Source organism: Monodelphis domestica, chromosome 1 (assembly GCF_027887165.1).
Source record: "Monodelphis domestica isolate mMonDom1 chromosome 1, mMonDom1.pri, whole genome shotgun sequence".
Classification (NCBI taxonomy): Eukaryota; Metazoa; Chordata; class Mammalia; order Didelphimorphia; family Didelphidae; genus Monodelphis; species Monodelphis domestica.
The window spans coordinates 609676367-609964724 of NC_077227.1; the positions used below are offsets into that span (position 1 = coordinate 609676367).

The 288358-nt window shown below is 35.6% G+C and overlaps 3 protein-coding genes and 2 long non-coding RNA genes across 7 annotated transcripts in view; 4 read left to right on the forward strand and 1 right to left on the reverse strand.

Annotated features, from left to right (window-relative positions):
- Positions 1–1035, forward strand: part of NKX2-2 (NK2 homeobox 2) — a 14204-nt gene extending 13169 nt beyond the window's left edge. For both annotated transcript variants that reach the window (XM_056813829.1, XM_056813830.1), the window contains exon 3: positions 1–1035. This exon is cut by the window's left edge and continues 508 nt beyond it. In XM_056813829.1, the coding sequence (XP_056669807.1) occupies positions 1–55 (55 nt within the window). In that variant the 3' untranslated portion in view covers positions 56–1035.
- Positions 1036–120641: 119606 nt separating this feature from the next.
- On the forward strand, positions 120642–123375 carry NKX2-4 (NK2 homeobox 4). Its single transcript, XM_007476627.3, has 2 exons — positions 120642–121587; positions 122158–123375. The coding sequence occupies exons 1-2, from the start codon at positions 121101–121103 to the stop codon at positions 122829–122831; spliced, it is 1161 nt and encodes a 386-aa protein (XP_007476689.1). The 5' UTR covers positions 120642–121100; the 3' UTR covers positions 122832–123375.
- Positions 123376–127519: 4144 nt separating this feature from the next.
- On the forward strand, positions 127520–132367 carry LOC107650544 (uncharacterized). Its single transcript, XR_001626004.2, has 3 exons — positions 127520–127688; positions 130338–130671; positions 132146–132367. It is a non-coding gene; the product is annotated as an uncharacterized LOC107650544 (long non-coding RNA).
- XRN2 (5'-3' exoribonuclease 2) lies at positions 131059–231631 on the reverse strand. 2 transcript variants are annotated; one of them, XM_016427520.2, is made up of 32 exons: positions 231330–231564; positions 197649–197776; positions 194270–194381; positions 191466–191577; positions 189814–189872; positions 189645–189734; positions 185490–185562; positions 185342–185392; positions 184143–184300; positions 183326–183400; positions 183102–183235; positions 182958–183015; positions 182764–182871; positions 178954–178998; positions 175846–175977; positions 173269–173387; positions 171066–171201; positions 169569–169676; positions 169366–169455; positions 168772–168844; positions 163714–163797; positions 161982–162079; positions 161823–161902; positions 160177–160233; positions 152179–152247; positions 151960–152091; positions 150376–150500; positions 149382–149419; positions 145728–145773; positions 138792–138855; positions 133870–134005; positions 131059–131630 (listed from the first exon to the last, which is right to left on the reverse strand). In XM_016427520.2, the coding sequence occupies exons 1-32, from the start codon at positions 231402–231404 to the stop codon at positions 131568–131570; spliced, it is 2928 nt and encodes a 975-aa protein (XP_016283006.1). In that variant the 5' UTR covers positions 231405–231564; the 3' UTR covers positions 131059–131567. The 2 variants fall into 2 exon arrangements, with proteins under 2 accessions (XP_016283006.1, XP_001373979.1); XM_001373942.4 differs by lacking the exons at positions 145728–145773; positions 149382–149419 and having other exon boundaries at positions 231330–231631.
- A 160-nt stretch (positions 231632–231791) lies between these two features.
- On the forward strand, positions 231792–234151 carry LOC103106704 (uncharacterized). The gene is made up of 2 exons (XR_459081.2): positions 231792–231930; positions 233774–234151. It is a non-coding gene; the product is annotated as an uncharacterized LOC103106704 (long non-coding RNA).
- The last annotated feature ends 54207 nt before the right edge of the window (positions 234152–288358 follow it).

A 288358-nucleotide genomic window follows, 5' to 3' on the forward strand; every position in this document is an offset into this window, starting at 1 on the left:
CCCTCAGTACCCGACAGCGCATCATTTGGTGCAAGCTCAGCAGTGGACTTGGTGAGACAGACGCCCTAGCCCTAGAGAGAAAGACTCAAGGCTCCAAAACAAATCTCACTCCACTGGAGGACACTATATTATTATTCTAATTATTATTATGGAGTTTGCTCTTGGCTTTTTTTTTTAATAGAGGGAAATGTTCTGAGCTCTTTGGGGTAGGGAACTCCAATGGCTCGTTCCCTCTCTTTTTTATTTTGGAGAGAGGGTGTTTGGAGATCTGGGAGCCGTGTTTACAAAATTTTTGCGCAGTCCTGCTTACTTGCCACTCCCCTGGGGAGAGGAGGGGGGGAGAGAAATCGTCGTCGTCTTCTGAAAAACAAACAAACAAACCAACAAACAAAAACTTAGATAAATCTCCCTCCACTCAAATTAAAACCCCTCTGCTCTCGTGTTTTTTTTTTTTTGTAAAGTATGTTTGTGTGCCGTAGACATGTTGTCAGTCGTCTTCTAAAGCAAGTGGAGAACATTTAAAATAGAGTTTTATTTCTCCTTTTTATAAAAAAAAAGAAAGCAAAACAAACTTTAAATATTTATGGCCATGTACACAGTCTGACAACTGGTAGCAGGTTCTTCTTGCCTTCATTTCCCTCCCTGTTTTATATTTGTTTGTTTGCTTTCTGTTTGGACTTGGGTTTTTGTAAATATCGGTGGTGAATGTTGCCAAAAGTAACCTTCAGGGCGATCTTTCTCTTCTCCTTCCTTTCCCTTATCGTACTTTCTTTTTTTTCCCTTCCTTTTTCTTTTTGCCTGGATGCAAATATGTCCCAAATATGAAAAAAAAAAAAAGAAAAAAATGTAGAAGATCTAACCCCCACCCCCACCCCAATCCCTTCTCATAATTCTCGGGGCCCTGTCCACGGGAATATCCAGTTCAGTGGTTGTGTACGACTCCAAAAGGAGCGCTGGGAGATTTTCGATTTTTTATAAGAATTTTAATAAAAATGCTGTGTTTAAAAAAAAGAAAGAAAGAAAGAAAGAAAGAAATCCGCCGGATTTGTTTGACTTTGTCTCCAGGAGCAGCGCCTTGCCGCGGGAGGGAGCTGGGACTCAGGCCGCAATTCCAGTCTGAGTCGCCCTTTTAGTTGTTGTTTGGGGATTGGGAGGGAATGAAGTGAAGGATTTGTATAAAGCGGGCTACGGGGGACACTTTGGGGTTGGGATCTGTAGACCTAGCCTCTAGCCATTTGGGGTATGAAATTTTCCCTTTCTCTGGCTAATGGGGTTACACTCCTATTCCTACTTCTCCCTACACTCTGTCCCAGATGAAAATAAATCTCTCTCTGTACTTGATCTGGGTTCTTCACTTCTGGGAGACTTCCCCAGTATTTGAGGGAGGGAGGGGGGTGGAAAGTGACTTGGGAAACCGGCAGAAGGTGAGGGGGGGGAGGAAGCCCCTCGTTCACCGAAATCTACGAGTGGCTCCTTCAGACAGAGAAGCTTTTGACGCCACTACACTCAATGACTTTCACTTTGTTGGGATTGACTTACCTCTTACTGGGGGGGGGGGGGGGGGGGGGGAAGGGCGGCGGCGGGAGTGTGAAGAATTTACTTGTTGGGTTTCTCTCTATTCCCCACTCCACCCCTCTTTTTGTAATTGAGTTATGGCACAGCAGCTGAGTACGACTAAGACTTGGGATCGAGTTCTATGTCCTTTTAGAAACGGCTTAGGGCCCACGGCTGGTAATGAGCAGGGGAGTTGGAATTGAGTCTTTTTTAGTGGCAGGGATGGATGAGGTGGGGAGGGTTTGCCCCTTTTCTGAATATCCGTAGGCCTTCTGCCCAGATTCATTCCTCTTCGTTGCCCCTTGTCCTGCTCAGAGACATATATCCATTTCTATGTAGTATGTACAAGGTCTGGATAGGATAGGGAGATGGGGGGGGGGGAATTATACATATATAATATATCTAACATATATTATATATATAGGGAGTGTGTGTGTGTTTTGATGGCAGCGGAGGGTGGGGAAGGAATGGTAATTTTGATCCCCTGTTTCAGATCTGGGGCCTTTGTAGACAGGGATGGCTATGGAAAGAAGAGACTGGGAGAAAAAAACAGACATTTCTGCTCTCTTTGGAGGAGGGGGCTTCCTTCTTTGTATTACTTTATTTCATTTTTCAATCTGTAAGCTCAGAGAAGATCCCCTTTCCAGATGCTCCCGCACATTTTGCTATGTAGGAGGGGAATAAGTAGGGGCAGTAGGATCTCAAAGTTCTCCTTTCTTCTCTAATGCCCTGATTTCAGAAAATAACCTGGACTTCTGAAGGCTTAGTGGAGAGCGGGGAGCTTTTACTCTTTCTGATTGGAAGCCCGAACTGATTCTGAAATTGTATCTTTCTCCCTGGGAGTTTCACAAACAACCCGGGACTGGGGAGAGGGGATGACTATGAACGCCAAAGCAAATGGAGCAGTCCCAGATGACTTCCTCCCGTTCTGGCTCTTGTTGATGATCAGATTTAATTCAATATCTAAGGCAAACATGATTATCTGTAACCAAATCTGCAGGCGTTCAATAGCTCCTGCGAAGGGAAGGTTATTGCATGTTTTTCTCGCTTTATACACAGCCCTCTCGATAATTGAGGGCTCAGAAGTCATTCTAATATTCCATCAGCTAAACCTCTTCCCCAAAATGTATTTCTCAAGGGGGGGGGGGGGGGAGTTCTCATATACTGAAGTTGTCTCTTTGTTCTCTTTATTCATTTGGAAACCCAGAAAGATTCTCTGTCTTTTTTAAAGAACAGAGTGAAAAGTCTTTTGCTGAACTTAAAAAACAGTGATATTTGTCCTAGGGAGAAAAGTTGAGTCCCTTGGATATTTTGAAATAACTAAAACAGGGTATAGAGGAGATGAGGAAATCAACTCATAGACCCTTTTCAGACCCTTTTCACACTTCTTGGTTTCTTTCTAATCATAGTGAACCAAAGAGAAACATCTACACACACACACACACACACACACACACACACACACACACACACACACACACACACAATATGGAAGGGGGAGTAATTCCAAAAGAAGTTCATTGAAAATTAGCCAGGTCAGGATTTTGGATAGGGAGATAGGGATAGGGAGAAAAAAATATTAATCAACTTGTGTTACTTCTAGCTGTATAAACATGAGGTTATCTAGAAGGGATCTCATCACAAACTCAAATCTGATTTAAATCCCTTAATATTTTTCCTCTCCAAGATCAACACAGAGTGCTCCATTAAATAGTAGATATCTATATTGTGTAATTTGGCAGCCAAGTTGAGCGAAGGGTGTGTGTGTGTGTGTGTGTGTGTGTGTGTGTGTGTGTGTGTGTGTGTGTGGTTTGGGGAGGGGGAGATAGGTGGGAGGTTAGCAAGCTCACCACTTTTTCCCCCCTCTGGGTCCCTATGAAGTCAATAAACCCACTGAAGTCCTGTGTGGCCCTAACCCCTCTGGCCTTATATTTCACACGCAATGGAGGCAGTTTCTGCAGTCTATCTTTGCCCAATCTACAGTATACATCACAAAACAGCACAATGGGGGAGGCTGGGAGCTGAGGATGTTAGAGGCGTGCATATTAAGGAGGAAGAGAGAAAGAGACTCACAGGGGACAGAGACAAGGAAAGAGGGAGAAAGACGGTGCTACACTCCCCCCACTCCCTACCCCTCCCTCTGTCCTCCCATTTAGTGGTATTCAATTCGTTTATCAGGAGCAGTGAATCCCGGAGTCAGGCAGAAGTCTCCTGGGGGTTTTGTTGGTCCTGTCACTGGGTCCCATTGTGATTCTTGTCCTACATGCTGTATTCCATATGGACAGCTGGGCTGAGGGAGGGCGAAGAGGGACCTTCACAAAACCCAAATTGTGTCCAGCTTTCAAACCCGGTATTGTTGTCTGTGAAAGGAAGACGCATTAAAAATTCGTGCTATATCTATTGGGGGGTGGAGAAGGGGGGGGGGGTATGAAAAAGCCACCCTGTCTTTGATGGCTTCAGAAAGCCCCCGTGCTGGCCTCTAACAAGTTCTCTCTCTCTCTCTCTCTCTCTCTCTCTCTCTCTCTCTCTCTCTCTCTCTCTCTCTCTCTCTCTCTCTCTCTCTCTCTCTCTCTCCCTTTTTCCCTCCGCCTTCACTTTCTCTCTTCTTCTCACTCCTCAGCTTTCTTTCCTTATGAAATTAGCTTCCACTACCCAACTAAGTCCACTGTCTTTCAGTCAGCAATGTACTTGCCTCAACTTTCAGCGGGAAAGTTCTGGTCTTCCCTTCCCAGAGCAGAGGTTTTTCTGACCTCTAAACTCTGCAGATTATAAGGAGAAAAAGAGTGGTTATTGAGGTTTGGTCCTTGCTCCTGTGGTGTCTTCATTCCTTATTGCTCCCTAACTTCCAGAAAAATTCCAAAAAGCCAACCCTCCATGCTACCACTTCCTTAGGCTCCTGCTGCAGCCCATTAGAAGTTTCTAAGTCTTGGGCTTGGGAGGGTGGGGGTGGGAAGCTATTTGGAAAGCATGGGTAAAGGAGACCAGTCAGTGAGCTCTGATGAAAACCTCAGGAACACTTTTGGAACCTAAGTTGAAACTGGCTTCAGATTCCTAGACTGGGGGAAAAAATTTCCTCTTCCCCTTCTCCAATAATATGCCATATACTCTCAAAAGACTTTATATATATATATATATGTATATATATATAAAGTCTTTTGAGAGTATATATATGTATATGCATGCATATATATGTCTATTCATAGTTGAGAGGCCAAAATATCAATAATATCCATATAATCACATAGGTCTTCCTAAAGCCCCACGAACAGAGCTAGGTGTCCCTTTTCCTTGGCAAACTGCTCATATGTTCAAAAGAAGAAATCAACAGATTATGCCTTCTCTTGTTCTTCCCACAACATTGCTAACATTTCTATTTTTTCACTTTCCCTAACACTATTTTAACCTCCTTTGGATGGGAGTAAGGAGGGTAGGGTATAGTCCTATTAATAATTATTTGATTCCTTTTTAAAAAAATACACAAAAGGTTTTATTTTTTTTTTGTAAAAAGCAGAGGAGGGGAAAATAGAGCTATAAGAAAAGATAGACACAAAAGTTCTAAAGCTGCTATTGCTCTATTTTTATCTCTATGAGTAGATTTTGCAAGGTGGTTTTATTGCCCTTTATTATTAAGAGTTGCAGAATCATTGTTTGTGTCATCTTTGCATGCTGAAGTGAAAGAATATAGGAAAAGTAAGCAAAATAAATAAAATACTTGACCACTAAAGGATTACATTGCTTGCTGTCATGTAATTAAAATAAAGGACAGTTGCAGTGTAAAATGAAATATCCTTAGTGTGAACCAAGACCAAAATGAAGGAAATTGCAGTTAATCCTGTGCTTTATGTTTAAATGTTTCTCTTCCTTTCCCCATCTCATTTTCTCTTCCTGTTAAGAAAAATCAGATAACCTGATAATGAGTGGAAACCCCTCTAAGCCATGGAAATAACTTATTTTCCTTACCTATTGACTGTTGAGCTTAGTTGAGACCTGGTGTGGATTTCTTGAGTCTTTTCAAGAGTCTGGTCATTGAAAAGCTAATCCAATATTTACCAAGTATAAGAACAATTCTCAGTTGTATTTATTAAAGGCAGATCACTAAGTGATTACTTGGGAACATAAAACAAAGCCCTAGTTCTTGGGAAGGGAAGGGGTGAGGAGAACTATATCTTGCAAGGGGTCCCCAACCCATTCTTAGAATGGAAAAACCATATGGGTGACGTATAAGATACTAAGGTTTCCCATTCCTTAAGTGGTAGTGTGGATTAGATATTGTATTGTGCAATATTTCAGGAAATATGTACTTGTGGCTTCATGAGAGCCCGAGCAGAGTGACACTCTAAACCGTGTCGATATATCATCTTTTATCCAGGATCTGCAAATAAACCCCTGATCTTTCCTCCGCATTATAGCCCACGCTATCTTGCCTAGGAAACGATCTTAGTTTTATTGCTTTCCCTCCTCCCTCCCCGCAGCCTACCCCTACCACCTCTTCTTTTTTTTTTTAAGGCTCCGATTTTTTTTTCTGTACCGTTATTAATAAAAGAGGCAGACATCACCGCTGCAATCAGAAAAGAGTGGTGGTTGGGGGGGGGGCGGGCGCCGAATATCGCTACCACTACCCTCGCTGCCTCGAACACACACAAACCAACCAACCTCCGACCCCATTCCAAAACCCCTAAAACACGGATTGCCATGGCGCCCTGTGGCCACCAGGAGGCAGCAAAGCCCTGCTGATTCCTCAGCGCTGGGACTGCTCGGGAACTGATTTTATATCCACGCAATAGATAGAATAGCCCACAATTCTGTGTTGGGGGGAAGGGGGCCGGGGGGCGCGAGTGAGCTCGCGCGCCTGCATAATGATAGACATTATACAATATCTAGTAAAAATGAATTTCTGTCTTTAGGTGAACTCTGAGCTATCCTGGACTCAAAAAGATGCCCTAAGGGATTTATCTAGAGATTGTTATGGATAATTTCCATCAGTGATCATCTATCTACATAAAAACATATATATTAGTTGTCCTTTCTCTTTAAATTATGTAATTCTACAAGTTTTACACAAGAAAGGCCGATTGGTGGACAGCTAGTGGGTCTTCTAGCAGAAAAATCTTGAAGCTAATATGTGTCTCTGAAGATAACTTTGGACCCCGGCTATCGTCATGGTGTCACAAGTCTCTAAGAGACAGGCAATTGCCGACTTGAATCTGTAGAGAAAATTCCAAAGTAGAAATTCCCCTGCACTGAAGAAACCCTAAGTCCTATTATCCAATGTGTATGTGTGACATCGCTAACCAGCTTTAAGTGCCCAGACATTGTACTAAGTGATTGGGACACAAATGAAAGCAAAAACAGGGGTAAGGACTGGAAATATGGTTTCACTAGTATAGGGAACTTCCAGATAAAGAAATTCTCTTTAACAATACAAGCCGGTACCTTCTTGGCAACTTAGAGACATTGAGTTTCCTCTAGTGCTGAGAAGCTGTGACTTGCCCAGGACCTTCATAGCCAGTATGTGTCAGAGGTAGGACTTAAGCATCGAAGCCAGCATTTGATCCCTACCTACATTAGATTGGAATTACGTAAATTATGGAATAACTGTAAACATGCTATGGCTTGTATTAATTTTCCTTTTCAATTTTCCTTTTTCAATTTTTCAATTTTCAATTTTCCTTTCAATGAATGATCTCCCCTCTCGTGGTCTGAAGGTATTCTATTTTTTGTTTATTAAAATCCTATTGTTAAAGGGGGAAACCATTATGGGGGAAACACCGTTCCCTAAAGAAAAAGAATAAAGTAGAAAAGGGAGAGAGAGATTCCAGAAGATAGCAGTTTGTTGGAACTCCAAATGATGGTTGACACTGATGATCTCGGCTCACTTGGTGAAGAGTATTCGAATACGGTATTTTCCTTGGTTTGTTTCGGGAAGTTCGCAGGATCTGCGGACTCCAGAAAGAAGCCTGCGCGGCTATACCCGCAGCTCCAAACCCCGGACTTCGGGGATGTTCCTTCTGCAGTGTTTCACTCCTTTGCTTCAGACCTGCTGAGAGGCAGAAGACCCCCCTCGACCTGGGAAGGAAAAGGAAGGAAAGGTCTAAGGAGAGGCAGGCGTCCACCCTCCCTGCCTGGAGACGTGGCCTCTTCAGTCGTTTCCCTCTTGGTCCCTGCACCACGTCAGGGCACAGCTTTTTTGCGGTTCCGTAGTCTCCGCCGTCCGCTATTCTAGCTCTATGCGAAGCCGCCAGGGGGAGCCATGGTACCCGGGCGCTTGGGAGGAAGGGAGGTGGGAGGCCGAGCCGGGCCGCGGCAAGGTGCTGCGTCGCGCGCAGCGCGAGCTCTACTTTCTGCTGCCCTCTGCTACACAGTCAGGGAAAACGGAAAAAGCGTGAGCAAAGACACTTCGGCGTGGCTGCATCCCGCACACACCAGGAGCTGGCCGGAGGAGCCGAAGAGTTTGGGAACAGCATCAAGGGCGAGCACCACCTTTTGAAGTTTATTTCATAGTGAAACGAAGCATCAAAAAAATTGAGCTTTCGGCCCTCCCCAGCCCACAAAATGGGGGTTATTGTCTTCAAACTTCCCCTGACTTTACTTTCCTAGAATGAGTGCTGGGTCCAAAGCCACTTGAGTGGATATTGACTGGGAAGGGAAGGTACTTGCGTTGCCGAACATGGCCGCGGGGTGGAGCAATTGCATAAGAAAAGGGAGCTTGCAAGATGTGGGTCCCATTTCTATATACTTTTTCTTTATAAACCGACGACCTGCTATACATGCCCCTAACTAGCAGAATTTCTAATTTATCTTTCCCTTGGTTTTTTGCTTGTTTTTTTTTCTGTTCAGGCTGATAAGTGTTTTTGTATTGCCTTTACAGGTGGAAAGACAATAATTTTGGAGAAATTTTAATTCCCTAGAGCAGATGTTCTTAATGTGGGTTCTGAGGACCCCTAAAGGTTTTTCATTCATTTCGTTTCAGATCGTCTGGAAACTCTGGTGGGGAAAAATATATATGTATTTATATTAACCTATAATTGTAATTTATCATCTACTTTTATTAGAAATGTAGGCAAAAATCATTATTCTGAGCAAGGATCCATAGGCTTCAACAGACTGTCGGAGGTGTCCAAGATATACACAAAAAAGGTTAAGAACCCCTACTTTAAAGTACTAGATACTATACTATACAGTACTATATATAAAGTAAAAAAAATTGAACTTTGAGAATATAAGTATTCCCTTCTCTTTCTTTTTTCTCCCTTCATCTTCCTTTATTCAGTCTGTGGATGTAATTTCCAAATTTTCCTAGTTCCCAAAAGATGTTACAAATAGTATTTCCATCACCATTTCTACATCTGAATGAAATACACTCCTTCCATCTTATGAAAGAAAAATTGAGACACAGAAGGTTGTTTAAAATGAATTGCTTCAATCCTATTGCTAGATCTATTTCCCAAGGAGATTAGGGGAAAAGTAAAACAATCTATATGTTATACAATATTTATAGCATCTCTCTATGGTGGCGAAAACTGGGAATTGAGAGAAAGTTCATCAATTGAGAAATGACTAAATTAAATGTAGTATATGGTTATGATGGAATATTACTGCACCATAAGAAACAATGATCAGATTGATTTTTTTAAACTTAGAAATAGCTACAAAGAGTGAATCAAATAGAACCAAGAGAACATTATGTACAACTACAGATTTAATATTTGGAGAAGAAACTTGTGAATTTTCTCCACTAAGAAATGAACTGAGAAATGGAAACATAGAAGACATAATCTATATATCTTGCCAGGATGCTGACTTCTATGGTGTGAGAAGGGGAAGGAGGGGCTAAATAAAATAATTAATTTTTAAAAAATTAATTGCTTGATTCCATATAGTGAATCAGGAATCATTTCAGAAGAACTGCAAAGTTATTGTAGACTTCTTGGAATATAGTCTTTATTATACTTCAAGGAGGAGAATGAGAACCCAGTCCTGAAAACAGCAAGGAAAAAGCCAAACATTTTCTTATTTCAGAATTTCATCTTTAACATTTTACTTTTGTGATCCAGGCAATCTAGCTTATAGGAACTTAGAGTCAGAAGTCTGAGCTCTGCTATGTGACCTTGAGTAAGTCATTTAGCTCCTTGATTCTTGGCTTTCTCATCTATAACACAGTGGTGCTAATGCTTGCAGGATTTAATGGGGTGGTTGTGAAGAAAATGCCTTGTAAATGTTAAAGTAATATATTAATGTGAGCTATAACAACAATAATAGTTAACATTTATATTTTACTTTAAAATTTCCAAAGTGTTTGACATATATAATTTGATTTTCCTAACAACCATGTGGAGTCACTGTTATGATCTCCATTTCATAGATGAAGAAAATGAGGCTGAGAGGAGGTAAGTGATTTCCCCAGGGTCACACAACTAGGAAGTATCCAAGGTAATATATGAACTCAAATCCTCCAGACTCCAAGTCCAGCTCTCTATCCGCTATGAACCTAATATCTTGATGTCAGAATTAATTAAATAGGAAACCCATTACAAAACTCCCATTCTGACAAACACATACACAGTATCAAAGGGAGTGATATAAATTCCAGAGCAATTTGAATATTTTCACTTGAAAAGCCAGAGAAAAAAGAGGGAAGAATATGAAAGGGGGCTAGCCTATTTGAGGAGACATAGCCTCATGTTCTACCAGAGGCAGCTGGGTGGCAGGCTTCTCTAAGCAATAAGGAAGATCCCTAATTTGTCTATTAAAAACTACCTCCAGAATCTGTTGGTTGACAAGGTTTGCTGTCTCTTTCCTTTCTCCTGATCATTTTACAGAGAAGCTTCCACACTCTACAACTCCTTATGGAAAATATTATTTTTCTATTAAAACTAAATGCCTAGCAAAGGGCTGTAAGGCTCCAGAAAGCAGTCTGGGAGAAAGAATCATAAATAGCCCTTCCCTAGAGTCAGCTTGGCAGCTAGGTGGCACAGTGGATACAGTGCCCAGCCTGGAGTCTTATCTTCTGAGTTCAAATCTGGCCTCAGTCACTTACTAATAACACTGGGCTAGTCATATAATCCTCTTTGCCTCCGTTTCCTCATCTCTAAAATGAGCTAGAGAAGGAAATGACAAACCACTCCAGTCTCCTCATCCAAGAAAAGCCCAAATGGGGTTATGAAGAGTCAGACACGACTGAACTACAACATGCAGATTCAATTTCTCATTAGCCAGATGTCCTCAGCCAAGTCATTCAATCTGATTATTAATGTCTTTTTAATTCTGGACCTATGATTTCATTGATGTGATGACTTCAAGACGAGGAATCCCCTTTTTACTACTGTAGATCAGCGAATGTTTTGGAATTTAGTCCTAGGGACTCGTCTAGGGGTCTGAGAGGTAGAATTTGAATCTGGGCCTTCCTGACTAAGTCTTGTTCTCTATCCACAACTCCCTTCTACTCAGAAGTTCTATAGGGATAATATGGAACTTCTAGGTCCTCCTACTCATCTAAAGAGTTTATAAGGTAAGTAATATAGCATGCATAAAGCACATATACTCTGAGTTCCTTGAAAAAATAACTAATATCTAATTCTTACTTTCCTATTTATCTTTACTCCAAAGTAAATGGTTCTCCACGTATGATTTTGGATCTCACAATTTGAGAGATGTAGAAAATGTGCAAAGTTCAAAGAAGAGCTTCAAAAGGGGATTAAAGGGTAATTTAATCCCTACCTTTTAGTCAGATCATTTTAAAAATACCTGAGATTTTTCCTTTGATTCTATTGCCCATAAATTCAGATTTGGTATGGAAGACTTAACGAACATGTTCCTTCTCAGAAATGATCGTGGCACCAGGAAAATTAATTTTTGACCTTAGCCTGGCCTAAATAGTAGAGACTTTTTCCTAGCATGGGCCTGGCCCTAGATTTAAGAGAAAAGGCTAAATGAGTTAGTATACGATCATAGACTAGAGAACTAGAAAGGTATTTGGCCTTCATTCAGTCCACCCCTCTTTTTATCATCAAGGAAAATGAGGCTCAGAGAGCCTAGTGCCAGCCAAAGATCACACAGGGAGCAAATGGCAAACCTGGGATTCCAATAGATTTTCCTCCTACAGATTCAGTGTTCTGTCCTTAGCATCATCTAGGGAGAAAAAAGCAAATGGGTAAACTGAGTACAAATATTGAAATATTTTGAAATATGTAGAAGATAGTAGCCTCTATTCCTAAAGCTAAAAAGGTATTTGCTTGGCAGGAGTCCAAGCCAGTGATTTCACTGGTATGTGAACCATTCATGGAAAATATCTCCCCCAATGGCAGTGATTCACCTACAATTTATGGTTTTGGATGCCTAGGAGGCTAACCTAAGAAATTAATTGGTTTTCTCATAGTCAGAAAACTAGTATGTCAGAGGCAGGATAGGAATTCAGTTTTCCTGAATCCAGGACCAGCCCCATATCTGCTACATCACATTGCCTTAGTCTAAACATTAGAGGTCTTAGACCTGTTACAACAGGAAGACTTTAAGGTAAATAGCCTGAGAGGAGCAGCAAAGCATGGTGGATGGATCTGAAGTCAGGTCAGAGCTGGATTTGAAGCCTTGCTATGACACTTATGAACTATGTGAACATGTGCAAGTTATAGAATGTTTTTAAGCCTCAGTTTCCTCATTTGTAAAACTGATATAATAACAGCTATAGTTCCTACTTCCCAGAATTATTATGAGGGGCAGATGAGATAATGTACACTAAAATGCTTTATAAAATTTACATAATTATCCATTGTTAATATTCTGGTAACAAAGTTACTGGAGAATAACTAAAAAATGTTACACCCTAGGGGAACTAAGTGAAAGAGTAAAAAAACTCGAGATTTGGAACACTAGATCTGAAGGCAGGAAGATTTAGGTTCAAATTCTGCTTCAGACACTTATTTAACTATATGTATCTCAATGAATCATTTCACCTGTTGCTTTCATTTACTTCTCTGTAAAAACTCCTGGTGTTGTTGTGAGAATGAAATTAAATAATAATAAAAGTAAACTTTGCAAACAATAAGGCACTATATAAATGCTAGCTACTATTATTATCAAGTAATTGAGGGGTAGTATTGGAGGTTGATTATTTTTCTGAAGTTCATAGGCATTCATATATTAACTTTTCATTTTGTATTTTTGTAAAAGGCAAAGGAGGATGGTTCTTTTTTAAGTGTTTGGTTAATTGTTAAATTAAAATATTAGCTAGTGATATTTTACAACTGTATTATTAATTCATCACTTCTCACCTTCCTTCTCAAGAAAAAAGCTAACAATTCCAAGTAAATAAAATACTCAGCATCATTTAATTAAAACAACCTTCTTGCTATTTAGCATTTTGGCTTCTCCTCTAGACCTGCTGCTAATCAGTCTAATAGGTTTCTTCTTCCATACATCCAGGTTCTACCAAAGAAGATTCAAGGAACAGACACTTAATTCTTAGTTCTGTTCCTCCCTCCACCATCACTTTCTAAACCCTGCAGCAAGCTGAGATCCAGAAGTTAAGAGTTGGAGTGAAGGGAGCCAGAGCAAAATGATACAGTTGGGAAGTCATCAAAGTGAGCATTATAGGATAGAAAGAAAGTATGACATAGATCACGTAATCCCTACTCTAATTTCTGGCTCCTTCCCCTTTGTCTACAAAAATATTTAAGACTTCCTACTTCTAAAATAAATGACGACAAGAAATTTTCCTTTGTGCTATATTTCATCTATCCACTTTCCTTTCTCCTATTCGTTCCTGGACTTCCTGAGAGAAGTCTTGATTATTTAATACCTCCAATTCCTCATCACCATCATCCGAACCCCTTATAAACTGACTTACCATCCACCAATACACAGAAAATGCTATCTCAGAGGTCACCAAAAAACTAGTAATTGCTCCATCCTGTGGCCTTTTTCTCATTCTTTCTTTCCAGACATTGCATATAACTCCTTGCTACTTACTCAGTCCACTAGATAAATTAGATTACTCTTTGTCCCTCGGACAGAGGTGCCCTCTCCCACTTCCAGGCTTACTATTCTCTGTCATTTGTCCTCTCCTATTCACCTATTCAGTTGGTACCTAATGATTCATTAAGGTCAGACTTCAATGTTTCCCTGGGAAGCCTTATCTTTTCCCCCAAATCATTCAAGCCTCACAAGCTTTTGAAGTTCAAGAGTTACTCCTATTTTATGCATGTGGAAAGTGAATTAATTTGCTCTGGGTCCCATTGTACATAAGTGTTAGAGCCAGGACCTGAACCCAATTCTTAAAGACTCAAAGTCAAGGACACTTTCTACTTTGCCTCTTCTCTTCACGTCAAAGTTTTCTGTGAGCAGGATCTATTTTTGGAGAGAAGAGATTTAGAACTGCAAGGGATCTTAGATGCAACCATGTCCAGCCTCATTTTACAGATGAGAAAAGCAAGGCCCAAAGAGGTTACTTAAGTGACATGTCCAGGATTACATAGCTAGTGTCTGAGGTGAGTTTCAAACTCAGGACATCCTGGCTCTAAGCCCTATGCTCCATCACCACACCACCCTGCCTCTCATTTTTTTATTTTGTATCCCCAGGACACAGAACAGTACATGGTAAATAGTCATTGATTCATAAATGCTTGTTTTGCCTGGCATTGTCTTGGGTAAATCCTGGGGTGTGAAGATTTTTTTGCCTTCTCATCTCTGTCCCATAAAAGTTGGAAGAACTCCACTATTCCATGCATTTGTAGTCATAGAATTATATCTGGAAGGGATTTGAGAAAGTATCTTCTCCAAGTCTCTCATTTTGCAAATGCAAAAACTGAGACTCCAAGGGGCTGTGTGACTTGTCCAAGATGTATAGAAGGGAAATTTGATCCCAAGTTTCTGTGCTCTTCTTAGCACTATATCAAAAAGAGGTATCAGAAAACAGATTCAGGTTCAGGGACTGTAATTAAAAAAAAAACAAACCCGTTTTTGCCACATAGGACAGTTCCCATGGATGGGAATCAGCAGAACAAGCCATGTCATTTACTTCTCTATTCAAGAAACTCCAATATTACTCACTAATGATAATAAAGTCAGTAATTAATACTTATTCATAGCTCTTCCGTTGTCCTACACAAACTTTTATCTAGCACTATAAAGGGACAAATGGAAGAGAAGGTTCATCACCAATTAAGATTCTGGAAATGATATCACAGTTCCCTAGCCCTACTATGTTTTGCATTTTTTTTACAAACCTAGGTAAGGATATTATTTACCATAAGATCTATGGAAGCTAATTTCTTTGCCCAGATTTTAAGAATTAACACATTAAATGTTTATGAGAGTTTTCCTTTCAATACTCCTTCAAGGAGATAGAATAAGTATTACTTTTCTCATTTAACAGATTAAAAAATAGTATGAAATAGTTTTCCAAGGTCAGTAAACTAGCAGAGTTAGAGTCAAAACCAGGACTTAGAACTCCCAGTTCATCCTTCTTTCCATTCATTTTTAAAAGCTGCCATTAAATAGATTTTTAAGTTTATAAAGCACTTTATATATGTAATCCTTGTTTAATTCCCACAACACTATAGGGAAGCTCCAAAGATATTTTTTATTGTCACTTGCAGATGAGGAAACTGATGTTCCAAGAGTCTAAATTATATTTCCAAATTCACACATCTAATAAGTGTCAAAGAAGACAAGATTCAAGACCCAGACTTTCCTGACTCCGAATGTGGAAATTTAGGTTGTAGCCCTTTCCTTCCTGGAGTCTTTTGCTCAGTGCTTAAAATACAATCCTTTTCTACCAGATTTGTGAGTCACCAACAAGAAAAGAAGAAAAAAAACCCCATGAAAATATAAACTTGAATGAAAATAGCTAGGTGCCCATTAGTGCAAATAATGAATTCAGATTGCACATTTCCATTGGTCTAGATCTATCAAACATATTTTATATAATCATAACTTTATGTAGTTCAAATTCAAATACCCAAGACCACTTCACAGGATTAATTTTCATTATTTTCACTAATCAGGCACTTGTAATACTACAAACTATAATGTCTAAAGATACAGAATCTTTCTTTAGATCTAGAAGAGAACTCAGAAACCATTTCTTCTAATCTCTACATTGTACAGATGGACAAAGGGGGGCCCCCAAAACTGGAACAATTCACTCACAGTCACACAGCTCACCAAGCTTTGTAAAGACAGAACTAGCTGGAGCCCTGATCCCTGGGCTGCTTGGATTTTTTCCAACTTTGCACTCTATTTTAAAATCTATTTAGTCTCCAATCTATCAGGTTACCTCTTTATATATAACCTTTGTTCCAGAAAACCCTTTCCACATTCCCATACTTCCATGGTTCTGTGATCTTTTTTTTTTTAATTTTAAACATTATTTTATTTGGTCATTTCCAAACATTATTCACTGGAAACAAAGATCATTTTCTTTTCCTCCCCACCCCCCCTCCCACCACCTTTCCCTCTCCCATAGCCGACGCACAATTCCACTGGTTATCACATGTGTTCTTGACTCGAACCCATTTCCCTGTTGTTGGTATTTGCATTAGAGTGTTCATTTAGTCTCTCTTCAGTCATATCCCCTCAACCCCTGTAGTCAAGCAGTTGCTTTTCATCGGTGTTTTTACTCCCACAGTTTATCCTCTGCTTGTGGATAGTATTTTTTAGATCCCTGCAGATTGTTCAGGGACATTGCATTGACACTAATGGAGAAGTCCATCACCTTCGATTGTACCACAGTGTATCAGTCTCTTTGTACAATGTTTTTCTGGTTCTGCTCCTTTCGCTCTGCATCACTTCCTGGAGGTTGTTCCAGTCTCCATGGAACTCCTCCACTTTATTATTCCTTTTAGCACAATAGTATTCCATCACCAACATATACCACAATTTGTTCAGCCATTCTCCAATTGAAGGGCATCCCCTCGTTTTCCAGTTTTTGGCCACCACAAAGAGCGCAGCTATAAATATTCTTGTACAAGTCTTTTTGTCCATTATCTCTTTGGGGTACAGACCCAGCAGTGCTATGGCTGGATCAAAGGGTAGATATTCTTTTGTCGCCCTTTGGGCATAGCTCCAAATTGCCCTCCAGAATGGCTGGATCAGTTCACAACTCCACCAGCAATGAATTAGTGTCCCCACTTTGCCACATCCCCTCCAGCATTCATTACTTTCCATAGCTGTCATGTTAGCCAATCTGCTAGGTGTGAGGTGATACCTCAGAGTTGTTTTGATTTGCATCTCTCTGATTATAAGAGATGTAGAGCACTTTTTCATGTGCTTATTAATAGTTTTGATTTCTTTGGCTGAGAACTGCCTGTTCATGTCCCTTGCCCATTTATCAATTGGAGAATGGCTTGGTTTTTTGTACAATTGATTTAGTTTTTGTAAATTTGAGTAATTAAACCTTTGTCAGAGGTTTTTATGAAGATTGTTTCCCAATTTGTTGCTACCCTTCTGATTTTGGTTATATTGGTTTTGTTTGTACAAAAACTTTTTAATTTGATGTATTCCAGATTATTTATTTTGCATTTTGTAACTCTTTCTAATTCTTGCTTGGTTTTGAAATCTTTCCCTTCCCAAAGGTCTGACATGTATACTATTCTGTGTTCGCCTAATTGATTCTGTGATCTTTAATGTAAGTGCCCCTCCCATGATAGCTCTCCTATTCTATTCATGCCTACCTCTTCTGTATCACTTTTGTTCATGTTCTCCAATAAGCCTCTCAGAGATTCACCTAACATGGCACAGAATGGTGGAAGGGCTAAGTTTCATTTAATGGAGTCCCTTCTGGTTTTTAGTACCTTCTGCCCATTTTGTTGTCACTTGGTCATCATGGCTACAGAAACAGAAGGGGACCTGCCCAGAACGAGGAGTCATTTTGTATTTTGGTTTTGGGTTTCATTGTTGCCATGGCCAAAGAATTCACAAATAAGTGACCAGCCTACTGGTAATGAGATTCTCTCTATTAACTAGATTTGTTATCAGAAAGCAGATACAATCTGTGACCAAGATTGTTCTAGCAAGCCCTTTCCAGCATATACAACCTGTCAGAATCTGAGCTTCCCTGACATAGTCATCAAGATCCCAGAATCATCTCCAAACCACAGTCCTGTTGTGGCAGGTCAGTTGCTTTATGGCCAAGCTTTAGGAGAGGTGGGAGAAGGGAGACAGTATGAGCCTCCCTGGGTCTTCAAATGCATGTGTGTTGGTGATGAAGTAGCAAGATATTTGCTGGAGCATTTACTCCCATTGTTAACCCTTCTTCATTCCTATTTTCACTCTTTTTATGGGCATAATGACATTTCATAAAATTAGACATGATATTGGCAACAGGAGAAAATAATTTACCAAGGTAAATTGAAATGCTGCACTTGATGCAAACACCCTTTTAAAGTTTGCCACCCTTATCCCATGCAATTAGGGAAAGCAATTATGAATACTCTGTTGTCAAATATTATTTTCAGATCTGTCCTAGTTGAATTGAAAGGCCTCTAATGGAAATTTTGTAAATAAGCCTGGAGAGGCTTCACATCCTGGGTAGCTTTAAAACAATCATCCCAACTAGGTTAATTAATCAAATGTGAAAGCAGGATAACATTTATCATATGACAAAGGAACACGATGAGTTCAAATATGTATGTTTAAGAATCATATCCAGTAACAAGTTAAAGAGGCAAAAAAAAAACCACCATAAACTACTCTTCTCTGAATTCTTAATCATTGACTTCATAGTTAGCGTTTCAATCAACCATGGAGTTAAAAAACAAGAGGCAACAGGAATGGTATGAGCTTTATTCATGATTATAGAATGACAGACAAACAGGCCTGGAATGTAGTAGGAACCCTAGAACTCTCCAATTTTCTACTTTTTTTTTCCTTTTAGACTTCTACTGTCCTTGTTTTTCTTTGTTTGTTTATAGGACAGTATTTGGGTCATTTGTGCTTAATGGAAAAGAACTTGCCCACCTCCCCTCAGCCAAGATCTTTCTATTTTGTTAATGGAATTATCATTTCCTATCCACCAAACTTGGAAACCTTGACTTCTTCTTTCCCCTCTTCCCCTACAGTCAATTAGTTATTGAGTGCTATTAGTTCTTCTTTCATAGCACTCACATCTATGTATCCCTTCCTTTCTCTTCTTATCATCACTAACATCTAAGGCTAGGTCCTCAATGCTTCATGCCTGTAGACTATGGCAATAATCTTCAAATTGGTCTCCTTGTCTCTGGTTATCTTGTCCATCCAATCCATGTAATATAAAATTGCCCTCTTAATATTATAAAACTATTGTTTTGTCTCTTGTTAGGCCCCCTACACTGTGTCTGCTTTCATCCAACTGCTTTCATAAAATATCTTTTAGAGTCTCCCCACTGCCTATAGAATAGAATGTAATCTCCTTAATTTAGCATTCGAGGGTCTTCACAATCAAGTCCCTACCTAATATTCAACCTGATCTCACACTGAAAGTCATCTGCTCTGATTGAATTAATTTATTCGCTTTTCCTCACATAATTTAGAAACATTCCTCATCCTCTGCACTTGCTCATGTTGTTTGCCCTGTCTGGAATCACTCCTTGCCCATCTTTCCCTCATCTTCCCTTTCTTCGGGACTTAGCTCAACCCCCAATTCATTTGTGAAAACTCAAGCATCCCCATTTCTCACTGATTATTGCCTCCTCCAAATTCCTCTGGCTAGCAGACATGTAAATGACATTTAGCACCTGCTAGCACTTACTTTTACTAATATTTTTGCATATTTGTATTTTTTAAGAAGATGCTTTAAATTGCTCACAACTGGGGATGGAGTCTCTTTGTGTTCATGACGTCTAATAATGCTTTATTCATGCATGGTACTTTACAGATTAAAAATATTTTCATATATTTTATCTTGTTTGATTATAATAGAGAATTATAATTATAATGAGAAATAGGCATTTTAACTCTCATTTTACAGTTAAGGAAACTAAATCTCTGAGAAATTAAGTGACTTCACAAAAGTCAAGGCTAGTAGAGTGGCCAAGCAGACATGAACCTTGTATTTAGGAATGCTTCCTGATTGCCCTGTCCCCCATAAAAAGCTATCTTTGCTAAGTGTCACCTTTAGTAAGTATATAATATTCTTGGGTGTTTTTTTTAAAAGAACCACAGCTGGATTTTTATCCAGGATGAATCTAAGATGAATCCAATTAACCTCTACCTTTGTTTCTCAGCAGCTCTCCATCTAATCTAATATGTCTATTCTGGTTGGCTTTCATACCAGCCTGTATTGGACTGACTTCTAGGTGTATAAAGGACTCAGAGATATCGCTTTTGGAAGAGAGATGGGAAATTCAGAAATGGAGGTCAGGACCAAAACATAGCCACATCCATCTTGCTACTTGTTTGTCAACATTAGATATGCATCACATCAAAGATTTTCCAGAATCTGAAAAGTAAAGAGCCATGGAGATGGAGGAGCCTGCTATCTGGTTTGCTCATGTAGCTGGGATCACTGAAAACTTCTGCAATGCTCTTCGGTCTTGGTGTAGAAAATCTATTGTCACTACTTGCCTGTGTTCAGCTCCTGGTTGAAGTCTGACTGAAGTTTTCTTTTCCTCCAAACTCAGAAGACTCCAAACTACAATGGAAATTTGAGGTGGAAAAGTGGCAGGATTATTATGATTCATGTGTGTAATGTTTTTTTTTTATTTTTATCATAAATTTACCAATATAATTAATTCTTGAGCAAATAAAAATAGAACACAGAAATATTGGGATTCGTGGCTGCACAGAAATGTTGGGATTCGTGGCTGCTGTGATTAGTGGTCAAACTATTGCAATTTATAATTGTATTCTATTCTTTAAGATATACAGTTTAATATGAATTCAAGGTGTGCAATTCTTTTTAGAGAACCACAAGGAAGAAAACATTCATAGTAATCTCTTGATTAACTCCATGAAAAGTAAAGGGGCTTCCTTGGACTTAAAATGCAATATATTCTCTACATATGCTGAAATCTCCCGAAATGGTAAAAATGCAGAAGGCATAACTCAGCTAACTTCCCAGGTCTCAAATCCTAAATGAGCTTTAAGTCATCTTAAGCAAGATATAATATGGTTTGGTTTACTTTACATTTTGAGGTTGTCATTTTGGAAAAATAATGAACATAAAAGGAGAAAAAAGCTTTTGCTTTCTCATATATTTTCTGAAGTAAAAATTGATATCCTGCAATGAAAATGCTATCTTTAAGCCAGATTGAGTAAATGAAATTTACATATATATATGCATATATATATATATATTTACCTGAAAAATCTTTAGTAATCAAATGAACCAATATGTGTTTACTCAAAACAAAATGTTAATTGCTTCCATAAAAAAGGCAAATTCTAATTTTCTTACCTTTAAATCACTCCCTCAAACTGGGAGAGTTATTTTGGCTGGCCATATGACATACTCTTTCTTTGAGGTCCTTAAGAGCACTGTAGTTTTGTGGTTCGACATGAAATTTCAGACCAGTACATCTTGATGAGGAAGTGGCTTGTGTTTGAAGACTATTTATTGAAAAGATCACTTTTTAGAATTGCAAATGACCATAAAAGATTTCAGTATTTTAAGGGTCTTGACTAATAGCATAGTGATTTCTGGAAACTTCTTACAGTTTCCTAAAATTATGTGAAATTTTATTAGATTTCAAACTAGAGTATAAAGCAAAAATCATCAAAATGATATGGTACTCATTAAGAAATAGAGTAATGGATCAATGGAATAGGTTAGGTAATCAACATCAGTGGTTAATGTCCATAGCAATTGAGTATTCAACAAACCTGAAGATTCAAGCTTTTGGGGAAAGGGCTCATTATTTGACAAAAACTGCTGGGGAAACTGAGAAACTAGGCATAGACCAATGTCTCACACCATACATCAGAATTAAGTCAAAATGGGTACTGGCTCTAGAAATAAAAAGTGACATGATAAATAAGTTGGGGGAACATGGAAAAGTTTACCTGTCAGACTTATGGATAAGGGAAGAAGTTATGGCCAAACAAGACATAGAAAGCATTACAAAAAGTGAAATGAAAAATTTTGATTATATAAAATTTTTAAAGTTTTGTGCAAAAAACTCCAATGCAACCAAGATAAGAAGGGAAACAAGAAATCTAGGGGGAAATTTTATAGCAAATATCATTGACAAAGGTTTCATTTCTCAAATATGTAGAGAACTAATTCAAATGTATAAGAATTCAAAGCATTAATTTTAATTAATTAATTAATTTGAAGTGGTCAATGGTTATGAAAAGGTAGTTCTTAGAAGAAGAAATTAAAATTATCTGGTCATATAAAAATTGTTCCAAAACACTATTGATTGGGGAAATGCAAATTAAAACAACTTTGAGATACTACCTCACACCTGTAAGATTGGCTAACATGGTCAAAAAAGCAAATGATAAAAGTTGGAGGATGTGGGAAAATTGCGACCCTAATATACTGTTGGACAAACTGTGAACTGATATACTATTCTGAAGAGCAATATGAAACCAGGCTCAAAGGGCCATAAAACTATGCATACCCTCTGACCCAGCAAAAGCATTACTGAATCTGTATTCCAACGAGATCAGAAATAAGGGGAAAGGACATACCTGTAGAAAAATATTTTAGCAGCTTTTTTTTTTTTTGGTAATGGCAAAGAATTGGAAACAGAAGGTATCCATTACTTGGGGAATGGATGAACAAGATGTTGTGTATGGCTGTAATGGAATACTATTGCTCCTTAATAAATGATGAAAAGAATGAGTTCAGAAAAACATGGAAGACAAATGAACTGATACAAAGGGAAGTTAGAAGAACAAGAACAATATATAGTAGTAGTCTCTCTCGGTAACCGAGGATGACGATTGTCTTTGTGTGCTTTCATCTGTGATGTAGATGAGTGTGCACAAAGACACTTGTGCGTGAAGGAGATTTAAGTGGAAAAGTCGATGCACAGAGACAGTCCCACTCTCTCGGCGTTGGAAGCCTGGGTCCAGTGGCACGAAAAGTCATTACACCTGGAGACTTCCTCCGCTGCATTGGATGGCCGTGTTGTCCTTTGTGCTCCAACACGCCCTGAGCACTCCACAGTGCTTTGCTGCGTCGCCCTCTCAGCCTTTGAACCTTCTTGTTGGTTTCTTCCGTCTGTTCTGCTGAAGCAGTCTTCACACGCTGGGTGAGCAAAGTCCTGGTTCACCAGGGGTCGACGTCGACCTGATGGCTACCCTCACAAGGTTTAGCCGGCCTGTTGAAGCCGTTGCCCGGGGTGTGGCTGCTGCCACATGCTAGCAGCTACTGGGAGCCACAAGTGAGAGCTGGGTGTCAGGTGGGGGTCAGAGGCTGGAGAGCTGCCCTAGGAGGGCACGACAAGCCCTCCATACCAGAGATACTACCCCTCCCTGAGCACCCCATACATCAAGAACGTACAAGAACAAGAATATACAGTAACAGAAATATTACACAATGATGAACTGAAGGAGTAAACTATTGTTAACAAAGCAAATTCCCAAGATATCCATGTAGGACCTATAATGAAAAGTGTTATACAGAGCCAAAGAAGGAATTGTTGGAGTCTGGTTGCAGATCAGATCATGCCATTATTTTCTTCATGAGTGTTTTATTGTATGTGTGATAACTGCCTTCCATCATGTCATGAGCAATATGGAAATATATAGTGCATGAAAGCACTGGTATAATTAGTATCAGATTATTTACTGCCTGGGGTATGGAAGAGGGAAAAAAAGAAGAAAATCTGAATCCCAAAATGTCAGAACACACTTGTCAAAAATTGCTTCTACATATAACTGAAAAATAAAATTTTAAAAATAAATAAATAAAATTATTTTGAATTCCCCAAAGAGATAATAAAGGGAAAGACTTATATAAAACATTTATAGCCACGCTGCTTGAGGTAGCAAAAAATTGGAAAATGAAGGGGTGTCCATCAATTGGGGAATGGCTCAATAAATTGTGGTATATGTTGATGATGGAATATTATTGTGCTGAAACGAATAAATAACTGGAGGAATTCCATGTGAACTGGAACAACCTTCAGGAATTGATGCAGAGTGAGAGGAGCAGAACCAAGAGAACCTTATACACAGAGATTGATACATTGTGGCACAATCAATGTAGTAAGAGTTTTCTACTAGCAGCAATGCAATGATCCCGGACAATCCAAAGAAATTTATGAGAATGAGCATTATCCATATCCAGGGAAAGAACTTTGGGAGCAGAAATGAAGAAGAAAAACATATGATTGATCACTTGGTTCAAAGGGGAAATGACTAGAGTTTTGATGTTAAAAGATCACCCTACTGCAAAAATGAATAACATGGAAATGGGTTTTGAACAATGATACATGTATAACCTAGTGGAACTGCTTGTCAGTTCCAGGAGGGGGAGGTAGGGAAGAGAAAATCACAAATCATGTAACTGTGAAAAATATTCTAAAAATAAATAAATTAATTAAATACTAGGTTGAACTAGGAAAAGAAAAAAAGAAAGAAATTCAAATACAGTTTGCAGAGCCATCCCTTAGGGGATAGCCTCAATTAACTCCAAAGCCAAATCATATCAGCTGTCTTCTCTTTCTCCTTCCACCCAAAACATTTTTATACAGATAAAATATGGTTAAAATGAACATCAAAGATAATTTTTAAGGGAAAAAAGAGGAGGAGATGTCGCAAAAAGTTAACATAAAATTGGAGGGATATTTGTGAAAAGGGTCAGGAAGTATTATATCAGGCAAACAATCTTAGTCCTCCTCCCCAACTCATTGTCACATAGATAAGTTTCATGTCATTAGCACCAACCATCGTTTTTTTCTCAAATTATCAGTTCAATAATATTTATTAAGCATCTATTATGTGCACACGACCATGCTAGGTATGAAGGATGCAAAGGCAAAAATAAATAAGTCCCTGTTTTCAAGGATCATATTTTCTAATGGCAGCATTCTGTATATATATACATAATTTGAGGACAGAGAGGTCATTAACAACAGGAGAGATTAAGTAAACCTACTTGAAAGAAGGGACACATGACCCGAGCTCTAAAGAAAGACAAGGATTCTGAGAAGAAGAGATGAAGAGAGAGTGCTTTCCAGGCCCAGGGGCAGCTTTGTGAAGCCAACATGCTGAATTCAAGAGGAAAGCTAACTGTCCAGTTTAACAAAGTCATGGAGCATGTGGAGGGGCTTATACCAACTAGGCCTGGAAAGGTGGGCTGAAACCATAATGTTTGGGTTTTAAGTGGAAGATTGTGTCTGTATTTTAAGCTATAGGCATGGTTAGAATTGTGTCTTGGAAAGATTATTTAGTATAGAGCATGGATTAGAGAGGTAAGAGACTTCAAGTGGGGAGATCAATTAAGCTATTAAGAGTAGTTCAGACTGAAGTGATGAGGGCCTGAACTGAAGCCATATGATTAGAAAGAAGTGTGTGAATGTAAGAAATATTATAGGGGTAAAATTGGTCATTGCTTGGATGTGAGGTGGGATAGGGGAGAAGGAAGAGTCAAGGATGAATTCCAGGTTATTAGTGACTAGAAGAATAGTAGTGCCTTCAACAGAAATAGGGAATTTAAAGGAGGGCAAGGTCCCTAAATAAAACAAAGATCCCTCAAAGCTCTATCCACTAGGGTTCTAAGTGATCACATAATACCTAGAGGAGTTATCTCTCTGTCATATCCTTTGGTCAGGACTATACCATGAAGAGTTGGTAAAAGAATATAACATAATTCCCTAAAATGGGGGAAATAAGTGATTCTTCTTGTCATGCAAAAAGTATTAAAAAGAAGATCTGAGGAACCTAGTCATTGCTCTCCCAAGGGATCAAGGGTCTTTCTGAGTATTTGAAGGAGCAATGAAGACCCATTTATATTTTTTTTACAAAAAGACCTCTTCAGGTTGGGGAAACAAGGAGAGAGTGACATTAAATTATAATCTACTAATCTAAATGAAAATGAATGACTTTAAAATCATACTCTTCAGTGGAAGGAACTATCAGAAACCAGAATACATCATAGACGCACTCTTTGTGGTAGCAAAAAATTGAAAAATATGGGGATGCCCTCTGATTGGGGAATGGCTGAACAAATTGTGGTTTATGTTGGTGATGGAATACTATTGTGCTCAAAGGAATAATAAAGTGGAGGAATTCCATGGAGACTGGAACAACCTCCAGGAAGTGATGCAGAGTGAAAGGAGCAGAAAAAAACAGGAGAACATTGTACACAGAGACTGATACATTGTGGTACAATCGAATGTAATGGACTTCTCTACTAATAGCAATACAATGATCCAGGACAATTCTGAGAGACTTATGGGAAAGAACATTATCCACATCCAGAGAAAGAACTGTGGGAATAGAAACACAAAAGAAAAACAACTCCTTGATCACATAGGTTGATGGGGATATGACTGGGGATGTAGACTAAATGATCACACTAGTGCAAATATCAATAATATGGAAATAGTTCTTGATCAATGACACATGTAAAACCCAGTTGAATTGTGCATCGGTTATGGGAAGGAGGTGGGGATAGGGAAGGGAAAGAACAAGAATCTTGTAATCATGGAAAAATATTCTAAATTAATCAATTAGATAAAAAAGAAATTAGAATACATGAGAAAGCAGATTTTGTCACTAACTCCATTCTCATCATAGATTTGATGTGGGGCTTTGCTGCTTCATAAATTCAGAATATTAATGAGAATTTATCATGCAAATTAATTAGAAAGTGAAGGACAGAACATTCTTGGTGACAGTTGTAAGTCTTTTGATATGGCATACATGTGACATACAGGAGTTTATTTTAAATCAATCTGTGCAGAGTACCCAGTCAGACTAGCCAACTCAAAAGATTGTGGACATTGGCCTTGAATAAACTGCTCATGTTGCATTTTTAGAAATGCAACTGTGTAACCTTCTATTTCCATAAAGAGTCAGAAAACCACAAAGGAGTAGCATTTTGGATAAGTGTTCTTTATGCTGTTAGTTAATCTGGTAACAGTAGCCTTGAGAGTCAGAGCCCATGACCTAGGGAGAAAGATGGAGAGTGGGACAGTTTTGTTTTGTTCTTTGCTACAAGCCACTTGAGGACCAGACAGTTGTTTAAGAGAAGAGGGTTCTTCTGTTACAAATGGGAGCCCAGGAGCTTAATGGGTTCCCCCTCGTTGCAGATCCTTAAACAAAGGTTGAACACTTGTCAGGTATGCTGCAAGAGTGGATTCTGTTTCAGATCAGACTAGATGGCCCCTGACAGGTCTGTGAAATTCTTATTCCAAATCTTTGTAATGGAGACTGAAGACTGTAAGTCTAGGAGATCATTGCTCAAATGACTATTGTCTGAGAATTTGTGGAAGACTGTAAAAACAAAAAATATAAATTACTTTGTCCAAATAATTGAGGATGATAGGTTGGTTTTATAAAAAAGCCGAGAAAAGTCATGTTAGGCACTAAATTGAGGGGGAAACAACTTCATAGCCAAAGTAAGTAGGTAAAATTGTTAAGAAAATAATAGATTTGGTACAGTTTATGATGGTAGCTCCATCACATTGCTCCCAAATAGTTCTTTAAAAAAAAGTTTTTCAGTTACATGAAGAAACAATTTGGGACAATAGTTTTCTGACATTCTAAGATTTAGATTTTCACCCTCTCTCCTTCCTCCAACTCTTTTCCCAAAGTGGTAATCTAATACAGGTTATACCAGTGCTTTCATGAAACACATATTTCCATATTGCTCATATAATGATAGAAGAAAACATATCATACATACAATAAAAAAGGAAATAAAATGAAGGATGGCATATTCTGATCAGCATTCATATTCCAAAAGTTCCTTCTTTGGCTGTGTATAGCATTTTTCAACATGAATTCCTTGTGCTCATCTTAAGAGACTTGCGTTCCTGATAATGGGTTAGTCCTTCACAGTTGATCATTGTATAATATTTCTCTTACTATATGCCTTGTTCTCTTGGTTCTGCTCTCTTCACTTTGAATCAATTCATATAAGTCTTTCCAGGTTTTTTGAAACTCCTCCGGTTCATCATTTCTTGTGGTACAATGCTATTCCATTACAATCACATATTACAATTTGTTCATCTGTTCCCCAAGTGATGAACAATCCTTTTATTTTCAGTTCTTTGCCACTGAAAAAAAAAAAGCTACTAAAATATTTTGGCACAGGTAGATCCTTTCACCTTAACTCTGATCTTTTTGGAATACAGATCCAGTAGTGCTTTTGCTGGGTCAGAGGGCATGCATAGTTTTATGGCTTTTTGATCCTGTTTCCATATTGCTCTTTAAAAGGGTTGTATCAGTACACAGTTCCACCAACAATTTATGAGATCCCAATTTTTCCGCATCCCCTCCAACTTTCATCTCATTGGGGAAATAAATAGTTCTTATAATTGACATTGTCATTGTTTTATGGAAATCAGTACAATAATATTTTTCACCCACACTTTGTTGTTGGGAATCTTGTCATTTTCTTCCTGGTCTATAAGAATCCTTAGTTTGTTATCACCAAAAAAAATTCTGAAACTCCTTATTGTATCTCAAAAAGTGGGCCAAAATTGTTATAGAACCTGTGGGAAGAAACAGTAATATTTTAAATATGAAGAAAAAAGAACCAGGAGAATGATATTCTTAATGGCTAAAATGATATGAATTGAAAATGGCATCAAAAGGCTACTAAACAAATCAGCTGTAATGACCAATCTTGGTTCCAGGGAGGAAATGATGAGACATAGTTTTCTTTTTTTTAGAGAGATAGAAATTATAGGAATAGAATGCTGTATACAGTGTTGGATAAGATCTTTTTGTCTATCAGATTTATTTACATTTTTCTGTGTTACATAGGAGAGTGTGATGGGGGGGTAGATACTGAGTATAAAAACAAAAAGCATCAATCAAACTTTTTTAAGAAGAAGCTACATATAATCAATTTATCAAAAAGCAAGCATTTATTAAGTGTTGACTATATATCAAGAATTGAGCTAAGTACTGAGGAATCAAAGACAACAATGAAATCATTCCTGCCCTTAAGGAACTTACAATTTGAGGGAGAAAACATTTACATAAATACAAATTACATGCAAACCAATATAAGGAAACTCAATAACATGCTGTGAAAATATCATAAAAAGCAAGCAAACAAAAAAGTACTATCTATTCAAGGATTTTTATAGCAGCAGTATTTGTAATTACAAAAAAAAAATAGAAAAAACCTAAATGTCCAGTAGTAGGGGAATTAACTAAATTATGACATTGATGTAATGAAATCCTACCTTTCAATTAAGATTAAAATATGAAGAATATAAAGATGTGTAACAATGTGTAACAAAGACTACCCTGGACCTATTTTCTTTTCTTTTTTTTTACCATAATTATCATTTTTATTGACAACCAGGTGACACAATAGATGAAGTGTGAAGCCTAGAATTAGACATGAGTTCATATCTAGTCTCAGATACTCACTAGCTATGTGGCCCTGGGACAAGTCACTTACTCTCTGCCTCAATTTCCTCAGCTGTAAAATGGGAACAATAATAGCACTACCTCCCAAAGTTATTGTGAGAATCAAATGACATAATAATTGTAAAGTGCTTAGCAAAGTGCCTCGCACGTAGTAAGTGCAATAGAAATATTTTATTATTATTAGATAGTTCTTCAAGATTCACCAAGCATTTTATGTACATTATTTTGCTGGAACCTTACAACAACCTGGTGATGTTTTGTTTTCATCTGGACCCAAGTTTTCTTCAGGGTGGGGGGGGTGATATGGAAACTTCTTCCACTGAAGTGAATGGGAAATGCCTGGACCTATTTTCTAAAGGCCAGATATGTTACATTTCATTTACTCCTCAAGGTTCTCTGGTACATTTAGGGGGTTGTGGTATCTAGACTCTCAATCACTGGTTCCAGGACCTATCAGTTGTGTTACTACAGTTTTAGGGGTGGTTCCACTGAACCCTAAGAATATTTACTTCTAAAGGTACATACAAAAAATAGATATATAAACCTACTCACCAACATGTGGGACTTAAACCCTCCTTTTTGCTACTTCACTTCTTGGGGAAAGGAAGATCATTGGTTTCACAACTTAGCTCAGTTCCCGTATAGCACAGTCTTAGATTCCAAGGCCCTTGCTCAAGTACCAGACACTCTGCCTTTTCAGTTCTTCTATATTAGGCTGGCTGGTGGCAACATCCCACATGGAATCCTGACTGTAAGGTCACCATGGCTCAAACTGCCAGTTTTGGTGGAAATTGCTGCCTGTGCCTAGAAATTGAGGATAAGCAAAACAGAACACAAACAAAACTCCCAGGTTGATTTCTTAGAGTCACAGGGTTATAAGCAGGATGGGGAAAGGTATCCCTCCTCTCCTGTTCTCAGCATATGGTGCCAAAGCTGTGGATAAACTGTATGTAATCTTTACCTTCTAGGCAGCAACAGGAAAGAGTAAACAAAAAAGAGATAAAGACTGTTCCAATATGGCAGTTTAAAAGATGAAGCCTATTCTAGCTATTCCTTCCAATGAGCAAAGTGTCTCCATATTAGGGGATCTGGGCATGCTTCATGGTCCTGTTATAAAAGCATGGAATGATCTTTAATAAATAATTCCATGAGAAAAAAAAGCAAACCTAGAAGAACAGATTACATACTATGTGGTGTTAGAAAAGGAAAAGTGAATGGGAGTGAAAGGACAAAAGAATCCTGATGAATTCTTAAAAAGGGTGGCTAAAATGTTATATTAATGAGCTGAAGTTTACATATCTACATGTAAGTATTTACAAAGCAAATGCAACTGGTCATGTTGGTAATTGGTTTTGAGTTTATGAACAAACCATTAATTAAAAGAAAAATATGCAGAAATTATCTTGTGAAGAGAAAAGTTTCAACAACAAAACCAGGGGTCAAATGATTTAGGCCTTCATTCCAGGACCCTGTTTTGGGTTTGTAGATTCAAAATAAGGAGTGAGGTCCTGATCTCAAGAGTCAGAGGTCTGTACCTCATCCCTTATTTCAGGACATGAACGTCATCTCCAATTAGTCAGTTAGCTATTTTAAAGAATTTGCTATATGGGGTTGCCAAGCTGGCAGAGTAAGAAACACTCAGAGCCCACCTGCATAGTACAAGCACTGGACAGTACTCCTTCCCCTCAAGGAATGGAGATAAGCTCTAGCATATAGGAAAAAATGAAGGCAAAAAATAACCTCCAAATGACTAAAAGACATAGAAAAATCCCAATGCTAGAAAAATATTTCAGCAACATAGATGACTAAAATGAAAACTCAAAAGAAGACAGCAATACCAAAATGAAAACATGTTAAACCTCAAAGGAAAATGTGAAATGATGTCAAACTCAAAATGAACTCTTGAAAGAGCTTCAAAAAACAAATAATAAGAAGCTTAAAAGACAATGATAAAAAAATCATCAGTTTAAAACAAAACTTGTGTGGAGAAAAAAAAAGTTCCCTAAAAAAGGAAATACAAAAAATGGATCTCTAAATATTAGACTTGAACATGTGGAAGCTAATGATTTCCTAAGACATTCAGAAACAATAAAATAAATTCAAAAGAAAAAATAGAAGAAAATCTAAACCCTATCCCTGGAAAAATAACTGGCCTGAAAAATAAATCAAGGAGAGAAAGTCTAAAAATCATTGGATTCCCTGAAAGCCATGATTTAAAAAAAAACAAAAAACAACTGAGATGCCATATTGTAAAATATCATCAGGAAAAACTGCTCTGATATTCTTGAACAAAAGGGGTAAATAGACATTAAAAGAACCCACCAACCACCTCCTGAAAGAAATCCATAATTTAAAAATCCCAGGAATGTTATGTAAAAATTCTAGCACTCCCACACCAAGGAGAAATTATTAAAAAAGAAATCCATATTAAAAGATTGGAAGGTATAGAATATAATATTCTTCAAGGCAAAAGATCTATGCCTATAACCAAAAATTACCTATCCAGCAAAACTGAGGCTACTACTCTAGGGAAATAAATGAATTTCCAGACATTCTTGACAAAATAACCAGAGCTAAAAAGAAAATTTGATGGGTAAATTTGACACTCAAGAGAAGCAAAAAAAAAAAAGATAGATGAGAAAACTCAAGAGAATCAGTGGGGTTAAATTACTTATAACCTAGCATGGGGAAATGATGATATTTAAGATTCCTGTGGTACAAGAGATACATAAAGTTCTTAATACGCTTAAAGTATCAAGGGAAACAATGGAGTTAAACATTATATTTCTTGAATGGGAAAGTGATAACCAGAATCCTAAAGAGATATTTAAGATTCTTAAAACACTTTAAAATAATCAAGGGAAATAATGGAGTTAAATTGATCACATTACTAGTAAGAATATCTATGTAAGATAGTTGAGAGTGAAATACCTCACATGAGGAGGCATGCAAAAATCAATACAGTGGAAAGGAAGATAAGTGGGGATAGAACACAATGTCTGAGGCTTACTTTCATGGGAATTGGCACAAAGTGGGAACACCATTGACACTCAGTTAGTTATACAAAACTGTTTTACCCAATAGGGAAGTAAGAATGGAATTGGGGTGTGGAGAGGACAGACAAAAGGGAAGGGGAACTCATAGAGGTGAATTACCAAAAATATTTGTAAACATGGAAAGGGTGAAAGGAAAGAAAGAGGACAAATGGGGAAAATAAGATGGAGGGTAACACACATTTAATAATCATAACTGTGAATATGAATGGGATGAACTCACCCATAAAATGGAAGAGGATAATGGAGTGCATTAAAAGCCAGAATCCCACAAAATGCTATCTACAAGAAACTATTTAAAGTAGGGAGACACACACAAAGAGTAAAAATAAAAGGTTGGGCAAAATCTATAATACTATGGCTAAAGTTAAAAAAGCAAGCGTAGCAATTATGATCTCAGATAAAGCAAAAGTGAAAAGTGACCTCATTAAAAGAGATAAGGAGAAAATTACATATTTATAAAAGGAACCATAGAGGATGAAGTAAAATCAATATTATACATATATGCACCAAATGATATAGCAACCAAGTCCCTAAAGGAGAAATTATATTAATTATAAGAAGAAATAGACAATAAAACTATACTAGGGGAGGGTAACTGTCCCTTCTCAGAATTAGATAAATTGAATCAGAAAGAAAGAAATTAAGGAGGTAAATGGAATTTTAGAAAAGTTTGACTTGATAGCACTCTGGAGAAATCTGAAAAGGAATAGAAAGGAATATACTTTTTTCTCAGCAGTACATAGCATTTTCACAAAAAAAAATATCCCTGTAATAGAACCTAAAAGCCTCACAACCAAATGCAGAAAAGTAGAAATATTATATGCATCTTTTTCAGATCATAATATTATAAAAGTTACACTCAGCAAAGAGCTGGAGGGAAAAAAGGCTAAAAATTAGAAACTTCAATGAATAGAATGAGTGGGTCAAAAAACAAATCATAGAAATAATCAACAATTTCATTAAAGAGAATGATAACAGGAAGATAACATACCAAAATTTTGGTGATGTGGACACAACAGTTCTTAGGAGAAATTTTATATCTCTAAATGCTTACATCAATAAAAGGAAAAAGAGCAGATCAATGAAGTGGGAATGCAATTTGAAAAAACTAGGATGAGGACAAATTACAATTCCTGATTAAACACCAAATTAGAAATCCTGAAAATCAAAGGAGAGATTAATAAAATTGAAAGTATGAAAATCATAGAAAAGGAGTAGGTTTTATGAAAAACAAAAACAAAAAGATAAAACATTGATTAATTTTAACAAAAAAGGAAATAAAGCCAAATTACCGGTATTCAAATGAAAAAGGCAAAATTAAAATCAATGAAGAGTAATTTCCTTGTATTTCCCAATTATATGCAAATAAATCTGATAATCTAATTAAAGAAATATGAATTGGCCCAGATTAAAGAAAAGGAAATAGAATACTTAAGCAATCCCTCTCAGAAAAAGAAATTGAACAAGCTATAAATGAATTCCCTAAGAAAGAAGCCCCAGGGCCAGGTGGTTTCAAAAGTAAATTCTATCAGACACTTAAAAAAGAACTAATTTTAATACTATAGAAACTATTTGCAAAAATAGCTGAGAAAGGAATTCTGTGAAATTCCTTTTCTGACACAAATATGGTATTGACATCTAAATCAGGATAGAAAAAAAAAACAGAGAAAGAAAACTATAGACCAATAGTCCTAATGAATATTGATGCAAAAATCTTAAAGAAAATACTGGCAAGAAGATTACAATAATATATCACAAGGATACACCATTATGACTGGGTGGATTTTACATCAGAAATTATAGGATAGTTCAATATTAGGAAAACTATTAGCATTAAGAACAAAACCAACAGAAATCATGTGATTATTTCAATAGATATAGAAAAGTTTTTGACAAAATACAACCATATATCACAAGGATTATTCACTATGACCAGGTAGGATTTATATCAGGAATGCAAGGTTGGTTTAATATTAGGAAAACTGTTGGCATAATTGACCATATCAATAACCAAACTAACAGAAATCACATGGTTATTGCAATACATGCAGGAAAACCCTTTGACAAAATACAGCACCCATTCCTAATAAAAACACCAGAAAGCATATGAATAAAAGGGTCTTTCCTTAAAATAATTAATAATATCTATCTTAAACCATCAGCAAGTATCATGTCCAATGGGGTTAAGTTAGAGGCCTTCCCAATAAGATCAGGAATGAAACAAGAATGCCCATTATCAACACTATTATTTAATATTTCACTAGAAATGTTAGCTTTAGCAATAAGAGAAGAAAAAGAAATTGAAGGAGTTAAAATGGGCAAAGAGGAAACTAAACAATCATTCTTTGTGGATGATATGATAGTATACTTAGAGAATCAACTAAAAAAACTAGTTCAAATAATAACTTTAGCAAAATTGCAGGATATAAAGCAAACCCACATAAGTCATCAGCATTTCTATATATTTCCAACAAAGTCCAGCAGCAAGCGTTACAAAGAGAAATTCCATTTAAAATAACTCTGGACAATATAAAATACTTGGGAATCTATTTGCCAGGGCAAATATAGTAATTATATGAACACAATTACAAAACACTTTTCACACAAATAAAGTTAAAGCTAAATAATTAGAAAAACACTAATTGCTCATGGGTAGGTCAAACTAATATAATAAAAATGAAAATTCTACCAAAATTAATTTACTTATTCAGTGCCATATAAATCAAACTACCACAATACTATGTTATAGAATTAGGAAAAAAATAACAAAATTCATCTGGAAGAACAAGAGGTCAAGAATATCAAGAGAACTAATTTTTTAAAAAAATGTGAAAAATGGTGGCCCAGTAGTACCAAATCTTAAACTGCACTATAAAGAAGTAATTATCACAAGAAATCTTGTACTGGCTAAAAATAGAAGAGAAGATCAATGAAATAGAGGTAAATGACCTATGTAATCCAGTGTTTGATAAACCCAACGTTCCCAGCTTTTGGGATAAGAACTGTTATAAGGAAATCATTTCAGAACTCACTATTCGACAAAACTCCTTGAAGAATTGGAAAGCATTATGGAAATTAATTATAGATCAATATCTCACACCCTATACCAAGATAAGGTCAAAATGAGTATAAGATTTAGACACAAAGGGTGACATTATGAGTAAAATAGGGGAACATAGAATAGGTTACCCTGTCAGATCTATGGAGAAGGGAAAATTTATGACTAAATGAGATAGCAAACACTATAATAATAAGTAAAATGAATAACTTTGATTATAGTAAATTTAAAGATTAGAAAAAAAGTACAGACTGGAAAAAACATTAATAGTGAATTTCTGTTAAAAAGGTCTCATTTTTTAAAGATATGAAGAACTAAGTCAAATTTATAAGAATACAAATCACTCCCCAATTGATAAATAGTCAAAGGATATGAATAAGCAGCATTCAGATGAAGAAATCAGTCATCAATAATCATATAAAAATGTTCTAAATCCCTTTTGACTAGAGAAATGCAAATTAAAATAACTTTGAGGTACCACCTCATACCTATCAGACCAGCCAATATGACAGTAAAGTAAAATGATAAATGTTTGAGGGGAAGTGGCAAAATTGGGACACTAATGAATTGCTGGTAGAGTTGTGAACTGATCCAACCATTCTGGAGAGGAATGTGGAACTATGCCCAAAGGGCTTTAAATGACTGCAACAATGCATACTCCTACTAAACCTGTATCCCAAAGAGATAAAAAAAAAATTGAAAAGGACCTACTTTTGCAAAAATTACTTATAGCTGCTCTTTTTGTAATGATAAAGAATTGGGAACTAAAGGGCTGTCCATCAATTGGGGAATGGCTGGATTATGATATATGGTGTTAATGGAATACTATTATGATGTAAGGAATGATGAACAGGATGATTTCATAAAGAGTTGGACATATCTCGATGAACTAATGTGGAGTGAAATAAATAGAACCAGGAAAACACTGTATACAGTAACAGCAATACTGTGGAATGATCAAATATGATAGACTTAACTACTCTCAGCAATACAGGACACTTCTGAGGGACTTATGTCAATGAATGCTATCCACCTCCAAAGAAAGAACTGTTGGAATCAAAATAGAGATGGAAATATCACTTATCTATTTGGATATATGTTTTGGGGTTTTGGTTTTATAGTATTATTCCCTTACAAAAACAAACAATATGGAAACTTTAAAAAATAAATAAGTAGACTTCCAGGTAAGCATGGCTGCAGAGTACATGCAGCTCACTTCCTCTCCTCAGACCCAATGACACAGATGACCGCAAAAGATCCCCCCCCCAAAAAAACCCCAACCATTCTCATAAGAAAGGAGGGACCCCACACTAAGGTGCAGCACTGAAGGTAGGTGGGATTCCGGCATTTACACAATATAAGGGAACAAAAAGCTGACCTACCCTCCCCAACCTACCACCCCACCACACCTTCAGAGCCAGAGTTAAAGTCAGCACTGGCCAGAATCAACAAGTGAGGGAGGGGCACCCCAGGACTGATCAACAGGTAGCCCCAGATCTAGGGACCTGACTAAGACCACCAAGGACCTACCCCTGTGATTAGTAACACCAGAAACCCGCGGCAGGTGGGCAAGGGGAACTCAGATCTCAGGCATCCAGAACCAGTGTGCTATAATCAAGGAGGGTGTGAAGGGATCCCCTGAAGTGAGCAAGGGGCACCCACAGGTCTTGGGAGTTAACTAAGACCACCAAAGACCTACACCTGAGAGCTGTAACACCCAAAACACTGGCAGGCAGGGGAGAACAGACCCTGGGCTCGCCTGGGAAGACAGCGCAGCTGTGGAGAACTGAGAATTGGCCTGAGGTTAAAGTCTCGATCATTAGACTCTTACACTGAGAGCAAGCCCTCCTCACTCAGACTTCTGACTGGAAAAGAGAGAAAATAAAACATAGAGATGGCAAACAATGCTCAGGAATCACAACAGCCCAACACCAAGAAAAGCAAGAAGAAGGGGGTGACTTTGGATACATTTTATGGAGGGAAAATACAGAATACAGAGGAAATAGAAGAGGAAACACAAACAAATGCTCCAAAACCTTCCAAAAGAAATGGAAATTGTCTACAAGCTCTTGAAGAATTTAAATTGGAAGTTATCAAAAAGATGGAAGCCTTCTGTCAGGAAAAATGGGAAATAACACCAAAGGAACACAGCAATCTGAGGGACAAAAACATGCAATTGCAGAATCAGCTTGAAGTCTCAAAAAGCAGGACAGACCAAAGTGAAAAGGAAAACCAGCCTTTAAAGGTCAGAATCGGGCAACTGGAAGACAATGATCTTGCAAAAGAGCAAGAATTAATAAAGCAAAGTCAAAAGACTAAGGAATTAGAAGATAACATAAAATATCTCACTGACAAGGTGACAGACCTGGAAAACAGAGGAAGGAAAGACAATCTGAGAATCCTTGGTCTACCAGGGGAAAAAAAAACAGAAATAAACAGTAATCTTGATAACATAATACAAGATATCATCCAAGAAAACTGCCCAGAGATTCTAGAACAAGGGGGCAAAATAGCCATTGAAAGAGTTCACAGAACACCCTCTACACTAAATCCCCAAAAGACAACTCCAAGGAATGCAACTGGCAAATTCCAAAGCTTTCAAGCAAAAGAAAAAATCTTACAAGAAGCCAGAAAAAGACAATTTAGATATAAAGGAATGCCAATCAGGGTTACATAAGACTTTGCAATTTCCACTCTGAATGACTGTGATGCCTGGAACATGATATTCAGAAAGGCGGGAGATCTGGGTCTTCAACCAAGAATCAGCTATCCATCAAAACTGACTATATACTTCCACGGGAAAGTATGGGCATTCAAAAAAATAGAAGATTTTCAAATTTTTGTAAAGAAAAGACTAGAGCTCTGTGGAAAGTTTGACAGCCAAACACAAAGAGCAAGATAAACATGAAAAGGTAAATATGAAGGAAAGGGAAAAGGAGAAAAATGTTATCTTTTTCTTTTATTCAAATTCTCTTCTATAAAGACTACATTTATATCAAACTATGTATATTAATATGTGGGGGAAATGTAATATGTAATTGTATGCATCATTAGAGTAATTAGAAGAATCACACATAGGGAAAGATTGGGGCATCAAGACTATATGGAGAAAGGGAGGGAAGAAAGAAAAATGGAGGGGGGAATCATTGATGGTACTAAGATATACTTCAAGAAATAGAAAAAAACTAAATAGAATAAACTTTGCACACAAAGATTCACATGGGAAGGGGAGGGGAAGAAGTCTCCTATAAGAAGGAGAGGAAGAGAGTGCAAATTGTTATTACTTAAACCTTACTCTCAGTGAAATCAACTCTGAGAGGGAAAAACATCCAGATCCATTGGGATCTTGAATTCTAACTTATCCAACAGGGTAAGAGAGAAGGAGAAATTAAGGAGGGGGAGGGAAGAGGGAGTGTGAAAAGGGAGGGAAGGACAGGGGGGAGGAAAGTTAACAGACCCTAAAAAAACAAACAAACAAAAAAACCAACCAATAAACAAAAAGGGAGAGGCTAGAAAGGGGAACATATCAAGGGAGGGGACTAGGGGTACTGATTTAAAGTAAATCACTGGTTTAAAAGGTTATAGCTAAAGAAGAAAGGTCAGCATTAGGGGAGGATATCGAATGCCAGGGAATCCACAAGTGACAATCATAACTTTGTATGTGAATGGGATGAACTCACCCATAAAATGTAGATGAATAGCAGAATGGATTAGAATCCAAAACCCTACCATATGTTGTCTTCAAGAAACACACATGAGGCGGGTAGATACTCACAAGGTCAGAATTAAAGGATGGAGTAAGACATTTTGGGCCTCAACTGATAGAAAGAAGGCAGGAGTTGCAATCATGATATCTGACAAATCCAAAGCAAAAATAGACATGATTAAAAGGGATAGGGAAGGTAAATATATTGTGTTAAAAGGGAGTATATACAATGAGGAAATATCACTAACCAACATGTTTGCACCAAATGGTATAGCACCCAAATTTCTAATGGAGATACTAGGAGAATTTAAGGAAGAAATAGACAGTAAAACCATATTGGTGGGAGACCTCAACCAACCACTATCAAATTTAGATAAATCAAATCAAAAAATAAATAAGAAAGAGGTAAAAGATGTGAATGAAATCTTAGAAAAATTAGAGTTAATAGACATATGGAGAAAAATAAATAGGGACAAAAAGGAATACACCTTCTTCTCAGCACCACATGGCACATTCACAAAGATTGACCATACACTAGGTCACAGAAACATGGCATACAAATGCAGAAAAGCAGAAATAATAAATGCAATCTTTTCAGATCATAAGTCAATAAAAATAAAGATCAATAAGGGTACATGGAGAGCCAAATCAAAAATCAATTGAAAAATTAAATAATATGATACTCCAAAATCAGTTAGTTAGAGAACAAATCATAGAAACAATTGATAATTTCATTGAGGAAAATGACAATGGTGAGATATCCTTTCAAACCTTATGGAATGCAGCCAAAGCAGTATTCAGAGGAAAATTTATATCTATGAGTGCATACATTAACAAATTAGGGAGGGCAGAGATCAATAAATTGGAAATGCAAATAAAAAACTTGAAAGCAAACAAATTAAAAACCCCCAGAAGAAAACCAAACTAGAGATCCTAAAAATTAATGGGGAAATTAATAAAATCAAAAGTGATAGAACTATTGAATTAATAAATAAGACTAGAAGCTGGTACTTTGAAAAAACAAACAAAATAGACAACGTACTGGTCAATCTAATTTAAAAAAGAAAAGAAGAAAAGCAAATTAACAGCATCATAGATGAAAAGGGGGACCTCACCTCCAATGAAGAGGAAATTAAGGCAATCATTAAAAACTATTTTGCACAATTATATGCCAATAAATATACCAATCTAGAGGATGTGGATGAATATTTACAAAAATATAAATTACCTAGACTAACAGAAGAAGAAATAGAATTCTTAAATAACCCCATATAGAACAAAAAATCCAACAGGCCATCAAAGAACTCCCTAAGAAAAAATCCCCAGGGCCTGATGGATTCACAAGTGAATTCTATCAAACATTCAAAGAACAGCTAATCCCAATACTATACAAACTATTTGACATAATAAGCAAAGAGGGAGTTTTACCAAATTCCTTTCATGACACAAACATGGTACTGATTCCAAAGCTAGGCAGGTCAAAAATGGAGAAAGAAAACTATAGACCAATCTCCCTAATGAATATAGAGGCAAAAATCTTAAATAAGACATTAGCAAAAAGACTCCAGCAAGTGATCAGGAGGGTCATTCACTATGATGAAGTAGGATTTATACCAGGGATGCAGGGCTGGTTCAATATTAGGAAAACCATCCACATAATTGACCATATCAACAAGCAAACCAACAAAAATCACATGATTATCTCAATAGATGCAGAAAAAGCCCTTGATAAAATACAACACCCATTCCTATTTAAAACACTAGAAAGCATAGGAATAGAAGGGTATTTCCTAAAAATAATAAACAGTATATATCTAAAACCATCAGCTAATATCATCTGCAATGGGGATAAACTAGATGCATTCCCAATAAGATCAGGAGTGAAACAAGGATGCCCATTATCACCTCTATTGTTTAACATTGTACTAGAAACACTAGCAGTAGCAATTAGAGAAGAAAAAGAAATTGAAGGCATTAAAATAGGCAAGGAAGAGACAAAGTTATTGCTCTTTGCAGATGACATGATGGTTTACTTAAAGAATCCTAGAGAATCAACCAAAAAACTAGTCAAAATAATCAACAACTTGGGGGCAGCTGGGTAGCTCAGTGGATTGAGAGCCAGGTCTAGGGATGGGAGGTCCTAGGTTCAAATCTGGCCTCAGACACTTCCCAGCTATGTGACCCTGGGCAAGTCACTTGACCCCCATTGCCTAGCCCTTATCACTCTTCTGCCTTGGAGCCAATACACAGTATTGTCTCCAAGATGGAAGGTAAGGGTTTAAAAAAAATAATCAACAACTTTAGCAAAGTTGCAGGATACAAAATAAACCCACATAAGTCATCAGCATTTCTATATATTTCCAACACATCTTAGCAGCAAGAATTAGAAAGAAAAATCCCATTCAAAATCACCTTAGACAAAATAAAATACTTAGGAATCTATCTCCCGAGACAAACACAGGAACTATATGAACACAACTACAAAACACTCTCCACACAACTACAACTAGACTTGAGCAATTGGAAAAACATTAACTGCTCGTGGATAGGACAAGCCAATATAATAAAAATGACCATCCTACCCAAATTTATTTATCTATTTAGTGCCATACCCATTGAACTTCCAAAAAAATTTTTTACTGACTTAGAAAAAAACATAATGAAGTTCATTTGGAAGAACAAAGGATCAAGGATATCCAGGGAACTAATGAAAAAAAATACAAAGGAAGGTGGCCTTGCAGTCCCAGAACTCAAACTCTATTATAAAGCAGTGGTCATCAAAACAATTTGGTACTGGCTAAGAGACAGAAAGGAGGATCAGTGGAATAGACTTGGGGTAAGTGACCTCAGCAAGACAGTCTATGACAAATCCAAAGACCCCAGCTTTTGGGACAAAAACCCACTATTTGACAAAAACTGCTGGGGAAACTGAAAGACAGTGTGGGAGAGATTAGGTTTGAATCAACACCTCACACCCTACACCAAGATAAACTCATAATGGGTGAATGACTTGAACATAAAGAAGGAAACTATAAGTAAATTAGGTGAACACAGGATAGTATACATGTTAGACCTTTGGGAAGGGAAAGACTTTAAAACCAAGCAAGACATAGAAAGAGTCACAAAATGTAAAATAAACAATTTTGATTACATCAAATTAAAAAAGTTTTTGTACAAACAAAACCAATGTAACCAAGATGAGAAGGGAAGCAACAAATTGGGAAACAATCTTCATATCAAAAACCTCTGACAAAGGTCTAATTACTCAAATTTATAAAGAGCTAATTCAATTGCACAAAAAAATCAAGCCATTCTCCAATTGATAAATGGGCAAGGGACATGAACAGGCAGTTTTCAGCCAAAGAAATCAAAACTATTAATAAGCACATGAAAAAGTGCTCTACATCTCTTATAATCAGAGAGATGCAAATCAAAACAACTCTGAGGTATCACCTCACACCTAGCAGATTGGCTAACATGACAGCTATGGAAAGTAATGAATGCTGGAGGGGATGTGGCAAAGTAGGGACATTAATTCATTGCTGGTGGAGTTGTGAACTGATCCAACCATTCTGGAGGGCAATTTGGAACTATGCCCAAAGGGTGATAAAAGACTGTCTGCCCTTTGATCCAGCCATAGCACTGCTGGGTTTGTACCCCAAAGAGATAATAAGGAAAAAGACTTGTTAAAGAATATTCATAGCTGAGCTCTTTGTGGTGGCCAAAAATTGGAAAATGAGGGGATGTCCTGCAATTGGGGAATGGCTGAGTAAATTGTGGTATATGTTGGTGATGGAATACTATTGTGCTAAAAGGAATAATAAAGTAGAGGAATTCCATGGAGACTGGAACAACCTCCAGGAAGTGATACAGCGTGAAAGGAGCAGAACCAGGAAAACATTGTACACAGAGACTGAAACACTGTGGTACAATCGAATGTAATGAACTTCTCCATTTGTGTCAATACAATGACCCTGAACATTCCATAGGGATCTAGGAGAGAAAAAAAAAACTATCCACAAGCAGAAGACAAATGGTGGGAGTAAAAACACTGAGGAAAAGCAACTGCTTGACTACAGGGGTTGAGGAGACATGAGTGAGGAGAGACTCTAAATGAACACCCTAATGCAAATGTCAACAACATGGAAATGGGTTCAAATCAAGGACACATGTGATACCCAGTGGAATCACGCATCAGCTATTGGATGGGTGGGGGAAGGGGGGGAAGAAAATGATCTATGTTTCTAATGAATAATGTTTGAAAATGACCAAATAAAACAATGTTTAAAAGGGAAAAAATAAATAAATGAATAAATAAATAAATAAGTAGAAGAAGTAGAAAAAAGAAATAAAGGGTTATACCATAAACAAATTAGGGGAGTACAAATCGTTTATCTGTCAGACCTCTGGATAAAGAATTCATGATCAAATGAGACATAGAGAACATTATAGGACATAAAACAGATATGAAAAATGCTCCAAATTCTTATTAATTAGAAAAATGCATATTAAAACAACTCTGAGGTACCATCTCATATCTATCTGGCTAAATGACAAAAAAGGAAAATAAATGTTGAAAGGGATATGGGGAAATTAGGACACTAATGCACTCTTGAAGATGGAGAACAATTTGGAACCATGCCCCCAAAGGACCATCAAATTGTGACTCTTTGACTCAGTACTACTAGATTTATATTTCGAAGAGATCAAAGATAGGGTGAAAGGACCTATTTAAACAAAAATGTTTATAGTAGCTCTTTTTAAGTGGCAAAGATCTGGAAACTGAAGGTATGTTTATTACTTGGGGAATGGCTGAACAAGCTGATTTGTGATTGTAATGGAATGCTATTGTGTCATAAGAAATGACAAACAAAATGATCCCCCCAAAAAGGTGGAAAGACCTATATATGAAATGATGCAAATTGAAGTGCACAGAACCAGGAGAACATTGTACACAGTAACAGCAATAAAGTGCAATGATCAACTGTGAATGACCTAACTATTATCAACAAGGCAAGGATCCAAGACAACTCCAAGAGATTCAAAATGAAAAAGGCTTTCCACAATAGAAGGAACATATAGAGTAGGAACCATATTGAAACAGATATATCTTCATGTTATTGTCTTTATGAATTTTTCCTTAGTATAAGCAAAATGTGTCTTTCACAACATGACAGACATGGAGATATGTATTGCATATTGTTTTTAAAGGAACCAACCACCTCAAACACTTTCTTGCAGAGTAACACTAGGCAAGTCACTAAACCTTTGTTTGCCTCAATTTACTTAGCAAACAAGTATGATAATAGCACCTACTTCCCAAGGTTGTTGGATGATAAAAACCAGATATTTATATAAAGTGGTTTGAAACTTTAAAGTGCTAACTAGATACTATTATTAGAATGGCACATTTTTTTTTAATTTGGGCGATGTGACATAAGTGAATAAATGAGGAGGAAAGGGAAAACTGTAACTTCATTTCTACTTTATTTGTGAAAGTTCCAGAGAGGAAATAATTTGAATATTTGAAGGCATCAAGAAAGTTTTGTTCTCCCCCCACCAATAAAATCTGCTATTTGTTTTATGATTTACAAAGCATTCCCCAATACTCTATAAAATATGTAGTAAAAGATTTTTTTTGTCCAGACTTGCAGCTGTTCCAGTGTAGTGAATGGTGAAGAAATAACTTTTTTTTATTTAGAATTTTTTCCCATGGTTACATTATTCACAAATGCCCACTCTCCTCCCCCCCCCCAAAGTTGGCAAGCAGTTCCACTGTTATACATTCATCATTGTTCAAAACTTATCTTTATGTTCTTCATATTTGCAGTAGAGTGATCCTTTAACATCAAAATCCTAATCACAGCCCTATTGTCACTCCCTGAGCCATCATTTATTTTTCTAAGGTATTACTGGTTCCACAGTTCTTTCTCTGGATGTGGATAGGTTCTTTCTCCTCTGGATTGTCCTGGATTGTTGTATTGCTACTAGTAGAAAAGTCTATTATATTTGATTGTGCCACTGTGTATCCCTCTCTATGTATAATGTTCTCCTGGTTCTGCTCCTTTGGCTCTGCATCAATTCCTAAAGGTCATTGCAGAGAAGGTGTTGCTTGTCCATGGGGCCAAAAATTAAACTCAGGTCTCCTGACTTCAGCTCCAGGACTCTCTCCACTCAATAGCACACTGCCTTTCTATCCCCTTTTTTATATATTGATGTAATGAATCCTATTTTTAGAGCTATACAACAGCCTCAGCCCTATCCATAGTTTTGTTGTCTGTTTCAGTTATCCAAGGCCATTCTAGGGATAGGAGGGGGGCAGCTGAGAAAGGGGATGTACAAACAAATTCACATGCACGAGGTCTGCTCACAGTAGTGATTTCGGGACATCAGTTCTGCTTTCACTTGAAGGTTTTTTGGGGGAAGAGGGGAGACCACAAAGCTGAGTGGAGGGACACAAATAGAGAGTGAAAGCCCACGACCATACAGGAAAGTTAACATAAGTATTAAAAGTTAACGGGAGAAATGCCCATTGTTTCAAGGTATCCAAGGAGGGTCTTATAGCCCCTACACACCCAGGGCCCGACGGTACTAAAAGGTTTCAAGAGGGGTCTAACTTCAAAATCAAGTCCAGTCTCTTCCTCCTATAGTCATATGATACTTTTAGCACTAGCCTAAATCAAAGGAGTACCTAAAGAGTCCTTGAACTGATGGCTAGAGATTGCTCTGCCTCTAGTGACTCTGTCCCTGGTGCCTAACTGCCAAGTTTTCTATCATGACAAGCACTATTCTATAGGATTCTCTCTACATGTCATTTTAAGATGCAGCTTACATTCTGCTGTTGCTTTAACCAAATTTACTTTGAACCCTCCACTGAGTTCGCCAAAGCCAAGTTATCCTCCTGAAACTGGTCGAGTTGAAGATTAAACCACTCCAGGCAATTAAATCCATCCCAAGGTTCAGCTGGCAAGATGTGTTTTACATTAATTATAACAGTTTAGGGAGGTTCTATGGCAACTAGCATTTGGATGCTCACATCCTGACTTGGACTGAGTATTTGCATGCTTCATTAGTATTTTAGCATCTTACCACAGTACTCTACAGTTCCTCCAATCCAACCATGTTAAGAGATTCAGATTAAGACCTGCAGTTATTCACCCTTCTGCCACTAGTGGGGCTTCTTAGTGAATATCCCTTTAACTTTGCTCTGTGTGAACCTGAGCCGGTTTCTAAAATGTAAGGCTGGAATAGAAGGCAGAAAGGAAGTGTAAACTCAATTGACATTATTTATATTGTAATAGTACCAGCTAAGATGCCATTGGAGAAGAGAATTCACTACATAGTGAAAATCTAAAGTGAGTGCAGGAATAGGATGGATCTTTCAGGATCCCAGAATGGAAATCTTTTATGAAGAGGACAGATCAGCAGTGGGATAAAGATTTGTGTTTAGTAAAAAGATGAGCCAGCAAAGAGACTAGGAAACATACAACTAGTGGAAGAGAAGGTAGAAACTCTTTTTGATAATGAATTTATGAATAACTTGATAATTTTTAATAGAATGTCACTTGGGTCTTCTATTAATACATGATTCTAAATTATAAAATGGTAGATCTAGGAAGAATTCTAGGATTTTTTGTTAAATTTGAAGGACAATCTATAAGACAGAATAAAAGCTAAATCTTATAAGCAACCAAACCAAAGGAAAAAATACATCTGAAATACGTTACACATTCATATATTAAGAGGTGTGTGTGTGTGCGTGTGTGCGTGCATGCATGCACATACACTGCTAATGAGGGGATCTGAAATCCAGAACTGATTCCATTGCTAATTTGCTGTGTGCCTTAAGCAAGACAATTCACCAATGTGAGCCTCAAGTTCTCATTTATCAAGAAAAGAAAACACTAAATGATCTTTAATATATCTTTTGGCTCTAATATTTTATGATTAAAGATTAGTTACTATAACAAATATAGCTAAGTCCACTAGTCAACAAAATAATTTCCAAGAGATTACTTAAGAATACCACCACTATAAATGATGAAATGTCATCAAATCAGGTTCCTAGTCAGTCGGTAAAAACTACCACAGATTTTCCTATTTGTTTTCTTTTTTACAAGTCACAAGGGTTTTTTGTTTGTATAAGGCATGGAAATTAGTTTTTTTCTATGAATGGTGGGAGATGAAGAAAGAGAAATAACCCTTTTAGAGGTAGGTCCAATAAGGTTGTGGGGTCACAAAGTAAGGTCTTTTTTTTTTTTTTTGAATCACCAATCTAAGACTTGGGATAACTTTTTTCTGAGCTGTAATGAAGATAACAGGCTGCCAGAGATGTAGGTATGAACAGTGCTCTTGCAAAAGATTTTTGTAGATTCAAATTTCAGAGGTTAACAAAGATTCCCTTTTGGTTTATGCACTGCTTCCCAAAGTCATTGGAAACTGACAGATAAATATGTAGCCTCCTTTGATAGCCCCTTTTACAGTTAGGTACAGCTGGATGGAAATCAGTCACAAAGGAGAACTCAGTGTTATCATTAATGGTGACTTTGTGTAACAGATGTTGTCTACATATTAGAGAAGGCTGCTTAATTTGTCTCTTGCAAACACGAAGCCTCTTAAAACGATTATGTGCTAAACATTGTCTGGAAAATTCCATGCTTTTGTAATGCAGTCCTCCTTCAAGGAAAGAAGCAGTTTAGAATTAAAAGAATGAAAGGGAGACAAAAATAAAGGAATACCACATCTATTACATTCATGTAGATTATGATTAGGGTGAAGAGAGACCAAAGCTGGCATTACAGCATTGCCAAGTGAAAAAACACAGATTTAAAACAAAAGTGTAAATGAATAGATACAGGGAAGGCAATGAGAAATTTGAGTGGTGATTAGGTTTTGCTCCCTGTTCTGTCACAGGCAAAGCTCCCTATAGACTTTATTTCCTAAGAATAACAGGGTGGGTAACAAAGAGAAAAATCATATAAATAATAGTGGTAAAATGATTTTTTATACCATTCATCAGCTGGTAAACTCAGTCAATATTTCTTAGCAAATCTCACATCCCCAGTAACCTCTACAGACCTTCCCTCCCAAATCTTTGGCCTTTAGGGTGTTGTTACACAATAGTTTCTGTGTCTAGTCAGATATTCTCTTCCATAGAGATTTCTATTTTTTGGTTCCTTTTTTTGATATCCTAAATGACCTTGGCCCTGATCAAGGAAATCTTTCTGAGAATATGCAAAGCATGAAGCATTTCACAATCTAAGCAGCTGTGTTTTCTTTTTTCTTTTTTTTCTCCTCCCTCCCCATTGGACACTTCAATTAGATTCTGATCAATAAAAAGATTTTTTTCTGCTTATTAACCCATTTCATTACACACTTCACATTTTTCACTGCATATAAAAATTCCAATTTTTTTCATATTGTTTAATGTAATTTGCTCAGAGCTGGTAATGCAGTTGGGGATATTGATGCAATTACTAATGACAGCAATTCTACTTTTCCTTGTAAGTCTCCGGTGGGCTTAGAGAGCCACACCCCCATCTTTTTTACAGAAAAGCACCAAGCTTGGAACCACTGCCTGGAAGAACACAGTAAAGACAAAACACAATCCTAGCATGTCCTATCTAAATATAATTCTGCTACTAATAGGTACAGAATAGGTTCTTGTGTGTGTGTCATTGCAATTATATTACTTGATAATAAAAGACCAATCCACCTTGTAAACCCTTTCAGAGTTCTAAGGGTTGAGGAGTTGGTTGGCTCAAGAGATTATTAATGGACTTCAGAGACTTTTACATCTAGAGTATCAGTGTAAATCCAGCTGAGGTCAATAGCAACCAAGTGTCATTATCAGTCTCAGAAGAGAAGCCAAGGACTAGTTGCAAGTGAATAGCCAAGTGCTTCTAGATGTCCAGACTTAAAGTGCATTTAAAAAAAATTCAAACGCATATAAGCTTCAATATTCCTGCTCAGCACTTGTTGACATTAACAGCCATACCAATGAGGGGCTTGGATGCAGAGAGCTGTTTTAATTGGGAAAATATTAATTATGTTATTCAAAACACTGAAGTGAGGTAGGGCACCCCAATTACAAAGCAAAAGAAAAGAACACAGAGAAATTAAATGCCTCAAAATAGTACAAAGGAAGCCAGGAGAAATTGAGGATGAGAAACTGAAATCGATTAGCAGGTATTATTGAGCACATCCCTACTATATATCCAGCATTTTGCTAGACATTATACAGGGTATCTATTCTTCATACCTGTTCCTACTTTTGTGGAGCTCCCAATATAAACAAATTACAAGACTGATGTACATGAAACAATTAGGTAAGAATTAAGTGTGCATGTGTATATTATATGCATGTTATATTTGTTTATATGTTTATATGTGTGTGTAATTAAGGATTAGTGTAGATTCATTGACACATCTAGTCTAGGAGTTCTTAACCTACAGTCATTGAACTATATTTTAATAAATTGGTTTCTTTTGATAGTATATGTATTTTATTTTATTCATTTGAAAACATTGCTCTGGGAAGGGCTCCATAACTTTCATTAGACTACCAAATGACAAAAAAAAAGGGAGCATCAGTCAACATTTATTAAGCATCCAATATGTGTCAGGCAATGAGCTAAGTACTGGGGATACAAAGAAGGGTCAAAATAAAAAACAAAAATCTAATCTCTGCTCTCACGGAGCTCATAGTTTAATGGGAAAAATGACTGGCAAACATCTATTCACAAACAAAATATATACAGGATAAATGGGAGATAATCTTAAGATAAAGGCATTGGCATGAAGGGGAATCATCAAAGGCTTGTGGGAAAGTAGGATTTTAGCTGGGATCTGAAGGAAGCTAGTAAAGAAAGAAATTGGAGATAGAAGGGGAGAGAGCATACTGGGCATGGGGCACAGCTAGTCAATTGAAAATGCATGGAGGTTAGATATGGAATACCATGCTCAAGAACAGTGAAAAATCTAATGTCACTAGACTGCAGAGGATGTAAGAAAGAATAAGATATGAGAAGACTAGGAAGGAGGAAGCTGTGTTATGAAGGAAGAATCTTAGAGGGAATATTATATCTCCTCCTGGAAATAATATGGCACCACTAGGGCTTATTAGGTGGGGAAATAGGGAAAGGAAAGAAACATGGTCAGACCTGGGCTTTAGGAAAAAAGTTTAAGAATCCCTGATTTAGTCTAAACTACTTATTTAACAGTAGAGGAAATGGAAAGCCCTCATTCATCAGAACTCCTAGGAGCCTTTTCCCACTGGCCCATAATTAAGTGGATATTGCTGACTTGTGTACCTGATTGTTCTCTAACACTAGATGGTAAGCCCTTCAGTATATCTATCCTTCTCCCTCAGTGTATAAAATAAAGGTGAGCCTATAGCTCATGATCACGAAATGTTTACTGAATGAGTGGACAGACAGATTATCAAGGTAGTACTTAGACTGGCATGTAGTAGACCCTTAATAAATTATTTGCTTCCTTCATGGATTGTTCAATTAATTGTCAACAGAAAGATTTATCCCATTGAAGTAGAAGATCCTGGGGATGCTTTCACTGTAATACTAAAGTGCAAATTTTAATGAGTTTGCTCATGAATAAATTGGGAAAGGACTAATCCTATAGTTTCTGATGTTAAAAAAAAAACAACACCTCTTCATTGATGAGGAAACTCCCTCTATTGATGAAGATAGGCACCTTCTCTGCAAGGTATAGTCATAGAGAATTGCCTGGGATAAGTGATTTACCAAGGCTCAAACATCTAGCCTGTGTCAGAGACAGAACTTGAACCCTGAGTGTTAAGCTTCTACACCTCATTGCTTCTTGTTTTGCTCATGTAAGTCACTTCAAACTAATTTTTAAAAATAAACAGAAACATACAGTCATTTTAATTTCCAGTGGTATAAATTAATTTTAGAAAACTCTTCCTTAGGGAGTAACTGGGTGGCTTATTGGATTGAGTGCCAGGCCCAAAGATGGGAGGTCCTGGGTTCAAGTCTGACCCCAGACACTTCCTAGCTATATGACCCTGGGCAAGTCACTTAACTCTGATTGCCTAGCCCTCCTCACTCTTCTGCCTTGGAACCAATACAAAGTATTGATTCTAAGATGGAAGGTAAGGGTTTTTTAAAAACTCTTCCTTTAAAAAATAATGTGGATAATACCTCACATTATGAGTAATCTTGTAAAAAGATGAACAGGAGCATGCTCAGTCAGTGAAATGATGTTCAATGGAAATTATTTGGAGTTAGTTGAGAGTGGAAGATAAAGAAGGATAAGCAAAAAGGGAGGGAATGGGCAGAGAAGATAGGGTGGGAATCATTGATCCTAATGAGTTGCTAGTTTTCCAATCTCTCAATTTATAGAAGATTAGGGAACAAAATTCAGAACAGAACAAAATAACAATCAGCCCATACTGCCACCTCCAATTCACACACAGCCAAGGATTGTAAAATGGTGTATCTCCTCCTTCAAAATAAAAATGTTTTTCTGAAGCCAGTATCTTGAGAAACTCTCTTGAATCAGTTTTCTCACCTGTCAAATGGGGATATTGATACCAGCATTGTAATAAGGCACAGATTAATGATTCAAATGTTTTGCAAAATTCAAACTGCTACACATAAATATCAGTTATTACTATTATTACTAGTAAAATAGTAATTGGTCATTTATCTGGCATTAGTAGGTAGTAAAGTTTTTCATGAGTGATCTTTTCAGATAACTGAAACATTATTGTTCAGTCATTTTTTAGTCATTTCTGACTCTTTGTGGCCCCATGTGGCCTTTTCTCAGCAAAGATACTAGAGTGGTTGGCCATTTTATTATCAAATTAATTTTGCAAATGAGGAAAATGAGGCAAACAAGTTTAAGTGACTTGCCTGAGATCACACAGCTATAAGTGTTTGAGGCCAGATTTGAATTTAGGTCTTCCTGCCTCCAGGTCCAATGCTCTATCAACTAAAGCACCACCTCACTGCCCTAACTAAAACACTATTCAATATGAACAAAAAAACAAAAAACCCCTTCCTTTTACCATTTCTATGACAATCTTTTTAAGATGTGTTAAATGCCCTTGACTTGTTAACCAGAGTAGTAGGAAATGTAATTTAAGTGTAAATCAATTCATCAAACCATCAACAAGCCCATATTTAGCATATACTATGTGCCAGGCACTGTGCTAGTTGTGAGGGTTGGAAAAACAAAGAAAATAATCCCATGAGTTATTCTGCTGTTGGATATAATAATTATCCTCAAAAGCTGTTATGGTGTATAGGATTATTTGCTCCCACAATAAATGACCCCAGATTGGTGTGCTTCTTGAATTATTATTCTATATGCTTTTAATAGGTTCTGCTTTCTCCCTTGATGTCAGTCTTATAAGAGCTGTTACATTTTACTGTTTCCAGTGTTCTTGACTCCCTCATCTTGTTACTTCTAATTGGCCGATGGGAATATTAGGAATGTGTTTAGAAGGCTCCTAGTGAGTGGAAATAAAGCAGCTAAGGAAAGATGTCCCTGTGTAGGGAAGCTTAATTTCTAAGATGGAGATGATAGTTCCCTCTGTGTTCTGCCACAATCAAACTATATCTGGAGTATTCTACTCAGTTCTAGATGCCACAATTCAGGAAGAAGGTTGTCAACTGGAAAACCTCTAAGAGAATATAACTAATATGGGTACTAATTGAAAGAATTTGGGCTGTTTAATCAGGATAAGAGAAGACCTGTACAGGAAATGAAACCCCTATTCAAATATTTGAAGGGTTGTCACATGAAAGAGGGAAAGTTGAAACTGGAGGTCTGTATGAAATCATGTGGTCACCAATATTTATTATATCTCAAGTCACAAATTTATTTACAAAATAAAGAGGGAAAAAAAGTGGAGAAAAGTGAAGGGGACAGAAAAGTTATCTATCCCATCTTAATCCAGGCAGAGATTAATTAGCTCTCAACCAGGCAGGCCAGTAGTGAGTAATCATGTGGCTTCCTCCAAAATGGAAGCTAGTGTCTTCAGAAACTAAGAAAGGAGTCAGCCTTTCACTTACCAACGAAATAGTCCAGGAGTCAGAGTCCAAATTGAAGCCCAGCTCGAAGCCCATGATCCAAGCCACAGTCTTCAGTGAAGCTCCCTTGAACACTATCTCCAGGAGACACTCTCTTCAGACTATCTTCTCAAAGATAATCTGCCTCAAATGAAAGGATTTTGTGGCTTTTATGGTGACTTCTTGTCCCTGCCCCTCTTCACAGGCGTCAATCACAGTTTCCAAATTGTCTAGCACTGCCCAGGGGGACAGTGTCTGTGGGATTGAACTCTTACCTTCTAAAGCTTAAGTTCTCACTTTCTGAAGGTAGAATTCATCTTCTGGAAAGGTGAATACTCATCCTGGCTGACTGAGTTTCTGAGGGTGAAAATTCACTAAGTGGTTTGCTCCTCCATCTAGTTCAAGCTTGTGTTGCTTCAATCAAAAGGTAGATAAAGGAGAGTTAATCATGTCTTCACCATCTAGTGAGGTACTTAAGTTAGTGTTAACTCAGGATAGACAATAGAATGAAGAATTCTCTTTCACACAAGACCAGTCCCTTCTGATGCCATATTTTGCAGCACATCTGCATTCACACTCTGACTTTGCCAAGTCCAACCTATGTGACCTGGGACAAATCACTTCAACTCTCTGACTTTCCATTTCCTCATCTGAAAATGGTGGTTAGCCTGGGTGACCTCTATGGTTCCTCTCAGCCTTAAATAGGTGAATCTATGCCTCTCTATTTTGGAACTGAAATGAAAATAATGCACAAACTTTCAGGTTCTTCATTTATTTTAATTGTGCAATACATCAAGGATTTTGTTGTTGATTTCAATTGTGTCCAACCCTATGTGACCCATTTGGGGTTTTTCTGGCAACATACTGGAGTGGTTTGTCATTTCCTTCTCTAGTTCATTTTACAGATGAAGAACTGAGGCAAATTGAATTGTGACTTGCCCAATGTCACACAGCTAGTAAATATCAGAGGCAGAATTTGAACCAAGTTTTCCTGACCGGAAGCCCAGCATTCTATCCACTGCATCACATAGTTGCCTCTTATACCAGGGATATAGGCCAACAAAGTGAAACTTGGTTGCTTTCAGCATGTCCTTCTCCACATCCCAATATACACTTATCTCCATTTTCTCCAAAGACACACTTGCTTGGTGTTATCCATTCAGAAGTGATCATTAGATAGAATCACTGGCTAAATGGCCCAAACTTTAGACCTTTATCATTTAGATCCATCTCTCCCTAACCCCAATCTCTCCTTCCCTAGGGAGTATTATTTCTTACTCCTCTACTTCTCTCAGTCCTATATTGAACTTTCCAGAATTTTATTTTGTAAGAAGACAAGTTATTATCTTACTTATGCTTCTAAATCTCTACCTTGACTCATTACCATTGGTTGAATGAGTGAAAGGAATTGGTTGGTCTGACTGGTTATAAGCCCTGAATATGTATCATACATTGTACATCTGTCAGAGCCCCTACCTAGATAGCCACCAAGGTGGCTCCTTATCTTAGTATTCATAAACAATTCAATAGGATGGGAAGACAAATCAGTGATACCTTTCATGAAGTTCAAGAATGAAGAATAAATGAGTGAATGAGTGAGGAAGGGAGAGAGCAAAATAGCATTTATTAAATATTTATTGTTTGCTAAGTGTTGGGGACACAAAAGAGAAGGTAAGTTAGTCCCTGTTCTCAAGGACCCCTCAGTCTATTTGGAAGAGAACACAAAAGATAGTTTAGCTGTAAAGAAGACAGAAAGGCCTGTAAGTATGAAAAGGGTAGTGACCTAGGGATGGCACAGTCCAGAGTTCTTTGGGCTCTGTCAGTAGGACAGACAACAGTGCTAGGATTCCCTAGGATAGAGAGGAACAGCTGATGACAAATCCTGGTTGGTCTTAAGAGGCAGTAACAGAAGAATAAATAGTAAGGCCTGAGTGGCCTCTGTCTCACAGGAAGGAAGTGTTGATGATTCCCATCTCCTCCAAGATTGTGTGAGAGTGAATGGCCTCTGGTATTCCTAACAGGGAGGGCTCACAGAGGAAAGATAGGCTGTGGTAGCAGATCTTACATAGCCATCCAAGAGAAGTTCTAAATGAATGCAATAGGCAGGGAAAAGCATTATTCCTTCTCTATATCTCTCTGACTGTCTCTCTGTCTGTCTGTCTGTCTGTCTCTCTCTCTATATATATATATATATGTGTGTAATATATATTCATTTGTGAATATATTATTTAAATATTTAGCCAGCAAAACTGGTCTACCTGCTATAGAATGTGAAAATCTCTCTTTTCTCATATGGGGTATGTAATGTTTTGGCAGATTTATTACACATATATTAAAAATCATGACTGACTTAAAAGTCATTCCTTTGGACTATGCTTTGAAGTCTATTCCTTGATTTCCTGCCCCCATCCCACTATATGCCTCCCAACTTAGCTGATATCAAAAAAACCTAGAAAGAAACAATCTCCTTTAAAAACAAAACTCCATGAACACCTCTTTTAACTGGTTGAACAGCCTGAACAACTTTTTTTGGACATATGCAAGAATTGATGCAAGTTAATAAGCAAAATATTTCTAGAATGCTCTGATTCCTAATATATTTGGTTTCTTCCAAAGAAGAAAACTGTGGAAAAAATCCATTTTAACAATCCCCATTCTTTATCTCCTCTTCATTAACAATATGCAGGCACCAACATCCATATTTGTTGATGTATTTATTTTCTTAACAAGAGATCTACAAGATATTCTTTAACCAGGCCAACTTGCTTCAGCCCCTGCTGCAGACAACACCAGCATTTCTCCATGTAAAATCCTCGTGAAAATGAATGTTCTCTTGGAGGTGAGGGGAGAAGGGGGAAAAGGTAGCTTTTTTAGATCCAAATCACATTGGCAAAGAACAATTCAAAGCTTGATGCTAAACTATGGAGATTAGAACTGAAAAGACTGCCACCAAGCATGGAGGAGGACAGAAAATATTTGTAGAATTTTGACAACGGGAGCAACAAGTTTGCATAAAAGCTCTGAGTTGTCCCCAGGCTGAAGCTGAATGGGAGGTACAAGGAATGGAAGTCCCTCTAACTTTTAAAAACACAATTACTCTGCATATAGTATTTTTATTTATGTTAGCATAATGAGTTTATGATGCAATTTTAAAAATAAATTATCAATCTTTAAACATATTGTGGAGAAGAGAGAAATCATAAGAAAATGCATGCAAAGGACAGAAGCTAGAGATGGATCAGCTGTCAGTCAAATGAATATTCCTTTTGAAATGTGACCGGGAAGAGCAGTTTGGAGCCAAGGCAACTGCTGGACTTTTTCCTGGGTCTTTGGGCTTTCTGGCTGACCTGAAGGAAGAAGCTGGTTTTATCTCTGGGACTTGGGATAATCAAGTTGGAGGTGACCTGGCTGATTTGAAGGCAGAAGAAGGACAATAGTCCCTATATCTTTCTCTGACTGACTCTGTTTCATGCTAGTGACTGAATTGGCATTTCTCTCAATATCCTCCAACATAAGACTCACTGTAGATAATAGGGGAAACCCTATCTCTCTTACCTTATCCTCCATCTTTCCTATTTTCCCCAATAAACCCTTACTTGAGATAAAGAAGAGAAAGGAGTATTTCCTCTGAAACATCATAGTTCACCCTGAGTGACTTAGAAGGAGGCTGAAGAAGAAGGGGGAAGGGGAAACTGAAGGGAAGAAGAGGGGAGGAAGGGAGGTTTAGAGAGAGGAGGGTAAGGCAAATAAAGATAGCTGCCTGATCCATTAGTTATCTAGTATCCATCAAATATACACCTTCAAATATCATCTATTACAGTATCCACTTGAATTTTTTAAACAGTAAACATTAATAGATATAACAACGGATGTTCTGTAGCTAGCTTGTATCAGCTCATGAGAATCCATTGTCAAATTTACAAGTCAGTCAGCAACCCCTATGAATTAGGATTTGATTTATTGTTTTGAAGAAATGTATAAACTTAAGATAGCGCTAATAATGCAAACTAAATTTAAAAGTGTGTAAGCATACATCTTTTCCCTAAGGTGTCTGTGTTAAAACACTTGCCAGGACAACCCTGTACTGCTCTGTAAGCATTTCTTAAACTCACTCAGAGTATAATAAAAAGCTCAGGGAATGGAGTCCACCAGACTGGAGGAGTGGTATCTGTGGGCTCACTCTCATCATTCCCATCATCATCATCAATCTCATCATAACTAGTAGCATATAGTACTTTAAGGTTAGCAAAATGCTTTACATTTATTATTTCATTTAAGCCTCACAATACCCTTGGATATAACCCATATAACAAAAGCTCTTTGGAGTCCTCAATAGTCTTAAAGAGTATAAAAAGGATCTGAGGCAGCTAGGTGGTTCAGTGGATAAAAAGCCAGGCCCCAAGTTAGGATGTCCTGGGTTCAAATTCAGCCTTAGACACTTCCTAATTGTGTGACTCTCAGCAAGTCACTTAACCTCAATTGTCTAACCTTTACTGCTCTTGTGCCTTAGAACTATGAAGAGTGAATCAAACTCTCTTTGTCTACCAATCAGCAACTTTTAAGTTAATCAAACAAAAATTTAAGTACCCCTACTTAGTACCTTACCAGTCACTAAGTATGAGAGTTCACAAGTCACTTGCTAGAGTGGATGACAACACCAGAGGCCAATTCCCTGTCCTGCCCTCCCCCAGCAGTGCTAGGCAATTGAAAGACTGTGGTTGGTTCCTGTAAAGTGGGAGAGTGACAGGAAGTGATGTTGAGAAAACAGCTCGAGGATTCAGGATTCAGTCATTCACTCTGCTGGTGAGTTATTCCTTCTGTGACAGAGGCTGGCAATAAAGGAAAAGGGCCAGGCTGAAGAGTATATGAAATTCATCACCTCGATGGGGGAGGGGCTCCAGGTGTTTGGAATCTTGAGGAGGAGAAGACTCTGGCTGGTAGAGGAGTTGTGCTCAGTTTTGAGAAGCCAAAGGGAGACAGTGAAAGGAAAAAGACTTTCTCCTGAGGGTTACCCACTTTTCTTGCTGGTGACTGGAAGTCTTTTCCCCCAACACTTCTCAATTGAAGAGATTTTCTGAAGATAAACCCAAGCAGACTTTACCTCAGCTCCTGTTGTCCAGGGGTGAGTCAACCTAACTTCCTCTCAGGGCTCAGGCTGCCAAGGCCTGAGTTCCCCCCAAACTCGAGGAGGGAGGAAAAGGGTTTAGAGACAGGGACCCCTTTTCTCACTTTCCTTTTCCCATTCTTCCCTGCCCTTTATTCCTTTTGTATTACCTGATTGAGTTGACATTAAAAGTTATCTGTTCCCCAAGCTGAGTGTGAGTGAACGGATCAAGGGGAGACCTTTTGGTGGAAGGAGGACAAGAGGGACAAAAGCGAATTGGGGAGAGCAGCTTCAGCTAAGGAGGGAAGGCAGAAGGGGGAAAATCTTCAAACCCCCTCTCCTCTCTCTGAGCTAACCCTAAACATCAGCTATCTCCCCTGAACCCCACTTTGAGAAGGGGGAGGTCACCACTCTTTCCCCCTCTTGATACTGAAAGTCTTAATCCATTTATAATACACTTCTTTGGGTCTTCGGTGAGGACCCTCTCTGCTTGTTGGAGCTTTGGTAGGAGTTCTGGTAAGATTCTTGGCGGTCTTCGCCTCATGTGCACTGAAGGTTCTTGGTGGATTCTTCAGCATCTCCTGGTTCTTCAAATTTCGCATTTACAGTCTGAGACATTAGGATTAAACTCAGAGTATTTTGAAGCTAGGCAGTACTTTCTGTCTCTTCATCTACATTTTTCCACTTTCACTCTTTCCACCTCTTTGTAAATAAAGCTGCTAAAAGTCATTTTGACTTAAGCTATAACATTTTTTTAAACCCTTACCTTCCATCTTGGAATCAATACTGTGTATTGGCTCCGAGACAGAAGAGTGATAAGGACTAGGAAATGGGGGTCAAGTGACTTGCCCAGGGTCACAAAATGTCTGAGGCCAGATTTGAACCTAGGACCTCCCATCTCTAGACCTGGCTCTCAATCCACTGAGATACCCAGCTGCCCCCAAGCTATTGTGAATCTTAAAACTGCTCAGACTGTACCTTAGAAGATTTGGTTAAGGCTATTCCCTTATTGTAACAAATGGAGGTACTTGATCAGGAATGTTTTGGGAATTTTAACATTACTCCACCCATACTTGGGCATACTTTAGGGGAAGATAAAGTTGTAAACTCCTTACTGAACAAGGAAAAGTCCCCAACTCATACTTATAGTGAAGCAAAAACCCTTAAGCTAGGTCTATTTTTAGATCTAATACAAAAGGGTACTAAGTATCTATAAAGGTTAAATTAATCACTAAAAGGTCAAGCAACTTACAAAGGGCAAGCTTAGCAAGAGGTGTGAAGTTTTAGTTTACTCAGGTAAGGTGATAACAAAAGAAGATGTGAATTAAGAATGGACAGTCCTGTGGAAAACATCTACTGTGATTGGTAGATGTGAAAATTTAGGGAAGGTGACATAAGAGAAATTTCTCTTTAAAAGGAGCTGTCTGAAATCAGTTCAGGGAATTTTTGCAGTTGGGAGCTTGGAGTTAGTGTGGAGGAGCTGGCTCTCTGAACTTAGCTGGAGTTTTGCTTGGGACAAATCTTGTGGTGAGTGGATAAAAGACTGACTAGTCTCTTTTAAAGCTCAGGCCTAGGCCATTTGCCTCAAGTCACTGAAAATTATCTTTACAGTTTGGCTGAAACCTTTACAGTTTTGGCAATTCACAGTCTTGAAACCCACATTTTCATGGTCGCAATATAATATTTTTAAATCAGCAACCACAATGTTATTTTAGAAGTCTCATATTTAGCATAAAACCTAAATCTAAATTCTTATAGAACCCACACATAGTATTGATTCTGAAACAGAAGATAAGGATTGTTTAAGAGTATAAAGGGATCCTGGGACCCAAAAGTTTGAGATAGGAGGCACTGGAGTAACTAATAGCTTGGCACTCACCAGAGAGAACTACTACAAAAGGGGGCAGAGAGACTAGTGAGCAAAGGATATATCTTAATAAAAATAGGAAATGTTTGTACAACATCTTAAGGTTTTGAAAGTGCTTTTATATACATTATCTCACAACAATCCCAGGAGTTAATGGACCTGTGGAAGCAGAAGTACTGGGCATGATCTTGAGCTTTCTAAAGGTGCCTGCTTACTTGAGGCAGTTGCTATTGCAACAGCTGCTGTTGTCTGGATTAACAAAGCTGTTTGTATATTATTGTCAAGGCTGTTACTCAGAAATAAGGCAGCACAAAAGATTTTTTAAGGTTTGGTTTTTTTAATGAAAGTGGGTGTCTATACGGTAACCTCCTAACATTACCCTAGACAATCTACTTAGAGAACATTAGATGGCATTTCTGATCACTCAGATTTTCTATGACGTGAATATTCTACTATAATTATGCTCATTCTGGTGAAAGAACAAAAGAAAAGCAAAGAAATTTGTGAAAGTATTAGCATTTCATCCACATTCATACTCTGCAGAACTCTCCTATCTCCCCCCCTTTCTGCCCTCCCCCAGGCCATACTTTTGATCACTAGAACATGTTTCTTTTGCCATGGAAGCTACTATTTTCCCACCACTTTTCAATCAACGTATCAGAGTAGCATTTAATTGTAATTTGTATTACAATCTTGTTATAGAAGAGTTAGTCATCTAACTACCCCTCTCCCCAAACAAAAACAAAACAAAATAAAACAACAATAAACATACTGAAGAACATATTTTGGTCTATTGAAATGCAGGTCCAACTTGGACTGGTTCTGTGGTAATTTAGGTCTTATACTGGAATAAAATGAAATACTTAAAAGATCTTACAGTTGACACAAAGAAATGTATTTACAGAGAGCAGGGAAAGGCTATTCTATAAGAATCTTAATTGAGGGCACTGCATTGATTTAGCTGAATGTCTCTGGATTACTCTTGATGGTAGGACAAGCATCAGGAGCCCTTTGGAACTCCTCCTGGCTTCTTGTAATCAGGCAGTCAGGAAGGCATGCCAACACTCTTACTTGCAGACCCTAAGTCAATTAAATCTCAAGTAGTGTTTCATTAACTTTTAAGGAAAAATTAGCTTAAGCTGCCTAGTGGTGTCAGGGGGACAGGATATCCCGTCATATTGCCCCGTGAACTTGAGATATCCTTTCTCCTACTTATCATTACAGCTTGCTAGGACTGTGTTGGTCACACCATTAAGGCCACTGAAAGTATAAGTCCCCCTTTATTATTTTATTTTTTTGTATTTATTTATATAAATATTTATATAAAAATAATATTTATTATTAAACTCAATTGACCCTAAGTTCAGAGGTCTAATAGCCCAGAGCCCCTTATCCAGAAACTAAAGTAGTTCAGTAGCTAAAGTAACCTTCAAGCAGAAGCTGGAAGGTACTTCTGGAAGTAATTGTTAATTGTGTAAGAAAAGGTGCTAAATTGCCCATACCATTTTGCCCAGAGAGCCTCTGATTTGGACCTGAGGTTCTGTCAACAGTGAGGACCTGTCAACAAAAGGTTGACAGCAAAAATACATGCATTGGTACAGACAAACAGACGAGAGTTACATAGGTCCATTTGGAGGATTTATGGGAGGATATAGACAAGAGGTACATAGATGGTCAATTGGTTATCCTTTTACCCTTACTACATATTGCAAATCAAAGAGATTTGAAGAATTGTCACTGTATGCAAAGGCTGCAAAGATGGAAGTCAAAAATATAACCTTCTGACATATCTGAAGTGACTACCTATAGCACATTTTAGGTGCAGGTTTGGAGAGTGGCTTAGTAGAACCACAAGACTTGGGGCAAAAGACCTGGCATGGAATCTCACCTTTGACATTTATTAGCTATGTGACCTTGGATGGGTGACTCAGCTTCCTTCAACCCATTTCCTCAACTGTAAAAGGGTGAAAATCATATTTGTACCATATCAGGATTATTGTAAGGATTAAATGAGGCAATTAAGGCATATTGTCTTTTAAGTCCCAAAGCACTATGGAAATAAAAACTTTTAATATTAGCTGGACCCTTTCATCTTACAAATGAGGAAACTAAGGCCTGGAGAACTTGAATTACTTTTCCAAGTTCCTATTGCTTGGAGTGGGATGGGATCCTATGTTTTTTTTTTTCCCAATCCAGAGTTCTTTGCACGATACCATACTTGAAAAACAGCACAAAATTCCAACTTATATTTAATTTTATTTGTTCTAGTATGTTATTTGAATTACTTCCAGTTTAGAAGTGATTGAAATGTGAGAATCTTCATAGATTAATAAATCTAATGAGATAATAAGGATAAATTACGAAGACTCTGAGAAACCATTTTTTCCCTTTTTATTATTGATGTATGGCCACTCTAATTCAACAAGCATTTATGAAGTGCAGATTGGTTGTTAGGTGTAGTGCTTGGGTTGAAAAACAAAGTAAAAAATGAAGACAATCTGTACCCTCAAAGAACTTACATATACACAGATAAGTAATCTGTCAACTAGCATTTACTAAGTACCTACTGTGTGCCAGACTGTTAATGCCTGGAGATACCAAGAAAAGCAAAAGAGTCCCTCTTCTCAAAGAGCTTACAGTTTAATGGAGAGGCAACAGGAAAACAACTACATACAAGCAGTATATAGACAGGATGAAGAGTAAGGAAACACAATATATAGAGAAAGTAAACACAGTGTAGTGTTGAGGTAGGGGAAAGAAGCACTAACAATTAGGGAGATCAGGAAAGGCCTCATGTAGGAAGGGGCACTTGAACAGACCCTTGAATTGAGCTACCAAGGATTAAAAAAAGCAGTGACAAGGAGAGATCATTACAGGCATGGAAGAAAGTATATGAAAAACACAAAATTGGAGGATGAGATGTTATGTACAGGCAACAGGAACATCAATTAAGTCAGTTTGGCTATAATGCATTGTGCATGAGGGGACATAATATGAAATGACAAATAATGTAGGGCTTTAGATGCCAAAAGGTATCATAGAGGAAATAGGAAATCACCAGTTTTTTGAGCAGGAGAATGATGTGGAAAGGTAAGTGCTTTAGGAACATCAATTTGGTAGCTGTATGAATTGCTACTAAAGTATAATGGAGAGTCTGGAGGCCAGTTAGCGGGCTAATTTGTAGTCTAGGCCAAAAACTGGTGAGGGCCCGGAGAGGCAGCTCTATAAGACTTGGTAACTAATTGGATAAGGAAGATGACTCTTCTTCCCAGTGTTCCTAAATGTCACTCTTTTCCATGTACTTTATAGTCCAACCACACTGGCCTCCTTGCTGTTTCTCAACAATGACATGTCATCTTCAGATTCTGTGCCTTTAATGCTAACTTATTCCATATGCTTAGAATGGTTTCCTCCCTCATCTCTTCCTCTTAGAATTCCCAACTTCTCTGAAGATCCAGTTCAAGTGCCACTTTCTAAAGCTGCTAGTACCTTCCTCCCAAAGTCTGCCTTCCATCCACTCTATATATTTTGAAAACATACATACACACACACACACACACATATATATATATATGTATATTTATATAAGTTGTCTCCTCCATTAGAATGTAAGCTCCTTGAGGTCAAGGTTTGTCTTTTGCCTCTTTTTGTATACCCAGAGCTTAGCAGAGTACCTGACTCATAGTAAGTGCTTAATATATTCTTTTGATTGATTTATGACATTGTCGTTATGAGTGTACTTGTCTTATCTTTTTTTTCTTCTCCCTTATCCCCATCACAACTAGGTTGTAAGCTCCTCAAAGACAGGAACTATTTTTAAATTTTAGTTTAAAACCCCTCCCCTAGGTGAAGCACAAGGTTGTGTACATGGTAGTTACTCAATAAATGTTTGTTGAACTGCATTGAATTCCCTTTCCTGGAGGGGCCCTCAATGGCCTTATCTGTAAAGTGAAGAATTTGATCAAGATGATCCCTAAAAACCTTCTAATGCTAATGATCAATAAATTCTAAAAATGAACAATTGACTCAGTTTTGCACTTCACTTTTTGTAAATAGCTAGACTATTAAAAGACATGTCTCTTAGCTTGTTAATGATTATTCCAGTTATTGAATGTCCATGTATCCACAGAGAATGTGTAAAGTTGAATGCTGAGTGCTTGTTAAGAATGGCTTTCCTTCTGAGTTCTGTTGGTCTCATGGTAATGATTCATATTTCAAATAGCATCAGAAACAGATTATTCTAGGCTCTATATTTGTGATTTGCTTTGTTTTTCTCTAGGCTGAGATTTATCTGAGTCCATCTGGCTCCCGGGTGTTAAAGCTATTGAAGAATAAAAGTCCTCAATAATGCTGAAGTTCATGTGAAAATGTAATTTTATGTGCATATGTTTTATGTTATTAAATTGTATTATGATGCCTAGAAAATGATTTTGTTTCAAGGTGATTCATTTTCTTCAGGATTTGGACTTTATACATGCAGTTTTCTTCATCTCATTTTTATGGAATTGCAAGTCTATTTTTTTCCATATTCAAAAGCATTGAATATATGAATGCCACTACTATTTTATTTAGAGGGTAAATACATGACAATTTTCTATGAAGGATGTATGTTTACTTCATAAACAGTTGTTGGTAATTCAAGGTAACATGATAATAATTGATATAGTTTTCCTTATCCTTATTTTAAATGAACAAAAACTCTTAAAGGTTAAGCACCTTGCTAAAGAATGTCAATGATACTTCATTTCAGCAGATAAGATTAATAGAAATCCCTAAACTCTGAAATCAAGAAAATTGAACATGATTGTCCCATTACAATTGTCCTTCGTGTGTTACCCTTATCAGTTGACTTTTTCCTTGTCATTAATAACTTGTTCTTGATATATTCATAATGACAATGGATTGAATCACACTCTTTTCACTTTCCCATCAGCCATCTTGTGGCTAAGCCAAACAAACGCACATTCTCATAATACAATCTCAGAGCATAAGTTCTAGTCAATGGAAGACCAAGTCCATAACTCAGCTGGGGTTTTCAGAATGACTGAAAAGATCAGAGACAATGTCATGGACTCAGAGTCTCAGTTATTGAACTGAAGTGGCTGCCAGATTATAATGGACATCCTAATTATACCTTTAAAATAAAGAAAGATAATAATTTAGGATAATTCAGAGAAATTTATTCTAACTTTTGGGGAGAGGAGAGAAGAATAGGTGAAGAGGAAGGAGAGAAAAGGAGGTTGTGTGGGAGTAGAACTCCCTAAAGGGGAAATTGAACAAGCATAGTGCACTCTGATAATGTAATTCCCAAGATATCTCATACCATTATAAATCTGGCCTGTGTTAAAAGTTATTTTTAAATAGATCAAGCATACATTTATGGGTTTTTACATATCAAATGGATAGTGGAAGAAAGACCATAGCTGGAACAACAAGCAAAAGTTTTGGTGAGGTTTAGTGATGAATTTAAGGCAGATTTCACAGACACTCCAATTTTATAGTTCTCTTATGGACATGTGAAAAAGGTCCTGAGATAATGGAGAACTGGTTAATAAAGGAGGAAGCAGAGATTATGCACGTTTTGGGTATCATTAAACCTTTGTTAATATTGGCTACTTCTACTTGATTTCAGAATAGCTAGATACAAAGCAAAATTTCTAGTTATTCAGATTACTGATACAGAAATTGGAAAAAATGTATACATTTAACATCATGAAAACCAAATATCTAAATACCTGATGTTTTCACTTTTCATTTAGGTATTTTGGCAACAAGTAAGTAGAGGTATTGACATAGACCAGTGTTGGTGAACCTTTTTTGATTTTAAGTGCCCAGAGAGAAAATTCAAGCTGTCTGTGAGCCTCACAATACTAGAGAGAGCTGAGAGAGGAAGTGCTTTCTTTGGGCAGCTGGACAGAAGGATAGGGCATGCAAAAAATTAACTTTGGCCCTGGGAAAAGGGGGAACAGAGCAGCTCCACAAGTGCCAGCTATGCACACATGCCACTTTTTCCCAAAAGCAGGTCTAGACCATATTCAGAATTGTGATATGGTCAAGTTTCATTTCAGTGGCCCTCCATCTTAAGCTTTCTTCAGAGGTTACACAGAAAATGGAATTTGCACTAAAGAAGCAAAAGGAATTATGAAGTAAACGAGAGAAAGGTTTTGGAATTGTAAGCAAGATCAGAGATTGAATTTGGGGAGAAGCAATTTGAGAAGGCTTGAAGAGAAGTTGAAAGAGGAAAGAGAGAAATGTGGAAGCTGGAGGAAGAAGAATAGATTTAAAAATGAAGGACTTTGGATGAAGGAGGAGGACCCAAGCCAAAGAATTTAGAAGAAATGATTAAAAAAGGCGGGGGGGGGGGGGATCAGACTCTAGAAGGATTTCAAGAAGTATGACTCTAGGAAATGAAAGCTAGTAAGTCATGGTAACAATAAAATAAAGAAGACAAGTTATTAAGACAAATTAAGAGCTATATAAGACACATGAAAGGAAATGAATGTGACTGTCCAGTTACCAACAAGATAATGTTTTGAAAGGAAAGCAGGGGAACTGGATCTTTAATTTCATCAGCATTAGGGACTTCCTGATAAAGACCATCTACTAATGCAATTGCACACCTTTTCTGCAATGTATAGTATTTCAAAATTGCCTAGGGCAGCTAAACAAGTTATTTGACTTTCCCATGGTCATATAAGCAATGCTGGAGGTTAGATTGGAACCCAGAAACTCAAATGACAGTTTTCTATGCAATATATCATGCTGCCTTCAACTAGGTGATGAGGTGCTATGAACAGGTGATACCATTAAGGCTTTTCAAGGCTTGAAATGGGCTTTAAGATTATTATCTAATTTGATCTCCACACCTTTTGAGATACTATTAGCTTCATTTTATGGATGAGGAAACTGAAAATGAGGAATTTAAGTAATTCTCCTGCCTCCTATGGCCACATGACTGTGGACAGAGTCAAGATCTGAACTTAAGTATTTCTGAATGATTACACATTTAGAAGAATCATAATCTTGAGCATCTATACCAAAAGAGACATTAATAGTTCGATGTCATCTTGGAAGTTCTCCAGTGGAATGTCCCATGCATCTGCACTTGACTCTTTGCTGTCATTTTATCAATGATTTAAATAAAGACATAGATGTTGTGTTTATCAAATCAAAGTTCTACATGACATAAAGCTAAGAGCAAGTATTGGATGAAAGAGTGAAGATACAAAGACCACAACAAGCTAAAATGGTGCAGATCACATAAAGGTGGATTGGGGGAGCTAATATACTGAATGACAAAGCCAAGATAGACTATTTTGGTATATCTTGGAAGACTAGAATATTTAGCTAATTCTAATGAGCTATAATAGGGACAAAAGTCATATCTCACTCTTGGGTAAATTCATCTTTATAAGGTGGAGTTGTCATATTTAGAAAATAAATTCATTTGAAAAATATTGAGGGTTTTAGTGGGTTGAAAACTCAATGTGAGTCTGTAGAGTAATATAACAGTCAAAAAAAAAGCAAAATACAATCCTAGATTTACATTGAGTGATACATAGTTCTTTGAACATAGTAGGTTTTTAATAAATGCTTATTGACTAATTGATTGGAAATATAATAGCTCCATAATACTCTGCCCTGGACAGAACACATGAAGTGTTCTATTCCATTGTGAGTGCCATATTGCAGGAAGTTTATTGAAAAACCAGAAAGAATTCAGGGGAGGACAATGACCCTCAAGATACTATTACGTCTTTCTATGGGATCTAAGATTCCTTCTAACTCTGAGATTCTGGGATTCAGAAATTGATGTTAGCTTTTCGATGTTGGAAATACGAAACAGGATTCCTATAGACAAACATCTCTATCGAGAATCAGAGCTTGAAATCCAGGCTGCCTTATCTTTGATATTTTTTTTTCTGTTTGCTACTCCTATTTCTATTTTTCATTTTTGGCAAGTAAAAAATAATCTGGAATTAAAGTTAAATGTTTAATTTTAAAATAGCACAGCAGACAGTTGACTTACAAGATCCTATAAATGAACCTGAATTGTTTCTATGATCACTAAGCATTTTCAATCCCAAATACTCACATGTTAACAAATTCGGCATATTGGTAGCATGACCAAAGACACTTCTTGGCTCAGGTCATCATTTTTTCATTGAATGGATCTTAATTACTACAGAGACATTTTCCTTCATATCTCTGGATCAACTACTTCATTTTTCTACCTGGAGTCTGAGACAATTGCAGCTCTTCCCTGATTAAGTACTTAATTGTGGTCAGTGCTTCTCAAAGTATTTCAACAGTTAGTTTAAGTTCCACTTCAGACACACTGTTATCGACATCTTTATCAACTCTCTCCATTTCCCTGCATCAAATGCTTTCTGAAGTATACTTAGAAGGCCTTGATCACATCACTGTTTCAGAGAAAGTGGAGAATCAAACCTCAGGAGCTAAGTGGTGGAGAGCTGGACAGTTCTTGATGGATAGGATTCCAGTGATACATTTTTCAACTAGGAGACCATGCAATTCCTTTCAAGATTTTATTTTAAGTGGCTAAGGTACACTTGGCTTTTTGTGAAAGCATAATTGACAGGCAGCTCTCCGACCAGATTGAAATTCCAAATCATCTTTAAGCATTTGCAATGTAATCAATAGAATTTTAAGTAACTATGACTGGTTTTCTGCATTTAACACTGCCAAAATTTCTCTGAAACCAGTTGTTTTTCTATGAGTCCTATGAACTAAGATTCTCAACTAACCATATATGTGGTTTCTGTTTGTTGCAAATATGTTTAAACATATATATGTGTGTCCAGATTCTATTTTTTACCAAGTATATTTTTCCTAAAGTAAATACTCAGATTTATCTGTGATCTCATTAATCAAGAGCCTATCTCCACTGAGACAAGCTATCATTTCACTTGTTTATGCCTACTGATCCCATAGAACTCTTTTTTAAAACTATTACCATACACAATCAATACTGTGTTTTAGTTCCAAAACATAAAAGCACCAAGTGCTAGGCAAAATGGGAGTTAAGTAACTTGTCCAGGGTCACACAGCTAAGAAGTGTCCCAGGTCAGATTTAAATCCAGGACCTCTCATCTCTAGGCCTGGCTCTCAATCTAATGAACTAGCTAGCTGCCTGCTCCCATAAAACTATTGATCATTTCTTCCTACAAGTTCATAGTAAGTGATCCACCTAATATGGTGAGAACCTCCCTTATTTCTTCTTGGCAATGTAAGAATATGAAAAGCTTCTTTAAAATTCTGTGGCATGATACTACTATTCTAATATTTTTGCCTCAATGGAAATCAAATTGAAGCTCAATACTAAGCTAGGATTGATAACTAAGAAGAAGGAAAAAAAAGGATGAAACTAGTGAAGAAAAGCAAACAAATACTAAGTATCTAAAGCCTAAAGGGAGCTTCGATTTTAGGAAGAGAAGGAATGATAAAGACAATCAACACCAGGACCAGTTTTATACAAAGGAATAATAGTCAACTACATGTTTTCTATTGTAATTTGAAAGCCCCATGAAGCCTAAAATTTTCTCCCCATCTTAGCCACACCTGAACCTTGAAATTCCCATATTAATTACCATATAAGTGAAGACCTTCCATTAAAATTCTCATATAACTTCATCAGGGCATGACATTGTCCTGGGACACACAAAGGCTATGCTAGAGGAGCAAAAACTAAAACCGAGGCAAGCTGACTCACTCCCAATCCATTATGGATTCTATGCCTATTGTGGGATGATCAACCCTGCTAAGATGAGGGAAGTCCATCATGATGAATTTTTCAGCCACAATTACCTTCAAAGTCAAAGTGATGTGCAGTGTTAGAGGAACTGGTATTCATATGGATGGAAGACAGATCTCGGATGTTTTCAATGTTTGCATATAAGTAATGCTGTCTCATATGCATTGGAGACATTATAATTTACTACATAAGCATGATAAGATTTACAATTTAGGTAACCAATTCCCAAGCATAAAATTTTATTTATTTATGCATTATTTTATTTTATTTATGCATTACCATAACCTAGGACTTTTAAATGTGTTTAAAATTCTAAGATAGGCCTGGCTTAGATGGTTCCATGAAAGTACAACTAATACTTTATCCCAGTGTGCCAACATTGGGAAGGGATTTCTTCTGAAGCACTGAGAAGTGCTTCTTCCTTTTGGCTATCCTATGACCCTCATTCCCTCAATCTTGTAATTCTCTACCAGTCCCATGACTAAATGGCACCAAGAAGATCCCACCTTCTCTCTGGGATCACCCCCTGACTGCTTCTCTCTCCCATTTTGCAAAGCAATTGCATAGCAATCACAGACCTAATTAGGGAAGACTTTCCTCTCCCCCCTTCCTATGACTGAATTTTCCCTGGATGCCAGAATTCCTAGTTACTGTTAGCTAAGAGGGCAATCTTATGTCTGACATCATCTAGGTCCCATATTTTGCTTAAACTTCTTTTATCTGAAGAGTTCACTTATAGCCCTGTTTCCTGTCAACACATGGAAGAAGTCTCTCCTACAGTATGCCCTACAAGAGATAATAATATTCTACATGGAAGTATCCTCAGTGCTTCATTATAGATGTGCCTCTAAAAAACCTGACAGAAAAGATTTAAGCTTACAAAACAGATAAATTAGGCAGAGGTGGAATATTCATTTTACAATCCATTTTACCAATGGATTCATCCAGAGATCCTTTAATTACAGAGCTCTTCTAATGAAGTCAAAACTATTCGGGAAAGTATATATTAAATTTAACAAAGTAGTAACAAAATTTCCCTTTTTGTTTGGGTCCCCTTCTTAATTTTTTTCTGTATTTTTAAATTTTATTGATTCTTTTGTTTCTTTAAAACATTTTTACATTTTTTTCAGTACCAACTAATTCCCTCTCTTCCCCAAAAATACAACTGACTTTCAGTTAAGGTGATGACACAAAAGGTTATAGAGAATGAATGAATGAAAAAACATGTAGGGAGCAGCTAGGTGGTTCAGTGGACTGAGAGCCAGGCCCTCAGAGATGGGAGAAAGAGGTGAGAGGCCCTGGGTTTAAATATGACCTCAGAGTCTTCCTTGCTATGGAACTCTTGGTAATTCACTTAACACCCATTGCTAGCCCTTACCATTCTTCTGCCTTATAACCAAATTAGTAGTATTGATTAGAAAGTAAGGGGAAGGAAGGAAGGAAGGAAGGAAGGAAGGAAGGAAGGAAGGAAGGAAGGAAGGAAGGAAGGAAGGAAGGAAGGAAGGAAGGAAGGAAGGAAGGAAGAAAGAAAGAAAGAAAGAAAGAAAGAAAGAAAGAAAGAAAGAAAGAAAGAAAGAAAGAAAGAAAGAAAGAAAGAAAGAAAGAAAGAAAGAAAGAAAGAAAGAAAGAAAGAAAGAAAGAAAGAAAGAGAGAGAGAAGAGAGAGAAAGGGAGGGAGGGAGGGAGGGAGGAAGGAAGGAAGGAAGGAAGGAAGGAAGGAAGGAAGGAAGGAAGGAAGGAAGGAAGGAAGGAAGGAAGGAAGGAAGGAAACATTTCTTAAGGACTTAGCATAGACACACCATGTAAAAAGGGTCAAAAAGAGAGGACAGGAAAGAATAATCATGGACAATTGCATCAAAGAAAATGAAATAATATAAAAAAAATTTTGAGATACAGGAAAAGCAGTGATGGGAAGGGAATTTATATTTCTAAATACTTTCATCAACAAAAGAGAAAAAGAAAATATCAATGACATGAGTGTACAACTAAAAATATTAGAAAAGTGACAAAGAATTCTACCTAAAAGTTAAAGTTTTAAAAAATGAAAAAAAAAGTCTGGCATTAGTAAATAAAACTAGAAATTATTTTTTGAAAATGATAAAATAGACAAACCATTAGTTAAAAAAGAGAAAAATCAAAGTGCCAAAATAAAATTAAGTAGAATTCACAACAAATGAAGAAACAAAGGAAATTATTAGAAACTATTTTAACCATTTATATGCCAATGAAAATAATAACTTAAAAAAATAAAAATAGGCAAGTAAAATGAGTCAACACACTGACCACATATGAAATTATGTATATTATTCTATATCTCTGGTTCATCACCACTCCACCAAGAGATAGGGGACACGTGTCATGATTGGAGCCTGCATTGATAAGTGTCCCCAAGTCTTTCAAAGTTGTTTGGTTCTGCATTATTGTAGTTATCACCCATCCTAGTTTTCTGGTTCTGCTCACTTCATTCTTTGTCAGTTTAAGCAAGACATTCGACATTTTAAACATGAAGAAACTTGGGTTTAGAAAAATGATGTGATTTCTTCAGTTGTACAGGTAGGCCTGTAGATTGAAAGGAAACTTAAAGGTAATGGAGTCCAACCCCAAATATTTTATAGATGACTAAACTGGAATCCAGAGTGACCTCCCCAACATCCTCACTGGGAATAAGTAGCATAGTCAGATCTCCAGAACTTGGTGGTAGGAGGGAATAGTCATTCTACTCACTTTGGAAAAAATTGAACAGACTATTGCTGCAGTGCAGTGATTTCTCTGGCCAGCACCAAAAATCAACACATAAATAGAAAGCATATCAAAAATGAAGGAACTAAGGTTCAGGAAGTTAATATGAATTGTCTAAGTATTAGAGATGAAAGGGATTCTTGGAGGTCATTTAGTCCAACTCCTTTATTTTACAGATGAGTAAACTGAGGCCCAAGACCTCATAAGGGCTAAATTGCAGACCTGGGATTTTAATTTCAGCACTCTGATTCCAGAAACAGCATTCTTTCTACTATGCCATATCTTCCTTAATAAATGACAAAGCTAGAAATGGATCCTAGGTCTTTTGACTCTCAAATTTAGTGCTCTTTCCACATTATAGAGAGTAGAAATCTGCTTACCAAAAACCTTCACCCAAAGATCCCTCTTCTTTCCTCTGGAGATAAGCAAAACAAAGGAGATAAGGGGGAAAGAATAAGCATTTCTTCAGTGCCTTCAATGTGCCAGGTACTGTGCTAAGTGCTTTACAAGTATTTTATTTAATCCTCACAACAATTCTGGAAGGTAGTTGCTATTATTATCCCCATTTTACAGTTGGGGAAACTGAGGCATACAGCACTTAAGTTACCTACCCAGGACCACACCATAGTAAGTGTTTGAGGCCAGATGTGAGCTCAGGTTTTCTTCCAGCACTCTATTCACTGTGCCACTGTGCCACCTAGCTAATGTCCATTATCTCTTCCAAATATTAATCCTTCAAATATTAAATGATCATGAACTCTTTAAATCTTCTATTTCCTAGGCTGAATATTCAAAGGTTTTCACTTGATCTTCATAGGGTATGTTGCTTAGTTCTCTCATCATCCTTATTACATGTCTCTGAATCTGATTTAGTTTGTCAGAATTATGCCTACAATGTGACACCTAAAACAGAATGAAATATCCAAATGGGACCTTACTAGGGCACAGTAAAGTGAGATCATCACTTATCTTATTCTGGACACCATGACTTTATTAGTGAAATCTAATCACATCCATTTGGTTGAGGAGGGGGAGGTTTCATCACAATGCTGATTGATAGTGAGCTTGCAGTCCATTAAAGTCTCTAACTCTATTTCACATCTCCCCTATCATGTACTTGTACTGATGACTTCTTGACCCAAGTGTGAGACTTTTCAGTTATTCCTAAATTAAACCTTATTAGATTCCATCTATCATTATAGACTGTAGTCTTTGGGGATTCTAATTCTGGCATCCAGCACATTAGCTACACCTCCCAGCTTCATGTCATCAGTAAATTTGATAAGCATTCCCTTTATCCTGTCATCCAAGTCATTGATAAAAATGTGGAACAAAGGAGGGATCAGTCCTGAGCCTTCAACACTACATCTGAGACTTCCCTCCATGTTATTCTGTTCACTTTGGGGCTCATTATTTGACCATTTCAGAACTCCACGATATCAACCATTCTACTTCTCTTCACATTGTCTATAAATATTTGAGAGATTTTGTCAAATGCTTTGCTAAAACATTGGTATATTAAGTATCCGGCAATTCCATGATCAAATGGTCAAAAAATTGAAATGTGGTTAGTCTGACATGACCTATTCTTAGTGTGTCACCACTGCCCTTTGTAAGTATTCCCAAATCTTTCCTTTAATTCATTCTAGTATCCTCCCAGGCATTGAAAACTACTGCCCAGCTTCCAACTTGAAGAATCTGCCCTCTTCCCTTTTATAAAAATGGAGACATTTTCTAATTTCTAGTAATAAGCCACTTCTCCCCCTTCTCCACCATTCCTCAAAAATTAGCAGCAAGTAAACAGTTACACTGATAATTTCTTTCAATGTACTGGGATATGATTTGTCCCCATAATGTGACCTGAGCTTATGGAGGGCAGATAAGTACTCACTTCACTTATCTTGCTTTAACTATTTATGTACTATCCCTTTTATTCTGAAGATCATTTTCCTTCATGAAGAAAACAGAAAAAAATAGGTGTTGAGTAGTTCTTCCTGTCTATTATCATAATTCAAATCTTCTATTCCCCTGAAAGCTGGATTCCCATCCTTTCTTTGTTCCTAGGTGGCATAGTAGATAATGGTCTTGGAGTTGGGAATGCTCAAGTTCAAATCCTAGTTGAGATACTTTACTAGCTATGACCCTAGAGTGTCACTCTATCTCTTTAAGCCTCAGTTTCCTCATCTGTAAAATGGGGATGATAGTATCTAATTTACAGGGTCGTTGTGAGGATCAAATGAGATAATATATGTAAGATGTTTTAGGAAACTTAAAGCAGTATATAAATGCTAGCTATTATTATTCCTCATCTTGCTCTCAAGATAGACTAAAGAAATCCTTTCTTTAGAGCTCAACCCAAGAAAATATGGTTTCTGCTATAATGGAGTTTATAGCCTAGTTGGCAGCTAATATATCCATAAATATAACAATAGATTAAGTACTGTAGTAGTTAAGAAAGTGGAAAAATTATTCATTTCAGGTAGGATAGAAAGAGAAGGCTTCACTGGGGAGGCATTTCAAGAACTGGTGCTATGGGAAAGGCAACAAGGAGTAAGGTACTACTTTGCAACAGGCACTTTACTAGATATTGGTGATATACATACAATGAATGAAGCAAATCTTACTCTCCTTGAGCCAGAGGGATAAAGGATAGAAAGAAACTAAGACTGGAAGTCCAGAGTCTGAATCCAGATTTAGCTTTGACCATCATGCCATTAACTCCTCTTTTCTTCTAAGATATGCTAGCCTTGGGTACAATACTGCATACCAAACACAGAGAGAGAAAGTTTAAATGCCGTCTCCCATTAGCAGAAACTGCTATGCTTGTGAAGTATATTCCACTCTCCTTCAGTGAATCAACTATCGACAAGAATTATGAAACCACCATTTTGTGCCTAGCACTTAGCTGGGTACAGAAATACACAGAAAGTATTAATTAAGTCCAACTCTCAGTGAGCTTATACTTACTCTTGTTCATCTTCGTCAAATACCAGGTAGTTAAGCAGGCCACTGGACAAGTAGCTTTCCATTTCCAGGACTCTATTTAATCTTTAAAATAAAGATGCTAGACTAGGTTCTCACTTAAATTAAGTTTCTTCCAGCTCCTTAGTTCTGTAGGGGTGGGGTGGTCTATGGGACTTGGCTTTAAAATATTTAGTTAGGCAGAGAGAAAATGAAGGGGTCTAAGAGTATGAGAATGAGTGTAGCTTGGCCAGGAGAACAGCTCTCTTCCTTGTGGAGGAGAGGTTGAACAGGCCTAAAGGGCCATACCATAGAGCATGCTTAGAATTGCCCCACATGATTCTGAAGACCCCAGGGGACTTAGAGACCAGATTTCAGCCAGTTTTGTTAAGAATCAGACCTAGGGCGGTGATTTCTTTGGTGTGTAACTTTGGGGGAGGCACTTCCTTTGTCAGTGTAGATGAACACCTTTTATGCCACTTATAGCATTAAGGAACTGCCTAGAGCACAGAGGTTCCCCAGGCAGAAGCAGTATTTGAATTCCCCTCTTCCAGGCTCCCAGGCCAATTGTTGGTTTCACTACACATTTTAGTATGCAGCTAGCTGGTGAACTGGATGGAATCAAAATAAACCTGAATTCAAATCCTGCCTCCAATGCTTATTAGTTCTGTGACTCTAAGGTCTCTAGGTCTCAGTTTCCTTATCTAAAAAATGCTAATAATAATGGCACTTATTTCCCTGGATCAAATGAGGCAACACAGGAAAAGCTCTTTGTATACTTAAAGTGCAATAAGATAAAAGAGAAGCTAACCAAAGGATGTGCTAAAGTCAGTTCAAATTGGTTTTCAAACATCATAGGGAGCAGTTATGCCTCAGAAACAGGCAAATGCTACAAATCTGGGCCTGATTTATTGTTAATTCATTTTCATGACTAAGAAAGAGAGAAGGAAAATAACAATACAAATTAAAGTTAAGAGGGTGCTGTGCATACTTTTTTTAGAGTCAGTCATCAAACATTTACTAACATACCAATGGCCTAATCCTTTTCATTGGATGTCAGGGTCCCCAGGACTGAACCTAGCTCAAACTGCACCCCAAATTTCAGAACAAGGAGTGGGTAAAGAACCCATTCCCAAGGAGCTCAGTAGCAGGTCCTCAGGATTAGGTTTACAAATGTCTTGCTTCTTTCCTACTCAACCTTTTCTACCAAAGTAAACCCTTCATAGGGTGTAGCACTGAATACTACCCAGATGAAAAGAGATTAAGTCATTGTCACTAACATACATCTCATTCCTTTGCTTCATCACTCTCAAGTACTGAGCAGCTATATTCCTATCTTATATTTAGATGGGAAAGCATGTAAATATACAACACTATAAGTGTAAGGGAGTGCCCTGTTTGGATTTCAGTAAATCTAATGGTTGGAAGGGGCAAAGAAAACAGGCATAGATATGTAAAGGGAAAATCCTTTCCTGTACAAAGGAAGCATTCAACACTTCAGGGGAGGTTGGAGTCTTGAATAGCTCAGTTGAATAGGAAGGAGCCAGGGAGACAATGAACTTGACTCCAGGAATAGACTTTCTCCATACCCTTGTCCCCAGCCACTCATGGCATACCATCTTAAGAGGAATTTAAAATGAACTGAGCCTAATTCCATAAACAAAATGATGTCCTATTCTTCCAACCTCCCACCTAGAGATGACTAACATCAGAGTTAAGGCTCCTCGGGGTAAAAGATAAAAGTTTCTCCTATCCGGAGGTAAAGTTCATTTCCCTTGTGGAATAGTTATAACACTCTAGCAGAGAAAAACACTGTAACACCCAGCTGAACCACAGTCTAGAAGTGGTGAAGACTGACCCTTCTCATTGAAGACCAAGTCCAGGGAGTAAAATAGATCAGAGATCTCAAACATAGTCAGCGTGCTCACTCAGACCTAGAACTCAATAGAACCTAGACAATGTTAACTTCAAAGCCACATGAGGGTACATCAATAGATGATAATGCACAAAGACAATTGTCATTCTCGGTCACCGAGAGACTACCACTAAGTCAAGATGCAGCCCCAAAGGATCCTTACATATGGTTAGTGGTCCCTGTTTCTTTTTGAGTTGGACACCCCCTAGTAGATCCAGCCATCCAGTAGATATGCTGTACCCTGCAAAGAGCCTTGTAGCAGAACAATTTACCCTGCCCAGCCTGAGCAGATAGCCAGAAACCTTCCTAAACTAGCATAGTAGCCATTAGCCAGTGATAGAACAACCTTCTTGGCTCAGGATCAGTCCAGCAGTAACCAACCTGGTGAGAAGTGTAATAGCCAAGTGTCCTTCTTGACCCAGGCAGCAGTGGATTGCCTATTCAGATTAAGCCTTGACTAAGAGTGGAGTGACTCTCAGAGAGTTCCACTTTGACTCTCGAGAGAAAGAGGGGGCATCAAGGTAATGATGTTCCAGAGCTGTGAATTGCCTAGGTCCCATATTTATCTGTAATAGAGTGGTCCTCGAGGTTGCCTTTTTGTTTTGTTTTGTTTGTTTGTTTGGGAGGTGGGGTGCTGGAGGAGGGAAATGCTTTGTAACTACTATCTTATGCCATTTGAATAGAATACTTTTCTAGAAGTTGAATCTACTGGTTGAATTAGTGGCCATGCATAGGCTATCGTGTTAGGGGGCAGTCACCCAGAGTAACTCTAACTACCTGCTAGACCTCAAGGATAGTCTAGGGAAAAGAGACAGGAGATACCTCTGGCAGAGACAGGAGATAGAATGACAAGTGTGCAGGACAGCAAGTAGACAAGTTTGTCTGGATTATAGAATGTGTAAAGGAAGAGTAATGTAGAATAAGCCCAGAAAAACAAACTGTGAAAGATTCTAAATACCAAAGAAGCTTGTTCTTGATCACAGAGGTAATAAAGAAACCCTAGAGTTTACTGAACAGAGGAGTAACATGTCATACTAATACTTTAGGAAAATCACTTTGGTAGCTGTGTGAAGGATGGAGAGGGGAGAGAACTGAGACTGGGAAACCAATAAGGAGTTATTGAAATAGTCCCAGTGAGAAGGGATGATAACTAGATCTAGGGTGGCAGGCTTCTGAGTAGAGGGAAAGGGATGGATCCAAGAAATGTTGTGGATGTAGAAAAGATAAACCTTGGGAAATGATTGAATATGTGAAGTAAAGGAAGATGAGGAGTCAATAATAACAGCAATGCTGCATGTCTTAGTGACTGGAGGAGTAGGAGAATACTTGATAAAAATGGAGAAGTTCATAGAAAGTGAGGAATTTGGGAGGAAAAATGATTAGTTCTGTTTAGACATACTGATTTTGAATTGCCAGTATTATAAACAATTCAAAATGTATATAGGCTGTTGGTAATACAGGATAGAAGCTCAAGAGATGAACTAGACCAGTTTAGGAATCATTTGTAAAAATAAAATAATTGAACCACTGAAAGATCATGCTAAGTCACCAAGAAAGACTGCATAGAGAGAGAAGGGAAGCTGACCCTCAAGTTTTTTCTAGGATTGGGGAATGGAAATTTTATAAAGATCCAATAAAGGAAACTTAAGGGAGTACTGGGACAGATAGGAGTAAAACCAAGAAAGAGCAGTATCATGAAAACTCAGAGAAAGTATATCAAGAAGGAGAATGACCAACAGGGTCAGATGCTAACAAAGGACAAGAAAGATAAAGACAGTTAAAAGGTTATCACATCATCTTTGCACTTAAATGACAATTGGTTAGTTTGGAGTACATTTTCATTGAATGAGGGAGGCAAAAGCCAGATTGCAAATGGGTTCTGAAATGAGAGGAGAGGAAGTGGAGGCAACAAGAGCAGATAGTGTTTTCTTGGAGTTTGGATATGAAAGGGAGGAAAGATATAGGATGATAGTTTGAGGGGATGGTAAGATCAAGTGAAGGTCAATGCAGACCTTGGAGGCAACCACTAAGACCAACCCCTAAGGTTGAGGTCAAAGGCCTCAGAGAAGCCAGGGTATCTAGAATCCTCTTCTCTCAGCCACCCTGTCGGCACCTGGGGCACCAGGATCTAGGCTGAAAGTCAAGGGTTCAGTCAATTCAAAGTCAAAAGTTGGTATGATGTTCTTGTCTCATGTTAGGCAGGTCTCTAAGTAATTGCAGGTCAGAATCATTGGGGCTCTAAGAAGGTACTGCTCCTGCCCTCCAGAGAAGGGGGGGGGTCCCTCTGAGGAATAAGTTTTTTGCTTGGGTCTAAGGATAGTATTGGCATGATATGCAGTCATTTGCCTTATACCCTACATTCTGTGAGGGACAGCCCTGGTGGCACAGAGTATTCATTTTATTGCATATCACATGATATGCAAAACAAGGTATTCTAGGGCACAATGAAGTTCACAATATGGTCCTATCTTTCCAGGCAGGAAATTAATAATGCAATTTTCCCCTTCTGCAGTTTATCACCACAGACACAAAAACCCATCTTTCAACTTTAGTGTAACAACAATATCCGCGTGTCCTGAGTCCTAGGAATAGCTTTTCACCTAGGAAAAAGATGAATAAAGCAACCAATTTGGGAAATATCAATTAGGCATAAATGGAATACTAAGTACTTAAGTACTTCTGGGTGGCAGAGCAATGCTTCATTTATTGTCTTCCGTTGTGTGCGTGGGGGTCTTTTGCAAAAAAAGAAAAATGATGGTGTGATTTTTGAACTTTGAGCATAGTCAATACCAAACCAGCTTTTTAATGAATCCAATGTTAGCAAATGTTGGGGAGCCCCTTGCAGTCACATTCCAGAGTCTCATGCACTAGCCAAGAGGGAGAAATGATTATTTGTTAGCAAAGTAGTCACTGAACAAGGCTTCATGATTTATTCAGGCCTCTTAAGGGATAATAGGAACATTTTGATATCGAATGAGATAAGAATATCTGATGTTGCAGTACTACCTTATGAGTTTAAGCATAAACTAGGACATTAAATTGCAATATTGGAGGTTCATAATATTGTCTGATACTTTAAACAGTTTTATGAAAGCAGTGGCCGATAATATCACTGTGCTACATTTTTAAAACATTATTTCATCATCATATTAGTGGTGTATTTATTTTTATGAGGAACAAGATAGAGCTATCTTTCTATTATCAGCATGTAGGTGTGTTGAATACAATCTGGAGTTAGGGTATTATAATGACTACACTGGTCATGTAAGATGTCAGCCCTATCGAGCTTTTCCAATATAAACTGAATTTCCCTACCTTGCAGATGAATGATCAAATTCTATTTTGACTTTTTTTCAGTTCTAGCACATATGAAGAATATATTTTGAAAATTTTTACTATAAGCATTTCTGCTTTGTAATTGTGGATAAACATGACCTTTTTGATTAGGAAAATTATTTTCTGCTATTTTAATTTTTGTTAAAGTCTACTTTCCTCCCCATGAGAAAATTTGAGCAATGGATGGCATTTTTTGGATATGTTATTTTTAAAGTTTTTATCCCAATGGACTTTTATTTGGTCAAACATACTATGTAAAGCAAATCCCTGCCTACCTTCCTATTCCAAGACCACATGTAATATGAATTTGATCTAAGTTTGAAATTCCTATTGATTTCAAAAGGAGTATTATTTTTGAATCACCTTTGAAAAATCCTGACAAAGGAATTCGATCCAGAGAATTGACAAGGAAATAGGAAAAACAAATCCATAATTGAGATGTTCCTTAAAAATGTGGCTTATATTCATGGAAAACCTAGAGGGCAAGTATGAGATATAGAATCAGTTTTCCACAAAGAAGTTCAGAATACCAGGCTTTAAAAAGAATACATTTTGACCATGGATGTCTTGTAAAAAGAAATAAAGAAGGCATATGAATAGGAATTTTTGTCCCTGTGAATATGAGGATATTTACAGAATGTATATATGTATATGCATACATATATATATATATTCATCACATGGCATTAAGGAGTAAAAAAATGAGTTAAATGTTGGTATTTATTTTTCCCTAAGTATTTTTGACTGGCCTTACAAATAGTGGCCATCATAGAATCTAATTCAAGTCCAAATAAAATATTTCCGCAAAGATCTGTGTAGCCAATCTAAGACCAAGAATTCACTGAAATCAGACATAAGCCAATAGCCACTTACATTCTCAATGAAGGCAGTAATGACTGATAAATAAATTTTCCCACATTTTAGCTAGTACTACGGGAAATGGTTAGATGGGCAACACTGTGAAATATAGAAAGTCTGAAAAACAAGCAGCCAAGGGCAGTAACTGCAGCCTAAAGAGACAGAATAAAATTACTGACAATGATGGAGTGATTTCAGGAGGAAATGAGAAAATAACATATCAATGAATAGAATTTTCACAAAGGAAAATAGCCATAGCTTAGCCCAGCTTTGATACTAAGCATTCTAAAAAGAAATGTATTGCTGACATCTGATTCATACCACATTAGTAACTAAATCACCAAATAATGAAAAAACCCAGAGGACAGATGCATGACTATTTGCAGAGTACAAGGTCAGTGTACTCCCAAAAGAAATCATAAATATGAGCTGAAAGAATTGGATATAATAATTTTAATGCTTTCCCAACAGAATTGTCTAGGCTGTCAAATAGCCTCAAGCTGAGTGAGACTGTGTCTACGTGAAGTCAGGGATTCAAATATTTTGTTCAAATCTGTTTTGATTTCTATATGACAACAATAAAAATATCTTCAGTTGCAAATATTTCCATCAAAAGGTTTTTCAATTAACTGAAACAATGATTCATTAGTACCTTTTCCAGTCTCTGAGTAGGTTGTGGATCCCAGCTATATTTAAATTTGAGTTAAGCACTTAGTGGTTAATAATATGTCATGTAGCTACCTATTTTTTCCTTTACAAAACTAGTCAAGCTTGTTTGCCTGTCTTAGAAGGCTGAAAAATGGTATGAATATTTTGTACAAGTAATCCAAGAACTTCCCATCTAACACACTATGGAGATAGAAACTATCATGTTGGAATTTCGGAGAAACCTAGATTCTGTTCCTGACTCTGATATTTGTCATATGATACTGGCTTGTCTTTTTTTTTTTTTAGAAATGAGTCCTTTGTCAGAGATTATGCAAAACCTTTTAAAACAAATGTAGTTAAAGTTGTCTATTTTACATCTCAAAATGTTCTTTATGTTTTCTTTGGACATAAATTCTTCTTTTATCCATAGATCTGACAGGTAAACTATTCTATATTCCTCTAATTTGTCTGTATATTGTGGCTATGAATAATTGACTGCCAAATATTATCAAAGAGGAATTGCACTCCTGAAGTGTGTGTGTGGGGGGAGTGGTTGGGGTAGGAAGTATCATTCAGAAAATGTTTAAGCAGAAAAGATAAGTGGTTCTTAGAATGAGAGGGAAGGAAAAGGTTGTTTTTTTAAGCATTTCTGATCCATATTATTGGAAGTAACATTCCTATCAATCAGATAATTTACATATAAGATAATTGATTAGATGTACTGGAATCTTGATGTAATCTCTTTCAACTATCAATAATTATATATTTTCATCCTTTTTAATGTCTTTAAAACTCTAACTTTTGCTTTTATTTATTTTTTATTATATACTTTTAACCACCATCAACAACAAAAACATTTGGCTAAAGCAATACCACAAACTACATTGTTTACAATTTGTTTTAAGATATATAAATGAGATGTGTGTGCTAATATAAACATCCTCTGCTTTTGAGTACCCTTTGGATTTATTTTACTTGAATATTTTTTCTCCATTTTGTAGATACCTTTTTAGGGTAATCATGGTATGTATTATTCTTATTCTCTTTTCTTCTCTTCACATAATTCCCTTGTATTTCCAATATTCGTCATTTCAATAACATAATAGAATACACTACATTCAAATATTGTAATCTATTCAGCCATGTCCCCTATTCATTACATTTCTGATATTTCCAGTTTTGTCATAATAAACAAAACTTCCATGAATATTTTCATACATATATAGCTTTTTACTCTCTCAATAATGCCCCAAGGGCCTAACCCTAGTAATGGGATCTCTAGGTCAATGAGCATGAAAAGCTTTACAACTCTTAATATGTAATTCCATCTTGTTTTCTAAAAAAAAAAAATGAGCAGCTGCTATAGCAATGTAATAATGACCTGTTTCTCCATGTTTCTATCAGCATTTAATTTGATCATTTTAGCTTGGCTGGTTTTCAGTCAACATATATTACCAGGATCATATTTTGCTATACTGATCCTTAAGTAGCAGATACAATATATCACCAGGACCATACTCTTTCCAAAACAAGTCTTTCCAGCTTGGTCATACCCAGGGGAGCTTTTGGTCCAGTGCCACAACCCCTCAAGGATACAGGATTACCTACATACTATGAATGTAAAGATAGGAGTTTTTCAGAATATTTACACTCTGTAAGTCATTGTTGTCCCACCAAAAACTCCGTTTAGATTATGTGTATGCTCAGGCTTAGATCTACTACTAATCTTATAGAGGTGTGTCGGATCTCTTCAGATATCTAGCTTATTTATCTTATCTAAGGTTCTATTCAACTCCTTAACTTCTTTTTTTTTTTTGTTAGATTTATCTCTTTCTGAGCAGGGAAAAATTGAAGTCTGTCACTATTATTATTTTTATCTATTTCCATATGTCTATTTTATTTTTTTCTTTAAAAATCTGGGAGCTATAACACTGGGATCATATAGGTCCAATATTGAAAATGCTTCATTATCCATAGTAACCCCTCCCCACCAACGTGATATAGTTACACTGTTCATTCCTTCTAATTATGTCCATTTTATCCCCATCTCTGTCAGAGATCATGACTACTACTCCTGCCTTCTCTGGATCAGATGAGGCATCCTATATTCTGCTTCAGCCCCTTTCCTTCACTTTACCTTTGTCTTTTGTTTTTAGTGTCTCTTGTAAACAACACATTATCAGATCTTAGATTTTGATCTTTTCAGTTATCCAGTGTGACATTATCTTGTGAAATATATCCTCTATATATCTCTTTCCTCTGTAAAATAAGGATAATAAGAGCATTTATCTCACAGGATTGTTGTAAGGATCACATATAAGCAAGAATGCAAACCTTTATTTTTAGATCTCATAGTGATATTTGTGTAACTAGTATTATAATTATCATTGTTGTAGGAGAAACATACTCAAGTTTGTACCAGAGTCTCACCCCAAGAATGGGAGACTCAAACTCCATTCAGTCCAGAAGTAAGAAAAGAATTTTATTTGAAGAAAAAGAGGTTTAAGGTGGCATAATAGCCTGCCAGTTGATAGAATAGCCTTAGGGCCTATGAACAAACCCAGGGGTGGGGGGCTAGTAGAGTAGCCTCTCTGGAGCTGATGGAATAGCAGCTCTCTAAGAGTGGAGTAGCAACTAAGTGTGAGTGGCACCTCTGTGCCCTGTGGATCAGGGTTTGCATATTGATTAGGGTCTGGGGGATTGTCATCTCCCATTCCAGAGAAGCCTTCACCTTTCCTGAAAATCTTGGAAAATAAGTCTGACCAAATTCAGATGGAGGTATGCTTTGGGGTTTGATATGTATGTCATGGAGAATAAGGAGCATGCACAGGTTTGGGGGATTCTTCTGGAATGCCAGAGTGCTTATTCCACAGGTCCTATGTTCCCCCATTGTCCACTTAGACATCATTTGTCAATGTGAGAGAGATCTCACTACACTGTTGGAATGTGAACATGGAGAGGGGGGTAGATGCAGTTCAGTAGATGACCACTATAGGTAGTTAATTATGTCTAACAATTTAGAACTAAAAAAAATATAGAACAATATAAATAATTAATTAAACAGATTAGGTACAGCTGATGCCCAGTGTGGACCATTACAGATCCAGTACAGGTGACTGACATTACAGAATGGGGAAATGATCAATTTGCAATTTATGCTTAGTTAATTCAGAAACTCTAAGTTTTGCAGTTGATGTTTAAGTAGTGCTAACTGGTGAGAAATACACAATTTCAGAATATGAGGGTCTTATTTCTATAACTGCCCCTCACTGCCAATCTCCATCATTATCATTTGCTGTGTATAGAGAGTTTCTCTTCCCTTTCTGTTGTTTTAATTTCTGATTTTATGTCTTTATAATAGCTGACACATTGCTTCTCCTCCTCTATCATTTCATGTTTTTGCTCCTTTGTTTTAAAGGTAAGTCCAAAGTTAGACCATTGGTTCTGATTTTTTATGAAGAGAATTCACTCCAATACATTAATGCATTTATTATGAAGATATTCTTTCTTTTTTTCACATTATTTAAATACAGATTGTAATCTGTGAAATTTCTCTTGGCAACAACCTATATAATTACTATAATAAATTAATACCATCATAATGCTTAAATATCATGATTTTTTTCAAAGTGAGAAGTTAAGATTTCTTTGTAGCCATGTCATAGTAATGTTGGACAGATAGACTTCCTGGAATATGAAGTGGATGGCGGTATCCAGAATTCAGGGTCTTAATCTTCAATTTAGCATTTCATACTAAGCTGACCATCCCCAATAGGTTTTATCTAATTTGAGTCATAGGAAGATGGACAATGTTTCTAGTCTAAAGTTCAGTGGTATATTGCCTTTGAGGAGAATAGTAATGATCAGAGGTAGTCTGGACTAGAGAAAGACTAGAAATCTACACAATGCCTGGAAAAGGCATTAATTATACTCCTATACAACTACATAGTAATTGTGTCATTGCTGTCAAATACAGTGATGTCCAATTCTTGATGTTGTTCATGCTTCATCTGATGCTACTTATATATCAGGGAACATAGGAAGGGATGAGGGCTATGGAGGTCACTCCAGTAGAACTCCTTGCCAAACACCTAAGAACATTCTCATGCCTCTTTTAACTGCATATAACCACTGATGACATTGCAAAAGGTCCATATCCACTGGAAGAACTCTGTCCATGGAAGAGCCTACGTTAGGAGGTAGTAGGTTTCCCCAAACTGGAAGTCTTCAAGCAATATTTGAAAGACCACTTGCAAGGCACATTAAAGAAGAGATTTTTGGTCAGGTAAAATTTGTTCAAGATGACCCCTGAGACCCTATCTAACTTGTATATTCTCCAAAAAAATGGCTTCTGAATGGCATATGAGGTATTTACAATAATGGATTATTAGTTTCAGTGTGTTATTGTTATTATTATTGATATTGTATTATACCTTTAGGGACCTCCCACAAATACATGCAGATATCTTCCAATGTTTTATTCTTTTCAGTGTTTGAAGTCATCTTTTCATTCCCAATCAATTCTACTTTTCTGTGACTGTCTTCAGTGACCTGCCTCTCACAGTGAACATCATGACCCACCCCTTTTCTTTTCTGAGAATGCATAAATAATCATTTATAGATATACCTCCCTTCATTTATGGAAATCTCCCATAATGGGAACTCCTAGAACTTCTTTCCTTCTTTACTGTATTTCTAGAATTATATCCCTTCTACTCAGTCTTGCCATATTTATCACAGTTAATATTAAGTCATGCCCAGTTCTCCATTTCATGATCTTAAAGTCCAGCTACATTGTGGAGGTGGAGTTTCTAGTCAATTAATGAGTATCATTTAATCTATATAAAGTACTTTTTTGTATAACTTTAAGATTCATATATCTCTGGAAATGTGAATTCTCATCCAATTAATGTATATGCAATCCAAGCAGCAGTTGTGGAGAAACTGGCTAGGTTCAGTCTTCAAAATCTGTCAATAATAAAAGCATAATTCATCCTATTATGTGAAGAGCTTCTGCTTTAGGAACTTGTAAACTTCACTTACTTCTGGTGCATTTGAGTCAGTTCACATGCTAGTAACCAAGGTAACTGCTTTGACCATAAATATATTTATTATATAACAAATGACACAAATAGAACTTGGAAATCCTATGAAAAAGAGCACTGATTTTGGAATTAAAAGATAGAAATTAGAATCTTGGATTTACCACTTGGGTGATAAGTCATTTAACTTCTTGCAGCTTGAGTTTTCTCATTCGTAAAATAAAGAGATTGGGCAAAATGAGTTGGACAATCCAACTCAAAATTTATGATTCTATGACATGAGTCTAGTAGCAAGAAGCAAAGTCATGACATCTATCCAAAAGTAAAGTAAGTAGAGGAGTTTCTTTGGTGATGACTATAGTGCTACTTCACTTTATTCTCTCTTCTTCTTGAAATCTCATTCCATTTGTGCCTGATTCCCCTCCTCATATGAATAGTTCAGGTCATTCCCTAATAGAGGCCAAATCCAGTGCTTCCATCATTATCATTACTCTCATTCACATAACTTGCCTTTTCCCTCCAAGCCCTCTCTCAATGCCTTCCATAGTTCCTCCTTAATTACTTTTCCCATGTACCTTTGGCTTTAGCATCCTAGAAATCAAATTTTTTTTCTTATTCTCACCATATTTATTTCACCAGTATTTGTTTGTGGGACTCTGATAAAAATGGTTAGATTTATTAAGGTCTCTCAGTGTGAAAAGTCAATTTTTCTGCCTATGACATACTTATCATTCAATCAATTAATAAACATTTATTAAGCATCTACTATATGCCAGCTACTATGCTAGGTATTGGGAATACAAAAAGAAGCAAAAAACAGTCTGTGCCCTCAAGGAGCTTATAATCTAATGGAGGAAACAGCATACAAATAAATATATATAAAGCAAGTTACATACAGGAAAAATAAGAAATAATTAAGGAAATAAAGAGAAAACACTAGAATTAGTAAATTTTAGTTAGGACTTTTAAAGGAAGCCAGTGAGATCCCTAGGCAGAGTAGAGGAGGAAAGACATGCTAGGAATGAGAAACAGGTAGATAATATGCCCAGAGCCAAGAGATGCAGTGCCTTGTTCATAGTAGCCAGGAGGGAGGGGTCACTAGATCAAAGAATATATAATGGGGAGTAAAGTGTAAGGAAATTGGGAAGACAGGAGGAAGCTTATGAAGGGCTTTGAATGCCAAAGAGAGCATTTTGTATTTCATCCTGTAGGTGATGAGAATCAGTGGAGAGTAGATGAATAATATGATTAGACTTATGTTTTAGGAAAATCACTTGAGTTACTGAATGGAATAGGGAGAGATAAAGGTAGATTATTTTTGTTTTTATATAGAAAGCTTGCTTTCCATTGAAATCTCTCTCCTTCTCCTTTCCCAGCAAAGACCATGAGCTGAATCACATTCAAATGCCAAATCCCCTGTATGTGTTGGGGTCCCCAAGTCTCATTCCTAACCTTCAAAAAAGCAAAGGTAGATAACTAAGGATGAATACAAAAGAGTGATATGATCCTGTAAAAATACCATCAGGAACACTAAAGCTCAGAATGAGCTGTTGCTGGCAAAAAATACGCAAGACAACAAAAAAGGGTTTTTGTGGTTATGTTGGAGCAAGAGAAGGATCAGGAAAGAATAGGACCAATATTTGTAATGGATGGAACAGTGATAATAGATGTCAGAAAAAATGAAAAAAAAAAGAACTTAATTCTTATTTTGTTCCTTTTTTCTTTGCCAAGAGGAATGATTTTCAGGAGAAAAAAAAAACAAAAGTGCATGGCAGGGAATTGAAATCCAAGTTAAGTAAGGAGATACAGTAAGAGCTGCAAGAGACCTACCTTAGAGGAGGAACTAGAGCTAAGAGTGGCAAAGTGATTTTCCCATATCACACAGGCAGTAAGCAAGAACGTGAGTAATCAAACATAGTTAATTTGACTCCATAACCAGCAGTTTTCACTTTTTGTTAGTGACTTAGATGAAAGTATGGATGGCATGCTCATCAAATTTGAAGGTGATATGGAACTAGAAGGGATAACTAACATGCTAATCAAAAGAATCTGCTGTTCAGGGGAATCCAGATGAAATATATCAAAGAAAGAGAAGGTTTTGACAAATTTTATTTCTACTCAAATGGTAAGGAGGAAAATAGTGATCAGCAGGGGCAGCCTCCAAGCCTGAAGTAGGCAACACATGGGTGGAAGAGTCAATGTTTAGTCAAAAACCCAGGGACCTTCAATGCTTCACATATATGTATATGTATATATATATATATATGTATATATATATATAATTTTAGACAAAGAGCCAGCATGATACCAATGGAAGATTGCTCTTTTATCTCCAAGACTAATAAAATGAAGGTCTTTTCTAAATTGCCTAATGAGGACGGAGGAATGAGGTATAGGGAAGTAGGAGTGATGAACAGGAATGTAGAAATGAAGAGTAGGAAAGTGGAAAAGAAGCTGAAACGTGGGGGGGAATCCTACCAGTAAAAATATTTTCCATCAGCTTAGAGTCAATACCTAGAAAGACTTTGACATGCTAAAACAGAGAGCAGTGTCTAATACAATGAAATTTAATAGGGATAAATGTAAAGTCCTATAATTGGGTTCAAAATGTTAATGGAACAAGAGTAGGATTAGAGAGACAATTGAATAACGCTTGTGTAAATGATCTGGAATTTGGGGGAGCTACAAGTTCAGTATTATTAAAATATAGAGAAGAAGGGAGAAGTGTACAAAATGCAAACGCTTGTTTTTGCAATCCAGGTTGGCTCATGCAGCTCATGAATGGAACACAAGAAAAAAGTTCAAAGGAATGTTAGGGATTTTTATAAGAAGGACCAGTACACTGGAAGTGTCTCTTTGGTTCCTGTCTTTCTGGAGTTGAGAGAGAGATTACTTCTTGTCAAAAGGGACTAACTGACTTTCTGTGGGAAGCTGTTGAGCCCTGATTCTGAGGTTCCTCTCAACTCATCATTTGGTCTACAAAAAAAGATTTTATTCACCAGATTACATCTGTTGCTGCCTCCTGTGCTCCTGATTCCAGTTTCAAATTTGTAACTGAATTATTGAGAAGAAGCCAACCTGAAGTTACCAACTGTCTGTTAGCAAAGGAGATCTTCAGCCTCTGGGCTGGAGGCCCTGAGGGTGATTTTGCCATTCTGTCACCAGCCTATAGAAGCATCTTGAACTATATTTCTCTACCCAACTATTTTTGGAGATGCCATAGACAGGAAAACTAGATAGGAATATTGGGGGTCAGAGACAGAGTAGAGATAGGCAGCTTGAAGAAGAAGGTAGTCCCGTGAGGGATTCATAGTATTTGGGGGAGGAGATTTAATGAATTATAGTTTAGGGAATTTCCATTGGTCCTGCTTCCCTTCCTTGTTTCAGTCCTTTCAAAATAAACCCTTTTGTTATATTGAAACCAAGTCAGATTGCATTTATCTCAAAGTCAGATCTGAGGCCTTCCAGTCTGGCCTACCAATCTGACCCAGACAAATGAGTTAACAACTTAACGTCTTTAGAAGTGAAACAACTCACTTTTTTCAGTATGAGTCAACAGAGCAAAATCTATAGTGAAGGCTTTTCCAACTTGGTAGGGATCTGCTAATATCTATGTTTTGCTGGCATAAGCTTCTTGGAGCCCAGGTTCATCTCACCAAGAAGAGGCATAGAAGAAATATATATCAAGGATGATTAGAAAGTTGCAGCAGCAGCTACTTTTAAGTGCCTACTGTGTGCAAAACATTGTGGTAGGCACTGTGAGAAAAACAAAAAATAATAATAGGCTCCATTTAAATAGTTCTTTCTAGGATTACAAAGTACTTCGAGTAGGCAGTACAAGTAATAGTAACCTGATTTTATTGTTATTCAGTTGTTTTTCAGTTGTATTGAATTCTTCATGACTGATGTTTTCTTGGCAAAGATCCTGGAGTGGTTTGCCATTTCCTTCTCAAGTTCATTTTACAAATGAGGAAACTGAGGCAAATAAGGTTAAGTGACTTTCCCAGGGTCACATAGTTATTACATATCTGAAGCCAGATCTGAACTCAGGAAAATGATTATTCCTGTTTCTAGGCCCCATGTTCTGTCTATTGTACCATTTAGTTGCTGAAACCCATTTTAGAAATGATGAAATAAAAACTGAGAGAATTTAAATGATGTGTCTGTGGTCACATAGTAAGTAATGAAGTCAGAATTAGAATTCAGGGCTTGTGTTTCTGAAGATCACTTCATCACTCCAAATAGTCTCTGGTTACAAGGAGCTTACAAAGTTACTGTATGAAATAAGGACATATTTCTTATATGGATAGGTAGGTGGTCCAGTGGATTAAGAGGCAGATTTAGAGACAGTAGCTCCTAGATTAAAATCCGGCCTCAGATACTTCCTAGCTGTGTGACCCTGGGCAAGTCACTTAATCCCCATTGCCTAGCCTTTAATGAACTTCTGCCTTGGAACCAATACACAATATTTATTCCAAGATGGAAGGTAAGGGTTCTATAAAAAAGAAAGATCAAAATGTTATTTCTAACTTTTGTGAAAAAAATCTCCCAAATTACTATTCACATCTTTTTCTTGAATAAGGTTGAAACCAAACTCTTTGGAATGAGAAAGTAATTATGAAAACTGACAGAGAAATAACCTTTTCTACAATGGCGTGGTTGTGATATCTGAAATATTATTTTCACATGGCAGATTTAAATATGGTAAAATTTTCATTTCATTATGCATAAAACATAATTACTTTCAGGGTAAAAGAATTGAAGGTGTTGATCCAAATCTAATCTCTATATTTTAGCTCTGAAATATAAATGTCAATAGACCACAGTTACTTAAAATATTTTTACAAAGAAACATATGTTATATTTAATTGTTGAGAAAGTAGAGAATTTTCTTTTCAACTTCATCATGTTTCAGCAACTTGATTAGGAATACTGTGGTAAGGGTCCATGAAATACCACCGGCCACAATGCATAAACAGAATGTTAGGATTGAGAAAGAATTAATTTACCTTCAAACTGAAATGGGCATCTGGGTCTTCATCCAAAATTGGAACCCCTTTATGTATCCGTGTTCCACAGATAAACTAGTAGAATAAAAATCTTCAGTTCCATCTGGTCCTGGATAAAATGGTAAATTAGATGTTTATTTTTCAATTACCTGATCCCCCCACACACACACACTTTTACAATTCTTTCTCCTAGACTCCTTTCCCTTATTGTTATGGTCCCAGGGCCTTTCATGCTCCTTTCCTTAGACTACTATCAAAACCCATAACTGGTTAATTCCATTTTTGTGTGAATAGATTTAAATGGGAAAACTGCATTTTAAGCTTTATGTTAAGCCTAGATGTTGAAGGAATGTCAATATACTTTGTCAGCGGTTATAAAGCAAGTAGAAGTGGTTTGTTTGGCCATTGTGGTTCTTTAAAATCACACCAATGTGTGACATATATTGTGCTTGTGCACAAGTCCATTTTTGAATATTGAAGAAATAATGTTGATAAATTGGAGTTGTGAGGAGGAGGATGTGATAAGATACTTTGGTACCCACAAAAGTATCTTTTAAAAACTCTTCTCCCTGAAGGAAAGCCAGGGATGACTTCCCTTCCCTCGGTCAGTATTGAAGGTTCTTGAAGAAAAGCTATATCTATATAAAGCTATTTATTTATTTTTAATAATATGGAAATAAGGATTAATAACAAAGAAAGCCTTAAACTAACAGGGAACTAAGTTTCCATGCACTTTCTACATCTGTCTCAGGACAGAGCCTTCATTTCTTCCCACTACACTAAAACTTCTCAGCACTTACTAAAAAGCCCCAAAACGCTATCTGACTATAAATCAACCTATAAATCCTGATTTGATTAACTTAATTTGATAAAGAGAGTCTCCAAGCACATATAAATTCAGTCCGCCAAGATGGCAGTTGCTCACTAACAATACAATCATGCTCTCATTGTCCAGAGACCAGACAAACAGCTTTAATCTTTCTCCTTCTCCAAAACTGTTATCCAGGAAAGCAGATCTATCAGTTTCTTCTTAAAAATGACTTCTCTCGATCAGGAAAGTGGAAACCATCTTTGGATGGGATTCAGAGGTCTCTCTTCCCTTCCACCAGCCAAGAGTGAAGTCACAGGTGCTTGTCTCTACCAAAGCCCAGTGAGTGAGTGACTGAGGGTACCTCACCAAATGACCAGAATCTGCTCCTGTATTGTTCCTTCCAAATTCTGCTCTCTACCTTGCTTGTACCCTCAGAGATGTCTTTATCAAATATCTTATTTTATTCAATATCTTAATATCCTAATTTTCTCACTACAGTATACCTAAGGGGAAAAAAAAAGTCTATACAAAAAAATGAGTACAAACTGGGCTTTACAGTATGAGAAGGAAACAACCAACCAGAAAAAGTTAGTTGAAACCATTACTAAACCAATACTAACAAATACTAACAAAGAGATGGATATAATATAAACACACAAATCATCAGCATTTCTATGTATCACTAACAAAGCCCTGCAAGAGGAGATAGCAAGAGATACCCCATTTAAAATAATCTAAGCCAGAGTAAAATACCTGGGAGCATAAATGCCAAAATCCCAGGAACTACACGAACATAATTATAAAACACTTGTTTATACAAATAAAATCAGATTTAAATATTTGGAGAAGTAGTCATTATTCATGGGTAGGGAGAGCCAATATAATTAAAATGACAATTCTCCCTAAACCAATCTACTTCTTCAATGTCATCCCAATTAAATTACCAAAAAATTATTTTATTGAGCTAGAAAGAATAATAACAAAATTCATTTGGAAGAACAAAAGGTCAGGAACATCAAAAGAATGAATAAAAAAAGAAAGTAAGAGAAGGAAGTTTTGCAGTGCCAGATTTTAAACCATATTATAAAGCAGTAATTATCAAAATTTTCTGGTACTAGCTAAGAAATAGAAATATTGATCAGTGGAACCAAACAGACATACAACAAATAATAATAAAAGGTTATGGTACTTTGTGTTTACAAAAGTACAGACTCAAGCTTTAAGAATTCATTATTTAGAAAAGTTGTTGGGAAAACTGGAAAGCACTCTGAGAGAAACTAAGTATAGACCAATAGTCTTTCTTTTTTTTTTTAATATTTTTCCATGGTTACAGGATTCATGATTTTCTGCCCTCCTTCCCTCCCCCTCCCAGAGCTGACAAGCAATTCCACTGGGTTATACATGTATCATTGTTTAAAATCTATTTCCATGTTATTAATATTTTCAGTAGAGTGATCTTTTAACATCAAATCCTCAATCATATTTCCATTGAACCATGTGATTGATCATATGTTTTTCTTCTGCATTTCTGCTCCCACAGTTCTTTCTCTGGATGTGGATACCATTCTTCCTCATAAGTTCCTCTGCATTTAGACCAATATTACACACCATTTACCGAGATAAGACCAAAATGAATAAATAACCTAGACATAAAGGAAGTTATCACAAACAAATTATAAGAAGATGGAATATGACCTATCAGACTTATAGATAGGAGAATTTATAAATAAATAAGAAATAAAGAGCATTATGAGATGCAAAATGGATAATTTTGATTACATTAAATTAAAAAGGGGTTGTCCATATAAAATAGTGTAGTCAAGATTAAAAAGAAAGAAGAATATTTTGGGGGAAAATTTTATAGACATCTCCTCAGATATAGGTGTAATATCTCATATAGAGAGAGAACTCCAGTCAAGTCATTTCATCCCAACTGCCTATCCCTTACTGCTCTTCTGCCTTGAAACCAATATTTAGTACTGCTTCTGAGACAGAAGTAAAGGTTGTTTGTTTTTTGGGGTTTTTTTTAAGAGAGACAGAGAGAAGATAGAGTGGCAAGAAGAAAAAGAAGAAACAACAATGGGGGGAAAAAAGATAATTAGAAGGCTGTGAGTTATAATAGAAAAGGTTTTAAACACGAAGTCAGAAGAGACCTGGGGTCAAATTCTGTTTATAGCCCTTACTTAATCACTATGTAACTGACATCACATTATCTAATTTCCTTAAACTCAGTTTGTTCATCTGTAAAAAGAGGATACCTGTCACACATACTTTACCTCAGAGGATAATTGTGGAGATATAATGAAATCAAGTATGGAAAATACTTTGGAAATCTTAAAGTGCTATGTATAAAAAGTTATTTGTAAAAAGGACCAAGAGAGTGAGATGTCAAGAAAGGAGAATATCAAAAAGGAGGGCATGGTCAATGCTGTCATATATTGCAGAGAGGCAATTAAGAGGTCATTGTTGTTTTCATAAAGGAGTTTCTTCATAGGGTAATGGGGACAGAGCCTGGATTGAAGATCTTGTTGTGTATGTAAGAGGGTGATGAAAAAGTGGAAGCAGGGAGTAATGGGTTCCTTTTTCTACAAATTTAACAAAGAAGAGGAGAAGAAACAAACTGACAATGAAGGGGAGAAGAAAAAGAATCAAAAACAGATGGAGACATAGAGATAAAGAAAGTTTGACAATATTGAAGAGTCAGAGAAGGTTGGGTTTTTTTTTTAATGATAGGAGACACCTAAGCACACTTTGAAGCAAATAGAAACCCAGAAGAGAGAGATTGCAGAAGCAAAGGCAAGATTGAAAGGAAATTGGAAGAGAAAGATTTACATTACTGATAGAGGAGTTAGCTTTGGCAAAAAGTAAGACTGCTTCATCTTCCTCATCTAAAGGCATTGGGAGAGCCTACAAAGAAACTTTCAACTTTTTAACCTTCCATTTTCTAAGAATTTACAGCTACTTTTCTATATGGATCAATTTAAGACATCAGTGGACAAGAGTCTCCTAGATTCTTACTTCACCTCTGAGTAATATTGACTATTTTCCTGAAGAACTTAGAGGTACTACAGAAACAAATTTCAATTACTAATGGATTTCAATGGTCTAAACAAATAGAGACTCACCCAATTATCTGACACAGCTCTTTGCCTCTCTTTCTTCTAAGTACTCTCACTGTTCTTCCTTACAACTCTCCCAACAATCAAGAAGACTGAAAGTCAGGAAAATAGGAAAACTCATTTTCATTTCCATGTTTGACATATGTATATCTAACAGGTTTTTTAGGTTAAGTCCAGATCCATCTTCAGCAAAAGTAAATACTTACTGATCAACTACAATATTCAAGATATTGTACTATGTATTAGGGATACCAAAATGAATAAGCATGATTCCCTGCATTCAAGGATTGAACAATCTAATTAGAGAGATAGAACATAGATACAGCATTTAAGTACCATTATAAGGTAAGAAATGTTGCAAGATTCCAAATGAATGATACAAAGTAATGGTACTCCACGTTCTCCATCAAAGGATATACTTTTTAATACTCTCAGAGGGAACACATCCCTGAAGTGAGTGAGTAGTTCTGTGCAAAAGGCTGAGAATATGATAAACATGTAGGCATAGTGAAGGAAGATTATTGACACTAAGCACAATGTTAGCACACATTTTCAGGTCAACATCCCCTCTCTGCATTGGTTTTTGACTGCCATAAAAAGTTTCCAAATATGCACCTTTCCCCATCAGAAATAAAAATTTGATAATTTATTCTGTAGCTAATGGAGAACCACTAAAGTTCTAGGAGCAATTTGGCAAAGGTGTAGGACGACAGATTGGAGGAAGAAAAAAAGCAAAGAGATCAGAGAGGAGTCTGTTGTGGAAATTCAGATGAAAGGCACAAAAGACCTTGGTTTGGGTGGTAGCATTAAAAATGAAAAGAAAAAGACAGATGTGAGACAAATGATAAAGAATCTACAGTATACACTGACAAACTAGAAGTGGGGAAAAGGTACAAGGTAACAAAATCTAGGAGGGAAAAATATAATTGTACAGATTATGAGCCTCAGTGACTGAGAAACTGGTAGTACCATCACTCAACATTTAATTCTGGCTAAAATTATTTTCATATCTAGATTTAGGGTATTTCCAAATGTTAAGTCAGGTGGTTGTCTCAGACAAATGACTATAACTCGGTTCCAGATCAAGGGAGACAAAGAAAAGACTTAAAAGGGGAATAATTCAGTCTAACTTTACCTATTGGCAGTTGGCTGGCTTCTGTTCAAGAACCCTTTTTCTAGGTATTGTATAGCATGTAGCCTTTTCTAGAAATAGTAGCATATGACTAAAGAGTTATGAGTCTGCCCTTATCAGGGAGAGGCTCTCTAGTCCAATTTATCCCAACAGAGGGGAGCTGAAATGACTAGTAGTGGCTCCTAAAGACTACCTAAAGTCCCAAAACTTGGTAGTAGGTAAAAATTCCACAACCACATGTCAAAGTGACGCAAACCTTAGAAGCAACTATGTGATCAAGAGAATAATATTCAGCAGGAATATGTCCAGTAGAATAATGCCTACTGATCTGCTGAACACCACCTAGTAGATAGTTGGATAGTTCTACTTCATTCAATTAATGTTTTGTTTTGTTTTTTAAAGATATACATCTCGTTATGCCACCACCGTGATTTGAATCAGAAGTTCCTTCCTGGAATAAATGATAATACCAATGTGAAACCAGTGAGGAATCAGGTCAAAAAGCAGTGAGAAGAAATCAGCTGCCCTCCACCTCTGAAAGTACAAATAGCCTGTCTTTGAACGTGTTCTTGTCATAAATCTTCTTAACAAGTGCCTCCCTCACATGTCATTCTTAAACATGTCCCACTCTTATGGATAGCATATATACTATGGGAGGGTTATGGAGGAAGCATTCAACAACTACTTTTTTTCAGCTTTTGCTTTGAATTAATTGTGTCCTAGCTGACTAGTAAAAAGAAATACATCCTAGATATTTGTGAGCTATGTTGGTTTTTTCCTGACTAGACACAAAGAACATAGGGAAGCTTTTATGAGAACAAAAGATAGGAGACAATAATGCCTCAGGTGCTATAGCAAAAAGAAAGGAACAAAGAATGATTGCAAAGTTTCTAACCTTGATTTTCACATAGTTAGAAAGTGTCAGGACTGGGATTTGAACTCAGGTTCATTACTCTAAATGTAGTACTCTTTCAACAATTCCATGCTGTCTCTGATTAATATAGATCAGCACCACTGTACATCATTGTTTAAGAGTTATTTTAAAATACCTGGAGTGCTTAACAATGACTTAAAAAGAAAGCCCAACCAGCGTTTTGCATTTTGGGGGTACGTCTATAGTCGATAGATTCTATAGTGTCTATAGATTCAAAAAATGAATGGACTCCCAAGGCCTTTTCCTTAGTCTGTGATAATTAACAATAAAATTGTCACTGCAAAAAGTAATGTAACCTAGGGACAGTTAATTCTAGTTTACTAAGTCTCTGTAGAAGATGGTAAGTGACTTCTTGCTCAACACCTATAAATTCATAGATTTAGAGCTAGAGAAGACCCCAAAGGGTCTCAGATTAGGAAACTGAGGTTTCCTCAGAGGTAAAGTAATTGACCTAAGGTAAAACATCTAGTAAATAGAAGGGTCAAGACTGGAATCAAGCACTTGTCCCCTGTAATAACTTGTCTCTCCTTTGATGTACAATACTATCACACACAGAAATGGACACCTGCTTAAGAACAGGGCCATCACCCCTCAGAACTGTACAAACATGAAGCAGAAGGCTTAGATCTGGAAGGTACCTTAGACATGATCTAACCCTTCTCATTTCATAGATAAGGAGACTGAAGCTCAGAGTGCCTAGAGTGGTCTTTTTACTTAGGGTGACATGATTAGAAAATTACAGAATAAGGATCTGAATAGGCTTTATAACTCCAAATGCAGTGCTCACTGCATCACATCAAACTGCAACTGAAAGGGGATTTACTAGTTCATACTGGAATCAGTCATAGCTTGTATTATTAGCATTGTGATCTAACTAACTGAGTTAGCCAGCCCTCAAGGTCTTGTTTGTGTGTCTGCATAAAAGAGAGGTTGGTATTGAATACGTTTTTTCTTAAAATGTCTTCCCCCAAGATCTGACTTCTTGCAAAAAAAAGAAGAAGAAGAAGAATTTGCAGGGCTACAACCTGTAGGGGCTCTCTGTTTCAAATAAATGATTTTCAATTTGACCAAAGACTGGCCCATATAAAAAGAAAATCAAGAAGAAAAAGAAAAGATAATAATGGGAGCATATAGTTTTGCCTTTTGGATTAAGAAGGGAATTCTAAAATGAATAGATATGTATATAAAGAGATAAATATGTACATATATCTATATATGACATCATATCAACTTACAGGTATGTGTTGATAATCTATGGATTAAGTACTGAGAAGTCCAAGGGGGCAAATATAAGCAATGTTTCCTGACTTCAAGAAGTTTGTGTTACAATTGGAAAGATAAGACTAATGAATGAAATGAAGAAATTTGCTGGAATCTTAGAAGTCATCTAGTTAAGTAATTTCCTTTTATAAATGGAGAAACAAGGGGCAATGTACTTGTGATTTACCTGAGGTCACACAAATAGAGGCAGATCCAGGGCTAAAATCCAAGTCTCCTGACTCCTGGCCTAGTGCTTTTTCCATTACAGGGCACTGAATTCTCTCAAACAGCACACAATATAAAATATAATTCAGTTGGAGCTCAGAGGAGAGAGAAAGGGCTGGATTGGGTTCAAAAGGCTTCATTGAAGAGGTAAGACTTGAACTGGGCCCTGAAAGAGGGGAATCATTTAGTGCTAGAGGGAATAGGAGAGCAAAATCTGAGAAGATGGGCATAGAGGTGGAAATGGATATGATGTTTTCTTGGAATAGTAAGTAGAGCAGTAAAATACCAGCTTGATTTCAGAAGATGTATTCTGGGTGTATATTAGAGTTGTAAATGCAAATTTGACAGTCATTTGTATAGAAATGATGGTTGAAGTCATTCAAATTAATTCAATTTGTGAGTGAGAAAGCTTAAAGCATGGATTCAACAACTTTTTTTGTGAGGATGAGCTGAGTGGAGTGTGAGAAGAAGCTCTACCTGTTGAACTCTTCTCTCAGCTAAGAATGTAAAGGAAAGTTAAAGACTAAACCTTTGAGAATCTCCATATTTAGGGCACTGGAGAAGAAAGAGAAAATAGAGAGAAGGAAAATGAGGTGAGTTCAGACATCAAAAAGGGACATAATATGACAAGAAGTTTGGGCATGTTTGTGTGTGTGTGTGTGTGTGTGTGTGTGTGCATGTTATAGGATAACTAATCTAGAGATCTACAGTTGGAAGGGACCAGAGAGGTCATTTAATCTACCTTTTCATTTAACAGATGAGGACATTAAGGTCTAGGAGGTTAGGTGGCTTGAATATGATCATACAGGTAGTAAGTATAAGTGTCAGGATATGCATTTATGTCAGAGGTTATTCTTTCTTAAGCCTGAATTCAAATAAATCAAATGAAATAATAAAAGATACAACTATTACCCTGAGCACCACTCTTATTAATTGGAGTGGGGAAGATATTGGCAATTTAGAAAAACAGTTTAAAGTATTGTCTTTTAAAGCCATGACTGTCATTTTTTCATTATTAGTTTTTAAATAATAGTATAAAGTAGTATATTAGAATCAAAATAACTCATTGCAGTGCTATGTTTAAACTGCCTGATAATGGCACTATTTTTAGACACATTTAACTTACATATTTCAGTTTCATTGATGATTACACAACAAGAAAAAGCATTATATTTTTCATGTTTGTGTAAGACTTAGGAGAATCAATAGCTATATTAAGCCAACTAACAAAATTATGGGAAGAAACAACTAATAATTGTTATTTGAATAATTTGAAGACATAAAAGCTCAATAATGTTCAATGTCTTTAAATTTTTTTTTCAAGAAAGCTAGTTCTATATCATTTTAGCCCTCTAATATGACTTCAATCAAATCCATTAAATCTCACAACCATTTATTAAATACCCACTATTTTGTGCAGGAAGCAATTCTGAGCACTGTGAATATACTAAAATTATCATGGTCTAAACCCTGCCCTCCAAAGCTTACTACCTAGTAGAAAAGTTGCACACCAAAAAAATATCATTAATAAAGAATATGATAAATGCTAAAAGACAGATATAGGTAAAGTATTATGGGAGCACAGAGAGAGAATACTTTCTACTAAAAGACTCAAGAAGAGCTTTATGTAAGTGGCACCAGACTTAGACCTTGATGAATGAGCAAAAGTTCAATAAACAAAGATAAAGGAGCAGGATTTTCTAGATGGAAGGGATAAAGGTACACTCCCTAACTACACCCTCTTAACATTCTACCTCTCTCATCCTTTCACTCACACTAACATACCTTTCATTAGAAGGTGTAGCATGAGTAAGAATCATGACATATCTTGACAAATTCCTATTTTTACCAAGGGTCCAATCCTGGTGCATTTACATAAGATTCTTCTCATTGAAGAAGAGAGTGATTATTAAAGACACTTTGGAAAGGCAGACATAGCAGGAAAAAAACAAAAACCCTAGTCTCTTAACATGTCTCTGAATTCCAAGTTGCTTCACTATAGTTCAGAGAATTTCCTCTTGGATGAAATCTTGGGTGAGATTTACCTGTTCTGTGAGATCTCAACTCACAGTGGAAGAGCTCATTCACTTTGTATAATGTCTGGAATATTCTGATCTGCATAACTTTTCTGATTTATATTTGCTCTTTATGTAACTATTTACTTCAAACAAGTTTACTCCCAGCATTTAGCACAGTGTCTGGAACATAGCAGGTACTTAACAAATGCTTATTTACAGACTATTCACTATTTGCTTGTAATTGTCTGTTTTGGTAACTAGAATTTGGAGGGAAGGTTTGGATATGAAGTGATTTTCTTCCTCTTTAAGAAATAATGACCAGAGACTAGCTTTAACCTAAAAATAATTTCCCCTAGACTAACAATATTTAGAGGGAAAACAAATATAATTCCATCGGTAACCCTTCTCTGAGCAAAGTGGAATAGTTGGCTTAGTGGCTCCAATTCCCATCAGGCAAGAATTAAAGTCTCCCTTGGAATTAGGTGAGCTATTCCAGAAATATCTATTCATGCCCCTCTCACAAACCACATGTAGACAAGTCATGTTAACATACACAACATATGTGGGAAGACACAAATGCCCTGTGCTTAATTGTCCAGTCCATTTTCTCCTTTATAACTTCAGTAGTTTCTATATCCAGGTTCTTAATCCCACAGTTTGCCATTTTAATGTTTCATTGACTATTACTCTACCATAGAGCCTTCTGCCCTTCATTCTCCCAATGCTCTAAACTTATATATTCTTAGCCTTAAGTATCCTTCACATATTATTTATCCAATTGTGCTCCATGGCTGCTTATAGTCAAAGGCAAAAAACCAAGTAAACATTGAGTTAATTTCACACAAGAAGTTAATTCTATATCATAGTCAGTCCCTTGAGGCTGATGAAAATCTCATTCTAACTTCACTAAATTATTTCAATAACTTAGAGTATTCTAATTACACACTCAAATTTAGAGCAAATGACCTAGCTTTCCAAGATTACGGACATCCAACATGAACTCTTTTACCTACCACTCCTGTATTCCTTTAAATATTTCAAAATAATCATTATTTTTCTTCTCCTTCGTTTTGGTTGTAGAAGTGATATATGTACTATTTATTAAGTATAATTCTTCTCTCTCCATGCTCAATCTTATTCCCTCCCTTTGACCAACTATAGCAATTATCTCCCTTCTCTTTTGTATGGATAAATGTTTTTCCTAATCAGTGGTTCTTTTCCATTTGCCAACAGATAAATATAAACAAGTCTCCCTGATCCTATAATAATTTCCCCTTGACTTTTCTGTCCAGCTCAGCTACTGTATGAACACTTTTCCATTCCATTGCCAATCTTTAAAATTATTGTCTATGTGATATCTGTTGGTGATGGAATACTATTGTGCTCAAAGAAATAATGAACTGGAGGAATTCCATGTGAACTGGAAGGACCTCCAGGAAGTGATGCAGAGTGAGAGTAGCAGAACCAGGAGAACATTATACACAGAGATTGATATGCTGGGGTACAATTGAACCTAATGGACTTCTCTACAAGTAGCAATGCAATGATCCAGGACAATTCTGAAGGATTTATGAGAAAGAACACTATCCACATTCAGGGGAAGATGTGAGAGTAGAAACACAGAAGAAAAATAACTGCTTGATCACATGGGTCAATGGGGATATGTTTGGGGATGTAGACTCAAAAGGATCACCCTAGTGCAAATATCAATAATATGGAAATAGATCTTGACCAATGACACATGTAAAACCCAGTGGAATTGTGTGTCAGCTATGGGATGGGGTTAGGGGGAGGACAGGAAAATAACATGATTTTTGTAATCCTGAAAAAATACTCTAAATTAATCAATTAAATAAAAATTTTAAAAATATTATTGTCTATATCTAGTACTTCTTCATCCCATATTTTGACATTGATTTTTGTAACTTAATTGTAGGAGTTTAGGTTTATCTCTATTAAAATTCATTAGATTTGGCCTATTGAGATGTTTATTTCTGAAGCCTGACTCTGCCATCCAGGGTATTAGTTAATTTAACCCAGCTTTGTGTTATCTGAAAATCTGATAAATGTGCTACCTATTCTTTCTTCCTTTAATCATCTCAGATGAGCGTAAAAATGAAGTGTTAACTTATCCTCCCTCCACCAATTCTCCTTGATTGGGTATGACCATTTAACCAGTTCCAGATTAATCTAACTATTCTGCCATCTAACCTGTATCTTTTCATCTTGTTCACAAAAATATATTACAAAATTTTGTTAAATGCTTTGCTGAAACCTAGGTATACTGTGTATACATAATTGTACTAATCTATCAGTCTGGTTGCTCTTTAATTTGTCATGGTCTATTCATGATGAGGCCATACTAAACTAAACTGGTAGAGATCTGAAACTCAATATAGACAATATTTGTTTACATAAACTTGCATTCTGCCCACCCACCTGTGTGTCTGGCCCCAACATGTCTATATTCCATCTGTACTCAGGTACAATGTTCCCATCTTTTGCCTATAAACCATCCTCTTCTATGTCCATGTCCAGTCACCACATGGCTGGCTCTGTCCCTGTTTCTCCTCTTACTCTCCATTCTCTGTCTCTAGGCTCCATGTATCCTTGAACTATATGCTGGCATCCTTCTCTCCACAGGCTTATACCCTGTCTTCTTTCTTCCCCCTTTCCTTTCCCACTGATAAAATTGCTTTATATAAAAATCACATTGTGTAGAAGTCTGCTTGTAAAATAGACTTATGTAAAACATATGTAAAACAAGAACTGTCTATGTGTCCAAAGCAGAGCTCATTATCTTTCCCCGTAAATACTTGCCCTAAACTCTTCCCAGTCTCTCAGGCTCAGAAGTCATTCTGGATTGTTCGCTCTCTCACCTTCCATATCCACACTGTTGCCAAAGCGTGCCAACTCACCTTTGCAACATTTCTTGAATATACCCTTTTCTCTCCTTTGACATTACTGCAGCTCTGGTACAAGCTGTCATCACCTTGTACCTGGATTCGTGTAATAGCCTGCTGGTGGATCTGCCTGCCTTCAGTCATTTCCTACTCCAATCCATTTTCCATTTAGCCACTAAAATGATTTTCCTAAAATTCAAGTTTAATCATATCACATCACATCACACACACACACACACACACACACAAACACACACACATACACACACACACACCACCACCACCACCACCACCACCACCACCACCACCACCACCCTCATTTCTCAATAAACTCCTGTGGCTTCTTATTGCCTACAGGAGCAAATGTTCTTTGTGGCATTCAAAGCCCTTCATAATCTAGTTCCCTCCTGTCTTTCAGTCTTTCTGCACTTTACTTTAGACAAATACTCTTTGATCCAATGATGCTAGTCTGGTCTCCTGGCTGTTCCATGTACAAAACAATCCATCTTTTAGCTCTGGCTATTTTCTCTGGCTTTCCCTCATGCCAGGAATACTCTTCTTCCTTCTGCTGACTACTGACTACTGGCCCTCACTACTGACCTCCTTAACTTCTTTTAAGTCTCAACTAAAAAGACATTGTTGTTTCTCTTTCATTTACAAAGAGGACCAATGATATCACAGGGTCATGTCTTGACTTGTGAATTGGATTTAAGAGGGGCAGAGTTGCATAAAGTTGTCAGCCTTTCTATTTCTTCCAAAGTCATCAAAATCCAAAAGACAAAATTTAGGATGACGGAGATGGCCCAGGATGTAGTAATCTTGGTATCTTCAATGTCTGACCAACGTCTAAGCACTCCATTGTGCATATTTCAAGCTGCCTTCATGGCCATTGGAACAAATAAATAAAGAAAAAGAAATCTGCCTATTCTGTCAGAGGATGTTTTCACATACTTCACATACTTGAGGTAGACATCCCCCCCCAATCATTAATGGTTTGAGGTCTGTCAGTTAACCCCCAAACTGGTTTAGCCTTCTTGCAGAGATGGTTTTACCATAGAGCAGCCACTATACGTGCTACAGCTTCTTGGAGTCACAGGTGAGAGCTCAATGAAAAGCGGATGCCAAAGGTGGATGAGAAGCTCTTAAAAGGGCTAGGCAAGCCCTCATACCAAAGATGCTAGTGCTCCTTGAACACCCCATACATCCAAAATGGCACCTTCTTCAACCCTAACCACATTTAATTCTAGTGCTTTCCCTATTTTAATTATTTCCTATTATACTGCATATAGATTACTTTGTATATATTTGTTTGCATGTTATCGCTCACATTGGACTATGAGTTTCTGCAGTGCAGAGACTTTTTACCTCTTTGTGTATCCTCGGTGTTCAGCACAGTGCCTGGCATATAGAAGTAGCTTACTGTATGTCAAACTTAATAAATGAATAATTTACAGACTTGACTCTTTATATTGGGCACAACATAATTCTTTCAATCTGGCAGTGCCTCTCTCATTCTCCATAATCTTTTAAAGACCATTATTAATATTCCAGGAATCAGGCACGTAGTGCATTTTTGTTTCACTCTTTCTAATCTAGTGACTATACAAATATATCTCTAACAGTTATTTTGGATAATTTAGATCCAATAGGAAAGGATTTGTCACTTAAAGCAGAAACCCAATCTCTCTTCTAAGGGAGTCTATAGCCTCAGAGTAGTACTATAAGGCTTTCTCTAGGGTAAAAGCGGTACACAATAGAATTTGGAGGATACAGGTCTAGCAACCCCAAGTTTTTATCTGTTCTGAAAAGATAATCTATTGCCTCAGATTCTACCATAAGTGTAAATGCCTAGATTACCTGTGTTTTGGGGAAATTGCTCTAGCAAAGCAAATTCATTCTCCTTTTAAGGTGGGGTTCAAAATAGATAGAATTCTGGGGGAAAGGTGAAACTCATTGGAGAAGAATTACAGGTGAACAGCCAGAGAGCTCAGATTAGCACCCTGGAGATGTTTTGGATAAAGTGAGAAAGACCTCCAGCACATGGGGAAAAAGATAAAAAGGATAAAATTCCTTAATTAATTTCAAATAAAACACTACTCCCTTATGCTCTTAGGGAGTCACAGTCTAATGGGGAAGATATGTTAAAAACTATGTATAAACAAGATGAATATATATAAATTGGAGATAATCATAGAGAGAAGGCACTACTAACATTAAGAAGAATGAAGAAAGGTTTCTTGAAGAAGTTAGAATTTTAGCTGAGACTTGAAGGTAGGAAGTAGAAATGAGGAGAAAGGGAAAGAGAGTGAATGGGAGAGAGAAAAAGAGAAAGAATTCCAAACATAGGGGATGACCAGTGAAAATGCAGAAATTCTGGAGATGAGTCTTATGTGAGGAAGAATAAAGATCTTTCTTCAAAGAGGAGAGGAATAAGGTTAAGAAGGGGCCAGGTTATGAAGGGCTTTTGAAGCCAGAGGATTTTTATATTTGGTCCTAGAAGAAATTTTTAAATTCCCAAGTTTGGATTCTTCAACTATTTTTTAAAAATGCTCTAGCATAATAAATCTTTGGTGATTTGATAGATAAGGCATTGGTATGTAAGTTAATTTTGGTGATAATGTCATTTTTATTACATTGGCATAATTCAACCATGAGGAATTCCACATCTTTACAATTTTTCAGATATGTATTTTTGTAAAAGAGTGTTTTATAGTTGTAGTCAATTCTTATGCATGTGTTGGTATCTGGATTCTCAGATGTATTATAAAATTTGCAATTATTTTTCTGTTTCTCCCTGTTTTTTTTTTGTTTGTTTCTTTATGATACATAGAAAGATTGCTGTTTTATGTAGGTTTACTCTATATCTTGCTCTTTTATTATATCAATTAATTTTGGGTTACATTTTTGCATTCTCCAAATAAACTATAATATAATCTGCAAGCATAATCACATTTCATTTTCTTCTTTATCTATGCCTATCCTCTCAATTTTGTTTTGCTATGGCTAGAATTTATAGAAATATATAAAAGAATAGCCTGAAAATCCTGATTTTACTCAATAGTCTTCTACCATTTCTATTACAGATAATTTTTTATCCTGATTTTAGAGAGATATTATTTACTATATTAAGGAAAGGACCATTTTTTCCTACATTTTGAACTTTTAAAAATATAAATGGATATATTTTCTTGAAAGTATTTTCTGTACTTAGTCATGATCTTTTATTTTTCCCTATTAAAATAATCTCTGAATCTTAGTTTCCCTAATATTGAAATAATCTTGTATTCCTATAACAAATCTAAAGTGATCACACTGTATAATCTTAATTTATTAACACAGCCTTATTTATATTTTCTATGTATTTAAATACAAAAATCCAATCGGCACTTTTATGGTTAATTCTTGTAAAAGTATCATGTATCGCTAATAAATTTGTACCTTTAGAAAGATGGAATACTGGTATCCTACATTAGGACCCTCTGTGCTGGATTTTAGTTTTCTTCTTGCCCTAATCAGAACTTCTCCCTGCCCTGGAATACTAGGCAATAGCTTCAGAAGAATATCAAAAGACCTACAAATATTATCTAGGTTCATTCTGGCAGAATCATTGTCCCTACATGAAGCACCAGGAGAGAGCAAGGGGTTATCAGAGTTGAAAAGTTCCTTTCACACCTGAGATATATGTCTATAGACTGACAGATCAGCAGGGAACTCTTACAATCAGAACTTATCTCTTCTTCCGTAGTACTCACCTCATAGGGTTATTGTGAAGGCCAAATGAGATAATGAACACAAAGTACTTTATGAACCATAACAAGCATTCTATAAATGTCAACTATCATTATTGAAAGATGCTATGTGTTTTCTTATTTTATGTCAATAGCTTGCTTAGATGACTTTTACTGGCAATTAGCAGATTTCTACTAAGCATTAATGCAAAAAGAAGCTGCCTTCAGCTATTTTCTGTGCTAGGATCTCAATAAGAAATATAGCTGATATCAAGGTTTAAACTAATAAAATCTAATTTTCTACCTTTCCCCCCTCTCCTTCCCACTAACCGCCTATAGGTATTCTCTTCTATTTCTTTGGCTAAAATGCTCTTTGCTTCCCAAAGCCATCACATCCCCATGCCTTTTATCTGTTTGTTTCCTACCCCAGGAATGCTCTCCTTTCACTTATTAAATTCCTACTCATTACTATAATCAAAATGAAATACTGAATCCTCCAGGAAATCCTAATTGCCTGATTACTAATGACTTTTTTTCCTTACAACACTTTCATGGATTATAATGATCTGTTAATATCTTATTACCTATAAGTCTGCAACATCCTAGAGGGCAGGTGCTTCCTTATATAAAGTTCACCTCACAGTTGTCTGCACCCAATAGCTACTAATAAATGCTTGTTGTATTACAATGCATTGTTTTGTGCAGGGTAGAGGTAAAGTGATAGCCTCTCACCTTCCACACTCCCATTCCCATATATTCATACATCCTTACATACATAAATACACACATCTATTCATGCCCTCCAGAAGTTATAGGTATATCATTTTTTAAAATTCAGAATGTCACTGACTAAATATATAGTTGTCAATTAAAACAAAAAGGTCAAATCAATTATTCAATTCATTTCAAATTGTACAAGGTGGATATGCTTCTGTTGTGTTCTCTTAGCATCATGCTAAGATGTCTGATTTTTTTTTTAACCCATGCTTTCATCTTGGAATCAATACTGTATATTAGTTCCAAGACAGAAGAGTGGCAGGGGCTAGGCAATAGGGGCTAAGTGATTTGTTCACAGTCACACAGCTAAGAAGCATATGAGGACAAGTTTGAACCTCCTGTCTCCAGGACTGGATTCATCAAAAACAGCCTATACCCCACTGCATTAGATTCAATTTCTTTTTGAACAGGGTTATAGACTGGTAGGTTAAGACAATGCAAGTATAATCTATCCACATTTTAACAAAGCATTTGATAAACTCAGGTTACTTTTGTATAAAATAAAAAGATGTAGGCTGACACTACCCTGAAATTGGTTTAGAACTGCTTCAATATTCTGACAGAAAAATAATTATTAATGTCCAATTAATAGTCTGAGGTCATCTTGGAGGGTAATTTCCTTTAAAGCAGTGATAGCAAACCTTTTAGAGATCGAGTGCCCAAATTGCAACTCTCATGCTGCTTGTGAGCCTCATCCTCCTTGCCCTGGACAGGGAACAGAGGAAGCACTCCCATTGGGCTGCTGGACAGAGGGGCAGGTCATGTGAGAAATATTTTCAGGCATATGGAGAAGGGGAGGGAAGCAGTCCCTCTGGCACAAGTGCCATAGGTTTCCCAACACAGCTCTAGTGTCTCAGAAATCTGTTCTTGGCCTTGTGCTATTCAACATTTTGATCAATGACCCAAATAAAGACATAGATGGCATACTGATAAAAATTTCAGATGACCCAAAACTAAGAGGGATAGTTAACACTCTGAAAGATTCAGAATCCCAAAAGATCCTATATTATTAACTGGGCCAAATTGAATTTACTAGGAATGGTATAAAGTTCATAAAATTAACTTCTCAAGTACCAATTTTACCTAATTAGCAATTCATCAGAAAAAATATATGGTTTTATTGTACTCCAAATTCTATATGAGTCAACAATGTGCTATACATAGGAAATTGAATTTAGCATTAGCATAGACTTATCTTTTACATTCTAGTAGATCTCTGGCTTTTCCACAGGGTTTCATAAAGCCTTAGTCACCCTGTGTTTGAGATACATCTGAGAAGAAAAACATACTTTAGGAGCAGCTAGGTGGTTCAAAGAATAGAGAGTCAGGCCTGGAGACAGGAGATCCTGGGTTCAAATTTGACCTCAAATACTTCCTAGCTGTGTGACCCTGGGCAAATCACTTAATCTTGATTACCTAGCCCTTACTTCTCTTCCATTCCAAGGCAGAAGGTAAGAGTTAAAAAAAAAAAACATAGTTGGGACTGCTGAAATTCTCTTCCTGTTGGACTCACAGTGTCCAAGTAATTCATTGACTTTACTCTCCAAGCATAATGCTATTATATGGACAAATTCTCTTCTTTCTTCAGGAACAATGATACATCAGGAAAATCTCTACTCTCCCTTTCAGATCTTATCCCTGAACTCTTAATCTTGGAAAATCTTAAACTTGGAGTTAGCCATGAAATAAGCCTCAAGACTGCCCAAAAAATCTATTCCCTAAATATATGAAGGGATATTGGGATCATGATGCCTAAAGAAGTCAAAATCTCTTCCTCATATAGCTATGTGGTATTCACAAACATTATCAATGAATTTCCCTCTCAGACTAAGAGGATAGTGTCGTCCCCCCCCCCCCCCATTACTGCCATTTCTCTGACTGGGGAAGTCAACTCTCAGGATTTATCCTCTTAAATCACTTGTAGACACAAGTAACTCTTACACTCGTCTTCTCTAAGTCAATAATTTCCAGTTTCTGTAGGGAAACACTGTGGAGAACCATACGATTCCTAATCCCTACCAAAATCATACTCTGAGACATGATGAGCCAAAAATCAAGGCTAAACTTAGAAAGTGGGTTACTCATCAAAGGTACTTTAATATCCAATGTAATGAAAGGTATAGCAGCATGATGAAGATTAAAGAATATAGCAGAGGGCAGTTGGGTGGCTCAGTAGATTGAGAACCAGGCCGAGAGATGGGAGGTCCTAAGTTCAAATCTGGACTCACACACTTCCTAACTGTGTGACCCTGAGCAAGTCACTTAACCCCCATTGGCTAGCCCTTACCACTCTTTTGCCTTGGAACCAATATATAGTATTGATTCTAAGGTAGAAGGTAAGGGTTCAAAAAAAAAAAAGAATATAGCAGCTCACTAAAAAATACATATGGCATAAGCCATACCCTTAAAACTTCTGTTCTTTGCCTGTAATATATTCAAAATATCTATATTCTTTTAAAAGTTATTTTGCCATTTTCTCAAGAAGATAATTTTAATACTGCTATAACTTTGTCAAAAGCAACTTATTAGTGAAGGATCTTAAATCCCAGGTTCTTTCTGTATCACTATATATCTAAAAAAAGCATATAAAGGAAATTTCCATTTGGGTTATAAGTTTGTGAATCAATTATCCAGATAATACATACTTTAACAAACCACAATAGAATTTTTGCTTTTTCTACACTTCACACTTCAAACTCTGGTGTCACCAAATTTAGCATCCTAAGTTAAACATTTATCATTTTAATTCACTTCATCATTGTTGGTTTCTATGTTATTTATATATCTCTTCAGTTTAACCTGCAGTTCCAGGTATAACCCACACAACAAACTGTGTTCCAAATGTTTATTTGTTAATTTGTAAATGAAAGTATATTTTCCCACAAACAACATAAATCAGTTTATTTAGCTGATTTCACAGCTAAAGGCTGAATAGTGTGGTAGATAGAGTTCTGGCCTTGAGACAAAAAGATATAGGTTCAAATTTTAAACACATGGACCAATTCTGTTATCTTTAAAGTTCTGTAGTATAGTATTAATAGCATTAGAAAAGCAAAATTTTATGCTTGTTACTATATGAAAATGTATACCAAGGTGTAATTCCAAAAGCCAAGTAACCTTCTTCTGCCTTGGCAGTAGGAATAGAGTTTTCTTTCCCTTTCCCCACACCAGGACTAGCAATAAGAGTCGAAATTATATTTATTTCTACATTACCAAACCATAGAGTGAAGATTTGACTGAAGGATACAAAAGAGTCTAGTGGGAGGGGGCTTTAGTCAGCAATGGTGTTAGAGGAAGGAGCTCAAGAGGGGTGGAAAGGCTCCAGTAGTGAGACTGGTAATTTGCACATAGGTTAATCGTATGTCAGGAACTCCTAAATCTTTCATTTAAAACCATCCAAAGTTATTTAATTTTTTTGGTAGTAGAGTGGAAGAGTACAACACAACTTCTATTAGATCAACAATACAAGATTTTATGAGTTGTTTGTAAATCTTTTACTCAATATGAGCCATCTTCATCCAACTAATAAGAAGACAGTGCTGAAACTTCATTTTTGTCCACAAGTTCACTCTTGGTTTTAGCTTTCCCCGTCACTTGATCTTGTCTTTCCCTGTCTCTGACATCTTCTTTCCTGGCTCAGGGTAGAGGAAGGGTTGCTCTGGACTAGGCATCAGCTTTCAAGAGCAGAGTGGGGAGAAGAGCACCTAGCCCTTGCTACCCATCTCCAGTGAATTAACTAATTAGTCCAGACTTGGCTCCTCCTACTGCAAGAATTTCCTGAAGTGAGCAGATAGACCAGTAGGCTCTCATGAAGATTTAAATTTCTCCCCTCAGTTATGATATAAGTATCCCCTTTCATCTGTAAAACCAATTCCTGTGCCTATGTATATAGTCATAATACTAACCATGCTCAATCCATACATTTATCTATATTCCTGTCAATACTGATACAGCCTCCACATTTGGAAATAGAAATTAACTTCTACAGATATGTTGTTATCTCAAGATATCTCAATGATTTGTTAACCTAAACTATGTTTTTTTTTCTTTTTTAGGAAAATCAAGGTCAAATCCAAAGAAAAGTTCACCATTAGCTGAAGCACAATCTGGCCATCAGAGGTCCCTGAGGGAGGGCCAGAAGAAGAAAAGAGAAAATTCAAAAAGAGGGATTTTTTTGTTCAATTGTTGTAAATTTTTAGTTTAATTCTTAGATTTGTCTATACATTGAAACACAAAACATATTATTCTCACTTTATACTTTAGGAAAGCAAGGCACTTTTCTCATATTTGAATCCTAGTTGTGTAACAAATTCAGTTTTCTTGGGTATTTTAATTTAGTTTTTCTTATCTCTGAAAGACTAACTGGATAAGAAAACCACTAGTTCTATTAATTGCTTATGACATGAAAATGCAGAACTATATAAAAGATTTATGGTCAATTTGTGAATATGTAATTAGATTCTAAGCATAAGGAATTATTAAAATTTTATATTTATTTATTATATGGAGAAATGCAACTATAATGGTATGTTCTCTATGTTGTGCATTACTATTTCCTTCTTTACAAAGCAGGATAGTTTAAGTAACCTAATACAAGCTTCAAAGATCATGATCAGATCTCTTTATATCACATTTTCCCCTTTTGAATAGAACCTTTAAACCACATTTGTAAGTACTATACCTGGGTTTTATGTGAAAATGATTGTAGAGAGCCGCCTTAGAAAACCCTAGGTTTCTTTTCAACCCTCTGATACCTTTAAAAAGCATTGCCTAAATCATCATTTCCAATACTCTTTTAATCTCTATAAATTGTTAAGAGCTGACTGAGAAGGCAGAAAGTCATCAACTGCAATCATACAACTGTAAATCAAATAGTCATATTTGCCCCATCATTGATTACTTGGGAAAAAAAAAACCTATTGCTTTTAGGAGCACAAATTATGAAAGAAATGATTAAATATGCTGGAATGGTTTAGGTAAAAAGAAATTTTAATACCTGTTATATTTTTGTATCTTTTATATCTTTAAAGGCTTCATCTTCTTTACATTAATAAGAACATAGAAATGTAACTAGTTATGAATATACATTATCAAACGAACTTTTCCATTCCACAAAGATTGAAACTATTTTCATAATTTTTAACCCTAACATACATAAGCACTTTATAAATGTATCCTGATTGACTCCATTTCAAGATTATTTTTCTATGAATAAAGTGAGTACTCTTTAATTAGGTTTGTAAATTAATTTGACTTCCAACTTTTTCTTCATTTTCTCCTTCCTTTTCAGAGATCACATAATTTATACCTACATTTTTAGAAGTAACAATTTATTAATTTACTAAACACAAAATCTTATTTTAATTGAAGTATATTTTACCTGATATCCTTTATTTCTGATAAGTTAGAAAAAATGTGAAATATTTCTATGGCTAGAACTCTTATTTTAAGGAATAAGAAGCAATATTTTTTAATCTAATTTCTATTTCTCTTCTTTGTTTCTATGGTATGTAGTAAATATTTGTGATGAATGAACTTGAGAGATTTTACAAATTTTTAAACTAATGATTCTGAAATTTGTGTTTTAAAATGTTGACATTTTTAATTCAAGTTTTTAAAAGTTCCCCAAATTTACTAATGCAGATTTTTTACCAACCCCCACCCCAAACTTTGAATTCTTTTGTTACAGTTTCAAGTGCTGGTATCAATCACACTCTCACCAGTCTCCTCACATAATTTCTGTATCATGACAAAGTTAATTACCTTTTATATTCAGAACTTCTTTCTCTTTTGTTTTCAAATGACACTATCTAGAGTTATTGAGTCACTAGGTTCCAAAGGTATGTATTTATTCATTTTGCTTCACAAGATTTATTTTTACCAGGAATTAAAAGTTTTCTAAACTGATAAACAGATTACCATCTGTCAAAGCTGTTCTAGTCTATTACTATTGTTTAAAGGGGAATCATCCCTTAATTACTGAATCAAGTTTGTTTTGATATGAGTTTTTACCATTAATATGTATTTTTTAAAAGTTTGAAATCTTTGTAGTAAATATTATATCAGTATCTAAATTATTCATGTCCAAGCATTATTGATTTGTAAAATGAATTGGCGCATGTTACTATAACATAAAATTAGACTTTCTTGGTCACATTGATTTCAACTATTAACAGTTGATAATATAGATAGAATTTAGATATTTTTAAAATTCTATTTAAAATCTAATTTATATTACCATTTAACATTATGGAGTATTTGTTATAAGTACAAAATTATTCTATATCACTGGAACATGAAAATAACCTTGGCTGACAAATGATTATCATTATTTTTATTCTAATACTTATCATTATGATGTTTAATATTATTTTACTGGACCAATCTAAAAGTTAGTTGAGAATGATTTATGAAAATACAAAAACTAAATTTTCCCTTTCAGATTAGATGATGAAAGTAGTATTTCTAACCCACATTGCAGAGGTATGATGACTGGCCAATTATATATTATATAATAATAAATCACCTATCAAATCTGACATAAGCAAATTTTAACAGGATACTGAAACACTTGCAACGTCTGCCACTGGGAACCTGGAAAAATTGATATTTTCATTTGAAATTGGCTCATTTCAGAATTTTAAGGAAATATGGAAACAAAGTATGGATAATATTTTACTTAAAAAGAAGTTTGTTTTTTTTAACCACAAATATGAAGGGCTGTAATATTACCTTGAAAATAGTTCCAATGCTCTTTACATTTGTTATCCTATTTTTCTTAATTTTCTAGACTTAGTCTTCTAGTTTTGCTTAAAATTTTTATTAGAAAATACCATTGTGAAGTTTTTTAAACTCTCCATGAAAAACATCAAATTTCACACAGTTCAAAGGAGTTTAAATATCTTCCAAAAAACTTTATACTTTCCAAGTAGGTAAAGTGAGTAGACTAATTTTTCAAAAAGAAAAATTACAGTTCAGCATTTCCCCAGAATAATCTTCTTTAAGAGATTTTTTTTTTAGAATTCTTGCTTTCTTGATCATGTTCATCATTTGGGAAGAACTTTATCTCCTTAGGTAAGACTCATATTTTTATTGTATTGGTAGATTCTTCCATATTTAGAAAAGCAAATAGGACAAATTTCAAATACTTTTGGTACTCTTATAACTTCAAGGACCAAGAAATTATTTATGAATTGCTTGCACAGTTTTGCACAAATATCATTTTAATTTTAGAGGCATCTAGACTATTATGCCATTTTAACCCAAGATAGTGCATTGTACATAAAAATATTTTAAGTCATTTTGCTTGAGTTTTACTTTTGATATGTTACGAGCTTGCAAAGAAAGTATTTTTTTCAAATAGCTGAAAAAACACTTATAGAGGAAAAATTGATCATATAAATGGGAGTGATTAAACAAGCACTTACTAAGCACATAGACCTATGCTGAACATAGGAGAAAATAGAAATAATGATTAGATAGAATAATACCTTAATAATTATAATTAAGGGTGTGAAACAAAAGGTTAGCTAAAGCAAATTCCCTAAAACACTTTTTAAAATTTCAACAACCACAAAGAAAGCAAAAAAAAAGTTTGGAAATCAATGAAATAAACAAAAATGTAAGGCATTTAGTCCAGTGTCTAAAACACAATAGTGACTTAATGCTCATTTCCTTCTTTTTTCCTATTGTACTTATGAACTATTTTTTTCATTTTAAAAGCAAATCTTGCTAAAAAAAAATACTGGTTCATTAGTACACTTCTTAGTACACTAGCCTCCTATTCCGGAAATGTTTCAGAAAGTACACCTTTTTTATAGTTTCACAAAATAAAAACTTAAGACTATTTCTATCTTCATAAAAAATACTGTTTCAAATATATTGTCTAGGATTTAGATGCCTTCCATTCTTGAATATTTTGAGTCAACTATAATTTAGCAAACATTTCTGTTCTGTTAGACAAATTTTATTTGCAACGATTATAAAAACACATTTTTTATGGATGCACAAGGATCGACTTACCACCAAAAGAAAAATTTTAAGCTTTCTCAACCTCCAAAATGGTTATCAAATAGCTACAAACCCCTTAGCTACTCCTAGGTCCCCTTCTCCAGGGATTTGACAACTGTTCAAACTTAAAACAGCTGAGTTTCCAATGCTGTGAAAAGGAGTAAAAGTGGGCACCTGGCCCAGGATTCTCAAAGCCAGTAAATTTCTTGCTAAAGATTCCTGTGAAATTTGGTCCTTAGGCTAACTAGACCAATTTGGATGATCCATTTCACAATCTTAAGAAAAGCTTTAAATTTCAGAAGAAAGGGCAAGGGGTCAGTCTAGAAAAGTTTGGGAATACACGAAGTCTGTAAATCATTCCTCTTATGAAAATTTCCTGCGGAAATCTGCCACCACCTGTTTATTATATTTTCAGTCTTTATAATGCTTGAAATATGCAAATTGATAAAACCTAAATCAATGTTTTCAAAGATATTACTTAGGAAACAATTGATTCAATAAGCATTATTTGGCACCTAATGAATGCATAATCTATAATGTACATAGACAGTTCTTGCAAAATGAGTTTAATTAGAAGCAAAAAAAAATTTATAATTATCTCAGTATAGTATCTATGTATAGGCACACACACAAATTCACTGGCCAAAATGCCTCTAAATTTACACTCCACGAAATTATTTCTTTGGCACAATATTATACTTTGGGGTAGTATATTAGTACTTTTTACTAAGATACAAACAGCTGACAAATGATTTAAATTCAATGAGTCCTATGGTATACCAAAGTCTAGTTCCAAGATTTACACAGCATAAATCCTGAAATACTTTATTAAGCCCACAATGAGCATGAAGTAGATAGGATAGGGTTAGAAAAGTCCTAAGAGTATTTGAATTTCACGACCAACTAAAATGCCTGTCTCCCTCCCATCCCTCATCTGTTCACCTCGAGGTAATTACGAAAGTATTTATCACTGTGAATGAGAGAACTATTAGAGCATCAAGTTCATAGGCAGTTAGAGAGTGGACTGCTGCAAAGAGCTGCCAGAAAGATAAAGTGCAGTTCTGTTTGGAGATGGAAGCCTACTGCGTGTCAATCGACTTTCAGAGTGTGGCAAGTATCGATCGTCTAATTGATTACACTGCTGTTATTTCATTGTTACTGGTACATGGGTTAAGTCATGTATTCTTTGTTACCGTTTCTTGATTTAAAAATGAGCTTATGACCCCTAGGAAAGGCAATTCTTGTATTCCACGGAAACCCTATTGTTAATTTCTGTTGAAAAATAAAATGTTGACCTATAAGCAATTTTAAGGTAATAATTAGATTTTTATTACAATTCACTAATTCTGTGAATAAAATTAGGCAGAAAACATTTGTGGCAGTTCTGCAAACTGCTAGTAGGTAAGCTTTCCAAATCATTATTTTTAATGTTTCCATTGTGTATGGCAATACACATGGACATAAAAATAAAGTTATATTTTGGGTTTTTACCTCTGATATATATGTCTATGTACAAATGTGTCTTTGGGCTGGAAAAAGGAAGATTATTTGTCCACAAGTGACTTAATCCACAGTATTTTGAATACAACTTTAATTTTATGTTCAAGGAAAGTTTGGAATTCAAGACTCTTCAAGCTGTTTTTTATTCAAATTTATATATTAATTGGAATGACAAATTTGAATCAGACCAAAGACCTAAAACAAACTGTAGTTCAGGAGAATCCCAGCAGAAGCTTAACTTCTTTGTGCGGTGATAATAAAGAAAGTAGGCAAGGAGACTGCAGCTAAAGGCGAAGACATATTCAGGTTTTCAAGTTCAGGAAGAACCTGTGAAATTAGCAAAATGTTAAAACTGTAGCAATGCTCACAATGGAAATAACATTGGCAAAGTTATTTTTATATTTTGTTTTTTATTCTCTTAATGGTTTTAGAGACAACTTCCCAAATATGCATTATTGTGAAATCCCTCACTTATCTGGGGAGAGTGAGATTTTGAGAAAAAGAATCTACATTGTACAAAAATCAGAGTAAAGCCCTATCTAAATAGTCTAAAAGGCAATTCAAGGGACTTAAAACTGTAACCGCTAAAGGAAGAGAAGATATTACATCATTTGGGCACTCATTCAGTTAAATCAAGTGTTTTCCCTTTTCTCCTGTTCAAGGAAAAGTTCTTTCTTGGAATAAAATTCTCCATTTCTTCTACCAACTCCCCTCATTTCTTAAATTATTACTCTTTCAATTCACACCTGTCCTTAACCTTTAGCATAACAATTGCTCAAGAACTATTTAGCCTTAATGGTATTTCTCCAAATTACTGGGATACACACAAAATATTACTTTATGACACTTCTTTCTATCTTGTAGCCTTTCTTATAGTGTCTACAACTTAAAAGTTCTTGTTTGCTAGATAGGTACATAGAGATATGCATGCCAAAATAAAATGAAAAATTTATTTTTCTGTTTAAATGTAGTTTTGTATTTTCCAAAGAAACAACTATTTTCCCCACTTTCCCCGGAGTATTTTCAAATCCCGGAATTTGTTGGACGTTTGTAAACAAAAGTAAATTAATCTCCTTAACACTTCAGATTTTAGATCGGGTGTATATGTACTTTCTGTTTAGGATGGCGAAGATGAATGACAAGGACGTTTATTTTACTTAGAATTTTGAAAAAATATAAAAATCCTTTAAGTGCTTTAGCACAAAACTCCACACCTAAAAAATCAAGCTGAAAACAGTTTAGAAAAAGAACAAAAATGCACCTACTTAGCCCACTCTAAGGCAAAAACAGAATGCATACAATATCTATGTATTGAATATGTGGTGTCTGTGTGTGTGTGTGTGTATGTGTATGTGTTTTCTCTTTCTTTTGGATTTTGGTACTTTGAGCTAATTTGAAAGTGCCCGTTTGGTTGGCCACAAAATGAGCTTGAGGGTCTAAAGATGCATAAATTAGGTAGACCTACAAAGGCAGAGTACTGTCATTGTACCTATTCTTTTTCTCTTTCTTGTGTGGGAGACCCAAGAGCCTCTCTCTTTTTATTTTTTTTTTAAACACTTTAGATGATGAAGCAAGTGTGGGACTGGGCAGCAAGAGAGGAAGAGGCAAAAGCCCCCAAACCAAGCAAACTTAACTACACAATTCCCCTCAATTAGCTCTGACTTTGCCACAGTCCAGTTCATTCAAGTCACTTCATGAAACTAGAGGGTAGAAGGTGAGTGGAGGAAAATACCACCCGAAGATTCGACGGAGGTTTCTGATGCTCTCAAAATGGGATAGCTGGATGGGATAGACCCCGACAGCGGCCTCAGCTGTGGGTGTGGGAGGCGTGGAAGAAAGGACTAGAGACACTCGGGGATCTTTTAATGAGAAACGAAAACTAGCCCCCCTTTTCTTTCTTTTTTTTTCCCCTCCATTACGAGGAAGGGGGGGGGGGGGAGATGTCAATGACCATTGTTTGCTCGTTTTGGATGTTGCTCCGCCCCCCATGTCTGTCGTAAACCTGGCGCCGGACTAAAATAAACCCGAGATAAGAGAGCTTTAGGGGGCTCGCCGCCGCCGCCACCGCCGCCGCCTCCTCCTCCTGACAAGGCGATCCCTTCAGCGCAGGCAGAGGCAGAAGGGATCCGAGCAAGAGGAGGATCAGCATCCCCAGCCCCCTCGCACCCGCGGACAGCCGCTTCTCTCTGCCCTCCGTCTCTGCTGCGCCCCTACAGCTCAGCCCACTGCCGCCCGCTTTGCCCTGTGGCCCGCCGGGGCGCCCGACAGCCAGCCCGCGGGGCGGGGAGCACCTTGCCAACAGCCGCTCGCCGCCTTCCCCGACCCTCCCCCATCCTCATCCCCATCCCCATCCTTATTCCTTCCCTACCCCCGCCCACCCCCTCGGCTCGCGCGACTCCCCCCACCCCCAGCTCCGCAGCCATCCTTCTTCCCTCCCCTTCTCTCCCTCTCCCTCCCTTCTTTTCCCCTCCCCCTCCCCCCCCCGCCCCCCGGGCCCCCTTTACCTGCCCGCCCGCCGAGCCATGTCGTTGAGCCCCAAGCACACGACGCCCTTCTCTGTGTCCGACATCCTGAGCCCCATAGAGGAGAGCTACAAGAAGTTCGGTGGCGCCATGGACGGCGCGCCGCCCAACCTGGGCTCCCCCCTGGGGGCGGCGGCGGCCGCGGCAGCCGCATACAGGCAGCAGCCCGCGGGTTCTTCTTCGCAGGCGGCGGCCGCCGCGGCGGCCGCAGCAGCTGCCGCGGCGGGAATGCAACCGCCTCCTCCTCACGCCATGGCGGGCCACAACGCGGCGGCCGCTGCGGCCGCAGCAGCAGCGGCTGCAGCTGCGGCCGCCACCTATCACATGCCTCCTGGCGTCTCCCAGTTCCCCCACGGAGCCATGGGCAGCTACTGCAACGGGGGAATCGGCAACATGGGAGACATCCCCGCCTACCCAGACGGCATGAGGGGCAGCGCGGCCGCCACCGGCTGGTACGGGGCCAACCCGGACCCTCGCTACTCCACAAGTGAGCGGGGCGCGAGCTCGGGCGCGGGCGGGGGCGGGGACGGGGAGGGAAAGAGCGACGGTTGCTTTTGAAGCACTAGGGGCTGAGGAGGGAAAAGGAGGGGGTTGGAATGGAGCGGGCAGCGCTTTCCCGCCAGATTCCTTGCCTTCGGGTGGAAGCGATGCTGGTGGCGCGAGGGCGCCTCGCGGGGTGCTTGGGCAGCTAGCACGCGCCACTCCACCCCTTTCCCCCTCCCCCGGGCAGTATCTGGGCCCGTGTCCCTGTTCCGGCCTCCCGGGTGGCAGTGCCGGGATGAGCGGTCGTCCTGACCGCACTTCCAGTTGAGGTCTTTCTGAAGCCACTCTTATCCGAAAGACTTCACAAGGTGTGAAGAGAGAGGCCTGGCCTTGGAGTCGAGCCTAGATCCCCTCCCTGCCCTCTCCAGGCCGGTGTCCCCCGGGTACTGTTAGTTTTCCCAGGGGGGGCAGGCGGGAAGTCGGGGCGGGAGCTTGCTGCGGCCGGCGGGCAGGAGGGCGCTCGGTCTGTCGCCCCTCGACGTGAGCTCACAGCTCGCCTCCCTCACGCTCCCAGTCTCCAGGTTCATGGGGCCGTCCACCGGCATGAACATGACGGGAATGGGGACGCTGACGGGGATCGCCGAGGCCGCCAAGTCCATGGCCCCGCTCCATGCGGCCCCGAGGAGGAAAAGGAGAGTGCTTTTCTCGCAGGCGCAAGTCTACGAGCTCGAGAGAAGATTCAAACAGCAGAAATACCTCTCCGCCCCGGAACGGGAGCACCTGGCCAGTATGATTCATCTCACGCCGACCCAAGTTAAGATCTGGTTCCAAAACCATCGGTACAAAATGAAAAGACAGGCAAAGGACAAAGTCACGCAGCAGCTGCAGCAGGAGAACAGCCTGTGCCAACAGCAGTCTCCGCGGCGAGTGGCGGTGCCCGTGCTGGTGAAGGACGGGAAGCCATGCCAGAACTCTTCCAACACTCCAACACCCAGTCAGCCAGGGCCGCAGCAGCCGCCGCCGCCCACCGGGGCCAATGGTGTGCTGCCCTCGTCCAACAGCGCTGTCCATCAGCACCAGAACCCACAAGTTAACTCCTTAACCCAGGCACCCGACCTGGAAGAGATGTCCCCCAGTCCGCCTTCCCTTCACAACCAAGTCACTAACTTGGCGCAAATGGACGGGTCCACTGTCGATTACAACAGTGGCATGGTCAACCCGAACCTGCTCTATGGCAGGACATGGTAACAGGGTGGATTTGTCTCGGGTTGGGTTTCTACATGGTTCATCGACAGGATTCACCTGTTGATCCGCTGGCTTGCCCATCCTTTCTTGGAGTGTGCTCCTACTTAACTCCCACTCTCTCCTTTTTCCCTGAGATGGGAATGCAACAAACTGCGTGAAACAATTGAAAACAAAGCAGCAACTATCATTTTGAACTTCCTTGGACAAATAAATGTATATGCTGATAAACAATCAAACAAACAAAAAGTCTTGTGAGACCTTGCTTCTGAAAACAAAAACAAAAACAACCCCCCCCCTCCCCAGAAAACACAGGTATAAAAAGGGACCAAATCGTCAGTGTATTGATCTTTGAGTTGGTTTGTTTCTTCTTATTGTGAATTACCATCACAAAATTGAGGTGACTAAGAATCACATTTGATTGATTTGGATTACCTACTGCAACGCTAACAAGACACATCAGAATTTTAGCTTAGTTTGAAATCGTGTTGGTTGGTGTATATATCTATAAAATCAATTGAGCTTTAACAATAAACCTTTTGAAGTGCAACTTATCTCAGAACAATTAATTTTATAAGGGTCCCCCTTAAGTGCAATTTCATTATTATTTGATTTAAAATAAATTGAATTGTAACTCAGGGTGGACAAGGCATGTTAGCAATGATAACTGAGAGGACTCATCAACTGGGTAAAGAAAGACAAAACAATTCAACCATTAGGTCATCAAAACACTACTTATAACAGTTAAAGATTGTTTACAAAATTAGTTAGATTTAATACTTTGGTATTTATTCCTTGCTATTATTCCCATTTATTTATGCCCCATATGCTCCCATTTTATTGTGGGGTAAAATGCCATTATATTAAAGAACTTCGCAAAACTACCTTTATTATCAGTTAAAAAATCAAAGTTTCTTTTTTTAAAACTCTTGCCCAAATCTTGGTTAATATGCTCTTCAAGTATCTTGTATTGTAAATTTCAACATCTTGATAGATATACATCATTTTCCAAATTTTGTTAGTCATGTAAAAATGCTAAAATCAACAAGAGGTATTTAATATAGAATTAATCAAGTCAAGACTAAAGAGAAAATCATTAGGATAAACAAGATATGCTATTAAAGTTATTCTAATAACATTTTTACAAGCAAATTAATTGGAATTGCTCAAAAATTTTGCTCCTTTTGTAATGTTAAATCACTGTATCCTTTAATGCCAATTTCATTTCTTTTTCTCAAATTTATCTTTAAATATAACTTAAAAAAAAAAAAAACTTGTACTTTTCTCCAAAAAGTCAAGTGGTTACTTCTGTTTCACCAAGTTTTCGTAGGATGGTGTGTTTTGTTTTTGTTTTTGTTTTTTTACACTATTTGCATGATGTTTGCTGCAAAGCTCAAGTTACACAATGATTTGAATAAGTTATTACTGGAGTAAACATATTCAAAGAAAGTTGAAGAAAGTGTGTTATTTAATTAATGAAAAATAAAATCAGTATCACTAACAAGGTGTGATTTATAAATTACCCAAATTAGGAAGAATGTCCCTGAGTTTTTTTTTTTTTTTGACTATTTGAAGTTTTAAGATGACAATTTGAGGCTCAGAGTTTTTTGACAGTTCTTTTGTTCATGTGTTCCTGATCCCAGAAAACAGAAACTCTTTGGAAATTGAGTTAAGAAGATAAATTCTTCCTTTATCCAAGTCAAAAAAATGTTCCTTATGAGAAAGGTTTTAAACAAATTTTAACTCATTTGAGAGGAAGACCCCAGTTGACAAAATAGTTGAGATCGACCACAGCAAACAGCAGAACTAATAACACACTAATTTCCTAATATATCAACCAATGGCAGCTTCAATTTTTTTTAATTAAATTTTGTTCATTCTAAGGATTTGAGGACAAAACAAGAAAGTTGTAAATCATGATCCTTGTAGAACATTTACTATTTTGTTTAGTGAGTGTAACTAGGATTAGTCAAGGAAATTGTGTGTCAAATGATCTTAACTACTTCTATATAATTACCTTTCTGTATTCAGATAAGCTCTTATGTATGGGACACAGCCCCTTGCAATTGTTCAGAACTTAAGTATGCATTTATAGATTTGGCTACGTGATAAAAATCATCATGTAAAAATAACTTTCTGGGTGGCTCCATGTTAAGCATTTTAAAAACTTTGTGTGTGTGTGTGTGTGTGAACTAAAGTAGTCTGTCCAACTAATCTATTTAAAGAAAAAAGTATTCAATATCCAAATGGGCATTTTTTTCTTCTTAACAAGTTATTTGAGAGTTTCTTGAAAATGTAACTTTTATGCAGAAATAATGAAAGTTTAAGAAAGAAATCCACCCAAGATGTTAAGTTTAAATTGAAAGAAACTCCTAGAGACCTTTCAACTTCCTCAAAATGGACAATTGTTTTTTTAAAAGAAAACACTCAAAAATTGCTACAGCTTAAAATTTTACACAAGAGTTCTGCAGTTGGGTATCTTGGAATGTTTTTGAGGATTGAGATATTAAAATAGAAAATATTTTTACTATAGAACATTCGTTTCTGATTTAACCAAACCTAGAACTTTTGGTTCAATTAGCTAGCACTTTGCAGATCTTTTTATTAAGAGTACAAATGTGCAAACTAGGTGAAACCCATTAACTGAAGAGGAGGATAAGTATCTTTACATCCAACAGGGAGCAATAACCAAAGAGTCCAAGTGGAACAAAGCCACCTCAAAGTTTAGCAGTGGCAAAAGCTAAAAATTGCATCAGAATCCCTAAGTCTGCAGACAGGCCAAGGCCCATCTTTTCTAGATATTTCTTAAAATCTAATTTATTTTTCCAGTTAAGGAATGGAAACCCAAAAGAGGAATCAGTGTCACAAAGAAGAAACTGCTGGGATTGCAGGTACACTTCTGAAATCAGAACTGCAATGTAAAGTATTATATGTGTGTTTTAAATGGAGAAAGTAGTCAATTTTGTATGTGGGAGATGGGGGGGGGGTTACACTAAGCTGTCTTATTTCTTACTTTTTTTCCTTCTACTTTTGATCTAAAAGATTATGGTCAGAAAAATAAATCAAATGTCTATTACACAGATGCCTTAATCAAATTCCATTTCATTAATCACCAGTTTTCACTGGTAAGTTTAGATTGAATAAAAATAAATTAATTCAGAAAATTACTTTTATATGCATTATCAACTGCACATTTTATTTTCAGAGAATACTTGTGAAGTACAATTATTACTAGATGAGATGCATGCATTCAATTTCTAGTATGAATTCAAATGTAGAATATAGGCGATGGCTATTTTGTGGGATTTCGTGTGGGATAGTAGTCATGCTTGTTTTCTGATTCTTACAAAGAACAGCAAAACATGCTGATGCGGTTTTAATTTTTTGAGTGTAGTCAATGGAATGCCTTATACTTTCCACCTCAAAACTGAGCAGGAAAGGGAGAGAGGGAAAAGATAAGGGGATAAAAAAGAGAATGTAAATGAATCTGATGATTTGGTTGAATCGGTGAGATTCGAAGGGAGGAGCTGAAAAGGGTTCGCAGATTAGAGAAAATTCCTGTTGGGTAGGTGTTCAGTAATAGATGGAATATAGGAAGTACTGAGACATTCATTTCTAAATCAGTCCTTGGTATGTTTATGTTTATTAAAATGTAGAGAAAGTAATTGGGTCAGAAAGGGTCATTATTAGTAAGTTTCATCCAACTCCTGCCATTAAAATGTCGCATTTGTTTTTCAACTTTTGGGATTTTAAGAAACATACTTTAAAAAAAATTTCTTTTTAGTTAACTCCAAATAAACTACCTTTTGCCCACTGGAAATGTCTGGACTTGAATTATGGTTATGTATGCAAGTATTTCATAGGCATGTGTATGGCCTTATATTTATAGATTAATAAGTAGCAACTTTAAAGACAAATTTGCCAGTATCTAGTCATTGTTCCTAGTTTCATAATTGTCTGACAGGGCATAATAATGCAAAGTAAACGGCATTGGGATTTGGATTCCTACTGGACTGTAACCTACAAATAAGCTGCTATTCTCTCCGTGCACTAACCTCTTGATTCATCCAATAAAAAGGAATTAAATCGGATGGCAGATGCCATCATTTTTGTATGGACAGGGGAAGAAGTTGAGATATTTAGCTAATGGGTGAGATAATGAAAATAAAATCCAAGAAGAATCATTTGCCATTAAGGCTCATTGGAGGGGGGTAGGGATGGAGTTTAGAACCAGAGGATGAGAAAATCGAATTGGACTCTTTGAAGAGCTCAGATTTCACTTACAGTCTCCCGAACAAGGAAATCTAAGACTGGCCCGGGATTGGAGTGGGGGTGGGAGTACTGTATTTTAAAAATACCCTGTGCCTGCATTCATAGGAACAAGAGGATGGGATGAAGGGTTTAGTAGTTATTTGTAAATGAAGATTAAATGCTGCTTAAAAATCATGACGTTTGCACGCTTCAGGCAGCAGTTTCCAGTGGAAGATTGTGAGGGTCGGAATCTTCAAACCGGTTATCACCGGCCTTTTACAGAAACTTATGGGACAGAAGAGCGGTTTGGGGTTAGTGAACCGACAAGTGTTTACTGAGGGCAAAGGGTGTGCGGCACTGGATGATTTCAGTTCACATTTTGGACAACCAGGTCGGCTTTTGTGGAAGTTTCTTTCTTTTCTTAGAACCCTGAGCGTTTCCTTTGGGGAGGGAAGATCGCAGTTTGTGACGTCACGGCTGAGGGAAGCGAGGACTCTACTCACCTCTGCCGCCCCAGACCCTGAAGTGGAGAGGGAGGGCAGCTGGGCTTGCAATTCAGCCCCGTGCAAGCGATCATTTTCGCGGGCAAACACTTCCTTAAGCGTGCTTAAGGTAACTAGGTGAACGTTGGGACAAATATCATTGACTGGGAGGTTTTTGTCTTTTTTCCCCTATAAAGATGTACCTTTTCAATGGAAATAGACAGGACATTTTAAAGTAACTTTTTTTAAACCATCTGACTCGAACTAGGACTTCGTAACTACATTGAGAACGCCAATCCCCAATTAATTTCTCGGTAACAGTGTCTAGCCATTTCCTTTTCCAGCGGGGCACTCTAGGTAGAGTCCGATAGCAGCAGAATAAGGGATTTATCTGTGGATCCTGTTACCCACCAGGGGCTTAAACCGAAGAACATATAACAAGGATTCCGTTACATTTTCTCTCGTAGGTTTCTTATCCAGCGTCCCTAACGCTGCGGGTACCCAAATAAGCAAGAAAGGAGGAACAGGAAGTAGAAGCTGCGCTCTAGGGATAGCAGAGACGAACCTAGTTGAAAGGGTTAGCAACCGGAGCGTGTCCGGGAGTCGCCCTTCTTGCCTAAGTCCCACAACGTCTAGATAAGGTGGGACATGGTCGCTTCTGCCCCCAGCACGGACACTATTAATTCTGCCTTCCTTATACTTGAAGTCTTTCAAACCAAGGAGTCACGCCTTCAATCCCCTAGCCAGTAAAAGATTTCCCTTTATTCTCTGTTCTTCGCAGTACTACTAGAAAACTGTTTTGATGTCAAATCTCTACTTGACTTTTGCCTCCCAGGAGGATGCTTTCCAGCTCCAACTCCCAAGTTGTGTTCTTCATAAAGCTAAGAAGCTGTGGGTGGGCCATTGTTAAAGGCCACACCCACAAATAATATGAAGCTTTTTTAGGCAAGAAAGCAGGGCAGGAAGCTAGGGACCACGGCAATGCAGGAACCAAGTCCTTAAGCAGTGAAATTGAGGAACAAGACAATAGACGGAAAATGGGGTGGGGGTTGGGAAAAGACTGATTCAATATTGCAAAGAACTGAAAAGCTTCTGTATTTGCAAAGCAGAGCACACATCTTGATCTTCATTCAGAATTAGGTTCTCTATTGGAGTATGAGGATCACATCTTAACTTGGGCAATGGAAATGGAAAAAATTAAATATTAGGCATCCTTAGTAACTGCTTCAACTAAAAGTTTCAGAATTTGAAACCAGGGCATTTGTGCATGCAGGGTCTCCCTTTCTGTCCCTTCATACCTCTCAACAGATTAAGCCAAAGCCACTCTTGAGAAACTGGGAGATCTTGTGAAGTTTCCAAACCAAATGCCTTTACCACACACCCTGTTATCAAGTTATATAACTGATCTCTTTCCAGGGCCAAAGCAGCCCATTCTGCTATAGTTAACTAAGTTTTTAGAAAAAAAATTATTTTTCATAGTTCATTAGGTTAGCAATAGTAAAGAATAACTACCCCCAAAGCCCTGGCCTAATGTACGTAAACCCCCACCCCCCTTATCCCTTTGAAATAATAGTTAAAATATTTTAAGAACTAGATATTACATGTATGCATGAGACCTCAAAGCTGAAAAGTGCATCTGCTTTCAGGAGTTAGTATTTATATTAAAAATTTTAAACAAAATTGCCAGGTTCTTGAGAGATTGTCTATACAGATGATATTTATATGAACTTTTGACATTTTTGCTTTAATTTTACACCACTTTATTTGCAATTATCACACATTTAAAACTACAAAACTTCTTTTGTTTCCTATATAGAAATGGCAGGGAACAATTTCCCCAAAGGGTTTATAAAAACCATGCATTCCCACCTACATGAATGATAGTACTAAAAGGGTAAGGAAATGGGGAAGAAAAAGCATCAAGGAAGAACAGGAACATCTCCTTGAGGCAGCAATAATAGTTTAGCTAAACATTTAACTTTTACTCAGAAACACAGTAGAGCTATAAGCTTAGATATCACCTAGCCCAATCCCTCATTTTATAGATAAGGAAGCTGAGGCTCAGAGAAACTGACTTGCTCCACAGTCATCTATCTAGGTAAATAGCAGTTGCCAGTTTACACCCACACCACTCATGGAACAGAATTATGGTCTTTTCCTTAACTTTTTTGTTTGGATTTTGAAGACTACCTTTCTTCTAAAAAACCATTTTCCTTGAGAAAATGTTTCATAAACAACAATGACCAAAAATTAAAAAGTGATTAAAAAATTCAGAGTAGTTCCACTTATATGTAAGATATTATTTGGTTGGATGAAATGAAACTTCCTAAATTGTATTTTAGAGAAAAGAAATTGCTATGAAATGCCACACAAAAAAGGTAGTATATAAAAAAAGTAGGCAAAAAAAAGTACACTCACGAAGCTATTTCTTCAGACATATATATATATATATATATATATATATATATATATATATATATATATATATATATATATGCTATTGGTTTGGCAGAATTTCAGATGGCAAGAGATTTTTATGAAATAGAAAATATAAAGCAACAAAAAATTTAATGTTTGGCTTATCTATGGTAGCATAATTCATGTCCATTTTAATATGTACTATATATGTATTTCATTAGTGCACTAAAATATGTCAATAACTTCTACGGAAGATTTTATCACAGTATATTCTTCTGTTTCAGACATCTCTTGCAAGTAAAAAATCCTCATTTCAAAACATTGTCCTCTCAAGGCTAAGGTAGTGTTTCTTGTTCACTAGGATTAACATCTGTGCCCTTCAAGATGGCTGAAGCAAAAATGCCCATACCAGATGGTCCAGGAGAAATGATTTCTTGATATCTAAGACAAGGACTGGAGAAAAGGAAGAGCTTCAAAAGGCTGTCATTTTTTTATAAATTTAAAAAAACTGACAAAGATAAAATGTTTCTATAATAATGAAACTGAATCTAAGTGAAATGTGCAATCTAAAAATATATCTGGACTATGCATAAAGTAAGCGGCTATGCTTAAAGGGCATAAGAATACCTATCTTTTATTGAAATTCCCAGTGTTTTCTTAAGGACTTCAAATGAATCCTTACAAATTAAGAACAGGTAAGAGTTTCCCTCTAAATTCTGACAATGCAGAAACAAATATAAATTTCAGAAGATACATAAAAAAATTTACTTGTTACAGTTTAAAAAATATAGGTAATCAAGTAAATATTGACATGTTTATGTATTGTGAAATATATACTTTTAAAAACCTTTTCTTGGGCTGATTAAAATTCAAATTTTTAAAAATTATAAAGCACCAACCATATTAGCCTGCACCTTGAATAATAATACTTCTTTTGTACCTACAGACAGAATTGAACTAATTACTGCAAAAGCTTCCTCTAAAGAAACAATTTGGCTTTGGCTTTGCTATATACTGAGAGTAAAATGTTGAAATATTGAATGTTGTGGGGAAAACAGAAAAGAACACAAGAGGCCAGAGTCTTAAAAGTTGATTTTTTTTTTTTTTACTAAAGTGGTCCAGAAATTCTCAGACAGATACAATAATGAAGTGTTTTCAAAGGAATATTGAACAGTAGCTTGTCTTAAACATGTGTCTTCTAGCTGGTTGAAGACTCTACCTGAAGTGTTCAGACCTAATTTTTGTGCATTCATTAAAAATCAGAATGTATTTTGGATGAGCTAGTGTACACTGTTTTGAAATTCACAGTAATACAGTTTGATTCTTAACTACGATTAAAAAAACCAGTACTTCTATTCATCAAATGTCTCTCACAAGTAAAGTAGTAAATTCAAATCCACTGTATTATGCATTACACAATTGGAAAGCAACATAAAACACTGAAAATCAGATCTGTAAGAAATATACACGGTTAAAACAAATACATCAAGTATTGTAGTTCTTAAACTACTGTTTGATAAAGATGCTTCCTTTCCACAAACAGCATAAAATCGTAGAATGATGAAAGGATTTAAGAAAGCTTTACAAAAGCTTAATTCCAGTTGTATCTTCCTGAGGGAGGTGGCAAAGGGTAATTCCTTCCAGGGCCATATCCCTGTAAATAAACAAAAGGAAGAGTTTATTTTCAGGATTAACATCCTTGCAAATAAATTAACTTCTCAGTTCTATTTTCAAAATTATGAGACAGTACATTTGAAGATAAAGTAGCAAAGGAAGAGTTACATGTATACATACAATACATACAGATGGTCTCTTAAAGGTAAATACTTTTACCTAAAAAGTTTTATAGACTACTTGATAAAGACTGAAGCTAGCCAAAATGAAACGACAGAAAATTGACTTTAAAATTTTAATTCAGTGTTGACAGCTGCCCCTTATGGTCTTTAGCCTTCACTGATATTATAAATGAAAAATATATTAACAAAATGTGTTACATATGATCACCTATAGAGTTTATGAAGAAAATTTTACCTATATTTTTAGTGAAGTGCTCAAAATATCTTTTGGTGGTTAACCAGGCCAAAGTATGAGGTTTAACAAATAAGCAATTAAAAACTACCTTAACTATGGGATCAGTTAATTCTAGAAGTTGTTTCTTTCTCTTAACAGATAACCTGATTCAGCGGGATGTTCAACAACCCTTCTAGGTCACAAAGACCAATACTACAGAATAATCAATTACCGGTGAAACAATTAGATTTCAGACTTCTGTTGTGCCTGCAAATAATCATCTCCAAATTTCTACACAACAGAAGATAAATGTGTTACCACTTCTATTATAAACTCCCTTTTCAGGGCTCTAGGGCTCTGAAATAAAGACCCCCAAACCAGTTTCTGATGCTTTTTGCTTCCACTCAGATAGTGAAGTGGTTTAATTTTAATAATATGAATATGTACAGACCCTTAAGTTCACAGTGTAGGCTAAAGTCTCAGTTGGGTTCTGCAGTGAAGTAATAATATTATGTTTGTGACAGCAATTTTCTGCCATGAAATGGATGATACAAATTTTTATATCAAATGGTTCACAATGGGGATCCATACTAAGAGGAAAGAACTGTATAAAGCAAAATAAGCACACATTTTAAATAGATAATTATAACAACCTGTGGTTTCAAGTGACTTGGATGAAAAGGAATTTTCTGAGCATTACATGAAATAAGACCTGAGGGTCACAGTAGGTTTAGGATCTAGTAGAAAGACTACCACTGAACTGTGAGCCAAGAGACCTGGGTTCTAATCCCCGATTTGACACTAAACAGTGATAAGCCTCTGGTTGAGTCATTTAAGCTTCCTAAGCCTTCTGGTTTCTCTTGTAGAAAACAAGAACCTTGACATTCCTTCTGGTTCTAAGAATACCATGATTCTAGAATACACATTACTCATTTTTACTTACAATAGCACCTAGTAGTAGATCATCTATAGGAACCTAGGTTGATAATATTCAACTACAAAGCCTATAAACTGATTTTTCAATAAGTTATGGTAATAAATCATTTAAATTAGTACAACTATCTACCTGGGTCCATTTTACTAATTAAACAGTCATTCTAATTATGAGGAATTCATAGCACATGCTCTATAAACTTAATAAAGGAAATATTTATCAATGTTTAAACACTGAGGGAAAAAGAACAAAGAAATTTAGTTGGAGACAAAAAAAAGGTAGGCAATAAAATGACTTATGGCATCAAACTTGGGCTAGAAAAACATTAATTTAACATTCAAAAAATTAAAAATAGACCTGTAGGTTATACAACTTAAGTTATTTAAAGAGTATTTCATATAATTATGCATTCCGAACTCTAATGATTACTTTGCAACATGAATTGAAACATTCTGTCTTTATTCCTTGGCAATCATTTCAAAACAAAGAATATATGAATGTTAGCCAGGATGTCAATTTGGATTCATGAAAAAAAACTTCTGATGTTTCTGACACATAATTCTTTCAGCAGAAAAACCATACAGTATTATTTCAAAATCATTTTCTTTTATAATTGAAACTTGTACCACTTATATGGATTGACAGATTTCATTGTTTTGTCCTGTAATGTCAGCACTAATTTCTAAAAATTAATTTAAATGAACTTTAAGTTGGAGTTTATATAGTTTCTTAAGAGTACTGGTAACTGGACAACTCTTTAATTATAGAGATGTTTGTATTATATACACTGTTAAAAATAGTATATAATCTTCATCCAAGTTCAGTTGAATGTTAAATTACTATAATCTCCACTTCTAAAGCTCATAATAAAAGCATTCCAGATTTTACCATGTAACCTAGTTTTAAGCTGCATAAGAAGCCTAACAGGGAATATTCCATTACAAGTTACCTGTCTCCCTCCACGATCATCACGTCTTGGTGGATAACCGCCTGGGCCTCCTAGAAGTTGATATTGATTTTGCTGAAATGCTGCATTTTGGGATTGTAGCATACGGTTCCAAGGCAAGAGAGGTTCAGCTGCAGCTCTGGAGAGAGTGAGGATGCATGGGAAAAAGGACAACAAAATTCTAAGTGCAAAATTTTATAAAAACCCCAGAATTTTTCCAGGTAACTCAATTTGTTTCAGATTTACAGCACAAAAATGTCAGGAATGACTTTCCATTATAAATGGAAACATTTATTCATTACATCCACTTCAGCCTGACATTTCCGTAAGAAGCATTAAAACAAACAAAAAAAATCTGTTAAATTCAATGGAGTAAATTAGAAAGTCTGACTTTTCTAAAAGGATTTTTTTATTCAATAATTTTTTAAAATCAGTTTTCAGCAACCTGAAAAATATTTAGATTTAAAGATCAAGTTAGCTAGATCTAAGACACTAAGCAAAGAATAAACATGTGCAATAGAGGAGAATGAGGCTTTATTTTCTAAAATGTCCAGACTCTTTCTTGGAGTTCATTCTTTCTAGTTAATTGCAGGTTGCAAATGAATTCTTACTGCTAAGTATTTTGAATCTAGGGTAGGGGCCTTGGCTGTTTTTTCCCATCCATTATTGTGCTCAATATGTCAGAAGGTCTGATCGGGAAGAAACCTTTTCAAGTTCTATTGATGCAGCTTTCAATTGACCATGGTGACCTAGCAACATAAGCACTAATTGGCATGGACTGACTGACATTTGGTGTACAGTTTATATGGGAACACAAACTCAACATCTATTATAACCCAGTTTGTCACCCCAGATTACTAGCAAAAAGAAATGTTTTAATTGCCTTCAAGTGTCTATTTTAACTTTATGGCTACAAAGCAACAGGTATAATGTACTAAATCATGGTTTAATTAAAAATTTTCATGAAAAATGATATAGCAATGATACAGTCTCTAAAGGCAAGCAACATTTAATGTATAACTTCCTCCTTGATTCTCTAATTGAGATATTTTTGTCCCAGTTGAAATGATTTTCATTTTTACAGAACATTTACTTCAAGGGATAAAAGTAGAAAGTTGACATTAAAAATACTTCAATAATATAAAGGGTTGCCTTTATTACATTTCATTTTGGGTAAAAGTCACAATTTAAATCTCACTAGGAAGCTTTTCAAGGTCTGGGTGTTAGTAAAACACGCAGAGTCCCTAGCAAAATAAATTTATCTTAATTTAATGATAAACAGATGAATTTCACTTCCCACGTTAAAAAAAACAAAAACAAAAAAATGAGATTTTATAGCTCACTGGGTTAAAAAATTCTTTTGACAATTCAGCTTCCCTCTTCTGTCCCAATCCCTCATTTTTTTTACATTGAGGATTTTTTTTTTTTAAATATCAAGGATAAGGATTCTTGTATGGTGCCTGAAAAAAAAAAGGACTGCTTTTTTTTTTGGAGAACTCTGAAATAATTCTAAAGTTATTTCTGATTAATAGTTTTTATTATAATTAAATTAATCATATTATTATAATAGTTCTAAAAATAAAACAATTAAGAACAAGTTCTGCATGTCAAGATACAAAACACAAAGTTGTTATTTTAAGTTTAAACTTTTTCTAGTTCTTTCTGTTCCAAATAAATACGAGGCAATGAATTATCATCTGTTCCTAATTTAATAAGCACATCAACAGCACTGCATAAATGAAAAGAGCAAGGTTACAACACAAGATAAATGATGTGCAAAATCTATTTCCTGGAAAAGGCTTACCTACTAAGACAGTTCAGTTTTGATAAATGTCAGCTATAAATTTATTTTTAATTTTAGCATAACAACATTCATTCAAGTTCCATAAAAACTTGCTGATCTGAGAAATAATTAAAATGTTTCCCAAAATTCATAATAGGTTGAATTCTAACTAATAATTATAGTTTAAAAACTTATATTTTGTCTCTGGTTAATGTGATTTTATAGGATTATTACATACTGAGATGTCATAATTGTTAAAGTAATAAGAAAAGGAATGCTACATGTGGCACTCTTTCACTGTCACTCATTTTGTATAAAGGATTGTCAATAGTCTATTCTAAAATTATTCATTTGTAAACCCTGGGAGTCTTAATACTTATAAAGAATGTTAAGCTACTATTTTTTAACATCATTATTATTCAAGCTTCTATTTAAGAATAACAACAAACAAAAAAATCTACCTCACTCCAGGTGTCCAAGTTACTGATCACCAAAAGCTAGCTAGCAATGTAAAGTACATACTTCTCATGTGTAGTTTTAATATTTATATGGTGAAGTTAGAGGTCTTTAGAAAGCATTTTGTGACAAATTAAGTTCCTTCTTTTTTGAAACTACTTTAAAAAACTGAAATAACAAAGCAAGGCAAAACAGAAAATGTAGTTTAGAATTCATGTTTTTATTTTGCTTTCTCCACTAATGTACTTAATATTCTCAGAGTTTCAGATCATGAGTAACTTAATGATCTCTTTATGTATATTAATCACAAGTGAACCTTTTGTCATATCAGAAATAAAACTTACCAACGGAAGTAGGAAAAAACAGTGAAAGGGAATCTATAGAAAAGGCTCAATTCTACTGTAATATTTGCCCAGTTGCATGCAATTGAGTAATGAAAGCCTCCATTTGCAAGTAAACAGAGTGGGGCAGAGTTCAAGTTGCCATGGGAATCAGCATTAGATTTGCTGATTCTTAAAGTAATTAAAATCTTTGACTTAGTATTAACATTGTATTTTAGGAAGTTGCATTTTTAAAAATGTAGAATAAAATATAATATCAAAATAATGAAATGAATTAAGAAAATATTAACAGAAAATACAATTTGATGAGCACATATTTCTTTGCTAAATGCTCTTCAACCTAACACATATTACTTGTAAAACACAGTATTCAATGATGCCCATGTCAAATCTTTTTCTCCCCCACTTCCAACACCTTTTGCTCTGTCCAACAACCAAGACTTTAAAATATTTTTATATAATTAAGATGATAATTCCGGGTCACTCAACTAAGCATAACACATTTCAACTTTTCTTCCACCTTGAAAAATATGCCACCATTTTTTGCTAATTCTGCAATCAGTTTTCATGGTGAACTGGGGTTTCTGAGAGTAACAGTTCTCTACTATCCTCAGGAATTATTTTTCTAGAGTTAAAAAACTAAGTTCAATGTTTTAAAAAGCATATTACTATTTACTGGTTTTAAGGAAAAAAAATAGAATTGATGAGAATAGATGAGAAAAGAGGTAGAGAATTAAGATAGCAAAACTAGAGATCTGTGAAAGCCTTCTAAGAACAAATTAAATTCTGATAAGTTATTTGAGGAAGAGAAGAAATATAATTTATCCAATAAATAGAACATAGTTCTTCAAAGGCAGGAACTAGATTTTTTATTTCCTTTGTAACTGCTACTACAGTAATACAGTCAGAGATGAAGTAGATACTTAATAAATTAGTGCTATAAGAATAGTAAAGAAGGTAAAAATAGACATAGAATCACAAGGAAAAGAGAGGAGAAAAAAAGTATTTTTGAGTGGAAGGTTTTCAACAGAAAGACACCAGGCCTAAATCAACCTTTATGTGCTCAACATAAACTTTTATACAACATTTTAGTGTTGTGTACGGCATTTAGCACACTTAAATGTAAATTATTTAGTGTCTCTATAAACAGGGATACTGAGAGAACAAATGAGATGGCAGTGAAACACATGGAAGTAATTGGTGCACTTAGAAACAAAAGTACTACATACAAAAGAGAGCACAAATATTCAATTTTAAACATGCGGTGAATTATATAATGTTGGCATTTTAAAGATTGTCAGTCATAGACATTAAAATTTTTTTTCACAGTCTTTCACCTTTCTAAAATTGGTCAAGAAAATTATGTTAATCAAGTGGGGTAGCAGTTTACAACCCTAAAAAAAATAGTGAAATGTAAGTTAATCATTGGGATAAAATAATAGAAGAATTTAGAATTATAAAGACTAAAATAAAGTCAGAAAACATCAAGACTATGCAGGCCAATTCTTAGCCTTTATTGATTTTGCCATGTATAACATAAACTATCCATCTTCAAGCTGTACTTTTCAAGATATTCCATAGATATTAATATAATTATTCATAACATTCATAGCTTGTCATTTATAGTCTGACTTAAGGGCACACAAATTATCAATGAAGGAACACATGTAAAACATCCCTTATTACTAAACCATGTCACATTCTTTCTATTCCATGGTACTTATTAGACTGCAGATTCTATAATCCTCTTCTGAGTCCCTTCTGCATTTAATTCAGTTCAGTCTTAAGTAGTTAAAGAAACTGTTTTCAGTGGCAACTAATAACTACTGACCTACAGTGACACTGCCCTACAATAGGCTTGTCAGCCCTGAAAAAGTTGTACCAAAGAAGCTGATTAGGACTTCAAGAGGTTTGTAGCAAGAATCAATGGTTGGTCTGTGCTAATGCTGTGCTACCAGCACAGAAATGATAAAAGTAGAACACCATTAGTTATGCCTCATTAAGTTCCACAACCCTCCAAAAAAGAAATTTGTTTAGCCTGTCCAAAACCTAATGCAGTTTTAAGCTCTCTGTAGTGAATTTCATGGTACCTCAATAGCTCCAATAAAAGGGCAAGAACCAAGAAATTAAGAAAGAATCAGTTACATAAATTTTGAAATTTCTAAAGTGAAATGTTTTCTTTTCATAAGATTTGAACCATAATTTCCTAAATTATAAATCCAACAGAGTAGATCTTATATTTTAGAAGAAAATACATTTCAAACCACAAAAACCTTAGTTTTTAATCCCCCCTTTTTACTCCACCAAAAAAAAAATTGGCCATAAAATGTTAAAATTAATGTTACCTGTCAAATCTTGGTTGATGGAAAAGGGGAGTAGGGCCTCTCCAGGAATCATGTGGTCTCATATCTATAAAATGGACGGAGAATTTAAAACAAAAGGTTTAAAAAAGAAACACAAACACAAGTCATCGATAAAAATGTACATTTTGAAATAACAGGGAAAAAATGTGGGAGATAATAGACACTGAATAAAACATAAATAAATCAGTACTTCAAGAATTCTAAAAGCGTAATATTTGCATTCAACATGATGGGCAAAATAAATTATTTAAGTCTCTTGTTTGGGTGAGGGCTGGTTATTTCTGCTAACATGCAAAATAAATGAAAAAAAAATAAGTGTACTAATCTGAAATCCTCCCTTTGGCATGTGAAAATGAAAAGAAAGCTGATCTACCTAGATATCATTACATTAAAGGACCATAAAATCTCTCTCAAACACATGGCAGTAAAATGCGAAGAAATTAAAATGAAAAGACCACCCACTTTTCTATTGTTCTCTTGTAGTCAAACCCCAATGCTAATACAAAGATGTACTAGCAACAACATTGCTTTAACAAGACACAATTAAATGACTGCTGTTCTTCTAAACAAATTGACCAGTAAACAGGATGAAAGAAACAACTAATCAATAGCTCCCTGGTCAGTTCACAGCACTCAGCAAATTGTGTATCAATCAAAAGCTTCAGTTTCAGTGACATCTTTGATGATCTTCAATAGCATTTAAGTGTGACCTAATTAAAACAGCTGGTTCCAGAAGTTGTCTAATGAGAGCATTGTGTTGATAGTTAACACCCTGTTAAAACTGGCAATATGCAACTGACAACAAGGCTTAACATAATGTATTCAGGCTCACATTTTAAGGAAAACAGAAGCTACAACTATGTTCTTTTTCTCAAACCACATATGCAATATAAAGTGAACTAGAATCTTCATCTTTTTTTAAAAGAAAAACAAGGGAAATCCCATACTTTTTTGACAAAATATTCTAAAAACTATGGGAAATGGAAACAGACAACACAAGACAAAGGAGAGGGGTGACATATGGCAGGTGCTTTTACTTTCAAAGTATTCTCCAAGCTCACATTAATTTTGATCTTCAGTAGTTCTGCTACTTCTACCTTGGGCTTCTTTCCAATCAAAACACAAGCTAAGCATGCCAGATTGAAGAGAGCTTGCTAAATATGGACAAAATATACATTGTGGACTAAGCTTGAGCAAAGCCAAATTTGAATGTCATGTTGTTAGATTTAGACTACAAAGACAAGTGACTTGTTCTCCTTCCTTATTCCAATTAAGTATGGTAGAATAAAAAATTTAGTGCAAGCAGATTTTTCTATTACTGACACCGGTTAGATTTTGGATTCCTGTCCTTTTTTGTGTTATTTCACAACTAAATCCAAATCTAAACCCAAATAGTTAATAGGAGAAATTACCCACCTCTAGTTTGAATTAAACACGGCATTCATTTAGTGATCAAAAGTAGAATGGAAGTTCTCAAATTAAAGCAAGTTCTTTCCAGAGGAGAATAATGAAGAATGGTCAGTATGTTCTATTAGGATATTTTAATTTGCCAACCAAGAATGTTTTCCAAATTTCATAAATAAGCAGTGACATCCAGAAAGGTAGTCACCATAAATATAGGAAATAGGAAGAAAACACAAAAACACACTTTGTAAACCTACAGTTTTACTGGGAGCATAAGTAGGAAAATGGTGATTAAATGAAGTAAAACTGTTAGAGCTTTTATAAAGAACAGACACCATTTGACCAGCATGACATGTTCCTCCTGAAAATCTAAAAGGGCATATTTATCTCAAGTTCACATATTATATTTAATATTTTATCAATGGACCTTTGAAAGATGTTCTAGTCTGATCAAATCTAGTCTCCACTAACAAAACACTTGGGTCAATTTGTCAAGTAATAATTTTGCTCATAATAGCATCTCTGATATTAAGAATAAAGCTAAAGTTATGATAGGCACCTAGAAGAGGTGAAAAGACTTTAGTGATTGAATGTATTGCCAAGAAACTTTTCTTTAAAAAGCTGAGATTGAAAAGGAAGGTCATTATGCCTTTGTCCTCTAAAGTATGTAACCCAGAAGAATAGTCCTTTAAAAATCTGTTGGTAAATTAAAATGATATAGAACACATTAAAATATTTTAGTTATGCATTTCATGAAGCAAGACCCTTTTTTCAAGATATTAATAAGGAACTTTCCAACATATATTCACCTCATGACAGAAAATGTCAATTAGCTTTGCTTCTTCTATATGAGGAATTCTTAATGGTTTTTGTACCATGGAACTCTCTTGACAGTCTACTCAAGTCTGCAGTGCACCCCATCTTAGAATCATATTTCAAAATGCATAGGATCAAAGGAAAATAATTATATTTGAAATGCATTTATCAAACTATTAAAGAATGGCAAGTTCAGGGACCTTAGGTTAAGAATCCCTGTTCTATGTAAAGAGTAAATTGTTGTTGTTCAGTGTTTTTTTTTTTAATCATGTCTGACTCTTCATGACTCCATTTGGGGTTTTCTTAGTAAAGATATTATAGTGGTTTGCCACTTCCTTTTACAGCTCATTCTGTAGATGAGGAAATTGAAGCAAACAGGTAAGTAACTAGCTCAGGGTCATACATAGCTAGTAAGTGTCTGAGGACAGATCTGAACTCAGGAAAATAAGTATTCTTGACTTCATTGTGTCACCTAGTAAATATATTAAATACCAACAGATTATTTGCAGAGGAAGGCATTTTGTCAAGTATTCTTACAAAGAGACAATTCACTGCTCCTAGAAGAACTGTTTAGTTTGAATGCAAATATACATAATACAAATATCAATAAATGACAAAAAGAAATGTAACTTGTTTCCATTTTGACCCATATATTGGTTTCTTCTATAGAAGTCACTGATCTGCTGCTAGCAATATGCCCATTTGCATTTAAGGATTCTGTGATTAATTTCATACACTATATGATAAAGATCAAGAAATTTTTATTTCTTGGGTATTTGTAAAAGCTTCCACAGAGACATGGTGGACTAGAGAACCGAGTACTAGTCTTGACATCAGGAAGACATGTTCAAATCTCACCTCTGATAATCACTAACTGTAAGACCTGTAGAAGTTGTGTAACCTTCTTTTGAGTTTCAATTTTGACATCTGTAAAAATGAGGAGGGGGAATTCAAGTGGACAAGATAGTTCAAGTTATTAACAAGTACCTACTGTGTGCCAGGCACTGTGCTAAACTACTAGGAATACAAAGAAGAGGGCAAGAGGAGCCTTGCTCTCAAGGATTTAATAGTCTAATGGAAAAGGATAATGTGTAAACAACTATCCAGAGGTAAGCTATATATAGGAAAAATTGGCTATAAGACAGATGGCACTAGACCAGCACTGGCAAACATTTTAGAGATCTTGTGTCCAAACGACATCTGCAAGCTGCCCCTGAGCCGCCCTCTTCCCCCCATTACCCCAGACAGTGGAAGAAGTGCTCACATTGGGCTGCTGGGTGGAGAGGCAGGGCATGTGAACATTGTCCGCAGGCACAGTGGAGAGGGGGAACAGAACAGCCCCCTCGGGTATGCTGGGGCACACATGCCACATCTTCACCAATACTGCACAAGGCATTAAAAGAGGGAATGGGCAAGGGTTCCTTTCTGTAGTAGGCAGAATATTAGATGAGACCTGAAGGAAGCTAGAGAAGGCAGGAAGTGAAGATGAAGGGGACAGTCGAGGAAAATCAAGTCAGGAAATGCTGTGTCGGAGGAACAGCAAGAAGGTCAGCGTCAAACTGGCCTGCAGAAAAGGTAAGAGTTTAGTAATATTTAAGAAGACTAAAGGTAGTAATGGCTCTGGCTATGAATAACAAAACATTATATTTGATAGATGTGATAGAGGTTAAACTGGAAAGAGAAGAGATGAGGCAGAAACCAACCAGCAGGCCATTTCTATAGTTCTGGCATGAAAAAATGAGGAAGGGTATTTACCAGGAAGGTAGAAGCATCAGGAAAGAAAGATATATATCCCCCTTTCTTAAATACGAGAAAGAGAAGTTATGAAAGTAAAATCAAAAGGACTTGCTTGGCAACTGATTGGATATGGGGGCAGATGAGAAGAGAAGACTATGACACCTAGGTTGTGGGAAGATGATGGTATTTTCAATATTAACAGGGAATTTAGGAAGGGAAAACTGAGATGAATTCCGTTTTGGACATGCAAGATATCTATGGGACATTTATAGTTTGAGATGTCCAAAAGGCAACTGGAGATATGAGACTAAAGGTCTTCAGAGAGATCAAGAAAGAAGTTCTGACTAGTTAAGCAGATCCTGGAATCATCAATAGAGAGATAAATGATAATCAAATTCATGGCACCTGAAGAGATCACCAAGCAAAATAGTAGAAAGAAGAGACAAAGGAAAAGTCCTGGGAAAATCCAGTTATAGGATATGACCTGAATGATGATCCATAAAAGGATCAAACAAGTGGAAAGAGAACTCAGAGAGCAAAGCATCCTTTCTATTTCAAGATCTATGATTATAAGACATAGAACTGGGAGTCTTGACAATTTTTAAAGGCCTAATAGAAATGTTAAGAAAATCTTTCTACAACATAGTTTATGAAGTTAAAGTATAAATCAAAAAATGTTATAAGGCAGGAAAAATACCATCTGCTACAAATGTAACAAAACTACAGAATAACACCATATATTTACTAAATTACTGTATCTTAAAAATAAACACCTAATTGAATGTGTTTAAGAGTAAATAAGTATATTATACCCTTCTCTATCCCAAAGAGCCGGAATTCTTAACCTTTTTGATATCATGAACCCTTCACCATCTAGTACATAGGGCTACAAAGAAGATCAATTATATTGAAATATGATTTTTTAAGTCTTTTTTCCATTTTCAAGTTAATAGCCCTTGCTCTAAACTACCTGCACAATTTGCACTGATACGGTTTTGATGAGTTGGAAAAGTTGTCAGTTATTTTCTGTGTCCTCTCCTTTCCCAATCTAACTATATATATACACCCTTTTCTTTGGAAATATGTGTATTTCCAAATAAATAAATTTCCTAATAAAATAAACATTTTCAAACACAAAAACTTTTGCAAAAATCCTGGAAAATACATAAAGGCTACACTTAAAAACATTCTGCCTCAGAGTTATTAAACATCCTTTTCTAATCCAAAAGGGGGAAAAAAAGGATAAAAGAAAACTCCAAGGCTACCTTTAATCAAATCTCTTTATGCAGCTCTGAGGAACATATAGTCTTAAGTATTCATAAGCAGAAATATTCAGTCTTTTGAGTAATGAAGTAGAATTTAAAACAAACTTATTACCATTCATTTGTATGGCTTTGACAGAAGATCAATTTGAGAGGGAGAAAAAAACATGGTGAGACAGTGAATTGCACTTCAGAAAGGTTCAGACAGGAGAGGAAAAATGACAGTTAATATTTTCTTTTGGTTTTTGAAAAGTTAGCCATTTCCTAGCACTATAAGGCCATATTCACCAAGGCTTCTTCAAAAGCTTCTCAAGTGACAATTTACCTAATCAGTGTAGCAATCAAAGGAAAGATTCCATGTTTACTGATTGCATTAATCAAAAATCACTTTTCAAATGCAGTTAATTGACAAGTTTACTGACTTAAAATTAAAGTCACAAATCAGATACTAGAGATTGCAAAAACTAAATATGCCATTCACAATGGATACTGGAGACTGTACTTGACTCCAACAAGTTATCAGCACAGGGACAATTATTCATCAGCTGAAAATTGGCATATCAAAGTCAAATCAGAGAACAAAAATAAGGAACACCCAGAGCAGACACTTGAAAAAGAGGTGGTAGCTTGATTGACCGAACTGCCCTTCTTGAGCACAATTTTATATTATCATATACAAACCCCCCAAAACTATGATATTAAAGGTATTTTTAAAAGACTGACAAATCAATATATATTTGACATTTCCTTACAATGATCTATAGTGCTAACAACTATATAAATAGAAAAATCTAAGTGGGTAAAAAATTATCTTTTCAATGTAAAGCACTTTCAAAGTGTATTTATAAAGAAAGTTGCTTTTTATAAAATAATGTAAAAAGCTGCATGACTAATGAGACATACCCATAGCTGAATCAGAACTCAACAGTGTAAAATATAAACTGGGGGGGAGGGGGGGGGTATGGGGAATGAGAGTAGGGTAATGGTGGAATGTTTAAGAATAAAATAGACTTAGATGTCAATGTTAGGAATTGGTGTGCTTTTTAAACAAGTGTCACATATACTAATTAATCTGAAATCAGCAAAATTAAGTTAGGATTAATGGAAAATAACTCACATAGGGATAAAAAAATGATTTTAACAGTAAATTGTTCTGTTTCTGATATTGGAATCAATCTTGAGCTTTAAGTTATAGAGAAGTTGCGAACCTTCACTGGCAGAAAGAATTTACTCACTAGGGAGTTTCTTTTTACCAGTGAAATCCTAGTCCCTATCACTATCCTTAATTTAAGAAATATCTATTTGGGGAAAAAAATTCACATCACAGGAACCTCAAAATGAATGTTAGGGAAAAAGTACTATTATTAAGTAAAGATATCTAACACTAAGAAATCACAAATAATGGAATTTTCTTTCCTTAAAATTGAGCATGTCTGGCTTTATTTAATTGGGTATAGTTAAGTGTTACAAATATACAAATACAAATATACAAAAAATACAAATATACAAAATACAATAAAGTATTAAGACTTAAATGTCCACGGTGTCCCAGTATTTTATCTTTAGCTGGGGAACAAAGAAATGGTTTGTGAGATGGCATGGCTGCTTTTCATTAAAAGACACAATGTGGCACAGGGGAGAGGGTGTTGGACCTGAAGTCAGGAGAAACCCAAGTTCATGTCCCATTTCTGATACTTACTAGTTGCATCACCATGGACAACCTCTCTGAGTCTCAGTTTCCTCATCTGTAAAATAGGGATAATAATACCTATAGTACCTACCTCATGGGATTGCTGGGAGGCTCAAATGAGATAATAGCAAAATAGTTAATATTTATATAGTGCTTTAAGGTTTGAAAGCATTTTACATCTCATTTAAGATAATGCATGTAAAGTACTTTGCAACCCTTAAAGCAGTAAATAAATGCCAATTATTACTATACTAACCCCAAAAGATTAGGTTTCCCTAAATACCTCTAGCTTCCTTTATAATCTATCACCAAATTAACAGCAATAAATGTATTGAAACACTTATTTTATATAACACTATTCTTTTCAATTTATACCATCATTTGGAATTCTATCTTAAAAGTACTATTTTTTTAAAACACTGTAGAAAGTTGAATGTCAGTATTGAACTTGTTCTATAACTTCAATGATTTACCTTCTCTGCCTGTCGCTAGATTTAAATTTGAATGTTTAAGAGTCTATAATGACGATGTAGTGAACCAGATACCGTCATCATTTAAATTTTCTCTTCATTTTCTCTTTGATTTTGCTGAAATATGGTCACCAGAAGTGTCAAAGTATTGATTTTTCACTAGAAATACAATGTTTTCTGTTTACCACTGAATACAGTACAAAAACAATGGACTGTTTGCAGGAGTATGTGATGATAACTCCTATAATTTCTTCCTTAAATCAGAGTTCAACATCCCCCCCTACTTCTGGGACCATTTCCCTCTAAAGGAATAACTTTATACCTGCTTATCGGCTACTTTTCAGCCCTTACATAACCTGGTGAGAAGAAATTCCAAAAAAGTAAATCTTGTGTGATATGAGGAAAAACTAAAACTTCCTAAATATAAAAGGTATCCCAAAGTGAATAAGTGACAGGTAAGTATGTGGTAGTGGTTCTCCTCTAGTAGAGAGGATCCTCAAAGCACAGGATTTATTTTTTGGATACAGTTATTTGTTTGGACAAGATGACCTCTGAGGCATCTTCCAACTCTCAGATTATGATTATTCAAAGAGTTAATATAGCTGAAGGGAAATACATAGTATTTAATTATAATAAGCATTATTTAATAGATACTGGCTAACACTGTATCCACCAAATGGAAGGTCAAAGAGGCTTACATCCATAAACATGTGTGTGTGTATGTGTGTGTGTCACACACACACACACAATCCATACTCAAAACAACTACACAACTACAAAAGTGATTATATGAAATCACAGATCTGACCATGTTACTCCTCTGTTTGAGAAGTTCCAGTAGCCCCCCCTCTTGTATCTAGGATAAAACCAATCCCTGTTTGACTTTCAAAGTCAACATCTGGCTCTAGCCTTCCGAATAGGCAGGCTCTCACTCACTAGAATAAAGTTTTCTGTTCTCTATTCTAAATATCTAGATAAATAACTAGAGTTCCTTCAAATGATCTTCCCATGACATGACTTCAAGGTCTTTCACCATATTGGTTAACCTCCTCTGGACAGTCTCAATCTAATCAGATGCCTTACACAATGGTATAACATTGTGTCTAGAATTGAACATAATATTCTAATATCTGCCAAAGCATGGCTTCATCCCATCTTATACATGTTGATTTTTATGTTCTGTTTTGATTATACAAATGTTCTGTATATGATTATACAAAGTTGATTTTTAGTAAGTAATTGCAATATTTTATGTTTATCTCTATTGTATTTCATCTTATGACATTCAAGCCTTGTCATTTAGTGTTGGCTATCTCAAAGTTTTGGGTAATGTGCAAATTCAAAAAGTCCACCAGGCCAAAAACAAGGCCTAGGGATGTTCTATTGTAAGTCTCTTGCCAAAATGTAAATAAACCATCAACAACTAGCTTTTGTGTTTGGCCACCCAAACAGCTCTAAATCAATTTCACTGTATAATTGACTAATCCCTCCATGTACTTTACAAATCATGTAGATATCTTATCAAAAGCTTTGCTAAAATCTAAAGTAAGCAATATCCACAGCATTCCCCTCTGATTAATTTAACAGTCCTGTCAAAAACAGAAATTAGGTTAGCATCATATATTCTATTCTTGATGAAACTATGTTGCCTTTTTATAGTTGTTACTTCTTTTTCTAGACGTTCATCAACCATTTCTTTAATGAGTCACTGTAGACCTTTCTAGGCCTCAAATTCAAGCTCATTGGCCTAGTCTTTGTTCTGTTCTCTTTCCATTCAAGATATCTGCCTTTATCCAATATATGACACAATATTGCGCACTTCACCCATGACCCTTCAAATATATTGCTGGGAGTGGCTTCACCAATAATATCTGTCAGTTCTTACAGGACCCAAGGATATAATTCACTAGGGCCAGATGGTTTGAGTTCATTAAGGGCAACCTGATGTTCACACAATACTTTTATCTTGTGAGGCAACTATCTGTCATTTTTGTTCTATAAAGATCATTCTCCTTTGCAAAGAAAACAGAACTAAAATAAGAAACAAGTGGTTCTGCTTTCTATGTTCTCAGTTATAGTCTCAAATGAGATAATATTTGTCAAGTGCTTGGCCCAATGCTCTTAGCACAGAATAGGGGCTAAATAAATGGTTGTTCCATTCTCCTTCCCTTTCATCCACCCTAAGTACCTTTGGCTCTTCTTTTTCTTCTGATACAGCATTTTTAAAAGTTTTATCTCTTTTTTTAAGAGATCTTCAATATTTTCTTCTGCATTAGCCTTTAAAGGCTAAATGTCTCAATTGTTCTAAGAAAAATCTCCCCTCAAGCATTCTACATCTTTTCCAGCTACTATACCATCTCTCTCTTCCTCTTCCAAATGAAAAAATAGTTCACAAGTTCCCAAAAGAACTAGTACTTATGTAGTGCTTTAAGGTTTGTAAAGAACTTTACATATGTTATCTCATTTGATCCATACATCTCTGTGAGGAAGGTACTATTATTATCCCATTTTACAGATTAAGGAAACTATTAGCAACCATATCAAGGATTATGCCAAATCACTATTATTGAAATAAGAGAAATGCCTCACACCTAAAAAACAGGCAAAAATTTCAAAAGATTGAAATAGTGAATGTTAAAGGGCTCTGGGAAAGCAAGATACTATATACTCTGTTGGTGGAGCTATGGATCTAGGCATTCTGAAAACCAAGTTGCAAACAGCTAAAAATTTACCAAATGAACACCACACCTTTTGACCCAGAGATCTAATGCTTTTATAATCCCAAAATTATACTGGCTCCCCTCTACAGTAAAAGAAGTTTCTTACTAGGCGATAGTACTACCTCTCCCAATCAAAGAATCACAGATTATTTTATCTGTCTTGCCATATGTCATTAGGTAAAAAGGCAGAAATACTCAGAACTATTATTTTCTGAGATTGAGAAATTACTACTGTCACTAGAGCTAGCCCCTAAATAAAAATCTTTACACTTTCCTTCCCACTGTGCCATGTACCATAAGTCAAATTAAAATTTAAAGTATTTCCTGAAAAAGGAATAGACATGGTATATATAGTAGTAATTCATAATGAAACTTATTTTCTAACTAGTCTTTCTCCATTTATCATGGTAGTCTTGTCATTATTTTTATCTACCTAAAATACTCTTAAACAAGTTTTATAAATATACTGTTACCTTTTGAAGTCTAGAGGATTCTTCCATGTTGAGATCCACTGTGCCATTTTTAAAAAAAAACATTATTACATGGAAAAAATTTCTATATGTGGTTGAACCCTTACTATCAGACCACAGGATATTCTAAGAATCACATAGCAAGCTTCAAATTTGTAAAACGTAGATAAGAGGGCCAAGAGGACCATCCCCCTTATAAGGGGATTTCTTTCCTGTCACATATTTTTGTTGTTGCAATAATGAGTGTAAAATATTTAAAATTTATCACACACGCAACCTCTTCAGAGTGCGTTTGTGAAGTACTGGTGAACCAGCATAAGGATTTTTAGAAACAGTGAAAAACCAGGGAACCCATGAAAGTGAAAATAAGAATATTAACAGGCCTAGACAACAAAACACATGGGATTAAAACCACAGTAAGGTAGTAAAAAATGGGGAAAAACAATTTCTATTGTAGAGAATACTTTTGACATTTATTAAAATTACATTTTAACATATCACAATGTGAAATCCAAAGAACAGTCCAAATAAACTTCTTAATTCTATATGCTGGCCCAAACAATTTCTGCATATGAAAAAAATATAAAACTCTAAAAAGGAAGCTACAAGGGGTTAAAAAATAGAAGTTAAAAAAAATTTAGTAGGACTATGGCTTCCAATAGATGCCATTACTATTTTTTATTCATAGAAAGAAAAGAAAAATCATCTTTGTACTACCTTCAAAAATGCAAAAGTCAACTTTAATATTAAAAGTAAAAAAAAAAGCAAATTGAATATAAGCTTACTCAACAGTAACTATACATATAATAATACGTGCCAAAACTCTTAAGACTACAAATACCAAGAATGGTATCTGTAAAATAGGCCTTTAAAAATTACCTTCTAATATTAATATTTTAAGTACAAATTTGTCACCACTAGACAACAGTAAAATTATGCTAAAGAAAATTTCACTTTCAATTTTAAAATAAAATAGTGAAAGAAAATAATAACTTACTTGACATAAGCTTTGGAATCTGGGTTTGTCCTCTTATCATTGGCCTGTATAAATTTCCCTGGTAATTTCCAGGTGGTGCAGCATTGCTGTAAGGTCCACCTCCTGGACCTCTTGGCATGACATGACTATAATGTATAAAAAAATCATTTAAAATTAGGAAAATTTATTTTAAACATATATGGTGACCTTATTCAAGTCACTTAAGCTTTATAGGACTTAGTTCCCTCATTTATAAAATAGAGTGTGGTCAAGATGATTTCTAAGGTCCTTTCATGCTCTAAATCTATGATCCTATGACCTTAATTATAACTCTTATGGATTATTCTTCTATAGTATCTCTCACATACATCCCCCTTTCACCAATTTATACAACCAACACTAGCCCTCATAACCTCTCTCCTTATCTATTGAAATAGCTTCCTAATTAAATTTCTCTGCCTCAATTATCTTCTCCACTCCTATCCATTTTCTGCAGTTGCCAGAGTGATCAGACTAATGCACAGATCTGATTTTATCCACCTCCCCCCCAACTCAATAAACTCCAGTAGCTCTCCATCTACCTTAAGGGTCAAATATAAACTCTTAAGAACCTATTAAACCTATTTCCAACCTAGTTTTCCAGCCTTCTGATATACATCACTCCCCCAAATGGTCCAGTCAAAATAGCCTTCTGGTTAATCCTTAAATGACACTATATCTCCTTGCTTTTTGTCTTTGCAAAGGCTACTACCATCCTTTACCCCCACCACATTCCCATGGCTATGTGATATCCACTCCCTTTACCCTCTGCCTGCTGGAAGCTTTAGTTTCTTTCAAATCTCACTTCCAGGGCCACCTTGTACATGAGACCTTTCTTGATGTTACCCAACTGCTTTCTCTAGGTTCCCAAATTATCTTGTCTATATTTATTTTGTATATACTTGTATATGTATATACATATACCCAATCCTACATAAGTTTCTTGAAGACAGGAACCTTTTATATCTTTTGTCTTTGTATCCCAGGGCCCAGAAGAGGGCCTAGAATATAATAAGCACATAATTAAGATTTAATTGTTGACTGATGCATTGTATACCTCTTAGTCACTCTCCTCTGTTCTTTTCTCTATTAGACTAATAAAATCCGTAAAAAGTCCTTCTGAGACTGTGGCTTCTCAGCTATTTATCTCCTGTACCTTACACTGATTGATGAATATACCCACTGATAGATGTAATGAATCACAAAGTTACAGAATATTGCTATCTTTTGAAAGAATTTGTTTCCCTTTTATTCTAATAATAAAAATTACAATATAGCAACAGATTCTACATAGTTTTATCAATTTAAAAGATGAAAGAAAAACCAAAACAGATAAGCAAATCTTAAAATGTTTCATGAAAAAAACTGAAAACTGAACATAGGAATTTATAGTCTTCCACCAAGAATTTAGATTGTATTCCATTAGTTTTCAAGGTTATATTTGAAATGATATAACTGTTGTATACATTTAAGAATGACTGTACTCTGTCAAGATTAGTTTATGACTTTCTGGTAAAGAGATTGGGGGAAGAAAAGTATATAAGGAAATGAGGACTTATCACTTACCCGAGTGTCCTAAAGGCAGACTGATCTAAGTGAACTGGCCTTCGGTCTCGGTTAAAGCCAAGCTGTGGTCTCCATTGCCGTCCATTGCTGGATTTTTCCCAGTCACCAGGTTTGAGTACAGTGGCAGGCTTTCTGAACATTTGAAAAGTAAATATTTTAGTTATGTGCAAGTGCATTACTGTTATAAAATAACCTAGTTAGCTAAAAAAATTACATTACCTTGCTCCTGGTAGCACTGTAGCTTTAAAAATGTAATCTTCAGCAAATTGTGGATCTTTAAAATTAATACTGAAAAAGAGTAGACAAATCCTTTAATAAAAAGGCTAACTCAAGTACAACTTGTGGATCACATGGTTAAACTCTCAAATGGCTGGAATAAGGTGAACAACTGAATACCACAAATATCTACATTTTTGGCTTATTTCTCCCTTTGGTCAACAATTTTAGGCACTTTCATTACCAAACTTATACCAGTCAACAGGATTTGTTTAGTGTCTCCTGTGTCAAGAGCATTGTATTAGACACTCTGGAAAATTGTAGAGTAACAAAATGCTTTAAAGATAGTTATAATCTAAAACAATTATCTCTTACCCTGGAAACAAGATAAATACTTTTTAAATGTTAAAAATCTGAAATTTTCTCATATATGCTGGGGTCCTCTCTTTAGCATTTGAGAATTATAGAGTAATTATAGAGCTTTATAATCTAAAACATAAAACAATTATTATACGATCTTAGAAACAGAATAAACATTTTTTAAATGTTGGAAATCTTCATATTTGCTTATGTATACTATATAGGCTTATAAATGCTTTAGCATTCATTAGGTATCAAATACCATTACGATAAAATTCAATTTTCTAGAATTTTTTTTTTTAAGAAAAAAGTTGCTTCTAAAAAATTATTCCCAGGATGTGATCTTGGAAATTTTATTTTATAGGCCATTTCACTATGATGAGATTTGACCTGTATATTTTAAGTGCCAAAATTTGGTGTCTGTGTTACATACAAAGTGAAGATTTATAACCTCTTGATTAACAGAGAATTTAATATTCAGATACCAGATTAATCAGGGTTTTTTTTTTAGTCTATATTTAATTATTTGCAATAATGAAAGAAAGTAGAAGAAACATAAATAATCCCACATGAGCTCCAAGGCAAAAGGGCGGTAAGGGAATGGGGGTGATTTATCCAGGGCCACACAGCTAGAAAGTGTCTGAGGCCAGAATTAAACCTAGGACCTCCTATCTCTGGGCCTAGCTCTCAATCCACTAAACCACTGAACTGCCTCCACCCCCCCTTCACCATCCCTCCAACAGTTTTTAAATAGAAGTAACTGACAACTAAACAAGGAGCCAACATTCAAAATAAAAGGGTTAATGGAAGAATACATTTAACCATTTTAACAAATGATTGAAATAGTATCAATTTATTCATGCAATACCTAAACATTTCTGAGATGATGGGAAAACATATCAGACTGCCTCTTTTTTAGAAATATTTTCTCTCATTAGATTAGCTAAAAGAATAAAACATGTCTAAATAGTTGTATTTAAATCATTCTATATTATTTAGCAAGTTCCCTGCTATTCTGTACTGAGTAACTAAATATTCTATTATTCTATAAAAACTAAAGAATGTATTTACCCTTAAAGTCATGGCATCATAGATCTAGATGAAGACACTAATGTTCTAGAAGTCAATTTCTGAAGCAATGATGCAATAATAGGGGAGAAAACGGGCTATCCTATTAAATTCCACTGTTTCTTAGAGGATATTGATGTTAATATGACAATTTCAAAAATTTTAAATTATATTTCTAAATGCTTTTAAAGTTACATAAAATCAAAACTAATTTTACTATTCAAATTTTTAAGTTGTTGGTACATGACAAAAGTCCATACTGTTAATTTTCTTTTCAAACCAACTTATTAATATTACCTCAAATTTATTTTTTTATCATATCCTATCTTAATTTTTCTAAGAGTACTATTTGAAGAAATAAAATTTGTAGAAACTCAAGCCTAAACAACCCCCTTCATAATTGTCCATTTTGCAAGGTAAAAATGATGTAGTCTTTAAATTAAAAGCAGACATTTTTTGCCCCAAAGACTCTTTCTTATTTCTAGAATTGTGCAAAACATAATGCAGTGAAAAGAACACTGGCAATGCAGTCAGAAGGCCAGGATTTCAAGGCCAATTCACTATACCCTACCACTGGCTACCTCTGAACTAGCTTCCCCTTGAGGTCCATCCCTTTCAGTTCTAAATGCATGAAACTGGAGGTACACACATACATGTACACACGCACACACAAAACGCCCCCTCCCCAATACCATACTGCCTAGTATTCAGGTTACATGAAATAATATCATACTAATATTTAACTCAACATAATTTCATTCAAATTATAGTTTGAAAAAAATTCTAATAAAAGATAAGATGCACCTAAAATTCAAAATTTAGTGATTTCATGAAAAAAAAATTTAAATTTCACCATCCCTAATACACTTTCTGCTATTATTGGACAAGATTCCCCACTTTGATTTTATTTAAGTGCTTTTAGTTGAGTAACAGGTACTTCCAGAAAGGCGAACCATGAACTTGAGGCAGTATAAAATGTCCAATTCCAACAGATCTACAGCATCCACAATGTTGCATAATGAATTCTTGACATGTAACCTACTACTCCAATCGTAAGATTCCCTCACTAGTATTGTAAAGTCTACTGTGTTATGAGAATGCTGAAGATGAGGAGGCTAAATTGATTTTTCATTTGTGCTACAAGTAGTACTTTAAACAATATCCCAAGAATGAAACCCGCGCTGACATATTTTTTTGAAGCCCCAATAGAAAATAAAAGGAGTGCATTACATTTTTCTAATTTGATTCACTTCAAGAATTATCCCTTGAAAGTACTATTTGGGGGCTCCTAGTATAGAGCACATAGAAAGGAAAAACTCTAGATATTAAATTACATCTTTACTATGCATTTATACTTACACAATTCACGATTAATTTTTAAAATCTAAATTCTATCATTTCTCACTAAATGCTTTTTTCCTACTACAGGTTTTTAACCAATGTTATCAACCATATTTTATGTATCATAAGCACTTGAATTTAAGTATTTACTCTATACTTCTTGCAGCTTTTTATTTTAAGCTCTCCATTTATCAGCAATTAGTATCACAACTATGACTCTCGAGCTTATTTACAGACATCCATTTAAAACTATCTTTATTCTAATATATTCTTTTTAAAAAGGGGGAAACTTCTGAACGTCTAGACTAAATCAAATAGTTAAATGTTATTAAGTTTTACAAATTCTCTCCAAGAAACTAATTTATGCTTGCTGAAAAATTTTTTCAGACCATATTACATAATAGTCCATGAAGATATGTAATACTAGGTATTTAACAAGGTTCTTGTTTAGTACTCTATGTGGGAGCTGGGGAGAAGGAGGAATACAGAAAACTCAGGGGCTCTTGGTTCTTTTCTTTAATAAGGAATCACACACTCTCACTGAGTAGTCAAAACTGAAATACATAAAGCACATGGGTAACTGCATGTGACATCTTCAACAACATCCCTTGAACAACTACAAGTACAGATGTTGTGTTACAAAAATCTCTCTAAATACAATCCCAGAGAATTGAAGGAATAAAATATAAAAGGACCATAATGAAGGACTCTAGGAAGATGGCAGCATGATAAGTCATAGAGTAGTCCAGAATCTAAGAAACAAATGAACAATAATCTAATATTGTAAGTTAAAGAGCAATAAGAAAACCAAAAAGAATCAGGCATAAATTCTATCTAGTTCAGGACTGCACAAAAAGATTATTAGAATCCTGTGGAAATTGAGAGTAAAGACAAACCAGGTTTAGCAAAAAGCACAAGCAGCCACATTCCATAGCAAGATACAGAGCAAATCCAGTATCACCTCTCATCTCAAGTCCCAGATACAAAAGGGGAGAGGGTTTCTAGGGAGTCTGAACAGCACCAAGATACAGGGTTAGTATAGTGCCTAGAGGAGGGCAGTGCCAAGCCAAACACCCAGCTGGAGGACAACCAAACTGCCAACAAAGAAAGGGCAAGACCAGTACCCAGGCAGTCTATGCCCTAAACATCATCATCACAAAGACTAGCATTTAGGTAGCAATTAAAGTTTTAAAAACTATTATAAAGATCCTTTAAAAACAAGAAGCCAATAATATGGAAATAGGTTTTTAGTAATAAGAAAGGTATAAACCAGTGGAATTGCTTGTTAGCCCAGGGAGGGGGAAGGGAAGAGGGGAGAGAGAGAACATGAATCACGTAACCATGGAAAAAAACACTCTAAAAATAAATAAAAAAATATGGAAAAAAAGCCCTGTGAGATCAAATACATAAGTCATTAAAGACCTTAATAACTTTGTAAAATTTAAAGATGATGGGTCTCCGAGTTATTATTAAATGAGAAAATAAAGGAATTTACATTATTTTTCAGATATGAACTGCACCTTTACAAAAACTGAGTATATATTCAGGCATAAATCTGTGACAGACTCCTTAAATGACCACAATGCAATAAGTCATCCTAAACAAACAGTAGGTAAAAGATCAAGTCATAGAAACCAAAGAAAATTTCATCAGAAAAAACTGTCAACGATGGGACAAAAACCCAAAACTTACAGCATGCAACTAGTGCCATACTTAAAAGAATAAATTTTGTACCTCTAAATGCTTCTTTCATAAACAAAAAGAATAGACTGGGCATGCAATTTTTAAAAAGGGAGAAGAGTAATATATTTTTAAAAACTATAAGTGAATACCAAAGGAAAAATCTGAAAATTAAATAAATTAACTAAATTGAAAGGGGGGAAAATTTGAATTGAAAAATAAAACTAAGACTCCCCTTTTGGGCGGGAATAAAAACTAGTCTATTTTATAAAAGAGAAAACCAAATCATATGAAGTGTTTTATAAAAATTTACAAAAGAAGATGAAATAAAGGAAACTATCAGAAACTATTTTGTCCAATTATATGCCAACAAAACTGACAACTTAGATGACAAAAACCTTACAAAAATGTAAAATACCTAAATTACCATAATAAAATTATTTAAATAACTCAACTTTAAAAAAGAAATTGAACAAAAAATGAATTCCCAAAGGAAAAAAACAAAGGATCAAATTGGCTTAAGTGAATTCTATCAAACATTCAAAAGACTGTTCCAAATTTCTACATAAACTATTTTCAAAAATAGGAAAATAAGGTAACATTTTTAACACTTTCTATGATACTTAACATCTCAATAACAAAAGGGACAAAATAGAGGCCAATCTCCTTATTGAACATAAATGGCAAAATATTAAATATTAGAAGTTATAACATACTAAAATGTATACACTATAACTAGATTGGATTTATAATTGAAATGGAAGGCCCATTTAAAATAAGGAAAATCATAAACATAGTAAGAAAAATAATTTCTTCAAAAACCAAGATTCTAAAAGTCATAGACTTCTGACAAAATTCAATACCCATTTCCATTAAAAATATTAGAAAACTTAAGAAATAAGTAGACTTTTCCTTAACAAGATAAATAAGCCATATAAATATATAAATAAATAAAAATATAAATAAAACTATATAAAAGAGAAGGGGGGAAGAGAGGCCTCTAACAGTATCAGATTCCAAACTACACTTTAAAAAAACATAATCATTAAAACTATTTGGAAATGATTAAAAATTGAAAGATCTGTCACATGGCATACACCACAGAAACTAACAAATACAGTAGCATAATGATTCCAGAAACTAGGGTAAAGGTTGCCTATTTCACAAAAAGTGATGGGAAAATAGAAAAGTATACACAAATAAGGTAGAAATATCATACCAAATACCAAGATGGGCTCCCAACAGATCTAAGATAGATATAAAGAATGACATCATAACAAACACAAAAAGCAAGGAAACAATTGATAAATAAAACATATGTATACAAAATAGATAATTTTGATTATATAACATCTTAAAGTTTGTTAGTTTCTTTAATAAACAAACCAATGTAGTTAAAATGAGAAGGGAAACAACAAGTAAATGTGAAAAAGATCTTTGTTGTACATTCTCAGATAAATATGGAACTGATTAAAATTTATAAGAACCATTCACCAAGAGATATAAATGGTCAAAGGATATGAACCTGTATTCTTCAAACAAAGATATCCAAACTATCAATCATATGGGAAAAAAAACATTCCAAATAATTAATAAATAAAAATTAAAGCAATTCTGAGGTTCTACTATAACACTCATCTTTTTGGCAAAGATGACAAAAATGGCAAATGACCAACTTTGAAGGGTCTATGGGAAAAGTGACATACAAAAGCACTGTTGATAGATCTTTGAATTGGCCCATAAGTTTAGGAAATCAATAAAAAATTACTCATTTGTGAATACTTTTAATGTATCAATATTATCACTTGGTCAATCCCATAAGATCAAAAAAGTAAACAATACAGTATGAGGTAAGAGATAGAGATCCTGATCTTCCCAGTGAATATTCATAACAAGATCTGTTTGACTTACTAAGCAGAAAACATATTATATAATTACTTAAAATCAACAACTCTCTAGAAACAGGAGAACATTGTACACAGAGACTGATACACTGTGGCACAATTGAACTTAATGGACTTATCCACTAGTAACAATACAATGACCCAGGACAATACAGAGGGATTTATGAGAAAGAATGCTATCTACATCCAGAGAAAGAACTGTGGGAGTAGAAACTCAGAAGAAAAACATGACTGATCACATGTTTCAATGGGGATATGCTTGGGGAGGTTGACTTTAAATGATCACTCTCTTGCAAATAGTAATAATTTGGAAATAGATTTTGAATAATGATACATGTAAAAGCCAGTGGAATTGCTCATTGCCTCCTGGAAGGGTTTGGGGGAAGAGAGGGAAAGAACACGAATCATTTAACCATTGAAAAATATTCAAAATTAAATAAGCAAATTTATATTTTTAGGAATTAATGACTCTCAGGTATGGAAGAGATTCATCTATTCTAACTCAAACCTAACATATAATCCCTCCTACAACATCCCCAAGAAGTTGGTAATTAAATTTCCATGGAAATGGAGATTCAATGATGGCAGGTCCACCGATGATTCTTCAGGCAGCTCACTCCACGATCATTCAACTTTTGATGACTTAAAGCCATTATCAGGGACCAGTAATTGCTATCATGATGCCCCCAGGGCAAATGAGGTATATCACATTATTTGTTCCTAAATTGTTTGGAAACTGTTTTTAAATATGTGTGAGATTTCTGATCTTTTTCCTTACTGTAAACTTTCACATGTTAGAGAAAATAGGGAGAGAATACAATAGCTGATTCAAATATTTGAAGGACTATCAAGCAGAAGATGGATTAGCCTTGTTCTACTTGGCTTCAAAAGGCAGAGCTAAGAGCAATGAATGGCTATTATAGTGTTATTGATTTAGGGTTGAAGTAAGCAACAACTTCCTAACAACTCCTAAATCAAAGCTTTTACAAAGAATGTAATAAATTTCTTTTCACTAAAGTCTTTAACCAAAAGGTTAGGTAATAATGTGGTCAGCTGAAGGAGATCTTGTTCAGGTATAGATTTGGACCAGACGTCCTTAAGTCCCATCAGATTCTGAAATTCTCTGAGAATTTTGTGTTTCTGACTCTAGAAAAAAACAATTCTAATGACAGTGTCACTCTTCTGTCTTTTCTAACACAGGAAGGATTGAAGGCTAACAAAGGAATCAAAAGAAGTCAATCAGAAATCTCAATGAATTTTCCAACTTTAATTACCTGATTCTTCTCTTCTAAAACAGAAGCTTTATGAAAATTGTTTTCTTATGTGACTCTTTTTCATCTAGGTTCACAATTATGTTAGGAATGTCTGAAGTTAGCAGAAGGAATTCACTAAAATTCCTTTAAAATAGATTAGGAGTCAGACAGTCTATATTAGAATCTCAGTGTGACCTTCAGAGTTACTTATTTGGCACCTCAGTTTCCTCATCTAAACATCAAAATGCTGACTAGACAATTTATAAAGTTCCTTCTAGCTTCATTTTTTAAAAGAATGGCTGACATTACCATAAGTCAAATCCAAAGACAAGAGGCAATTACTTTGCTTTTATCTGTTAGGACCAGAGTTAATCACCAAAGTTTGGATCAATTACCTGATTGCAGTGTTCTGTGTCAGATCTCGCAACACTGGAACAGGAGAATATACTATTCTAAAGGAGGAAAAAAAATGAAAGCATTATGTATGACTTGTTCCACATGAGTAAAAAGAAACTACTGAGGGGTAGATAGGACCATGATAAGCACAATGAATGACAGAGTAAGATAAGAGTAGCTTAAATCTTATGTTGTTTCTGTTTTCTCTGCTAGGCATTTCTGGTCTAGAAAGAATAGAACAAAACTGGCTAACAGGAAGGACTTGAAACCCAAGCTAAACAAGGAGTTGGAAAGATAGCACCTGCTTTTGATGATGTCAAATCACCAGTCCCCGTTGAATTACACAATAAAGATACTGAAAGAACTAGTAAATCTGATTACTAAGCCAGTGAGCTCTAATAAAGGATAGTGAACAGAAGCACAACATTTAAGAAAGTTGAATGTCCCAATCTAAAAATTTTAAGTATTATGTCATATACTCCAAGGAGGCTCTTGATGAAAAGGGTTCCTATATACCAAAATATTTATAGCAGGATTTTCTTGTGGAAACAATGTAGATAACAAATTATTGGGAGAAAAACATGGAAAGACATGAACTAATTAATATGAAAGTAGAGTCAAGAAAACATTATTACACAATGTCAACAGTGTACATAGAAAGAACAACTATCTCAAAAGAAGTGAAAATGAATGTTACAAACTTAAAATCAGCTTGGACCTAAAGAGACATGAAAAGACTACTTTATGACAGGGGAACTGAGAAGTGAAGGGTGAGCACTGTGTGGAACATTACAAATGTCAGATTTTCTTCAATGTACTGATCTATTTTAGCCAAATTTCTTTTTCTCTTTAAAAAAAAAAAGCCTGTTGTAAGGAATAATTCTCTAGGAGGGGTAAAAAGATAAAAACATGGAGAAATTTAAATGATGTAAAAACAAAATATAAAAATAAAAATATTTCACAAAAATTCAGTATAGCCTCACTGAAAACAGGAAATACCAAACTAAGATTAGCATTTTACATTGCTTATTAGACTGCAACATAGCACAAAGTTTACAAAGATTTTAGCAAATCACTGAGAAGTCTTTCATGCCATTCTTGTGTACAAGAATGAAAGGTTAAAGGCTAGACAATATGATTAACATGTATTCAGAATTGTTTAAAATGTCAGATCTGAGGAAGTCATTAATGGTTCTATGTCAACTTAAAAGTCTACATGAAGTCCAAGAATATGAAGTTGGGCCAATATCATGAAATATTTTTATTACTGACTTAACAAAGGCATATTTATGATAGTTGAAGTTGCCCCCAAACTGTGTGGTGGATAACAATATCAAGATCCAATGGATCCTGTGTCCAAAGGGAAAAGGAGTAGATAAATGAATTTATCAAAATTTGGTTATCTTGACCAAAAGATCCACACAATTTTTGAATAAAATAACAAAGTGCTATTCTTAATATACAAAATTTATTTTTCTTAATTGTCTTTTTAAACTTTAAGTGAGGAAATAAACACTACAAAACTCAAAAGTATAGCACAAAATTATACTTAAATATGTCATTTGACCACTTAAGCCTTAGTTTACTTATCTATATTGTTCCAACCTTAAAACTATGATGGGAACATCTAAATCCACATACTTACTGATCTGGAAGAATGGCTTCTTTATGTAAAGTAAGTTTTCCTTGAATCCCATGACAAAGTTCAGGTGGTAAATCTACTGCCTGGAAAGAAATATATGATTAATTTAACAAAAAAAAAATTAATTATGTTAGAAAAAAATAGAATAGTGACATTAATTACCTCTGTGGAACCTGTTTTGTACAATTCTGAAAGGAAATCACAAAGTGGATGGTGTTTCCCCACAAACATTACATCACCACCAAGACTATTTCTTCTAGCTGGGAAAAAGAGAGGAAAAAGGATAGAAAAACAGAAAGGGAAAGAAAGCTAAGTCAAACCATTTTAGAAAACACATAATGAAAGCAGAAGAATTTTTAGAAATCAGGAATTTCATCTATTAAAATTCATAATTTGTAGTATAAAAGATTTCTAAATATAAGAAAGAATTTAGTGAACTTCTATTAGTTATATAGCTGAGCAATGGCATTTTTTTTAGTTTAGAGAACTACAAATAAAGTAGTTACAGAAGAATTTGATAAATACACAATATTTTCCTTTTTTGCATTTTTAAAAAAATAATATACAATTTATCTTCTGAGAAAATCTGGACTTTTGCAGTTCTTAGCTTGTCTGGCTTAACAAATGCCATAATGTTTTCAAAACAATTCCATTAAATAACATATTAAGTTATATCTTAGTATTGCTATCTGCTGCGACATCCTGATGACTTTACTTTCAAAATCTCTCTTTTATATGTACCCTTCTCTCCTTTGCTATTACTACTGCTCTGGTATAAGCCTTCCATAACCAATCTCCCTAACTCAAATATCTCCCCACTTCATTCCATCCTGATCTTCCTGACAGATCTGGCATGTTACCATGGGCTTCTATTAGCTCCAGAATCAAATATAAAATCTTGTTTGATTTTTGAAGGCCTTCAAAACCTATCCCTATCCTACCTTTTCAGCCTTCTATTAACCTCAATCACTCTTTCATCTTTTAACACTGGTCTTCCTAGTTGTTGTTTATTTTCACTGCTATCCCCCAGGCTTAGAACACTCTCCCTCATCTCCACCTGCTGGGCCTTGTTTCCTTCAAGTTCCGTGTAAAATTGTACATTTTTACAGGCAGGCTTTCCCAGTCTCCAGTACTACTAATACATTTTTCAGTACTATCAGACTATGACACCAAGTGAAGTTTTCTTGACAAAGATATGGGAGTGGTTTGCCATTTCCTTCTCCCTCTTATTTTACAGATAAGAAAACTAAGGCAAGAAGGGTGAAGTGACTTGTTCAGGGTCACACAGACAGCGAGTCAGCCTGACTCTAAGCCCAGCACTCTATTGCCATCATCTCACTGCTCCACTTGTGCATTACTTCTGTTCTAATCTCTCAATTTATCTTGTATAGCCCTTGCTTGTACATAGCTGTTTGCATGTTGTCTACCTACATTAGACTGTGAACTTTATGAGAGCAGGCACTATCTTTTTACTGTTCTTTATATCCCCAGTATTTTAGCACAGTGTCTAGCATGTAACAGGCAACTAATAAATGCTTAGTGAATATCTTTTTAGAAAGCTTAGTTTTTAACTATTTTTTCTTTTATCAGATAGGGTGGAACATCTATTTTTACAAATTATTTCACTATGTACAGTTCTCATAAAAAACTTAATTTTGAGATTTTCTTCTGCATATTATATGAGAAGTTCATGTGAAATCTGGAAATGCTTATTATTGTTATCTCATCATTAATTCAATATCAAAGTTGATACTTTTAAGTAAGAGAATTGGGTCTTTTTTAAAAATTAAAAGCACAACCAATGCAACAGAAGTACAACCTAATAAAAACGCAAGACTGAATTTTAAGTACATGACAATATAAAGCACTTATATTTTTAAAATATAATTCTCACTTTCATCAGGTGTAAGGTCAGGATAAACTTCTTCCAGAGCAGCCCTCAGACGACGTTCATCAACAAATGGTAACAGGGCAACACCTGATTTTCAAAAATTAGAATCAGACAAATGTTGTCACCACTAATTTAAATCAATAATTCTAGTAAGTGTGGTGCTAATACACAGGGGGAAAATGTGTGAAATAAGAGACCAAAAAAAGGTGAGATTAAAAAATGATTGACTAATATTAGCATTAATTTTTAAACCTAGAAGGTATTATTACCTTTGGCTAGAATGTTGAAAAACCAAAATGGCAAAAAAAGTCATAGCTTAAGACTTCTATAAGTTACAATTTCAAATGATTTACTCACTTTGTCTAGATCACTTGTCACAATTTCCCCTTCAAAAAAACAATAAGTACAAATTTTAACTTTCACAGCAGTAAGTTTCTGCTGCTATGGAATAATGAAACAGTTGATAACCACACATTTGAGAATACTATCTAGTTAAAAAACCATTTTAGTTCTTTAAAAATGATAGCCAAAAATTTCAATTAAAAATATATCAACCCAAGCTTCAGGGTATGTGGGTGTGTCCACACATATATGTATATTATTAGCTGACAATACAGTAGATATTTTAAAATTAAAAACACTTATACACTACTCTAAAATTGCTTCCTTTAGCTGAGCAAATATGCCATGTTTATTTTGTCTGGCCATGGTTCCTACACTTAAGTAAAGGAGATTGAGATTCTAGACACAATCTCAATGTTGGACTTCATTTGTAAAATGGATAGCATCTAAAAGCAGTTTGTCTAAAAAAGATATGGGAGTCTTAGAGGGCTGCAAACTTGAGATGAGCCAAACAGTGTGACCTTTAGCTACATTAAGAGAATCATAGCTTCTAGGAATAACAAGCTAATTGTCCCCTAGATCTGCCATGGTCAAACTATATACTTCTAGAATTACTGCATTTAGTGCTGGGAGATTTAAGGAGTGCACTGAGAAGTTGGGAGTATCCAGGACAACACATTTGGTAAAGTCCATGGCATATAAGCCTCAGTTTAAGGAACTGGAAAAGAGTTAAGTTTCCAATTAACTTGGAAAAAGGGAAGAGTTAAGAGGGAAATAATAACTGCTTTCAAATATAGAAAGCTCTATCATGTGGAAGAATGACTAAACTGGTTCTGTTTAGTCTTAGGGGGTTGATCCAAAAGCAATGGGTACATGCTGCAAAAAACAAATTTAGGCTAGACATCAAGGGAAATATCCTAACAATCAGAAATATTGTTTCTTGTGACTGAGGTATACTTCTAAATTAGAATTAATAACAACAAAGTAAAAATATAATTCTAAATGTTAAGTAGCAGGAAATGGCAATTTTGAAGCTTTAACTACTCCTGAGTGTTTTTGCTTATCTTCTGTAGAGGTGATTTCATTTTTGGGCTTTTTTCTCAGTGATAACTTATTTCAGGCAACAAAAATAGTTTTCAAGTACTCAGTGGATAACTGTGAACAGGTCTAACCAACCAAATTTACTCTGAAGATACAATATTGCTTCTTGGGAAGATAATATATTTTTTAAATTAACAAGTCAAAAAGCAAAATAAAATCCAACATAAATTCTAAAATAATTTTAAATTAATTTCAAGGACAATACATTAAAAGAGAAAAGTAGGGAAAAAGGAGAACAAGTTTATTTAACCATATGGTTGGAATATGTAAAACAAAACAAAAATTCAAGCTAGCACTGAGAAATAATGAGGAACATGGGATTTTCTTTTACATAGTAACTTTCTGAACCCATACATTATCCATAGCTAAAAATCTCTACTAAAGGAGAGCTTCCTCATGATATAAAAGCGATTCTAGCAGTTAAGTTCTAGCAAACAAGAAACTTGAAATTCTATTGGCAGCAATAAAGTCACATAGCACTCAATGACAAGAGCTTGCCACACAAAATATATACTCCTTTATAAGTGTACAATATGGTAGAAATGCTAGTAAACTATGTATTTATCATCTTCCATCATTCAGAAGTCTTTTTAAAAAAAATACTGAGCTATTTTCAAGGAAAGTATGATAAAGTATATCTAATAAAAATCATCTCATTGAAAAGTATTTAACATATATATGTATGTGTTTTGCTGATACCTTATTGGTTATTAACAGATGAGTATTCAACTCAAATAATTCTAGCAAATTTACTTACATGTAAAAAACTATAAAAATTATAGGTTGTCTTTAATAAAATAACTCAAGAGATCAATTCTCAAAGAAAATTACCAAGAATTGCTAATATTAATAATTTCCTCTAACAGTTGGTTTATAGCAATGCCACCAAAACTAAAGATTAAGTGCTCTCACTGCAGCATTTAATATCATATGTCAATTGATATTACTATGACTCAGTGATCAACTACAGGCTCAGAGTATTTTTAAAATTCTAAAACCAATTTCTGAACATAGCTTCTAAGTTTTATGCCTGTGAATTTTTCTACAGGTTTTCTTGAGTTTAAGAGTAGTAACAAAGATAGGACTTTATACATTCAACATTTGTCTATGTAAACATGCTTTTTGATAATCTAAGGATGCAATTTATAACATTATTAAAATTAAGCATCAGATAATGTATTCTTCATTTTCTTAGGAAGGCATTGTCCCATGGTGACTTTTTTTGTTACTGTATAAACAAATTTAAAAGCTAGAGTACTTCACATCTAATATCTATGTTTTATCTCTTAAACCATGAAAAAATATATGTTATTATTTTCCCCAGCTTTTGGGATAAGAACTCACTATAACTGCTGGGAAAATTAGAACAGAGTATAGCAAAAATTAGGTTTAGATCAATATCTCACACCCTATACCAAGATAAATTCAATATGAATTTGTCTTAAATATATAATGATATAAGAAAATTAGGTGAACATAGAACAGTATACCTGTCAGATCTATGGAAAAGGGAACAATTTAAGACCAAGCAAGAAATAGAGACCATTAGAAGACGTAAAATGAACAATTTTAATTATATTAAAGAGTTTTGTGTAAACAAACCAATGTGACCAAAATTAGAAGGGAACCAACAAATTGAGGGAAAAAATTTTATAATAATTTTCTCTGACAAAAGTCTAATTTCTCAAATATACAAATAACTAAGTTAAATGTACAAGAAATCAAGCCATTCCCCAGTAGACAAATAGTCATGGGATATGAATAGGCAGTTTTCAGATATAGAAATCAAAACTATCAATAATCATATGAAAAAGTGTTCTAAATTCCTCCTGATTAGAGAAATCCAAATCAAAACAACTCTGAGGTACTATCTTATACCTAGCAAATTGGCCAATATGACAGTAAAGTAAAATAACAAATACTGGAGGTTAATGTGGCAAAATTGAGACACAAATGCATTTCTGACAAAGAGAGTTTGAATTGATCCTACCATTCTGGAAGGCAATTTGGAATTATGTCCAAAGGGTTTTTAAAGAATGCATGCTCTATGATCTAGCAATACCACTACTGGGTTTGTATCCCAAAGAGATTTTAAAAATAATAGGAAAGTATCTATTTATACAAAAATATTTAGAACTGTGCTTTTTGTGGTGGCAAAAAAAAAAATTGGAAAATGAGGGGGTGTCCTTCAATTGGGGAATGAAAAAATTGTGGTATATGATGGTGATGGAATATTATTGTTATAAGGATATCACTTGATTTCTATAAGTAGAAGGACCTAGATGAACTGATGCAAAGTGAAATGATTAGAAACAGTAGAACATTATACATAGTAAATGAAACATTGTGGGATGATCAAATGAAAAAGACTTTGCTACTAATAGCAATAAATGATCCAGGACAATCCCAAGGGACTTATGAGGAAGAATGCTATCTGCAGATAAAGAAAGAATCGTGGGAATAGAAATGCAGAAGAAAGACATATGATTTATCACTTGTTTTTATGGGTATATGATTTGGGGTACTGGTTTTAAAAGATTACTCTTTTACAAAAAGAAAAATATGGAAATAGATTTTGAGTGATAATACATGGATAACCAAGTGGAATTCCTTGTTAGCTCTGGGAGGGGAGAGGGAAGAGGGAGGGAAAGAACATGAATCATGTTGCCATAGAAAAATATTTTTAAGATAAAATTATATTAAAAAGCAAAAAAAAAAATTCTTTTCTATACTGGTTTTTACATCTTGTCTTCAGCACTGAGACATCTTTATAATCATGAAGAATTCCTATAGTCCAAAAACCTACCCTGAGTAAATCTTAAAAAGAAAGTTATAAAATAATGGTTGACACATTTTCTCCCACCTTCTGTTTGACTCATCTACACCTTTTAATTTTACTTCTTTTTCTGATGTTTTACTTGTTCAGTAGCACCAAGGAAAGGTCAGTGGAAAGAAAAGGGACTAGATGTCAATTTTAAAACTTCTTTGAATTACCAATAAAATATATGACTAAGAAAAAGATGAAAATTATTGATTAAAGTAAGATTTTGAGTGACAATGTAAATCAAGTACAAATACATATTTTTATCACATTTAACAATTGAAAAATTTAATAAATATGTCTTAAAAGCTAGAAAGAAAAGGAAGCAAAAAAAGATAAGGAAAAAAATTCAAGGAATGAACAAAAATGACACTTTAAAAGTATTTAATATTTTTAAAACTTCATTTACTTTATTACTATATGAGCAAATCCTCAAACAACCTATGTGTTTATGTTCTTTTCAGCATTGCTCACCAACTAATGAACACTGACCAAACAGAGCAAGATCTATTCATTGAACTCAAAATAGATAAAAGATATAATTGGATATCAAGGCTGATACGCAAAAATGAAGGAAGAAAAATAATGCAGATATGTACAAAATCTCTGTTCATTCTTCAATGTGAATTCTTTATTTTTCAAACTTTAAAGATATTTTAAAGTATAGCACAAAGTAAGTATATATAATTAAAATGCCTTTATAATTTTGTTCATACAGGCACATGTGCATATGTATGTGCGCACATTTCCATTTAGGTTCTCTAAAGTTGAGATGAATAACAGAATGTAAACATTACCTTGCCAAGCATATTTCTTCCCATTCAAATCAATTGCAAAATCTTCAGGATAGAAGTCAATTATACTTGATTCCTGCATTGGATGTAGGATGAAAAGAAAATGTTAAAACTGTAAAAGTCTATTATGTCTTAGTCTTAAAAATGCTTTATCTTTCATTCAGAATGATTTTTATACCTTTTAAAAACATTTTATAGAGATAAACTAATTCTACTTCTGATGAATTTTGTTTTGTAATTGTACTTTAAAGAATGAGGGATTGATATAGATGCCAGAATTTTAAAATTTAGTTTCATTCATGAATCATATTTCACTGTATCAATGATGACATTAAGGAAATAAATAGTTTAAAGTTTATTTCAAAATAATCATCTTAGAACTTGAAGCCATCATGGGCAGAAAAAGCAAATAAAAAATAAAAGTGAATGTTCATTGACAAGAAGGTGTTTTTTTTTAAATTTTTGAACAAGTAACAATGGAATTAGTTATGCTGAAGTTAAATTTCCAGTCTTCCTAGTCTTTCTCTAATAGTTTTTAAACTAGAGAATAAAAGCAGAGAGATTCAATTCAGATTAATAAGAAAAAAGTCTTCTTACAGGGTCACTCATAAGCTTCCGCCATGAGGGAGGTAGAAAATTACCACTTGCAGCAGGAAACACACCCATAAGTTGCTCCAGTGGTTTAAACTGGATGGGAGAGGGGGGAAGAAAAAGAACAAATGAAATAGAATATGTACAATTTTTTTAAAGTTTGGTCAAAAAGTTCCCAAAATGCTAGAGTTCTAAATAATCAATCTTACCGGTCTTGTTCCCTTTTCAAAATCAGAAGGCATATCTGCAATACCATCAAAGTCTGAAGCAAATGGTGCATAATGGAAAGGATAATACCACTTCCAGGAAGCACAACCCTAAAAGCATTAAATATTACATTAATTATAAACACAATGAATGTGGCGAAAATTAGACTGCTTTAAGAAATAATAGTTTGAGCACACAAACTATCAAAATGCATATATAGTCTATTTACACAGGTTGGATTTATGCTTTTAGGAAGTTTGTCTTTATTACAATTGTATTACAGACTAAACTCCTTGATTACTAAGAAAGGAAAAGTTTGGTTTTAAAAAATATAAATGAAAGTATTTTTAAGAATAGAGTCTCTTAACAAATATATATCTGGGAACTAGGCTTCTTGAGGAAACCAAACTCATGCACCTAAAAGGTTGTCTCTGAACCATAGTGTCTTTAAAATACATCTTTCTAGATAACAACTCAACACACCACTCACTATGATAAATCTACATATTTGAAAATACAGTGGGCAAGGAGTCTGAGTTCTACACTCAAATTAGCTTAAATGATAAATTTCAGGAGGGAAAATCATTTTCCTTACATGGCAAAGGTCACTTCTTATCACATTAGCAAATTTCAAACACAAGAAAGGAGATTGTCCGTTACAAAATACTATCCCCAAAATCCCAAAATGATTCCTATTACCACCATAAAATAATAATCAAATCTTCTCATCTAATGAAAAACTACACTATTCATAAAGGTGATAAAATTTTTTAATGTTTCTTAGTTCTTTAATATCAAGTAGGAGAAACTATAATATAACCAATAGGAACAAATTATATAAACAAAATATTAATATCAACTGCATCACACAATTCTGCTGTTTAATAGGTAAATATCATTCACTCCCAGATCACACAAAATTCCCTCTGCTCTCAGGACAAAACTAGTTATTAACAATCAGTGCTACCACCTCAATATGTCTAACTAATCTCTTGCAAATCTGACATCTAAATTATCAAAAGATTTAAAATCAGACAAGATTATATCAATTATAATGCATTTTATGTAACATCATTGCATTGCAGAGATTGACACAATTCAATTCTTTTGTAATTCTTACTAGTATATTGTATGCTTTGCCCTTTGCATAGTTGTTTATTAGCATTCAATTAATTAATCTAGCTATTGCATCATTCCAGTTTTTATTACTGACCTTTAATAATCTTTTAAGTCAATCATTCTATGTGATAAAAGTGAAATCCTTTAGCCCAAGAGAGACACAGAGAGAATGTGTGGGTATGTGGGTTACAAACCCCTTTTAGAAGTTCAAAAAGCTTTACAAAAAAATTACACAGAACAATGGAGTCAATTTGAGCATGGGAAACTTAAAAGATAGGAGGGGAGTAGGGTTTAGGATACAATTCAATAAACAGATTATATAAAAACTGTCTTCTTAAAATTAAAAGTTAAGTGATTTGAAAATGTAATTATTTTAATACCTGGTAATAATATCGAAGAACCCAACATAGTCCTTCAACATAAGATTGCACAACTTTACGACGGAATTTATCATCAGCAGCATCAACATCAAATTTATTCTTGTAATACCGTTGCTTCCAACCGGACTCCCATAACCTAAAACCCAAGCAGTTAGTTTACTCAATTATGTTAATTTTAAAACTGTTTAAATATTTTGAAAAACAAAGCAATTTAACACAAAAGTAGATCCACAGTGTGTAGGCAGCCATGCCAAAATAGGCCGAACTGCATTATTTCTAAAAAATTTCACTATCAAAGAGGATTTGCTCAGTAGCTACAAAATAATAATGCAACTCATTATTTCATTTAAATCAGTGTAACACTGAGTTTTAAGACTTATAAAGGACAGTGTGTATTCCAAGTTCCTAGCCTTTTTAAACAAAATTCGCTTTTGAGATATAAAACTATCATAGAAAGTTCAATCTGTTACAAAAGAATGACAAGAAAATCTTTATTTGATAATTCTGGAGACAGACTGGAAAAAGGCATGCATCCATATCTGATATAATTACTCATATGAAAATAATTTAAAAATTGGTTTTAGAATAGAGTTAAAAGTAAATTCACTCTATTATAAGCCCCACCCCAATACTAAGTACTATTGTACATATGAAAAGGGGAGGCCATAGGTTGTTGCAGTTAATTCCACAAAGCTAGTAACGCACTGAATTCACTATATACTTATTTAAATCACGAAGTCAAATCAGGAAGTCAGTGTACCTTCTAATTTACCCACAAGGCTAATCCTAGAGGTAGTTTTCTTAACTAAATTTTCCTAATCAACTTTGAAAATATAAAAAAATTAGATTCTCATAAATATCACTTTCATCCTATACTTGAAGAGATATAAAGGTACAAAATAAGAATGCCAAAAGATCAAAGGCCAAAATGAGTTCAACTGTAACAAAAGTCAACAAGTACATTCTGTTCTAATATCTACATTTAACATTTAAATGTATGCTAAAAATATATATTTTTTCAAACTGAGGACAAATGGCCAGTATTTATCTTTTGAGTAAAATAGATTTACCAATGTTACAATTGCTGTTAAGATAGAAAAAAAAATCTTAAAACACTGGTAGAAATTTAGGGGTATTTTCTACATAGTACTAATAGTCTGAATTTTAAAACCAAAAAATAATTTTAATGCCCTGCCCCCCACTCCACCAAAAGATTTAAGACCAAAACCACATAGAGTAAGCTATAATTGATGCTTACTAGTTGGATTGTTATAACTGAGTGAACCACAAGACACTGCTGCTATATCAATGAAGAGAAGTCATAATATCCTAGTATGTTAGGTGTAGTGTTAAACAGAATGTTTAATGATAGATACTGAGTCGGCTATCAAATGACAGAATTTTCACTGACGTTCCTAATCACCAATAATTCCAACTTCCATGTTGCATAGAAAATAAAGGTAATCTGTTGGACTTTACAGAGTTTTCATATGTTTTCTTCTAAATAATGAGTTTGGAAAATAGAAATTTAGTTTTTTAATTTTGGTTTTTCAATGTTTTGTTTTGTTTTGTTTTGTTTTTTTTTTTGAGGGCAAAACTGACATAACTGTCATAACCTCAAATTCAAGACTTGACCAAAATTCACTACTAGATAAGTGCATACCAAGGAAATAACTTCTCATTAAAACAAAGTTTATGCTTAGGAATTAGTTTTTGAATTGAAATTAAAGTCATATATGGTTTTTAATTTATGTAATTGTTTACTTTTCAGGATTTATGATTTTTTGAAAAGAGCTGTTCTACTGAGATAATCAAAATTAGTTATATTATGTATCTAAGGATAACTGAACTTTATGGGTTAAACAGCTTAAAAATTCAATCTCAAAACAGTGACATTCAGATCACATAATCAAATCTAAACACTGAACGTCTAGCCAATCTAGTGCCTGGTCTCAAAGGGAGAAGTGGCTTGGAGGACGAAAACCTGCACGCATACTAATCTAGATACTTAGGTTTAACAGCTATAGCTTACACATCTCACTGGAATTTACAGAATATTCTAACCCTCCACATTAATTACTGGTGGATAAAAAGATCACAGTAAAGCATTGAAAGGCACTGCTGCTCTAAGCTAAATGGCATTAATTAGACTGCATCTATTTCAGCAATTTGCTAACAAAGTGCTACAAAAAAATGGCTTCACCTGACGTTATCCTCTGGCTCAGGTTCACTGTCACTATCTTCTGCTTTTCGTTTAATTCCTCCTCCCGGAGATGGGGAACCATCAGAAGTGAAACTAGTATTAGGAGATGTTAAAGGACTCTGGGGACAAAAGTTATTATATTACAAATAAAAGGTTTGAACATTCACTTTAAAGCCATATAAATATGCAGAGTATTACTATTTTTATTGCATACTTAACTTCATAAAAGTATTCAAAATATCCAGTAGATAAATTTGCAAGTAAAGTAGAAGATGCAAAGTCCCACCTCACACCAAAAAATCCAAAAATTGCAATAACAGCCCCCAAATTCAGTATTATTTAAATTCTCCCAAATAGAGTTCAATAATGACAAAAACACAATTGAAAAGGAAACAAAGTAAAATGCTGATTTTCAACTTGGAATATTACTTTTCCCTTTAACACAGGACCACTGAAATGAAAAATAAGAACTGAATTGCAAGAATTTGAGTAAGGAAGTGAACAAAGAGGACAAATGGGTAAAACTTCGTTTATTTCTCTACAGGAAAAATTAAGAACAGTCTAATAAAGTAAACATTAGAAAGAAAATAATAGCAATGCACTACAATGAAATTAACAATACAAATGTAATACTAGTAATACAAAATCAAATTTCATTAAAATATTAGTCATAACCTATATAATTTATATGCTAATAATTTTAGACTAAGCTATTCTAAGTACTTAAAATTTAAAACTAGAGATGAAATTTTTAAAGGAATGGTGTAAAAAATGTAGAAAACTTAAAAAAAAAAAACTGAGATTGTATATGGCTGCTAAAAATTCCCAAAGTATAAAAGACAGAAGAAAATAATGAATACATGTATAGACACTATTTGTATCTCATTTTTTAATCACAAAATGTTAGGGATAACAAAGAACTTTTGAAATCTAAACCCAACCTCTTTCTACATAGTTGTCCCACAGAGAGGATATGATTGGCCTAATATCATACAGATAGAAGGCAACAGAAGAGAGATCTGAATCAAGGAGCTGACTCCAATTTTGTGCACTTTCTGCTATGATACTACTGCCTCTAGGTTATTCTGATTTTCTAATTTTTTGAAAATATTCTTATTGTTATCCAGCCACTTAATAAATTTACTCAAGAACCTAGCCTTAAGATTCTGCCCCCCATTCCAATGGTTTTATTAAATAATTCCATTAAAATAGCCTGGGGGTGAGGATGCAGGAGGCACTTTTCTGGCCAGAGTCAAATTTGTTTTTGTTTTCTATAGCCTATTAGCTAACAGAGTCTTCACAGGTTTTGCAAAAATGTCAGAGTAAAAATTAAATGTGAAATGTAAAAAATTTAAATAAAAAAATTTCAGGATCCCAATTTTGGAGAAAGGAATAGTATGTCCTAATCACTTCTAGGTGTCTCAAAGAGGCATTTTTTTTAACCTCCCTGCTACAATCCTCACAAGATTCAAGTTTATTCAGATTAAATTTTAAAACTCTAGTGGATTAAGACAGAAGACGCAGATATAATACCAGAGCACACAAATATGAGGACTTCAAGACAAACACTATGCTGAATTTCAGTTAACACAGAGTGAATTAATACCTTTGATGTCAAAACTTCTCCACACTGGAAATAGCCTTAGAACAAACATTACAAGTACCAGTGGATAAAACTACTAGAACAAGGAATGGTGAGTTTTATTTTTTAAAGCATTTGCCTTAAAACATAATATGGGAAGCTTTCGAGAACCAGGCTCAAATTTTGCATAACAAAACTAGAAGTGGGGGAGAACCCACTGTTCAAACATGTCTCAACTTCACTCTTATGTAAGCACTACTCTTAGGTCTGGATCACAAATCACTAACTTATAGAAAGTTTATGCAAGAAAAAAAAATTATTTTTTATATTATGACATAACTTTTCCTGACCATCCCACCCACCCTTCCATACTTCTGCAACTTTCCCCAGGGAATAGTTAAGATATTTTCTTTCACAATAATCAACCTCCAGAAGAAACATTTTAACTGAACAATCTTGTATCTCTATATTGATAAATTCTCTGGAGAGATTCCTAGGAATAATTAAAGTTGAAACGTGTCAACCTCTCTTCTTCAATGCTGTTGGAGGCTGACAACCTCCTTTCATCTCTTATTAAGAATTGGTAACAACCAGTAGGATATATTTCATCTTTATAGGTTGAGGTCTAATAAGTTGTTCTATATGTTAGTAGCTGTTCTGTAACCTACAGCTTTAGAGTGGCCTAGTCCAGAGGTTAAGTAATTTCCCTAGGTCCACAATAGCCAGTGCATACAAGAGGCAGACTGAAGGGTTGATTCTTTATTTACTGTGTCACACAAGTACCTCTCACATATATGAAGTTATACCAATTAAATATTATCATATTAAAACTGTACTTTTAGAAGAAAAGTGGGAAAAGAAAAGGATATAGGAAAAACTACTACATTCCAACTTAATTAGTAAGATCTGTATTATACCAACAATTTCAAATAATTAATATATTTGATTATTTACTACATACCAATGGAGTAAAGGGAGAATAAATAGCCACTTACAGAGTTATTGTGCATTCTCATTTCAAAAGCTGCTTGTCTTGGATTACTGGCTACTTGAGAACCATGTGAATTTCTTGTACCCAAGGCTTGAGGAGTTAAAATTCCACTAGGAACAAAAGCTGGTTGATCCCTCTATCAGGAATAGAAATACACATATATGTTCACATAAAAATAGAGATTAGCAAACAAACTCATATTTATTAGAAGGAAAGAATATTCTAAAGCAAGGTGTTAATTAATTTGAAATAGGGAGTTCAACCTGAGGTCCACAAACTTGTACTTTTAATATTTTGATAATTATATTTTTAAATATTTGCTTTTAGTTTTGTAATCCTATATATTTTATGTATTTAAAAACATTTTGCAGAGTCTATGTTTCAACAGGCTGCCAAAAAGATGTACAGCACAAAAATGGATCTTCTGTCTTAGAATTTGGCCTATGGCCCTGCTCTCTCTTGTTCTTTTCCTCTGTTTCTTTGGCTAGGGTATTTTTCATGCCTCACCCTCTAAGGGTATCTCAAAAGGCTTTACCTTGGACTCTTTACTCTTTCTACATGCTCTTGGTGGTCTTCTTGGCACCCAATGAATTAATCGATTCTTTTTATGCATATGAATTCAAAACTATAATATACACCTAAATAAGAATATATTTAGTAGGTCCAAAAATGGTATACTTTATACAAGTTTGCCTATTTTTGTTCTGATTTTCTTCATCTGTAAAATGAAGATAATTCCTACCAACTCACAAAACTACTGAAATTCAAATGAAATAAGGTAAGGAGCTGTGAAAACCTTGAAGATCTCTATGTATTAGCCACTACTAATATTATCTACCACCTCCTATTTCTTAAATCTACTTCCTCATATAAAACTTATCAACAAGTCTTGTCTAATCTACTTCCCTCAACCACATTTTATAAGACCACACATTATTTGTTTAAAGTTCTCATCACTTCTCATTTGGGCACAGATCTATTTGTTCGGTTCTAACCTCCTGACTTCCAATTTGATAACCCGAACTAGAATTGCTGCAGACATCTTAAAAACTCAATTATATGCAAAACTGAACTCATGGAATACCCATTGCCCTCAAATCCTCCCCTCTACCCAACTTTCTTATTACTGTCAAAGAGTATCACAATCTACCTGAATACCCAGGATTGCAATCTAAATGTCATCTTTGATTCTTTATTCTTTCTCACTTTCATATCCATTAAATGGTCAAGTGTTCTCATTTCCACATTTGTGAAATCTCTTATACTAATCCTCTCTCCTCTGAAAATACAACCAACTCACTGTAGGTCCTCATCACTTCATAGCTGGACTACTGCAATATTGTGTCAATGGGTCTCCCTGCCTTAAGTCTCTCCCCACTCAGATTCATCCTCCACAGAGTAATTAGATATTCTCAAAGCCCTGTCTGACCACATCATTCTCCCATTCAAACTCCAGTGCTCCCTTTCTTCTGTAAGACCAAGTATAAAATTCTCCTTTTGGTTTTTAAAGACCTTCATAACCAGGCTCCTTCCTATATTTCCAAGCTTCTTACACTTTAACTCTCCTCCATGTACTTACTCTGCAATCCAATGACCCTAGTCACCCCCTTTCTGTTTGTTCTTCATACAACCCTCCAGACATGGGGCATTCTCACTAGTTATTTCTCCACATCTGGAACTCTATCAGTCTCCTGGATTCCTTCAAGTCCCAGCTAATGTGCCACCTTCCACAAGAAGTCTTTCTAGACTTCCTTTATCTTTGTGCCCTACCTCTGAAATGATCTCCAATTTATCCTGTATGCTATATTCTTTCAGCTGCCTTTTTTTTAGTGTTAGTTTTAGTTAGTTTAGTAGTTGTTTAGTGTTTCGTGGCCTGGTTTTTAGTGTTTTTTAGTGTTTCGTTTAGTGTTTAGTGTTCCTGAGGTTTGAAATGTTTCCCATTCCTTTAATATCTTCTTCTCCTTTACAGTGTCTTGAATAAAGAAAGTGCTTAATAAACCAATGTCTCAGAACTCTCACAATTATGTTGCATCAAGCATTTATCTTCTCCTTGGTCCAATCTGGCTGTTTTCCGGTCTTTACTCTCTTTAATACCATTTCTATCTTTCCTAAAAAACTGTAGTGTTGTAGTACAAATACAGTAGATACCTCCACTGTCCTTACTGATGAAAAGAATTGTAAAATTTTGTAGATATTTTCCATTTTTCTTGAGATAATGATTCTTCTTCCATTTTTATACTTAAATAAATGTCCTTGGATTAAATTTATTTCATCAGTGTAGGGAACTCACCCCCTACTAATGCAGACAACAACTACTCTACAATTTAGATTCTTGCTCCAGGGCCCCAAGAAGTTAAAGGGATTATCCATGGTCATTTAACTAGCATGTGTCAAACATAAGACTAACCTAAGTCTTCCTAACTCCAAAACTGGACCTTTATCCGCTACACTGGGTTGTCTCTCAAGACATCCATATATGAAAAACAATTAGCAATAATGCAAGAATGTATATTTAAAACATAAATTCAAATAATAAGAGTATTCACCAGAAAAGAGAATAGATAAAAACAGGAGTAGTCTAAGAAGACAGAACAGATCAGGATCTTCAAGAAAAAGCAGGGTTTAGATAGAAGAGAACATTCTAGTAATGAATAAGCCCAAGCCCCATTTAATAGTTTGAAAAGATCATCTTGGATAGAATAAAGGATTCATCTTAAATAGGATAAAATGAGTTGGCAAATAGAAAGATACTGTAGAGGAGTCTGAATATAGCAGTCAGAGTTTAGACTTTTTCCTGCACTTAGGAAGGCCCACAAGAGATTTTTAGGGAATTAATATGATAAAATAATTATTTAAGAAAGATTAATCTAATGATCATAAATAGGATGCAGTGGAGAATAAAGACACACTGAAGATATGGAGACAAGTTAGCTGTGAGTAATCTGCAAGAAAGTACAGGAATTCAGCTAATCACTAGTTATTTCTTTAAATGAGGCCTGGTAATAAGCACATTCTTGGCCCAACACTGCCACTGATGCTTTGTGGAAAAGAAATGAAACTGAATTCTAATTTTCTGCCAATACTATGCTCAATGAACTCAGTTAAGACTTACCTTCATCCTTTTTCTTTTTTCTTTTTGCCTCCTTTTAAAACTTTCCTAAAAAAAAAAAAATTACCCCATGACACTCAAATCATTCCATCAAATAACTGCCTAAATAATTTAAAGTATAATATTAACTAGCATAATTTAGGATCAATAATAATTTAAGAATTTTGGAGAGAGATCTTAAATACTGAGACCCTAATAATGCTATCTACATATCACTGATTTGGATAGTGGCTATTGTTCTATATTTAAGTTCAGGAATAACTTTTGTTCTACATCTGCCTAAAGAAGATACAATAAATATGGTATAAATAATTATGAAGTTTAAGGCTCATATAATTGAGAAACAAAACATTAATGATGAAAATTAAATACTATTATTAGAAACCATAAGAAAATTTAAGACATCTAGAACTCTGCTAATATTTCACAATACAGCTGGAATACCAAGTTATGAATAGTAGGAAAATAAATGAACATTCATAACCAGTTTCCCCTCTACATTGAAGAAATATTAGACTTCAAAGCAATGAAAATCTACATTGATCTGCCTAACCAATTTTATAAATTGTAACTATGGCTCCTCTTTGTTTTGTTGCAATACCATTACCCTCAAAAAGTAAGATGTTAAGCCCTTTGTTGATTAAATTCAAAATATTACTAGTGCCCAAAGCCACTCTGCCCCTTCAAAATGACAATGCTCAAATATTTCAAATGTTTAAAGGTACTGATGTAATTCACTGCATCATAATATAAAAAGGAATGTTACAAAAACTTATACATGTTAATTACTCTTATTTTACATATACTATAATATGCATAATGCTGTTTTGCATAACATCTGGTTAGGCACACATAGCAATACTATAAAGTAGATTTGTAGTTATAGCAACATACATTTTAAAATGACTATTTCATGAGATATGTGATCCCCAGACAAAATTTGTCCTCTTATTCAACTTTTAAATAGGAAAACATTTCTTACATCACAAATTTACAACTTGTCAAAAAGTATTTTTAAGATACCTCCCTGCTAAAGTATTTTTTGACAATATTAATATTTTTCTGGCCATTTGGAAAAGTCTTATTATAATGCAACCCTTCCAAAATTCTCTCCACTTAGTTGACAACAGGTCTTAGAAGATGAAAAAGAAGTGTGCCATAAAAATATTGAAGCAGCACTTTTTTTTTTGTCCAAAAACAACCTAACCCAGAGGCATGTAGGTGGCATAGTGGACAGCATACTGGACTTGGAATCAGGATGACTTGAGTTCAAATCTAGCCTCAAAAATTTTCTAGTTCTGTGAATGGGCAAAATACTTAATTTATAGGTCTCAGTACCCCCATGTCAAATAGGAATAATAAAAATACCTATACTTCAGAATTGGAATAAGGATCAAATGAGGTTTTATATATATAAAATCCTTACCTTCCACCTGGGAATCAATGCAGAAAAGTAGTAGTGGGGGTTAAGTGACTTGTCCAAGGTCAAAAAGGTAGAAAGTGTCTGAGGCCAGATTTGAACCTCTGACTTCCCATCTCTAGGCTTGGCTCTCAATTCAATGAGCTATCCAATGTTATAAGAGATTTTTAAAACACTGGCACATTATGTGGCACACAGTAGATACTTAAATAAATGCTATATGAGACTGCTAGGTAGCACAGTAGATATAACTCTAGATTTGGAATCAGGAAGAACTGATTTTAGATTCAGCCTCAGACATATACATATTAGCTGTATGATCTTGGGTAAGTCACTTGCCTCACTTGCATCAGTATCCTTATCTATAAAATGGGGCCAACAGCTCTACCTACTCTGCAGGGTTGTTATGAGGATCAAATGAGATATTTGTAAGTGCTTAGCACATTAAATAGCACACAGTAGGTACTACATAAATGCTTATTCTCTCTTCCCCTCTAGTAAAGGAGAAGTGATCATTCACACCCTGACTTACTTAGAAGTGGAAAGAATGTAAGTGAGACACTCACAAGACCTTGGTTCTCTCTTCTAAAGTATTTTCTCCTTCCTGGCCACAGAAAGCTATTCAAAGATTTGAAGCCCCTCCTCCTACTGCTCCTTGCTCCCAGTTTTACCACAGTCATTTGGCTGACCCTCAATTTCCTCATCTGTAAGATAATGGAGTTATCTCTAAGGTCCCCAACTGCTTTAAATTTAATGATTATTCTAAAGCAATACCCTTCCTCTCCCACTCTCTTGGTCAGTTAACTCTGGCTCATGACTGAGGTGAAGACTATTCTATCTCTGCCTCTCTGATGCTAGGAGACCTATGAAAAGGAGAAAGCCATCTTCTTTACAGACATGTTTATTTATTTGTATCTTTATGGTTACTTTAAGAATTATCTCCAAAGAACGTATTCTTGTAAATCTTCAGTATACACTTTCCAGAATTACCCTTTTTCTTGAGTACAACTCAGGTACTATAAGCTTAAAATTAGTGGCTAGGAAAGAATCAACTGAGACCATAAGTCCTTACCCAAAACAATATTCACAACACAGGACACAGAATATGGAAACAGGAGTCCTAATTTCCATTTCACAACAAAATATATCAAAGTGGTATGCAGAATTTCAGGAAGAAAGGCAGAATACCAGGAGAAATACTTGGTTAAAAGCTAAATATCTTACATTTTTTTCACCCGTCTTTTCTATATTCATGCCAAGGATTTCCAATTTTTAACATTTTCTTTTAGAAAATGGAACAATACCAAATAAAGATGTGCATTTAACTATATATTTGAAGAAACCAACTATTTAAAATTACTTCATAAAAATTTACTTTTTAAACACACCATCAACACAAACAGAAATCAAGTCTGAAGATGTGTTTAAACTAGGCCTATGCTGGCAAACCTATGGCATTTGTGCCAGATTGGGGGGCAATGAGGGGGTCCTGCTCCCTTCCTCCTGGTGCATACATCTAAAGTCATTTCTTACATGACCCACCCCTCTACCCAACAGCCCAATGTGAGAACTTCCTCCCTTCCTCTGTCTGAGGTAAGGGGGTGGCTCACATGTAGTGTAAGGGTACAGATTGAGCACTCGGTCTCTAAAAGGTTCACCATCACTGAACTTAGCCTCTCTCAATCCTTTTAAAGTAAGCTGCTTTTTTAAAAAACACTTTCAGGACCATTCATATCCTTTATAAATATAGATGATACAGGTTATCTACTCATCTCAATCTACTGTTGGATTATTCTGCTTTGACTCTCTTACACCATGACTACTGCAAAAAGTAACTAGCATTTACGTGTCACTTTAAAATTTGCAAAGAACTTTACAAATATTATCTCTTCTGATCTCTATAATAATTTTGCTATTAGCAGCTCCATTTTATAAATGAGTAAAGTGAGGCACAGGTTAAGTGACTTGCCCAGTGTTCCACAACTACTAAATGTCTACAGCCAGATTTCAACTTCCCACTCCCAGGTCTAACACAAGATTCTCTCTCTACTCTAAGTATAGAAAAATTCTCCACATGGCTTTGGTCTTGAATACTTATTCCATACTATATTCATTTTAATTACAGATCTTTGTTTTACTGGGAAAGGTAATGAAAAAAGAAGAAAGCTAAAACTAAAAGTTAGCCTCTGAAGCAGTAATGTGCTATGTAAAGATAAACTCCATCATGTCACATTCTGAAAATGTCAAATCACTAATAACTTAATTATATTAGTATCTGATGAACTATAACAGTACAGAAATGAACTCAAAATATTATAAGCATGATGACAAAACAATTATATTCTACTGAGTACAAAAAATGCATTTTAGCTACTGTAAAAAAACTACTTTACCTCATCATCCTTTCTCTTTTTAAAAATGCTATCCTCAACTTCACCAACAGCTAACATGATCATCTGTACTCTCTGTAGATTGACATAACCACTCTCTGTAAGGTAGCCCTGCAAATGACAAAAACAAATGTAAAATTATCTACTTCAAAGAGTAAATACTTATTTCTATAAATTATTCAAAATTTGGAACTTACCCCCGTTTTATGTACCACATTTTTGTATATGTTAACTAAACGGTCAATTGCTCCTTCCCTAAAATCAAGAAATGTCACATGTTAAGACTACTTACTCAATACATACTGAAAAAATTTCTTGTAATTTCATTGAAATTTCCATACCTAATCTCTAGTGATGGCAAATGTGGAAGGAAGTCATTTCCCACAAAGAAACACATGAAAACCCAGTCATCAATGCTTCTCTCAATATCAAAGGTAAATGGCAGGCTGGCCATAGTTAATTCTCTTTCTAAATACTATAAGAAAAATCCAACAGAAGGATAGCAATTAAAGATACTAAAAACCAAATCATTCAAATTACAATCCCAATATTTTTTTCTGTGTACCTCACGAAGCACATTTAGCCGAATGTAGATAAACTCTCCTTCTGAAGCAGGAAGACTTTCTTCAAACTGATCGTGCTACAAGAAATGAGTTGCATTATTAATTCCTTTTCTTAAACCTTGAGACATTTCCCAAAGAATTCTTGAAGCATACTATCTAAAAAAGGTATTCTCTAAATCAAAAGCTTCAATGAAGAAAAGTTCTGATGTTTTAAAAACTTGCTTTTCTTCATACTTGGCATTTTCCTAATTAGGGCAGAATTAGGCATTAGACATTGAAACTTATTTCTAAAACTAACTAAAAGTACTGCTCAGTGATTCATTGTAATTTGTTTAAAATAGGAGTTCTAATCAGTGATTTGAAGCCTTATTTTAAGATCTACACAATTAATAGATGCGAGCACATTCCTTTCTACACATTTAGCTAGAATTCCTATCATAGAAAGGAACATAGCAGACAAGTGCAATTTGTCCAAAGCTCAGAGACTTGATTGTTTGCACAAACACTGTTGCCCAATAATATCAAACTTTCAGTAAAAACAGAAGCACTAAAAGCAGCTTCTTCAAGCAATAAATATATTAATTTGGAGATGGGGAAGGAGAGAAGCAACATCAAGGAACTGAGGAATATTTCTGCTCTTTTATTTTATGCCTTAGCCTAACCAGAATTAAAATAGTTAGTAGGAGTCTTAGACCCTAAAGCATGCCAACAATAGAAGTGCATCACTTAAAGACAATCCAATGAGTAGTCATGGAAAAAGAGATGCCCATAAAACTCTTTTCTGATTTGAAAGGAAAGAAACATTTGTGAAGTCCTTACCTCTCCCTGTTTTTCCCTTGGCAAACCCTGGCAGTCCTTGACCTCATGCCCAAGCTGATTACAAAGACCACATGGTTTTGGTTTGTTGGGTTTGAATTCTTCCCTAATAATTGTAAAGTTTGGCTCATGTGTAGCAAGTCCAAGCATAATGAGATCAGCTATCAAATCACAAACAAGAAAATTAAAATTAAAATGGAAAAAGATTAGGATGTATGAATTATTTTTAAATGACAATAAATCCCAATCTCCCTAAGAGAGCAGGAAAATTGGGTTTTCAAATAATAATTAACAATTTTACAATAAGGGACACCAGCAGAGACCTAGTATAATCCATACCCAAAATAATAATCTCTTCAAATAACATAACCCACAAATGGTCTTCTAACCTCTACTTATAGACCTCCAATGAGGGGAAATTCCCTATCTCCTATGACAGGTTCATTCATTCTACCTTGGATAGCTCTAATTTTTAGGATGTTTTTCCTGAAATCAAACCTAGATTTGCCACTGTAATTTCAAACCATTTCAACTAAGACAAATCAAAAGCTTCTTCTCCATGAGAACCCTATTAATACCTGAACATAGCTGTACCTCCAACCAAGTTAGTTAACCATCTCTGGATGCTCTACAATTTATCAATACTCTGTGCTAAATGTGAACAGGATGGAACAAAATCTTCTATTTTGCTCTGACCTCAGTAGATTATGGGAGAATGATCATTTCCTTATCATGAGTCACATCTCCCTTATTACAGCCCAAGATCACATTAGGTTCTTTGGCTTCCACTTCACCCTGCTACTTAATTTTGGCATTCCAAATTCCTACACCATTTTTAAATAAACTATGCCTTCCCCCAATTTCGCTTGTATTTTTTTGGTCTTCATAATGTACATATCAAAGTAAAAAGTACACACAAAACATTCTGACAGTCTAAAGAAAGATGGATATATTAACTACTAAGTTCATCCTTGAAATGTACAACTGTAATAAATCAAAAAGATAAATTGTCACTTGAACAAATTTAAAACAAAGTTTTCTAAATTAGAAGGAGGAGACTGTAAAAATTAAAATGTTTTGACAAGGTATCTTAATTCTATAAGAGTCATACGCATCAAATTCACTGCCTACTTAAAAAAAATAAAACTATCAGCTGTCAAAGATTTAATCAGAGAAAAATCATACCCCAAAAAAGAACTTACCATCTGCTCCACATAAACAATGATGAGTGTTTGGGTCATGGTTAGGTTGAGCTAGGCAAAAGAAAAAAAAAATCATATATTTATCAAAGTTAGTCTCAGTCAATACTTCAATAAAAGAACCTTCTAAACCTTTTATATTTGGTTTTACCTCTTTGTCTTCTAATATAATCCATGATTTTATGTTCTCCTTCACCAGGAGCACTAGCATCAGATAAAATAACCTGCAAGATAAAATATATTTAGAACTTAACACATCAATTTTTTCTCTCCTTTCAAAAACAGAATAAGCCTAAATTTACATTTTGGCTTGATTTAATAATTTCTAAGATAATTCTAATAATCTAAGACCCTAACAATAAATAACTCAAAAATTTACAGAATTTATACCATTTTATTGTTTAAAAAGAAACTAAATCTATAATGTCTGACCTAAATAAACATTAGTAAACAGTCTGACTCAAAATTATTTTATCAGTTTTTCTATAGTCAAATTACTTTACATCAGGGGGCTTAATAAAAACATTTTGAGTTATTTCCTCTCTTGGTTCCACTCGAGTCTTCAGTTTCACAGCACCCCTTCAACAGCAGACTTCTCACCCTAAAGGTATTTCCAACTCTGAAGACTTCCTAATTGTTGAATTCCTGCCTAGGTCCATGTCAGACCATACATGCTCAATCTGGCTCTCCTGACTCTCTGGACCTTTCTACCTTTACCCAAGTGGGCATTCTAACTCCAATTGCACCCCCCCCCCTTTTTTTAAAGCTCTCTTTACATGTTGTTATCTTCTATTAGGATTATGCTCTTTGAAAGAAGGGACTGTATTTTATCATTTCTATCTGCAATACCTACTTAGGCCTATACCTGAAACACAGTAAGCACTTAAATATTTTATCTTTCAAATAATGGTCCTAACTTTAAAAAATGATCATCTCACAAAAATTCCTTTAACCAAGCAAGTTATTTTTAAATATTCCAATGAAGAAAAAAAAGTGATTTTTTTTTAAAAAGACTGATATTGTACACCAACAACTTACTAACCTACCTAGATTTTAAAGAAAATGTGCAATGTTCCTCTTGAAATATAAGGTAAATAAAAGAGGCAGCTAGATGGCTTAGTAGATAAGTCAGGCCTAGAGAAAGGTGGTTCTGCATTCAAATTTGGCCTCAGACACTTCCTCATTATGTGACCTTGGGTACAACACTTAACCCTAATTGTCTAGCAGATACCACTTTTCTACCTTTTTTTTTTTCTGGTAGAAAAATTTATTATACATATAGAATACTTCCACTAACTAAAGATAAACAAGCTAGGACAGAGTTGTGCTAAATGAAAAATGGCAGCAAGTTCTTTGGAAATCAAATAGGTGATGGTGACTGCCAATTTGACAATTTTCACTACTCCGAAAAAATAAAGGCTGGTTTCTGATGGCAGGAGATAGTGGTGGCAGTTACAGGATACCTACAGTATACTGAATATATTGACTGAGGGTAAGGTTGTTGTTTTTTTTTTTAAGACAAATATATAAAAATGGAACATGCACTTATAAAATAGTCTGGAATGCTGACTTAATGACTAGAAGCTGGAAAGGAAAGTCAAGAACAACAAAATGGGTTTTTAAAAACTCTATTAAGAGAAAAATTAAAATCAAAGGAGGATTATTTTGAAGTAGATGGGACTATAATAACTCAAAGGTGAGGAGACAGCTGTTTAATTCTAATTTTGTTTGTTTGCTCTGCAAAGGAGATCGAACTTTACAGTGAACCCCCCCCCCCAAAAAAGTTGATACACAATATAAGATGAGAGTTGACCCTGATGAAATCAAGACACCTGGTGCAGAAGAACTACAACTCTGGAATCTGAAAGAAACTGAATGTGACTGCTCAGAAGTATTTGAAAGATTATGGAAACAAGATCAGAAAAAAGTAAATATCCCAACTTTCAAAAAATGAGGAGAAAGATTAGTTATTTTGACTCTGACTCCTAAGAAAACTCTAGAATAGATTATTAAAGAAATGGTTGGAGAACATAAACAGAGGGTTGATTATAAAGAGAGGAACTTCAAGGGCTTGCTAGACTGATTTCAGATTCTTCTTTGAAAAGATTACAAAACTACTAAAAAAGGGAACTGTTATAGTTTGCCTGTATTTTAACAAAGGCTTTTGACAAAATATTTCATGATTCTTGTTGAGAAAATGGAGAGATACAGATTAGACAAAGATTTAATCAGATGGATATAGAACTGTCTGGATGCCTAGATTAAAAAAATAACTACTACTGCCTCAACTGACGTCAATTTGGTGTATTCCCCCCATTGAAGTGCCTCAAGGATGCATGCAAGACTCTCCAACACATATAGCAATGGCTTGGATAAAGATATATATATATATATATATAAAATACTCATCAAATTTGAATATGACACACATTTGTGAAGGATAGCTAATATACTGGAGATAATCATGTATGATAATCATAATAAAAAAGGACCTTGACAGAGCACTGGTTGGGGTTGAATTTAATAGGATGAAAATTCAAAGGAATGAATGGAAAGTCTTATACTTGAGTAACTCAATTAGCTTCGCAAATTTAGGATAGAAGAGTTATTGGGCTGAAAATAATGCACCAATTTTAGTGGACTATAAGCTCAACATGTATCAGAAATGTTATATGATAGCCAAAAAAAGGAAACATAGCCTTAGACTGTATTATGGGACAGTACAGCTTCCAATAATAAAGAAGTGATAATTTCACTGTATTCTGCCCTTGTCAAGCTTCATCAGTCTTGTATTCCGCTGTGGGCATAGTGGCAACCTGGAAATTGAAGGTTCTTGAATCCATGTCAAAAAAACAATCAGTTGAAAGAACGAATGACATTTAGCCTAGAAACTAGAAGACATGGGGAGTAGGGGATAAGGGAAAGAGAGAAAGCTGATGTATGTCTCAAATATTTGAAATGCTATCATGTCAAAAAATTATATTTTTTCTACTTAGCAAAGGGCAGAACCAAAAGAAAATTTATGCTTGATCTGAGAAAAAAATCTTCCTGACAACTGGAGCTACACAGAAGTAGAATGGCTTAGTTTTTGAGTTTGCCTTTCCTGAAAGTTATTAAGTAGAGACTAAACAACCACTTGCCAATGTTACAGTGAAAATTCTCTTCTTGTATGGCTAGGCAAGATGATCATTAAAGTCCATTTCTACTTTCAAATTCTGTATTATTAGAGGACATGACATTTACTATACATTCTCTACATTCATTTAAGTAAAGGAGTCTAAGTGTCAACCTTGTTAAGCTCTGACAAGGAAAATCTCAGACTTAGCAACTAAGAAATGAATGCAACATGCCATACAAACTCATTAAAACCATCTATTAAGCAACATAGGACAGGCACTGTGGTGTTCCAATTAGAGTTAAACTTGAAATAATGAAGACTGGGGTTCAATTTCTGCCTCTAATAGGCTTATGGTAACAAAAAAAGTCATTTAACCTGTCTAAGCCAATAGTGCCTACCTCACAAAATCCTTGTGAAAATCAAATGAGAAAATAGAGTACTTTGTAAACTACTTAAAAGTACTGCATAAAACTTAGCAATTACTAGTGCTAAGGAAGGAATAGCCTCAACAATGAAAGCATAGATTCTCAAAGGAAACAATTAAAACAGTGTACCATTCCTAATCTATAACATATCAGAAAATACAAGCACATATATTAAGAAACCATAAATGAAAGTTTATAAAAAAATTTTTCACTAGTTTATTATAAAAATGTCTATAGGTTTTGGCAAGTCAAGGTGATCAAAGTACAGGCATCCACAAATGTCAAAATCTAATCTCTATTTTATGGGCTTTTATTATATCTATAATAACTCAATTATCATGATATTTTACTTTACATTGCCCTTTAAAGAAATTGTTCTAAATAAATAGGATTTAATGGCTCTAAGCAATTTGTGATAGGATATTTAAAATCTGTCTCTAGAGAAAAATTTAAACTGTCACACATAATAGAAATTCTTACCTTTCCAATAAAAAGCACTCTAAATTACCCATTCAATCATCCATTTATATCAACTACATATAAGCTCTGTTTTTCTTTTGATATTATTTTGAAATGTTGAAGTAGAGGTGTGGAAAGAGAGAGCATACATGTATATGCAAATACACTCTTCCCCCCACTGCCCCCACCCCAGCAATTCCATCATACAGATATATACATTTTAGTTTTCTCTATTCAATCCCGCCAAAGTTAAGACAAATACAACCACCCAATCTTAATTCAAGTATCCAATTGTGAAACTTACTGTCAAATTTTTCCACCCAGGGTCATTATTTAAACGATCAGCAATGTAATATCGAAGACATTTAGCAAGATTGTCCATGAACTCAGTTCCCTAAAAATGATAGAAGAAAATATGTTAATCCATTACTTAAGAGTCAGTAATAGCTATAAAAAAATGTAAGTCTACTTACTGGTGTAATACAATTGCTGTCAAATCTTTCTTTGATCTCTTCTGGAGGAAGAAAGCCACCTGGGAAAGAGAAACGTTTCATTTCCACATTAAAAAATTGGTCCAAACATCTTAATGATTAACAAAATATGAAACTTAAGAATAAAATATACAACTCAAAGAAACTGAATTCATCTCAAGTCATATTTACCATCTTTTAAAAAACCTGTACCAAAAATATAAAATAGCTTTGACTAGATTATATTAAAATATGTACTACACAAAAAATCCAAAAATTTAATAACATCAATTAATCCTTCATGATATACTAATAAAATTATGCATACTGCTAAAAAGGCATGTACATACATGCTATAAACATAAAATTCACCTAAATGTAATGCTGCCAAATAAATATGAAATGCTGAGTTAGTCACAATCAATAATTTTGCCTGAATATAGCATTTTTTGGTCTTTTTTCTGTCTGTTACTTTCTGTAACAGTAATCAGTTTTCTTAGGGTATTAAAAATTCTTAATTTATGTTATTTTAAAAAACAAACATAACCATGTAACACTATGATAACAAAGATAAAAATAAAATGAAAAGATAGGATCACAAATAAACAGGCTAGATGGGAAATATTACTCTAGCAAAAGTTGACATATGATTTCAAAATGATTTCAAAAACTGAAAGATAAAATATAATTAAAAACCTAATGATTGGCATAGTTCTTCATTATTTAGCATAAAGAACCCAAATCAATATTTTAGAGTTTCTAAGTTTACTATTGTTACCATATCCACTTTCTCTTAGTTCTTGGCCTGAATTTCTAATTTATTAACATATTAGAAACAATTGTCACCCTTACATAACCACACATAGCCACACACTAGGATTTCACTATCAGCATGACCTTTCTATTACCATCACCACCAAGAAGCTAAAGGGCACTGGAGAAATGAAAAATAGCTCTTCCTTATGGTTGGAGGGCCTGATAATAGCGATTTTGGTACTTCACTCTATAGTTACAGTGTTTGCACACATGTACATGACTTGGGAAAGGGGGAACTTGAAATCTACGTTCAATACAAAACATACAGTCAGGGGGCAGTTGGGTGGCTCAGTGGATTGAGAGTTAGGCCTAGAGACAGGAGATCCTAGGTTCAAATCTGGCCTCAGACACTTCCCAGCAATGTGACCCTGGGCAAGTCACTTAACCCCCCATTGCCTAGCCCTCACCACTCTTCTGCCTTGGAGCCAATACACAGTATTGGCTCCAAGATGGAAGGTAAGGTTTTTTAAAAAATAAAAAAATAAAACATACAGTCAATATAGAGACAGATTACACAAATATGTCTAATATTTGCCAAATCTGATTTTGAAAACCAAAAGAATTAGTCTGTTAACAAGTGTTTTGTTCCAAATTTAAAAGTAAACTACAGTGAAAAATAAGATAGAGATAATAAATAACAAGAAATTTTCAAACTGGTTGAAAAGAGGAAGTAATAAAACTTGTTCTTAAAGGCCAATTATGACTTTGAGGTGTTTCAAAAGCTTATCACTAAATAAACTTTAAACTTCAGGAATATAATTTTCTAAAGAATCAGAAAAACCACCTATGACTCAACAGCTATAAGAAAAATGAAACATTAAAAAAAAAAAGCTTGTAACCTTTTGACAGTATTTCTTCCCTGACTCGTTGCTTCTCTATAGTTGATTCCATTCCTTCCTTTGATGCTCTAAACCTCCTGGAACGTTGCTGGTTCATTTTAGCACGTGGAGCCTGGAAGCAAATATTTATTACTGTCCAACTGATAACAGCACACCAATGCAATCAATGAACCAGTAAATAATTTATTAATGAGCCAGCCACTTAGCTATGTAATGGAGATTCAAAGACCAAAAAAAAAGAAGATATAAATACAAAGATGAAGTAGTTCCTGCCTTGAGGAATTCAATTCTGTCAGGGAAGACAAAATATACATGCATAAATATATGAAAATGTATATAAATACATTAATGCAAGATAGTTTTGTTTTTAGGTGGGGAGACATTATCAGCTGAGGTGATCAGTAAAGGCTGCATGTTGAATATGACAGATGAATAGTTGAGTGAAGAGTGCATTCCAAACATGTTAAAGGTACAGAATGGGGAAGAGAAAGAAGGGTCCATTGGGAAATAGAAGGAAAGGCAATTTGGCTGGATCAAAGTATATGAAGGGGAATAACATGTAATAAGCCTGAAAAAGAAAGTATAGGTGGGATCCAGGTTGTTATGGATTTGTATTTGACCTTGGATGTAACAGGAAACCAACGTTGCTTGAGTAGAGGAATGACATGGTTAGGCCTGTGCTTTAGGAAAATCACTTTAGCTACTAGGTAAAGGACAGATTGCAAGGGGAAAGACTTCAGGCATATTGGCCAATAAGAAATTGGTTACAATAATGCAGAGAAGGGAAGAGAATTTGAACTAGGGTCATAATTATATGAATAGAGAAGAAGTGAAAAAGTAGAGAAGAAAGATATAAGATTTGGCAACTGACTGGATCTCTGGGGGAAGTAGAACAAATAGTGAAGGATATCATCAATTTTCTAAATACAAATGACTAGAAAGATAGTGTGTTCAACAAAAACTGATTAGTTAGAAAGGAGGAAGAAAAATATTTTAGTTTATAAACATAATGTGACAGAGGGAGAAAAAGAAGATAAATATTCAGTAATTCCATTTTTTCCAATTTTTTAATCAATAACATACAATAACAATAAATAATACAATTAGATTTATAGAATTATAAATCACAAACCACAGAGCTTCCCTATGAGCATAAAAATTCAGACAAGTAGATTATAATCCTATGACTCAAAAGTGATTATCTACTTTGTCACATTATCATTCACAGACCTCTTGAGAGCGAGCTCTATAATACATACAACCTGTTTACATCTTGTCTAATTAAATCACAGGTCTGTACTAAAAGGAAAACATAAAAAGTTCATAAGCAGACTCAGTGATAGTTCCCTTTATAAGGGAAAAGACAAAGAGAGTACTTTTGACTCTAGAACTATCAGAGAACACTTAATGGAAATTAGCCTTCAATAATAAGGTAAAATTTCAAGTGGTCAAGATTTTATTTTATTTTTTGGAAGAAATTCTAAGGAAAAAGAAAATAGTGCAAGATGATGCAGCAAAGTACCTCTCTTCTCTAACTCAAAAAGTAAATCAAACATATTCTGCAGGTATAGATTTAATTGTACCCCAACTATTTCTGTGGTGACCACCCTAACTGCCTATATTCAGTTTTATAATCAGCATTTTACCCTTTCAAGAACAGTAGGAAATCATTAAGTTTCAGAGCAAAAACATGGAAAAATATAAACTAGTATATAAGAGCTTGAGAGTTAATCAAATCCAACTTTGAGGGGAACAATATCAGTTCTAGTGCTAGAGCTCCTACCGAGTGACTTCAGATATACAGCATACTTTGGGGGCCTTAGCTTCCATATCTATAAAATAAACAACTGTTATATGACATTTTCAATTTAACCCCATTCTCTGTTTCAAGGATTTCTATAAAAGATTGGAAAACTAGTGCTTCATGGAGTTGGATTGTTATAATCTATTCTTTCTGGACCTGTACTAATGGCCAAGGCCCTACTGCTACTCCCTATTCCTAGAGTCCCGCCTTGACTATTTCTTTAATCCTGGGCTCCTTCTAATATGTTTAAGCCTACAACTAGACAACAAAATAAATGTTAAATTATCAATCCAGTCTATTAATCACTATTGTCAATTGAGTTTTTGTTCGTTTCATTAGGTACCATAATAAAGGGTTATGCAATGAGAAGGCACAGCCCAGAAAGAACTCAAATCACTACAAAATGAACTATATACTAGAAGAAAATATTTCCTGTTCCCTTTTTGCCTTACTCAAGAAAAAAATGTAGCTACCAATTAAAATGCTAACTACATATTTTTAGTCTAACCAAGTGGCCAAGTATTTTCACTGAATAAACTGAGTATTTGATAATTCTCACATTTAAGCAGTCAGGATTATCAAAACCAAAATTATTCTAGCCCTAGGAAGCAAATAAATAATGGCACTGAAGTCATCACACAAAACTAAACAAGGAAGCTACCAATACATTTACATTGGTCTTATTCTTATTTGTGTATAATTTTCATTATGCTTATTTATATAACTTTTCAACATTTTCTAACTTTAGCTAGTTGGTATTATTACACAAAAGCACTGTGTTGTGGTAGCCTTGGATAGTGCCACCAGGATCTGGGAGATATAGATAAATAAATATAAATAAAACCCTCACTACAAACAAAAGAAATGAGAAGACCCTCTTCCCCCAACTGATGCCATCTTGCTCTTAAACCCTTGGGTGAAGAACAGTTTTTTCAAGTCTGCTGTCAATCCAAAAATTAGCAATATATCAATGAATGAATGAAATTATTTTAATACTTACTACTCCATCTATTGCCATGTAGAGAAGTCGTCTTGGTCTTACTATATTAAAGAGTCTATCAATATATTCAAAAATTGCAACCATCATTTCATCTTCGTTTTTTGGTGCTGGTCTATAATTTAAAGCAAATGAAATAATATTCACATCATGCTTATAATAAATGTTATATCATCTAGAGATAATCTTGTATAGATGTCTTATAACAACAAAATAGATCTTCTATGTAACACTTTATAAAGTGTGCATAAAAAGCAAGATGAACTAGAAATCCTAATAAAGGGGGGAAATTTCCATCACAGGTGTCACTGATACTTCTGAACATTGTGACATAAGCTCAAGACTGGAATATTTCTCAGGAAGATTACATCTTAAGCAAAATTAAGTTCTTTCAAAAAGGAGGGTTATATATAGTACTGTAATTAAAATATGCACATGCGAAGAAATCTAGGAACTAAAAGAAGTAAAAGGAAAACAGTAGAGAACATTTAGGTGAAGCTCAAGGGAAAGAGAAACAAAAGAGATATATTAAGTACCATAATAAAAGGTTACAAGGTCATGGGAGGATATCCTAGAACATCTTAAGAAGCAGCAGCAAAAAACAGTTCACAAGGGAAGCACAAAGGCATGGTATGACAATGCCACAAACAAAAGGGGACTTTAATTTCTGGACATCTGTTTGAATTCACTCCTGGCCAAAAGTAGAGCAACTAATTATTTCTTGGCTTGTCTTACAAATAACTCTATTCTCTTCTCTCCCTACACTCACAGTGATCTCAAGGGCTCCCACAGGTTCAATTATCTCTGTGCAAATGACTCAGATCTTTCCAACCTCCAGTTCTCCATTACCAACTGCCTATTGAATATTTCCCATTGAATGGCCTGTATTGTAGATACCTCTAACTTCACCCCTCCAAACCAGAACTCATTATCTTTCCTTCCACACCCATCCTTTTTCCTAATCTCCCTATTTCTCTCAAGGCTAAGAACATCATTTTAGTAACCCAGGTTTAAAAACCTCAGTCATGGGGAAGATTGGTGACTTGGTAAATGGAGAACCAAGCCTGGAGACAGGAGGTTCTAGGTTCAAATATGACTTCCTAGCAGTGTGATCCTGGACAAGTCAATTAACTCCAATTTCCTTGTCCTTTTTATTCTTCTGCCTTGAAACCAAAACTCAGTATCAAGTATCAGTATCCAAGAGAAAAAAGGTTAAGGGTTAAAAAAAAAATACTCAGTCATTCTTGCCTCCTCAATCTTGCTCAAACCCCTACAAGCAACCTGTTACTAAACTCTTTAACTGATCTCTTAAGACTCTAGTTTTTCTCTAGTCCTATCCATCTTTCACATATAAGTAAAGTAATATTCCTAAAGTACGTTTGACTATTTACTCTCTTGCTCAAAAAGCTTCTGTCTCCAATAGACTGTACAAAGAAATAAAAAGTCCGTTGCCTGTCACTTAAAATTCTCTAATATTCTTCCAGATTTCTGCTGTTTATTCATTTCAGTTGTTAGCCATTTCAGTGGTTTAGTCATTTCGGTGATTATCCAACTCTTTGTGAAACCATTTGAAGCTTTCTTGGCAAAGATACTAGAGTGGTTTGCCATTTCCTTCTCTAGCTCACTTTTCAGATGAGGAAACTGAGGCAAATGCAGTTAAATGACTTGCCCAGGATCACACAATGAGTGTTAGGGTCCAGATTTGTACACACCCTGTACCATCAAGCTATCCCAGATTTATAACATATTAATTTCCTTCATAAACATAGTATGGTCCAGCCAAATTGATCTTCTACTGTCCTTTACACAAAATATTCTACTTCCCACCTCCCTGATTTTGCACAGGATAGCTCTCATATCTATAATGTATTCCCTCCTCATGTCAGCCTATTAGAATTGTAGACTTCCTTAAAAGTTCAGTTTAAAAACTGCTTCCTTTACAAGTGCTATCCCAACTTCACAAAAATTACCATCTACATTCTATATATTATTTTATATTTATAAATATGTTCTCACTGATAACATGCAAATTCTTTAATCTTTGTATACCTTGTGAGCACATGGCAAGTATTAAGTAAGTATTTAATGATTAGTTGTAAAAAATTAGAGAAACCAAAAGAAGGGAACCAAAACCTGGATTCTCCCCAAAATGGGGAAATAACAAAATGGTAATAATGAGAACCTACAAGGAGTGTGATTACCCCATCTTACAATTTGTGATAAAAGAGAAGAAAGCTCAGCCAACCCAGAGTTTGGGGGAGTTAATTTCCATAAGTTTAGAGAATGACTAGATAAGATTTCTTGGCCTAAAATTCAACAAGAGAAGCAATCTCAACAAAAGTAAATCAAAGGTTGAAGAAAAAAGAGAAACAATATGAATGAAGAAAAGGTTAATTTGTCTAAAGAAGTGATGTGGACCACAAAAATTTAATCAACCAAAAGACTTGAATAAAATGTGGAAGAATAGATAATGCAAGATTAATACAAAAGAATAGCATGATGCTATTAGAATAATGTCAGGAGTGCTAAAGCTCAAAGTGAACTTGTGTGGACATAGAAAATTAAAGTTAATAAGGAGCATATTTTAGTAATACGAGGCTAAAGGAAATAAAAGAATGAATAGTATGCAGGGAAGAGTAGATGGTAATGACAAGTAATCAGAATCATTCAACAACATTTTGTAATTGTTTTTTGTGAAAAAGAATGATCTTTCGATTGAAAAATCCATAAAGGACTGATAAAGAGTTGAAATCTAGAAAGTAAGGACAATAAAAGCAGTCCTTGATAAGTTCAAACTTCCAGATCTAGATAAACTAGATCTCATTACACGAGGGAAAAAAAAGAGGCAACCAAGGCTTCATGGAGACCAGGTGTCATTATTTTTTTTTAATAGGTTTACTGAACAATATACCACTTATCTATTGTAAATCCAATGAGTATAATTTGGAAACCAAAAAAAAAAAAGTAATCAAAGTTAAGAGAAGCCTGATACCTATTTTTTCCAAGTCAAAACTCATTTGGAACATTGTGGTCAATTTGGTGTGCTATATTTTAGAAAGGATATGCTAGAAAGTGTGTAGAAGAGGGAAAAAGTAATAATAAAGGACTTCAAGATCTTCCCAGAGGACAGAACTAGGAGCAATGGGTAAAAGTTACAAAAAAGAAAATTTTAGGATAAGAAAAAAAATTTCCTGATGACTAATACAATTTATAAGAAGAACGAGCTACCTGAGGACATAAAGTGTTTCCTCTCACTCAAGATCATAATGCAAAGTCTGAGAAATTATTTGCTGGTATGTTGTTGAAGAACTTTTATTAAAATGTAGTTTGGTCTTGATGACCTCTAAGGTCCCTTTTCAACTGAAATTCCACAATTACTTACTTGTCTTCAGGATGTGTACAAGGATGGATGATTCCATTCATATCCAAATATAGATTATCAAACTCCACTTCATTTGGATTAGGTTTACTGGTATCAACTGGGATCTTGACGCCATTGCATTCTTTGGGCTATAAAAAAGTTAATTTACAAGTTTTATTTACAACTCTAAAAAAACATTGAGCTCTAAGGCTAAATAGAGGTTTATGTTTTTGGAATTAACATGTTGGATGACAAGAAATAAAGCAATACAAAGTAAGTTTTAATCACTAGACAGGAATCATTATCTAAATATGTCAGTCAGGAAAGCTGAATCTATTAAGTTTGTGTCCTACCAAAAAGACATGCATTGGTTTGTTTCGTACATATCCTTTAAATGGAAATACTTTTTATATACTATATAATTTCAAAGATTGATTTAACCATTGTAAAATGGAGTACCAATAAAACAATATACACACTGCTTTCAACTAGTTAACAAACAAGTATTTATAACCACATATTATTTGGCAGGTTCATTACACAAGGCACTGGGGGACAAAAAAAGAGAAAATGAAAACAGTCTCATATTCTATCATAGGAGACAATATACACATTTATAAGCATATATAGAATAAATAAAATATAATCAAAGAAGAAATGTATTTGAAGTTGAAGAAATCAGAAAAAAAATTGATGTAGAAGGTGCTACTTAAGTCAAGTCTCAAAATAAGTTTGGGATTCTATGAAGTAAAGCTGAGAAAAGTATGCATTCAAGGCACAAAGGGTAGCCAATTCAAAAGTAAAGTATTTAGAAATGGAGACAGTTGACTAGTTTCATTGGATCAGTCTAGAAAGAAAAGCATAGTGATTTGGTTCATCTCTGCTGGTAGACTCCCAAGTATTTATATTGTCTGCAGAAATTTTAAATGGAATTTCTCTTTCCATCTCTTCCTGCTGGATTGTGTTGATAAGATATGAAAATGCTGATGTAGATTTATTTTATATTCTGAAACTCTGCTAAAGTTATTAATTATTTCAACCAGTTTTTTTAGTTGGTTGTCTAGGATTCTTAAGTGTATCATCATACCATCTTAAAAAAAAAATGTTTCCCTAGTGCCTATTCTAATTCCTTCAATTTCTTTTTCTTTTCTTTCTTTCTTTTTTTTGCTATAGCCAGCATTTCTAAAACAATATTGAAAAATAATGGTGATGATGGGTATCCTTGTTTTGCCTCTGATCTTACAAGAAAGGTTTCAATTTATCTCTACTACAAATGATGCTTGCTGATGATTTTAGATTGATAGCATTTATTTTTAAGGAAAGCTTCATTTATTTCTATCCTATCTAGAGTTTAATAGGACTGGATTTTATATTCTGTCAAAAATTCTTTCTCTAACTGTTGAGACAATCATGTATTTCTGTGCTTTTGTTATTAATATGGTCAATTATGCTGACCAAAAGTTTTCCTAATGCTAAACCACATTCATTCCTCATACGAATATCACCTGGTCATTGTATATGATCTGTGTGATACATTGCTATAATCCTTACTAGCATTTTATTTAAAATTTTTGCATCAACTATCATTAGAGAAATTGGTCTATGGTTTTCATTCTCTGTTTTTGCACTTTCTTCTAGTTTAGTACCAGGAATTATTGGTACCATATTTTTATCATTAATAATCATTTGGTAGGATTCCTTTGCCTATTTTCCCAAAAGTTAATATAGCATTAGAACCAATTGTCCTTTAAATGCTACTAGAATTCACTTGTGAAACCATCTGGTCTGGGGAATTTTTTTCTTAAGGACTTCATTTATGGCTTGTTCAATTTCTTTTTCAAAGACAGAGTTAGATATTCTGCTTCCTCTACTGTTTATTTCTGTAATTTATAGTTTGGTAAATATTCATCAACTTTATTTGGATTGTCAGATATATCGACATATAATTGGGCAAAATAATTCTTTGACAATTGGTTTATTTTTATCTTCATTAATGGTGAATACACACTTTTCATTATCATTTAATACCAGTAATTTGTTTTTCCTCTTTTAAAAAGATAAAGTAAACCAATAGGTATCTTCTTGTCAATGTTTTTCATAAAACCAGCTCTTAGTTTTATTTATTAGTTTAATGGTTTTCTTACTTTTGTTAATCTCTTCTTTGATTTTTAGGACTTCCAATTTCGTGTTTAATTGGGGATTTTATGTTTATTTTTTCTAGTTTTTTTTTTCTTCAGTTGAATTCCCCAATTCATTGACCTAGTGTTTCTCTATTTTATTGATATAATTAATCATTTGGAGAGAAAAAATCTCCCACAAGTACTGGTTTAGTGTTTGGCTAAACTGTGTGTTGGCTGTGTCTTATGAATTTTTACATTTTAACTCATTGTCATCCTCATTTATGAAATTGAATGTTTCTAAGATTTGTTCTTTGACCCACTTATTCTTTAGGATCAGAATTAGTTTCCAATGAATTTTTTAATTGTTTCCCCTGCCCTTTGTTGAATATAATTTTATTGTGTTATGGTCTAAAACAAAGGCATATTTTAGTATTTCTACTTTTCTTCATTTGGTTGTGAGATTTTTATACCCTAATAAATAGTCAATTTTTGTGAAGGTTCCTTTCACAGGCAAGAAAAAGATATACTCTTTCTATTGCCATTCAATTTTCTACAAAGGTCTATCATCTCTGACTTTTCTAAATTCTATTCATCTAACTTCTTTCTCGTTTATTTTATGGTAAGATTTATCTAGTTCTGAGAAGGAAATGTTGTGGCCCTCCCTCCCTCCCCAAGTAGTTTTACTTTCTATTTACTTCTGTAATTCATTTATCTTTTCCTTCAAAAATTTGGATAACAGGGGGGCAACTGGGTAGCTCAGTAGATTGAGAGTCAGGCCTAGATACAGGAGTCCTAGGTTCAAATCTGGCCTCAGACATTTCCACAGCTGTGTGACCCTGGGCAAGTCACTTAACCCCCATTGCCTAGCCCTTACCACTCTTCTGCCTTGGAACCAATAGATGGAAGGTAAGGGAGGGAGGAGGGAGGAAGAAAGAAAGAAAAAAGAAAAAAGAAAAAAATTTTGGATAATAATCCCATCTCAGAAAAATGAAATTGAACAAATTGTCAATGAACTCTCTAAGAAAAAAATACCCAAGACCAGATGGATTCACAAGTGAATTGTAGCAAACATTTAAAGAACAATTAATGGCAATTCTATATAAACTCTTTTGGGGAAATGGGCTGAGGAATCCTACCAAATTCTTTTTATGACACAGATACAGTACTGTTACCTAAGCTAGGAAGAGTCAAAACAAAGAAAATTGTAAACAATTTCATTAATGAATATAAATACCAAAATTTTAAATAAGACACTAGCAAGAAGATAGGATTTATACCAGGAATGAAAGGCTGGTTTAATATTAGGAAAACTATTAGCATAATAGACCATATCAATAACCAAACAGAAATCACATGGTCATCTCAATAGACACAGGGATAAAATACAACTCCCATTCCTATTAAAAACACTAAAAATCATCAGAATAAATGGGTCATTCCTTAAAATGATAAGTAACCTCTACCTAAAACCATCCACAAGTATCATCTGCCATGGGGCTAAGTTAGAAGTCTTTCCAGTAAGATAAGAGTGAAACAAGGATGCCCATTATCACCACTATCATTTAATATTGCATTAGAAATGCTGGGAAAGTATTACCTTTTACAGATGATATAATGGTATACTTGGATAATCCTACAGAATCAACTGAAATAATCAATAACTTTAATAAAGTTGCAGGTTACAAAAGAAATCCACATAAATCATCAGCATTTCTAAACATTATCAACAAAGTCCAGCAGCAAGAAATAGAAGGAGAAATTCTATTTAAAATGACTAGACAAAATACCTGAGAATGTACTTGCCAAGACAAATGAATTATATCAGCACAATTAAAAAACACTTTTCACCTAAAGTCAAATCTAAATAATTGGAAGAAATATTAATTCCTCATGGGTAAGGCAAGCTTATATAAAGCTTGCTTATACAAAAATGACAATTCTACCTAAAGTAATTTACTTATTCAGTGCCATAACAATCAAACTACCAAATAATTTTTTAAATAACTCAAAAAATAATAAAATTAATCCAGAAGAACAAAAGATTAAGAATATCAAGGGAACCAATGAACAATTTTGATACTATGCCATTTGGATAAGTGTTTAATATTGATATAATGATGCTACCTCTGCTTTTTTTTATTTTAGCTGAAGTACAATAGATTTTTCTTCAGCTCCTAAACTTTATTCTATGTGTTATATTCTATTTCAAATGTTTCTTCTAAAGAATATATTGGTGCATTCAGGTTTTTAATCTATTCTGTTATCTACTTTTACTTTATGAGTGAGTTCAACCCATTTACACTCAAAGTTATAATTATTACTGTGAATTTCCATCTATTATATTTTTCCCTATTTGTCTGTCTTTAATTTGTCCCTCCTCAAAAGTGTTTTGCTTCTGAGCATTATCTCCTTTAATCTGCCCTATCATCAATCAACCCCACCTCCTTTTTTCTTGTCCTTTGCCCTATTTCACTGTAAAGTAAGATGTTTATATCCAATTGAATGTGCATGTTATTTTTTTTTAGCCAATTCTGATGAGAGTAAGGTTCTCGCATTGTCTGCCACTCCATCATCTTTAAAACCTCCATTTGCTTTCCTTTCATGATTCTTTTTTGAGATTATTTTCCCTGTTCTTCCTGTGCATACCTTTCTCACCTCTTAATTTAAAAAAAAAAAAAAAAGAATCATTCCATCATAGTCAAATCACACCTATGTCCTCTGCCTATACTCCTCACTGCCCTAATAAGGGCAAAGTCTTTAGGAGTTGGTTGGTGGTTGTCCTCTGTACTTGAAGAGGACCAAGAGGATATCACTATGCTGAGGGGGTCAATGTACAGTGTATCCAACTGTGGTTAGTCAGACCAACATATGCTCAGAACACTTCCACAGGTCAGGCACAAATAGCCATACAGAAATTTTGGATGAAAACATCTCTAAATTTGCATGTTTCTTTTGAGCTACTGAAATTCTGCTTTGCTCATAAAGCACAGTACCTTCTTTCATATAGGTATGCCATGCTGAATGGTCTTGTGCCATTGCCTCCCATGTATCCCAATCAATACCAGAGTTCTTCAGAGACCTTTAGTATGTCTCTGTTATCACTTCTGACTTCCATGTAAACACTTGCTTTATGAATTCTCTGTAAAATATTCTTTAGGCAAACATATATTTGGCATTGAAACAATGTGGCCAGCCCATCAGAGTTGAGTTCTCTACAGTAGAGTCTGAATTCTTGGCACTTCAGCTCAAGAAAGGACCTCAGTAGGCTCATGATGCAGTTGGCTGATTTCTGGGTCTGAACAGATGTCCCACCCCTCTGATGATGTAATAATGGAGGATTTGAGGTGTCCAAGTCCACCTTGTCTCTGGAAATGTCAACTAATGGGCACTCAGGGGCCATCCTAAGGTTAAGCTGTTAGGCTAAATAGAAACAGGACATAACTCCCTTCATAAGCAAGAGGCAAGGCACCTCTTTTCTGGAGATGATGGTGATGGAGACACATTTTTTGCTTTAGGGAATCTCATGCCCCCTTTGAGAAATCATTATCCTCAGAGACGTAGCCTCATATTCATTCTTGGTTAAAATCTAAATACTACACAATAAAACAAAATCCTAATGACTCCTCCCTCTGATAATTACTTTCCTTCTAATCAGAGTCTTTATATTGGGGAAGGGGATAAGAATTCCACTTGCTCTTACAGCTTACCAGGAAACAAGGAGCTTTAAGCAAATCTCTTCAATTTTCTCCTTTCAAATATAGCCAATAAAATATTTTATGGGCACATAATATCATAAAACATTAAATGATACAACATTATACATTGTATTATGTCATTATTTTAAAAGGTTATGAATAATCAGAATTATTTTATTATTTCCATAAGGGATAGTCAGGTAACTTCATAATGAAACAATGCTTCAGAATTAGATTTATAACAGAAATTAGAATTAAAATTCATGAATCAATGCTTGATATAATTAAGACATGATTAATAGGTCTAATAAAATATACATTTGAAAAAATCATACCTTTTATCCACCTTTTTAAAAAATTTAGTTTATAATCTCTCAATATCTTGATTATAGGAGAGGCTGTTGCTTTTCTACAGCATATCTTTAGAGGGGTTTGACAAATTTTACCTTTTCTTAACCAATATTGATTTTGAAACCTCTAATAAACTTTCAAATTACCTTAATAAAAAAAAAAAAGGACCTCAGTGTCCAGTACCTTCTTACCAGGTGATCTTCAGAATTTTCCTGTGACAATTCAAAAGGAAGCAATTCAGTTTTCTGTCATGGTACTGGTATACTGTCCAGTTTTTACAAGCATACAACAACAATGAAGTTGGCACAACAGCTCTGTAAGACTTTCAGTTTGATAAGCAATCTAAATACCTCTTCTCTCCCACACTTTCTTTAGAAACCTCCCCAAAACTGATGAATTCTGGCAATTAACCTCATCATCTACATAGGCATCTCTGAAAAGAATGCTGCCAAGGTAAATGAACTTATCTACAACATTCAAAACTTCATTTGTTGGAACCTATGGTTCCATGTATAGATGGTAGTACTGGCTGGTGGAGAACCTCTATTTTCTTGGTGTTTTAACTGTTAGGCCAAAATTCACACAAGCAGCAGAAAACCATTTCATATTCTGTTGCATCTTGATCTTAGAGTAACTGAGAGTAATTCTTAGGATTACAACTATTATCTTTCCACATAAGAATATAAGTATTTTAATCTTAATGAGTCTCTTATTTCTCTTTCAGGTTTACCTTTTTTATGCTTCTCTTGAGTCTTATATTTGAAAGTCAAATTTTCTTCAAGCTCTGGTCTTTTGATCAGTAATGTTTCTAAATCCTCTTTCATTAAAAACCCATTTTCCTCTGAAGGATTGTACTTACTTGTATTCTGACAACACTCTATATTGTAACTGCTTCTTTCTGGTTACTTGCAGTATTTTCCCCCTTGACCTGGAGGCCCTGGAATTTGACTAAAAGCTTTGTTTTGGGATCTCTTTCAGGAAATGATGACTAAACTCTTTGAATTTCTATTTTATCTTCTAGTTCTATGATATCAGGGTAGTATTCCTTGACAATTTCTTTTAAGATGATGTCTAGACTCTTGTCCCCCATCATGTGTTTCAGGTAGTGCAATAACTCTTAAATAATCTCTCTTTATTTTCCAGGTTGGTGGTTTTTCCAATGAGATATTTTCCATTTTCATCTATTCCTTCATTCTTTTTATTTCGTTTTGTTTCTTGGTGTCTCATGGACTCATTAGTTTCCTTTTGTCTAATTCTAATTTTGTCTTTCTAATAATAATTTGTCTAATTTGAATTCCAAGGAATTCTTTTCATTAGGCTTATTTATCTTTTCTCTTTAAGTTGTTTCCTTCAGTCTTTTTTGTGACTCTGACCAAGCTGTTGAGCTCTTTTCATGGTTTTCTGGCATTATTCTCATTTCTTTTCTCAATTTTTCCTCTACTTCTTATTTGATCTTCAAAAACCTTTTTGAGTTCTTCCAGAAATTCTTTCTGTTCTATGACCAATTCACATTCTTCTTTGAGGCTTTGCAAATGTAGTTATTTGGACTTCATTGTCTGTGTCTTGGTCTTAGAATCTGTCACCATAATAACTGGTTAGGTTCCTTTTTTGCTGTTTGCTCATTTTTCCAGCCTTTTTTTTTTTTAATTTTTAACTTTGTTAAGGTTGGGTTCTGCTCCTGGTATGGAAGGGGCAATGTCCCAAGTTTCAGGTTTTTTTCTTGCTGCTATTTTCAGAGTTTCAGGGTGGGGGCAGGGTGAGTCCCCTATATATATGTTTTTCAGTGATTCCAAAAAGGTATGATCTAAGAAGAGGTGTGGTCACTTCTCTCCTGGCCTGTTCTCTGGTTTTTAACCCAGGAAGGGACCGTGTTCCCTGTAACCACTGTTAGCACTCCTGGCCCTAGGACTTCCAGTCTCCTATAGCCATAATTGCTAGTGCTCATCCTGTCTTGGAATTGAGACCAGAGTCCCTACTCCCCTAGGAGCAACCACAAGCATTCCTCTCTGCCCTGGGATTATAACTAAGAGCCACATATGGACAATGCAACAGGGTCTTAAACCTAACTCTAATAAAGAATCCTCTGCAATCTCCTTACAACCAGTTATCTGACCTCACCCCATCCCCATCATCTACAAGCTGAGAGCTTGTTTCTCTTATCTTTTGCTGGTTCTGTTACTCTGAAATTCAATTTCAGGAATTAAAAGATATTTGGAAGGGAATTTGTGAGAGTTCTGCTGAACACTTCTCTACTCTGCCATTTTGACTCTACCTCTTCAGCAATATGTCAAATACTATAGAGAGGTCAAAGGATAAAGGACAAAGACTAAGACTTCAAATTGAAAATATTTTTGGTAATGTTGGAGAAAGCAATTTCAGTTAAATAATAACATCCCTTAACATTAATAATATAACTTAAGAGTAATGTGTAAGAGTGCATTGATGTAGGCTAATAGCTTGAAGGAATGCTAGGGCCTACTAAAGATATTTTTAAGAATGAGATAGGCATTTTGAAATGTGAGATAGGGAAAGACTAAAGAGTAGAAAATGGGGGAAATGATTGAAGTTGCAATTTGCTTGATATTATAGGAAGGGATGAGATCAGGAGCACATGTAAAGGAGAAGGCTCAACCTCATCAGTGACCAGAGTATGATTTTAGAGGAGTTGTGAGACTTTCAGACAGGAAAAAGAGGGAACTTTAGGCAAATGGTCTCGACTTTCTCAAGAAAAGGGGAGATTCTCCGAGTAAGAAAAAGGGGGAAAAAGGAAGATTTGAGGAAGGAAAGGTTAGGACAGACACACTAGGAGGAATGAAATAGATAATCAATCAGCTGATGCACTGAGGGTAGAACCTACAGTTTTAAGATAACAAATTTGTTGTGACTAGGCAGTTCATTTGCATTTCTTCTTCCAAGCTCTACTCAGTAAGAAGCAATTCAGGGTTAAGGTTTGCCCAGGGATAGATGTGGTATCAGAATAAAAAACAAGCAATTTGACAATATGTAATGAAATATACCAACTATGTAGTCAATACTAAAATAACATATACAGAAAGAACAATAAAAACTGAATCTGAATGCTATGAAATTACAATGACCAAGCATAATGCCAAAGAAATATGAGAATACAACTCCATCCTTTCTTTGTAGACAGGAAACTATAGGTTGTACCCACCTCTTCAAGAACTGCTTTTTGCTCAATCTCCCCTCTCTATGCATATCCAGTAAAAGATAGTCATATATTCGTTCACTTCTTTTACCTAAATTTGTCCTAGGTCCTGGTTTTTATCTCAAACTTATGGAAGTCTAGGATTAGCTAGAGATAAACAAAAATCTTAATTAGGATAAAGAGATAAACCACTATTGGAATGTTAAGAATTTTTTTAAGTAGGGGCTGAAAGTTATGATTTTATCAATAACTTTTTATCTGATAAAAAATCCATAAATTAGAGAAAATAGAGAGGATATAATCTTTCTTCCAGTCACTACCCTCCTCTTTCCCCCCTTTTTCTCAGGAGATTTAATTAACTTTCAAGATTTAATTAGGGCGATGTTAAGGCCTTCAAGTCTAAATGGTGCCTTTTCTCCCTATTTGATAAGTTCATATTAGACAAAAGTTATTAATATAATCACAAAAGCTCAGAATATCCAAATAGAAAATCTTCTAACATTCATACAGATGTCTGGCTCTCTGCCACACACTACATATGTCAGGCTTAGTTGATGTACTAGTTAATACTGTTGAACTGCTTACCCCAGTCACCTCTTTTAGGGGCTTTGTTTTAGGAAATGGTGCTTTGGGAGAGATATGTTGGAATATAAAGGTGATGCAAAACAAAAATAACAAGAAAAAAACTTAATGGTTTTAAATTAAAGGACTTAACTTGTGATGTAAAAAAAAAAATTGAATAAAAATGTCCTAGTGTTCACTGAAACAGATAACTACAAAATCATTAGGAAGGTGAATAATCTAATTAAATATGGAATTTTGAGGGCTATTTCTGATCAGGGTATAGGAAAATAATTATCATCAGAAGCAACAAATTGCTTTATTTATAACATATATTCTGAATATTTTCAATAACATGAATTTCTCAAATTATTAATGTGAATCTAAAAAGTAAATTCTTTTATCTAAAATCAATGTAAGAATCTTAAAACATTCTATACCCTTGGGAGATGTCAAAATACAAAATGAGCTTGGGTAGGAGAGGAAAGCTAAAGATAACAAAAAGGGATCTGTTTTTAGTAATAAGATGGAGTGTTTCAAAAGTTCAAGGATACATCTATACACATGAAAATCTAAAGTTCCTTACCCTTGACAGCTCATTCAACTCCTGAAGCCTCTCCCTCTAACTACCTGGTTCCAAAATCTCCATATTTAGGGAAAAGCTCAATTCAGTCAGGTCCTCTCCAGACTATACTTCTGATCCTCTCTGATTTCTGCAATGTTTCTACAGTGGGAACCTGTATCTCTTATTCATTTCCGGCTCTTTTTATATACTGTAATCTATCAACAAAATTAAGTTCCTTAAAGGAGTTAGTCCATTTTTAAGCTTGCATTTGTACACTCAGTTCTTAGAACATTGCCTAGTTTTATTAATTTATTAAGTAAATATTTGATAAGTATTTGTTGATTTGATATAATTCCATTGCCACTTCTATGAATTATATTCCTTCAATGGAATACATCCATACTCTACAAAACTTAGTGGATGGCAATAATAATAATAATAATAATAATAGTTGGGATTTCTATAGTGTTGTAAGTTTTCTTAAAGTGATTTATCTGGGATAGCTTAAAGCAGTGAATAGAGCAAAGGGCCTGGAATCAGGAAGACCCAAGTTCAAATCCAGCCTCAGACACTAGCAAGTGACCTTGGACAAGTCATTTAATCCTATTCACTACATTTCCTCATCCCTAAAAATGAATGGAAGAAGGAAATGGCAAACCATTCTAGTATCTTTACCAAGAAAATGTGGTCACAGAGTTGAACAAAACTAAAATGAATGAACAATGTTTTATACTTTCACTTCATTTGATCCTCACTCTAAGAATTACTAAGGGCAAAAAGCCAAACAAAATTATTACTCAGCTGATGAATATATGTATCTCACTTGCCTAGAAACCTAGGTTCATGTTATGATGAGGTATCTGAGAAAGACTATGATAAAGGACAAATATCCCTCCAATGATTTCTGATTAATCCCAGGATTAAATGACTTCTACTAATTTCCAATTGGAATTTTCTTCATATACTACTTCTATCTTAGCTCTAAAATTTATTATTACAGTTGATATTATGGAGGGATAAAATATGCTTACGTTATATTAAATTCAATACTATTCTTTCTTCAGTAGTTTATACAATGTGGACAAGAAAATTACCGTAGCAAAATAAATGGCTTAATATGCTCTATTTAAAATGCAAACCACCTTTCTTAAAGGAGTACATGAGTATATTAAATATTATACAATTCAAAATTTTAACCTCTTTTCTTTAATTACATTTCAACTTTAAATATAAAAAACAACTAGCCCTAGTTTGGAGGTCTCAATGGAGAAGGAGAAGAGAGCAGAGAAGGTAATTGATTTATCCATTTATTGCTCAGACCTGGTTCCTGTTAAATCACCAGGGCCTTGGAAGATATTCTCTCATTAGCCATTTACTGTTGAATTAATGTATCTCAAAAATAACTTCTACTTAAAAGATTCTATTTCTTAAAAATTCACTCAAAAATATCACATATTGTCAAACTGAATTTTAAAGTGTTTATGTTAATATTTTTTTAAATTAGCATTCATCTAAACATCTGCACTAAAAAAGTGTAATCTTTGTGAGTGGTCTTGCCTTCATTAAATTGGAAAAAACATCTTAAAAAAAGATTGTCTAAAACTTTCAATCCAGTCTTTCCTCCATTCAAAGCTGCTTGTGATCTTCAAAGTGCAAGGTCATCCCTGTACTCAAACTCTAGAAGTTCCCTATTAATTATAAAATTAAATATAAACAACATCTCTACTATGTGTACTGTGCTATATATATGTATGGAGGCATTATGGAGGCATAAAGCTGTATAATTGGATATGACAATTAAGGGGTCAATGGAAACTTTGGATATGGTTTATTTGGTGGAATGACCAGTAGGTTACCACTAAAATAAAATATTGTATACATTATCAAACAATGCCTCTTTGTTACAAAAAAAGGGTTCAGTCTATAGAGGGAAAAGAAAATGGCAAACAAGAGAAAGAAAGTAATGTACAGAAACATGAATAAGAAGCCATATTTGTAGAAGAGGGACATAGCTATTCTTTTCTGGAAGGATAGCACTGAAATGTTTGAAAAATTCTGGGAAATGGTGTAGTACAGAGAACTGGATTTTAGTCAAAAGGACTCAAGCTCAAATTCCAACTCTATTACTTATTGCTATGTGACCTTAGGAAATAACCTCTATGAGCATGTTCCCTCAACTAAAATCAAGAAGCTTGGAACATATGACCTCTAAGACCTCTTCTAATTCACTATGATCTTATATTTTGCTGAGGAGAGGATAATCAAGGCTTTGCTGAGGAGAGGATAATCAAGTGTTGTTGTTTTAAGCATATGGGGAACATAAATGGGCTAATTTTGAAGATAAGGAAACTAAAAGTTTTCCAAGAGGTCATAAAAATTCTGGTTAACACTTTAGCCTGAATGGTGCAGTGGATAGAACTCTGGACTTGGATTCACAAAGACCTAACTGACTTCAATCCTGCCTCAGACTCCTACCTGCTGTGTAACCCTTGGTAAACCACTCATCCACTCCAGTCTCAGTTTTCCGATCTGCAAAATTGGGATGATAATAGAACCTACATAATAGGATAAATAGATAGATGATAGAGAGATAGACAGATAGATATCCTTTTTTCTTCTTCCACTCACACAATTGCTACCCTGGTATACTCTCATCATCTTGCTCCTAACAATTACAATAGCCTTCCGTTTGGCCTCCTTGCCCAAGCTTCTCCTCACTCTAGTCTATCCTCCATTCAAAGCTGCTTGTGATCTTCAAGTGCAAGGTCATCCCTGTACTCAAAACTCCAGCAGCTCCCTATTAACTACAAAATTAAATATAAACACCTCTCTTTGCCATTTACCACCTTTACCTCTCCAGTTTTCTTACAATTATTCTCCCCAGACCCCCATCCCTACTGCCACACACAATGATCCATCAACATTGATCTTCTTGCTATTCCCCATACATGACACTTCCCTGCCTTTCCACCAGCAGTTCCCCATGCCTACAATGTTCTCTCCCATCTCCATCATTTGGTTTCTTGCAAGACTGAGCTCAAATCTTTACTTCTGAAAGACTTTTTCTGGACCAACTATTCAATAAATCTACTGATGTAATTCAAGAGGACCAAAATTACATCATTATGTTGGGACCAATGTACAATGTGTCCAACTATGGCTGATCAGATCAATAAGAGCTCACAAGCCCTATTATAGGCTGGGCACACATACCCCATGTGAATATTTGGGATGGTGATGTCTCTTAATTTACACATCTCACATTTCTTTTGAACTATTGCAATTCTGATTTAATCACAGAGTACAGTACCTTCTTTGATTCAGGCACACCAATGTTCCCCATATCTCACAATCTATAACAAGTTTCTTCAAAGAGACCTATACAGTGTGCTCATATCATGCTTCTTCTGACCAGTGTGAGCACTGGTAATATTGTTTTGTAATATCAAGTGAATTATTCTAGGTTCACCTAAGATGCAATCAAAAACATTCTGCCCAAGACACCCTGCTCTCAAAATGTTCAAATTTACAGATGATATCCTTCTCTCTACCTGTATCAAGTCCTGGAATATTACAAGACCTTCTAAGTGAAATGCATGGAAATTTCAAAGGAATTTGTCTGAACAATCACATGAGAGGAGGAAAAGTGGAGATTTTTAAAAATATACATGAAAAGACAATGACATGAACCAACAGCTATCAATGATATGTCTATAATATACATACAATGAATATGGGCCAAAATCAAGTAAGAGCAGATTATGTTGTATCTTATTTGGACAACTTTCCAATAATACCAAACAGATGACTGACTGCCTAACAACAATAACAACTAGCATAGTACTTTAATATTTGCAAAGTCCTTTACAAATATTATTTCATTTGATACTCAACAATCCTGGTAAGTGTTCTTACTGTCCTTATTTTAAAGATGAGGAAAATAGGCACAGAGTGGCTAGGTGACTAGCTCAGGGTCACAAAAGTCTGAGGCCATATTTAAACTTGGATCTTCTTGACTCCAGGGGCAAATGATTCTCCATTCTTCTACTTAGCTGTCTCTTTTTATACCAAAGTAGTCCTTTTACATCTTCCTAATTAACTCACCAGTGTCTCTTCCAAATCTTTTCAATCCCTCCTCCCCCACCCTCTCAACTAAAAACTTTGGCCTCCTATTTAACTGAAAAAAATTGCAGATGTTTTGCCCAGAGCTTCCTATTCTCTTTTCTCCTTCCTCTTCATTTCATATCACCCGTTTGTCTTTTGTCATCATCTCCTTCTTCACCACTATCTCATAAAGAGGTAGCTCTTCTCCTTGCCAAAGCAAATCCTTCTACATGCACATCTGATCTTTTCTAGCAGATGGACCTTTGATACAATGAGGAAACAAAACTATCACTTTTGGTAGATAATATAGTAGACAAAGCCCTAGAGAATGAATTGAAAAGCTAGTTGAAATGATTAACAAATTACAAAATATATAAAATCCACACAAATCATATCAACTCTCTCACTTATCTTAAATCTCTATCAGTCTCTTATCTGCTTTCCAAATGCCTATCACAGGATCCACCAATCTCCATTTATTATCATCCTTTACCTATCCTGCTTTTTATAATAAATGCCTCTACTTTTTTCCCTCTCACTTCCTTCTTATCTCTGCAATCTGGCTTCTGACCTCTTCATTTAACTGAAACTGCTCCCTCCAAAGTTATCAAAAACTAACTTAATTGACAAATGTAGTGGCCTTTTTTCATTCCTCATTTTTCTTGATCTCTCTGCAATCTTAAGACAATTGATCACCCTCTTAACAATTTCTTCGAAGATTTTATAACATTGCTTTCTCTTAGATATCTGACTACTCCTTTTCAGTCTCTTTTGCTAAATATCAATCCAGGTCAAGCCTGCTAACAAGTGTCCCCCATGGCTCAGTTTTGGGTCCTTTTCTCTCCATATACTATTTCACTTAGTAAATGCATCAGCTCCTATGGATTCAGTCATCATCTCTATATTAATGATTCTCAAGTCTATTTATCCAATCCTACCCTCTCTAATGACTTACAGTCTCAAATCTCTAACTGCCTATTGGACATCTTGAACTGGAATGTCCTATAGACTTCTTAAACTCAACAGGTCCTAAACTGAACTCATTTTTGCCCCCAAACCGTTCCCTCTTCCAAGATCCTCTATCACTTTTGAGGATACTGCCATTTTTTCAGTCACCCAGACACACACAACCTAGGTCATCACTAACTCCTTACTCTCCCCTCATACTTCATATCTACTCTACTGCAAAAACCAGTTTATTTTACCTTCTAATATATCATGTACACATTCCTTTTTCTTCTTTGAAACTGCTACTACTCTGGTCCAGGGCTCATCACCTCATTCATGGACTATTAAAAATAACCTACTCTACAGATTTATCTCCCTGCCACAAGTTTCTCCCCATTTCAATCCATCTTCTGCTCAGTTGTCAAAATGATCTTCCCTAAAGCACAATTCTGACCATGTCAACCACTTACTCATTCTAATGGCTTCCTAATTCCTATAGGAGCAAATATAAAATGCTGTTTGGCATTCAAAGTCCTTTATAATCTGGTTCCCTCCCCTCCCTTCCAGTTTTCTTATACTTTACATATTGCCATGTACTCTTTGAGATTTAGTGGCATTGACTTCCTTGCTTTTCCTCAAACAAGCTGGGTATTTTCAGAAGATATCCCATGTCTGGAACACTCTACTTCTTGGCTTCCCTGATTTCATTCAACAATCTAGCTAAAATCTCACCTTCTATGAGAAGCATTACCTGATCCCACTTAGTGTCTTCCTTGCATTGATTCTCTCCAATTTTTCCTGTTTGTATCTTGTTCTATACTTTTATGTTGTCTCTCCCCTATCAGACTAGAAGTTCCTTAAGAAAAGGACTATTTTTGCCTTTATTGGTATCCAAAGCACTTACCACACAGTGCCTGTCTTTATTTTATTGCCTGACTGACTTGCCCAGAAGCAATTCTAAATTTATTTTATTCCATGAGTAGATCACACTAACCCCTCAATTGAGGACCATGAAAAAACTAAGCCTCCTCTTCTCCCATTTCTTCCTCTCAAAAACTCCTTAAAATTATAATGGCTGGCATTTATAAAGCATTTCAAGAGTTGCAAAGGACTTGTTTTATATTATTTCATTTGATTCTGGAAACAGAGGTAAAGAAGGGATAAGAGCCTAGAGCAGAATCACATAACTACTAAGTGCCTGAGGCAGAATTCAAACTCAAATCTTCCTAATACCAATGTGTACTAAGCTACCTATATGTATCAGTCATGTCCCACTCTAACTTCCTTTACCCTAGTCTGACAAGTGTAGCTAAAGTCAACCTCTACATATACACTTGATCCTATGGCTTCCCATCTTCTCCAGCAGTGCTCATCCTCTATCATCCCTATCTCAAATTCTCAATTCTCCCAATCAACTAATCCCTCCTCTATTCCTTCAAAGATACAAGTTCCATTCACCCATGGGGATGGGGGAGGTAGGGGAGGTGGGAGCGGCAGCCTAGACTTGGCCTTACAAGTCTTTATCATCTAATATTTCTCCTCCCACTGTAAATCAAATTCATTCACTCTCCCCAAACCTTTGCAATTCAGTTTCCTGCATAAATCGACTGATGGCCTAAAATTATTAACGAAATCTTTAATCACCAAATGTAATAAGTTTTTTTCTCAGCCCAAAACTTTCTTGATTTGAAGGAGAAGGGGGAAATGTTAAGAGAAAGGGAAAGGTGGGTTATAAGCTTTATATAGCATCTCCTATGCGCCAAGTACTGTGCTAGTGACAAACAGTCTGAGCCTCACAACAACCTTGGAAGATAGGTTCTATTATTATCTTCATTTCACAGTAAAGAAAACAGAGAAAAAACAAAGGTTAAGTAACTTGCCCAAGGGTAGTTGTAAAGTATATGCAATTGGATTTGAACTCAGGTTTTTCTGAGTCCTGACCCAATACTCTACCTACTGTACCACTTAACTGCATGACACTGCTGATCACCCCCTATTCCTAAATATGGTCTCCTCTCTGGGTTTTCATACTCCTCTTAGTTTACCTCCTATCTATATGATCACTACTTATTAGTATCTTGCTAGATCATCATCCATATAAAATTCTAACTGTTGATGTACCTCAAAGTTCTGTCTTGGGTCTTCCCTTTCCCAACTACACTCTGTCTCTTTTCTTGGTAATGTCCAGATCCAGTGGATTTAACTATCATCATTATGCAGATGATTCCTAGATCTATCTAGCCCTTGTCTCTCCTGAGATTTAGCTTCATCTCAACCATTGCCTATTGGACAATTCAAACTGGATGTCCTAGAAATAACTTAAATTCAACATTATCTAAAATTAATTCATTCATCTTTCTCCCTTCTTCCAAATTTCCCTATTTCTATCAAAGGTCTCACCATCCTCACAGTGTCTCAGGTTTATAATCTCAGCAGCACTCTAAACTACTCACTTTCCCTCACCCACATCTCCAATCAAGTGAACAAGTAATTATTAGGTACTTATTATATGCTAAGCACTATGCTAAGTGCTTAGATATAACCAAAACAAAACCACAGCTCCAGCCCATCAAGCTCATATACTAATGGGGAGAAAAAAAATAAGCCAAAAATTTTATACATACAAAATGAATATAGAATAAATAGTAATTCATCTCAAGTGGGAGTAGAGGGTGAGACTTGGACACTGGGAAAACTTTCTTGCAAAAAGTGGGATTTGAGCTTAACCTTGAAGGAAGGCTAGGTCAGAAGGTGGATAGGAGGAAGAGATTTGGGATACAGAGGATAATAAGATAAATTTGCTATTTCTAATGTCCCAAAATCTTCTGCACCAATACTAACATCTTCTCCCCAAAAATACAGCTAATATAGTTCAGGCCTTCATCACTTCTCACTTAGATCACTGCAATAGCCTCCTAACTTATCTCCCCTTCTCAAAGTCTCTCACCATTCCAGTACTCTTTACTCACTATTGTAAAAGTAATTTTTCTTAAGCATTGATTGATCTGATCATATGACTGCAGGCCTCTAAGATAAATATAAATTTCTGTTCAGTGTATAAACAAACCCCTGAGCTATCTAGCCTTTATCTTTCCAGACTCACTGGGTACTACTCCAATTGTTCTCGTCTATAGTTCTCCTTAACTGACTTAGCTGAGAAACTTACCTAATGTTTAAATGAAAAAATTAAGATTGTTAGCGGAGAGCTCCCTCTTATCTTCATTTCAGTTCACATCATTCAGATGCCTTATCTTTCATCCCATTTCACATGAAGAAATGGCCCTTCTCCTTGGCAAAGCAAACCCCTTTTTATAAGGACAAATGATTTCATTCCATCTGTTCTTCTCCAGAAGATTCTCCCCTATATCACACCCAAATTCACCTTTATCTTCTAGAGGCAGATGCCTCTCTTTAAGTTGCTTTCCTATTGCCTACAAACATATCCCCCAAATACTCAAAGAAAAAACCCTAATTTTTCCTATCCATCAGTATTAGCCTACTAGACATCATCCACTGTTTACCCTTTGTAGCTTAATTTATAACAGGTATGGGACCTCAAACTTTCCCTCTCAGAACTAGATAAATCCAACCAAAAAATAAACAAAGAATTTAAGGAGGTGAATAGAATTTTAGAACAGGTAGGACATTTCTCTAAAGTGAATTGAATGGGAATAGAAAATAAACATATAATTTTTCTCAGCAGTACATAGAATCTTCACAAAAATTGATTATATATTAGGCCATAAAAGCCTCACAACTAGGGGCTCAGTAGATTGAGTAAGCCCTAGAGATGGGAGGTTCTGGATTCAAATCTGGTCTCCAACTCTTCCTAGCTGTGTGATCTTAAGCAAATCACTTATCCACCATTGCCTAACCCACACTGCTCTTCTGCCTTGGAAACTATACACAGTATTTATGAAGGTTAAGAGTTTTGTTAAAAAATAAAAAATTAAAAAAAGAGTTTTGTTGTTTTTTTTAAGCATCATAACTAAATGCAGACATTAAATGAATGCTTTTCTGATCATAATGTGCTAAAAATTACATTCAACAAAGAGCTATAGAAAGACTAAATATTAGTTGAAAATTAAATCATAAAAAATGAGGTCAAATAACATATCACAGAAATAATAATTTCATTTAAAAGAATGATAAGGAGATAACATATCAAAATGTATAGGATATAGTCAAAGCAGTAACTTGGGGAAATTTTATATCTCTAATTGCACACATCATTAAAATAGGGAAAGAACAAATCAATAAATTGAGCATGTAACTAAAAAAAAAACCCTAGAGGAACAATAAATTAAAATTCCCCAACTAAACATCAAATTGGAATTCCTGAAAAATCAAAGGGCAAAATTCCTTAACTAAAAAGCCCCAGGACCAGATGGATTCACAAGTTAATTCTATCATACATTTTATAAAACAATTCTAATACTGTATAAACTAAAAATGGCATATCATTTATTCTAATACTATATAAACAATATAATAATACTATATAAATTAAAAAGTAAAAATTGCTGAAGAAAATCTACCACATTCCTTTTATGACACAAATATAGTGCTGATACCTAAAGGAAGAGCAAAAACAAAGAAAGAAAACTATAGGCCAGTGATGGCAAACTGATGGCATACAGAGCATTCTGTGGGCACACTGCTACCACACCTCACTCCCCCCAGTTCATTGTTAGAAAGGGTGGAGCTGCTCCCCTCCCCCCTGTGCTTGATGACATTTTTTCACACACCCTGCCCCTCTGCCCAACAATCCAATGGGAGCACACAAGGAGTAAAAGTGGGCAGTTCACAGGATGAGCTGGAGGAGAGCAGAGAGCTTGAGTCATCCCCAAGGAGGGGGGCACAGCATGGGGTCTGGGGAGTGGATAGGGCCATCTCTAAAAGGTTCGTCACCATTGCTATAAGCCAATCTCCTTAATAAATAATGATGCAAAAATTTGAAATACTAGAAAAGAGATTAAAGCAGTATCTCACAGGGCTCATACAATACTATAAGGCAGCAAATTTTATACCAGGCTGACAGGCATGATGGTTCAATATTAGGAAAACTATCAGCATAATTGACCATACCAATAACAAAACCAAGAAAAACTATTTGATTATCTCAATAAATGCAGGAAAAAAACTTTTGACAAAATATCCAATCCTATTAAAAATACTTGAAAACACCAGAATAAATGGAGTTTTCCTTAAAATGATAAATGGCATCTATCTAAAAACCATCAGTTAATGTCTGTAGGAAGAAGCTAGAAGCCTTCCCAATAAAATCAGAGGTGAAATTTTTTTTATCACCACTATTATTAGTGATGACATTATCATCACTACTATTCAATATTATACTAGAAATATATCTATAACAATATCTACATTGCTACAGGTAAAATATCTAGAGAATTAATAAAAGAAAAAGAAACTGAAGGAATTAGAATAGGCAGTGAGGAAACAAAGTTATTACTCTCAGCAAATATGATGGTACACTTAAGACAATCAACCAAAAAACTAACTGAAACAAATAATCTTAGCAAAGTTGCAAGATACAAAATAAACTCATAAATCATTAGCATTTCTATATTCTATATACTATGAACAAAGTCCAAGAGAAATCCCATAGCCCACAAAACCTACAGGGAGGAGGGTGGAGTTCCTACTTGCCATGACAAGCCGAGGAACTATATGGACACAATTACAAAACACTATTCAAATAGTCAGATCTTAACAACTGAAAAAATGTCAATTGCTTATGGGTAGCCTGAGCCAATATAATAAAAATAAGAACTTTACTTAATTTACTATTCAGCACCAGACCAATCAAACAACCAAAAAATTATTCCTTCTACTATAACAAAATTCATCTAGAACAAAAAGTCTAAGAATGTGATCAAGCTGTATCAGATATCAAAATGTATTATAAAGCAGTAACTATCAAAACAATCTGGTACTGGCTAAGAATAGATCAAAGGAATAGATTAGTTACACAACACAGTAATAAATGACCATAGTAACCTAATGTTTGTTAAACACAAAAATCCAAGGTTTTGGAGAAGAACTCAACTAGCTAAAAAAAACTGCTAGGAAAACTGGAAAATAGTGTGGCAGAAGCTAGGCAAAGACCAATATTTCATTCCATGTACCAAAATAAAACTAAAATGGATATATGACTTAGAAATAAAAGGTAATATACCATAAACAAATTAAAGGAGCATAGAATAGTCTACCTGTGAGACCTATGGATAAGAAAAGAATTTATAACCAAAAAAGATATTTAAAAAATTACTAAAAAGCTTTTGCACAAACAAAACCAATACAACCAAGATTAGAAGGAAAACAAACTGGGAAAAAATTTTATAGCAAGTATCTCTGATAACTCATTTCTCAAATATACAAAATCAAATTTATAAGAACAAGTCATTGTATTTCTCAATCAACAAATGATCAAAGGATATGAACTGGCAATTCTCAGAGGAAGAAATTAAATCTGTATTTAGTCATATGAAAAAAAAAAAGCTCCAAATCATTATTCATTACTGAGATATCATCTCAATAACTAAAAATTATAAATGTTGGAGATGTGGGGAAATTGGACTACTAATACACTGTTGGGAATAATAAACTGATACAACCATAATGGAAAACAATTTGGAACCACATCCAAAGGGCTATAAAACTATACATACCCTTTGACCCAGCGATATCACTATCTGGTCTATAGCTGTGAAAGACTTAACTATTATCAGCAATGCAAGGATCCAAGATCACTCCAAGACCCATGATGAAAAAATGCTATCCACCACCATAGAAGGAACTCTTAAATGTGTGATGTGTCTTTCTTTCACAATATGACAAATATGGAAACAAGTAGTACATGATAGCACATGTATAATCTATATCAGATTACTTGCTGTTTTGGGGAGGGGGAGCAAAAGTTAAGGAATGAGAGACTGTTGATTGCAAATTGTCAGAAAATGTTAAAATTTGCTACTACATATAATGGGGGGAGTACAATATTACTGGAGGAAAGAAATCTATGACAGATGCTTCCACTTCCTTTCCTCTCACTTTTTTCTTAACTCTGAAGTATGACTTACAAACTTATATTCAACTAAAATCTCTCCAAAAATATCAATAATCTCTTAATCCTCAAATCTGATGGCCATTTCTCAAACTTCCTCCTTTACTTCTCTCCAAGTCTGACACTGTTGATCACCCTCTTTTCTCCTTGAGACTTTCTTCTAAATTTTTGTGATATTTCCTCTCAGTTTTCTTCCTATCCATCTGACCACTTTTCTCAATTTCTATTGCTGGATATTCATGAAGGTCACACCCATTAACAAGGGGTATCACCCAACCCCAAATAGTCCTGAGACCTTTTCTCTTTTCTTTCTATAGTATTGCACTTTGTGATCTCATTGGTTCCTATGGATTCAATTAGATTAGTCCAGACTTCCAGTCTCTCATCTCCAAATGTTTACTAGACATCTTAAACTGTGTGTTCAGATATCTTGATCTCAATGTCTAAAATTACACTAATTATCCACACTACCACCCCCAAGTCTTCTCCTCTACCTGACTTTCTTGTTAGTTGAGGATACTAGCATCCTCCAGAAGTTACTCATGCTCCCCTCTCTCCTGACACTTTCACTACCCTGGTATAGGACTTGATTCTATTGAAATAACCTGCTACTTGGTTTCCTGAATTCAAGTCCCCCTCCCCCAAGTTTAAACTCTACTAGGTTGTCAAAGTCGATTTTTTAACCCTTATCTTCCATCACAGAATTGTACAAGTATCAATTCCAAGGCAGAAGAGGGGTTAGGGCCACCCAATTAGATTTCAATTACTTGCCCAGAGTCATACAGCTAAAAAGTATCTGAGGCCAAATCTAAACCCACTCCAGGCCTGGAATTCTCTCCACCTAGCTACCCCTCTGACTTCTCATGGTCTCCATAACCTAGTCCCTTCCTAGCTTTCTAGTTTTCTGAAACCTTACTCTCCTCCAAATACTTACTTTGCAATCCAATTACCCTGGCCTCTTGATGTTTCTCATATACAAACATTACTTCACCAGACTGTGGATTTTCCCTATCTCCCTATTCTCAGAATTCTCTTCTGTCTCATTCCCATCTCGTAACTTCCCTAACCTTCCAATCTCTTGTTACAGTTGAGGATACTAGCAATCTCTGTTAAAGTCTGTCCTCCTAAATCTTAGTATCTTTCCTCTGAGATTACTTTCAATTTATTCTGTATATATTTTATCTGAATCTAGTTGTTTATGCATTGTCTCCCACATTCAACTGTAAACTCATTGACAACAGAGATATTTATGCCTTTCTTTGCATCCCCCAGTACTCACAATGTCTGGCTCACAGTAGTTGTTTAATAAATGCTTAGTGATTATTAATCAAACCGAAATGGTCTTCTCTCCATCCTTCACATGATACTCCATCTCCATGAAAAAGCACAGGCCTATGCCTCCTTCCTTATCTCTGCCTTATAGATTCCTTCTTTTCCTTTAAGATGCAGTTCAAGCAACATCATCTTGTATAGTCTTCTGTATGAAGTCACTTTACATCTTCTAATCCTCCACAACTGCCAGTGCTCTTTATCCCAATATATTTAAATATTCAGTATATTTTTGAGGTTTACTAACTTTATATTTATGCAGTATTTTTACATATTTTATATATTCTCCATTAGAATGCAGTAGGATCTCATTTTACATGAATAAGTTCTAAGACTGCTGAAAATCATGCTTAATAGAAGACCTCATCAATAAGTATTTCTTATGCAAACATAACTAGACACTTTACAGATTTTCTTAGATTTATCAGAGCTACCAGTATCACTACTCTTCTGCTTTAGGGCCATTGTTAATAACTAGCATTAATGAAACAAAGAGAAGCACTGCTCTCAGATACAACTTATTAATGTGAGAACTCAAGACAAAGACTGATGGGGGAGTCAGGAGCATAAAACAATGTAATGATTCAAACTAATAACTCAAACTGAGAATAATTGGACAAACTGTTGCAAATTTACACTTGGGAGAAAATGGCTTAGAATTTGCACATAATTTTTTTTATTTTATGTATGTTCTTTTTTTTAATTGTCAGTCACATAGACTTGAATTCATGTGTGTTTAGGTCAAGTAAAATGAGGTCCTACTACATAAGCTCTTTCAAGTAGGGATTGTTTTATTTTTATACTTGTATACCCAATTCCTGGCACAGTGCTTTGCAAATAATAGATACTTAATACTTGCTGATTTGCAAGCCATTTCCCAATTGATAAATGGGCAAGGGACATGAATAAGCAATTTTCAGATAAAGAAGTCAAAACTATCAATAAACACATGAAAAAGTGTTCTAAATCTCTTATAATCAGAGAAATGCAAATCAAAACAACTCTGAGGTACCACCTCACACCTAGCAGATCTGCTAATATGACAGCAAAGGAGAGTAATGAATGTTGGAGGGGAAGTGGCAAAATTGGGACATTAATGCATTGCTGGTAGAGTTGTGAATTAATCCAGGCATTCTGGATGACAATTTGGAACTATGTCCAAAGGGCGCTAAAAGACTGTCTGCCCTTTGATCCAGCCATAGCACTGCTGGGTTTGTACCCCAAAGAGATAATAAAGAAAAAAAGACTTGTACAAGAATATTCATAGCTGCGTTCTTCGTGGAAGCAAAAAATTGGGAAATGAGGGGATGCCCTTCAACTGGGGAATGGCTGAACAAATTGTGGTATATGTTGGTGATGAAATACTATTGTGCTCAAAGGAATAAGAAAGTGGAGGAATTCCATGTGAACAACCTCCAGGAATTGATGCAATAAAAGAGGCAGAACCAGGAGAATCTTATACAGAGAGACCCATACACTGTGGTACAATCAAATGTAATGGACTTCTCCACTAGCAGCAATGCAATGATCAAGGAAAATTCTGAGGAACTTATGAGAAAAAAATGCTATCCACATTCAAAGGAAGAACTGTGGGAATAGAGACACAGAGGAAAAACAACTGCTGGATCACAAGGGTTGATGGAAATATGATTGGGGATATAGACTCTAAATGATCACCCTAGGGCAAATATTAATGGTATGGAAATAAGGCTTGATCAATGACACATGTAAAACCCAGAGGAATTGCACCTCACGTCAAACTATGGGAGGTGGTTTGCGGGAGGGCAGGGAAAGAACATGAATCTTGTAACCATGAAAAAAATATTCTAAATTAATTAAATAAAATGTTCAAAAAAATTATTTTGGTTGGAGAAGATTCTGAAAAAAAAAATACTTGCTGATTTGCTCAGAGTGAGTTTGTAGGCCACCAATACTACCTCTTTTCCATGTTAACTTGTGTCCCTAGTACAGAGAACTATATATAGATATACCTCTGTTCCGATATTTAACTCTACTGATGCTTTAACCTAAGTGTACATTTATCCCTTTTATATTTCATCGAATTTAGATCTGCCAATGATTCTGTCAAAAATAAAGAAGTAATTTTTACTCTGAGGCTGAAATAAATCCAAATTTTTTTCTCAACACATTATGAATCTAAGGATATCTCCCAATATGATTACTGGTATTATTGATTATATATACATATGGTGTAGTGAAAAGCACTGAGTCAGAAGACCAGGGTAGGAAAAGTCAATCATTTTATCGGTTTCTACATGTACAAAACAGGGATAATACCTGCACTACTTATTTTCCTGACTGTAAGGCAACATTAATAAGCTTTTGTATCTACTGCAATAGTAACTTATTACATTTCTGAAGAGGACTATCATGATATACCATTTAAAGAAGACAACCAGGGCAACTTTGAAAGTTGCATGTTTTCACAAGAAAAATTCTGGCAAATATTCAAAGAATAATTCATTTTAATTTTATACAAAATACTTGCAAAAAAGAGGAAAAGAAATTACCCTAATTTCTTCTATTATAGAAATTATATTGATACCTAAACAAGAATCAAAAGAAAGAAAAAGACCAATACCTTAAAGGCTGATGCAAAAATCTGAAATAAACAATTAGCAATGAGACTATGACAATGTTACAAAGAGTATACATTAGTAGTCTCTTGGTAATCGACCTTGTGCATTGCCAAGATGAATTCATACCATGAATGCTGAGCTGATTCAAAATTAGGGAAACTATAGGTGTCCATGTTAATAAAAACAACAAAAATTATACTATCTATAAATGCAGAAAAAAGTTTTTGACAAATACAACACCGTCTTCTGTGAAAAACACCGGAAATATGATAAATGAGCCTTTCTTTGGCCTGGTAAGCAGTTTATCTCTAAAATGAAGAGCCAGCTTTTTTCTAACACAAATAAACTAGAATCTTTTCCAGTAAGATTAGGGCAAAACAAAAGTGCCCACTGACACTATTACTCTTTGATATAGTATAGAAATGCTAGCTATAGCAAAAGACAAAAATAGGAAATCAAGGGAATAAGCATAAGCAAAGAAACAAAATTATCATTTTCTGCAGATGACATTAAGAACATTCATTAAGAGTTAACCAGGGGTGGAGGACAGTTGGGAAGCTCAGTGAATGGAGAGCCAGGCCTAGAGATAGGAAGTCCTGGGTTCAAATAGGGCCCCAGACACTTCCCAGCTATGTGACCCTGGACAATTCATTTAATCACCACTGCCCAGCCCTTATCACCCTTCTGCCTTGAAACCAATACATACAGTATGAATTCTAAGATGGAAGGTAAGGGTTTAAAAAAAAGAGTTAACTAAAAAAAAAAATCAAAACGACTTCAGCAAAGGTTGAGGACATTAAATTCACATAAATAAAAATATCTGTATATACTAACAAAACCTAGAAAGAATAGAAATTGCATTTAAAATAATGCATACAATACTTAGAAGTAAACCTACCAAGGTACACACATGAATTCTATGAATGCAACTATATTTTTTTAATGGATATACAGACACAAATAATTTAAGAAATATTAATTATTCATGGTAGGCAGTGCCAATATAACAAAAATGACAATACTAAATTAATTTACTAACTCAATGCCATACCAGTTGTAAAATGGAGATTTTGAACCCCAGACTTCAATCCCCAGAAGTCCTTGGTATTTCCCAGAAGTCCCTATAATCTCACCTGAGTCCCCAGGTTGGCAAGATCACAATTGGTATTTAACTGGCAGTAACACCTCCCACACTTGCCCCTTTGCCATTGCAATGATGTAGGAAGTATAGTGGTAAGCTAAGATAAGGGGGTGGGGGGAATTTTGAATTGGCTAATCAGCCATGGGCAAGTTGTTTTTTATTTTGTATCCTTGATTTCTAATAATCCCTAATAAACCTCATAAAATATAATTTTTATTATTAGAGATATAATTCTATTTTTACAGTTAATGGCAACCATAAGATTGGACGAGAACTTCTCAAAATTTTTTTAAAGATAACCTAGATAATTTTTTTTTTAAGCCAAGTTTCTCTGGCCAAGGCTTTTCGCCTACCCTCACAAATAACAATACTAAATTAATTTACTAACTCAATGCCATACCAGTTGAACTGCTAACAGACTGATAAATACACAGAAAAAATAATGACCAAATTCATCTGGAGGGATGAAAGATAAAGAATCTCAAGGAAATTTTTTTTGAAAAGTTGGATGGAAAGGGATGTGGCGTACCAGATCTCAAACTATATACTACAAAGCAGTAATCATCAAAAGTTTCACAGAAGTTTTAAAAAGAGATATAAATCAGTGGAAAAGATAAGTATATAACATAAAGAAACAAATGAACCTAATAGTCTTACTGTTCAATAAATTCAAAATAATGAGCTATTTGACAAAAGGATTTACTATTTCACAAAAATTGCTTGAAAATGGAATGCAATCTGATAGAAATTAAAGTGAAGACCAACCACTAACATCACATACCAAGATAATATCCAAATGGATACCTGATCTAATACAAAAAGTTTTATAGTAAATGAGAACAAGGAAAAAAATTCTCTTTTGGATCAATGGATAATGGAAGACTTCATGACCAAACAAAGAATAGAAAGGATCACATGAGATAGAAAAATTTTATTATATAAGAATTTAAATTTTTTTTGCACAAACAAATCCAAAGAAGGTAAAACCTAAAGGGAAACAGTTAACAGGAAAAATCTTTACATTAGGGTTTCTCTGTTAAAAATCACATTTCCAAGATATATAAAAATATAAATAATATAAACTTATAAAAATTAGAGCTATTCCCCAACTGTTCAAGGGCTATAGAGAGTACACAAAAAGAAATGTGACTCTACAGTTATATAAAAAATGTTCCAAATCACCAATAAGAGAAATGAAATTAATGCATGAGGTTCCACCTATCAAACTGTCAAAATTTATCAATTAAAAAAACTAGTGTTGAAGGTGCTATTAAAAAAAAAAAAACCCATATAGATGCAACATTAGTACATCTGTATAGCCTTTCATAAGGAATTTGAATTATGACCAAAATTTACTAAACTGTGTATATACCCTTGACCAAGAAATACCAATGTTAGGCATATGCCCCAAAAAGTTAAAAAAGAAATTCAAGAACTGGAAAACACAGAATTGCCCATCTTTCAGGAAATGTGCAAACAAATTACAGCATATGAATGTTATGGAATAACAACTATTGTACTCTAAGACAAAAAAAGGTTCTGAGAAACTGAGGAAAACTTTTATGAATTAATACAGAGTGAAATGAGTGAAAGCAAAACAACTTATATTCTAATAACACTAAAAATGAACAACTTTGAAAGAACTCTCAACAACCATGATTTCAGAGAATCAACAAAGCATATTATCTATCTCCTTACAGAGATGTAATAAGACTAAGTAATTAGAATGAGCAAACATTTTTAGACATAGCCAACATAGGAATGTTTTGTTTGACTTCATATTTTTGTCACAAAGATTTTGTGTTTCTTTTTCCCCTAGTGGGGGAGAACATGTAAGATGAGAAAATAAATCCTTGTTAAATGAGAATAAAATTTAATTTTAAGAAATTAAATGTTAAGTTTATTAAATATTTTAAAGAAAAACTATTATATAATACAGATGAGGTTTTCTGACCTACTTTGTATATAAAATGTCCCTATTAATAGCGTGTTTATGATATTATTACATTGTAATAATATTATAATATTATAATTATAATAAATATGGTGTTTAAGTTCAGAATAAAAATAAACAAAATATTAAAACTTAAAATAGCATTTAAAAGATCCTTCAACTGGAATAAGTTCCAATAGAAGGTGTAAAATTGGTGAGTGAGGCAGCATAATTTAGCAGAAAAAAAAACTGAAATAAAAGCTTTGAACTAAACATTTGGACTATATAATTTGTCATCAGTAAAGAATAAAACTATCCTAAATATTTCAGAGATCATTATAAGGATCAAATTAAATAACAGATAAAGGTATTCTGTAAACTCTAAAATTTTAGCTACATAAAAGTAATATAGAAGAGGATACAGAATAGCTAGATTGAAGCTGATGAAATGAGAGGATCACCTAGATGGGCAACATCAACCTCTTATATTACTACAGCACTTTAAAATCTTCTAAGAGCATCCCTTTCCCCAGAAAAAAATCTTGTGAGGCAGATAAGGCAAGTATTATTATCTCCCATTTAAGTATTGAGGAAGTTGAAGCTCTAAAAGTCAAAAGGAAAGTGAAAAACAGAAGAATCAGTATGGTCTGATAGTTTTAACACCCCTAGTAGGGAAAAAATAGGGAGGTATCTGCCATATACATAACAAAAAGTTTTCAGTGAAAACGTTGGGAAACAGAATGAAATTGAAAGTAAGAATGCCAGTATCAGCCACCCTCCCTCCAAAGATTAGCTCCAAGTCCTACTCCTTCAGGAAAATATTCCCAGTGATTTTAAAAAGAATTATCTTTTCTTTTTCTAAGTTCTTGATCATTATATTGGAGCAGCATAGTGGTCTCAAAAGGAAAGGGTACAAAACTGAAGAATCAAGATGTGGGTTCATGCTGCCTCTGGCAACTAACTAGCATGGTGACCATAAGCAAGTTACTTAATCAAGCTCAATCAGTAACCTCACTTCTAGTAAGAGGGTTCTAAGCCCCTTATTATTAAGAGAAAGATTTTGCAATGATTTTGCTGCCTTTAATTCAAAGAATTAAAAATGAGGTCTGACATTACCTAACTCTAAAATATTGTTTAAAAAAGGGACTTAGTTTCGTCCTTACTTTCCTTTCTGTAGCAAAAGAAAACTGTATGGAAAACTCTAAAAACCTTAAAGACATATAAATATGAATTATTAATATTGTTCTTGTAAAATGAAAAGCAGAATGGCATATTGGACAGAGAGCAGGCCACTAAGCCTGGAAAACCTGGATTCAAGTGCAGGCTTGGTCATATCCTGGCTGCCTGTCCTTGGGCAAATTATTTAAATTGTGTGCTGTAAGCAACTCCTAGAAAGATTTTTAAGTTTCAAAAAAAGTACCAATTTGCACTGGAAGAGGCTCCTCAACCAGGGCAATGAAATCACAACTTTAAATTCCTGTCCCTAATGTATAGTCTATTCCATATAATTTAACATAAGGTTTGAGTATTGTTCTAAATGCATTCATCTTGTAAATGTCCAACCAGATGGTAAAATACTAAAAGAAGACTCTTTTTTTTTTTTAATCTTTCAAAATATTTAGCACAGTGCTGAGCAAATTTAAGAAAAAAACTTGCTGACCAGGCTTAAACATTTTCATTCCTAGATAATACCAATATATATTTTGCCATATACCGACTTCTCTAGAATATATTAAAAAAAAATTTAGACAATGGGTCCTCAACCTCTCCCCTCTATGGCTATCCAAATCCTACTCATACTTAAATAAATTTCACCTCCTTCGTGAAGCCTTCTGATTTACATTCCAGAACACATTGATTTTTCTGATGTATACTATCACAATCTATTTTCCTTCCTTCAGGTAATCCTAAAAGATAGCCACCTTAAGTCTAATAAGAAAATCAACAATCTTTTCCCACTGAGTAAGGCAGAGAAAATGGAACAAGAAAGAGGAAAACTGAAGATATATAAAAGAAATGTATTTGGTGAAAAGTGCAGAAGCGCTAACCAGAGCACTATTGAAACTTAATAGAAAAAGCCATGATCTGTCTACTGGGAAAGATGAGTCCTTTTACTCAATTACTGATACTAACATTTAGGGTGACAGCTGCCATACAGCATAGTTTAGTCTGATCTACAAAAATTTGTTCAATGCACTCTTCTAGAATTTTATAAGAATCGAACCTTTTGGGGGGCCTGCTCTAAGTTCAATTATTCATAGAAATATAATTTTATTGTAAAGTTTAAGCCAATACTCATTCAACCATTAATACCAACTTACAAAAATCTGAATTCAATGAAGTCTACTTTGATAAATCAATCAATGTTGGCATAACAAATATTACAAGTCCATCATTATTGCAATTATCTGAATCCCTTGATTTCCTATGCCACATGAATGTGCATTTGAAAGAACTCATAGAACAATGAAATAAAGGACTTTCCTCTTTTAAGAACAATATAGGTAATCTTAGCAATGCTTCTACAACATAATTTGATATCTTGACCCGGAAGAAGTAAAAAACTAAAATGGAGTAAAATTCAAGATGCAAAAGGAGCAACTTATGTCAAATTTATACAGAGAAAGATTTTGCAATGTTTTTTTCTGCCTTTAATTCAAAGAGAAGGTAAAAAAAAAAGTCTAACAGGGAAGCAATAAAAATACAATTCAAAATTATTTAAATCAAAAATACGAAGAGAGGCTGTTTAGCTCCCTCTATCCAAAAAAGTTGAAGATCCAAATAATGCAACTAGGAAATCAAAATCTCAGGAAATCAGATTTTTCCCTTTAATTTTTATGACAAATTCTTGGAGGGAAAAATACAGCAGTTTGCATGAAAACATTAAAGAACAAGTTGAAGGCACGTTTCTAAAAGTTCATAAAAATAAGGCATGGTCAGTGGAGCTGTAAAGCCATTTTGGAAAGCAATTTTGAACAAGTCCCCTAAGTTATTAAATTGCCCTGTATCTTTTTGACCCAGAGATGCCAAAATCTCGAAGATATCAATGAAAGCATCCATATGTTAAAAAAAGGTCTATAGACATATATATGTCGGCTTTTTTGTAGCGTAAATTTGCCCATTGATATTGGTTGAACACATTATGATATATTAACATCGTTATAATTCACTAACGAATGATGAAAACGAAAGGGGAAGACGTGTATAACTGATGCAAAGTCAACTGAGCAGAACCCAGAGAACCATTTCTATAGAAATTACAACATCGATAACTCTGAAACACTTAAAACTGATCAATGCAAGGACCAATCATAATTTGAGATAATAAAGACCGTGACTTCACTTCCCGAAGCTGAGTTTGTCTCCCCCGCTCCCCCCTTCTGAGGACTACAGGTTAGATTTTTGGTAAATGAAAAAAAAAGTTAAACTAGAAATAAATCTTGTTACCGCAAGTAAGAATACAAACTCTAGATTTGGCGGGCCTGTGGTGCGTGCTTCTCAGGCACAAGATTGTTTTTAAATTAAAGCCCACAGCAAAGGAAAACAAGTCTGGGGCAGATTGGGTGAGCGCGCGGAGGGGAAGAAGCAGAAGACTACCAGCTCCCACAATCAAGACTCCTAACATCCGCACGCCGGAAAGTGGCCTAGGATGAAGGAGTTAGGGCTGCGGAGATGGAACTCAGCCCCCGGAGGCCAACCCAAAAGGGGCAGCGCGAAAACAAGGCACGCTGCTTCTCCCATGCCCAGAGCCCGACTAACCCCTCCCTTCTTCCCTCGCCCGCAGCCCTGCTTCCTGCACTCACGGCCGAGCTGCCCGCCCGTGGAACTTAGAAGTCACCACCTCGTGTCTCATCGCGGGGAATACCCAAGGGGGTGGGGACTCTCTACTGGGGTACACCAAAGAGGGGGGTGTCCCGCCCGCAGGCACGTCAGGACTCTGGGGGACCGGCTGGACCCGACTCAGGCTCGACAACAAGCGGAAAAGGGGCGGCGGGAGACAGAGGGCCTAGTCACGCCCGGCGCCCCCTGCCTCTCCACCGACGCCTCGGAGGACCCCTATCCACTCCTCCCCCGGACCACCCCCCACCCACCGCTTTACCTTTTCCTCCACGCAGTTCACGATGATGGACGGATACTTGCGGCTCAGCCAGCGAAAGAAAGCCGGGACTCCCATGGCGTTGGCCGGGCGCTTTTTGAGTCGGCAAGCCCGGTCCCAGGGAAAAAAAAGCGTAACCAGAGAGACAGACGGCGGCAGCGGCGGGGAGGGCAGGCACTTCCGCCCACCTTCAGGCCGAGCGGGGGGAAGTGACGCCACGCGGCTGCCGCGGCAGAGCACGGCGGGAAAAGGGCGCCGAAGCCCGGGGGTGAGGAGAGGGGGGGAGGGGACCGCTGGGGTGGGGCGGGGCTGCGGGTAGCCCCGGAGGAGGCGGTCCCTAACCACGCAACTCTGCTTTGGACTTGGGCCTAGAATGTGGGGGACCACCTCCCCGCTCCTTTCAGCGTGGCGGAGGCCACGCCCTGTCGGCTCCAGCTCCGGGTAGATGAAACTAGGCCTATCAGAAGGGCCTCGACCTGACCCGGCTTGGCGTGCTCTGCAGGGCAGCTGTCCCCCACCGCTTCTGATTGAGCGACGCAGGTGGAAAGGAGGCCTGGGGATGGTCGCAGCTTTCGCCCAGCCCCCTCATCAAGTGACAGCTCCTGTATGGGGAAGCTCTTTGTGAGATCCTAGCCATCCTTGTAGGCTCCCGAACTTGCCCTTTAGGGAGAGGCCATGAAAGGGACGTCTTTTGTCCTCCTTCCCTTAATTGCGATTTACTCTGCCCACACCAGTATTGAAGCCTCCAGAATCCTCTCTGGGGGTCGAAAAATCACTAATGTGGTTACTCCTCTTCCATGTGCTCCTGGAGCCTTTGAATAATTACTTCGAGGGATCTGTGATCTCACTCAAATAATTTTTAAATTATTTAAAACGGAGAGTGAAACATCTTTTTGTCTGGTTTTGAGTGGAGCACTTCTAAGGAAGGTCATAATCTACACCCTTTCAGTGCCACATCGCTTACGAAAGTTGTACATTCCCTGCATAAGTTATAGTCGGGGTTCTCAAGTGTAGTCTGGAGACCTCTGGTAGACCTTTTCAGATGGTCTATGGTGTCAACATTCTTCATAATAATACTAAAGGGTTTTAAGCTAAATATCAGTAGCTATATATATATAGCTGATATATATATATATGATATATATAAATATACAAATATCAGTAGCTATAACCCCTATAAACAAAAAACTCTAAATTTAGAGTTCTTAATTTTTCAGAATTTAAAAAGATCCTGAGACCAAAAAGTTTGAGAATCTCAGAGATAAGATTTAACAATGGAAAGAGTCTTAGAAAATAACTAGTTCAGCTCCTTCAGAAAAGTGAACAGATGCCTATAGAACTTGGGTTTTACCTGAGCTTATATGTGACTTTAGTAGCAGAATTGGTCTTTAAATGTATGTCTAATGACTCCCAGGCTAGAACTGAAAGCATTTCTGTACCCAATCCAGAAAACTGTTGTACCGTTAATTTTAATCTCTTAAGAAATTCTAGGTTTCCAAATATTTATTTTCATATGATATCTATGTTTGGACCAACAAAATTAAATGTTTTTTTTTTTAATTTTAGGCTTTTAAAAATGATTCCAATGGCAATTACTTTTATAGTAACATTTTTATTCCATCATAAATGTCTTCTCTTTCATCTTGTTAATTAAAAATGCATTTTACCATTTCTGAAATTGAAGACTTTGTGAGTCTTTTAATATACACTCACCAAACCTATGTAAATTTGTACCTGGTGTTAAGTAGGCTATTAAAATCATAAGTCATTCATGTTGAAAGATACTTTAAAATCATAGAGGTCACCTCCCCTTATTTTTTCAGATGAAGAAACTGAGGCCAATTCTGTTATCTAAAACAAAAGTTCTTGAACTTTTGATTTGTCATGAACTCTTTTGACCAGCTGGTAAAGTCTATGTATGGATACCTTCTCAGATTAATGTGATAAAATGCATAAAATGAATTGGATTACAAAGATCAATTATATTGAAATAAAGATGTAATCTTTTTTTTTTTCCTGCAAGTTCACAGACTCCCTTAAAATCTATAGGACATCAGGTTAAAAAACCTCTCTAAAACATCGTTTAAAACTAAAATTGCTTTAAAAAAAGTTTTTATACATTGCATGAGAGTGTTTTCTGGAAATTTTAAATGAATAGTTTATATTAGTTGAATATAAATATATAGGATCATATCTCTTGAAGAGAAAGGTACCTTAGAGGCCATGTAGTGGATCCCCTTTATCTGAAAGTTGAGAAAACTGACTCGGGGAAATTGTGACTTACCTTAGGTTAACTATTTATAGGAAGCAGGATTTGAAATTATTTTAGTTATTGGTAAACTGTTGCCTCACATTTCTAAAACTTTTAATTCAGCAACACCTCTAATTAGTCCACCAATGCTATTGTTCTTCATTGTTCTTCATTTTTTTTGCATTTCATTCTGCAGCTTCTTGGAGCCACAAGTGAGAGCTGAGTAAGAGGTGGACACCAAAGGAAGAAGAGCGACCCTGAAAAGGGTTCATCAAGCACCAGAAGTGATAATTCTTACTAAACAACATACATCCCAGTCCATCAATAATCATCTAATAAAAGTCTACATGTGCTACATTGTGCTAAGACACAGTATAACAAGATTAAAAAATAGCAAGCCCAATTTTATGGAAATATAGAAATATGTGAAGGAGTAAAGTCAAACAAGCCAAGAAAGATAAGTTACCAAGAATACAATACCCATAGCTACTACAGCAACATACATGGAAAGAACAATAAAATTAAAATAAACCCTGGGTAAAGATTCAAATTCAGCTTTACTTCAAAGATGGAAGACTGGATATAGAATGTTGCTTATACTGTCAGACACAAGTTTTGGCTTTGGTGAACTATGTTTTTCTTCCTTTTAAATCTCTGATATTAAGAAAAGTTCTTAGGGAAGAGGAGAGGGGAATGTATTCAGAAATAAACAAAATAGATTTTCAAGTTTTAAAATAAAGGTACAGTTAGAACTAGATTGTAGAGAGTCTTAAAGGACCTATTGGTGCTTAATCTTATAGATAATAAAAAGCCAATCTTTTTTGAGTAGGGTAAGCAAGTCCTAGATATTAGAGAATTACTTTTGCAACTTTATGAAGGGTGAATTTGAACAGAAGTGCTATAGATTATACTTGTAGTGTCTTGTGTATGTACAATACAGTATTTATATAGATGGCATGTAACCTTAAATGTCAGTCTAAAGATCCAAATAAGTACTCTGAATTAATTCTAAAGAATAGATCCTTACATACTTTAGAATGTAAAATCAGAGATCTAAACTAAGTACAAAAGTCTTAACCAAATATCCTGCATCTTAGGGTAAAACATATATGCTATCAAACTTCATTATCAGAAGAATAACTCATTTTCATTGGTTAGTTCTGCTGTGTGTAGCAAGGTAAAAGTAGTAAGAGAATGATTGACAGGTCTTGAGACATAGAAAAATCATAATAACATGTGAAAGCAAAGAGCTGATTTGATTAGTATTAGGTTAGAAAGGAGAGAATGGGTTATCAAAATTCAGGAAACCCTGAAATAAGGAAGTTAGATCTTTTTGTTAATATAATTATAGCTAACTTAAAGTTTCCAAATTTGTTATACATATCACATTTGGAACCACTACAGTCCTGTGAGTTAGACCCTATTACCCCCATTTCAGAGCTGAGGAAACAGGCTTAGAGATGTGATTTACTCACCATCACATAGTTTCTAAGAGTCAGAGGTGAATACAGGGTAAAATTAAGGGAGAGAACTTTACAACTGGAAAAATCAGGGAAGGAAGGCTTTATAAAGGCTTTGGCATGTAAGCCAAATCTTAAAGACAGTGATTCTGAGAGATAAAGATGACTGAGAGTATGCCTTTCAGGAGTAGGGGATGGTTTACAGGAGTAATCATGGGCAGAAGTCAGAATATCAAGTTTGAGGAAAAGCAATATAATATAGTGGAAAGAGCACCGAGTTTGAAATTTGAGGATCTAAATTCAAAACCTGGCTCTACCATTTAAAAACAAATTTTATTTTCAGTGCCCTCCCTAGCTCTGATCATGACTTGTGAACTTGGAATCATTCCTTAACTGCTCTTTAATGGTGAAATTTCCTCAGTGCCTGAGAAACTTAACTCACTTTGGAACATCTAATATCTCTGTTCTCTTCTCTGAATTCGTGAGTTTTTTATAAGGACTCCATTTTGTAGAGGGATCCCAGCTCTGCTCCGAACTTCTTGACTTCAAAAATTATATCTCCTTCCTTCTCCATGCCCCTCTCTTCTTTTGGGGTTCCTTCCTTAAAGACAAGGATTGCCTTTCTTGTTTGTATTTTAATTCCATCTCCAGTGTTTAGCATAGTGTTGGCACATAAGAACTGAGGTCACTAACTAACTTCACTCATCCACTTTCATTCTAGCTAAGTGAAGCTCCTCGAGGTAATTTGGATTTTTCTAAAATTTAGATCTGACCATTTCATTCTTGATTCAGTATATGAACTCCAGTAGCTATTACTTCTATGAGTAAATATGAATTCCTTTTAGCATTTAAGGATCTTTACAACTTGTCCCCAACCCAACTTTCCAGCTTTGTTAAATATTAACTCCTCTTCATACACTATATCTGGGTAACTAATGGGGAATCTGACTCACAAAAAGTTGATATAGCTCCAGGGCCATATGCTAAGAGAATTGAGACCACCTTTAGAGTGCTCTTTAGAGGAGAAAAAGCCACATATGCATAGGAACTATAGGACTCGCCTTCACCTCTTGGAATCCCTAACTCCCTTTTAGGCTGAGCTCATATCATCACTTGCTACATTCACAAAAGCTTTCCTGATCTCAGTTGTTAGTGACACCCTCCCCCCCCCCAAAATTTACTATTTATTTCTCTGGATATACATTGTTTTCCCTTCCTCAACAGCATTCCAAGAAAATAAAATAGGATTATGAGGATAGAAACTGTTGAATTTTTGTTTTTGTATCCCCAGTAACTAGCGGTGCACATCATTTTTACTGTGTTTAAATAATTAATGTTTATTCAATTGAATTCAGTAGAGACCAAACATATAGATGGGGACAACAGAGAAAAGAGACAAGCAGAAAAGAAAGAAGCTCATTAGCCCCAGCAACTGTGCGTGGGGGAAAAAGATGTTAAGGGTAGTCTTCAGAATCTGAGTTGCTCTGGCTGTGTGTGTTCTTTACAAATATGTCCTGGCCAGGCAAGTTCTCTATATATGCCTCTTGGCACCAGTGGTATGAGAATCCTATACCATTTTGTGCATCAGTTGCAAGAGGTATTCTTTGTCGTTATTTTGCTATGCTATTGAATGAAATGGCTTTTATTATGAACTGGTCTGTCCTCTGCTTTAGGTAAAGCTAGCTCATGGGGAGCTCATGAATTATTACTTTGATTGCTCTGAAGCTTACCTGGGAACTGGAATCACTGTGACAGTGCCTTAAGTGCTGTGCCCTTACAATTCAATAGAAGATTCAATTCTATTATGTTCTTCAACTAACCATATGAATGTATATTTGCATGTACAAGTATTTATGTGGAATATATCAGGGAAATAGAAAAATTAAGACATTTATAAATATTCATAGATATTGGTATTTGAAGCAAAATCATGGGCATGATTTAGTCTGTTGCCTAAACTCACATTAATTATAATAATAATAACTAGCATTTATGTGGTACTTACTATGTACCAGGTATTATTCTAAGCACTTAACACATTATCTCAATTGAGCCTTAAAACAATCCTGGGAGATAGTTGCTATTATTATTCCTATTGTACAGATGAGGAAACTGAGGCAAACAGAAGTTAAGTGACTTGCACAAGATCCCACAACTAGTACATCTGAGGCTGAATTTGAACTCAGATGCTGCTGACTCCAGATCCAGTGCTCCATCTACTGCACCACCTAGCTGTATAACCATGGTTTAACAATGTCTTTGAAATTTTTTTAACCTTTACTCTGTCATCCTCTTTGGAAGGAACCATGCTTTCAATTTTTTTCCTCCTCTATACCTGTCCTACATTTAAAAAATTTTTAATTGTATGTTTACCACCAAGGTTTGCTGCTACTCTCTTTTTCCCCTATAGCTACTGTCATCTTTCGCTTCCTAATTCTGGCAAGAGCATTGGCTTTTTTCATAATTGCTATTCATTTATGATATTTCTGTAAGAGTGGTCCTTGCCTCAAGCCCAGCCCCATATTACTACTGTTGTACCTTACCACTTCTTTCCCAACTGGTCAGGTTCTGACTCCATCATTATCAGCTTCTTCAAGAGAACCCAGCTGTTAAAATGTTATCAGCTGAATAAACTCCAGTGAATCTTCATTACCTTAAGGAGCAAATGTAAAAAATTTTGACACTTAAAACTCTTCACAATTTGGCTTCGTCCTACTTTTTCATTTAATTTCCTTCTACAAACTCTACAATCCAGTCATCTTAGTCGCCTTGCTATTTACATGACCCTGCATCTTTAATCTCCATATCATTTTCTTTAAACCAGTTCCTTCTATCTTAGAATCAATACTAAGTATTAGTTCCAAGCCAAAAGAGCAGCAAGGGCTAGTTAGGTATTTGGAGTTAAGTGACTTGCCCAGAGTCAGACACCTAAGAAATGTCAATCTAATTTGAACCCAGGGCCTCCCATCTCTAGACCTGGCTCTCCATCTACTCTTACCCTGCCCTTCATCTCTACATCTTTGTAGGGACAGTCTACCATGCCTGGAATACTCTCTCCTCATGATAATTTACTAGAATCTCTGGTTTCCAAGACTCAGGTAAAATGCCACCTTCTACAAGAGGCCTTTTCCAGTGTTCCCAGATATTATGGCCTTCACTTAGGTCATCATCCATCCAGTTTACACATATATTGTATATATCTAGTTATTTATATGTTTTCTATCCTCTTAGAATATGACCTTCTTGAGGGGAGGGACAATTTTTGTGGTTCTTTATATCTTGAGTACTTAGTATGGTGCCTAGTAGATTGTCAGCACTTAAATGCTTACTGATTAGCTGGTTGGTATTTGAAGCATAGAAGTCTCCAAAAAGCTCTTGTTTCTCGAGAAATACAAGCACATACCAGCTTTTCTCCACCAGAATAGAGGAGATAATGTATCTTTAAGAAATGTTCTCTTTAGGAACCATTCTCTTTTAGATCCCTGTTTTATCTTCTTCCAAAGTATTAGTAAAAACGAATGTTACAAAATAGTATTGTATCTTTCAGTGGACTAGGAAGTCATCATTCTTTCTTTCAAGGAGGAGATTTGTAGGCAGGAAAATCTAATACAATCTACATATGCTTATATATATTATATATGTGTGTCTATAGAGATGATTATGATGATGATGATTAGATTCACAATTTCACCCCACCCAAAGATCTTGAGAGGTTGGTAGTACATGTATTAAATTCCTTTTATGGATGAGAAACCAACCACCCAAAGAAGTTAAGTGACTACCTAGGCTATATAACTAATAAATATCATGATCCAGGTTAATGAAGGATGCACATCATACAAGTGTCTTTTCTCTTATAAGATAAGGATAAGTTATAAAAAACAGCAATTCTAAATTATAACTGACCATTTTTCTCCTTTTGTTATTCTGATTGCCTCCCATATTTCCTTTCCAGAAATCTAATTGTGTGTACAAAAACAAAAACAAAACAAAAAAAATGGTCCTGACAGCAACACAAGAAGGCCATGTGGAAGAAATTTGGTTAAAGTTTTTCTTTGAATTTTAATTTTTATAAGCCTTAACTGTTTTCTTAGAAGCTCCCAATTCCTGAAATTATTACTTACCTAAATTTATATGATGCCTTTCTCTTAAGAGGTACTAACTAAAGGGATTTTGTAAGAACAGTTTCATTGTGAGGAATCATCTGTTTAATTATCATTTCCTAATGTTTAATTTAATTAAAGGTAAATGGGTAATTGTTTTCTCCATTTGGTTTAAATCAACATAATCTAATTTAGCCTTTTGTCATTTTCTTTTAATGAATTTTCAGGCTAAGGGTAAAGAATATGCATTGTAGTCTTATGTCATCTGTTGTAACCTTTGATATTTTTCCTCATTCTATTAATTCTTTAATGAGCAGCCTGAGTGTAACCATGGAGACCTTTTCTGCATAGTCTCTTGTAAGATTAAAGCTAGAAGGTTTAATATGCTTATAAACAGTGTTGATTTCTGTATAGGGCAAAAGAGGTCATATAAAAATAACATAAAAGTTAGTCATTGTTAATTCTATGGCAGTTTATAATACAGGGATGTTTCTTGACTTCTTGATAAGTGATTTGTGTTTTTTGTATATTTCTGAACCTTTCAACTATCTTTAAAGCCTCCAAAAACTATAGCATTTTCTAGGATAGTGATATGGCATTAAGAAGCATTCTAGGGGGCAGCTGGGTAGCTCAGTGGATTGAAAGCCAGGCCTAGAGACGGGAGGTCCTAGGTTCAAATATGGCCTCAGACACTTCCCAGCTGTGTGACCCTGGGCAAGTCACTTGACCCCTATTGCCTAGCCCTTATCACTCTTCTGCCTTAGAGCCAATACACAGTATTGACTCCATGATGGAAGGTAAGGGTTTAAAAAACAAACAAACAAAAAAGAAGCATTCTATCTCCAAGCAAGAAGACTTTGCTTAAATTATCTTAGAAAAAGAATAACCCTTAGTTTCATATAATGAAAGATAGTGTGGTAGCATGATATTTACTCTGAAACTTAAAGGGAGCTAGAGCTTCCAAAGATGAAGGTGAAGCAGAGCTTTCTAAGTATGAGAGATAGTATATTTCCTTGTTGAACTCATCACTATACTTCTAGGCTCAGCTTTCTCCTGGAAGCTTACCCTAAGCCCCACTGACAGAGATGATCTTTCTTCCCTCCTACCACTCCCTGCATTTTGTATCATTTAACTTACACAAGTATATTCAAGATAGACTATAGTAATCATGTAATACCAATTCTTATTTCCCTACAAAATTGTTAACTCCATAAGATGATGGACCCCTCTATATTTACCTATCCTTTAAGGTCAAATTCAGATACTTCTTTTGTAAAGTATTTCCAGACCCCTAGTACAGCACAGTCAGAATTTTGGAACAAAAATGAAATTTAGAGATAACTGAAAGTAAACCCTTAAATTTATTCATAAGGAAATAAGTCTAGAGTATATTATAGCAAATACTCATAACATTCTCTAGAAATCTTCTTCACCCCATTTCTCTTCCATCTCTACATTCTCCCTTTGTCAGTATCAGTTATCCTCTCTGCTATAACTACTACCTCTTTGTAGATAAATCACAAATAATAATTTTTAAGGCACACTTCTCTTACTAATGATCTTCCCTATACAAATACATGTGATCTCATCTCCTTTAGCAGACTGCTCCCATAATCATTCCCTTTCTCTCTCTAATCTTTAGTCCCCTGCTATCAATTTGGTCCTTCCTTGATGTCTTCAAGCACACTTGGTATTTCTCTTCCTGAAAAATAAAAATCCAAACTATTGTCTCTCTCTCTCTCTTTCCCTTTCTCTCCCCCTTCTCTCTCTCCCTCCCTTTCCCTCTCTCCCTCCCTTTACCTCTATCCCTTTCTCTCCCCCTTCTCTCTCTTCTCCTAAAATACTCTTTCCCTCCCCTATGCTGAGAATATCCTACTTTCCCCTATTTCATTTTGAATTTCTACTCATTCTATGAAGTTTAACTCATATGCCACCTCATCCATGAACATTTTCTCAATTTTTTCCTCCAACCAATACTCAATCAACAAATATTTATTAAGTACCTACTATGTGCCAGGTATTGTACTAAACACTATATAAGAACTTTACCTACTGAATAAGAGCTGATATAGTATGCTGTTTTGTACCCTTCTTAACACTGATCCTCTAAAACTATTTGCAGATGTCATCTGATTATCTACCACCTTCCTTCTATGTGTGTGTGTGTGTGTGTGTGTGTGTGTGTGTGTGTGTGTGTGTGTGTGTGTGTGTTACCACTGATTCACATGGGAACTCTGAATTGCTCAACTTCTGACCTCAGTCATTTTACATTTCCTTGGGTAACTAGGTGACCACCCCTCCTAAGAGCTTACCATATAATGCTAAACTTAATACAGACTCCAAAGTATCATGGCCCACTACAAGTACTCTTTCAATTCAGCTCAAGAGATCTACCAGCTTCAGGTTCCCCAGAAACAGGGATTACAGGTATGTACTGTGGCATTTAAAAGAGTGGATGCCATAAACTGTAAGAGTTAAAATGGTTGGGTGTCATAAACTGTAGTGATTAAAACAGTGGAAGATATAAATTGTAGTAGATATAAAGAGTGGGTGAGTAAATTTGTGATTGCAGAAAATGTTTTCACTACAGTGTTTTGTTTTAAATCAAATATAAGGTGGTCTCCAGGGAAATATTCCCAATTATGAATGTACCCAAGTCAACTGGGTTTTATAGAGAATTTAATTAATAATACAATGAGGAATTAAAGAAAGAGAGAAAGAGAGAAAAAGGAAATAAATGAGAAAAGAATAGGCCGGCCCAGGCAGCCCTGGCCAACCCAGGACTAAGCCCTAAAAGAAATGATCAGTCAGTCAGTTATCACTCACCATAAGATCTGTTCAAGCGAGGATTCAGGGGGACAGAGTCTCCCGGAGGGAGTTCTAGCCAGAGTCAGCCTCCCTTGAGAGACCTCCTTAGAGATTGTCCTTCTCTCAACAACCTCCTTAGAGACTGTCTTTTGAGAGCTCCAGAGATCCTGTTTTTTAGCTTTTCCTTTCCTTATAAAGGGGAATTTTCCTTTGTCACCTCCCCTAAATTCTTACATCTACCAATCACAGTAGATGTTTTTCAAAGGACAGACCATTCTTAGTCCACACCTAAGAAGGTGTGGATTTTTGAGTAATTCACACCAGGAAAGCTCTGAGTAAGTTTCCCAGTTCTTTGTTCCTTGTAAATTCACAAGTTGTCTGACCTTTATAGGTACTTAGCACCCCCTTGTATTAATTCTAAAAATAGGCATGGCTTAAGTATGGGTGTAAGTATTTTTCATTGTTTCAGCAAAGAGTTTTCTCCCCTAAAGCAGTCTTAAGTATGGGTGGAGTAGAGGTCTTTCCATTTCTGATCTAAGTAGAGTTCTCACTTTCCAAATGGCGAATGGTCCCAGTAGGGAATTGTTCCAATGAAAAATTCCCCAATGGGGAATTTTTTAACATTCACAAGTCTGAGGAATTTCAAGATTTACAATCTCCCCTGATGATCATTGGGAGACTAGTCTCCCCATTGATCATTTAACATAATCATTCTTGTAGTTCTAAATGCACTTATAACTATAGATATACACAATATTCAATTTTCTAAGAGAAATTAGAATAGTGAGGGAGGAAATAGAAAAGAAAAGAAAGCAAAACCAATGTTTTGCTGGGTGCATTGACAGAAAGTCAAATTAGGGGCAGTCTCTTTTGGCATAAATGTGTACATTTACAATAGATGTTCAATCAAAGTTCAGTTCAATCAACCATATCCAAAGTTCATTCTTGATCTTCTTGATGAAGTGCAGGTTCTCTGTCATCTCTCTGCAATAATTCATTCTCTGGATATAGAAGTTTCAAGCTTCTTTCTTGAAGTTGTTTTCTCGAACAAAATAAAAATCTTGGATTTTATATATAAAAATACAATCTTAAACAAAAAATAAAAAATTCTTAAATTTTAAATTAAAATACAATCCCCCCTGAAGTAAGTGTTAAAAACATTCAGTTCAACTCAGAATGCATTGTTGAGTTATGGGGGTGTATGAGTCAATTATCAAAAAAATAGAAAAGCACAATCAAAAACATAAGGAAAAAAAATTCAAAATAGGCCCTTGCATAGGTTCAATTAAAAGTAATTTCTATCCCACAAGTCTGTAGGACAGAATGCAGTAATATTTCACTTAACCATTTGTAGCCAAGACTACAGGAAGTTGCCATAATATAAGAAGAAAAAAATTAGAATTCTATTTTGATAGGGAAGCATCATTCCCTCGTCTGAATTTTGACATTCTCAGGGACATAGGGAGCCAGCATGATAGTCAAATTTTGTACTTGTATGAGTACTTCGCAAAGAATGTAGATACAAGGAAGTCCTATGACTTAACGTATGTCAAGCGTTGCAACCTTGAGTCTCACATTAGTATTTCATGTGTGCTCTTTTTGGCACTATTCAGGTTAAGTCTGTGCTCCTTGTTTTTTATCCCATTTTCTGGAATCAGATACAAACATTAATCATAGTCTCATAACATTTTATCAATAAATGGCAGGTTTCCATAGTTTAAAGCTTTTGGGGTATGCAAGAATATATATATATATATATTAACTTGTATTATTGCAGAAAAAAAATATTATTTATATGTACCTTTAGTACAAGAAATGAGAAAAAAATCAAATATTCTAATCAAAATAAAAGAAAACCAATAATAAAAAATAAGGAAAAAATTAGTAATTCAATGTGTTCTCAAAAAATATCATCCATTTGTCTATGGATTATTATCTCCAATTCATGTGATAAGATACAGTCAATCAATCTCAACAGAAGATGCTTTCTTCACATGTCAGCAATGAATCCAAGATTCTTTTTCTCCAATCTTTATGGATGTTGGAATAGTTAACAATATTTGGAATGGTCCTTCCCATGAAGGCTGAGTTGCTCCAGTTTGCTTGAAATTCTTAATATAAACTTTATCTCCTGGGTTCAGGTCATGAAGAGAAAAATCTAGTGGTCCGGCTTGTACTGCAGCTCCAGATTCATGAAGTGCACGTAGTTTGTGCTGTAATTCCTGAATATAGGAAGCAATAGTAGTATCTCCCCCTAATAGTGAGGTATATGCAGGGGGAAAAGGTTTAGCCTGTATAGGTGGATGTCCAAAAAGCATCTCAAATGTGTAGGTCTCCTCTAGGCCTGCTTCTAAGATAAAATAGGGCCAGAGGGAGAATTTCGGGCCATTTTAAATGTGTCTCAGTGCATAATTTTCCAATCATTGTTTTAAGTTCTTTGTTCATTCTTTCCACTTGTCCTGAGCTCTGGGGATGATATGGAACATAGAATTTGGGAGTTATCCCCAAGTAAGAATATATCTGATTTAGGACAGAATCAGTAAAATGACTTCCTCTATCTGAATCAATATGTGCTGGTAGTCCAAAGCGAGGAATAATTTTCTTTAAAAGTATCTTTGCAACAAAATCCGCTGTGGCTCGGGCTGTAGGAAATGCTTCCGGCCATCTGGTTAGTTGATCTACTATTACTAGACAAAATTTATAACGTCCAGCCTTTGGCATTGTTATGAAATCTATCTGTAGATGTTCAAAAGGTGTGTAAGCCAGAGGACATCCACCAAAGGCTTTTCAACGAAATGCATGTTGGTTATATGTCTGGCAGGTAGAGCAGGCTGAACATACTTTAGAGGCTATAGTAGTTATACCAGGGGCTATCCATACTCTCTTGACAGAGTCCACGATGATTCCATGATGAGTCCGGGGTGCCAAAATGGCCATTTTTATGAATAGATTGGCAAATTTGGTTATAGAAACTTCTAGGGAGCAAGGGTTTTCCTTCAGATGACACCCATACTCCATTAATCTGTTTTGCTTTTAATTTTTACTTTCATTTTTCCACTTCCTTTTCTACTATTTGGAGTGGAGAAAAAAAACTGAAAAAGGTTAATTAATATCAACAAAATCAATACAATCTAAGAAGAATCACCTTCATTATATTTGGGAAGTTCCTTGGCCACCTTCCTGAAGGGCACCTCTCTGAGGGTCATTAGCACCTCGAGTATTTTTTGAATGAGCACCATTTCTTATATATTGTTGTTGGTCATTATAATTTTCTTCATTTGGAGCATTGTCATTATTTTCCCAATTCCTATTTCTATAATTCTGGTTTCTAAAGTTCTTACTTCTATATTCATTATAGTTATTTCTATAATCATTATTATAATTTCTAAAATTTCTAAAATTCTGGTTTCGATGACCATTATCATCATTTCTATAGTTATTATTTCTAAAGCTGTTATTAGATTGTGTATTTCTTCCAATCATCTTAAGAAAGGTTCTACATTCCATCATTTTGTGGCCCTTCTTCTCACAGAAGTGGCAAGTTATTGATTTATTTGTGAATTCCCACAAAGGGGCAATAGTCTCTCCCTTATTTTTCAATTGTCTCTTTAACATTTCAATTTCTTTCTTTAAATCTTCCACTGATGTATTGTCTTCCTCAGGTCTTTTTACACGACCCTTATAAACATAGGTTGCTACTCTCCTCAGTTCTTTGAGGTCCATAGAGTCCCAATTAGGACAGCTAGTTTTAAAGTAGTTTTTTACCACTGAATAACACTTCTCAATGAATTGCCTACGTATTTGTCTAATGTCTCTTTCTCTGGATAAATCAAGGTCCATATATGTATTCCCTACGTCAATAAGTCTGTCCATAAACTGGGAGGGTGTTTCATCAATATCTTGTCGGGTTCTTTCAAATTTTGACCATTTTTCAGGTCTATCGGAGCAAGCTCTCATGGCTGTCAATAATGCTTCCCTGGCCTGGTTTAGTTTTGTGTGATCTAATTCAACATTTGGGTTCCAATGTGGATCTTCAGTTGGCCAATAATATCCTCTTCTACCTCGTTTTTGATTAGCCAGAGAGACGATTTTATTTTTTTTTCTCTTTGTTAATAATTCTTCTAATATATTCTCAACATCCAACCAAGTGGGGTCAAAAGTTCTGAATATGTTCTCTAATTTTTTTATAATTAATATTGGTTTGTCCACAAATGATGGCATATCTTCCTTCAATTTTTTTAAATCTTCAGGGCTAAAAGGTGTATGATGTCTCACAGATACCAAGTTTCCATTCTTATTAAAAGTAGGTACTTCCCTTAAAGAAAATAAGCTATCTGAATTATTTGGTACTCCTGTTTCTAGGCTTCTTGCTCCATTCTCAGTTGGGTAAGTATTAGAAATAGAAGAGTTGGGCACATTAAAAGAGAGGGTTTGTTGTTGTCCCATAGTGCCAGAAAAATCAGAGGTAGGGTGTGAATTTAGGTTGGAATGTGAACTTAAAGTGGATTGTGTAGGGTGTGAAGGAGGAGCCAAGGAAGAAGTGTGAAAGGATACAGAGGTGTTAGGATTAGAGGAATCAGTAAGGTGTGAAGTGGAGGTATTAGGGTCAGAAGCATGGGTGGGGTGTGAACTTAGAGTTGAGGGTGTGGGGTTGGAAGCATGGGTGGGGTGTGAACTCAGAGTGGGTTGGTTAGAATTAGGGTTTTCTGAGGCCGAGGGGGCAGGGGGAGGGGTGGGTTGGTTAGAATCAGGGTTTTCTGAGGCCAAGGTGGCAGGGGGAGCTGTGTTCAGAGTTTCTGATAATGTTCTTAAGTCTCTTTTAATGCTTCTCATAAAAGTTATGATCTCCCCATGACGTCCCTCCATAAGCTCCTCTATAAGCTCCTGCCGAGTATTTAGTTCTACAATTTGTTGGATATTAGAGGGAGCAATTTGTTGGTTTGACTGAGAAATGAGTTCTTCAAGGAAATACAATATTATAATTACAATAATCAAAAACTCAAGGGAAAGTAGTATGTCGATTAAATTTTGCCATAAGTTCCATGGGATGAGCCCTTTCAGAGAGACAAGGAATTCTGTATCTATAAGATTGGTCATGGGGCTGATAAGCCAGCTGTTAAGTAAGTTGTAGACCAATGCTTGTACTAAGAAAAGAACAAAGTATTTATTGAAACGCCAGTTATTAACTAAGTTCTGAACTGTCTGTAACTCCATATTTCTAAAGTAAACACATGGGAAGCAGGACAAGGTCAAAAATCTTTCCCAGGTTTTTCTAGTCCTAATTTAGGCAGTTGCTAGCCAGGACCTTAGGGTCCTGTTGCTAAGATCTAAAACAGCTTAATTTAAGGAGAATCAAAAAGGTTTTTTACTCACCCGTTCTTGCAGCTGTAGTTCTTCAAGCCAACTTAGCAATGTTTAAAAAAAACAAACAAAACTGACTGATACATCTGATCTTAATTTCAATTCAACAAATATTTATTAATTACCCTATATATGTAAAGTAGTATGCTAGTTCCTAGGGTTATGCATATAAAAAAAAAACAAAAACAAAAAATCTTATGTTGTAAACTAGAATAGTAGGGGTAGAGTTATCACCTTTGCTGAGCCTTGAAAGAAACTAAAGATTCCAAGGAATGGTGATGAAGAAGCAATTTATCACCTAGACTGAGAGCAATGGGATCAGGAATAGTTTATGCAAAGGTACATAGACAGAGGTAGAATGTTATTTGTGAGCAAAAGCAAGAAAGCCAATTTGCCTATACCATAGAGCGAATGAAAGGGAGCAATATATGATAGGCCTGGAAAGGTAGCAGATTATGAAGGGTCTTATTGACAAGTGTGGTGAAAATTTCACCTTTTAAGATTGTTATAATATTGAACAATGGCCACCAAGGAATTTACTTATGAAATTCCTAAAATGAAACACTCAAGTCAGAATGGAGTCTATGGAGGTTTAATCACAATGGGAGTAGGGAAAAGGGAAAGGGGCTACTCAACCTCTGACCAAGGCAGAGGGAGTTTAGGCCCAAAGGGCCAAGGTGGAAAGAATCAGTCCTTGACTCACGTGACTGATCTGAAGGGAAGCTGTCTGTGGGCCTCCTCCCTGCCCAAGCTCCTCACACAAACTGGCATCTAGCCCTGTCCACAGGAAGTGAGCGAATTCCCTAGGCTGTTCTCTCCATCACTTCCTGTGCCTCACAAGTGCCAATGGTGGCTCAAGCTTGGCTTAGGACAGCCCAGGTGGGCAGTTAGTTATTTCTGATTTGTCATTGACTAGCACATGCCCATGTAGTGTGGGTGTGCACAATTTTGGGGTGCTAGACCAAGATGGAGACTTTTAAAATTCACACAAGATATTAGAAGGAAAGATATAAAAGGCATGGAAAAAAACTCAGACATCAATGCTAAAAAAAGTGGCCAAGAGAATAACATTTATGAACATATTATGTCTATTTTCCTGTCTAGACATTCATTTACATATGCCCTGAGTTTAAGGAGGCTCTCATAAGCAATATTCTATGGTGAACAGCATTTTTTACTAATATACAATTGGTTAAAAGATGCAGAAAATTAAATATGCTTTTGTGCTTGTTTTTTAAATTGATTATGAAAAAAAGATGATTCATTAGAGTAAAATGCCATCTTAAAAGCCCCTGAACAAGGTATCTCCCAATCATACATAAAGATCACTCAAGTTTACTCTTAACTGACAACAAAGCAGCATCATTTTCTTCCACTTTACCATCATGAAGATCTCTTAAAGATACAATGAATATTGCTAGGTTACAAATATCAGTTGTCTCATCTAATTGCAAAGCTCAAATGTCATTCTTCTGAAATCTATAATAACTGATTCAACATCATCAAACATATGTATCTGACAAGAAACTATTGTTAGAAACAAATATCATCTCTAAATTCTTAATGGAGTAATTTCCAAATGCATACCTGATAACTATTCTGGCACATAGCAAAATTAATTTTCATGCAATAGAATGTTTCCCCATTTTTTGTCCATCTGATAACTTGTTAAACATGAAGCTTTTACTGCTTTTCTTATTTATTACTTATATTACACATGTTATATGTATATGCATGTACATATACATTAATTAATATTATATATTTTTTACATTTCACTTATTCCACTTTAAAAAAATCAAGACTTATCAATATAACTTCTATGTTTTGATATTAAATGTTGAGATGTTTACAATATCTTATAGACAAAAGAAGTTTTAAACTGGTATTTGTGAGAATGTTCCCACAGATTATATGTTGCTATTGTAGATCTACATTACCTCCAAATAATGAAAAATCTAATTTATTGTATTCATTATTTTTCCTCATTTTTATGCCTATTATAATATATATATATTTAACATCAAAATGTGACCTATCAAATCTGTAATTTACTTGTCACAAAACACTAAATCTGAATGAATATTTTGAGATACCTTATTAACATATTTCAAAACTATTTTTGAGGACACTTCAAATCTTTATCCAATGATCTAATGGGGATGTTATAATTAAAATATATTTATTTCTACAAAAATTTATTTTTATTCATAACCACATCAGTACAATTGGTGCAAATGTATATTTCTTCAAGCAACTTTGTTTCTTAACCATAGAAAGGCAACTCATTTAAATGCTATTGTTACTTGACATGAACTCCTAAAGCTAAGGCTACCTAACCAATGAAAATTAGCTTTGTTATGAAAATTTTTCTAGTGACTAATGATAAATGCTGCATTAAATGATAAATGTACTTAATAGTTCAACTGTATCTATCATTTTTTAAAAACAATGTTTATAAACTAATTTTTGTAAAGGAAAGAATCTCTTCAGATCTGTCTTTCTTCTCTTACCAATATCCACATTCTTGCAGAAACTCTACTGAACAACTGACCAGTGCATCTAACCAGAGCATTTGAAAATAAGTCAGATAAGTTTAAGCCAAAAAAAAAAAGTCTTAATATAGCAACGAGGCAAAAGTAGGTTCATTTTTTTTTTAAACCCTTACCTTCCATCTTGGAGTCTATTGACTGTGTATTGGTTCCAAGACAGAAGAGTGGTAAGGGCTAGGCAATGGGGGTCAAGTGACTTGCCCAGGGTCACACAGCTGGGAAGTGTCTGAGGCTATATTTGAACCTAGGACCTCCTGTCTCTAGGCCTGGCTCTCAATCCACTGAGCCACCCAACTGCCCCCTAGGTTCATTTTTAAAGAACATTTGTTATGGTCCATTATGGTGTCAAGATAGTTTGTAATACATATGTCTAGTAATCATGGTTATCAAATAGCCCAACAGATGTATTGCAAAAATTAAATGCTTATAACGTCTTAGTAACCTGATTTTGCAGCTAATGAAGTTTGATTACAGAATACAAGAATGGAAAGAGAGATCTATTCTGTTTAGAATATAAAAGGGGATATTTTGAGTGTTTGACTAACTAGTTGGAAGCAGTTTGTGCTCAAATGTTCAATCCTTGTGGCAGTTTGGAAACAGTTTGATGACAGGTTGAGAAACTGCAAGAACAGATTATAGTTAGAAATGATCAAAATTTAATGTCTGCTGAAAAAAAAACACCAAAATCATTGTATGCATGATCATGATGGTTTCAAATTGCTACAGAAACAAACCTATAATGCTTCAAACATTTGCACATAACAACAGAAGGAAAGTAAATTTGTAACATAATTGGGCAATTATTTACTGCTTAAGATACCTTTAAAGACTTTTATTTTGAAACCTTTGACATCTGAATAGGAATCAAACAAAACCAATGTTGTAAAATAGGTCTGTATGACTATTTGGTTTGCTTAGATGCATTTTTTCAATGAATTATTTTCTTTTCAAGGGGAAGAAGTGATAGTTGCATTTTTTTAAAGAAAGAAAAGTCTTAAAATATTTGCATTTTCTAAAGAAATGCCTTAGAGGTGGTAAAGAACAGTCAATGACTGAGGGCAACTATTTATTTATTTATTTATTTATTTATTTATTTATTTGTTTGTTTTGGTAAACTGCTTCACAAATTACATGTCATGTTTGCTTAGAAGCCATGTTAATTTCTGTGTCATTCAAGTTTTAGTATATATTCTGGTTCTACTCACTTTACTCTGTATCACTTCATCCAAATCTTTTCAGGTTTTTCTGAAACCATCCTGCTCTTTAATTTTTATAACATAATAGCATTCCATTACAATCATATATGACAATTTACTTAACCATTCACCCAGTTAATGGGTGTCTCCTCACTTTTAAATTCATTATCGCCACAAATAGAGATGCTATTAATATTTTTTGTGTCCATATGTCCTTTTCCTTTTTGTTTTTATGTATTTGGGATACCGATCTAATAATGGTATTGTTGGGTCTGACAGTATACATGGTGTTATATGATCTCCAGAATGGTTGAATAAATTCACAGCTCTCCCAATCATGTACTAGTATCTCAATTTTGTAATTTTCCTTTTCTGCCATAATAGCCAATCTAATAGATGTGAGGTGGTAGCTCAGGGTTGTTTTAAGCCCTGGGTATTTTCTCTATTTATCCTCCATACTTGGAGTGCTCTCTCTCTTCTCCACTTATTGGTTTCTTTGGGTTCCTTTAAGTTCCAATTATATTCCCACCATCTAGAGAAAATGTTTCCTAATCCCTCTTAATTCTTGTGCCTTCTTTCTCTGAATTATCTTCTATTTTTACCTTCTATCTAGCTTACTTGTACATATTTGTTTTCTTGTGGCCTCTCCCTAAATTATGAACTCCTTGAGACCAGGAATTGTCTTTTGCCTCTTTTTGGATCCCTGGTGTTTAGTACAGTGCTTAGCATGGACTAAATGCTTAATAAATGCTAACTGACTGACTGTTTGAACTGCCAATAGTTTGTGAATAGTATTCTCATTGTCTCTATTATGTGGTGCTTTACAATTTAAAATATTTTCATATTAAATATTTTCTTTGAATGAGATTAGATTTTCTAGTCAGATTTTTTTTTCATTCCAAATGTGATTAAAGCAATGTAGGGAAGTCCTGGTGTGGAAATTCCCTACATTGCAACAGATCTACAACTCATTTATAAGTTAGTCTTATTTTTCTGAGACATGAAGGCCAGAGATAGGATTTAAAGCTATTGTTTTCTGACTCCCAGATTTTCAATGTCCACCACACTATTCTGCCTCTGTCAGATTTATAACCCTAAATCTCTTGCCATTATATATATTTTGAAATCTCTGGTAAGAAAGGTGAACTGAAACACATTTCAACAACTTATAATTGAAGTGCACAATGTCCTATTCTGCTAGTTATAGTATGAAGGTTCCACTGGGTTCCCCAAGGAATGTGATCAGTTTATAAGCCATGACAGGTTCTACCATGCTAGCAATATTAAGGACAGACTGTTTCTGCTTAATAAGAACCAGCCTAGCTAAGAACAGAAAGCCTCATAACTAGTAAATAAGTCACTTAATGCTTCCTTTTTGTAGCCATTGGCAACCTATGGAATAAATATTTTAAAAAATAAACCATAAACCTATCTAATACTTTCTGCTTCCACAGTGATTGAAATAAATGGAGAGGACATAGGCTTTGTTTTAAGGGAAAGAGTAACCAGCTAATGCAACTCATGTATGAAAGGAATCTCCATTATAACACCTGACAAGTGGTAGTCTGTGAGATTTAAAATGGTTGAGGTCTTAAACTGTAGTGATTAAAATAGTGGAAGATATAAATTGTGATAGATATAAGAGAGGGTGAGTAAATTTGACCACAGAAATATGTTTCACTACAGTGTCTTGGGTTTTAAAATCATATATAAGGTGGTCGCCAGGGAAATATTCCCAATTATTCAAATACCCAAGTCAATTAGGTTTTATAGAGATTTTAATTAACAATACAATGAGTAATCAAAGAAAGAGAGAGAGTAAGAAAGGAATAAGTATGAAGGGCCTCAAGCCAATATGGCCTAGACCTGAGTCTTAAAAGAGAAACCAGTCAGTTTTTTAACACTCACCACAAGGTCTGACTAAACAAGGATTTTAGTGACACCAGGTCAGCGTCCTTCCTCAAAGAGTCTTCCAGCCAGAGATTGTTTCAAAGGGCCTCTCTCAAGAGCCTCCAGAGCTCCTACCCCAGAGGCACAGAGTCCCTCAGAGGAGCTCCTCAAGGAACTCTCCTTCAGAATGAGAGTCAGAAATCGAGATCCTCAGAATGAGTCTTCTCAAAATGAGCTCCCTCAGAATCAGAATCCAGCTCTTCTCTAAGCTCTTATTTTTAAGGGCAAAATCTCCTCTGTCACCTCCCCTAAGTCCTTACATCTAGCAATCACTGTAGATGTTTCTAAAGGACCGCCCATTTTGAATTCACAGCTGAGTAGTTTTAATCTCTTTAGTAAGTCAGGAAAAAATGCTGCTGTGTCGACAAATTTCATTAGAAAAAACCTCTGAATAAGTTATCACCCTTTTAGGTTTAAGTAGTTTAGAAGTTGCCCCACCTTTATAGGTACTTAGTATCCCATTGTATCAATTCTAAAATAGTCATGACTCAAAGAACTTCCTGTCCCTTCCATAAGCATGGATCAAAGCACTTTCATTGTTCAGCAAGGAGCCCTCTGTCCCAAAGCAGTCTTAAGTAGGGTGGAGTAGGGATACTCCCAACGCAAGGAGCCTTCACATTCAAGTAGAATTCTCACTATCTGCTAGGGAATTCTTCCAAGTAGAAGACTCCCCAATGGGGAAATTTCCAACATTCATAAGTCTGAGAAATTTTAAGGTTTACAATCCCCCCTGATGATCATGGGAGACTAGTCTCCCCATTGATCACTTAACATAATCAATTTTGTAATTCAAAATGGACTTCTAACTATAGATATACATGATATTCAATTTTCTTAGAGAAATTAGAATAGTGAGAGAGGAAATAGAAAAGAAAAGAAAAGAAAAGAAAGCAAAACCAATGTTTTGCTAGGCGCATTGACAGAAAGCCAAATTAGGGGCAGTTCCTTTTGGCATGAATGTGTACAATAGATGTTCAATCAAAGTTCAGTTCAATCAATCATATCCAAAGTTCATTCTTGATCTTCTTGATGAAGTGTAGGTTTTCTGTCATCTTTCTGCAACAGTTCATTCTCTGGATATAAAAGTTTTAAGCTTCTTTCTTGAAGATCTTTTCTTGAACAAAATCAAATCTTGAATTTTTATAAAAGTACAATCTTAAACAAAAAAATCAAAATTCTTGGATTTTTATAAAAATACAATCTCAAACAAAAAATTCAAAAATTCTTAGATTTTAAATTAAAATACAAGTCCAAACTCTGATTAATGACCTTCAATGGAAAAGGGAAGCTCAGGACCTCCTTTGGCATCTTATTCCACTTTTGGAGAGCCGTTAAATAACAAGAACTCAAGGATTCTTCACTAGCTTAGTTACCCTCCTTTGGACACTCTCCAACTTACCAATTTTTTCCTTAAACTCCAGCATCCAGCACTGAACATAATATTTCAGATGAAGACCAGTGAGGGCAGAGGACATTGGAATTACCACCACCCTTTTCCTTAAAGATTCATACCCCCTAATTCAACCCAAGTTTGCTCTGGCTTTATTAGTTATCTATGATATCACTCATTCATATTGATCTTGCAGCCCTCTAAAACCTCTAGATTTTTTAGACAACTACTGTCTATAGGAAGGAAATTGGAAATATATTGATAAGGATTTGATAAGAAAAGGAATTTTGTAAGGCTGTCTCTGAGGCTGGAGAATGATTGAGACAAGAAAGAATTTTTATGCAAGGTTTGGAATTTTGAATGAGGAAGGACAGGTAGAGTTCTGAGACAGTTAGTCTCTGATTTTTGTGGAGACTAGCCAGTACTGCTCTCTCTCTCTCTCTCTCTCTGCTTGTGACAGGAAAGAAAGAAACTTTGGAAATATCTTGTTTGTACTTTCCTCACAGTGGAAAAACATCTGGAAGAAGACTGATGTATACCAGCTACTGTGAAAACTTTTGTGTGAAAGGAGAAAGACCAGAAGACCTGATTGCCTGGGTTCTGAGGCTCACCGCACTGCTAAGTGAGCAGCTGAGACATTTTGGCTCACTGGCTTTGCCTACTTGGAGACACTCTTAAAATGGATAATTTACTTTTACATAAGGATTGTAGATAGCTTAGTCAGATAGCAGTTTTGGGGTTAGTTATTGATAAGGAGTTTTGGAAATGTAGCTTGGGTGAATTTCCAAGAGGAAGAAATATTTCACCGTGAGGTAAAAGGAAAGTGGATGGAGAATCTAGTTCCCTTAGAGTTGAGGTATCCTGTTATTAATCCTTATATTCAACTATATATTATAAATAAATAGATTATATATATATATATATGTATGTATGTATACACACACATATACATTACATATGTATATACATATACATTAGTCTCTAAGGCAGTTTGTGTGCTCTGTATCCAGTGGAGGGAAGTTCATTATTGGACTCTCCTTTGAGGAGAACTGAGTATTTTGTAAACATTTAACAAAGTATACACAACAGTATCCTCCTTATTAACACTTTCGTTAGTAACATTATTACATGTCTAACCATGTGTTACTCATATTTGTGAAGTTGAATTTTTTTGCCAATGTTCAATGCCATGCATTTATCCTGATTGGATGTCACATTAGGATTAACCTAATGATCTAGCCTATTATCCCTTTAGATCTTGATTCTGTCATTGAGTACATTTGTTATCCCTCTGAAGTTTGTTACCTGAAAATTTGATGAATATACTATCTATGCTTTTATTCAAGTCATTGATAAAAATGTAAACAAAACCAAACAAAACCACAAGGTCAGTTATTGATCTCTGGAGCATCCCATTAGAGACCATTTACCATACTGATGTTGAATCACTACAGTTTTAGTCTGGCTATCTAATAACTTCTGATTCATTCTGAATGAATTATTGTCTTATCTGTATCTTTACATTTCTCCACAAGAATAGTATGAATGAATGAACAAATGAATGAATGAAAAATAATTTATTAAATACTATGGCAAAGCATTATGTTAAAACTTCTAGGAATCCAAATGAAAAAGAGAGATAGGCCCTGCTCTCATGAAATTCACATTCTAATGAGTGAAGCAAAATTTATAGGATATTTTAGGTACAAGTCATGTGAAAAAACCCTCTAGTGCTTAGGTTGCAATGCCAAAATGGGTAGAAATTCACTTTCTTTAATATCATTTTCCTCATATAATCATCTCAGCTATGGTGACAGAGTAATAGAAAGAGGTGCGGTGAGCTTTTCTCTTTCCCCAGTTCCCCCCCACCAAAGTTCCTTCAAAAAAAGATATAAGAAATGCACCTGGGTGAATCCTGATTAGGGAAATTCAAGAAAAAGTTATAACAATTTTTCTAGCCCATGTTGTCTTAGGGGGACAAAGAGATGGGTATGTGGGTACTGGGGATAAGATTTGGCCAGAAACACTGCAGTCCACAGAGAGACTGTTGTAAAGATGAATTTAGAGTTGTGAATTTAAATCTAAATTTAAATGGTCGCCAAATAAAAGTACCACGTCAGTCTGGAAATTTTTGGTAATTTAATTAATATAGAGGGAAGGAATTTAAGGAGAAGAGAGAAGGAGAGGAAAAAGAGTTAATTTAAACTGCTACAGCTCAGGCTGAGCCAGGCAGGAGATAAAAGGCCTTGGCCAAAGGAGCCTCCCTGAGCTCAAGGGAAAAGGAAGTCAGTCTTATCACTCACCATGAGACCATCTCAAGGAAGCTGTCTGAGTGAGCTCCTCCAGGCTGAGTTCCAGGATCGAACTGGCACCCAGGCTGCTCATAGGAAGTGATCAGCCAGATCCAACTTTCCAGGGAAAGAGTTTTTTTTAAATTTTTTTTAATTAAAAAATTTTTAATTTTAATTTTTAAAAAACCCTTACCTTCCATCTTGGAATCAACACTGTGTATTGGCTCCAAGGCAGAAGAATGGTAAGGGCTAGGCAATGGGGGTCAAGTGACTTGCCCAGGGTCACACAGCTGGGAAGTGTCTGAGGCCAGATTTGAGCCTAGGACCTCCTGTCTCTAGGCCTGACTCTCAATCCACTGAGCTACCCAGGTTCCCCCTGCCCCCCAAAGGAAAGAGTTTTTGAGAGATGAAAAAATACCAAATATATAGACCTTTCACCTTTGTGTCTCTACCTCTAAATTTTCACATCTACCAATCACATCAAAGGCTTTCTCCAGGACTGCCCATACTTTTAGTTCTCACCTTCTTTGATTAGTTCACCTTTTGTTAGTTACTTGACCTTTTTGTGATTAATTTAACCTTTATAGTTACTTAACATCTTTTTGTATTAAGGTCTAAAAATAGACTTAGCTTAAAGTTCTAGCTTCACTATAAGATGAGAACTAAGTACCTTCATTGTTCAATTAGGAGATTACAACTTTATCTTCCCCTAAAGTATGTCTAAGTAGGGTGGAGTAGTTTTAAAATTCACAAATCCCCCTGAGGCCTGAGGAAGACTAGTCTCTCAGATGGGTCTTGTAAATATACCAGCTATGGAATTACAATAGTTAGGGAGAAATAGAAAAGAGGGAAAGCAAAACCAATGTTTTGCTAGGCGCATTGACAAAAAAGCCAAATTATGGGCAGTTCCCTTTGGCATAAAAGTGTACATTTACAATACATGTTCAATCAAACTTCAGTTCAATCAACCACATCCAAAGTTCATTCTTGATCTTCTTGATGTAGTGTAGGTTTTCTCACATCTTTCTGCAACAGTTCATACTCTGGATTTAGGAGTTAGCAAGCTTCTTCCTTGAAGATCTTTTCTTAAACAAAATTTCAAAATCTTGGATTTTTATTAAAATACACTGTGCACCAGGGCAAGAGGAAGTCCAAGACACATATCAGGGCATCTTGAATAGGGTGCAAAAATGGTGCCAATTTACATTTTCTCTAATGTTTTCTATTGCTTATTTACTAGTTCTGGGTCATAGATCCAAATATAGTTTGCTAAAGGTCACACATGTACTAAATAGAAGAGCTAGGATTTGAACTCAGGACCCACCTTTCCAACTCCAGGGCCCTTTCTATTTGTACATCCTTAGGAGAAAGGCTAAACATAAGAAACTGCATGCAACTTTGATGACTCCATTCTGATCAGCTTTACGATTATTTAACTGTTGATGCTGAAAAAATGAATACTGGATAAAGGTAAAAAATAATGACTTATTCTCAACATTTCTCAGAAAAGCTTAAACAATGTAGTCTGCAGAATAAGGTGAACATAAGACTCTAGACATTGCTTCAGTCAGGAAATACTTGCTCTGCTTATCTAAGAGAATCACAGCTGAAAGGGATTACAGAGGCAATGTAAGCATGTATCTAAAGATAATTATCTCTACAACATCCCCAATAAACTGGTTACCCAGCCTTCCTCTGATGGCTTCCAAAGGCATTGCATTCTAATTTGTTAGAATTTGTTAGAAATTGTTAGAAATTTTTGTTGGAAAAATTTTCCTTAGATTGACATATGTCTTCACAAAATTGTTATATATGTGACTCAGAGAATTCTTAATCATATCAAATCTACAAATTTATTGAATAAGATACTATTGCAGTCACCATGAAGAATATACTTATACAAGAAAGACAATCTCTGACCTGAAGGAACTTGTATCATAGGTGAAAAGTGATGTAAACATGTGAAAAATTAACTAACAAAAAATTCTAATAGAAGTTCAGTGCATTTAGAGAAAAGATGTCACAAAATAGTGTATAATGAATGTGGTGAAATTAATTCTATTGACAACAGTTTCTCTAGGTGTTCTGAGGAGAAGGATACCCCTATCATATAAGGTAGTTTGGGAAGATTTAATGGAAATGGAATTTGAATTGATTTTTGACAGATGGATAGGATTTACACAAGTGAAGGGGAAAAGAGAAAATTGTTTGAGTTCCTTGAGGGAAAGGGTTGTTTTTTATATTTTACTTTTTTAAATTAATTTTTTTCAGTTATCAAGCATTTGTTTTTTTTTCCTTCCCACTTTTCCTTCCACTTAGAGTAAAAAACAAAACCAAAAAAAACCCCAAAACATGTGAATTCAGTAAATATGCATAGTCAAGTTAAATGAATTCTCATATTGGCCATGTCCAAAATTGTGTGAATTATTTTGCATATTGAGACCTTCGCTTTTTTGTTAGAAGGTGGGTAGCATTCTTTATCATTGATCCTTTGGAATCATAGTTCATCATTGCATTGCTATAAGTTCTAAAGTCTTTCAAAATTGTTAATTTTTACATTGTTGATAAATGATTCTCTTGATTTTGCTCATTTCACTCTGCATAATTTAAAACAAGTATTTTTGGTTTTCTCTGAAACTGTCTCATAATTTCTTATTGCACAATGATGTTGCATTTTATTTATATTTATTTATAATTATTGCACAATTCTTATACCACAAATTGTTCAGACCTCCATTTGATGAATATCCCATTAGTTTCCATTTCTTTGTCACTAGAAAAAAAATCTATGCTCTCTCGCTCAATATAGATATAAAGATAGAGATCCATATATAGATTTGTACATATAAGACCTTTCCTTCTTTATACTTGTCTTGTATGGTTCAAAATATTTTGGCATATACAAGTTGTTGAATAAATTACTTGCAGATTGAATTGAATTCAATTTTTAAGATCAAGAACAACTATAATGTGAGGGGTTCCCTGTATTAGAACCTATTCAAATCTTATATTTGCAAATTTAGGGTTTAATTGACTATCCTACCTACTCACAAGTAATCGCCTTTGCTAGGTAAGAATACTTTTTGATTGAATCAAATCTAATATGAATCAGAACCAAATATGAACAGGACAGGTCTTCCTTGAAACTATGAAAGCCATTGTATGAAATGGATCATGCCCTAAGGAGTTTTTTTTTTAAGTTATTTTAGAATGAGGAAAGATTCAGAAGGTCTGACTTATAAAGGTAGGAACAAACACGTTATTTTAGCACACCTTTAAGGAACAAAGGAAGGAGTAAGCTCTAGCAGAGAAGGGAAATATCAATGAGTGCCATTGGCTTTATAGGCAACTCTGAGCAGAAGACAGTCTGAGGGAAATCCTTCCAAATAATTGGCTCTTTCCCAAATTTCTCCTCCAAATGCTTTTATATCCTATTATATAATAATATGATTTGCTACCTTGTTACTCAAATATCCCAGTAAACTTTATTTTTGCCTCAACTGCAAAGAGGCCAGGGGTTAACTACAGATAAACATACATGTAAACTTAAGCAGAGAGCCCCACCACTGTCCAAATGTTAAGAATTCTTCTAATTGGAACTTTGGTATGATAGTATCTGAACTCAAAACTTTTCATATTATGTATATAAAACTCCCTAAAGCTGAAGAGGAAGGAATCAAGCCAACCTTAAGAATTATTGTATTGTCCCAACCCCACTACCAACCCCTGGCTTAAAATAAACTAATCTCAATATTTAAGTTTATTATGTGTAGAATAGTAGAGATTAGTATTAAATACACAAACATGTATTACACTAAGTAGGTTTTATGTAAATATGTTCATGGTTCACTCAAATAGTATCTTATTATAATAATGCTTATTATTATGTGAATCGGGTCAAATACTGTTCCCCAAAATATAATTATATAGAACAAAAATTTACCCTCTCAGATATTAGTGGTCCCCATTGATATCAGTGTTATAGAGGGTTTCCATTATATTTTATAACTCTAAATGTGGTCTTTAAGAAAATCCCAGTGAAGATTACTGTTTAAGGCATCAGGTAGGATTATTACCTAAAGGGGAAAAAAGACATAAATTTGATAGAACCCATATTTTATAGCTATAAGGATATATACTTCAAAGATTTTTAATAACATTTTCCTCTGGGACATAGATAGAAAGGTTTGGGAAAGCCATCATTTTGAGGATAACAAAATTTTAAGCACTCTGAGAAGTGTTGCAGGTAAGACCTCACCCCTACAAGCTGATAAGCAAGTCCAGGCTTTTATTTATAGTGACATGAATGACATTTATCTGCCTTTCACTGGAACATTTATAATCCACTTGTCAAGGTGAGTTTTATTCTGAGACCCAATTTCTGGGGAGTGTTGGCAGATCTAGCATACAAATTTAGCTGCCATGGCTGAAATTTCTAATGGAAAAAAAAAATTGAAATCTTTGGCCAACTTTCAATTTACTCAAATTAAAAAGGCTATTTGACAGGAATTATGATCTTTCCAAATACGAAGTTTAGGAAAGATACTAAGTGGTTCATAATGATATTTAAATGTCTTCCCACTTTTTCCATAAACATTTCTTATTGCTCTTTAAAAATATGGGTAACAAAGGTATATAGACTCCTTTAGTCAATATTATTAGTCCCAACTTATGGAAGTCTAGGTTTTAAATATTATAACTCCAAATCTAATAAATATATTTTGAATACTGTGCAAGAAAAAAGTTAGATATCAAAGATTTGAATAGGAGGCAGTTGGGTGGCTCAGGGGATTGAGAGTCAGTCCTAGAGACAGGAGGTCCTAGGTTCAAATGTGGCCTCAGACACTTCCCAGCTGTGTGACCCTGGGCAAGTCACTTAACCCCCATTGCCTAGCCCTTACCACTCTTCTGCCTTGGAGCCAATACACAGTATTGACTCCAAACAGAAGGTAAGGATTTAAAAAAAAATTCGAATAGCAGTAGACAGCAGTAGAAGAAATAGCATAAGGCAGTATTGATTCACTATAAAATGAACTTATGAGTAATAGTAGCTAGAAGTGAGATTCAGAAGTTAGAACACTGTGCTTGAGTGATCAGAGGAGACTTTACAGAGAAAGTAGAATTTGGACTGAGCCTTTAATAATAGACAAAGAGGAAAAAGACACATTCCATGTGGGCTCAAACATGTGAACAAAATCATAAAGGTAGCAAAGCACCAGATGCCCATATACTGGAACTCCCATTATCCAGGGTTCTTTGATGATGGGGGTGGGGGAAGGGTGGTGGTACAAGTTTTATTCTTTCAAACACAAGAGGAAAAGAGATTAATTCAGCAAGGAGCTCAGGTCAGGTTAGGGATTCATAAATAATTGGTGACTATATACTCAATGGCCTGACTCACATTTGGACCCAGTACCTTTGTCTCGATCCAAGATAAGGGGTATACATACCCAGAAATTGACTTGTAATTAGATCATTCATTTTTAACATGGTTAGACCTATGTTTTAGTATATCAACTTGACAATAATATAGAGCATTAATTGAAGAAGGAGATTGAAAGCAAGGAGTCCATTTTGGAGCCTATTAAAACAATCAACTAATTAACAGACTCTCAAATTCCTACTATGTGCCAGATCCTGATACCCCAAAAGGCAAAAACATTGTCCTTATTTACTTCCTGACTCTGCCCTGAACTTACATTCTTATGGGGGGAGACATGTAAATAAATATGATACACACAGCAGATGGAAAGTAACCTTAGAGGGGGAGGCTGTAACAGCTGAAGGGAGCTGCAAAAGGCATTCTAAAGAAAATTGCATTTGAGCTAAATTTGGAAGGAAGCCAAGAATTCCAAGAGGTGGTAGTAAGGAAAGAGAGCATTCTAGACATGGGGGAAAGCCAGAACAAACACACAGAGATGGATGATGGAGTATTGAATGTGAAAAATAGTAAATAGTCTGTATAACTGGGACATAGACTACAGGAAGGAGAATATTGTGTAAGACTCCAAAGGTAGAATAGACTGGGTTGTGAAGAACTTTAAATGCCAAATAGAAGGCTTTATTTTTTATAGTGAAGGTAATAGGAAAACAATGGAGTTTATAGGTCAGAGAGTGAAATTATTAGGTGTCAACAAGAAAAATCACTTTGGCATCTTTCTGAAGAATATTTTGGGGCAAAGAGAACTAATGTTCAAGTAAGAGCTGAAAAAGACCTTAGAGTGATAATATAGGAGAGAAGAGTTTATATATGAGATGTGAATGTAAAAATGAAAATATTCATCTGTGGGTTGAATGAAAGTGAGAGGGGATAAGGACAATGCCAAGTTTGTGAACCTTAGTGACTAGGAAGATGATAGTTCCCTAACAATAATAAGGAATTTCAGAAGGGAAATTGATTGTAGGGAGAAAGGCAGTGAGTTCTGTTTGGGGCATATTGAGATTGAGATGATTATAGGACATCTGTTTAAGAAGTTCAGTAGCTAATTCATAAAATAGAACTTTCTCTCTCTCTCTCTCTCTCTCTCTCTCTCTCTCTCTCTCTCTCTGTCCTCTCTCTTTCTCTCTCTCTCTCTCTGTCCTCTCTCTCTCTCTCTCTCTCTCTCTCTCTCTCTCTCTCTCTCTCTCTCTCTCTCTCTCTCTCTCTCTCTCTCTCTCTTCCTCTCACTCTTGCTCTGTCTCTGTTAGGCTGTCTGTATATCTGTATCTTCATAGAATGAACTATGATTAACCCAGGGATGCTAATGAGATTTCCAAGTGATATAGTATGGAGAGAAAACAAGAAAGCCAAGGACAGAACCTGAAGGGATACTTACAATTGGTGTGACATGAGAAAAGATAAATTTTGGCAAAGGGAACTGAGAAGCAGTCAGAGAAATAGTACCAAAAAAATAGTATCACATAAACCTAAGTAGGAGAGACAATCCAAGAGGAGAGAGTGATCAACAGTGTCAAATGTTGCAGAGGCCAAGAAGGATAAGGACTGAGAAAAGGATATTAGATCTTGCAATTAATATCGCTATATTGCTAACTTTGGAGAGAACATTTCAGTTGAATGAAGAGGTCAGAAGCCAGACTGCAGAACTATTACAAGGAAGTGAGAAGAAAGGAAGTAGAGGCATAGAGTACAGATAGCTTTTTCAATGAGTTAAGATGAGAAGAATTAAAGAGATGGATATTGGATTATTGCTGGCAGGAGGAGCAGCAGGATGTCCATGCAATCAGTAGGAGATCTGAACTATTATCAGGCCTGAATTCTGAAGTTCTGGTCCTAGATAAAATAAGTTAATATTTATAAAGCCCTTAGCACATTGCCTGGCAAATGATAGGTCCTTAATAAGTGCTTATTCTCTTTTGAGATGAGACACTGGTAGAGAGATCTGAAGTCTGTGGCCTGGCTCTAGCTGAGACACAATGTTTAACTTAGATGGTTCATTTAAATGTTTCATTGGGACAATTAGTGATTCTACAAAAAATAGTTCAATTCAAAAAACACATCTTAAGTGCCTAATTAATTTCATGGGTTGACAGTGGCTAAAAATTTAACCAAATGGCTAGGCTTCTAGGGTTGTAATTCCATACTTAATCTAGTCTTGTAAAAACAGACATAGTCTTTCTTTTTAAATTTTAAACCCTTACCTTGGAATCAAAATTAACTATTGGTTCTAAGGCAGAAGAATTAGGCAATGGGGGTTAAGTGACTTGCCCAGGGTCACACAGCTATGAAGTATCTGAGGTCAGATTTGAACCCTTGACATCCTGTACCCAAGTCTCCCTCTCTACCTACTGAACCATCTAGTTGCCCCCATTTCTTAGATGAGAGCAGTAATAATGTATTGTAGAATAGAGAAAAAAAAATGCAAAGTAGTCCTCAAACTTTTAAAGCTCCCTTTCATTTCTGTAATGATGGTAGCAATGTCAGAAAAGAGGACAGAGAGTGCTAGAAATCACCGTTTTTAGACATTACAAACATTAATTTTAATATGAGCACTTCATCCAGTTCCCAAGCAGACATACTAAAGCAACTGAATTACACTAAATTTTATATTCTTGCTATAAACTCAAATAGAAGACAAAAGGAAGTTGCAGCTAAATGGACAGATGATTCACAAGTCCTTTTTGAAGAATCAATAAAGCAGTTGGCAGAAATGGAAAAGATCAAAGATTATATGGAAGACTCTTACCCTTAATAGGGAGGGGGGGTCTGGACCTGAGATTTCATTGATATATGGAATTTAGGGTTTCTTGTTCCAATTTAAGTCAGCACTTTCTTAGAGAGTTGCTTAGAGTGCTGAGAGGTTATGTGACTTGTATAGGATCACATAGTCTACATCAGTCAGAGATAGGATTTGCACCAGGTGTTCCTAGCTTCTTTATCTCCTGGGACACACTTTGATTCTGTTACTATATATCCTTTTGTTTATGTATGTATATGTGTTTTAAAATTTCTTTCTTTAAATTTTTAAATATTTTCCATGTTTACATGGTTCATTTTCTTTCCCTTTCTCCTCCCAGAGCAGACAAGCAATTCCACTGGGTTGTACAAATGTTATCACTTGATACCTATTTTCACATTATTCATTTTTGCCATAGAATGATTTTTGAAAACCTAAACCCCAAATCACATACCCATATATACATGTGATAAGTGATGTCATATGCTTTGCTTTTGCATTTCTACTCCCATAGTTCTTTCTCTCAGTGTAGATAGCATTCTTTTACATAAGTCCTTCAGGAGTTTCCTGGCTTGTTTCATTACTACTAGTAGCAAAGTCCATTAAATTGGATTTTTCCACAGTGTTTTACTTTCTGTGTATAATGTTCTTCTGGTTCTGCTCATTTTACTCTGCATCAGTTCATTGAGGTTCTCCCAGTTCATATGGAAAGCCTCCAGATCATCAATCTTTATAGCACAATAGTATTCCATCACCACCATATACCACAATTTGTTCAGCCATTCCCCAATCGAAGGGCATCCCCTCATTTTCCAGTTTTTTGCTACCACAAAGAGCACAGCTATGAATATTCTTGTACAAGTCTTTTTCCTTATTTTCTCTTTGGGGTACAAACCCAGCAGTGGTTATTGCTGGATCAAAGGGTATGCATTCTTTTAAAGTCCTTTGTGCGTAATTCCAAATTGCCTTCCAGAATGCCTGGATTCATTCACAACTCTACCAGTAATGCATTTCTGTCCCAATTTTGCCACAACACCCTAACATTTATTATTTTCCTTTACTGTGTGACTATATAGCCTTAATATTTCCTTTGAGAGGAGAGTCTGGAGGCACTTGCACTAAATCACATTGTCAAATATGAAATGTATTGCATTTTGACAGGTAATTAATAAGTGACATGAGAGCCAATTTAATCACTTCTCTATATACACTCAGATCACTGACTTGTGAGAACAAAGATTAAAATCAATATAAAATTAAAATAAGAATAAAAATAGGAAATTGTGCTCTGCAATTATAGCCACTTTAACCAAATTTATTTAAACCCATTCTTTATACTCCCCAAAAGAGCAAATACAGAAAACTTCAGATATTGCCAGACTATTACCATTTCTTAAATAAGTTGAATGGATAGGTACAAATCAGTTACTACAATGAGATCAAAAAGAGCTTCGAAAATGCCTCAACCAGTAAATAGTTGAAATTCTGAATATATACAAGGAATCTATTCTGATAAAGAGGGAAAAAGGATTTGTCTGAAAGGACTAATATGGATGCACAAGGAACTCAGAAACCAACTTAAATTTTGAAAAGTTATCTACAGAATGTCATCCAACTCAAATGTTTATAGAGGTTTTGTGTGACCAACTAGTGGTAGAGTCTTCCAAGCTTGTATTGGTCTGATAAACCACAGTTGGACACACTGTACAAAGACTCTGACATCATGATGTCATTTTGGTTCTCTAGAGTACAAACTACAATAACCAACCAGAGAAGATCAAGCATGGACTAGTAACAAATGAATAGAAAATGTCTGTACTCTTAAGAGAGAAACATTTGAGTAGAAAATGAATCAATCAAAAAAAAACATTTATTAAGCACCACCTCTGTGCCAGACACTATGCTAAGCCATGGGGAAACAAAAAGAGATAAAAGATATCCCCTGCCCTTATGGAACCTACAATCTAATGGGGAAGTCACATAGGCAAAGGAATAAAGACATAGCAAGCTATATAGAGGATAAGTAGGAGATAATAACAGAGGGGAGACACTGGAATTCAAAAGGGTTGAGAAAATGTAATATAGGCCAGTAAGTAAGTAAGTAAGTAAGTAAGTAAGGGAGGTTACACCCCCTTACACTAGTGAATAGGGGAGGAGAGAAGGGGTTGAGAGGGGAGAAGAGGAAGACAACCTGAGTTTGTTTCCCTGAAGGAAAGAGTATGTCTCCTCAGAGATTTGGTTTGGGAGGTAGAGGTTAAGGACTGGAGGAGAGGGCTTTAGAAAAATGACTCACTGCCTCCCTTCTTGATCTCAGTTGTTGTTGAGAGGCAGGATAGATTTTCCTGCCTCTGGATCCTCCCAATACCCCAACTACCACTTTCCCTTTGAGATATAGGTTTATTCCCCAACCCTAGTTTTTAGCTAATCCTCCTCCTTGGGGAGAAGTGTGATTCTCCCCAAATCTTCAGTACCCTTTGTTTGTGTCAGAAAGCAAGTCTATATAATAACACTTTAATAGAATATTAATAATAGAATATAGAATTTATAATAGAATAATAGAATATCTGGTCTATATAATAACACTTTAATAGAAAATCACCCAGGGAAGGGGAAATAGGAGGGTTGAGTAAGGATAGTCTGTAGCAGGAATCCCTGAAGACTGACAGACTAACCCCTTAAACTCAGGCTCTAAGCCTGGACCCCTCTTCTGGTCAGCTGCTGGTTGCCCCTATTCCTGAGCTAATTTGGTTATTGCTGGAGTTCAGGACAGATTGGGAGGATAGAGAGATGGAGAAAATCCTTGGAGAGGATTTCCTCAGTAGATGGCTTCTTCTAAAGTTCCATCGACTGTGTTGAGGTGAGCAAAAGATTTCCAGGGATTGCTAGGAAGCCGTTGGTGTCCAAAGGGAAACCTCCAGCCTTTGAGATCCTCTTGTCAGGCTCTCAGCTGAAGGAGTCAGAGTTGAAGTGACAGTTTCTCCATTCTCTCTGCTTTTGTTCCCTTTGGAATTCTGGGTCCCTTCCTTTCTGCCCTTCCTCCACATGGGCAGCTTCTTGCTTTACTGGATCGGATTTCCTTCCTTTGCATCTTCTGCTCTTTTGCAAATTTTCTCTTATAAAAGGCTTCCTGTAGATGGTGGTATTTTAGTTGGGACTTAAAGAAAGCCAGAGAGGTCAGTGTCTTGAGTACATTTCAGGGGATGAGGGTATAAGCAAGACTGGAAATGTAGGAGGGGGCTAGGTCACAAAAGGCTTTGAATGCCAAACATGCCATTTTGTATTTGATCCTGTAGGCAAAAGGAAGGCCACTGTTGTTTATTGAGTTGGGAAAGTGGGGGTGGAGCAGTGACAAGATCAGATATGCATTTTAGGAAAATCACCATAGTGGCTGAATGGAGGGTGGATTGCAGTGGGGAGAAACTTGAGGCATATATGAGGAAACTGTGTGATCAGAGCACACACATGGTAGGCACATAAAGCAAACATGTAGCTGGGATGCATAGAGAGGAGAGACACTCAAAGATCAGGGTACACTCAAGAACAGGTAACTTGCATTATTGCAACTCCAGTGATACAGAGCTGTTAATTTCCTGTGTTAGCATTACTATGCTGTCTTTGCTGCTTTTTTGCTGGGTGTCATGTCTCTTCTCTCCATTAGTTTTGTCATTTCTCTTGGGTCTCATCTCTCTTTGCTGGATATCTCATCTTCACTTGTCATCATACATTCTTTTCTGTGTTCTTCAATTATCAAGGTGGTCTCTACTACAATCTACTATGCTTCACTTCTTTAAGACCATTTGCCAGCTCTTCATTAACATCTACTAAGACACAACAAGTAAAAGTCATCTTCCTGGCAAGAGTTTGACAGCTTTTTGGTTCATAGTCAAGGCCATGAACCACTCCACATAGCTAAGGGGTGACCATAAAAACTGGCTGGAGCATAGCTCCAATCTAAATCCATTCATTTATCTCTCTCTCTTTCTCTGTCTCTCTCTGTCTCTCTCTGTCTCTCTCTCTCTCTCTCTCTCTCTCTCTCTCTCTCTCTCTCTCTCTCTCTGTCTCTCTCTGTCTCTCTGTCTCTGTCTCTCTCCCTCCCTCCCTCCCTATTTATCTCTAATTAGCCTGGTGCTAATTCAAAGTCCCTTGTCACCAACAACTCTAACTTCTGGCAAAACAGTTCTTTGTAATTCTTTTTATCTTAATCAGTGATTAGCAATCCTGGGTCCTTGAAAACCACTTCATGGATCTAAACTAAATACACATGAAGGAGATCCACGCCAGGGTTCTCATTAAGAGAATGATTCTGGAGACATATGCAAGAGGGAAGACATAAAAAAAGTCTTGGACCTTATCTTTTTTTTTTTTAAAAAAAAGAGACCCCCAAATACCAGTAATACCAACCAATATGCCTACTTTCCCATCTCAATAAAATATTTAGAAAATAATCTGCATATGCATCAAGGGCATCCTTGAATGAAAGATTTCTTGAGGAAGGAAATATGAATACAGTCATAAATGTTATTCTTCAATAGACTGAATCTTCACAATAATATAGCTGACAGAAAGATGAAAAGAAGATAAGCACCCATAGTGTATATTATTGTTTGATTAGATAAGACCTGTAATTTCATTGATGTGAGGAAATATCAGCATGGAAATTCCTTCCATTGATAGAAATGAACAATTCTTCTATAACATAAGTGTTGGTCTGGGGTACTAAAAAATTAAGTGGTTTGGCCATGGTCACAGTGTTCATATGCCAGAGTGTGTAATTGAAAATCTGTTACCCTAAAAAAACACATTTCTGGAGAGCCCAATGACTTCCTGTCACTATGTACTTCCTGTAGACAGAGAATATTAGGAGTGGGCAGTCCTCTTGGGTCTCTTTCTTGGGCTTGAAGCCAGCATGGTGATGGTACTAAGCTAAGTGTGGGGATTTTCAATGGGCTAATCAGCCATGGGCACGTGGTCTTTATTTTGTATCCTCTTTATTCTTTGATTTCTAATGATTATTAATAAACCTCCAAAAATAATATTTTATTAGTTGAGATCTAATTTTAATTTTTACAAGAGAACTGTAAGGGTTAAATTTAATGGCTGCACTTAAATTATATGAAATAATGTGGTTGCTGAAATTATTATATTCCAAGTCAGGAGTTTATTTACCAAAATAGAGGGGAAACAATAAAGTAGAGAAATGTAAAAGAGGTTAGAGAAAATACCTGTACTAGTCCTCAGCCAGAAGGGCCAGTAGTCAATAACCACACAGCCTCCTACAATGATGGAAGTTAGTCTCTTAGGAAACTAGGAAGGGAGTCAGCCCTTTCATTCACCTAACAAATTAGTCCAGGAGTCAGAGTCTAAGTTAAAGTCACAATTCATGTCACAGTCTCCAATGAAGTTCCCTTGAAGACTATCTCCAGGAGACACTCTCCATGAGACTCAACTTCAGGAGACTGCCCCAGCCAAAGGACTTTTTGTGGCTTTTATGGTAGTTTCCTGTTCCTGCCCCTTTTCACAGGGGCCAGTCAGTTTCCAAATTGTCCCAATTGCCTAGGGGCAGTGTCTGTGGTATTGACTTCTCACCTCTAAAGGTTTTACTCTCCTCTTAGGATTCACGCATTTCTGAGTTGTCACTCAGTTTGGATTCACATGTTTCTGAGTGTGTGAACTCTTAAAAGAATTTAACAGTTTCTGGCTGTTTGAGTTAGAAGAAAGAGTGGAGCTCTCCAAGTATCTTACTGGCTTCTCACCTAGTACTAAGTAGGGTGTGAATTCACTAAGTGGTTTGTGAGCTCCTCCACCTAGTTCAAGCTTGTGTTGATTCAATCAAAAGGTAGACAAAGGAGAGTTAATCCTGTCTTCACAATCTAGTGAGGTACTTAAGTTAGTGTTAACCAAAGACTTAATTCCAACTAGGAAAAGAGAATAAAGGATTCCCCTTTCCAAGTGTAAACTCAGAATAGACAAAGAGGACCAAGAATTTCCTTTCACAGAACCCAGGTCTTGATCCTATGGCTGACCCGCTATCTATCATATCTTACTGTCTCCCATTTTTGTTTTAATTCAATTATTAAAAAAAATAAATTTGGTAGAGGCCCACTAAAGATTTTCCTTTAACAAGATACCTTCCATGCATATGTCAAAATCACAAGATTCTTTGAAAACTTCATAAGGGCTTTGCTGGTTATTTCTGAATATGTAATGACCAGTAAACATCTGAGTATGGAGAGGAGACAATGACCAGGGCCTGGATTTTATTGATGAGTTAATCATTTATCTACATGAGAGAACAGAAAAGATTTAAGGTTAAAAATCTGGGGGATCTCAAACCCCAGAACTATGTAGTTATTGGGCAAGAAAACATTACCTTATAGTCTAGCTTTTAGGGACTAAATTTGGGAGGTATATATAATGGTCACTATATACTAGAGAGAGGTATTTGACAGAATAACCCAACACTAAGCATGAGGCCATTAGCAAGAAGAACAGCACTTTGTTCTAAAGAGGTTAACATCTGTTGCTGACAATCTACTGGGAAGATGAGAAATTTTAATAATAATAATTCCCTTTGAAGGAACAAGAAAGGACTTGAGAAAAGTGTTATTGTGTGTGTGTGTGTGTGTGTGTGTGTGTGTGTGTGTGTGTGTGTAAGACTGTTTTATTGATTCTAAACAAGGGTTTCTGCCTTTTCTAATTGGGCTGAAAGAATATGGTGACACTCAATATTTCCCCAAGAAAACGGTTACCAAGGATTTCAGCTGAGCTAGAGCCTGGAGGCAATGGCAGCAATGTGGCAGAACTTATGCATTTAGCAAAGCAGTGTTTGGTGTAGGCTACAGGTTCATCTCAGCAGCATTCAGCATAAGGGAGTAAGCCTGTCAAAACTAAAACACAAGTGATCTTGCAGTATCCAAAGGCATGGATTGCCCCATCCATTCATACATACTGGTCACATGTATTTCTGCATAAGCATCATGGCCAAACATGTCACTTGCATGTGCACTTCTTCAGAATATTTACTATGTATATTCCACTCTTTCATTTAATGCTTATTTGTGGTTGAGTGTTTCTAGGTGTAGGTGTGAAATGCATGTTTGCAACTTTGCAACTTTTCTTACTTAGCTATTTCATTCAATATTGTTCCTTTAAATAACTGTGTTTTCTGGCTGACTAATAAAGGTAATAAGATAATGCAATCAATCAGTGAATGATTATTAAGTAGTTACTAGGTGTCAGGGACTATATTAGGTATTGGGAATATAAGGGCAAAGGTAAAACAATTTCTCCTCTCAAGGAGCTTATAACATGAATATAATAGGTATATACAGAACCCATACAGAACACATATACCATAATCTTGAGGGAAAGGCACTAGTAGTTGAGGGAATCAGTAAAATATTGATGAAGAAGGTGGCACTTGAGCTGAAGGAGACCAAGAATTTTTTTTACCCTTACCTTCCATCTTGGAATCAATACTATGTATTGGTTCCAAGGCAGAAGAGTGGTAAGGGGTAGGCAATGGGGGTTAAGTGACTTACATAGGGCCACACAGCTAGGAAGTGTGTGAAGCCAGATTTGAACCTAGGACCTCCCATATCCAGGGCTGGTTCTCATTACACTAAGCCATTCAGTTTCCCCTAAGACTGAGTTTTAAAAGGCAAATGTGATAAGGAGGGGAGTACAACCCAGACGTGGGGGTGGGTAGCTTATGTAAAGGCACAGAGATAGGAAATAGAGTAATGGAAGAAGAACAAAATGGCTTCCAGAGTAATGTTGACATAAGTAATGTGTAATTAGGTTAGAAATAGAAGAATTTATATTTGGTTTTAGAGGAACTTGGGGGTCACTGGAATTTAGATAGATGGATAGATGAAAGAGATAGATGAGAAATAGACAGAGTATTTATTAAACTCTTACTTTTTTGTCACATATAGTATTCTGGGGATTCAAATACAAGAAAGTGAAACAGCCTCTGACTTCAAGGAGATTACATTCTAATAGGGCCAAATAATAAAGGGGAGCTAAAAATTGGGGTAGGAGATCTCTGAGCAATGGTGACATGATTTGGACATGGTGCCTAGAAAAATAACATAGAGGCTTATATCTGGGTAAGATTAGATGAATACTCCTCTATCAAAGCTTAGGGGAATTCATGGGATGGAGCCAAAGTTTCTAGTGTGTGGGAAGTGGGGATGATGGCTGGTGGAGATGGCATGGGCAGGAACTGGCAAGGAAGTAAGGGAGATGCTTGATTCTAGGTAAGATGAAGTAATAGCTCATTTAAGTTTATTGGGCAGTAATATGGGGTGACATGATTAGACCTCTGCTTTAGGAAACTCATGGAAAGTTGTGTGAATTAAAGATTTGAGTAGGGAGGGACTAAAATCAAGAGAACAAAAGAAAGCAAATAACGTTGTGAAGAAATATAACTTTAGGACTCTACAAGGTCACTAAATCTTAGGACCTGGCAGAAGATACACCTCAGGGGAATTTCATGAGAGCCCCATGACAGGAGAAAAGAACTTCCAGTAATTAGGAGCTATGAGTTACCCTTTGTCATATGCGTTCTCTATGCACCTTTTGATCATTATAGTTCAAGCTTGTGCCTACTATCCCCACAGGTATATTTATGTGTTTTGTAGGATTGTGCCCCAGAACTTTTGAGGTTGTTCTTTGTCCTAACTTTTCTTACTAAGTCATCTTAGGAAATACCCTTTTCTACAAACCTAATTGAGGTAGATAATAAAGTAACACACAGGATGTATGTTTGGGAATGATGAAACTAGAAAAACCCAGATCCTCAGGGTTACTCTAGAACCTTGAGGGGAGAAGTAGTCTGCTACTCACTATGGACTTACTCCTACAAAAAGGAGTGGGAGTTGAGAAAGTAGTCCTTATGAGAATAAAAGGATATTTTCAGGTGCCAACTCTTCCTACCAGGTCAGTGTCTCTGGAGGCCCCTTGTTCATCATCAAAGCCCATTCACTTTGAGCTTCTTTTTGCAGAAACCTTTCAGCCAGACAGGAGTTGTGTCTCCCTTTTATATATAACATACAGTGTGGCAGTATTGTCATTTAGGGTAAAGCTAAATTCAACCAAAGGTTGGGCTACACATTCATTAATTAATATATCAAGAAATAAAATATAGTAAAGGGAAAAATCATCATTAGAGTAGCAAATGTAAAATGTTCTTTCAAATCTTAAAATTTTAAGATTTGTTGGGTTAGCTTGTCAAATACAAGCAGCTTATAATTATTTATTCCTTGTAATATGGCTAATGAAGAACATATGAGGAGTGAGAGAAATGTCAGCTCTATCTTTTTTATTTACTTATGCTTATATTGTTAACATTTTCATTTTTCTCTTTTATTTATTTATTTTTTCATTTTAAACATTATTTTATTTGGTCATTTTCATACATTATTCATTGGAAACAGATCATTTTCTTTTCCTCACCCCCGCCCCCCACCCTCACCCCTTCCCTAGCCTACGCGCGATTTGTCTGGGTATCACATGTGTCCTTGCTCTGAACCCATTTCCTTGTTGTTGGTATTTGCATTAGGGTGCTCATTTAGCGTCTCTCCTCAATCATGTCCCCTCAACCTCTGTAGTCAAGCAGTTGCTTTTCCTCCGTGTTTTAACTCCCTCAGTTTGTCCTCTGCTTGAGGATTTTTTTTTTCCTCTAAGATTGCTGCAGATTGTTCAGGGACATTGTAAAGCCATGACTGGAGAAGTCCATTACGTTCTCTTGTACCACAATGTCTATGTGTACAATGTTCTCCTAGTTCTGCTCCTCTCACTCTGCATCACTTCCTGGAGGTTGTTCCAGTCTCCATGGAATTCCTCCACTTTATTATTCCTTTTAGCACAATAGTATTCCATCACCAACATATACCACAATTTGTTCAGCCATTCCCCAATTGAAGGGCATCCCTTCATTTTCCAATTTTTGGCCACCACAAAGAGTGCAGCTATGAATATTCTTGTACAAGTCTTTTTCCCCATTATCTCTTTGGGCTACAAACCCAGCAGTGCTATGGCTGGATCAAAGGGCAGACAGTCTTTTATCGCCCTTTGGGCAAAGTTCCAAATTGCCCTCCAGAATAGTTGGATCAATTCACAACTCCACTAGCAATGCATTAATCTCCCCACTTTGCCACATCCCCTCTAGCATTCACTACTTTCCTTTGCTGTCATGTTAGCCAATCTGCTAGGTGTGAGGTGATACCTCAGAGCTGTTTTGATTTGCATCTCTCTGATTATAAGAGATTTAGAACACTTCATCCTGTGTTTATTAATAGTTTTGATTTCTTTAACTGAAAATTGCCTATTCATGTCCCTTGCTCATTTTTCAATTGGAGAATGGCTTGATTTTTTGTACAACTGGTTTAGCTCTTTATAGATTTGAATAATTAGACCTTTGTCAGAGGTTTTTGTTATGAAGATTGTTTCCCAATTTGTTGCTTTCCTTCTAATTTTAGTTACATTGGTTTTGTTTGTACAGAAACTTTTTTAATTTGATGTAGTCAAAATTATTTATTTTGCATTTTGTGACTCTTTCTAAGTCTTGCTTGGTTTTAAAATCTTTCCCTTCCCAAAGGTCTGACATGTATACTATTCTGTGTTCACCTAATTTACTTATTGTTTCTTTCTTTATGTTCAAGTCATTCACCCATTCTGAGTTTATCTTGGTGTAGGGTGTAAGGTGTTGATCCAAACCTAATCTCTCCCACACTGTCTTCCAATTTTCCCAGCAGTTTTTATCAAATAGTGGATTTTTGTCCCAAAAGCTGGGGTCTTTGGGTTTGTCATAGACTGTCTTGCTGAGGTCATTTACCCCAAGTCTATTCCACTGATCCTCCTTTCTGTCTCTTAGCCAGTACCAAATTGTTTTGATGACTGCTGCTTTGTAATATAGTTTGAGATTTGGGACTGCAAGGCCAACTTTCTTTGTATTTTTTTTTCATTATTTCCCTGGATATCCTTGATCCTTTATTCTTCCAAATGAACTTTGTTATGGTTTTCTCTAATTCAGTAAAATAGTTTTTTGGTAGTTCAATGGGTATGGCACTAAATAGATAGATAAGTTTGGGTAGGATGGTCATTTTTATTATGTTAGCTCGTCCCATCCATGAGCAATCAACGTTTTTCCAATTGTTTAGATCTAGTTTTAATTGTGTGGAGAGTGTTTTGTAGTTGTGTCCATATAGTTCCTGTGTTTGTCTTGGCAGATAGATTCCTAAGTATTTTATGTTGTCTCAGGTGACTTTAAATGGAATTTCTCTTTCTAATTCTTGCTGCTGAACTGGGTTGGAGATATATAGAAATGCTGATGACTTATGTGGGTTTATTTTGTATCCTGCAACTTTGCTAAAGTTGTTGATTATTTTGATTAGCTTTTTGGTTGATTCCTTAGGATTCCTTAAGTAAACCATCATATCATCCGCAAAGAATGACAGCTTGGTCTCCTCATTGCCAATTTTAATACCTTCGATTTCTTTTTCTTCTCTAATTGCTACTGCTAGTGTTTCTAGTACGATATTAAATAATAGAGGTGATAATGGGCATCCTTGTTTCACTCCAGATCTTATTGGGAAGGCTTTGAGTTTTTCCCCATTACAGATGATGTTTGCTGATGGTTTTAGGTATATACTGTTTATTATTTTTAGGAAAGGCCCTTCTATCCCTATACTTTCTAGTGTTTTCAATAGGAATGGGTGTTGTATTTTGTCAAAGGCTTTTTCTGCATCTATTGAGATAATCATGTGATTTTTGTCGGTTTGCTTGTTTATATAGTCAATTATGTGGATGGTTTTCCTAATATTGAACCATCCTTGCATTCCTGGTATGAATCCTATCTGATCGTAGTGGATAACCTTTGTAATGACTTGCTGGAGTCTTTTTGCTAGTATCCTATTTAAGATTTTTGCATCTATATTCATTAGGGAGATTGGCCTATAGTTTTCTTTCTCTGTTTTTGACCTGCCTGGCTTTGGGATCAGTACCATGTTTGTGTTGTAAAAAGAATTTGGTGGAACCCCTTCTTGGCTTATGCTGTCAAATAGTTTGTATAGTATTAGGGTTAGCTGTTCTTTGAATGTTTGATAGAATCCTTTTGTGAATCCGTCTGGATCTGGGGATTTTTTCTTAGGGAGTTCTTTGATGGCTTGTTCAATTTCTTTTTCTGATATGGGGTTGTTTAGGTAATTTATTTCTTCTTCTTTTAGTCTAGGCAATTTATATTTTTGTAAGTATTCATCCATATCACTTAGATTGCCATATTTTTGCCATATAATTGGGCATAGTAGTTTTTAATGCTTGCCTTGATTTCCTCTTCATTAGAGGTGAGGTCTCCCTTTTCATCTTGGATACTGTCAATTTGGTTTTTTCTTTCCTTTTTTTAATTAGACTGACTAGTACTTTGTCAATTTTGTTTTTTTTTAAGTACCAGCTTCTAGTCTTATTTATTAAATCAATAGTTCTTTGACTTTCAATTTTATTAATTTCTCCTTTGATTTTTAGGATTTCTAATTTAGTCTTCATCTGAGGATTTTTAATTTGTTCACTTTTTAGTTTTTTAATTTGCATGCCCAATTCATTGACTTCTGGCCTTCTTAATTTGTTTATATATGAACTCAAGGATATAAATTTCCCCCTTAGTACTGCTTTGGCTGCATCCCATAGGTTTTGAAAGGATGTCTCATCATTGTCATTTTCTTCAATGAAGTTATTAATTGTTTCTATGATTTGTTCTTTAACTAGCTGGTTTTGGAGAATCATATTGTTTAATTTCCAATTAATTTTTTATTTAGCTCTCCATGTACCCTTACTAATTATTATTTTTATTGCATTGTGGTCTGAGAAGGTTGCATTTATTATTTCTGCCCTTTTGCACTTGTTTGCAATGATTTTGTGCCCTAGTACATGGTCAGTTTTTGTGAATGTACCATGTACTGCTGAAAAGGTGTATTCCTTTTTTGTCCCTATTTATTTTTCTCCATATGTCTAATAACTCCAATTTTTCTAAGATTTCATTTGCTTCTCTCACCTCTTTATTTTTTTGATTTGATTTATCTAGTTCGGATAGGGGAAGGTTCAGATCTCCTACTAGTATAGTTTTTCTATCTATTTCATCCTTGAGCTCCTCTAGTTTCTCCTTTAAAAATTTGGATGCTCTGCCATTTGCTGCATACATATTGAGTACAGATATTGTCTCGTTGTCTATACTGCCTTTTATCAGGATGTAATTACCTTCCCTATCTCTTTTAACTAGATTTATTTTTACTTTGGCTTTGTGTGATATCATGATTGCTACTTCTGCCTTCTTTTTATCATTTGATGCCCAATAGATTTGGCTCCATCCTCTTACTTTCACCTTATGTGTATCTACCTTCCTCATGTGTGTTTCTTGCAGACAGCATATGGTAGGGTTTGGGATTCTAATCCACTCTGCTATTCGCTTGTGTTTTATGGGTGAGTTCATTCCATTCACATGCAGAGTTATGATTACTAGCTGTGTATTTCCCAGCATTTTGATTTCTACTCCTGGTCCTGCCGTTTCTTCTTTCACTATTTCCTTCCATACCAATGTTTGTTTATAGTCAGTCCCCCTAGTCCCCCCCCCCCTTATTTTACTTCCCTTTCTACCCCCCTCCCTTCTTATTCCCTCCCTTATTTTCCCCTGTAGTCTTTTTAAAATTTCCCCCTGCACTCTCCCTCCCTTGTACTGCTTCCCTCCCCACCAGTCTGTTTTTTACCCTTCTACTCCCCTATAGGGTGCAGATCTATTCTCTTCCCCAATGGATTGGATTGTTCTTCCCTCTTTGGGTCAGTTTCAAAGTACGTAAGAGTTGAGTATTTCCTATCTCCATCCTCTTTACCCTTCCAGTGTATCGATGTTCTCCCCCCCTCCTGCCACGAGCTTCTTTGTGACATATAAATTTACCCCCATTTGTTTCTTTTCCCATTTCTTTTAGTCATAACCTCTTTTTTTAGCTCTATTCATGTATATATATATATACATACACATTTATATGTATTTATGCATGCATATATCTATATGCCTATTTATGTCTTGTCCTTTCATCCTATACAGTTTGTCACTGTACCCTCTCAGTGTAATTCTTCTAGCTGCTCAGGTGATAGCAACAGTTTTTAAGAGTTACCAAGACCTCTTTTCTTATAGGGATACATATCATTTTAACTTATTGAGTCTCTTAAAATTTTTTTGTTGTTGTTTTGTTTGTTTTTTCCCCCTCTTTTTTAATTACCTTTTGATGATTCTCTTGAGTTCTATGGTTGGACATCGAATTTTCTGTTCAGGTCTGGTCTTTTATTTATGAATGCTTGGAACTCTTCTGTTGTGTTGAATGACCATACTTTCCCCCTTTAAGAATATAGTCAGTTTTGATGGGTATTTTATTCTTGTAGATCTAGTTCCCTTGCTTTCAGGAATATCGTATTCTATGCCTTTCGGTCCTTCAATGTGGATGCAGCCAGATCCTGTGTTAACCTCACTGTGTTTCCATGGTATCTGAATGGCTTCTTCTTGGCAGCTTGTAATATCTTTTCTTTCATCTGATTGTTTTTGAATTTGGCTATAACATTTCTTGGTGTTGTCAGTTGGGGATTAAATACAGGGGGTGATCTGTGGATTCTTTCAATCTCCACTTTCCCCTCTTGTTCTAGGATCTCGGGATAGTTTTCCTGGATAATTTCCTCTAGTATTATGTCCAGGCTTTTTCTTTTGTTGTGGTCTTCTGATAGTCCAATTATTCTTAAATTGTCTCTTCTTGAAAGATTTTCTAAATCATCTCCTTTGCCTCATTTTTCATCTCCTTTGCCTCATTTTCCAGCTGGTTGATTTTGGCTTTCAATACACTATTTTCTCATTTTAGTTCAAGTGCCTCTGTTTCCAGATGACTTATCTTAATTTTTAAGTTCTTTTCCCAATTGTCTTCAGCCTCTCTTAGTTGTGTTTTGAGTTCTTCCATAGCCTGTATCCAATTCGCTGGGATTTCTGGTTTATCATTTGCTGATCTCTCCCCCTCTGTTCCATTTGCTGAGTAGAAGCTGTCTATTGTAGTTTCTTTCTTCTTTTTCTGTTGTTTGCTCAAATTCACCCCTTCTTTACTCCCTGTATTTGTCTGTGCTCTTGTTCCTCTCATTTTTTTGTGTTTTGGGCACTTCTATCAGTCTCCCCTCTTGGAGCTTTAACAGAAGATCTCTTGGTGTAGTCTCTGGGGGAAGGTTGTTGGGGGTTTGAGCTTCCCTGTCCTCTGGAGGCTTTTGATTGGCTTAAAGTCCAGCAGTCAATGAGGGCGGGTGGGGAGCCTGGGCTTCCCTGTGTTCTGGAGACTTTTGATGGGATTAAGTTCAGCTTGGTTGGGCTGGGTTTTCTCTGAGTTTTAAACTTCCTGGATGGCTGGAGCAAATATGGAGGATCTCCAAAGCTCTGGCCAGGCTGCCAGGTCTTGCTCCTTCTAGGCTGCCCTCTTGACTCCGCCTCTAGGTTTCTGTTCTTCCAGAAGACCCTGCTCTCTAAGGGGGGAGGGGTCCTGGCCTCCCTGGGTTCTGAGGGCTCCTGATGGGATTATGTTCAGCTGGTGTGGGCCGAATGATCCCCGAGCCAAAAAACCTCCTCTTCCACAATCTGTGTTGAATGCCCGGAGACTGGCCCAGGTAGCTTTCAAGGTAAGCCCTTCAGAGTAACCCCTTTGCTGGCCCTGAGGTTTCTGTCCTTTCAGAAGCTCTGAGGGCTCCTGATGGGGTTGGGTTCAGCTGGTGCCCTAAAGCTGGAGCCTTCTTTGAGACTCAGATGGAAGGACCCAGACAGGGGGTTACAGGATTCCCCCTTCTCTCTATGTTTCCCTGCTGTCTGTGTTGGGAGCCCCAGAGACTGGTTCAGGTTGCTTTCAAGGTGAGTCCTTCAGAATAGCCAGCCCTGAGGCCCTTTTGCTGGCCCTGAGGTTCCTGCTGCTGCTGTGGGCTCAGCACTCTGGTTTGGGGGGGATGGGTCCTGGGAACTTCCTTCTCCTACCCCTTAGATCCAAGGGATCTAGGGTTCTGGCTTTTGGGGGGCCATACCTTTTGATCCAGGTCCAGGAGGAGGGTTCCCCAGGTCTATCCTGTTGTTCAGTTTGAATTTCGGTGTCCTGGGAGCATTCAGTTTGTGATTGGTAAGGAAGGGATTTCAGAGGTCTGAACTTTCACTGCCTCTAAGCCGCCATCTTGACTGGAAGTCCATTTTTATGTTTTTAAACTAATTTTTTCAGTTAATCATACGGCCTTTCTCCTTCCCATTTCCTCCACCACTGGGGAAAACAATACCTTTCAACACAAACATATAGTCAAGCAAAATACATTCCCACATTGGCCAAAAATGTAACATTCTAAATCATTAGTCCTTTGAAATCATGATTGATTATTGTGATGATCCGAGTTGTCTTTTAATTGTTTTTATAATGTTATTAGGGTATAAATTGTTCTGGTTTTGCTCACTTTACTCTATCAGTTCGAGGTGACATTCTTCTTGCTCATTTGTATAAAACTTTACTTGTGTCCCCTGATTATATGAAATAATAAGTTCCCTTTACACACATTAATTTTTGCCTTGTGTATCCTTCCTCTTCCTTTCCTTCCTCCTTTAAGATATTATGCTGGGAAGGCAACATAACAAGAATCACTCACAGGCTCTCAATCTTGACTCCATCTATAGCTCCTACTGACACAATAGTTCTTAAGGGATGCTTGTATCAAAGCTCCATTCATCATTACTATGCAAACACTTCATCTTTATGAAATATTTTCTTGTTTTTCACATATTGACCTTTTTATTTCTATATTTAACTACGTTTGTATTTTTAAATTTCTACTAAGCTCTGGCCTTTTTATCAGGAATGCTTGGAAGTCTTCTATTGCATTAACATTTATATTTATACCCACTAATAAAGACTTTGGACAGGAAGTAGTTAAAAGAGGACTTTTACCACCCTTTCCTCCCCCCCCTCCCCATCTAACACCAGGATTATACTCAGCATTGCTGACTAAGTTGTAACTTAGTTGTAAACTTATAACTTGGCTGTAAACCTTACTTTTTGCCTTTTGGAATATTATATTTGTGGTTGATAAATGTTACATGATCCTGACTATGATTCCCTTATATTTAAACTTTCCCCCTCTTATTAGTAGTCGTTTTTATAGTTTTAAGTAAGGATCCCTGTTTTACCCCCTAGTGCCCTAACTTTTTATCAATGGGATAAAATTTAAAACAATTAAGATATGCTATCTGTTTAATTAATCAATTAGTTCATTTCCCCACTCCCCATTAAGACTCTTAGCTCCTTCCCAAATTCAAATATTTGTGAAGATTATATTCACATATTGACTTATAGTACATTTGCTGGATGAAATTGGAATTAAAAAGATACAATGTTAAAATTCCTAGTATCTCAGTTGCTTTAGTAATGATCTTAAAAAAATTTCTTCTTTTCTCTCATCTTCAACCAGGTACTCCTAGGTGCACCCATGTACTCTTTTTGGGAAGTCCATTCCCACTCTTCATATTCAAAATCAAGGAGAGAAAAGGAAATAAATATTTAACCAACAAAAGAGAATAAAAAATATTTATTAAGCACATATATTTATATATGCCAGGCACTGTGCTAAGTGCTGCCCACTCCACACCTGAATCTAAGGAAAACATTAAGCAGGAAATGAATTTGTTGGGCTTCTGAACTCTCTTTAAATTGAAGCTTTAGGAGGGTTGCTTTTGTTCTGCCTTCCTGTTCTTCACTTGGAGGGACAGAGGTCATTGAAGGTGCTAATGAGGATTGAGTACCACACCTGAAGTAATTTCCATGATGATGAGTTCCTTGGTGATGAACTTTTCCTAGGGGACTTGAGGGTGGGAGAGGCATGATGATGGTACAATTGAATCTGTGAATGTAACTGTTGGGAAATGAATATTATCCATTCCCAATACATCATTAAGGTGATATAAAGGGGGCAGCTGGGTGACTCAATAAATAGAGATTCAGGCCTAGATAAAGGAGATCTTAGGTTAAAATATGGCCTCAGACAAGTTCTAGCTGTGTGACTCTGGGCAAGTCACTTCACCCCAATTACCTAACCTTTACTGCTTTTCTGTCTTGGAACCAATACTTAATATCCATTCTAAGACAGAAGTTAAGGATGTTAAAAAGAGGGGGGGGGCAACTGGGTGGCTCAGTGGATTGAGAGCCAGGCCTAGAGACTGGAGGTCCTAGGTTCAAATCTGCCTGTAGACACTTCCCAGCTGTGTGACCCTGGACAAGTCACTTGACCCCCATTGCCCAGCCTTTACCACTCTTCTGCCACAATACTGCCAATACACAGTATTGATTCCAAGATGGAGGTAAGGATTAGAGAGAGACAGAGAGAGAGAGAGAGAGAGAGAGAGAGAGAGAGAGAGAGAGAGAGAGAGAGAGAGAGAGAGAGAGAGAGGTCATTTAAGGATTCAGGGTGAGGAATCATCTTGGTTTTCCACCAAGACTAGATCTTTCTTTTTTCTGCTTTTCATTTCCCCCCTCACCACAACATATGCCTAACCTCTGCTCAGTATTTTGTTACACCATTTGTATCTTTTTCTCCAGCTATACTCCAATAGATTTCATTGATATTTTTCTAGTCCCAGTAGCCACAACTTCCAACTTCCAAGACAGAAGGAGGAAGAGAACACTGTTCACTAGACAGAAGTACCCTCACTCAGCTGGCTGCAAGTTCATTATTCAAATAATTTCTCTCTAGAGTGCCTCTGTTATGAATACCTGGAATAAAGTCTTGGTGTTTTTTTAAAAAGTAGTTTAGAGTTTTATTTAAATTTTCTTTTTTTCCTGTTATTAAGGATTTAATTTTTTCTCTCTCTAACTCCCCCCACTGAAAAAAAAATAAAAACAAAACCCTTGTAATAAATATGCATAGTCAAGCAAAACAAATTGTTACATTAGCAGTGTTGAAAAATGTCTAATTCTGCAATTTGAGTATATTATGACTCTTTTAGGATATGGGTAGCATGATGTATATCATTGGTTCCCTGGAACTATGGTTGGTCATTGCAATAATTAGAGTTCTTAAAATCTCTCAAACTTGTTTGTCCTCAGAATGTTGTTACTATATACATTTCTCCCCAATTCTGCTGTTTTCACTCTGCCTCAATTTGTTTGAGTCTTCACAGATTTCTCTGAAATCTTTTGTCATTTCTTATAGCACAATGATATTCTTTTACATATATATTATAATTCAGCCATTCCCCAACAGAGTCTTTAAATATCTACCAACATGATAATTAACAATAGTTATCAGTAATTCCCTTTATGTTAACAATTACAGTTAATGCATTCCTGACCCTGTATCCTTTTGGCTCCTAAACTATAAAAGGATGTAAAGGAAAGGTCACATTTGTCTCAGAAAGTATTCCAGTAACAAAAACCAAAATGAGTCAAACACTTGAGGTATTTCCAAGTGTAAAAGACTGTGTAATGCAAACATTAGAGTGATTGACAGGAGCATGTGACAGAGAGTCACATGGGAGCCTAAGGGTCAAGATCTGGGCAAAGATTCTAAGGTCCCAACAGTCTTGGCACTTCTCTCTTGAAGGACCTTGGGTTGGAGGTTTGAAAACAGGTTTCTGACTTTTGGTGATACCAGCTGAAGAGAGGAATCTTCTGAACTGGCTGTTGGCAGCTAGAACAGAGGACTGAGGATATGTTTTGGACAGTTTTCATCTGAGGATCCTGGCCCATTTGATTGGACTCCACTTGTGAGATTTGGTTATTGGGGAAACTTAATGTTTTAGCTTAGATAAGATAGGTTAAGATAGATTTATAGAAATTAGGGTTTAAGATTAATTGTAATAATTCTCCAAACCCCTTTTCCTTTCCCTTCCCCCCAAAATAAATCTGATTTTTTATGTTTTCTTCTTGTTTATTCCCCTACCAAATCCTACTATTACACATGTGAACTTTGATATATTTATATAATGGAGTACCATAGTGCCTTCAATAGGAACAAATATGAAGAATTGAGAGAAAACACATTTATATGAAATGAAGCAGAATGAAGAAAAATGAGCCAAGAAAAGACTCACAAAGACCACAATATTAATAAAAAGTATTACGTGGCAATAAAACAGGTCATGAACAGTGCACAAAGTTGCTAACAAACTATCAAAGTTAAAACACATTTCCTTACTTTCTGTTAAAAATCCATTTATAGCCTTTTAAAAATTAATTAATTTGTTAGTCACATTAAAATCCCCAGAAATCTCAACCCCTCAATGCACCACCATTGAAGGCATCAACCTACAAAAAGAAATGCATGTATAAATTGTGTCTTTCATTTTTCTGTTTACTAGTTTTTCTTTAGAGATGGACATTCACAAGTTATTGTTTTAAAAATATGTATTTGTTTATTTGTTAAATTTAAATAACCATTTAATTCCCTCCTACTTCTCTCCAATTAGAGAAGGCATCATTTTATAAAAGGTTACATGTATATAAAAAATCATTTTTGAAAAATTTATTTAATTAATTAATTTAGAATATTCTTCCAAGGTTACATGATTCGTGTTCTTTCCCTCCCTTTCCCATATACCCCTTCCTATAGCCAACACACAATTCCACTGGATTTTACATGTGTCGTTGATCAAGACCTATTTCCATATTATTGATAATTGCACTAGGGTGATCGTTTAGAGTCTATATCTCCATTGACTCCTATGATCAATCGGTTGTTTTTCTTCTGTATTTCTATTCCCACAGTTCTTCCTCTGAATGTGGATAGTGTTCTTTCTCATAAATCCCTCAGAATTGTCCTGGATCATTGCATTACTGCTAGTAGAGAAGTCCATTACATTCGATTGTACCACAATGTATCAGTGTCTGTGTACATTGTTCTGTTTCTGCTCCTTTCACTCTGCATCGGTTCCTGGAGGTCGTTCCACTTCACGTAGAATTCCTCCAGTTTATTATTCCTTTTAGCACAATACTATTCTGTCATCAACAGATACCACAATTTGTTCAACCATTCCCCAATTGAAGGGCATCCCCTCATTTTCTAATTTTTTTTTTTGGCCACCACAAAGAGCTTGGCTATAAATATTTTTGTACAAGTCTTTTCCCTTATGATCTCTTTGGGGTATGTAATAGGGGATTATTTAAGTAGAAATGATAATTTAAGATCAGATCTGCTGGGGGCCATCAGTCCACAACACCTTGACAGAGTCATATGTAGTAGCTGGGGAGACCACAGAGTGGTCCTTGGCGAGATGTGACTGCCCACTCTATCCCCCTTGCATGACTTCTTTCATCAATGCCCCTTACCTATGAATTGACATGATTATTATTCCCCCTAGTCTCAAAAGAAATAATGTAAGAGCAAAACACATGTACCCTAATTCTCCAAAACATCACCAAAAGATCAGATCCTCAAACCCAATCCCAAAAAGACTATCATGGCTTAACTTTTACATACGTACATAATTTCCAGCAAAACTGCAGCTACAGGCCAAGCCAAAGAACTTCCCCACACACAGAAGCCTATTCTCATGAAGTTAGCACACAAATCAATCATAGAGGCCCAAGCGATAAGTACAAGTACATCAAGCTTCAGTATGCCTCAGTGACTCAGGAACTCCCTAGAAGCCATCAGTCTAAATTTGAATTGTGTTCCTAGACCCCTCAGCCTCGATGATATGATTGTTGAATTGTCTTCTAAGAACTGCTGATTAATTATTCCATTTTATTAAAAGCAATACATAATTTTCCTTGATTGTAAGTTTAAAACTTCTCACAGGGTAATGAGAAAATTAAGCCACCTGTGATGAAATAATTTATCTTGTGTGCAGCCTTTATTCTGTCTGTAATCACAATATAAGAATATAGAATGTTAATTAAGTGATTTGTTAAAAGTTAATGTATTGCTTCTCCAATTATCTCTCTTTGATTTTGTGTATCTGCATGCCAAGAAAATGGGTATAAAAATAAAGATTAGACATCGGGATAGTGGAGCAGCTATCAGATGCAAAGCAATCCCATGGTCATTATGATTAAGCTGTCTTCCATTTGTTATTTATTTTATTTAATGTATTTTGACTGATCGTTCACCACCTGTTGGGAACCTTGGAGTTGAGAGTGAGGCTGGACCCTGACTGTGGCACAGATCTGCCAATCTCCTCACTTCCTCCCTTTCCTCCCTTCACCCTCTCTAGTTTACCTCCTTCCTTGTTCCTCCTCCTTCCTTCCTCTCTCCCTTTTCACTTGCTTCTTCTTTTGGTCTCTCTAAAATCAACTCAGAGTGAGTATTATGGTGTATCAAATAAATCACTCCTTTCTCTTCTCTAAGATTAAGTAAGGGGTTTATTGGGAGAAAGGAAAAGATAAGCAAATGGAGGGAAAGAGGGTTTGGGGTTTCCCTAATGCTAATAATCCCTAGGTTGGAGGATGGTAGAATATGAATTCAGATATGGGAAAATTGGATAACAGGTCTTGAAATTCAGTCATTGCAGTACAGCAGAGGGGATCAGAGAGAGATGAACTTTTGTCCTTCTTTCTTTCTGTCTCCAGGCAAAGAGACCAAGATTTTCAGTTTCTCAGATTCTTCTCAGCAGTCTTTCCTGGTCACCATTCCAATCAGAATGTTATCTTTGAGTGACAGCTCAGCAGTCCCAGATACTCTAGCTCTGTTGCAGACTTTTCTTATTTACTCTCCTCCACAATCTCCCATTTATCTTTGGAAAGGATGCAACCTGCATCATGTATTGACATTACTTACCTTTTAGACATATCTTGTCACGTTTCTAACTATAATTCTTGACCTTATACTATGTTAAATATTACTTTACCCTCCCAAAACAACAAATCCTAATCTATCTTAACTAGTCTGTATACCTAACTCTATGTTAAGTTTGGGTATCAGAAAATTGGCTTAAGTAAATAGGGATTTTACATGAATATAGTTTTTTGAGCATAATAACAAACCATGTAACAATTTAAAACAATTTCAATAGTATTTTGCATATGTAACTATATTATCTCCTAATATCTATAAGTTCTACTAAATAAAATTTTCTATTACCAACAATTATTAAACTAAAAATATAATATAATTGAACTTCTATATTTAAGTTTTATGTTTGTCCCTACATCCCTTAAGACTCTGAACAAATTTTTCTAAGCTGTTCTTATTGTTAGTCATTAGAACATTAATAAATTATTCTAATATAGTTAGTTTGTTAGTACATTAGTATTTACATATGTACATAGGTTGTATCTATACAGATTTACATATGTACAAATATAATACACAGTTTTTATTTCTGTGCAAACTCATGCAGATAAGAAATTTCTTTGTTTGAATTTTCCACAGAAATTTATATATCAGTATGAATTTTGTGTTGCCTATGAGATTCCTTCCACATTGTATTTATGTGTAGCATATGTATATATTTATGTGATG

Bases quoted from the DNA above. Each gene is read 5' to 3' on its own strand.
- NKX2-4 (XM_007476627.3), top strand. From the start codon at position 121,101: ATGTCGTTGAGCCCCAAGCACACGACGCCCTTCTCTGTGTCCGACATC. The intron at 121,588-122,157 runs GTGAGCGGGGCG...TCACGCTCCCAG, and splicing joins GGACCCTCGCTACTCCACAA to TCTCCAGGTTCATGGGGCCG.
- XRN2 (XM_016427520.2), bottom strand. From the start codon at position 231,404: ATGGGAGTCCCGGCTTTCTTTCGCTGGCTGAGCCGCAAGTATCCGTCC. The intron at 152,092-152,178 runs GTAATGTAATTT...TCAAATGTTCAG, and splicing joins ACAGTGCTACCAGGAGCAAG to AAAGCCTGCCACTGTACTCA. The intron at 138,856-145,727 runs GTAAGTATCAGA...TCCATTTTATAG, and splicing joins TGTCCATGGTGATGCAACTA to ATATGAGACCACATGATTCC.